Source organism: Pseudorca crassidens, chromosome 1, assembly GCF_039906515.1.
Source record: "Pseudorca crassidens isolate mPseCra1 chromosome 1, mPseCra1.hap1, whole genome shotgun sequence".
Taxonomy (NCBI): domain Eukaryota; kingdom Metazoa; phylum Chordata; class Mammalia; order Artiodactyla; family Delphinidae; genus Pseudorca; species Pseudorca crassidens.
Window position 1 is genome coordinate 77,056,448 of NC_090296.1, and position 239,903 is coordinate 77,296,350.

Consider the following 239,903-nt stretch of genomic DNA (forward strand, 5'->3'; position numbering starts at 1 on the left):
GGGGAGCAGAACCTTTATGAGTTATGGGATAAGGGATTTATTATATAAATTAGACCTCATGCAAAGTCTTATAATATATTTATTATATAAAAAAGACCTTATGTAGTTCCAGCTTAGCAGGTTGGCACAGTACAAACCAACATGTAGAACTGGTAGGAGGATACTCCAAGAGTAGAGCAGAAGTTGAAGGTTATAACTTGGTTCTACATGGGAGGAAAAGAGGCCTAATTACAGTGATTAGGGGAAGAACTGAAGGGATAAAGACCTAGGGTGTTGAGTATGAGAGGGTAACCGTGAACATAGTGAACCCAGGTAATTGCCAAAGCACAAACTGTTTTTGATCAGTGGATATGATGTGCGTAGCCCTGGTGGAGAAGTCAGAATCTTTTTTTTTTTTTTTTGCGGTACGCGGGCCTCTCACTGTTGTGGCCTCTCCCGTTGCGGAGCACAGGCTCCGGACGCGCAGGCTCAGCGGCCATGGCTCACGGGCCTAGTCGCTCCACGGCATGTGGGATCTTCCCGGACCAGGGCATGAACCTGCGTCCCCTGCATCGACAGGCGGACTCTCAACCACTGCGCCACCAGGGAAGCCCAGAAGTCAGAATCTTATTGAATCCTACTTCCTATATGGACACTTCTTCCTCATCCTCTCTTTAAATGGTGGTGGCCTTAGGAGTTCTACCCATGGCCTACTGCTTTTCTTCCTCAAAACATTTTCATTGAGCCATTTCATTCATAGCCATGTGTTCACTTACCAAATTACTAATTTTCCTAAATTTATATTTCCAGATCTTTTTCCCTAGCGCTAGTGATAAGTTTACACCTGCTTACTAGGCTATATGTGCCATAGACGTTTTAAATCCAACGTATCTAAAATAGAACTCATTATCTCTAGCAGCCACCTCTGTTGTCTCTGTATTAGCAGCTGACATCACCATGTATTCAGTTATCTAGGCCAGAAACTTGGGAAGTCATCTCTGATTCCTTCTTCATGTCTAATATCCCCCAGTGTGTCACATGGCTGTTATGTTGATCATGTCTCCTAAATATCTCTTCATTTATTTTCTGTCCATTCATATTGTCTTAGTTCAGTAATTCTGTATTTCTTGCCTGACTGTGGCAATGGTGGTCTTTGTTTTCCCTATAGTTGAAATCTTACTTTCTCTAACTTTTTTCACTTTTGAGTAATAATGATCATAATAGTAGTATTGTCCAAATTTATAAGTTTGTAAGTAGTAGAGCCATGATTTGAAATTTTTACTGTTATTGTGCTTCAAAGGCTATGGGTGAGTTTCTTTCTTTTTTTTTTCTTTTTTGCGGTACGCGGGCCTCTTACTGTTGTAGCATCTCCCGTTGCGGGGCACAGGCTCCGGACGCACAGGCCCAGTGGCCATGGCTCACGGGCCCAGCCGCTCCCAGGCACGTGGGATCCTCCCGGACTGGGGCACGAACCCGCGTCCCCTGCATCGGCAGGCGAACTCTCAATCACTGCACCACCAGGGAAGCCCATATGGGTGAGTTTCTTACCTCTCTGAGATTCAGGGTCTCCATCTATAAAATGGAGGTAATATTACTACCTACCTTGCAGGATTGTTATGAGGATTAAATGAACTCATACATGTCCTACAGGTGGTACATGACAAGTAGAGATAAGCAGGACTCAATTATGCTGGAATTCCAGCTGTATTAGAGCTGGAATTTGAACCCAGTCCTCCTGACTCTAGAGCTTGTACTCTGCCTGTTATGCTAATGTGCTCTTCTGCTGTTTCAGAAGTGGGAAGTGCTGCCAACAGTTTCACCTTTCTCAAAACAATTCTGATCATATAATTTCCTTGTTTAAAAACACTCAGCAATTCTTTAATTCCAGTAAGACACTCCTTCACATGGGCCACAGCCATCACGTTTTGGTCTGCTTATCTATATTACCTCATTTCTGCCCTCTTCTTATAATCCTAATGCATGGCAACCCCAGCATATTTTTAATATCTGGAAATTTCCATGCTCTTTCATACCTCAGCACTTTTGCACATGTGATTCCTTCTGCTTGAAATGTGTGTCTTCACTCCTGGAGAGCTCCTGATTGCCCTTTGAGATTCAGCTTAAACATTACCTCTTTTGTAAAACCGTCCTGAGCATGTTCGATTTTGATGTGCCTGTCTCTATACTCTCAGAGCACTTACTGTGTTTTAATTATTTGCCAGTTTCCTATAGGCTGTGAACTTTTCGAAGGTACTCATCTTAGTGGTCTTAAATCCTAGCTCAGTACCTGGCACAAGTGCTCAATAATTCACATGGAACCATTGAATACATTTTAAAAGAGTATGCATTCTGTTCCCATGGTAGTCTCCTACTTTAGTCCGTGGTAATGACTGCCTCTTGGTGTCAGGATTCTGTTAGCATTTTCCTTCTCTACTTACTGATCTACCTACATCTGTGATTTGTAGAGTCAGGGTATCAGTGTTGAGTGTGACCTGAGAGGCAGTGTCTTCCAGTACTCCATTAGCTTAATTTATATATTTTATCTTTAGATGTGCATAGCCACATTTCCCATTGTGTCATATAGCCTCTCACCTTTTTTTTGTGGGAACCTGTCTCTGTATCAGGCCAAGAAATCTCCCTTGATCTCCAGGAAAAGAAGTTCTTCCCTTTTTGTCAGTGACTTGCCAGGCTGTAGAGTATTAGGGAACCACGTTCCCAATACTGGCAGATTTTGTGGCCTTCATTCTTTCTAATATTGATCCTTCATGCTGAAGTGCTAGCTTATTTTTCTGTTTTCTCAAAATATTTGAACAAAAATGCTATTTTTTTTCTAAGTGAAATGTATCATTTAGGATCACTCTTCCTATAAGCCAAAATCACATTTTCAATTTCCCTGTCACTTGGTTGGTTTTCAGCACACCCTCAGCTCCTGGCAGATTTGCATTGACCAGGCAATCATGGGGAAATTCTCACAGAAAGTTGTGTGTGTATACGTACATGTGGATGGTGGTGATGGAATGGGGAATAAGTGGCAAGATACAGGAGAAAGAAAACTGTTCTGTCCTGTTTACCCAACATGGGAGGCAGCATCATACGGAGAGAGAATTGGATTGTGGTTTTCTGCTCCCTAATTGTAACTTTCTTTTTCATTTAATTTCAGGAAATTATATATACAATAGTGTAAAATTACAAAAAAGCTAACACAAAAAAGAAAGCCTCATTTCCATTCCTGACCCCTAGTTCCTTTGCTGTAGTAACCGCTCCATTTTCTTACATTTTGTTCAAGAGATATTCTATGTATATATAAGCTTAGTGGCATATCACTTAAAATATACAAATAATACTGCTTTTATGCTCTTAGATCTCTTGAACTTCAGCATTAACTTTTAAAAATTCCTAGATGAAAATACTAATACATACCCGACAGAACCCACAGGGATTTTGTTTGTGACAATCACTGAAGTAGTATTTGTGAACATGCTTGAAAATCATCAGGTATTTTACAAGTACAGGATGGAGGGGAGGGATAGTGATGGAAGTAGTATTGTTCTGAGTGATGTGTGATCTGATTTGACAGAGCAGTTCTGAACTGGCAGCAGGTCTGTTGTGTCAGCAGCATCCTGCCTAACTTTTGGGCATGTTTCCCTGCCTACAGGTCCTGTCCCTCCTATGGCATGGTCTTGGGGTTTTGTGCATGGCTAATCAAGAGATTCCACTTGCGCTTTAATTGTCAGGTGTGTATTCACTTGAGATAAGCAGTGGAAGCTTGCCAGAGTGTGGGACACCTCTGCCCCCCTCCTTCACCCCTCCCCTTTGCTTTTTGGAGCTGGTGCTGGAACTTGGCTGATGCAACAGTTTGAATCACCATCCCTTCGTTCTGTGGGATCCATTCACTTTTAATTGGTAGTTGCTGGAATCATTTCTCCCTCCCTCATCCTAACTTCCTTTTTTAATTGGCTCTCAGGGGCCTCCAACTCCTGCTTTAATCAACCAAAGCAGAGCTGCTGCAGAGAGTCTGAAACTGGTGCCTGGGGACCCTAGGTTTTTCTGTTATGACTCTCCTTCAACTTTTTTTTCTAATATGTTAAAACAACTTATCTTTGGATTCGGCCTGGGGGTATAGGGATCCTTAGAGCATTGGTTTCACTGAGGCAGCTTGAACAGTGCCAACTTCTAGATTTTACCAACTATTGTGTGTGGCCTGGAGCTTTTTGTTCCTGCTAGCAGAGAGGAAGATTTCTGGCTGAGGTTCCAAAATGGGCCCGGTGAATGATGGGAGTAAATGAAAAACTTATCATTTGAGGAGTGTGAGCCTTGACATTTTGGTGCACAGACTCCTCTATAGCAAAAAGCCTTGTGGAAAACTTGCTGTGTCTGCTTCTGTTTGTCACTGCCCAAAGGGGAAAAAAACACTAGTTGTACAGTTTTTGACAATAATCATTATTGGGTTACATTTTTTTTAAGTATTCTTATTTTATTTATTTGGAAAAATTTTGTTTATTTATTTATTTATTTGGCTGCTTTGGATCTTGGTTGCCGGGTGCGGGCTTTCTCAAGTTGTGGCAAGCGGGGGCTACTCTTCGTTGTAGTGCGCGGGCTTCTCATTGCGGTGGTTTCTCTTATTGTGGAGCACGGGCTCTAGGCATGTGGGCTTCAATAGTTGTGGCACGCAGGCTCAGTAGTTGTGGTTTGCAGGCTCTAGAGCGCAGGCTCAGTAGTTGTGGCGCACGGGCTTAGTTGCTCCATGGCATGTGGGATCTTCCCGGAACAGGGCTCGAACCTGTGTCCTCTGCACTGGCAGGCGGGTTCTTAACCACTGTGCCACCAGGGAAACCCTAAAAATATTTTTTAATTAGGCTTTACTTTTTAGGGCAGTTTTAGGTTCACAGCAAGACTGAGTGGAAAGTACGGAGAGTTCCCATATACCTTTTGCCCTCACACACACACACACACACACACACACACACACACACACACACACACACACACACACACACACACACACACACTTGCTCCCCCACCATCAACATCCTGCATCAGAAGGGTGCATTTGTTACAGTCAATGAACTCACATTGACACATCATTATCACCCAAATTCCACAGATTACATTAAGGTTCACTCTTGATGTTGTACATTCTATGGGTTTTGACAAATGTATGATGACTTGTACCCACCATTAGAGTATCATACAGAGTAGTTTCACTGCCCTAAAAATCCTGTGTGCTCCACCTATTCATTCTTTCCTTCTCTCCTAGCCCTTGACAACCACTGATCTTTTTACTGTTTCCATAGTTTTGCCTTTTCCAGAAAGTCATATACTTGGAATCATAAGAGTATGTAGCCTTTTCAGGTTGGCTTTTTGGGTTATATTTTTAAATGACATTTAAAAATTATTTTTAGTACGGTTTTAAAGCTATGATAGAGAATAAATATATCTCTGGCTAACACAAGCACATTTGTGTGACCTCTTTTTTAACAAATGGATAATGCTAAAGGAAATTGTCCTTGTACAAGCTCACCTTTGGAGAAGCAATGCAATAGTAGACTTGGCTTTGAGTGCCTTATTACCAACACTCTTTGACCACGCCACAATTATGGTACAGGTTGGAAAACACTTGTTTGAGGGTTGAATTGTGACTTTTATACTGAATGATAGGTAGCTGTTATCCTACAGATAAACTTGCTTACAAGGCTATGTCTTGAGACAAGACCAAGAAAGACACAGAAATCTGTCTATACTTTCAACAGTGTTCTTTGAGAACTGCATTCTAGATAAAGCAACCATATGTATATATTTGTTATCACTATGTAATATATAAGTGATTTGTAAATTATTATATATATCTCCCAAGAGATTGTGAACTCTTCTGTGTCTTTCTAGAATGTGTCCCTAACTCTACCATGGTGTCTACTTATAGTACACACTCAATAAATATTGAATGAGTAAACATTCTGATGTTGCTTACAATTCTCTGAACACATTTTGTTGTTGTTGTTTATATTTAGAAGATCAGGTTCTTACATGTTTGTTCATGTATTTTATGTGTTTATATGGATAAAGAAGGTAAACAAAATGACTATAGTCCTGCTTCTCTTTGGTCAGGGCAGGATGGCTGTAGAAGATGTTAACCAGAATTCCATCAGATGAATGTAGAAGTAGATCCAGAATGCTGGGACTTGAGGGTATGGCCCCACTAGATGTGAGAGTATGTGGTTTACCGGTGTGGGCAGGGAAAACTACGCATCCCAGGGGATTATGAATCTTAGTCAGGGTGTAAGCCTACCAGTCTTTTCGCCCTGTCCAGCTTTGCTTCTCTTTGTGCTTCTTCCCTGGCGCAGGCCATTTCCTCTGCTCTGCCGGGTGGTTGAACAGTTGGGAGGGACGGCTATACCTTTTCTTTTATTTACTTGCTTATTGCTGTAGCCCAATTCATAATTTGGCAAGCAAAGAGGAGGTCTCTTTTACTTCTTCACTGGTTTCTGCTAGACTCAGTTCCTGATTAAGTTCATAAATGTTGACTGAACACCTACTCTAGTACTGGATATAGCAATATGAGAGTTTTAAGATGAATAGGGTGATACAGCTAATGAATGGTAAATCTGGGCTTAATCTGGGTCTACTGACACTAAGTTTACTGCTTTTGACACTAGACCAGGCTGTTTTGTGGGGTTCTTTTGTCAAAGTAAGAAAGTGAAAGGAATTATGTGTTCTTATTTAAACCCAGGAAGAGATAATGCAGGAAGGACTAAAATTGTAATAGTTAAGGTTAGTGTGTAAAGTGCCTATTCTTCTTAGGTGTTTAGATTTAATTTTTAAACGTAGTTTTTCATATACTTAATGTTTATACTTGCCTGTTTTAAAGAAAAATGTATAATTGAGGATAAAACTGTGTTAATCCATTAATCCAAGTAAAGCACTTCTGTTAGATGTCTAGTTGCTCAGATACAAGGACATAACCAGTGTGATAGTTTATTTTAACATTAGTTATCCTCCAAGTCTCTAGGAAGAAATAAGCTGCCAAAGTCAAACCTTAAAATGAGGGCATATGTTATTATAAGAAATATGAGAAAAATATTATTAAACCGAGGAAGACATTGAGTTAGTGGTTATGGTAAGTACTGTTATCAAGGATAGAGAAGATTGCCTGGGAACAGTGTGTTTAAAGAGCTGAAGAGAGAAAAGAATCAGCATAATATTGACAGGTTGTATTGATGTAGAACCAACCTTCTAGAGTTCATAAAATTTCAAAGCTATAAATATATTCATCTTCTTGAACAATTCTGGGAGGAGGAACTAAATTAGAGTAAGTAAATTTCCACAAGGTATTATGGAGAATTATTGGCTGAACAGATTTGCTGTCCCTTAAGGCAATGCTTAGAAAATGATACATAAGAAAATGATGTCTGTCTGACAGTAGAATAAACATGAAGGAATTTGGAGGCATCTCTATAGATTTTGGTGAAAAATTCATTATTTTCTTTATGTTCTAAGAAAAAATATGTAATATGATTAAAATTATAACAACTTAAAATATAGCAAATATTGAATTTCCATAACATTTCTAAATAATATATTTTCCAAGTTTTAAATGAAAACTTTGAGTTTGTTTCTGTGTATGTAACTTTAAAATATGGAACTTTACAATATTAGTTTTTATTTATTTTTTTTTGAAAGGAAGATGGGGAAGGTCATTTGATTTCATATTTATTTTTTCTCATTTAATGAACTAATATACTCTCACTTGTATTCAGTGTTGTATGGTCTTTTTTAACATTTATTTGAATTTCATTTTATTTATTTTTCTATAGAGCAGTTTCTTATTAGTCATCCATTTTATACACATCAGTGTATACAGGTCAATCCCAATCTCCCAATTCATCACCCCCCGCCCGCGGCTTTCCCCCCTTGTTGTCCATACGTTTGTTCTCTACATCTGTGTCTCAATTTCTGCCCTGCAAACCGGTTCATCTGTACAATTTTCCTAGGTTCCACATATATGCGTTAATATACGATATTTGTTTTTCTCTTTCTGACTTACTTCACTCTGTATGACAGTCTCTAGATCCATCCACGTCTCAACAAGTGACCCAATTTCGTTCCTTTTTATGGCTGAGTAATATTCCATTGTATATATGTACCACATCTTCTTTGTCCATTCATCTGTCAAAGGGCATTTAGGTTGCTTCCATGACCTGGCTATTGTAAATAGTGCAGCAATGAACATTGGGGTACATGTGTCTTTTTGAATTATGGTTTTCCCTGGGTATAGGCCCAATAGTGGGATTTTGGGATCGTATGGTAATTCTATGTTTAGTTTTTTAAGGAATCTCCATACTGTTCTCCATAGTGGCTGTATCAATTTACATTCCCACCAACAGTGCAAGAGGGGTCCCTTTTCTCCACACCCTCTCCAGTATTTGTTGTTTGTAGATTTTCTGATGATGCCCATTCTAACTGGTGTGAGGTGATACCTCATTGTAGTTTTGATTTGCATTTCTCTAATAATTAGTGATGTTGAGCAGCTTTTCATGTGCTTCTCGGCCATCTGTATGTCCTCTTTGGAGAAATGTCTATTTAGGTCTTCTGCCCATTTTTTGATTGGGTTGTTTGTTTTTTTAATATTGAGCTGTTTATATATTTTGGAGATTAATCCTTAGTCCATTGATTCTTTTGCAAATATTTTCTCCCATTCTGAGGGTTGTCTTTTCGTCTTGTTTGTAGGTTCCTTTGCTTTGCAAAAGCTTTTAAGTTTCATTAGGTCCCATTTGTTTATTTTTGTTTTTATTTCCATTACTCTAGGAGGTGGATCAAAAAAGATCTTGCTCTGATTTATGTAAAAGAGTGTTCTTCCTATGTTTTCCTCTAAGAGTTTTATAGTGTCTGGTCTTACATTTAGGTCTCTAATCTATTTTGAGTTTATTTTTGTGTATGGTGTTAGGGGCTGTTCTACTTTCTTCTTTTTTTTTTTTTTTGCGGTACGCGGGCCTCTCACTGCTGTGACCTCTCCCACCGCGGAGCACAGGCTCCGGACGCGCAGGCCCAGTGACCATGGCTCACGGGCCCAGCTGCTCCAGGGCACGTGGGATCTGCCCGGACCGGGCCACGAACCCGTGTCCCCTGCATCGGCAGGCGGACTCTCAACCACTGCGCCACCAGGGAAGCCCCTCTACTTTCATTATTTTACATGTAGCTATCCAGTTTGCCCAGCACCACTTATTGAAGAGACTGCCTTTTCTCCATTATATATCCTTGCCTCCCGTGTCATAGATTAGTGGACCATAGTTGCATGGGTTTATCTCTAGGCTTTCTATCCTGTTCCATTGATCTATATTTCTATATGTGGCAGTACCATATTGTCTTGATTACTGTAGCTTTGTAGTATAATCTGAAGTCAGGGAGTCTGATTCCTTCAGCTCCATTTTTTTCCCCACAAGACTACTTTTGCTCTTTGGGGTCTTTTATGTCTCCATACAAATTTAAAGATTTTTTTGTTCTACTTCTGTAAAAAATGCCATTGGTAATTTGATAGGGACTGCATTGAATCTGTAGATTGCTTTGGGTAGTAGAGTCATTTTCACAATGTTGATTCTTCCAGTCCAAGAATATGGTATATCTCTCCATCTATTTGTATCATCTTTAATTTCTTTCGTCAGTGTCTTATAATTTTCTGCATATAGGTCTTTTGTCTCCTTAGGTAGGTTTATTCCTAGATATTTTATTCTTTTTGTGGCAGTGGTAAATGGGAGTGTTTTCTTGATTTCACTTTCAGATTTTTTCATCATTAGTATATAGAAATGCCAGAGATTTCTGTGCATTAATTTTGTATCCTGCTACTTTACCAAATTCATTGATTAGCTCTAGTAGTTTTCTGATAGCATCTTTAGGATTCTCTATGTATAGTATAATGTCATTTGCAAACAGTGACAGCTTTACTTCTTCTTTTCCGATTTGGATTCCTTTTATTTCCTTTTCTTCTCTGATTGCTGTGGCTAAAACTTCCAGAACTATGTTGAATAAGAGTGGTGAGAGTGAGCAACCTTGTCTTGTTCCTGATCTTAGTGGAAATGCTTTCAGTTTTTCACCATTGAGGACGATGTTGGCTGTGGGTTTGTCATATATGGCCTTTATTATGTTGAGGAAAGTTCCCTCTATGCCTACTTTCTGGAGGGTTTTTTATCATAAATGGGTGTTGAATTTTGTCAAAGGCTTTCTCTGCATCTATTGAGATGACCATATGGGTTTTCTCCTTCAATTTGTTAATATGGTGTATCATGTTGATTGATTTGCGTATATTGAAGAATCCTTGCATTCCTGGAATAAACCCCACTTGATCATGGTGTATGATCCTTTTAATGTGCAGTTGGATTCTGTTTTCTAGTATTTTGTTGAGTATTTTTGCATCTATGTTCATCAGTGATATTGGCCTGTAGTTTTCTTTCTTTGTGACATCCTTGTCTGGTTTCGGTATTAGGGTGATGGTGGTCTCGTAGAATGAGTTTGGGAGTGTTCCTCCCTCTGCTATATTTTGGAAGAGTTTGAGGAGGATAGGTGTTAGCTATTCTCTAAGTGTTTGATATAATTCACCTGCGAAGCCATCTGGTCCTGGGCTTTTGTTTGTTGGAAGATTTTTAATCACAGTTTCAATTTCAGTGCTTGTGATTGGTCTGTTCATATGTTCTATTTCTTCCTGATTCAGTCTTGGCAGGTTGTGCATTTCTAAGAATTTGTCCATTTCTTCCAGGTTGTCCATTTTATTGGCATAGAGTTGCTTGTAGTAATCTCTCATGATCTTTTGTATTTCTGCAGTGTCAGTTGGTACTTTTCCTTTTTCATTTCTAATTCTATTGATTTGAGTCTTCTCCCTCGTTTTCTTGATGAGTCTGGCTAATGGTTTATCAATTTTGTTTATCTTCTCAAAGAACCAGCTTTTAGTTTTATTGATCTTTGCTATCGTTTCCATCATTTTTTTTCATTTATTTCTGATCTGATCTTTATGATTTCTTTCCTTCTGCTAACTTTGGGGTTTTTTGTTCTTTTTCTCTAATTGCTTTAGGTGCAAGTTTAGGTTGTTTATTCGAGATGTTTCCTGTTTCTTAAGGTAGCATTGTATTGCTATAAACTTCCCTCTTAGAACTGCTTTTGCTGCATCCCATAGGTTTTGGGTTGTCGTGTCTCCATTGTCATTTGTTTCTAGGTATTTTTTGATTTCCTCTTTGATTTCTTCAGTGATCACTTTGTTATTAAGTAGTGTATTGTTTAGCCCTCATGTGTTTGTATTTTTTACAGATCTTTTCCTGTAATTGGTATCTAGTCTCATAGCATTGTGGTTGGAAAAGATACGTGATACAATTTCAATTTTCTTAAGTTTACCAAGGCTTGATTTGTGAACCAAGATATGATCTATCCTGGAGAATGTTCCATGAGCACTTGAGAAAAATGTGTTTTCTGTTGTTTTTGGATGGAATGTCCTATAAATATCAATTAAGTCCATCTTGTTTAATGTATCATTTAAAGCTTGTGTTTCCTTATTTATTTTCATTTTGGATGATCTGTCCATTAGTGAAAGTGGGGTGTTAAAGTCCCCTACTATGACTGTGTTACTGTCAATTTCCCCTTTTATGGCTGTTAGTATTTGCCTTATGTATTGAGGTGCTTCTATGTTGGGTGCATAAATATTTACAACTGTTATATCTTCTTCTTGGATCGATCGCTTGATCATTATGTAGTGTCCTTCTTTGTCTCTTCCAACAGTCTTTATTTTAAAGTCTATTTTATCTGATATGAGATTTGCTACTCCAGCTTTCTTCTGGTTTCCATTTGCATGGAATATCTTTTTCCATCCCGTCACTTTCAGTCTGTATGTGTCTCTAGGTCTGAAGTGGGTCTCTTGTAGACAGCATATATATGGGTCTTGTTTTTGTAACCATTCAGCCAGTCTGTGTCTTTTGCTGGGAGCATTTAATCCATTTACATTTAAGGTAATTATCGATATGTATGTTCCTATTCCCATTTCCTTAATTGTTTTGGGTTTGTTATTGTAGGTCTTTTCCTTCTCTTGTGTTTCTTGCCTAGAGACGATCCTTTAGCATTTGTTGTAAAGCTGGTTTGGTGATGCTGAACTCTCTCAGCTTTTGCTTGTCTGTAAAGGTTTTAATTTCTCCATCAAATCTGAATGAGATCCTTGCTGGGTAGAGTAATCTTGGTTGTAGGTTTTTCTCCTTCAACACTTTAAATATGTCCTGCCAGTCCCTTCTGGCTTGCAGAGTTTCTGCTGAAAGATCAGCTGTTAACCTTATGGGGATTCCCTTATGTGTTATTTGTTGTTTTTCCCTTGCTGCTTTTAATATGTTTTCTTTGTATTTAATTTTTGACAGTTTGATTAATATGTGTCTTGGCGTGTTTCTCCTTGGATTTATCCTGTATGGGACTCACTGTGCTTCCTGGACTTGATTAACTATTTCCTTTACCATATTAGGGAAGTTTTCAACTATAATCTCTTCAAATATTTTCTCAGTCCCTTTCTTTTTCTCTTCTCCTGGAACCCCTATAATTCGAATGTTGGTGCATTTAATGTTGTCCCAGAGGTCTCTGAGACTGTCCTCAGTTCTTTTCATTCTTTTTTCTTTATTCTGCTCTGCAGTAGTTATTTCCACTATTTTATCTTCCAAGTCACTTATCCGTTCTTCTGCCTCAGTTATTCTGCTGTTGATCCCATCTAGAGTATTTTTAATTTCATTTATTGTGTTGTTCATCGTTGTTTGTTTCATCTTTAGTTCTTCTAGGTCCTTGTTAAATGTTTCTTGCATTTTGTCTATTCTATTTCCAAGATTTTGGATCATCTTTACTATCATTATTCTGAATTCTTTTTCAGGTAAACTGCCTATTTCCTCTTCATTTGTTAGGTGTGGTGGGTTTTTATCTTGCTCCTTCATCTGCTGTGTGCTTTTCTTTCTTCTCATTTTGCTTATCTTACTGTGTTTGGGGTCTCCTTTTTGCAGGCTGCAGGTTCGTAGTTCCCGTTGTCTTTGGTGTCTGTGCCCAGTGGCTAAAGTTGGTTCAGTGGGTTGTGTAGGCTTCCTGGTGGAGGGGACTAGTGCCTGTGTTCCGGTGGATGAGGCTGGATCTTGTCTTTCTGGTGGGCAGGTCCACGTCTGGTGGTGTGTTTTGGGGTGTCTGTGGACTTATTATGATTTTAGGCAGCCACTCTGCTAATGTGTGGGGTTGTGTTCCTGTCTTGCTAGTTGTTTGGCATAGGGTGTCCAGCACTGTAGCTTGCTGGTCGTTGAGTGAAGCTGGGTGTTGGTGTTGAGATGGAGATCTCTGGGAGATTTTCGCCATTTGATATTATGTGGAGCTGGGAGGTCTCTTGTGGACCAGTGTCCTGAAGTTGGCTCTCCCACCTCAGAGGCACATCACTGACTCCTGGCTGTAGCACCAAGAGCCTTTCATCCACACGGCTCAGAAAAAAAGGGAGAAAAAGTAGAAAGAAAGAAAGAAAGACGGACGGATAGAACCCTAGGACAAATGGTGGAAGCAAAGCTATACAGACAAAATCTCACACAGAAGCATATACATACACACTCACAAAAAGAGGAAAAGGGGAAAAAATAATAAATCTTGCTCTTCAAAGTCCACCTCCTCAATTTGGGATGATTCGTTGTCTATTCATGTAGTCCACAGATGCAGGGTACATCAAGTTGATTGTGGAGCTTTAATCCGCTGCTTCTGAGGCTGCTGGGAGAGATTTCCCTTTCTCTTCTTTGTTCTCACAGCTCCCAGGGGCTCAGCTTTGGATTTGGCCCCGCCTCTGCGTGTAGGTCACCGGAGGGCGTCTGTTCTTCGCTCAAACAGGACGGGGTTAAAGGAGCCGCTGATTCGGGGGCTCTGACTCACTCAGACCGGGGGGGAGGGAGGGGTACGGAGTGAGTGTGGGGCGAGCCTGCGGCGGCAGAGGCTGGCCTGACGTTGCAGCAGCCTGAGGCGCGCCGTGCGTTCTCCCGGAGGAGTTGACCCTGGATCCCGGGACCCTGGCAGTGGCGGGCTGCACAGGGTACCCGGAAGGGAGGTGCGGATAGTGACCTGTGCTCGCACACAGACTTCTTGGTGGCGGCAGCAGCAGCCTTGGTGTCTCTGGGGTCTGCGCTGTTAGCCGCGGCTCGCGCCCGTCTCTGGAGCTCCTTTAAGCAGCGCTCTTTATCCCCTCTCCTCGCGCACCAGGAAACAAAGAGGTAAGAAAAAGTCTCTTGCCTCTTCGGCAGGTCCAGACTTTTCCCCGGACTCCCTCCCGGCTAGCCGTGGGGCATTAACCCCCTGCAGGCTGTGTTCACTCTGCCAACCCCAGTCCTCTCCCTGCGCTTGACCGAAGCCCGAGCCTCAGCTCCCAGCCCCGCCCGCCCCAGTGGGTGAGCAGACAAGCCTTTTGGGCTGGTAAGTGCTGGTCAGCACCGATCCTCTGTACGGGAATCTCTCCGCTTTGCCTTCCGCATCCCTGTTGCTGCGCTCTCCTCTGCGGCTCCGAAGCTTTCCCCCTCCACCACCCGCAGTCTCCGCCCGCGAAGGGGCTTCCTAGCGTGTGGAAACTTTTCCTCCTTCACAGCTCCCTCCCACTGGTGCAGGTGCCGTCCCTATTCTTTTGTCTCTGTTTATTCTTTTTTCTTTTGCCCTACCCAAGTACGTGGGGACTTTCTTGCCTTTTGGGAGGTCTGAGGTCTTATGCCAGCGTTCAGTAGGTGTTCTGTAGGAGTTGTTCCACGTGTAGATGTATTTCTGGTGTGGGAGGAAGGTGATCTCCGCGTCTTAATCTTCCGCCATCCTCCCAATCCTACATTGGTTCTTATACTAATTCAAGCCTCTAGAAACTTGTTTTCCTCACTGCTCATAATTTTTGTGAATCAAGAGAAATTCCAAGTTTTGTTTAATTATTATGTGATTGCTTCTTTACAATGAGTATTAAATAATTGATTTTAGAAGGATTATCACCACAATTTTGATCAGAATAAGAATGATGATGTTTGATCCTACGTATTATTAAGGTGAAGACATAGATGAAGGCATAAATTAGTGAATAGTAACTTAGATAGATAAGTACAATTTTCTATATGAACTGTTTTATGTGAAGATTTTTGTATATTGATAAGGGCCTGGGAAAATGTGATCACTGGACTCTGTTGCCAAATGGAAGAAGTTCTTGGTAGATGCTATCTTTTGAACATGATCAGACTCTTTATAGACATGTTTCCAAACTTAAACAATGACCAATGAAAGCTTGCTTTTCAAATGAGCTTTTAAACAAAATAGTTAAAGCAGAATTGACGAGAGAGCTGAAATAACCCTCTTCTCTCCCTGTGTCTTCCCTATTACTGTTTTGCATGGTGATTTTTGGATGCATGTATCCAGATTGAAAACGAGGAGGAAAAAGCAGCCGTGGAAACCTAATTCATGGGAACTTCTTGAATGTACTCTCAGATGCCAATAAAATCCACTGAGCAATTTGACAGTCTTTCTTATATGCTGCTGTTATGATGATTAATTTTGTAAAGATCAGTGTACCTTTTTGTTGTGAATTATGTTTAATGCTATTAGTTATACTGTGAGGTAAATATGCACAACTTATGCTGGAGTTAAAAGGACCAACATCCGAATAAGTTTGGAACTGTGACATGGATCATGGGTTGATGTAGTCTGTCTGTATGATTGCTGGTATAACTTAATTGACATTTTATCTTTTTCTTTCTGATTTTTTTTGGTTAAATACATACATATATACATACACACATACATGCATCCCAACATCTTGCATTTACTAAAATATCATGTTTGTATTTTTATATTTTACTCTGGTAATTTACACTGCCAATGTAGGGAGAAGATGTATACAAATTTACATTTACTATCTCTTTAAAAGTTACTTTGTTATTAAAGAAAATGTTTAGGTCTAGAGGTTCCAGGTTTTTTCCCTTCCCTCATAGCCTTTTTGTGGCTACTAATCGCTAGCCTATTCTTGATTTGCCTAACTTTGTTTTTTGCCTTATAATTCTGCTAAGATTCTGAAGCCATCAATGAAAGTTTAACTTTCGCCTTTTACTCATCTACCACCACCAAAAGGAAGTTGAAAGGAGAAAGTGTATCTTAGACTGAAAATACTAGTGCTGGAAAGCACACTTAAATTAGGAATTTGTTTTTACATTATTATGTAACTATCTCTACTAACTTTTTCATCTTGTCAGCATATAATTATATTGATTGGCCTTCAATGAAGAAAACAGAAACCACTGAGTTTATTAAGCAGACTTAGCACAGTGCATTAGATGCTTACAAAATCATTGGAAGAGCTAGAGAAGTAGGACTTGGGGGCTAATACTGGAGTTTCTGAGTTCCAGAATAGACCCCAGCAGCAAGATTTTAAGGTGGAAAAGCCTCGATGCTACTGCCACTGCCTCATACCCTCAACAACCGCGAAGCTAGTGCATAGTCACTGGAATATGGGTCAGGCTGCCAAAATTACTTCTCCCTTGCATCTCATCATCTCTCATTTCACATAGGCTTTCATAAATGGAGAAAAATAAGTCTGCACTGAAGCAACTAAAATAATTATTGTGCAAAGAGATTACATGGCTTTTCCTTACTCTAAAGGAAAAGAAAGGAAATATGTGAATATATTATGAACTAGCTCTCAAGTAAGGCAGATTGAGACTGGCCTTTCTTTGTGCCTGTTTTACCTAAATCTCATTAGTAAGGCACACATACCCAAAAAGAAAGGGGAAAGAAACATTTACACAGAAACATTTACTCAGGATTTTCCCTGAACCAGATCACCACTCCTTTATCTGTGGTCTAGGGGGATAGCTATTTCTGGCTAATTAGATAAGGCAATCTGCTCACATCACAGGTTTTGCCACTTGGACTGACAGTTCATTTCCTAGTTCACCTGCAATAAAAATGTTTCACAATGAATTAAACTTTCAAACATTGATTCAGATTAATGTTCTAACCTGATTGCACTCTAAAAATGCCTGCTTTAAGAGGAAAAATGTTACCTTCTTCCTTTGAATGTATTAGTCAGCACTTCCAATTCACACAGCCATGCCTCCATCTTTTCTAAAATCACCTGCCAACAACAACAAAGCAACAATGGTAATGTAAGCATTAATACAAATGCCTACTTTTCACCTTTTTCTTAATTTCCAGTGACTATGCAGATTCTCTTAGCCTAAGCTGCTGTTTAAACACATTTTCTCAATAACTTACAAATCAACCAGTCCTCCAACAACTGTTGGAGAAAAAGATTTGCAAAGATTCATCTAAGGAACACCAACACCCCAAAATTAAATAGTGTGTGCTCTTTCCGGGAATTCATGTAACATTTACAAAAACATGATTAACATACAGGCCTTAGAGTCTCAATAAATACCAGAAACTCTATTATTATACAATGCATTATCTAATTACAATGCAATAAAAATATGAAATGATAAATAGTCCTCCCTTACCCAACCGTCTTCCCCTTCCAAAAAAAAAGAACCCTGTGTCTTTGGAAATAAGAAAAAGAGCTTTGTAAATAAATCATGAGTTAAAAAAAACATAATGACAATGACAAAAACATTTAGAACTGAGTAATACAAATAAAGTACATACCAAACTTCCAAAGAACATTTTTTAGTCATAAATACCATGTTAAAATAAAGAAAAAATTGTAAGCTTAGTGTTCTACAAAAGAAATTAGGGAAAAACAACTGAAGAAGAATAAAAGAATAAAAGGATAAAAATTATAAAGAAGTAAAGGATAAAAATTAAAAGGGCAGAAACTAAAGAAATTTTCTCTGGCTTTCTCTGTGAATCTAGCTTAAAACCAATGAGGATACTAGAAGAAGGAGGGTTTTTGGACAATTTTGTTCTTGAACATAGCATATGTAACAGTTTGGATTTGGTAAGGGTAGCTGAACTACTAGGAGTGACATGGAATGAGGGATTAATTATAAAGATTAGACTTTACACAATAATGAGAATTAGTGAAGAATACTATGGAAGGTAGGTTGTTGCTTTCAAAGCTGGTGCTGAATCTGAATTTGCTGCATGTCAGCAAGACTGATGGCTGAGAAGATGTGGAATCTAAAGTATGTTGACGGCATAAAACTGACAGCATAAAATAGGATCTTCTGTTTTTCTACTCTGATCATCTCTTCACTTTGTTTGGAATGTTCAATTAACTTGCTTTTACTGCAACGATTGATATGGTACCTTGACAAGTTTGTGATTTGATTTCTATATGTCCCATGTCTGTCTTATCATGCTACTCCCTTAATGATGCAGTGCTTTCTTCCCAATAGCTTTTTACTTTTCTTAGGAGAAATTCCAAAACTATGTAATATTTCTTGTCTAGATAAATCCCATATACTCCAGGTTTAAGCCATATTACATTTCATTTAGTTCAATTCACACCTTCACCAAATTTTACCTCTTTAAGACACTGGTGCACTTTTTTTTTCTGATTAAAAATGTCTCTATCAGCTAACCTGGCTAACTCTGGCTCATCCTTTATGTATCAGCTGAAACCTTGCATACATTTTTTATATAAGATTAAAACCTTCCATAATGTATTCATACCACTCTCTACTTCCTCTGTGGTAAAAGAGGTACAATTTTACTTTAGTTACTTGTTAAGGTATCTGCTTTCTGCCTTAGAACATATGTATATCCTGTGAAGTCAGGAACTATAGTATCATGTATTTCTAACTTCTAGTTTAGGAACTGGAAAATAATTAGTATTCAATGACCATCTGACAAAGGAATGTAGTAATATATTGTCATGAAATGATTTCAAATCAACGGGGACTTCGACTCAAGAAGCTTGTAATAGGACAACAAAATAAGCTGTACAATACAAAGAAGGTATAAATACAGTTAAAAGCAGGAGTCATTTTTGAACTTTTTAGTAATTGAACACTGAAGAAATGTACAAAAGATAAGAAAATGTCCACATGCTCCCCTCCACGCATTTACTACCCAGCTTCAACTCTTACCAATATATGTCTAACTGTGTTTTTTCCCCCTATGCTTCTAAGTAAAATGGCTAAGTACAAGGGTCAATGGTGTGTATAATTTTACAGACACTGCTAACTGCACTTCTATAATAGTTGTTGCATTTTGCATTCTCAGTTGCAGTATATGAGGGTGCCTCTAGTCTGGTCAAGAGAGTATGTTGTGAAATTTTGAATTCTTACCAATAAAATATATGAGAGATGATATTTCAGTGTAGTTCTACTTTTAAAACAGAAGTTCTTCAAATAAAAACAAGTAATTTAGTGCAGTTATCAGTGAAACCAAAATATAGTTCTTGGAGAGGCAAAAAAAAAAAAAAGACAGGGGGCTTCCCTGGTGGTGCAGTGGTTGAGAATCTGCCTGCCAATGCACGGGACACAGGTTCGAGCCCTGGTCTGGGAAGATCCCACATGCCGCGGAGCAACTAGGCCCGTGAGCCACAACTATTGAGACTGTGCGTCTGGAGCCTGTGCTCCGCAACAAGAGAGGCCACGATAGTGAGAGGCCCGCGCACCGCGATGAAGAGTGGCCCCCGCTTGCCGCAACTAGAGAAAGCGCTCGCACAGAAACGAAGACCCAACACAGGCAAAAATAAATAAATTAATTAATTAATTTAAAAAAATTCTTACTGTGTTTATCTATTCCCTAATTCAGTTAGCATTCTTATTACTAATGTTTTGAGTTCTTTATTTAGCAAATTATTTACTTGTTTCATTAGTTGTTTTTTTCAGGGGTTTTCTCTTGCTCTTTCAGTTGAGACAAATTCCTGTCTTCTCATTTTGCTTATCTTTCTCTGACTCTATGAAATTAGATGAAGCAGTTAACTATGTTGGCCTTGAAGTGGGTCCTTATATAGGAGCAACACTATACAGTCTGTTTGTGCCCAGTGGCTTTGGTGGGAGAGCTGGATTTGACGTCACATCTTTCCTCAGGGTGTGCTGGCAGCTCTCACCTTGGCAGGAGGTGGGGCTGGACATGGGAGGGCTAGGGCCTGAGCCAGGTGTGACGTGGTTCTTCCCCTCTGCTTTGTGGCTGTCACTGCTCTATTGGGGTGGAGTCAGGTCCCAAGTTTCTGGATTTGAAACCATGAGGGTCTGGTCCTAGCTGGCTCTGATCTCTTTAAGTGTATGCTCTTCCCCCTCCCAACACCAGCACCCTCAGCCTCAGGGAGGAGCAGTGTTAGAGCAAGAGAGGGCAGTGTGGGTATTTGGTAAGAGTGGGCCATGGGGTATGGCGGTCTAGCCACCAACAGAGATGTGGTCTGGCTCTGATGTGCTGCCTGTGGTCACCAGCAATTGTTGGCGCCTCCCTGTTCAGACTCTGCTTAGGGTTTGAGCCACCACAGCATCTCATGGCCAAGATTTTTCCTTGGTTATGAAAGCCCTCATTCCAGTGTGGAGCTGCAATGCAAGGCAAATGATGCCGGAGTGTTTAGTTGGCTCAGGCTGGGGTACATGCCAGGGCAGTCGCCAGGGAACCAGTCAGCCAGCCACATGGTCTCAATCTGTCCTTTCCACCTGCTTTGTTTTATTTTATTTCTTTATTTATTTGCCACACTGCATGGCTTGTGGGATCTTAGTTCCCCAACCAGTGATTGAACCCAGACCCTCAGCAGTGAAAGCAAGGAGTCTTAACCACTGGGCCACCAGGGAATTCCCCCACCCTGCTTTGGAAGCAAGCAAGCTTTCTGCTAGTTCCCAGTTAGTTTTCAGTAAGAATTGTTCCACATACAGATGGATTTTCTATGTGTTTGTGGGGGGAGGTGAGTTCCGTGTCCTCCTACCCTGCCATCTCCATTCCTACTCTGCTAATTCTTTGATCCTGTTTATATTCTATTTATGTCTTCTGATTGTGAGCCAACAAGAGAATTTTGTGAACTCTGGCATAAAAAAGCAATAAATATTACTATGCATTTAGCCAACAATAATAATTATGAAGCACTTACTTTCTGCTAGACACTGTGCTAGGCCTAATGGAGATGATAATACTTGAATACATGCTTTGCTTTGCCTCTTTACACATTCCACCACCACCTCACACAGCCCCTAACCTAGTTCTCTCCCATAAATCACTGCTAATTCTTAGATATTTCATCAAAATTTAAATGGTATTTCTTAGTGAAAAAGCAGAAGGCAGGAAACAGAACTTTTTGGTTGTCCCCAGAAAACTGGAAAGCTCAGGATGAAGAAATGGTAGAAGGGAGTGGCTGTGGGGGCAGCTAACATTAGACAGAGGGGACACGGGAAAGAACGGGTGGGTATATGCCCCAAGCAAAGGAGTTACTGGACAACAGTCCCATGAACTATTTTGTGGTGCCAAATTCAAGACTGTTTACTTTATTCTGAACCAATCTCACTCTAGCAACTCAAATTCATACCATTATCTCCAGGAAGGATTAGTGCAAATATAAAATCAAGGCTGGGGCTTCCCTGGTGGTGCAGTGGTTGAGAGTCCGCCTGCCGATGCAGGGGACATGGGTTCGTGCCCCGGTCCGGGAAGATCCCACGTGCCGCGGAGCGGCTGGGCCCGTGAGCCATGGCCGCTGAGCCTGTGCGTCCAGAGCCTGTGCTCCGCAACGGGAGAGGCCACAACAGTGAGAGGCCGGCGTACCGCAAAAAAAAAAATAATAATAATAATCACATTGTACACCTTAAATTTACATATATGTCAATAACATCTCAAAAAATCTGGAAAAATAAATTAAATTTTAAAATTAAAGAGCCATGGAATCTTCTCTAAAAACTTTAAGAAATAAATCTGACTAGGATATCCTTTTATTTCTCTGAGAATGCTGGCTGCTCTCTTAGGGATATAGGCAGGAATATAAGTGGGTAAATTATGGGGCAAGGAAGGAGGGAAGGGGGTCTAGATAGAAGTAAAGTGACTTCTGACTTTTGCCTGGTCCCCCTTCCAATAAAAGATTAATGGTACCCAATGACCCAATAGCCCATTGATCTGCCATTGTTCCCATTACCCTCAGGAAATGGTGACTGACAGGGATGCAGAAGAGAGAAGTAAAACAAGGTGAACTGAAGGCAGCTTCTTTCCACAAGCAACGAGGCTCTTATCTCCTTTTTGTCACTATTTCTGATTGTGTTACTGGCTGTGGATCTCAAAGCCTAGCCAGTTCCCTGATCTCACCATGGCCTGACGACCAGGGTCTAACCAGTTTATGTGCTTTCTAGGACAGTTTGGAATTTGGGGATGAGGGGTATCACTTTGTCCTCTTACACACTGGAGCGAAGGAGAGAAAGAAACAGAAAGAAAAAAGAGACTAGGAGGAAAAAGAGGGCTGCGTCCGGGGTCATCCCAGATTTTCAGGTTCGCACTACCCGTCCAGGCCTGGTTGAGCCCTGGTAAATGTATGACCAGCGTCTTGATGGTTGCCGGTACCTCACTCCTTGATGGAGTCCTCACACCAGAACAGGCAGCCCTGCCTAGCTCAGGCAGGACGCGGATGCCGAGAGCTGTTAGGCACAATACGGCCGCCAGAGGGCGCGAGCGCCTCAAGTCCACGCGCGATGGCGTCGACCCAACCAGGAAGGAAAGGTGGTCGGCCTCCGAGAGGTGGTGGGCCCCGCCTCGGCCGCGAGCTGCCGGCCTCCGCGCACTGCGTGCCCGCCCTTCCATTCTCATCCGCCCGAGGGCCCCACCCCGATTTGTGCTTGACAGGGTGACCTCGACGCCCGGGCAGAGTCTGAGGGCGTTCTCAGCTCCACTCGCTCCTCGCCGCCCCAAACTCGCTCCGAGCCGGAGGCCTGCGGGGAGGCGCGGGCCGGGTTTTCCGAGAGGGACGCCCGGAGGGGCAGGCCCGGGGTCAGGCCGCAGGCAGGCGCCGCGCTCCGGCATCCGGCCGCCTCGTAACAATGGCCCGAGGGGCTGCGAACGCTGTGGCGAGCGCGGAGGAGCAGGGGCGCCGGGACGCTGGAAGCCCCGCCCCTCGGCCGGCTCCTTGACAACGCGGGCCCGACCGCGCAGCCTGCTCCCCGCCCCTCGGCGCCCCGCACCAGGCGGGGCCGGGGCTAGATCGCCGCCGCCGCTGCTGCAGCTGCAGCTGCTGCTCTGCAAAGAGGGGCCCGGGGCCGGGCTGGGGTGCCCTCTCTCCCACGTTCTTCCGCCGCTATGAGCCAGGGAAGTCCGGGGGACTGGGCCCCCCTCTATCCCACCCCCGGACCCCCGGCGCCCCCCAACCCCTTCGTGCATGAGTTACACCTCTCCCGCCTCCAGAGGGTTAAGGTAAGGTATGGGCGGGGGGCGTCGGGAGGACTCGTGGGGATAGAAAAAGGAGGCCTTTTGGAGCCTTGATACAGATGGGGATCCGAAAAGGGGTCGGTGAGAGGCTAGCGGGGCGGGAGTCAGGGGGTGCGCACGTGGGGGCGGCAGGGGGTGGTCGAGGAGTCCTGGGGAGGACGCGGGCTTGGGCGACAGACAAGCTGAAGGTGTGTGAGAACTGACTAGGTGAGGATGGAGGATTGCAGGGGACCCACGGGTAGGGGAGGTGGAGGACGCGGGAGACTGCGGATTACATCCTGCGGAGGCCGATGGGCTAGGATGGAGGTAGAGGCCACGGATGGGGGGGGCGGGCAGGGGCGTGCTGAGTGCTTCTAGGAGGCTCTGACTTGGAAGAGGTTTCTGGGCCCGGAGCCTGAACCCCCGTGCTCTTCCAGCAACCCCTCCTTTCCACTACCCACCCCACCCCCCATGCACTGCAGCACCTCCCGCTGGGGTGGGGGTAGGGAGGTGGAGAGGGGGGTTGGCTACAGGAAGTGGAGGGCTGCGCCGGCCTGGGGAGGCTGGGGAGTGGTATGAGAAGGGAGTGTCCGAGGTTTCTGTTGCCTTCACCTCCCCTGAGGCCGGCTCCTGGGGCTCGGTTTGTTTACCTGCACTCTCCCCAGGGCAGCCCATGGAGTCACCCTGGCTCCTGGCAACCCCTACCCTGTGGAGTAGGGCCGATCTCTTTTCTCGCCTTTCCCCCAGTACTGGGGAAGTGCTCCTGGGCAGAACTAGAGAATGGCCTGGGTCTGAAAAGTAGACCTCTCTGTGTTTCCCAACCCTCTGCCTCCCAGACCCGAAGTGGACAGGACGATGCACCTGGTTTCTGTTAGACGTAGGAGCTATTTATGGAAGGTGGTGGTGGGAGGAGGAACCATCTCTAGCCTACCCTACATCAAGCACAGTGCTGGGCGCTTTCACACTAGTTATCCTTGAATCCTCTCAACAGTCTTTCAGTTTTGTTGGTGTGATGGGCACCAGCTGAAAGACGAGAAAGTGAGGCCCCTGATCCCATTCATCTTTTATCCTCTTTCCCTCATTGGTGTCTTCATCCCACCTTGGGTTCCAGTCCCATCTCCTGTTCCCACACAACTCGTCTCCTGGTATACGGGGGTGATGGTCCTCTGCTCCTGGGTCCATTCTTGTGGGAGAGGGGAAGCCTGGAGGGAGCATCTCAACCCTGAAGTGGCCTCCTCTCCCACCCTCTGCAGTTCTGCCTCCTGGGGGCACTGCTGGCCCCCATCCGAGTGCTTCTGGCCTTTATCGTCCTCTTTCTCCTCTGGCCCTTTGCCTGGCTGCAAGTAGCTGGTCTTACTGAGGAGCAGCTTCAGGAGCCGATTACAGGATGGAGAAAGTAAGTGAGGAACCAGCCCCCAGAGACCCAGCTTCTCATTCCTCTTCCTTGCTATCCATTCTGCTCCCTCTTGAAGGAGAGGAGGAGGGAGGGTTCTGAAGCTCTCCTGCCCAGCCTGGGTAGGTGAGATGAGTCAGCCAGGCCCAGTCCCTGGTACCCAGGACCTCAACTCTAAATTTTGCACCCTGATATGTCCCAAAGTAACCAGAGACTTTAGCCCCTTTGCCAGGTAATAGAGGGCAAAAGAAGGACACCTGCTTTCCTGGGTGTCTGAGCCTGGGGGGTGAGTGAAGGTCAGGATCACGGTCTCCGCTGATGCCCAGCCTTGCCTTGCAGGACCGTGTGCCACAACGGGGTGCTGGGCCTCAGCCGCCTGCTCTTTTTCCTGCTCGGTTTCCTCCGGATTCGAGTTCGGGGCCAGCGGGCCTCCCGCCTTCAAGCTCCCGTCCTGGTTGCTGCCCCTCACTCTACGTTCTTTGACCCCATTGTTCTGTTGCCCTGTGACCTGCCCAAGGTGGTGTCTCGAGCTGAGAACCTTTCTGTTCCTGTCATTGGAGGTGAGAGATTAAGAGGAGTGAAGAAGGGAGATGACCACTCTGGGTGAAAGAGACAGGAATCAGAGACTCTGGAGAGAACTGGCCCCAAGGGGGGAGGGAGAAGTTAGAGGGGATATTGCCTGATGCTGGCAAATGAAATGCAAATTAACACCATTTGTGAAAAGCAACCTCTTCGACTCTCAGCTCTGTGCTTAGAAGAGAGCAGGGAGCTCTGGTCAGTTCCCTAAAAGGGATAACACACCAGGAAAGGAGGGTCCCCAGGGCAAAGAGATAACCGGGAAGCATCTCCTACTGTTGAGGAAGGGAAGGAGGCAGGTGTTACTACCCCTGGGGAAGAACCAAGTGACTCCTTGTATCCTCTCCGGACCCCAGCCCTTCTTCGCTTCAACCAAGCCATCCTAGTGTCCAGGCATGACCCGGCTTCTCGGCGCAGGGTGGTGGAGGAGGTCCGAAGGCGGGCTACCTCAGGAGGCAAGTGGCCCCAGGTGGGTAAAAGGGTCTTTAAACCTCCTCGCCTTTTATGTCCTCCTGAAGAGGCTTCTTTTTCCTCTCGTCCCCTTCCACCCACCGCATTCTGGTCTCTTGATTTTTTTTTTTTTTTACCCAGGTACTATTCTTTCCTGAGGGCACCTGTTCCAACAAGAAGGCTTTGCTTAAATTCAAACCAGGTGAATAAAACAGCAGTGGATGGTAGGGCTGTAGGAAAAAGGAGCCCAGGATTTGGAGAGGGACTCTGGAATAACCCAAGAAGTGGAGGGGTGGGGGGGTGGGAGGAAGACGGGGAGCCTCCTAGCTGACACTGAAGAGTCTCCGTGAGTCAGAGAAAATTATAAATGAAATGGAGCAAGCCCAGATCTCATTGTAGAGTTGATCCAGATGCCTATACTTCATGCCCTCTAGCTACCTCCATTCTCTAACCTCTGCCTGGGGGGTGGGGGTGGAAACGGGATCTAGGAGCCTTCATCGCGGGGGTGCCTGTGCAGCCTGTCCTCATCCGCTACCCCAACAGTCTGGTGAGTCTTAGTTCGAGAGGGGGGAGGGGGAGCACAAGTCCACCCTGAATGGGAATCAGTGAAAACCCCTAGTGCCACCATGGGATGTGCATGTGGGGTGGGTCAGGGTCAGGGTCAGGGCCTCTGCTCCAAAAGGATTGGCCAGTTCCGGGGAAGAAAAATAATGCCTTTCTCCCCTCACCTCTGCTTACCACATAGGATACCACCAGCTGGGCATGGAGGGGCCCTGGAGTGTGAGTAGTGGTGTTCTTGGGGTGAGGGTGGGAAGTGGGGTCCCACAGAATTCCTGGTGCATCTTCCGCCCTCCAGACAAGGTGAATAGTCCTTCTTCGTCCTGGGACTGAGAGAACTCTAGCGAAGGGGATGCCCCTGTCCCTCTGTTTTGTTCCCATCTCCTGCTATAATCTGGAAGTGCCTTTAAGCTGTCCCACCTAATCATTCCTGCTGTAATCATAGAGACTTCTGACTTACTTTCCTAGCTTTTCTCGCTCGGTGGTCCGCACCACCCAGCTTGCCTCTTTTCCTCTGCCTGTTACTGAAAACCCTCGCCTGCACGTCTTCCCCTGGCCTAGACCTGCAGCATTCTCTCTCTTATCCTGCCGCCTTTCTGGCCCCTCTGCCTCCTGGCTGTATACTCATCCAGCTGACTGTATGGCTAGTGGTTTATTCTTACATCGGTGGACAGCACTTTGCCACTCCATCCTTGGGGTGCGGGGAGCCCATGGTTAGAGATTGCTGAGCCTCTGAGGTCTCTTTTCTCTTAGACTCAAAGTCCTCTGGCTCACAGCCTCTCAGCCCTGCAGCATCGTGGATGTGGAGGTATGACCCCCGTGGGTTGGGTGGGAGAGTGGGCATCTGCTGAGCCCGGAAGCTTTGCGGAAAGAGGGTGGAAGTGGTCGCCCCTAGGTTTGAGGTCCTGATGAGAGGTCTGTGTGTGTGTGTTTCAGTTCCTCCCTGTGTACCGCCCCAGCCCGGAGGAAAGCAGGGACCCCACCCTCTATGCCAACAACGTCCAGAGGGTTATGGCACAGTAAGTGTCCCACAGGGTATTTCCTAGAACAGATATACAGGGCAGAGGGACCACAGGAGGGGAAGGAGGGCTGGGGTTTTGAGGCACACATGTGGGGAGGGGAATGGCTAGGGCAGGGGGAAGGGCTATTGGACAGCTGAGGTGGGGGAGGGGAGAGTGAAGGGGGCCTGATCTCTCTGTAGTCGGCAGGCCAGAATCAGTAATGAACCCACAGGCGAGTATTCTGCCTCATTTCCCCTGCTTTCCATCCCTCTTCATCCTGTAGGGCCCTGGGCATTCCAGCCACCGAGTGTGAGTTTGTAGGGAGCTTGCCGGTGATTGTGGTGGGCCGGCTGAAGGTGGCCTTGGAGCCGCAGCTCTGGGAACTGGGAAGGGTGCTTCGGAAGGCTGGGTAAGTGACCTTGAAGATGAGGGTGTGGGCAAGAGAAAAAAAGAAGAAGAAAGAGAACGGGTAGGAGGAAGAAGAGTCTTGAAAAAGAAAAAAAGAAAAAGTGGGAAGACAGAGGAATTTTTTAAAAGATAATGGGGTAAAAGGAAGGAGGAAAAAAGAAAGATACGTAATAACCCCAGTGACAAAAGTAGGATTGGCTCTCCGGGGACTATGAGTCAGAGTACATCTTAGAAAAACACCACACGTACCCGCACTGAGGCCAGGATCCTGCTGGGTGATGCGTCCAGAAGGAAACTGAGTCAGCTCTGCACCTTCGACAATTCCCTTGTAGGCTGTCCCCTGGCTGTGTGGACACTGAGGCAGAGCCAGGCCGGAGTCGAATGATCAGCCAGGAAGAGTTTGCCAGGCAGCTACAGCTCTCTGACCCCCAGATGGTGGCTGGTGCCTTTAGCTACTTCCAGCAGGTAAAGGGGCTGGGATGCTCGAGATTTAAGTACAGTATCCGAGGGGCCGTGTGGATGGCCAATATGGAGTCTGGGCTGGACGCTTTAACAGCTATTGTTCGATGGACATCTTCTGAGGTCTGCTGGGAGATTCATTTTTTATATAGAGAGTGTCCAGTGCATTGAACAGCAATGTTTTACTCATTGTGGAGAAGAACAATTGAGAAATGATGGTCAATGAGGTCCATAAATTTCTGAGGCATTTTGGAGATCGGCAGAGATGGGGATCATATGACCTTGTGGGGCACTGGGGGAGGGTTAGGTGGGAAGGTGACATACACAGAGGAGACAACATTGGACAGGTTAGACAGTTAAGGGTTTGAGACCCAGAAGTATGTGTAATACTTGGGCAGATTTTTAAAACATATCCCAGAGCTTCTCTGGGGGATTCCTGAACCTTCTCAAGAATCTTGGTGAGCTGTATATTTCCTGGGATTTAACCAGGTTGTCTTGTCCAATTATAATAACCCCAGAAGGTTCATAATGTTTATGAGCAACTCCCAGTGGTCCCAAGGACTTCTTTTTGACCTAAGATGCAGACCGTGGTTCTCAACATCCTCTCAGAGAACAGAGAGTGATCCAGGTGTGCTGAGTCCTTGGACTGGGGCAGACAGTCCCTGAAAGGAGCTTCCCATCATAGCCTGTAGAAGAACAGAACCAAAACCCAGGTGCCCCAGTCCCACATAGATCTGACACAGCAGGTATCCTCAGGGAGTTTTTTGGTAAGGAATTATGCCAGTGGCCCCCTGTTAGTTTGTTGGACCCATTCTCCCACATAGGCCAAGTCAGAAGAGAACCAGTTTTTCCAGCTTGGGGTCCAGAATGCCCTGATAGTATATCAGAAACTTGATGGTAACTTCAGCATACCTGAGGGATTCCATCGTTCCTAGGAGATCCCTTTATAGGAGAGCTTTGTCACCAGGCAAACCCATGCCCCGAGAGGACTGTCCGAGATCCCGGAGAGTTTAGGGCTCACGGTTCTGAGGGAAGTGGACACAGGCAGGGGTCCCCCCCAGGCCTGACGAGAAGAGGGAGGAGCTGAGATCCAGAGCAGGAAGGGGCACACGGGGTTGGTCCCTGCATCGCCCTGGTTTATCTTCCACCCTCCAGGATGCCAGGGGTTTGGTGGACTTCCGAGACGTGGCCCTTGCGTTGGCGGCTCTGGATGGGGGCAGGAGCCTGGAGGAGCTGACTCGCCTGGCCTTTGAGGTATCAGGACGTTGGGGTGGGAGGCACGTGGAGGCTGTGCTCACCCTGCCTGGAGGCCTGTGCGGTGTACAGTCTCAGGTGCCTCCGGACGGTAGGCGCTCGGTGTCCCAGGGCCACGCTGTCTGAACCGCAGAGCCCCAGCGTCTCTGCCGAGGCCTCGCTGGCAACAGGAAGAAGGCAGCAGCCGTGACGATTATATTTCGAAAGGGCCCGGGGTGGGAGGTGGGGGGCAGGAGGCCTGGGCTCCACACTCTTGGAAGAGGAGGAGCCTGTCAGACAGACATGGGGGGCGACGGCACGAGGAGAGAGCTTGACTTGCGTCCCTTTCCCTCCCAGCTCTTTGCCGAGGAGAAAGAGAAGCAAGCCGAGGAGAAAGAGAAGCAAGCCGAGGAGAAAGAGAAGCAAGCCGAGGGGCCCGGCCGCCTGCTGTACAAAGACGGCTTCAGCACCATCCTGCACCTGCTGCTGGGCTCGCCCCACCCTGCTGCCAGGACCTTGCACGCCGAGCTGTGCCAGGCAGGAGCCCGCCAGGGCCTCTCCCTCTGTGAGTCATGGCCTCCCAGGCCCCTCGCGGGCACTCGGAGCGCCCCCGGCACTGGGCTGGGAGGGAACAGGACCGGCAGCCAGCCTGTGGGAACAGGACGTCCGAGGGGCAAGGCTGGGAGGAACCAGCTGGGGAGGCAGAGGATGTCAACTTGGATTTGAGACAGTGAGGCTGAGATGCGAGGAACAGGACATACCAGTTCTGAGAAGAGGGTTGGGGACCACTTCCTCTCCTCTTCAGGTCTTTACTTTCCCGTCTCGCTCTTGCCATGCAGGTGAGTTCCAGGACTTCTCCGTTCACCACCCGCTCCACGGGAAGCTCTTCGGCACCTACCTGCGCCCCTCGCAGACACCAAACGCCTCCTCCCCAGACAGCGTCCCTGCTCTGGCCAACGGGGCCGTGCAGGCCCCCAAGCAGAAGGGCGACTGAGCACCTCGACCTCCCCAGCTCGCACCCGCCCACAGACTCAGGGCAGCGCCAGAGGCCAACCCTGGCCCTCAAGCCCGTCTCTGTCCTGCTTGACTTTTTGTTATCGTTGTTGGTTTTTTTAAGTTGGTTTTCATTTTTTGTTCGTTTGGTCTTATTTTGTAAGAAACTATTTTATATATAAATATATATCTATATCTATTTAAAAAAAACAACGAAGCTCAGTCACATTGGCGGTATCATTAGCTGGGAAGGAAAGGGACTCATGATTGCAGACCGCCCATGGGAAGATCCCAAAGGTTCTCAAGGTCAGTCCTCTTGGCCACAGCCAATGAGTCCTCGTCACTTCCAGACGGAGCATGCAGATCTCGTATCCTCCCTCCTGTTGTCATACCCTCTAACAGGCCTCCTCACAAACCTCTTTTCAGCTTATTCCCTCTTGTTCTGTCCTCATTAGAGGTTAAAAAATAGCTAATTACCATTTCATGTTTAATAAGCCTACTGAGATTGGTTTCCACCCGCCATAGTAGGGACAGAGACCTGTGTTAGGAACTAACCGTCCTGCCTGCAGCCCAGGGGGTTTCTGCCGTAGGATGAATTGGGGACATATAAGTCCCTTCTGTCCAGCTGCTTTTCAAGGAAGAAGAAAAGGCCCCCCCCAAAGAAGGTGCTGTGTCTAGGCACAATTATGGAAATTAGTTAGATTTAGAAAACAGTTACCTATCCCAGAAATCTGACAGGTTAAAAAGAAGGGCTTTTCCATCTATGGACTTTTAAAGAGAAACAGATACTGGTAGGATATCCAGAGAAGCCCTCCGAACACCACATCCAGGCTTCTGATGAGGGAGGAATAAAGTAATCATGGGGGACCCTCAGCGCCAGGGCTTATCAGAGGGCCTAGAAGAGGCTGGAAAGTCACCTGGACCCATCAAATCCGAGGCCGCCCTCACCTCCTTTCTTCTTTTCAGCATCTTACCACATCTAGAGCAAAGACATGATACAAAGGGGCACACTGAAAGCATTTTCCAACAACAAAATCTTTATTTTTTTTTTTTCCCCATACAACTTCCAAAGGTACTCCCCCCAACCTCTCACCAAGGGGACCACCTCTAGCCTAGCCCTTTCCCACGCTTGCCACTTTTGCAGAACAACAAAACAACTTAGGGCTGAGAACAACAGTTGGTGTGTCCCCAGGGTGAGATCTACTCTGGGCCCCCCAGTTGCAGGGACTGGCAGGTGGGACAGGATGGTCCCGCTGCCCCCTACTGGGTACGACATCGTTTCTTCCTCCTGCCTGTGAGGAAACCATCACGCCTTCTTTTACGAGGCTGTGCGGCCCGAACCACTCCCAGAGGCAGGGGTTTCTTCCCAGGTGCCCCAAGTTCAGCTCCCTGGAAGGGCCTCTTTTCAGCAGGGGCTGGGCCTCCAACTAGAGCTCGCTTCCCAGACTTGGCAACAGGATACGGAGGCTGGCTGAGGCCTCTTGCCTCAGCAACGAGGGAGTGGGATGCTCTCTGGGCCCCCCGACCCCCTGAGGAGAACAGGCCTGAGGCAGGGCGAAAACTGAGGGGAGGCCCCCTTGATGAGAGGCTAAGTTTAGAGGCCAAGAGGTGGGCAAAGTTGGAGAATTCCTCGTCCTCCTCGTCCCCCCACTCCTCGCCTTTGGCCCCATCTGCTGAGCTGCATGTTTCTTTGACAGGAGAGGCTTCTCTCAGAACTAATCTAGGGGAAGTGCTTCTAAGGCCCTGGTGGGGAGCCGTTGATTTGGGCGTCCCATGTGCGTAAGACTCTGGATCTCCTGGTAAGGGAGCAAGGTCTTTAGGCTCAGATAAATCAGTATCCTCCCTGCCTTCTCCTTGGGGGTCATAAGAATTAAAACTTAGTGGGCAGGTATCCTTACTGACCCCTAGCTGGAGGCCACCGGCATCCCTAACATCTAGTATGTTGACCTGATCTGTGGCTTCCACCAGGGGAGAAGTGGAATTGCCTCCGCTCCCTGCCTCTGGGCTGGCCTCAGGGAAGGAGGAGGTATCCTGGGTCCCCAGGATAAGGATGTTGCCTTGATTTGCAGGCAGGAGGGTTTCTTCAGAAGCCCCCAGTGTAGAGGCACCAATTCTGCTTTCTAGCAACGGGGGGCAACCTTCAACCCACAGATGCTTGGGATCCCATAGAGTCTCAGGGCTCTGCTCTCTATTTTCTTTAAGGCTTGAGGCCGGGCTGTTGGCCCTCAGAGGTCCTGACGAGCTGCAGTAGCTTCTCTTTTCTAGGGCAGCTGTGGCATCTGTGCCTGCACAGCTAACTATGCTGCTTCCCACATCCCCAGGTGCTGTGTTTTCTCCAGGACCCAGAGAAATGTTGCTTCTGGAGCCCAATGCCTGGCCGCCCTGCTGGTGCTCAGTGACACATTCCCAATCATGGAAGTTCTCTATGACCTCCTCGATCTGTAAGGGCATCTCCAAGCCTACGGCATCCATCTCACTGCTGAGCCAAACTCCCGGACTGAGGGAGGCCCCGTCCCCGCCCCTATCCCCACCTGCTCTAGGGGAAGGGTTCTGGTCGTAACTCTGAACCGTGGGAGGACCTCTGTCGTCTCCCCACATGGCCCCTGAAGAGCCTTCCTGGGGCACTGCTAATGGCTCCGTCTCCTGGGGAGCCACTCCAAGACCCCCTATCTGTCGTTCAGTCTGCAGCCCCAGGGCCTGCTTTTCTGACCCCTGTCCTTGCAGAGGAGCCAGCTCTGCAAGTCCAGCATCCAAACTGAGAACTATCTCGAACTGGGGGCCTTCCTGCCAGCAAAGGGGCAGAGCCTCGGAAGTCCTATCACCCACCAGGGAGCACCCGGGGGACTCAGCGCCTCCCAGGTGGCCATCCTGAAGTGGGGCTATCTGGTTTGTAACCTTCCCAGACCCTCTTCTCTCTATACGTAAGGGCCCTTGCGTTCCCTGTGGAGCTGCAAGTTCTAGCTGCAGGTCCCAGCCACTGGGGGATGGCAGAGTGTTCCCATCCCTGCACATCCCCCTCAGGCCATCTAAGTCCTGCTCCTGCCCAGCAGGCACTTCTCTTGCCCGCTTTCCCAGAGAAGCAGACTTTCCAGCCACCCAAAGCCCAGGTGAGGGCCGAGGCCGCCCAGCCCCATCTTCATCCTCATCAGAAACAGAAGGACGCGAGTCCAATAGAGCTCCACTGCAGCTTGGAGGTGCCTCTGCGTCCTCCTCCTCTTCCAAGGGCAGGAGTCGCTGCTGGACCAGCTAGAAGGAGAATGGACAGATATTGTTCTATATGTGGTTGTGAGAAGGGGTGGCGGGCTGGGTGTTGGGTAGATGATACTTGGGCAGGGCAGGGAACGCAAGCAAGTGGCTTAAGTAACGGCCTCAAAGCCAGATAACCACAGCTCTTCTTTTCCACCTTCTTGGGTCTTATTCCCATGCTTTGAGCCCTTATGCTTCCCGTTTCCACGGTCCCTTGCCTACTTGTTCTGCACCCAAAGCTGACTGCTGAAGCTGTTTGTCTCTAGGAGCCATACCATCCAAGACAGTGTAGGGTTAGGTAAAGCCACGGGAGCCTCTCATTCTGATAGTCTCTACCTCCCAGGTTTACCTGGACAAGACCGAGTCCTTCTTGTTCCAGCTCCTCAGTTAAGGCCAAGGGATCCCTCTGTTGTTCTGGGGACAGCAGATCTGCCAAAAATTGAGGGTGAATGACGGCCTCCACCTGGGGAAATGGAAGGAAAAGTGATGGGAGTTCTTGACAGGAGATAACGGGAGCCAAGAGGCTCTAGAGAAGCAGCCATGCACCTCCCTACTCACCACCCTCTCCCTGGGCTTTTAGAAAACACCAGCTTCACGCATCCACGTGTGTGCACCCATGCACACATATTCCTCAGCACGGAAGACAGTCGAGTCGCCCACTGCCTCGGGCAGAACCCTAGATTTTTGATTCCCTGGAGTTCCCACCCCAGGATCTGCTAGAAACCAGACACCCAGGGCCAGCCCACCTTGGAGACAAAGGCCTCCTGAGAACACAGTTCATCGATGTAACTCAGGAGATCCGCATCTGGATACATCCCTTCCTCCTGCCGCTGCTGCTCCTCCTCTTCCTGTTTTCCATCCGACTCCTCGGTGGCCGGGTGGCTCGCCAGCAGCCCTTCCATGATGTCGGTGTACTCCTTCGCCGCCTCTGGTGGGATCTCCTTGGGTGCCTCAGGAGCCGGAGGCCTCTGGGTCTTGCGCTGCCGCCGGCGGGGCCCCCGCGCCTTGGAGGCCGCCTTCTTGGGAATGTACACTGAGGGGTGAAGCAGGAAGGAGAAATGGGAAGCGGCACCGAGGCCTCGGCTTCTGCCTCTCACCCGCATTTGTAACGGCAACCTGGGCACGTTGAGACGGTTCCAGACTGGAGCAGGCAGACCTGACACACGGTACCAGCCAGGGGAGGATATTTAGGAGCTGGAGGGTCTGAGAGAGAATCTGGATGAGGAATCTCAGAACCCCTGAAACTCCAAAGAGCCCCCTGATCCAGCCCCCATGTGCCTCAATTACAGTCTCTGAGAGAGAGTAGTTGGTTTACTTAGCCAAGATCAATACCTAGTTTGGGACAAAGGGAACCTGAGAACTCAGTCTCCTATGTATGTCCTGTTTGGAACATCAAATGCCCCTGCCTGGAGGGAAACTGGTAGAAGCACAGGCAATGCCTCCCCTGATCCGTGACTGGTTTCTGCACACCTCCCTTTGAGCTTCTGGCCCACGGTTCCTGTTGGAATTGGGCGGCCTTACCTGCCTGCTGGCAAACCTCGGGGGCTGGGGTCCCTGGAGGATGAAGCTTCAGAGGGGCTTCAGGAGGCACGCCCTGGGACCCATTCATTAGCTGTGTGTTCTGAACCTGCATCTCCTCCGCGGCCTCAAACTCCATGAACCTGCAGAGGGTGCCGAAGGCCCAGGCAGTGCTGAGAAGACCAAGATCCATTCGAAAACCAGACACAAGACCCCGGGGTATCTACTCACAGAGGGCCGAATAACAGTTCTGGGGAAAACTCACAAGGTCTCCACATAGCCCCCCTACCTACAATCGTCACTTAGGAAGCTTGTTAAGAAAACAATCTAGAGCTTGTAAGCTTCACAGGACAGAGCCATGCATGGCTTTTTCATACGCTGTCTCACCCAGCATTGGTGAGGGTATACAGCAGCGATTAATACAGGTTTGTTGAATTCAGTCAGGCCTATGCCACAACCTGGCAAGATCCCACACGTGGGCCGCTCCTCAAGGCCTCCTCTGCCCCTGCCTACAACCATAAAGGATGCCTGAAATCCCAAAGCAGGGCCTGGGTTGCAATTTAAGGCAGGTTCCCAGCAAGAAGCAGCGCTGAGATCCAGGAGTCCTGAGGCTGGGACTGGGGTCCTGGAAGGGTAAATCTAGGAGGTATGGGTCCAGATTTGGGGGAGAAAGTGATAGTTAAGCTTGGAGGGAAGGGTTCATTTTCCTGAGTTACTTTTTTAACCGAGGAGATTATCATGGAGAAATGGGGGATATGAACCAGAAGACCACTCTGGGCATCCAGGACCTTGCCCTGACAAACCTCTTCAAGAACCAGCCCCTCCCTAAGATGACGGGCTAAACTCTTTCCAGAGGAGTGGTGGCCCCAAGGTCTGCATCAGTAGTCACTTGCTACCTGGTCAGCGAGACAGGAAAGAACCTGCCTAGTAGGGCTTACCTCCTCATTGCTAGGTTCCCTTCAGCATGGACTTTTGACACCAACCGGGCTCCAATCCCATCCTAAGAGCTTCAATATCAAGGCCCCTATACAACTCAAGGTCTGGAGAAGGGAGAGCTTCCAAGAGGAGATAGGATAGAAAAGCCCAAGAGTCAAGATGGTGGAAGAAGCAGTGAGGATCCAGGAGACCCTATGCTAGTCTACACCTCTCCTCCAGCATCCCTTATAGTAACCATCCACAGCCCAGACCCAAGCCTCTCTTACCTGCTCCCACCCCTCAGCCACGCAGCCCCCCTGGGGAGGATGAGGGTTGGTGGGACTCACTTTTCTGCCATCTCATAAAAGATCATCCGGTCAAAGTTGCTGGTACGTTCCCACTCCTGCACAGCCCTTGGCAGTCCCTCCTCCATGGTCATAGTGGGCTTCCGCCGGGCCGGGGAACGAAGCACTGGGCTAAAACCCCCATTGGGTCAGTCACAGTCTACAAGTGTACCCCCCCTCCCACCTGCCCTGACACCCACCTCAGTGCACACCCCCGGCCCCTCATCAGATCAAACATGCCCCACAGTCCCTGTCACATCCCACTGCTGATTAGATCCCAGACCCCCAACCTCACATCCATCCATTCACCACACTGGCCTTTCTTCCCACTGAAATTTACAAACCTCGCACAAAATCAGACTGTTTGTCTCCCCACCCTTTAAAATCAACTACCCTGAATTCTCACAGTGCTGTCCTCAACAAAACATGAGGAAGAAAGCGCTCATGTTACTCAATTAATGGGATTCATTGTAAAGTAGGCTGAACCCTGCCCAATGGCTCTTACATTTTTAAAAAGGCACTCCCTAACCCAAATGAATCTAATTAAAGGCTGTGTGGTGTTTTTATTTGTTGGTTTTTAAGTGTTTTTTTGCCTCTGGGATACCCGTCACAGGCAAATATCAATACTCTTTGAGCTCTTTATGATGCATTTTTGCCTTTCTGACTTCCCATGAGTCCTCAATCATTATTGTGTAGAATCACCTGGGGAAGCTTGTTATAACCATGGATGCCAGCGCCCCAGAATCCCAGTTCTGAGCGTCTTACCAGCCTCCCGGGTGACTGTGGCAGAGGGTCTGGACTGCACTTTGGGGGAGACCCTGCCCAGAGCCCCTGAACGTGGAGAACAGAAATAGGCCAGGAGTTAGCAATTCAGCCTGCCAGCCTCCAAGAGAGAACCCAGAGCTGTCTGCAGAAAGCGGGAAGTCGGTACGGTGATCTACACCAAGGACTTTGGGGGAGCCTTTTGATTTATTCACTCCAGAGTCAGGATGGAAGGGGGGGATTCCTTTAGGGGTTCAGCCACTGGAGGAACAACAGGTACAGTTGGTTTTTTTTTTTTAAGTCCAGTAAGATGTGGCATGCGTTATACGGTGGTTTACACAAAATGCTGAGAGTACAGTGCAGTTGAGAGAGACGGAGGGTCTTGGTGGGAAGAAAATTCCCCAGATGGTCAATGACTTTGCTTTATAAACATAACAGCCTATGACCCTGGGCTCCCAGGCCAAGCATCCGCTCACACAGACATTTTGGCCCTTTGTGAGTTCTTCTCCTCTTCTAGATTGCCTTTTAATAATAACAATAGCAGGTACCACTTAATGAAGCATTCTCTGTGCCAGGCGCTCTGCTGAGCATTTCACATACATTAACTCATTTCATCTTTTCAGCAACGTTCTGAGGTGGGTATAATCATCCCCTTTCTAGATGAGAAAACTGAGGGCAAAGAGAGTAAATGCCAGGGCCCAGGATGACAAATCTAGTGAGTGGTGGGGCCTTGGTCCTCGACCACTAAGCAAGCTCTACCGTCTCCCTATTTCAACTTGAATTCTCCTGAATAAAACAGGGGGCAGTGTGGGGGATTCTCTGGCAGTCCAATGGTTAGGACTCGGTGCTTTCACTGCCATGGGCCCGGGTTCGATCCCTGGTTGAGAAAATAAGATCCCGCAAGCCGCGAAGCGTGGCCAAAACAACAAAAACAAAAATCGGGGGGCGGTAGAGAGGGTGGCACACAAGCTCCTCAGCCCGGCCGCGCGCCATCCTCCCCTCCCAGTGCTCCTCATCCTGGCCAGTTTGGACAGCTCAACTCCATGCCAAAAGGTAGTAAAATAGAACGGGAGGGCCCTGGCACTCGGTATCAGAGACCCGAGTTCCAATCACTGCTCTGAGCTGCAGTCTTCTCATCCGTAAATGAGGATGACCATAAAAATGCCTGCCTGAACTCACAGGGTTGTGAAGATCACTTGAGAGGAGACACCTGAAAGCTCGTTATCATCTGGCACGTGGGTAAAGAGGCTTGTTATGGTTGTGGCCCTCGTCGTTATTATTTTTATTATCATAGCATCTCCAGCACCCTCATCACCTGCCCTCAAGTATTCCTAACTAGCCTAACCTCTTTTGTCCATCCCCAAATCCTCCTTATTTAAAAGCCTCTAGAATAATGAATCTCAGGTCTCTCCACTTACATAAGAAAGCAGGAAAGGGCCTCTGCATCAGGACTTTGGGATAAGTGCCTCCTTGCCAACGCTCTGTAGCGCTGCCAGCATTGGAAATTCTCATAAACACCCTTGGAGGTATAAGAGAGGTCATCCACTGAGGGCTTGGATTGGGCAGCCGCAGGACCTCCTTGCCCAGTTGCCCCATGCGGCCCTGGCGAAGCCTTTTCCGGGGGCACGATGGGGGCCAGTTGGGCAGCTGGTAATGGAGCCTGAGTAGGAAGGCCTGGGAGGCCCTCCTGGCTCACCCCAACTGCCTTCGGGGGCAGAAGGGTCTTCACATTAGAGGCTGTCAGGAATCCGGGGGCAGGACTCTCAGGGCCCCCGAAGGGAGCGCCTGAGGCAGTCCTGTTGAGGGCGGCCTGAGTAAGGATAAAGTTCTGAGTTTGGGAGGGCTCAGCTGGCCCTCCTTCTGTCTTGACTTTGACAGTGACCTTGCCAGCTCCAGCTCCACTGGGGCCAGGGCCCCCATCCCCTGTCACCAACAATGGGCTGGGGAAAGCAGAGAGCACCAGAGGGTTGCCTGCAGAGAGTGCTGAAGGCATGGGGTGCTGCAAGGGCGGCCCCCAGGGTGGTTGGTCTGATGGGCCAGGACCAGGCTGTGGGAAGGGAAGTGCAGTGAAAGGAGACAGGGCAGCGCCAGGTTTCAGGGTCATGTCGTGTCCTGGCAATGGCGACGCTGCAGAGACAAAGAAAACGAGGGGCTGGAGAAGGAGAAGAGGAGACCAGAAGCTAGGTCATCTGAGTTCCACTCTAGTCCCTGAAGAATCAGAGCCCTGATTCTCAACAGGTGAGGGAGGGGGGACATGTATAGTTTGCAAATGTCCCCCAAGTATTTCTGATGTCCCTTACTCCCTGCTGAGAATTAGTGCGCTAGGGAAGCAAGCTGCAAGGACCCTTAGGCCCACGAGTTCATACCCCATAACACATGTCACCCAGCATACGGGTACATTCCAAACACCCTCACACCACCTGGATTCTGCTCTCAGCTGCTCTGTGGTCCCTGCCACCAGACGCAGAAGCACTGTTCCCAGGAAGGGGGTGTGTGTGCATTAGATGTTTTGTTCCCAGGAATTTTGTTACATAACAGCCAGGAATGACTAGAGATAAGAGCCAGGAAATGGGTAAGGGGAAGGCGGTGTGGGGAGGAGGTTTCCAGAGCTTTAAGGAGATGCGGGACCTATTAAAACGTTATCTGCTTGGAACACCTAATATCAGAAATTTAGGGTCCACTTTTGAACAAGGCACTGACAATGAAGTCTGAAACACAGTTCAGGGGCTATGTGGACTCTAGTCAAAGACACCAGGGATAAATACATAAAACGTGTACTTAATTAATCAGGATGTGTATCTCCTAGGACTTTATTTTTTTATGTTTTTTTTTATTTTTTAAGACGTTGGGGGTAGGAGTTTATTAATTAATTAATTAATTAATTTTTGCTGTGTTGGGTCTTCATTTCTGTGCCAGGGCTTTCTCTAGTTGTGGCAAGCGGGGGCCACTCTTCATCGCGGTGCGTGGGCCTCTCACTATCGCGGCCTCTCTTGTTGCGGAGCACAGGCTCCTGAAGCGCAGGCTCAGTAGTTGTGGCTCATGGGCCTAGCCGCTCCGCGGCATGTGAGATCCTCCCAGACCAGGGCTCGAACCCGTGTACCCTGCATTAGCAGGCAGATTCTCAACCACTGTGCCACCAGGGAAGCCCAGGACTTTTAATAATAGTAGCAGAAGATCATCTGCCTAATTTCATGCTACTCTCCTCCCCCTCTTATAAAGAATATTCCACTGGTAAACTAACAACATTCAGCTTCCGCTGCTTCCTGATCATGAAGGAGACATGGAATACGAGCAAACCCTTCACCTCAACCACAGAGCAGAGGGCCAGGAATACTCCCCGAAGTATGGAACACAGTGAAATGGGTCTGAAGGCCTGAGTTCCACAAAAGGTAGAAAGACACAGCATCTCAGGGAAGCCCCAGTTCTCATCCCTGCTGGAGTGACCCACTTCCCCTGGCCCTGGGAAAGCAAGGAAAACTGCTCCCTGAACTAGAAGAGAAGCCCTCGCTGGGGCTGCAAGGAGCCAAGAGGCTCTAAGCAGAGGCACTTACAGCACCTTCTGGTCTAGCTTCCGAGAGGACATTTCTCTACAGACTTGGCAACAGATGACCCCACTGAACAGTTTTCTAGCAAAGGCTTCCACTCGCCCCCACCCGATAAGAGCGAGAGCAGCCCCAGCTCAGTTCTCTCAGGGTAAAATTCTAGAGCAGCCTCCAATTGCCTAAAGAAGACACCAGAACTTGGGTCTTCCCTTTGAAACCCTCTGTGTCCCTCGTAACACACACCCCTGCCCATGCCACACAAACACATGTTGAAGGAATCCCTCTTCCAGAGAAGTAAGTTGCTAACTACCATCCCTTCTCTCTACTCAGCACTTTCCTCGGAGGCACTTTGATCTGCCACCCAGGGGGCCCTCTTCCTTCCCCAACCCATAGTCTTAATGGCACGATCTCCTTCCCCAGCCTCCCCAAGTGTGATGCCTTTGACGGGGTCTAGTGTTCTCACATCCCTCGAGGTCAGCCCAGAGAGCTGGTCCCCACGTAAAGTGTCAAGTTTTGAATCTCCAAGGGGGGAGCAGGTGGCAGGGACCTTCCCCCCACCTGCAGACTCACCTCCATCGGAAGACATCCTCTCAAGTTTGGGCACTAACCGCGGCTGTCTGGAAGCCTCCAGAATGAGACAGGCAGGTACAGGACCCAGAGAGTAACCTGGCTCCAGTAGATACACAAGGATCCAAGGAAGGGAGGGTAAAGATCAGATCAAAACAGAACTAGAATCTAGGACTCAAGGCATTCTGCAGTGGGGGAGGGGAGGGGGAATATAGGGTGAGGTTAGGGAGATATTCCATGAAGGGCTCTGGTATGTAGGCAGTAACCAGGAATTCCCTCCAAACCAGAGTATGGCAACCCAATTGTTGTGCATCTCTTTAGGACAACTTGCAAATTCTTTCTCAGATTCCCAACCGCATAGTTTTACATCCCTGTTCCCTATACAATTCTTTACCAATATATCTAGTTTTGTGCCTTTCAATTACACCCAGTTCTGGTACCTGACTTCCTATTAATAGCAGGTTGTGGCGAACTCTTGACAATTCAATGTTGGCTGTATTTTCTAAACCAAATTCAGAGTACCTAGTCTGTATATTTAAGGATCAAGGGAACAGAATGCTTGAAATTAGGGTTGTCTCAGAAGATCAAGGGTGTTGAATTACTGTATGCATATCATTTCCTTGGAAAGCTGTCCTGCAGTTCCCAAATAAACCACTACCATCAGCTCTGCAGTCCATAGAAGGCTTAGCCTTACCCTTGGCTGAAAAGCCTCCCTCACTTTATCAAAAACTGCCAGTCAGCCTAAAATTTCAAGACCAAAATGTCCTTCTTTTCATCTGTTAAATTATTTTTGTTGTTTTAAATTTTTGTTAAATATTTTTTTCTTTCTTTCTTTTTTTTTTTTTTTTTGCGTTACTTGGGCTTCTTACTGTTGTGGCTTCTCCCATTGCGGAGCACAGGCTCCGGACGCGCAGGCTCAGCGGCCATGGCTCACGTGCCCAGCCGCTCCGCGGCATGTGGAATCTTCCCAGACCGGGGCACGAACCCGTGTCCCCTGCATTGGCAGGCGGACTCTCAACCACTGCGCCACCAGGGAAGCCCAATAATTTTAATTTTTTAAACGGGTAATAATACATCAGCACGGTTAAAAAGTCAAACTATGCAAAATGGCATACACAGCAAGTCTCCCTCCACTCCTTTCCTCTGGAACCGAGTTCTTTATCCCAGAGGAAACCAAATTTCTTCTGAATCCTTGCAGAGGTATTTTATGCAACTACAAGTAAACAGAAGCTATACTCTTAAAAAAAAAAAAAAAAAACAGCTTTCCGGTTTTTCTGTTAATAAAATTAATATATGTTACAATGTTTTTGCCGTTATAAATAGTACGGCAATGATCACCTTTCTAATGATATCTGGGTTCCAATTTTCATTTCTTTAAACTAGAGTCCTATAAGGAGAAATTGTACGTTCTTTTAAAAATTCGCAATACCTCTAGGAGGTGCATCTTATTATGCTATTATTAGCTACTCACCACTATAAGAAAGAACGTTGAATTTGTGGTAGAGACCTGAGTTTGAATCCTGGGTCGACCACTAAAACATACTTCACGAGTTTCATAAAATAACTTCACGCTTTCTTCGTACAGAATATTGAATACCCATCATGCACTCTTTGCCGCCAATACTTTGAAATAGGGCGAGGGAACCGGATATAAAAACGGAGAGGGAAGAAAACCTTCTTTCTTCCCTGAGGTAAAAGGGGCTCTGGATCCTGGAGTCCTGGTTTCTCCAGGTGCTAGAAACCCATTGCCTCTGAAATGGGTGTGAATTTTGAGATAAAGACAGGATTCTATTCATTAATGTTCAATCTGTGTCCATCCCCACCCCCCTCCAATGCCTAGAAGAGTCTGGCACACAGTGGGCACACTCCACGTGTCTTAGAACGCCCGCCCGCAAGGTTGCGACTGGGTTGCAACGGGCCAAGTCCTGCGCTAGTGCGCCCCCATTCTGGCCTGCTGGAGAAAGGCATAAACTGGACTACATTTCCCGGCGCGCTTTGAGAGCGAGACTTCCCGGCTATCCCGGAAGGAAATTGACACGTGAGGCCTTCAGTTAAGAGGCGCTGCAGACTGAGAAGCCCACGCTTCTGTGTGGTCATGTTTCTCCAGTATTACCTCAACGAGCAAGGAGACCGGGTCTACACGCTGAAGGTGAGAGGAGGAAACAGGTTGTATATGGACATGGCGAGAAATGTAGTTGGGAGGAACGGTCGAGACGAGCCCGTCAGTTGCCGAGGTGGGTGGGGGGACCGGAAAGCCCAGAAGCCTGGCGTGGTAGAGGCAGGAGTGTGTGGCTTCTTGATCTGAGCAGTCGCGGCTCCTGTCTTCATGTTTACCCTTTTCGCGCGGCCTCCTCCCCATCCCAGCCTCCATTTCCCTCACGACGCCAGTGATTGGGTTTTCCCACGACTCCAGTACTGAGATTATGTTCTGTCTTTCCTCCTCGAGCAGAAGCTTGACCCCATGGGACAGCAGACCTGCTCGGCCCACCCTGCTCGGTTCTCCCCAGACGACAAATACTCTCGACACCGAGTCACCATCAAGAAACGCTTCAAGGTGCTCATGACCCAGCAACCGCGCCCCGTCCTCTGAGGATCTCTTGAAATTTCACGTCTCTTCTGCCGCCTGCTAGCTCTCAGGAGACTTTCTGAAACCAAGCTCTTCCATCTGTGAGCCTTGAAGTCTTGCTACGACCCTTGCTCCTTGCATCCGGTCTCATCCTTGCCTTTGATCATGCTTGTGGTGAGGCCATCATGGTAGCATCCCCTTTAAAGGGAAGATGTTTGAATCTTCTTTGCATACTTTGAATCACTGCCAGGTTATTAAAATGATTTGAAAGAGCTCTTATTTTGTGTGTTGTGGGAAGAAAGGAGTGGTTTAAAAACGAAAACGAGGGAGACGAGAGGGAAGAGTGCCCCAGGGGTACAAAAGACCATTTGGAAGAGAAACTTTGGTGGCTTCTGTAGCAGGAGCAGTGCTGTGCTTTGAGTCTTAGAAGCGTGCTGGGGATGGGGAAGAGACCTTGAGAAAGACTCCTGTGCAGCTGTCAGCATCCACTGAAAAATACCCGTGTGCTCACTTAAGTAATTTTTTTGTCCGTTGAAATGACATCTGACTGAAAATGGAAGAGTTGCTTGAAAAATAACAGCAGCTATATTGTAGAGAAAAGGCATTGAATTGGAAGCCAGGAGACCAGGATTCTCCCCTCTCTGTATACCTTTGAGAAAGTCAACCTGTTTAGTTCCATTTTTCTCATCATTTCTAATTGCTCTTCTAACTCTAATATTGATAGGGTTCAGTGGTGGAGCTTAATGTACCTACAGTGTTTGTCCAACCGTTGTGAATAGGAATGCCTTTATTTACCGCCCCTCTGGAAATATTCCCAGGCTTTTAGTTCTCTCTTCTTACATACACCTAACTTTATATTCTTTCTGGTAGCTAGCTGGTATGTGGAACTCTACATGGATTTTAATTTAGAAGATGAGGTATGAGAGATTCGAGCAGGGATTTTTGTTGTTTTTCAAGCTACTCTTGGGGGTTAATTTTTTTTTTTTTTTTTTTAAATCCTGGAAGATTTCTTAGGACTTGAGCTTCTATTATGGGGCAACCATAAATTTTTAATCCAATTACTTCATATTAGAGGGATGATGAGGCAAAATATCGTATATAGGCATTCAAGAAATGCTAGCTTCTTCCTTTCCTTATCAAGTTAATCAAGTCAGTATTTCCCAATCTTCTCATTCATGGCCTTTGACATTGAATTTGAATGTTTGCTTAGTGCCACTGATTTTAAAACTGCTTTGTGAAGTTTGCATTCCAATGATACAATCTTCTTTTTCTACAATATCAAAGATTCTAGACTCCAGAAGCAGATGTAACTTAAATCAGCACGAATTTGATTTATCAAGACTGGCCCTGGAAAGGAGTAAATATGTTTCTCATGGACTCTGATGTCTGACTGTTCCGGCAGAAAAGTTCAGGATAGTTGTTGACTGCTGAGAATAAAACATCTCTAGACTTGGGTCATAGTTAATAGAAGACATGATTTTCAATCAGTTACTTAAATTTATGAGAATGGTGAAATGAGATAATTATTTCCTGTCAAGCAATTTTTTATTTCTTAGCCTGCTCACTGAACAAGGTTCTTAGCATAGAATCTGAGGGATTTTAAAGAGTCGTCCTATCCTATTAGGGGTTAATGATCGAAGAAATGTTAGAAATTCTGCAAATGACTAGGAAAAGTATCTGCTATGGAAGTTTTTTTAAGAACTAAAGTCAGGGGTGTTCCCTGGCAGTCCAAGTGGTTAGGACTCTGAGCTTCCACTGTTGGGGGGTTCAGGTTCGATCCCTGGTCGGGGAGCTAGGATCTGGCATGGCCAAAATAAAAAAGAAAAGAACCAAAGTCAGTAAACGAATGCTATCATTTTTTTTAAATGTTGACTGTGATTCTGTCTTTATAAGTTACCTCCCCACCAAAAAAAGGATTAGCATTTTCCATGCTACTTACTGTGTAGACTGTAATGGAAAGGCAAATTGGTGTGAATATACCGAAAATTTTTTTCCTTAAGAGATCTAGGTCTGAGCACATTGTGTGATGTGCTCAGAAATGGGAGAAGAGTCTTAAGAAGTATAGTATAAAGTGAATGAAAATACACTGTGGTATGAAACAAAATTCGATGTTGTAGAAATCCAGGATTTTTTTTTTAAATGAAGGGAAAGTCTGTAAGATTTGAATGAACAGCAGGCATGCCTGAGGAGAAAACTGATCCCTCAGTAAATTTCTTCCTTCCTCAAGTAAGAAAGCTGTAAGCCTGAATGAATAATCACAGGCTTTATAAAGAATCAAGCTTTGAGGAGATTTACATTTTAAATAGGAATTTAGTTTCCATTCTGTTACCTGGATTTTTTAAACCGGACATTGGACTTTGTGTGTCATTTGATAAAAGGGAATTTACTGGCTCACATCTTAAATACAGTTGTGATCTATTACTAGGGATGATCTTAAACATTTCCATTTGTGCTGAGCAAGGACCCAGACAAAGCCAGGGCCCAGACTGTTGAATTTAAATGTTTGGGTAAATAACAAGGTCCTGTGGTATAGCACAGGGAACTATATGCAACATCCTGTGATAAACTATAATGGAAAAGAATATTAAAAAAAGGATGTCTCTATGTGTATAACTGAGTCACTTTGCTGTACCGCAGAGATTGGCACAGCCTTGTAAATCAACTGTACTTCAATGAAAAAATAAAATTAATGTCTTGATCAAAGCTCTAGGAAATAATTTTCAGACAAAACATTGATGAGTCAAATTTATTGAACACCTATTCATGCATTAAATAAACATTCTAAGAAAAATATTCTGGTGGCAGTAGTAGGGAAAACACTGAATGGAGTCAAGAGAAAGTATCTCAATGGCTTCTCCAGGTCTAAAATTAAAGACGCTTTCTTTAATGAAGCTTTCAGTCTGACTAGAAAATGAATACAGCATTTTTTTTTCCAGTTTTACTGAGGTAAAATTGACAAAACTATATATTTAAGGTGTACAACTGTGATGATTTGATATATACATTGTAAAAAAAACAGCACTTTTTTAAAGGACAAGAAAAAAAAAGGTAGCCCAAACTATGTATAAATTTGAGCATACAATGCTTTATAATAGACCACTACGTAAAAACTCCAATGAGGGTCATACCCAATATATACCATATATTGGAGATATATGGTATTGAGAGGTTTGTAATTTTTAAAGAAATTATGAGTGGTATTTTCAGGGACACTCTTAGTAAAGAGAGATGGTTTCTGAGGGTCTGAGGGGCATCGCCTACCTCCAGAATGAGTTTGTGCAACACAGTAGGACCACAACTCAGCAGGACCAAGAGCGAAAAGCGTTTGTTTTCTCAGATGCAGGCAGCTCAGGACCCCACACCCAACTACAATTCCCGTCATGCTCCGGGCCTCCCACGCTCGGCCCCGCCCCTTGTCCGCCAGTCCCGCTGCGACCCGGGCGAGCGCATGCGCGGAGCCCTCTCCGCCACTTCGCGGGCTGCAGAGACTGGGCGGGGCTTTCGGGTGCTCGTGGGACTGTGACGCCCTCCGACCGCTCCCCCAGGTTTCTCTTCGGACCGTTAACCTCGAATGAGGAACGAGCGGGGAGGAAAGGGAGGGGCTGCGGCGCCGCCGGCACAGCCCGCCGGGCCCGGGGCCGGGGGCGGCGAGGTCACGTAACTGCTGCTCTGGCATCTGACCGGGGAGGAGGCTCCCTCCCCGGCAGCCCAAGCCCCCCGGCGCCCGCCGCGGCTCGGAAACAGTTACCCGCTGGTAAACAACAGCTGCGCGCGCATCCGAATCAGCTGGCGCCGGGATCCCGCACCTGCGACCTCCTCCTACCCTCATCCTCGCCGCTCCCTCCTGCTCAGCCAGGGCCAGCCTGCGAGGCCGTCTCCTCTTCTGTTAGGGCCTGAAGGAAGAACAGCGAAGGGGCTGACCTTGCGCCGGGACCCTGGTAGGGGAGGAAAGCGTCTCCGGCAAAGGGGTGGCTCGTCCTGTCATACGCAGGAGAAACCCAGCAAACCGATCGGGGGATCGATGGACTAGCAGCTACCTGCCACGACCCTGAACTGCAGTCCGCGGAGTCTCGATCCGCTAGCCGCCTCCTCCCAGATCCCAGGGACCTTTCTGCCAGAAGAGCGGGAGGGCCACCCCCGAAGACCTCTCGGAGGCAGAAATCCGCTTTGCCCCTGCAACCGCCTCTCCTCACCCTTGTCTCATTCTCCTCCATCCATAGTGTGCGATATTTTTCCCGTTATGCATGCTCACCTCTCCCACCAGACCCAAGTGGATTATCGGCCTCAAAAACATCGGGTGGCTCTACACACATCTCCTCCCAGCCAGACCTGTGGGGTATTCACCTGATACACAACAGGTGGTCGGGTGTACACCGTTTCGCAATCTGATCTATACTGTCTATATTCGCTTGATAAGGGTGGGCCTCTGCGCACTTTGTTCATCTAGCCGTGGGACATTTACAGATAAGGGACTAACTACCTCGGCAGAAACCTTAAGGTCGAGGAGAGAAAGGCTTCGTCACCTGCTTCTCTGAGACCATGGCTGTCTGCCCGCATCCCTGGACCAGGGGAGATGACTAAGATAGCTCTTCATTCTGAAGGAACGAAGTTACACGAGATTGTCATCGTTTGTCTTTTTTTTTTTCCTTAAATATTTTTCAGCTGCTGGTAGTGCACTTTTTAGGACAGGCGGCTTGAATTCTGAGTAGAAGGATTCTTATATATAGTGGCTTTTTGTGTGGTGTAAATCAAGGTAATTGAGAGGTTTTTTTTTTAAGTTATCTTTTCTATTTTTGCAACCAAAATTGCTAGCGTAGGAGGAAGGGTTTTGCAGGGTTTTTTCTTTTTTCTTTTTCCTTATAAAGGAAAAGAAAAAGAAAAATGCATCCTTCAGAAAACACCACCAAGATGGCTTCAGTTCGGTTCATGGTGACACCAACAAAGATCGATGACATTCCAGGTTTGTCAGACACCAGCCCGGACCTCAGTTCTCGATCCAGTTCCCGGGTAAGATTTAGCTCCCGGGAAAGTGTACCTGAAACAAGCCGTAGTGAGCCTATAAGTGAGATGTCTGGAGCCACCAGTTCACTGGCGACTGTTGCACTGGATCCAGCTAGTGACCGGACTTCTAACCCCCAGGATGTTTCTGAGGGTAAGTAGAAACACAGACAACAAAATATTTCCGTTACTGGCTTATTTGTCCAGGATGACAATATACTGGGAAATCATTTTTCCATTGTAGAATAATCATCAGGAACCAAGGTACCTCTTTTTGAGATGCTTAGGAACCCTTTGGAATAATGGTTAGCATAGTGGATCTCTGCAATAGTAATTTGGCATGTGCGAAGGTATATGACAAGAAGGAAAGTAGATGTATGTTTTGACTTCCTCATTCTTGTATTCTTAGAATTGAAATGGGTATTTTGGTTAAGGATGAATATCAAAGAATTTAACAATTTTCCAGCATGGAGAATCCTAAATTGTAAAATTTAGTGGAGAGTTGTCTTTGGGGCTCCAACTGTTACAGTTTGCTTTTAAGGCCAGTTATGAGGAGTAGTTATTGATCATATCTTAGTTACTGGCTTTCCTGTAAAGACTTCAGATACTGTATCACAAAATTCTTTTTAAAAAATTATATTTTACAGAGACAGTGGTTCGAGTAACACAGCTCACTCAGGGTGAGGCTGGGTAGATCTGAGGGGGCTATCCTGTCAAATGGAGATTTCTGATTCCCACATAATTTCTTCACTTTGAAGTTTAGATGGAATGTACTGAGTGCTGAGACTTTGTAGTCAGGAAGTAGCACACAAGCTACTTCTGACTTATATTGACCACTGCAGACGTTCAGCTTCCTAAACCAATTTGTGTCTGCGGGCTTGGAGGTTTTCATTGGGTTTAGTGAGAAAGAGGTGATGAGATAAAACAGAGAGGTCATAACATTTTTCGGACTCTGAAGTAGAAAAGTTTGAGAAGTGCCGTACTGCTTTATATATTTAGTTTTATGCTATGTTCTAACTAACGTAGATCTGTCAGGTAATGAAAACTTCTCTTAAGAATCTTCAAGATTCTTACAATGATATTCTACCCACATTTGAAAACCGTAGCTTCAGCCACTGAATTGCCATTTTCCGGTGTCAGGAAATATTGTTCCTCCTAAGCTAAAGCGGGCAGGAAACCAGAATGATTTTAGTTCCTTATTTCTGTTTTTTAATGTCTGGAGACAAGGTAGATTTGGTAAAGTTTATAGTCCTGGAATTCACTTATCCTTGACTAATCTTTTTTTTATGAAGACATTACAGGTCGATTCTTGGACTTTTAACAATTTTCAACTTCTTGACAGACTTTACACTATGTACCATGGTGTTAAAATTACATTATGGAATAAAAAATAATTCATCATTTTCTCTTCTTACAAATTAATTCTAAATTGTAGTTTTAGTTTTTACACATCATACTCTATTTAGGTTGTAAAAATACCAGATAAGACTGTAAGTGTTAATTTTTTTAATGCTGTAATTGTCATTAGGTAATTTATAGTTAAATGTTGTTGGGTTTGTGACTTATATATTATGGAATTGTATTTTTATTCTGTTTTTAAAAGTGGACTTATTTCAGTAATGTGTTAGTTAGCCTTGCAGAAACGGGATCCTTGTCCAGGCTTCTGTCCTTATCTATAAGCATTCTTTAAGGTCTAGAGTGGTATTGCTTTACACCATAAGGTAAAACTGGGGACGTGTGTAGGTAAAATCTATCTCGTTTAGCTGGGTACAGAAGTTAAAGCTTGGTTCTCTACCTAACATCTTCCTTAATGTTTAAATAGTCTCTGGTACTAGAGAAAGGGAAATTAACAATCCAGCCATTAGATCGCACTTTTCCCTAGAGTATTCTTGGGAATCGAGTTTCCTACTTTCCCAATGACCTATTTTTCTCTTACTATCTTTTAAAAAATTTCTTATGATGATCATCCTGTGATATATTTTCCACACCATCAGAGGGAACTAGTTAGAAATGTAATTATTTCACCTTTGGCCTTGTAATATGCAGATACCCTTACTGGACTTAGATGTTGATCTTCAAAGGATGCTGTTGTCAAGAAAATCAAGGACGTGCTAATCTACATTTGTCTCTGGGTTGGATTTAGTATAGGAAAACAACTACTTCCTCTTCTACAGTGGACTCTATCCTTAAGTTCATAATGTATTTCAGAATTGTGTTTGCTATTTTACCATTTAGAATTTTGTGATTTTTTTTTTTTGGTGGGGGGACCCTTTTTACATCCTTCAGTGATTGTGACATTGGTATCATTCTCTCTCCTTTCCCCACAATTCCCATGCCTCCCACATTTCTTCCCACCTTAAGTTTCTTATCGTGTCATATACCTTTTATTCACATTACATTGCACAACCAAGGTGGGGTGACACACCAAATTTTAAATATTTATTTCTATCTGTGTTTTAATTTTTTTCTACTGTTGGCCTTTTGAGTAGTAATTATCTTTCTGCTATCAAAGTGTTTATAGTTCTTTTTCATTTTGTCAAGGTTCCATTAGAACTTATGGGACTGTCAAGTTGGTAAATAAAATCAGCGATCTTAGCACTGTACTTGCTTATGCGTGAAGAATGCCTTAAAGGTACAGAAGGAACTGCTGAGAGTGGATACCTCTGGACAGTTATGAAAATAGGGTGGAGACTGGGAATTTTCCTTTATCTAAACAATTCAGTAGGGCATGTACAATCTTTTATATTGAGAGTGTATCACTTTTGTAATTAAAAAAATTTTATGAGCCATAGCATGTTAGTTAGGGAACCTCAGATGATCAAGAATCAAATTCTGGTCAAAGCCCATTTTAATAAGTGAGGAAACTAAGGCTTACAGAGATAGTTATTTGTAGATCATGAGTGGCAGAGCCAAGACTGAAATGCAGGCCTCCTGACTTCTGTCCAGGGCTTTCCATTACATCATTTTGCCTCTGCCATGATGAACATTGTTTACATTTGCCTCATCACCATTTGGTTAACTTAAATGATTGTTAAAATAATAATACCAAAATAGAGAAGAGGACATATTTTTATATGTCTTATACATTTTCTAATAACATTTCAACCTTTTACAATTCAACAAATGCTCCCTGAGGCTCTGATGTGTGTGAGGCACTCCAGTAGGAACTATAGGAAATGCTCAGGTAAAATATAGGTTCTGCCTTTGGAGCGCTCATGGCAATAGTGGTGAAAATGACAAGAACACTTGCACCAACATTTACTGATCAATTATTATGGGCCAGGCTCTGTTCTGGGTGCTAAGGATGCAGGACTGAGAAAAAGAATCCAATTACTGTTGTAAGGAAAGTTATGATCTAATAGAGAAAGCAAACAAATTTTCATATAAATTATAATGCTGTATGATAAATGCAGGAATAGAAGTATACATCAAAATACAAAAAAAATACAGCAAATTTTAGAATAATACAGTAGAAAAATATAGTTAAGGAAAATGATGAACTGAGGTAAAATGGAGACACCGAGAGACTGGAGGACTTGACGAGGTAAAAGTGATAGTGAATGATGTAGAGGGATTGAAGACTGTGATCAGATAGATGAATGTTAGGGTTAATGGATTCAGAGGTGGGGCAGTTCCAGTGTTAACATGATCGAGTGTGCAGCCTTGGGAATGGGTTTCTGAAGTGGAGTAAAAATAAAAGCCAGTTGAGTCAGGACCTCTAAGTTTACCAACTTGGAGGCTGGCTGTCACCAAGTTTTACTGAGGGATGTTAGCTGGTAGAGATGCAAAAATTATTTAGATAAGCCCCTCCTTCATGGAGCCACCTCTGAAATCTTTTCTCATTCAACCCGACACCCAGATAGATCAGATCAGTTCTTTAAGTCCCTGTATCTCTTATACAGACTACTACTAGAGCACCTATTTCACTGAATTTTGTTTTTTTATTTGTTTGTTTACATATTATCTTCCTCGGTTAGGCTGTAGGTTCTTGAGGACAGGGACCTGAAGAGCATAATGCTGTCGACTGAAAAAAATGCACAACCTCAAAGTTGAGAATTACATTTTACTTGACAGACTTACTGAGGACTTAAACCCTCAGTAAGACAACCTCTCATACAGCTCTGAGGGACTGTTGTGAAGTTGTAAGGGAGGAGCCAGGATATACAGGAGTTTTTGCAAAAAAAAACAAGTCGTGGAAACATCAAAAGATTACTGCTAATTAAAGAAAACCAGACATCTCAAGTTATTGAATTTAGTGCTGTTCTGTGTATGAGAAGATTCAGGACTCTGGGCTTATTGAAATTATTCCTTTGAGATGAGCCTTAGCTATCCAGGGCCAGTATCCTGTTTTTCTCCATCTTGAATCCCCTCAGGGTGCACCATTGGGGGTGGCTGCAGTGACTGATGGCTCGATGGCCTCAACATCCTTTGTTCACCGATATGGCAGGCAACATTCTTTGTCCACAGTATTTAAAAGCTCTTCAGCCAGAGTTGGAGACCATAGCTCAGAAGGGAAGAGGGATTAATCTTATATGCATGGGAAGAACTTTCCTACCTGAGGTGGGCTGCGAAGGGTAAGCAGAAGTTCACCAAGTGGACAAGGCCCAGCAGGCTTTTCCTTAAATGCCAGTAGGTCTTACAGAGTATTTATCTGCACTTGGTGCCATTATATTACACATGGACGTTTAGCCCACTCTGCTGGTCTACCAATTCTGTGTGTTATTCGTAAGTCACATCAATCTCTCATGCTAGGGTTAAATAACGTTTGACTAAGAATCAGAATAATGTTGCAAAGCTATCTTTTTATTTTTCATAAGAGCATGTTTCAAAGTACCAAGCAATCTTTTTATACTTTTGGAAAAAAATTCTAGTTTTTTGCCCCAAGCAAAAATAAGTGAATTACATTGTATTGCCAATTGCAGGTGACTATTACCTTTCTTTTAAATATACCTTTCATATTATATGGTTATTGAATACTACCATTTCACTTTGACACACTAACAGAGAGCTGTAACTAACATTGTGTAACATAGTAAAATGGATAGTTTTGTAAAAACACTTCTTAGCTTTCCTGATAGCATCCTCTGATAGATGTTTTTTTTCCAAGCTCGATTCCTCCCCCCACTTTTTTCTGAAGACAAGTAGCACTTGTGTGACACGTTTTGGTTACAGACCACATCTGTTTTTTCCCCCTCTCCTCCATACTGCAAAGCCAATGATTAAACTTTATAATATACTACTTTACACCACAAGTAGCAATCAGCTAAATCCAGAATGTGGGAAATTTTATTGAATAACTAGACTTTTCAACAAATAAATGGCATGGAGTGGAGGAGGAGAGAACAAAGGGGTTGCGGGGGGAGCTGTTACAGATAAAAAGCTGTCAACCAAATGCAAAGTGTGGACTTTCTTTGGATTCAGATGTGAACAAAACAACTGTAAAAAGCCACTTTTGAGAAAATCAGGGAAATTTGACCACGTACTTGGTGTTAAAAAATACTAAGGAATTATTGTGAATTTTCTTAGGTATATTTATGACGTTGTGGTAATATAAAGCCCTTATCTGTAGAGATACATATTGACATATTTACAGGTGAAACGAAGTGTACTCCACCCTCCCTCCCCCCACGCCACAAAACAGTTGAGGAGAGATAGATACGATTGGCAAACATTTATAATTGGTTGAATTGGATTAATGAGGATTCATTTTACTGTTTTCTCTGACTTTGTGTATATTTGAAAATATCTGTAATACAAGCTTTTGAAAGGTTGGACTGCAATCCAGAAAGTTACGCTATTTATTTATTTAAATAAATTTTATTTATTTATTAATTTTTGGCTGCATTGGGTCTTTGTTGCTGCACGCCGGCTTTCGCTGATTGCAGCGAGCAGGGGCTACTCTTCGTTGCGGTGCGCGGGCTTCTCATTGAGGTGGCTTCTGTTGTTGCAGAGCATGGGCTCTAGGCGCGTGGGCTTCAGTAGTTGTGGCATGTGGGCTCAGTAGTTGTGGCTCGTGGGCTCTAGAGCGCAGGCTCAGTAGTTGTGGCGCACGGACTTAGTTGCTCCGCGGCATGTGGGATCTTCCCGGACCGGGGCTCGAACCCGTGTTCCCTGCATTGGCAGGTGGATTCTTAACCACTGCGCCACCAGGGAAGCCCCAGAAAGCTACTTTAATAGAAAGGACTTTCTTTTATAGATTCTGTCCTAGAATACTCTAGATATTTGATTAAATATTAGTGATTGGAAGAGTGATTGCTTCAACTTATTGTCTTTTACCTTGGGTGGTCTCTTCTGTATCCTCACTAATTCTTTCCGTGTGGGGCCTCATTCTTTTCCTGTCAGAGGCATGTTTCTTGATTCCAGATTCTCATAAACTTTGCTTTGATATTACCTGTACTGGAATGGAAAAGAAGGAAGAGGACACTCCTGGGTACCTAAGAATCTTATAAAAGTCATGCTTTTCTAATGTTAAGGCTCTTAGAATAAGGGGAATGTTTCTAATGCTGACGTTTAAGGCAATTTGTACTGACCTAGAAGGACGATATTTGCTGTAAACTTTTGAATCGTGGTGCTCCTTTTGCCTCCTCTGCGTAATAAATACTTCTGGACTAGCCAGACCCCTTGCAAGCTTCACTGGAGACGGGCAAACTGGATTTCAGTCCCCCCAACGCCCTTGCCCTTTTGGCCTGATGTAATCTGCACAGCTGCACTTGGTGGGCTTGTTGACTCAGAATAGTGCAGATTTTATGTGTTTAAGTTCTTGGTGATGTGTTTCTTAGCAGTAGGTATGAAAATTTGGAGAGCTGTATTGTGGGAATTATGAAAGCATTTTATTTTGTGATTGTGTAAAACAATGTATTATTTTAATGAAATTTTATAAGTAAATGGAAAACCAAGAAGATATTCCCCATTAAAACCCTGTTATTAATGCTTTGGTGTACTTTGTAGAATCCCTGCAATTATGTATAAAGATATGAGCACAAGACTGCAGAACATACAATACCACACACACACACACACACACACACACAGCACCTTGCTTTAACTGCAGAAGTTTAATAGTTGATTAATAGGAAATATTATTACCATATTTGCTCAGTTCTAAGGTGTACATTTGTCATATTTTAAACATTTCTGGTATTCAAGTGCACTTTACTTTTGAAGAATTTTAAGCTACTGTTAAATCATGGGTGGAATTCACAGTTAACAAGATTTCAGAATCAAACCAATATTGTACAATTAATAAGTCAATCTGAGAGGCTGTGCAAAACTTGAAAATTTGAAATTACCACTGGATGTTTTAACTGAAAAAATGTAAGGTCTAAAACTTTTTTTTGTTTTTCCTTAAAATTTAAGTTTTTGTACTTGGAAAGGACAGAAATAGAAAACAAAAGCTGTATTAAGTTGTTAGGAAATGGCAGGTATACTTAGGTCTTAATCCTAACTTTAGTTTTTTGTTTTTTTCTTTTTAAAATTTCGTATTATTTTAACTGAGAGCTGGGTTTCAGTCTTCTGCTTTGTATTTTTGTTACTGCATTGCTAAGCCTTATTACATTTCATATGGCCTTGAGAAATCCGTGCAAGATATTCAGTTGATAGCATTCATCTGTTTACAGTTGGAACCATTTGGTAGATAGCTTTAATTTTTGGCAAAGTGGCGCCTAATTTCTTCCATTCTACCAGACAAGGCTGTTTTTCCTTTTGGGGTAAAGGTATTCATTTTTCATATTGCTAATTTTACAAAAAGAAAACACTAAGAAGTTTAAAACTCTTGTATACACATGAACATTTTCACTTCGAGAAGCTATGATAATTGAATCCAATTGAAATTTATCTTTATTTTGAGAGCATTTGATTTTAATATTTAAGCTCGTTTTTTAATATCCAGAAGTAATACTTATTTTCACAACAGTTAATTTACATCCCAAGGTGCATGTAAAAAATTCTGCTTTTGATTTTTTTAAATAAATTTATTTATTTATTTGTTTTTATTTTTGGCTGTGTTGGGTCTTTGTTCTGTGCGCCGGCTTTCTCTAGTTGCAGCGAGTGGTGTGCGGGCTTCTCATTGTCGTGGCTTCACTTGTTGCAGAGCACCGGCTCTAGGCGCGCGGGCTCAGTAGTTGTGGCACACGGGCTTAGTTGCTCCGCGGCATGTGGGAATCTTCCCAGGTCAGGGATCGAACCCGTGTCCCCTGCATTGGCAGGCAGATTCCCACCCACTGCGCCAGCAGGGAAGCCCCCTGATTTATTTTTTTTCTAATTTAGCAGTGTTCTAATTTCCAAATAAAATTTTAGGAATTAATAGGAAATAGAGAACAGGCTTTCCTATTAGATGAGGTTAATTCTTTCCTTCGCTGAAAATTCATCAGTTCTGATACTTTTTCATTTAAAAAAAAAAGTCATTTTCTTCTGAGCTAAGGTGGATTTCTTCTCCAGGAAAAAGCTGAAGCTGATAAGGTTAAGTAACCTGCCCAGGGTCATACAAGTAATAAATTGAAGAATAGTGATTTGAACCCAGTGTCTGTGATTCTAACACCAGTATTATTGTCATTACACTTCCTCTGCTAATGGTGACTGGCTCTGTTGAAACATTTATTCAGCTTCAAATGTATAATAGAGCAAGCATAAGGAAATGCAGTCTTTATCTTCTGGGTACATTTTTGCAATTATTTTGCCTGGGATTGGGGGCATGAAAGGAAGTGGTTTTTTTTTTTTTTTTTTTTTAACATCTTTATTGGGGCACAATTACTTTACAATGGTGTGCTAGTTTCTGCTCTACAACAAAGTGAATCAGCTATACATATACATATGTTCCCATATCTCTTCCCTCTTGCGTCTCCCTCCCTCCCACCCTCCCTATCCCACCCCTCCAGGCTGTCACAAAGCACCGAGCCAATATCCCTGTGCCATGCGGCTGCTTCCCACTAGCTATCTACCTTACTACCTTTGTTAGTGTGTATATGTCCATGACTCTCTCTCGCTCCGTCACAGCTCACCCTTCCCCCTCCCCATAACCTCAAGTCCGTTCTCTAGGAGGTCTACGTCTTTATTCCTGCCTTACCCCTAGGTTCTTCATGACATTTTTTTTTCTTAAATTCCATATATATGTGTTAGCATACTGTATTTGTCTTTTTCTTTCTGACTTACTTCACTGTGTATGACAGACTCTAGGTCTATCCACCTCATTACAAATAGCTCAATTTCGTTTCTTTTTATGGCTGAGTAATATTCCATTGTATATATGTGCCACATCTTCTTTATCCATTCATCCGATGATGGGCACTTAGGTTGTTTCCATCTCCGGGCTATTGTAAATAGAGCTGCGATGAACATTTTGGTACATGACTCTTTTTGAATTTCGGTTTTCTCAGGGTATATGCCCAGTAGTGGGATTGCTGGGTCATATGGTAGTTCTATTTGTAGTTTTTTAAGGAACCTCCATACTGTTCTCCATAGTGGCTGAACCAATTCACATTCCCACCAGCAGTGCAAGAGGGTTCCCTTTTCTCCACACCCTCTCCAGCATTTATTGTTTCTAGATTTTTTGATGATGGCCATTCTGACTGGTGTGAGATGATATCTCATTGTAGTTTTGATTTGCATTTCTCTAATGATTAATGATGTTGAGCATTCTTTCATGTGTTTGTTGGCAGTCTGTATATCTTCTTTGGAGAAATGTCTATTTAGGTCTTCTGCCCATTTTTGGATTGGGTTGTTTGTTTTTTTGTTGTTGAGCTGCATGAGCTGCTTGTAAATTTTGGAGATTAATCCTTTGTCGGTTGCTTCATTTGCAAATATTTTCTCCCATTCTGAGGGTTGTCTTTTGGTCTTGTTTGTGGTTTCCTTTGCTGTGCAAAAGCTTTGAAGTTTCATTAGGTCCCATTTGTTTATTTTTGTTTTTATTTCCATTACTCTAGGAGGTGGGTCAGAAAGAATCTTGCTGTGATTTATGTCATAGAGTGTTCTGCCTATGTTTTCCTCTAAGAGTTTGATAGTTTCTGGCCTTATATTTAGGTCTTTAATCCATTTTGAGCTTATTTTTGTGTATGGTGTTAGGGAGTGATCTAATCTCATACTTTTACATGTACCTGTCCAGTTTTCCCAGCACCACTTATTGAAGAGGCTGTCCTTTCTCCACTGTACATTCCTGCCACCTTTATCAAAGATAAGGTGTCCATATGTGCATGGGTTTATCTCTGGGCTTTCTATCCTGTTCCATTGATCTATCTTTCTGTTTTTGTGCCAGTACCATACCGTCTTGATAACTGTAGCTTTGTAGTATAGTCTGAAGTCAGGGAGCCTGATTCCTCCAGTTCCTTTTTTTGTTCTCAAGATTGCTTTGGCTGTTCGGGGTCTTTTGTGTTTCCATACAAATTGCGAAATTTTTTGTTCTAGTTCTGTGAAAAATGCCAGTGGTAGTTTGATAGGGATTGCATTGAATCTATAGATTGCTTTGGGTAGTAGAGTCATTTTCACAATGTTGATTCTTCCAATCCAAGAACATGGTATATGTCTCCATCTATTTGTATCATCTTTAATTTCTTTCATCAGTGTCTTATAATTTTCTGCATACAGGTCTTTTGTCTCCTTAGGTAGGTTTATTCCTAGATATTTTATTCTTTTTGTTGCAATGGTAAATGGGAGTGTTTTCTTGATTTCACTTTCAGATTTTTCATCATTAGTATATAGGAATGCCAGAGATTTCTGTGCATTAATTTTGTATCCTGCCACTTTACCAAATTCATTGATTAGCTCTAGTAGTTTTCTGGTAGCATCTTTAGGATTCTCTATGTATAGTATCATGTCATCTGCAAACAGTGACAGCTTTACTTCTTCTTTTCCGATTTGGATTCCTTTTATTTCCTTCTCTTCTCTGATTGCTGTGGCTAAAACTTCCAAAACTATGTTGAATAAGAGTGGTGAGAGTGGGCACCCTTGTCTTGTTCCTGGTCTTAGTGGGAATGCTTTCAGTTTTTCACCATTGAGGATGATGTTTGTTGTGGGCTTGTCATATATGGCCTTTATTATGTTGAGGAAAGTTCCCTCTATGCCTACTTTCTGCAGGGTTTTTATCATAAATGGGTGTTGAATTTTGTCAAAAGCTTTCTCTGCATCTATTGAGATGATCATATGGTTTTTCTCCTTCAATTTGTTAATATGGTTCATCACATTGATAGATTTGCGTATATTGAAGAATCCTTGCATTCCTGGAATAAACCCCACTTGATCATGGTGTATGATCCTTTTAATGTGCTGTTGGATTCTGTTTGCTAGTATTTTGTTGAGGATTTTTGCATCTATGTTCATCAGTGATATTGGTCTGTAGTTTTCTTTCTTTGTGACATCCTTGCCTGGTTTTGGTATCAAGGTGATGGTGGCCTCGTAGAAGGAGTTTATTTTGGAAGAGTTTGCTATATTTGCTATATTTTGGAAGAGTTTGAGAAGGATAGGTGTTAGCTCTTCTCTAAATGTTTGATAGAATTCGCCTGTGAAGCCATCTGGTCCTGGGCTTTTCTTTGTTGGAAGATTTTTAATCACAGTTTCAATTTCAGTGCTTGTGATTGGTCTGTTCATATGTTCTATTTCTTCCTGATTCAGTCTTGGCAGGTTGTGCATTTCTAAGAATTTGTCCATTTCTTCCAGATTGTCCATTTTATTGGCACATGCTATATTTGTTTTATCACATATTCATCCCTTCCATTGATCCATCCATTTTTGAAGCATTTCAAAATGAGTTGCAGACATCAATGTGCTTCACACCTAAACACTAAAGTGTGCGTATAATTAATGTGTGATGTATAATTTCTAATGTTTTTGAGATTCAGCTATGTTGTTGAATGTATCAGTAGTTCATTCCTGGTTATTGTTGGGTAATATAGTCTATTGTATGAATATACTATAGGTTGTTTATCTTGTGATGGATACCTAGGCTCTTTCCTGTTTGGGCTGTTATGAATAAAGCTGCTAAAAACATACATGTTCAAAAGTTTTTTTTGTGGATTTAGCTTTTATTTCTCTTGGGTAGATACCTAGAAAAGGAATTGCTGGGGCTTCCCTGGTGGCGCAGTGGTTGAGAGTCCGCCTGCCGATGCAGGGGACGCGGGTTCGTGCTCCGGCCCGGGAAGATCCCACATGCTGCGGAGCGGCTGGGCCCGTGAGCCATGGCCGCTGAGTTCCGCAACGGGAGAGGCCACAACAGTGAGAGGCCCACGTACCGCAAAAAACAAAAAACAAACAAACAAAAAGGAATTGCTGGGTCATAGGGTAAGTGTATGTTTAAACTTATTAAAAAACTGCCAGGGCTTCCCTGGTGGCGCAGTGGTTGAGAGTCCGCCTGCCGATGCAGGGGACACAGGTTCGTGCCCCGGTCCGGGAAGACCCCACATGCCGCGGAGCGGCTGGGCCCGTGAGCCATGGCCGCTGAGCCTGTGCATCCGGAGCCTGTGCTCCGCAATGGGGGAGGCCACAACGGTGAGAGGCCTGCGTACTGCAAAAAAACCCCACAAAACTGCCAGACATTCTTCCAAAGTCATCACACCAACATTCACGTCAACATTTGCTCTACATCCTTGCCAACAGTTTTTTTTTTATAGGTTTATTTATTTTATTTATTTATTTTTGGCTGTGTTGGGTCTTTGTTGCTGTGCGCAGGCTTTCTCTAGTGGTGGCAAGTGGGGGCCGCACTTCTTTGTGTTGCGTGGGCTTCTCATTGCAGTGGCTTCTCTTGTTGCGGAGCACGGGCTCTAGGCACGCGGGCTTCAGTAGTTGTAGCACGTGGGGTCAGTAGCTGTGGCTTGCCAACTCTAGAGCGCAGGCTCAGTAGTTATGGTGTATGGACTTATTTGCTTCACTGCATGTGGGATCTTCCTGGACCAGAGCTCGAACCCATGTCCCCTGCATTGGCAGGCGGATTCTTAACCACTGCACCACCAGGGAAGCCCCTTGCCAACAGTTTTAATTGTGATTTTAATTTGCATTTCCTTGATGGCCACTGAGCAGTTTTTCAAGTGCTATTAGCCATGTGTATAGCTTCCTTTGTGAATTGTCTGTTTGAATCTTTTGTTCATTTTCTTTTTTAAAAATTTATTTTATTTATTTATTTTTGGCTGCATTGGGTCTTCGTTGCTGCGCACAGGCTTTCTGTAGTTGTGGCGAGCAGGGGCTACTCTTTGTTGCGGTGTGCAGGCTTCTCATTGTGGTGGCTTCTGGTTGTGGAGCATGGGCTCTAGGTGCACGGGCTTCAGTAGTTGTGGCATGCGAGCTCAGTAGTTGTGGCCCCCAGGCTCAGTAGTTGTGGCCCATGGGCTCTAGATCTCAGGCTCAGTAGTTGTGGTGCACGGGCTTAGTTGCTCCGCGGCATGTGGGATCTTCCCGGACCAGGGCTCGAACCTGTGTCCCCTACATTGGCAGGCAGATTCTTAACCTCTGTTCCACCAAGGAAGCCCTTGCTCATTTTCTGTTGAGTTGTCTTTTTATTATTAAGTTGTAGGGGATTTTTGTATACTCAAAATACAAGTCCTTTGTCAAGCATATGTTTTTTTGTTTTTTGTTTTTTTTGCGGTACGCGGGCCTCTCACTGTTGTGGCATTTCCCGTTGTGGAGCACAGGCTCTGGACGCACAGGCTCAGCGGACATGGCTCACAGGCCCAGCCGCTTCGCGGCATGTGGGATCTTCCTGGACCAGGGCACGAACCCATGTCCCCTGCATCGGCAGGCGGACTCTCAACCACTGCCCCACCAGGGAAGCCCAAGCATATGTTTTATGAATATTTTCTCCCAGTCTTTGACTTGCCTATTCATTTTCATGTGTCAGTTTATTGTATTTTTTCAACATTTTATTATGAAAAATTTCAAAAATACAGAAAATTGCAAGACTTAGAGTGAACACTTGTATACTCACCACCCAGAATCTATCATTAGTATTTTATAATACTTTTCCTGTCATATGTCTATCCATTTATCTTAGTATATGCATTTCAAGGTTTCAGGGTTCAAATTGCAGATATCAGTTCATTTTTCCCAAATACTTCAAAATCAGATTGTTAGTTAGAATTCAGTATCTGTTTGCAGCTTTTTTTCTTTTGAGTTAAACTTTTCATACCATGAAATACACAATTTTTTTTTTTTTTTTTTTTTGCGGTATGCGGGGCTCTCACTGTTGCAGCCTCTCCCGTTGCGGAGCACAGGCTCCGGACGCGCAGGCCCAGCGGCCATGGCTCACGGGCCCAGCCGCTCTGCGGCATGTGGGATCTTCCCCGGCCAGGGCATGAACCCGTGTCCCCTGCGTCGGCAGGCGGACTCTCAACCACTGCGCCACCAGGGAAGCCCAAATACACAAATTTTAAGTGAAGATTGACTGAATTTTGACAAATGCATATACCTGTGGAACTTTAAACTCTATCAAGATGTGGAATATTACCATCACTCTGCGAAGTTCTCTCATGCCCCGTCTCCACTTCCATTCCCCCAAAGGCAACCATTGTCCTGTTGGTTTTGCACCACATTACTTTTGCCAGCTCTAAAACTTCCTATTAGTGGCTCCATATATTATGTACTCTTTTGTTTAAGTACTCTTAACAAAAAAAATAAACAAAAACTTTTGTTTATGTACTCTTCTTTCACCTAGCATAATGTTTCTGAGATTCACCTATATTGTTGTAGGTATCACAGTGGTTCATTCCTTTTTATAGCTGAATAGTAATCCTTTGTATGAATATATCAGAGTTTATCCATTCTCCTGTGGATATACACTTGGGTTTCCAGTTTTGGCCTATTGTTAATAAACTGCTGTGAACATTCTTATACTATTTTCATTCAGGGGGGTAAATACCGAGGAGTGCAATTGTTGGATTATAGGGGAAAGTACCAGACCCCTTTCCAAAGTGGGTGAACCAATTTACACTCCAGTAACAATGTATGAAAGTTCCTTTCATTCCACATTCTCACCAAAATTGTCAGTCTTACCAGTTTTAGCCATCATGGTGGCTGTGGAATGGTATACTCTTTGTTGCAGTTTGTTGTACTTTAAATAGCTGTTTCTTACATCCCACCTTCTCTGTCTAACCACTGTTCCTATATAGCACTTACACGTCTCTTCTTTGCCACTTTCCCCGCCCGCAACGTTTTCTATATTACTTTAACCTTGCCTTGAATATTTTATGCCCCTGCACTGTTATCTACAGTCCAGTCTAGGAGAGAACTATTGGTAAGTTAGCTCTCTCTCAAGTTGGTAAATAAATTACTCATCGTTTTAACAGGAATTTGTTATGTTCCTACTTGTTTAGTTTGGGGTTTTTTTTTAGAGGGGAGAGGTGACAGGATAACATTTGTACATAGGCTTATGTGTAAAAGCTGTATATAGATTTATAAACATGAGTCATTGTTTCTGTCCACTGACTATAAAAGATTAGCCACAGTTCAACTCTCTTAATAAATTAAATATGAAAAGTAAGATCCCATTGGAAATATCCAATGGCACTAAGGTATTAATAAATTTGGAACCTAGAATATAATGTTGAACTCTGACAATTTGGTAGTTCCTTTGAGTAAATCAGCAGAGTAGCTACCTGAGTTGTAAATATGGAAAAATCACCAAGGGCACTACCACAGCTGATTTAGTTTCTATCAGAGATAAAAAGCAGTTTCAAGGCTTCTCAAGTGACAAACGTTTCTCTTGTAGTATTGATAGATCTCAACCTTGGCTGCCTGTTAGAACCACCTGAGGGAACTTTTACAGGTCCTTTTGCCCAGGTTCTACTCCAGAGGAATTATATCAGAATAGCTGGGATGGGACCAGGCATTAGTTGTTCTAAAATCTCCCCAGGTGATACCAATGGTGCTGCCAAGATTACAAACCAGTGTTAAACAGGAGCCCATGAAATAAAATGAGGTAAGTGTATATGAGTTTTCTTTCTATGAAACTTCTATGCTGCCTACCAACAAGAGTATTAGAGGTTTTTAAGTGGGGCTTCACCATTTACAAACTCTGTGACTTTGGGCAAGTTCCTAGCCTAATGTTTCTGTTGCTGTGATGATTAAATGAGATCATAATAGAAAGTTTCTAGTGCAATGCAGAGCACAGAGTAGGTCTTTAACAACTACTGGCTTCATTCTCTTTTAGAAGTGGTATATACTGGAATAAATGGGGATTATAAACCATCATTCTTCTTTAAATTTAGTGCAGTCTTGTTTGTCAGGTGTTACTAACAACAAAGCCCTCATATTACGTCATTAATGGAAAATAGCACAGAGCTCAAGTTACTGAACTCCCTTGTCTAGGTGCAGAGATAGGGCCTTATACTCTGTAGTTAAAGTCATCAACTGAGAACACAGTTATCTGATAAAGTCAAGTATGTTATTTTAAGTGTGTGCTGAAGGAACTGTACACCTCTTAATCAGGGATTTTCTTTTTTTTTTTTTCTTTAAAACACAATGTTTAAACTCTGTACAGTACAAAAAATTCTGAACTCTTCCCTTTAAAAATATTTTGCTCTTTTAAACAACTTGGACTTTCGGGAAAGTTAATGTCTCTTCTTGGATGTCCTTGTATACACTATAGCATCTAGAACTATATCTTGTATAAAATATATAGATATTCATTAAATACTTGCCAAGTGAATGTTCTTATCTGAAAGATAAGAAAAAACTTTTATTGATTTGTATGAGTAGTTTCAGTATGCTTTGAAATAAAGCAACAACAGAAGCTTACAAATAGTTTGATTTTCTAAATTAATGTAAGTGTAAGTCTTTCTTTAAAACGAAAAGTTTACAAAATGAACTGTTCCCTAATCTTTCTCCTGTGAGATATGAGAGCAGAGGTTGAGATCCCGACGTGCAAATAACTTAAGGAAACAGGAGGGTGAGCACACAGTGGGCGGAGTTCCATGCATTCTGCCCACTCTCCAGCCATTGGCAGCTCTGGGAAAGCAGCCTAAACAGTTCTTGGGATTCTTAGAGTTTAATAACAATAAGCAAGAGGTGGAGTGCTTAATCCTTTTAAGTGAATGGTAAACACTGTGGAAGGCGTGTCTTCTAGGTTCCACTCCCTTGGGGCTGTAGGTCACGTGAGCTGAAAGTACTTCCCGATTCCCAGGCTAGGTCTCCTGTGGGCAGTGATCAGAGTCGGAAAGGGCACAGCAAGGAAGAGGTAGGCAGGGAAGGTAGACTGGAAGAAAGCTTAAATATAGGGAGAGCACGGGTTCCTAACTACAGCAATGCCGCACTTCACCGTGACTAAGGTAGAGGATACAGAGGAGGGGGCAGCAGCATCGGTCTCCCAAGAGGGGGAGCCCAGCTTAGCAGAAATAAAAGCCCGGATTCAGCCTTCAGATGAATCAGGTGAGTACTCAATGTGGGAGCATTGGGAAACTGGGGGTTTTCGTGAAAGAAATAGTAACTAAAATATTCAAAATGCCTCTTTTAAGAATGGAGAAAAGGTATTGTGGTTAAAGTACTTTTCAATCAACTGTTTCACTCCCTTGTATATCTGATAACTTATCTTACTTTTTTCACATTCTGGTTTGTTTTTCCCCACAATGAGTTCTGTGTTCATTACCTACAGGTGAAACTGAATCGGTGGCAATGTATGAAAAGCGTTTTCAAGCAAAAAGAAAGGCACAGTTAGAGGCAATTTATGCGGAATTTAGAATTCATCTTTTGCTCAGTTTAAATTATATCTGGAAGAGTACATAAACAGGGAGCCTGGTTCAGTAGTTTTGTACAGTGGACTTTGCACTTGTGACTTTGCAAGTTATTCAGTATTTTGCCTCAGTTTACCAGTTAAACAGTAACTCAATAGTGAATGGTCTGAGAATTCTTTAATGAAAGAACAAAAGTACAGTAGGTCATTATGGTGACTAACATAGCTTCAGGTTAAATAAATTTGACAAATGTGATTATCCCTATTATTTTCTCTAAATGGTAATGGTTACATTTACTGGGGGGAATTGTGGTTTTGAATTTTTAACATGCCATTAAAATCTGAGTTAACATTATGGTATTAAATACAGCCATAGTTTGAAGCCCTTTATATTTTAAGTCTGTAAGTTTCATAAATTGTCGAAAACTCTTCTAGTGCGTGAATAAAGGTTAAGGGAATAAAAATCTCTTACAATTCCTTTGGATTTCATGATTGTAACTGTCCCCTGTAGCAAGTAACATCACAGTTCTTTGCTGTAAACTGCTGTTGACCTCTCTTGTCCTAGCAAGCATTCATGAATTTTTAAAAATCTCTAACTTAAAGATAAGGCTTATCAAGAAAAGTTCCGTTTGTTTATCTTTTCCTTTTAGTGAGAGAATTTACTAGGGGAAGATAAGAAAGGTTTTGTGGAAACTCTTTGCCCACCAGGTTATTTTTTTTTCCCACCAGGTTATTTTTCATTTTGCTAAATAAATAGGGTGATAAGTTGAAAGTAAGGTTAACCTCAACAAGGACCTAAGGTGTAGCACAGAGAATTATACTCAATATTTTGTAATAACCTATAAGGGAAAAGAATCTGAAAAAGAATACATATAAAAGTGTGTGTATATATATATATATATAAACTGAATCGTGCTGTACAGATGAAAATAACACATTGTAAATCAACTATACTTCAATTAAAAAAAAGACAAGAAGGTTAACCTACTTTGTACTTGAACCCGATTCTCTGCAAACTCTAGGTTAAAGAAGTTAGGTTCTCTTTTGTGATTGTGTGTTCGAAGCTGCACTTTCTTGATTGTTTGTGTTTGCTGTCCTTAGATTTTAATCCCATTAAGCTTTTGTTTTTGCTGTTGTCTCACTAATCCCACAAAACGCAAACAAGTGCATTCCTTATCACCTCTACTTTATTTTATTATTTCATCCTTACTGGTCCCATAATGTTTGGGGAAATCTGCTTTCTTCAGATTAGAACAGTGTTGAAATCATTTAATCTATTAGTAACCACCTAGAAAACTGGTAAAAAAATTTTTATAGCAACCAACATTGTAATAAGTGACAGTGCTAGGCTTAATTTATTTTCTTTCATAGTAATTGTTTTGGACAAGGAAGAAGTGACAGATATAATCTAACTCGAATTTAATAAGGCATTTTATTTTGGCGTTTTCCATGACAGCCCAGAAAGTATCCACTTGAATGAACTATTGTTTGGTAAGTGAACAACTGATGGAAATCCATTATCTAAATTGTATACCATTATTGTAGGGTTAAATTAGACCGGGGGGGGGGGGGGGGGGGCGGGGAAGGAAGGAAACGTATATGGGGAAAACCTCAGTTTTTTTTGTTTGTGTTTTTTTGTTTTTGTTTTGTTTTGGTTTGGTTTTTGCTTAGTAAAATGTTGTTGAGGATAGATAGTGGTTTTGGAGCAGTTACTTGAGATGTGATAAGTTGTAGCCACTTGTTCTTCTGAGTTAAAATCCTAAATGGATTGTGGTTTTGTTGCAAGCACTTCTCATACTAGCCAGTTATGGAACCAGTCCCTTTTTTTTATTGTTTCTCCTTTGTGAGGAGAGAAAAATATGATGTACTGTCATATAAATTGAACATATTTAGAAAGCAGATCATCCTTTAAAATGTGTTTTTTTAGAAGATGATATTTATTTGAACTAGACAGGTAATTTGATATAAAATAGAAATATAAATGTAGACATAATCTAAACTAATTTTAAAAAGATGTACGTTGTGGTGATCCTTTTGTAATGTATAAAAATATCAAATCACTATGTTGTACACCTGAAACTAATATAATATTGTAAGTCAACTATACTTCAGTTTTAACAAAAAGTACATTCATCCCTGCCATGCCAGCTACTAGAATGCCAGTCTAGTAAAATCCTACTTAATTTTGGTTTTGAAGAGAAAAGCAGAAACTCAGACTTAACCTAACATCTTTCTTGACTATATTCCTCCTCCCATCCAGTTTAGGTGCCCTCTCCTATGTTTTCTCTGAAGCCTGTCCATAGAAATAGCATGTACCACACTGTAATGCAATCACCTATTCACTAGTCTCTCTCCCAGATAGACTGACTGTAGGCTGCTTGAGGGTAGAGATCTTGTTGGATAATTTTGTACCTCCACGTCCAGGTGAATTACACACAATAGGCAATTCAGTGTACAGACTTGTTCTTTTCGTTTTTTTACTCACTAAACACATGTTCATGCCAGGTGTACTTTTTTCCTAAGGCTACAAAGGCAAAGGAAGTATAAGTTCCCGACCAAAGGCAGCAGAATGGCTGCCTAATTAGGAGCAGTGCTAATATGTATTAATTATTACTTGAGTGACTTTGGGCAAGTTATTTAACTTTTCTAAGCCTTACTTTACTCATTGATAAAGGGAATAACAGTACTACTTACTTCACAGGGTGGTTGTGAATTAATGGGAAAATGAACATAAAGCACTTAACATGTGTGTGACACAACACTCAAAAATAAAAGCTACCATTTACTTATTATATTGTGATTAATGGTTTAATAAAAACAAAAAGAAACCGCTTTGGATCACAAATTCTGGAGAGGATTATAATATTGCCCAGAGGGGACCCTGGACAGGTATCTCAGAGGACAGGACACAACTGATTCTTGAAGGCAGGTCTAGACAAGGAGATTGCAAGCAGTAGGAACAATTAGAAGGAATAAGAGGAAGGTGTAGAGCAAGTGGGAAACAGAAGTTTAAAGTAGTTAGCACATTGGTCATGTGGTAAAAAGAGCTAAGGGATGAAGCTACTTAGTGAAGTGTTAATCAATTTTATCCTCTCCCCATTCTGTGGGATAGTGGGTGTTACTGCCTTTTTTTTTTAAATCCCTGTTGTGGTTTTATTTTTTTTAATATTTATTTTATTTATTTCGTTGTGCCGGCTGTAAGTGGCGGCATGAAGCCTTCTTAGTTGTGGCTCGCTGGCTCTTAGTTGCAGCATGCATGTGGAATCTAGTTCCCTGACCAGGGATCGAACCCCGGCCCTCTGCATTGGGAGCTGGGGAGTCTTAACCACTGCGCCACCAGGGAAGTCCCTGTTATTACCTTTTCAGAGATAATGAAACTGAGGCTGTTGACAGCAACTTGCCTAAAGCTACGTGGTGAGTAGTAGCAGAGCCTGTGTTCAAAATTACTAAATTTTATGTGCTTCCCATCTCACCATGATGCCAAGTCCTGGCTTTTGAAAAATAAGAGAAAGTTGCTTTATCTCTTAATGTGCATGGGTCATAGGGTTTGATGTAAACATTATGCAATCTGTGATTTTTTTTTTTTTTTTTTCGGTACGCGGGCCTCTCACTGTTGTGGCCTCTCCCATTGCGGAGCACGGGCTCCGGACGCTCAGGCTCAGCGGCCATGGCTCACGTGCCCAGCCGCTCCGCGGCATGTGTGATCTTCCCGGACCGGGGCACGAACCTGTGTCCCCTGCATCGGCAGGCGGACTCTCAACCACTGCGCCACCAGGGAAGCCCTGTGATTTTTTTTTTTTTACAGGAATAATGCAAGAGTTTTACTGTTTATTGCGTTTACTTAATCAGGTATAAATGTTACATTCATTCATTTATTTAAATATTTATTGAGCTTAAATATTTCTGTGTAATAATTGTTCCAGATCTCCCTTACTCATCAGATTTTTTTTTTTTTTTTTTAACACCGCACTGTGCGGCTTCTGGGATTTTAGTCCCCCGACCAGGGGTTGAACCTGGGCCTCCGCAGTGAAAGTGCCGAGTCCTAACCACTAGACCACCAGGGAATTCCCTCATCAGATCTTATAGTGTCTGTGGATTGGGCAGATTTTAACTGCTGGACTTGCCTTCACGTGATACAGATAGCAGATTGAAAGATTTATAAGGAAATTTTCAGAGACGAACCTATAACAGAAAAGAAGGGAACTTTATATTGGTATTGAACAGCATCTCCAAACATTAACTCTTAGTAATCCAAATGGCATGAGTGCATACTATGGAGAGAGATTTTATGTTAAATGGAGTTTAAATTTTATTAAGAACCCTCAAGATGTTAAACTGTTACCTAAACATTAGTTCTGCTTGTTACCCGTGAAAGTTTATGTCCTAAGGAAGGTGATATGTCTACCTTTTTATTTACTAATATTAAAATAAGTTGAAATAGACAACTGAAGAGCTTCTTTGTATTGATAAAAAAATCTTTTCTGTAGTAAAGATTTAAAAGCTTTTTAACTATTCACATGGGTTTTTTTTTTTTTTATCAACACAACTAACAGAAATTCAGATCTGCATATTTTAAAATCTCAGGGTCAAAAGTTTATCCTTAAACTCGGCTTCATGAGGCATGTTTTTCTGCCCCCTGCCCCGCCCCCCAATATTCCATCATGGTCAGAAAGACTAACACCTCCCGAAATATCTTCCCAATTCTTTTCACCATGTTTTTTTTTAAACTCTATCTAAGACCTTAATACAATACAAATTTGAGACTGATTGCCTTCAGTTCTGTACATCGTAAAACTTCGTTTAGATCGTTAACCCTTCTTTGTCATATTCATGTTATGCACAGACAATGAAAGTGACAACACTTTTGTTCCCCATTTCAATACCATTGTCACCAATTTTTTGTTTATTTAGGGTTTTTTGGTTGAAGTATAGTTGATGTACAATATTACATAAGTTACAGGTGTACAATATAGTGATTCACAATTTATCACCGATTTTTTTAGAATCTCTCACTCCCCAGATTTTTCTTGCTTAACATACTGACCCTCTGTGTACTCAGCTACTTGTGCCGCATAGAAAATATACCAGGGATTTCCCTGGCGGCCCAGTGATTAACACTACGTGCTTTTGAGCTGAAGTTCATCTTAGTCAGGCTGGATAAACCTTAATTATTTTCCTGTATTTTCAGAATAAATAGTTATGGAGTAGGTGCCACAGTAGTGACCAAGGAGGTTTTTTGTTTTGTTTTAATTCTTCCTTGTTTTTGAGTATCATTATGGGCTTAAGGTTTTTATTTATGTTTTGTATTACAAGTAGTTAGGATAATGATTATTTTCAATTCAAATTTTCCCAATTTGTCCAGTGGAAGACAAGAGGTTTTTGTTTTGTTTTTTTAAAGAATGGGAGAAAATAAAAGTATGTTTGTATTCTTTTTTTTAAAATAAATTTATTTATTTTATTTATTTAAAAAAAAAAAAGACTCCATGCTTTGCCCCACAGGAAATATACCAGGGACTTCCCTGGCAGTCCGCTGGTTAAGGCTTCACACTTCCAATGCAAGGGGCGCGGTTTCCATCCCTGGTCAGGGAACTAAGATCCCACATGCAGTGTGGTGTGGCCAAAAAAAAAAAAAAAGGAAATATACCAGAGTAGAACTGGTTTAAATTGATAAAGATAAAATTTCTCCAAAATATATACACATACATATTGCTTAATATTTTTATATTCTATACTCAAAGCAACATTTAGTTTAGGATTATAAAAACTTATTGAGTGTAATTTTAGCATATTGTAAAGTATTCAAAAGGTTTTCAAATTTCTAACTGAATTTGGACATACAGCATAGGTTACAAAATTGATTATAAGCTGGTAAGTTTAAAGACTGTAGCATCTCTTGATTTTGCCAGGTTGAAAGAGGAAACAAGTAAAAATGTCATCAGTACTATAGTAATAATTGTTGACCACCTACAGATGCTTTACAAATATTGGCTTATTTAATCCTCACAACAACCAGGACAGGTAACTATTATCATCATTTTAGAGATGAAGAAAGCGAAGTGCCAAGAAATTTAAATAGTTTGTTTAAGTGGTAAATGTGGAATTCAAAGTAAGGTCTCTGTGACCTTAAAACAGTTTTTCGTGTCATCACACCACACTGTCTCTCTACTTTAAACACACGTTTAAACATGTTATGTTTTCTGAAGTAGGCTGCTCTATTTTCTCAGTAGTTACTAATGCTTCTTAGGTTCTATTTCTTTTGTCTTCGTGGATTTTTCAAAATTAATTGAAAGTTACTTGTTGCTTCTAAGTTTCATGTGTTGGATTGCTTTTTTATTTGGTGTAGAATATTTCCAAATGTAGGATATCCTATCAAACGATGCTAAAAATTGAGAGATATGAACAGGTAAGGAACCTGGCTCAATCTGACAGTCTTTTAGTAGCCCTCCACTCCTTGACTTTCAAGGGAGATGCACCTAAGGGTTATTGGTGGGGAGAAAAACGAGCATATGGAGTAAGTGAAAGAATTAAATTTTAATATAACTTTAAGAATAAATATGCTGCTAAAGCCATGAAAGATGTGTTTATTTTAGTGTATTAGAAAAAATTGTAATATTTCATTTCGTGGATCTTATTTAGAATGAATCTAGGTAAAAACACAAGTCTGTTTAAAGAAAAATACTAATATAGGTAGAGCATAGACATGGCAAAGATTGAATGTGGTACATAAATAACATAAATGATTTTGATCCATTCCAAACCCTCATACACTGAACTGGATCTCATTTCCTTTCCTGTGTGTTCTTTACACTGCATCATATAACCTTTTTGTGACAAGAGATTTCCATGGTTGTATTAGAAATGGTGAACCGAGTCCTTTTCAGAAACTATCTTCATTTTCTACCACCACATTGCCTTTGTCCATATATTTTTCTTCATATGAACTCTCTTCTGCTTTCTACTCCCTCTCTGCCATTAAAAAATTACACAAACCCACATTACCTCAAGACTAGGCTCATACTCATTTCCTCCAGGATGACTTGCCTGATCCTCTACCCCAGCTTTGATCATTTCATCATTCAGTATTCATCACCACTCAAATATACGTTGCAGTGTGCTCCAAACGTGTGATAGCTTTGTAAGTATATTTGTATCTCTTCAATTGTATTGTGTATTGTATGAGGGTGAGGGACAGTGTTTTAATATTTTTTTGAAAATTATATGTATTTTTTATTATGGAAAATTTCAAACTCTCAAAAGCTCAGTAACTTTCTGTTCATTTCTCTTACCTGTTAGTGTTTTTCTTTATTTTTAGATTTTCTTTATATTTAGGGATATCAGCCCTTAGTGATGTAAATTACAAATGTTTTTCCCAGTCAGTACTTCTTTTGGGAATTCCCTGGTGGCCCAGTGGTTGGGACTCTGCGCTTCCACTGCAGGGAACACGGATTCGATCCCTGGTTGGGGAACTAAGATTCTGCAAGCCACAGGGCATGGCCAAAAAAAGCCCAAAAAACAAACAAACAAAAAAAACACTTCTTTTAAAGTTTTATTGAGGTATAATTGACATAAAATAAACTGCACATATTTAAAGTGTACAGTTTGATGAGTTTTAACATAACGCTCCTGTAACAATTATCATAGTCAAGATAACATTTTCATCACCTCCAGAAGTTTCCTCTTACCCTTTTATAACCCACTCACCTAATTCCCTGGCCCCCAGGCAACCACTGATCTGCTTTCTGTCACTATAGTACATTAGTTTTCATTTTCCATAATTTTATATGAATGGAATCATACAGTATGCACTTTCTTTTGTCTGATTGCTTTTATAAAACATAATTGAGATTCATCCATCTAGTCAATATCCTTTAAATCCAACTAACATTAAGGTCTTCCTTATTTCTCAGAGTTTAACATTTAGGACAGTAGCTGAACATGATACAACCCTCTGGACCTCGCAGAGGCTTTTTAAAATGTTGACTTCTTTGCCAAGATTTGAATGTTTTTAGGATTAGTCTGTAACCAGGACTTACTTTTCAGAGAGGGTTCTGGGAAGGTGAAATCTCCCTATCCTTCTGTTACTAATTCCAGCCTGTATCTGCCACTCTTGAGCCAGATGACCCCTGGACCTGATGAACAAGTGAGGCCTGAGCTCTGTGGGAGCTCTATCAGGGAGAGCTGACCCAGGGCTTGTTCCTCAAGGGCTGGAAGACCCTCAGAGTGAGGATAAGAATGGCAGATCCAGAAAAGAGCTTGGCTTGGTAGAGATCCATGGACTCCCCTAGTGGGGAAAAAGGGAAAGAGGCAGGGTCTGCTATCTCCCTATCCCTGAGGATGGGAGATGTAAGGAGACCTGAGAGACGGGAGCCTTCCTCCTGGGCCTCCACAGGGCTGGCAGCTGGCCTGCTGCCCTGCCCATCTACAGGGGTAGAGGCTGCTTTGCCTTTCTGTTCTCTTGAGACTGCTCCTACCGGTGGTCCTCCAACAATGAAACCTAAGCCCCTCTGAAGTAACAAAGAAAAAGTAGTCATCTGGGGAAGCCAGGCAACCAGAAAGAGAAAAAGCACTTAAACAATGCAGTAGACCAACTAAATAGAAATGCCAGAGGAGACAGTAACTTGAATATGAAAATAATAAACAATAGGAGCACTTAAGGAAGTTCAAGTGAAGTACAAAAAAAAATTATGGAGCAAAAGCATGATTTCCCATCTAAATACTTATTACCACCTGACTTTCAATCCATGCACATACACTTAAAAAAAAAATCTCCACTAAAATATGAGCACAATAAGAGCAGGAATATTTTCTCTTGTATACCTGCTGACCTTTTGTCAATGCCCAATGTCTAGAACACAGGCTTGCACATGGTAAGCACCCTGTACATAATTATTGAATAAAGGAATGAATATGATCATTTAATGGCCTGGAAGAGTCGAAGCCCAGAGCCAAAAATACAAATAGATTGAAAAAAAGTAAGAGACTTGGAGAATAGATTCAGGACACCTAACGTGGCTAATATAATTTACAGAAAAAGGAACAAATGGAAGAGAAGCAGTAAATAAATAAATAAATAAATTTTTCCTGAGCTAAAAACAGAGTTCATTATGCAGATTGATGTTCCAGGAAAGACCTCAGTGTTGGAAAAAACACACCTAGGCTTATCCTGGTAAAGTTTTTGAACTCCAGGGATTCATTTTGGAGGCTTCCAGACAGAACATGGTATACCTATAAAGTATAAGGCTCACATCAGAATTCTAATCCACAACACTGGGAATTAGGAGACAGTGGAAGAGTATCCACAGCTTACCAAGAGAAAAAGGCTATAATCAGAAATCCCTATTTCCAGTGAAGATATCATCCCCTCTACAAGGGGGAACCATATCATAAATGTAACTTTAGAGAGTGTATTACCCGCTTAACCTCTCTGAGAATATTTAAGAAAGGTTTTTAACCAAATAAAAATGAAAGGGATAGAAAAAGTGGAAAATGACAGACTCTTTGGGAATGTTATATGAATGCTAAGTAAGGACTCTAATCAAAAGGGACATACTTCAGGGAACAATTCAATAATATTTATGATGTAAAAGTACTAAATAAGTCAAAGCAAAACCTCAAAATTGTGGGAGGAAAAAGAGGTAAGAGCTTTCCAAATGGGGGTGAGAGGAAAAAGTGCCAGTAAGCACATTTAAGCACATTAGTCATCAGGGAAATACACATCAAAACCACAATGAGGTGCCACTTCACATCCGCTAGGATGGTTCTGATAAAAAAAATGGACAATAAAAAGTGTTGACAAGGATGTGGAAAAATCGAGACCCTTATATACTTAGGTGGGAACATAAAATGGTGCAACCACTTTGAAAAACAGTTTGGCAGTCCTTCAAGAAGTTAAATATAGAGTTACCATATGATCTTGCAGTTCCACTTCTAGGTATATACTCAAAATGAGAATATATGTCCACACAAGAAATAGTACAGGAATGTTCACTGCAGCATTATCCATGATAGCCCCAATGAAAGAAACAACCCAAATGTCCACTAAGTGATAAATAGATAAATAAAATGTGGTATATCCATATAATGGGGTATTATCTGGCAGTAAAAACAAATGAAATACAGATGCATTGCTACTATATAGAAGAACCTTGAAAATGTTATGCAAAATGAAAGAAGCCAGTCACAAAAGACCACATATGATTTCATTTATATGAAATGTCCAGAATAGGCAAATTTATGGAGACAAAAAAAGTATAGATTCGTGGTTGCTGTGGACTGGGTAAGGTGGGAGTGAAATGGAGATTGACTGCTAATGGGTACAGGCATTCTTGGAAGGGGACAGGGGAACTAAAATGTAAAATTAGATTGTGGTGATAGTTGCACAACAATGTGAATATATTAAGAAACATTGAATTGAACACTAAGTGGGTGAATTATATGGTATGTAAAGTGTATCTCAATAAAATGTTTTTAAATAAAGGGACTGAGTACTGGTACATGAAACAACTTGCATGAATCTCCAAGGCCTTATGCTGAATGAAAGCAGCCAGTCTCAAAATAAAAGGTTACATACTGTAAGATTCCATATTTATATATATTTTTTAAATTATAGAAGATCATTACACATTTACTAATCAAAACACATATATGTATGTGTTCATGTGTATATTCACATACATACACACTAGAAACAGACTTTTTAAATTGCAGCATGTACAGTAGTTTCTATTTTAATTTCTCTGTATGTTTGAAAATCTAGAAAATGTTAAATTCAGCTTGCATTAAGCAGTTGTCCTTTTACCAATGACATAAAATCAATAAAGACTCTTAAAATATCAGAAATGTTTACCATATCCTCTTAGTCCCCATAATGCAAAGCTTCAGCTTCTTAATTCCTTAGCTCTGTAGCTCCTTAGAATTTGAATGTTTGGGTCAATTCCCTTCCCTTTTTGTTAAGGAGGTAGTCTATATGGTCATGCCTTATTCTTCCAAAACCATCTTTTATTGTAAAATGAAGAAAACATGAAATATGTTTGTCTACAGGGCGTGAAAAATAATTTGGATCATCCATAAAGCCAAAGAAGGACGTAAGGTATCAACGATCTCTTGAATGTTTGCAACAATCCCCAAACAATCTTTTCCTCTTTGTACTTCGTGGTGAGGTTTTTCTATGATTTTTAACCCTCTTCTGTCATTTATACTTTTCTTGGCTAATCAGTTTGTGGATTTGGTCTAAGAAACTGTCTTTATCTTTATACTGTGAGCTTCATTAAATCTGCTTTTTGCTATTATTCTTGCTATCTTCCAAGTGTTATAGACTGCATTAAAATCACAATCATGTTCATTTCACATGAGCTCTTCAACTTCCAGTGGATTTACTCCCATATATTTTAGAAGAGTTTTAACAAAACTTATTTGTTGAATTAATAGGTTTGTTAATTAAAAGACAATACAAGGCAGTATATACCCTAAGGAAGAAGAAGCATTTGAATTGAGCCTTTGAAAGATATAGCAGTCAGGTAAGTGGAGACAAAAGAGAGGGAAATTTTCAATGAAAAAGTGATACAAACAAAAATGCATGCGTCTAGAATCAAGGCTCAAAGCATTCCAGAGAGTGTGGAGCAGAGAGTTCATGACTAAAAACAGCAAATGATAAGGTTAGAGAGGAGTAAACTAGTGCTAGATTATAAAGGGACTTGAAAGCCAGGATTAGGTTTTTGGAGTTCATCCTATAAGCCAAGGGATTCAAACAAGTAAACCAGGATCTATTTATGGCTGTTTAAGCCATTAGCCTCTGCTACCACCACCATTACCACTACTACTCCCAGCCTGAAAACAGACAGTAGGAGCGGAGACAGAGCCTGCAAAGGCAACCCTTTCCTTTCTGTGGAGGGACTTGAATCAGTACCCCACACATGATGTCACGATATATATAAACAAGAAGTGAGAATGATCGTCTCTTCACAAAATGGTTGAGCACTCCTGGCACTCTAACTTGGAGATCTTTGAAAGTGTTTATTTTTAAAACAATAAAGCAACCTGATAAAGGCAGAATTAATAGGGAGGAAAATGCAGAATTGTTTGACGATAGGAGAATCGGTGGCAGGGAGAATAATTGACTATTTTAATGGTCCAAGGTGTGAAGAATGAGACTCTAAATGGTGGCAGGGTAATGGAAAGAAGAGTTGGTGGGGAAGCCACAATTGACTGGATTTGATGAATGAGAACGGGGAAGAATCAAAAGTTGGAAACATATATGCTGACTGGTTCTGCTTCTTATCTTACCCACTTTTTAAATCAATTTAAAAAATCTCCTTTCCTATCAATTAGGTATATATTATATGTTAGGTACAATACATTTATTTATATGTATGGTATTATAGACTAATATAACATTATATACTATTATATATTAGGTATAATATATACCTAATATTGTATACAGGTATATTATTATGTGTATATTTCCTATGTTATCTCCAGAACTTCTCAATTAGCTATGTCCTCATTGTCAATCCCTCTGACTAGAACGTCTCCCCTTGTCCATTTTCTCTCACCCATTCTGCTTTTTGATAAACTACCCATCCTTCAAGATTTAGCTCAGTTATCCCCTTGACATCATCCCTGATCACCACTTTATTTTGTTTAACTTCCTTTTTGATTCCCACAGTATTTGTACCTATACTATAACAATTATTTTTATTTTCATAATTATTTACATATTTCCTCTCGAAATTCTTGAGAACAAAGGGTTACTCTTTTGGTATCTGTAGTGCCTAGCACAGCACCTGACATAGAGTAGGCTTTCAGAGTATTGGTTGAACTAATACTAATAATAACAACCACCTAGAGACAGACCATGCTAGAGATGCGTGTTAGCACATGGAAAAACTACAGTGGCCTAGCAATGATCATGCCTGCTGATCTCTGATAAATCTGGAATTTATTTCATTTGCATATTACACTCTTATTTTCTTACCTAAAATACCACTTTTATTTTTAGACTTCCACACAGAGAATTTTAGTTGTTTTTCATCTCCCTTAGATGTCAAGACTTTTCCTGATAGGACCCAACCCTTCCAAGACGATCCCAGACATGTGCCGTGTTTATTCCTCTCCTATGATTTTGAGTTCTCCATGATTTTTAAGGTTTTTAAAAGTTTTACTTAAAGCTCCTACTGTCTCAGTCCATGTTACTCTTCTCCTTTGGACCCTTGCAGCACTAAAGGCAATACCACAGGTTATCAGCTCTACCACCTTGGGCAAATCATTTCCGTTTTCTGAGCTAGTTTCTTCTGGAACATGGGAATAATTCTTCCTCACAAGGTTGTTGTACAGGTTTGGTATGATGATAGTAGGAAAATTTCCCTAAATTGAGCCACTTAGAGACTATCTTTATAATCTTTCCATTTTTATGTATCATTTTTGCATTCTTTTTTTCCCTACACTGTCAGTGCTTTTCTGCTTTCTTTTATATAAGAAACTTTGTCACCAAATGAAATACCAGCAGTGCTTGCCACTCTATAAATAAAATATAAACTAAAAATAGATGTAATATAAATGATTTTAATCTTGCTAGATACTGTTGCCAAGCAGAGGCTCTGAGCCTGTTAAAAAAGAGATCATTGAGTTTTGAAGAGATGTTACGGATATTCTAGAACAGACATAAGAAAATTCTATTTGATAAACTGCTTCAACTCCCAGGTAACAGGGTTAATGGTAGGGGTGTAGGGAGAAGGTGGAATCATGTCCTGATAATCTAAAATCACAGTTATAAAAACTTACTAAGAGGGCTTCCCTGGTGGCGCAGTGGTTGAGAGTCCGCCTGCTGATGCAGGGGACACGGGTTCGTGCCCCGGTCTGGGAAGATCCCACATGCCGCGGAGCGGCTGGGCCCGTGAGCCATGGCCGCTGAGCCTGTGCGTCCGGAGCCTGTGCTCTGCAACGGGAGAGGCCACAACAGTGAGAGGCCCGCGTATCACAAAACAAACAAACAAAAAAAACCTGCCAAGATGTTTAGAACAAATGATTTTAATAAACTTTTAGTGTAAAATTATGATAAATATTTATGAATGCTTGTATTCTTACAGAAGTAATCAAAATATAAAAATAACGAAAGTGAAATAGTGTGGTTACTAAATGTTTTCAAATAGTAAAAATGGAACCATATTTACCATCCTAGGTAGGTGATCTTTATCTCTTCCTAATATCTCTACCCTTTCAGCCCTGACTCTGTCCATAACTGCATGGGCTTCTCTTTACTTTCTCATGCCCAGAGTGGGGGAGGGGTTCTTTTATAGTATTTTTATTTAATTAATTAATTTATTTTTAGCTGTGTTGGGTCTTCCTTGCTGCACACGGGCTTTCTCTAGTTGTGGCGAGTGGGGGCTACTCTTCGTTGCAGTGCACGGGCTTCTCATGGCGGTGGCTTCTCTTGTTACGGAGTGCAGACTCTACGTGTGCAGGCTTCAGTAGTTGTGGCATGAGGGCTCAGTAGTTGTGGCTCAGAGGCTCTTGAGTGCAGGCTCAGTAGTTGTGGTGTGCAGGCTTAGTTGCTCTGCGGCATGTGGGATCTTCCTGGACTAGGGATCGAACCCATGTGCCCTGCATTGGCAGGCAGATTCTTAACCACTGTGCCACCAGGGAAGTCCCTCTTTCATAGTTTTTTATGTTGAATTTGACTCTTCCACCAGATTATGAGCGTCTTAGTGTCAGGAAATATACTCATTCTTTTATTCCTCACAGTATCTAACAGGTTTAGGTATCTTTAAAACTTACTGAATTAAATTATTATTGTTTGAGTTGATGTCATTAATAAACTTGTACGGGGAATGTAGTACAGGCAGTCTTGGATAATTACTATTGTACTTATCTAAAAATCTCAAATCATGTGTTAATGCATATTTAGTCCAAACTATAAATGTATCAAAATTTGGAATAAGTTGGGTGAATCAAACGATTAATACCATGTGCCCATACAATTTTAAGCCAGTGAACCCAAGGGTTCACCTGCATTACTTCTATATTTTCCTCAGTACTATTGTACAATTGCAAAATGTTTAAAGTTCCAAGAAATACCTCCAGCTACCTAAATTCTAGTTTTTACCATGATTATTTGCAGCATTACAATTTTTATTATTTCTCTTGAGGATCATTCCATGGCTCATCTCAGTTATCTTTATAGTTAGAATTTAATGTGTATCTACCGTCTCTAATCCTCACAGTAATTTTCTGTGGTGTAGTTTTATTCCTGTTGCATAGATAGTAAATTAAGGCTAAGAAATTATATCATTTTCCCAGAGTTACGTGAATAACATGTGGTAGAGCTGGGATCTCACCTGAGCTTTATCTGCTTCCAAATCCTGTGTTGTCTTTTCTTTATGCCTCGTGTTTTCTCCGGAACAGCTGCACAGCTATCACAGAGGACCTCCTTTCACCACCTGCATTCCTCATCACCAGCACTGCTCTTCTCCCAGTCTTCCACAGCTCAGAAAATGGCATCTCTGTTCATCTAATTGCTTTGGAAAAAACTTTGACTCCTATCTTTCTCCTCTACCCTATATCCAATCCATCAGCATACTAATCTTGTGAATCCTTCCATTGAAACATACTCAGCATCTAATCACTTCTCAGCACCTCCACTACCACTGAGTTGATCCATGCTACCATTATCTTTTCTGGGACCATTGTGAAAGCCTTCTAACTATTTTCTACCTCCTCACTTGCCTCCTGCAATCTATTCTCCAGACAGCAGCTAGAGTGGTCATATTAAAACATAAATCAAAACCTTCCAGTGGCTTTTTAGCTCACTCAAAGGAAAATGGTAAGTCCCTACTATGTCCTACAAGGCCCCATATGATCTGTGCCCCTCCGCCAACACACACATTCATCTCTTATCCCACATCTTATCACTTTTACCTTGCTCTTCTGTTTGGTAACTTAGCTTCCTTGCTGTTTATTGAACAGGCCAACATGTACCTGCCCCAGGGTCTTTGCACTAACTGTTCCCTCTACCCGCAGTGTTCTTCCTACAGATATTTGTATGGCTAGAGGCCTCACTTCAAGTTTCTGGTCAAATTATCACATGAGCTGAGAGATCTTTTTTAGATTCAGTGTCTAAACTATAAATAGGCACACAAACCATGCCCCCACTAATCCTCTGTCTTCATACTCTGCTTTTCTTTTTCTGTTTTATAACTCTTATTACTCTTAACACGTATGTTGTTTGTTTATTGTTTGTCTCTTCCCCACTAGCATGTAAGCTCTTTGATGGCAGGGATATTGTTACTACATTTCTAGTAATTAGAACAGTGTTTCACATGTAGAAGGTGCTCAAAAAATATTTATTGAGTAAAAAAATGAAAAGAACTACAAATTTTAAAGTAAAATGGATATTAGCTTCGAAGACTAACTCATGAGCTCTCGTTCCAGAAGATATCATCAACCTCTCAGCTTTCACCATCTTCACTACAGTCATGATCATATCTTTCTAAGATTTCTGCAGTAGACTCCTGCTTGTTTCCCCCATTTCTGCTCTCGCTCCCTCCACAATCCACTCTTCAGCCAACAGTCTCCATCTTCTAAAAGGTTAATCAGACCTATCATGCTGCTTTTGAAAACCTTCCAACTATTTCATATCATTTTTAGGATAAACTTCACACTCTTTACCATGGTCTGCAATACTGCAAGATGTATCTGCTACCTAATTTGCTAACCTTTCTTTCTTTTTTTTTTAAAACCGCTTTCCTACTCACTGTGTTTTAGCCATGTTAATGTTTCCCAAACACGCCAAGCTTATTCCCATTCTAGGGCCTTTGTGTAGCTACTCTTATGCCCTGATCAGTCTCTGTCGAGATCCTCACATGTTTGTCTCCTTTATATACAAGTCTCATCTTAAAGGTTACCTCGTCAGAAAGATCTTCCCTGTGTACCCAATCCAAAATAGCCTCTCCAAAAAGAAAAAAATAAATAAATAAACAAAATAGCCTCTCCATTCACTCTCCTTAATTTTGGACTAGTGTTATAAACAAAATAATCTTGATTATTAATTTTCTTTTATTCTTTTTCTAAAATTAATTTTTATTGGCGTGTAGTTGATTGAAATATTGTTAGTTGCAGGTGTACGGCAAATTGAATCAGTTATACGTATACATATACCCACTCTTTTTTGGATTTTTTTCCCATATAGGTCATTGCAGAGTATTGAGTAGAGTTACCTGTGCTATACAGTAGGTTCTTATTAGTTATTTATTTTATATATAGTAGTGTGTCTATGTCAATCCCAAGCCCCCAATTTATCCCTCCCCCGCTTTCCTACTTGGTAATCGTAAGTTTGTTTTCTACATCTGTGACTCTATTTGTTTTGTAAATAAGTTCATTTTAATTTTCTTTTATACTTTATCTTCCCATATCTGCGTGAGAATAGGACATTTGTCTTTTTTTTTTACTGCTCTATCCCTAGAACATAGAACAATGCCTGGGACTTATTAATCACTCAAATATTTGAACTGATGGATGGTTGAATGAATGAATGAAGCTTTCTAATAGTCATCTGGGGCCCTTCATAAATCTGCAGAATCTCAGCCTCCTCCCATGAGATCAAGTCATTAGGGTTAGTTATGTGACCCAGGGATTTGTAGTTTAACAAATATTCTACATGATTCTTTTAACTAGGCAAATCTGGAAAATACTGAATTAATGGGGGTATTACGGAGTGAATGAATGAGTAAATGGGAGTGATGGTTCAGGGAGTTCTATTTTTTTTTTTTTTTTTTGCGGTACGCAGGCCTCTCACTGTTGTGGCCTCTCCCGTTGAGGAGCACAGGCTCCGGATGCACAGGCTCAGCGGCCATGGTTCACGGGCCCAGCCGCTCCGCCGCATGTGGGATCTTCTCGGACCAGGGCACGAACCCGTGTCCCCTGCATCGGGAGGCGGACTCTCAACCACTGCGCCACCAGGGAAGCCTGGGAGTTCTCTTTTAACCTTAGTATATTGATATGAATTAGTTGAACATTTCCCAAAGTGTATACCGTAGAACACTAATTACACAAGATGTTTGATGAAAAGCAGGGTATCTCTTCTGATATATTTAGGAATGATGAATATTATATTCTTCTTTGGAGATAGGTAGCCTTTAGCATATTGGAGGGTCTGAGAAATTAAACATAGAAATCTACTTGACTATTAAATAGATTTGCCAAATTTATTTAACATTCCTGCTCCAAATCATTTTCTCCCCAAACCCCTATTAATAATAAGGAATATGCACCATACATGAAGTACAGTCCATGGTTCAGTGCTGCTACCCCTGCTTATTCTCTCCATGGTTAGCTGTCTACACAAATCATTTACATGGCAGATAGTTTGGACTAAACTATAAATTCCAGCAGAAACTATCTTTTTTTGACAGATACTTCTAAATACCTTTTAAAAATTATATTCCTATTAAAAGTTCAAATAAGGATCTTTTGACTCCTTTATGGCGTAGGCTTGAAGCATAAATAACTAATGATTTAATAACTTTTTGTATGCAGTGCTTTACATTTCCTTCTTATTGCTTAATTACTTTGCCTCAAATTGCCTGATTTTTTTTCACCCATATCTATTTACTTAAACCCAGCTACTCACATGTAAATTTTCTTAGGTCTGTCTAGTCTCATTGCAGTCAGTTCAAAATCTATGTAAAGAGGATAAGCTTTTCCGATTTTACCTTATTTCAACTTGTTTTCCGTCTTAAGTTTCCCACCAAAATTAAAACCTACTTATACTAGAGAGGCAGAATCTAATAAATGTGAATGTTAGAGTAATTGTCTTTGGTTCCATCTTTAATCATCTTTGCCTAATTCCAAGTCACAGTGGCTTCTTATGATGATGCTGCTTTGGTTTTTTTTAAAAGTTGGAGTCCAGAAAATTAGAAATGTGTTAAGACTGGTGATTTCAGGTATTTGGTATCTTTATTTCTTTTTAAATTTTATTTATTTATTTATTTATTGGTTGTGTTGGTTCTTCGTTGCTGCACGCGGGCTTTCTCTAGTTGTGGCTCGCAGGCTCTAGAGCGCAGGCTTAGTAGTTGTGGCGCACCGGCTTATTTGCTCCACAGCATGTGGGATCTTTCCGGACCAGGGCTCAAACCCGTGTCCCCTGCATTGGCAGGCGGATTCTTAACCACTGCACCACCAGGGAAGACCTGGTATCTTTAAATAGTTTTTGTGGTATGTCTAGATAATATAGACAGTAGCATAATAAGCTAATTGTCCTGGTGTATATGCCCTTGGTTATGCCTACTTCTTTTTCTAAATGTTTAGGCAACAGTTTCCACTATTGATTGCATTATTTTAATGAAATTACTGATCTGTCTTTAATGAAGACTTAAACCTTTTACACTGAGTTTTAGATGCAAGATATAGGCTAGCTTTATTTGCTTCAAATTCTCTGCCAAGAGTAGTAGATGAAGCGATTATCAAAGGAAATTCAGAAAAAGACTATTGCTATGGGGAAACTAAGGGAGATAATAAGGCTCTTCAGAAAAACTATTTATAGAGGCAGTTTTGCAAGTGAATACCACCCACAATCATTTTTTTCTCTCTGTGCTCCAAGGCACATGGCAAGAAATTAAATAAAATCTCTGTTCTTTACCGTTTGCCCAGGATAAACTAAATATATTGAGCAAGTGCCCATTTTGTAAAACTACCATATCATTACTGTTACGAGGAATAGTTTCAGTTCATTTTTCTGATGGCATTTACCTGTTGTGAAAAGGTGTATGTTTCTATTTTTAATTTGAACTACCGTTTTGCCTGTAGAGTATCACAGGCTTTTGTATATAATCTGGTTGTATTATGACCTAGGAGTGGCTTAATTTAGGAAGGCCATCAAAGGGTTAAAATAGTCACATTATTGGCCCATTGTTCCCATTACAGGAAGTAATTTGGTTAAAACAAGTATCCTTTTGAGTAATATTTAGGACAACACCCAGTATTAGGCAAACTTGGGTGTGCCCTCATTAGTGACACAGGCAGGAAAAATGTTAAATGGGAGAGTTCAAACATAGGACGATAGGGAGGTGCCCAGACACATCTCAGAGCACTGTTATCATGTTGAATACACAATTTGGATTGCGGCCCAGAAACGCCCTTCAACTTAAACCCATTTACCAATTGTGATTTTTTTACAGGCATGGCTAGTTTCATCCTGGTGGGTTCATGAGCTTAAATTTGCCCTTGTTTCAGCTTTTACATGTATTAATGAAGCATTTATTTGCAGGTCCTTGAGGTTAGTCTTCATATAACCAAATAAGTATCAGGTAAAGATTGCCCTGCGTTCCTTTAATTATAATAAATGAAAAAACTTGTGAGGAACTATACAGTAGACTTATTTCTACTCATCTCAAATACAGTCGCCCCTCGGAATCCAGGTGGGTTTGGTTCCAGGACCGCCCCCCACCCTTGAATACCAAAATCCGCAGATGCTCAAATCCCTTATATAAAATGGCGTAGTACGGTAGGCCCTCCAAATCCATGGGTTCCACTTCCCTGGAAACAGAGGACTGACTGTATAGGAGGGTGTTCAAGTAAGAGTCCTGGCTTGACTAGAAAATGCACATACATCATGTATGCACAGCTCAGAAGGCAAGGAAATATACAGTAAAGAAGGTGGTAATTCTGGGCTTCCGTGGTGGTGCAGTGGTTAAGAATCTGCCTGCCAATGCAGGGGACATGGGATTGAGCCCTGGTCCGGGAAGATCCCACATGCCACAGAGTAAGCCCATGTGCCACAACTACTGAGCTTGTGCTCTGGAGCCTGTGAGCCACAACTACTGAGCCCGCATGCCACGACTACTGAAGCCCATGCTCCTAGAGCCTGTGCTCTGCAACAAGAGAAGCCACCGCAATGAGAAGCCCGTGCGCCGCAGCTAGAGAAAAGCCCTCGCGCAGTGATGAAGACCCAATGCAGCCAAAAATAAATAAACAAAAATTTTAAAAAACAATAGCCCTGAAAAAGTTATTAAAAGAAAGAAAAAAAGAAGATGGTAATTCTTTTTAAGAAAAATAGTCATTTATATACCCCCCTCTAAAATCATACCTATTCTGTCTGAGTTATCTGAGATGTTTTTCTATTTTTTTTCATAGATACATTCCCTGGCAATTCCAGATAACTTGTTTTAGGCTATTGTATTTTAGAGCAAGAAAAATTAGAATTACAGAGTATTGAGAAACACGAACATAGGTTCTCAAACATGAAAACTCTATCTCCAACCTTTCTCTTTTGTCAGTAGTGTGATATGTCTTTGGTCACTCATTAACCCAAGCATTCTTCTCAACTTTAGATGTTAAAATCCAAGGTTCTCAACTTTGTTCTGAAAGCACACCTGAGAGATAAAGGCATTCCCATTAGTGACAGTATCTGGGAATCAGAATCTTGAGAAGGGTATAGTTTTAGGGAGAATAGATGATGCTGATAACTCTTCTGCAACTTTGCCTTTGGAATCACTGGAGTAGATCTAGATGATGACCAAGTTTCTTCTGGTTTTGAAATTATATGATTCTTTCTGTGCTCTTCCTTTCATGTTATTATGTACCTGTTTCTCTATAATGATAGGGCCCAATTTTCCCCCTACATGAGGGGACGGGGAGAGAGAGAGAGAGAGCGATCTAATACATTAACATGCTATAGAACTGTTAGTCCTACTTTTGTCTTACGTACAAGAACAACCTATATTCTTTATTTAGATAGGAAATAAAACTAGTTTAAATTAAAAACTGAGAATTCACTTTCCTAGTATATTGGCAAAAATATCTTTTAAAAATTTGGAATTTCTCTTTTTTAAAACCAAATTAAGATGAAGAAAATCGTCTAAAAATATATCATTAAATGTTCACATAGCATTTAAAACTTTAGTTATAGGAATCAGGTTTTTACCTTATTTCTTCCACTATAATATAGACTATATACATCAGAAATCAGAATTTGTTTAGTATTCTGATTGGTTCTTTCTGTCTGGGATGCTTAAAGTGTTAGATTTAATTATATATATTTTATATTTAGAAATACCACGGAAAATGTTATTTGAATTTTGTTTCAAATAGTAATTTTTTATTTTATTTTATTTTTATTTTTTTTGTGGTACGCGGGCCTCTCACTGTTGTGGCCTCTCCCTTTGCGGAGCACAGGCTCCAGACGCGCAGCCTCAGCGGCCATGGCTTACGGGCCCAGCCACTCCGCGGCATATGGGATCTTCCCGGACCGGGGCACGAACCCGTGTCCCCTGCATCGGCAGGCGGACTCTCAACCACTGCGCCACCAGGGAAGCCCTCAAGTAGTAATTTTTAATCTTTTTTATATTTTGGACCTCTTTGGCAGTCTTTAAACCTGCTTAAAGCTAGCAGCCCCTCTAATAACTACCATAATTTCAAAATAGTGTGGAACCTAAAAGATATTATGAGATATATGCAACAACTATAATGTGATAGGAAAATATCAGATATTTGTTGTTGACAAAATCACCGGTACTTTTATGTAATTTGTTGCCTACATCATATTTGGAGAAAATACTAAACTTCAATTAGAGGTTAGTGAAAATGAGAATGAAATTTTTTTTTCTATTGTTCATAGACCCCCAGTCTAAAATTATTTTTATTCCTTAAACGCATTCAAGGAATCCAGATGTAATCCTCAGTATCTCAAGAGGTCTACTCTTTTAAAAAATTTATTTATTTATTCATTTATTTTTGGCTGCGTTGGGTCTTTGTTGCTGCACATGGGCTTTCTCTAGTTGCGGCGAGTGAGGGCTACTCTTCGTTGCATTGCATGGGCTTCTCATTACGGTGGTTCCTCTTGTTGAGGAACATGGGCTCTAGGCGTGTGGGTTTCAGTAGTTGTGGCACACGGGCTCAGTAGTTGTGGTTCACGGGCTGTAGAGCACAGGCTCAGTAGTTGTGGCGCACGGACTTAGCTGCTCCGTGGCATGTGGGATCTTTCCGGACCAGGGCTCAAACCCGTGTCCCCTGCATTGGCAGGCGGATTCTTAACCACTGCACCACCAGGGAAGACCTGGTATCTTTAAATAGTTTTTGTGGTATGTCTAGATAATATAGACAGTAGCATAATAAGCTAATTGTCCTGGTGTATATGCCCTTGGTTATGCCTACTTCTTTTTCTAAATGTTTAGGCAACAGTTTCCACTATTGATTGCATTATTTTAATGAAATTACTGATCTGTCTTTAATGAAGACTTAAACCTTTTACACTGAGTTTTAGATGCAAGATATAGGCTAGCTTTATTTGCTTCAAATTCTCTGCCAAGAGTAGTAGATGAAGCGATTATCAAAGGAAATTCAGAAAAAGACTATTGCTATGGGGAAACTAAGGGAGATAATAAGGCTCTTCAGAAAAACTATTTATAGAGGCAGTTTTGCAAGTGAATACCACCCACAATCATTTTTTTCTCTCTGTGCTCCAAGGCACATGGCAAGAAATTAAATAAAATCTCTGTTCTTTACCGTTTGCCCAGGATAAACTAAATATATTGAGCAAGTGCCCATTTTGTAAAACTACCATATCATTACTGTTACGAGGAATAGTTTCAGTTCATTTTTCTGATGGCATTTACCTGTTGTGAAAAGGTGTATGTTTCTATTTTTAATTTGAACTACCGTTTTGCCTGTAGAGTATCACAGGCTTTTGTATATAATCTGGTTGTATTATGACCTAGGAGTGGCTTAATTTAGGAAGGCCATCAAAGGGTTAAAATAGTCACATTATTGGCCCATTGTTCCCATTACAGGAAGTAATTTGGTTAAAACAAGTATCCTTTTGAGTAATATTTAGGACAACACCCAGTATTAGGCAAACTTGGGTGTGCCCTCATTAGTGACACAGGCAGGAAAAATGTTAAATGGGAGAGTTCAAACATAGGACGATAGGGAGGTGCCCAGACACATCTCAGAGCACTGTTATCATGTTGAATACACAATTTGGATTGCGGCCCAGAAACGCCCTTCAACTTAAACCCATTTACCAATTGTGATTTTTTTACAGGCATGGCTAGTTTCATCCTGGTGGGTTCATGAGCTTAAATTTGCCCTTGTTTCAGCTTTTACATGTATTAATGAAGCATTTATTTGCAGGTCCTTGAGGTTAGTCTTCATATAACCAAATAAGTATCAGGTAAAGATTGCCCTGCGTTCCTTTAATTATAATAAATGAAAAAACTTGTGAGGAACTATACAGTAGACTTATTTCTACTCATCTCAAATACAGTCGCCCCTCGGAATCCAGGTGGGTTTGGTTCCAGGACCGCCCCCCACCCTTGAATACCAAAATCCGCAGATGCTCAAATCCCTTATATAAAATGGCGTAGTACGGTAGGCCCTCCAAATCCATGGGTTCCACTTCCCTGGAAACAGAGGACTGACTGTATAGGAGGGTGTTCAAGTAAGAGTCCTGGCTTGACTAGAAAATGCACATACATCATGTATGCACAGCTCAGAAGGCAAGGAAATATACAGTAAAGAAGGTGGTAATTCTGGGCTTCCGTGGTGGTGCAGTGGTTAAGAATCTGCCTGCCAATGCAGGGGACATGGGATTGAGCCCTGGTCCGGGAAGATCCCACATGCCACAGAGTAAGCCCATGTGCCACAACTACTGAGCTTGTGCTCTGGAGCCTGTGAGCCACAACTACTGAGCCCGCATGCCACGACTACTGAAGCCCATGCTCCTAGAGCCTGTGCTCTGCAACAAGAGAAGCCACCGCAATGAGAAGCCCGTGCGCCGCAGCTAGAGAAAAGCCCTCGCGCAGTGATGAAGACCCAATGCAGCCAAAAATAAATAAACAAAAATTTTAAAAAACAATAGCCCTGAAAAAGTTATTAAAAGAAAGAAAAAAAGAAGATGGTAATTCTTTTTAAGAAAAATAGTCATTTATATACCCCCCTCTAAAATCATACCTATTCTGTCTGAGTTATCTGAGATGTTTTTCTATTTTTTTTCATAGATACATTCCCTGGCAATTCCAGATAACTTGTTTTAGGCTATTGTATTTTAGAGCAAGAAAAATTAGAATTACAGAGTATTGAGAAACACGAACATAGGTTCTCAAACATGAAGACTCTATCTCCAACCTTTCTCTTTTGTCAGTAGTGTGATATGTCTTTGGTCACTCATTAACCCAAGCATTCTTCTCAACTTTAGATGTTAAAATCCAAGGTTCTCAACTTTGTTCTGAAAGCACACCTGAGAGATAAAGGCATTCCCATTAGTGACAGTATCTGGGAATCAGAATCTTGAGAAGGGTATAGTTTTAGGGAGAATAGATGATGCTGATAACTCTTCTGCAACTTTGCCTTTGGAATCACTGGAGTAGATCTAGATGATGACCAAGTTTCTTCTGGTTTTGAAATTATATGATTCTTTCTGTGCTCTTCCTTTCATGTTATTATGTACCTGTTTCTCTATAATGATAGGGCCCAATTTTCCCCCTACATGAGGGGACGGGGAGAGAGAGAGAGAGAGAGAGCGATCTAATACATTAACATGCTATAGAACTGTTAGTCCTACTTTTGTCTTACGTACAAGAACAACCTATATTCTTTATTTAGATAGGAAATAAAACTAGTTTAAATTAAAAACTGAGAATTCACTTTCCTAGTATATTGGCAAAAATATCTTTTAAAAATTTGGAATTTCTCTTTTTTAAAACCAAATTAAGATGAAGAAAATCGTCTAAAAATATATCATTAAATGTTCACATAGCATTTAAAACTTTAGTTATAGGAATCAGGTTTTTACCTTATTTCTTCCACTATAATATAGACTATATACATCAGAAATCAGAATTTGTTTAGTATTCTGATTGGTTCTTTCTGTCTGGGATGCTTAAAGTGTTAGATTTAATTATATATATTTTATATTTAGAAATACCACGGAAAATGTTATTTGAATTTTGTTTCAAATAGTAATTTTTTATTTTATTTTATTTTTATTTTTTTTGTGGTACGCGGGCCTCTCACTGTTGTGGCCTCTCCCTTTGCGGAGCACAGGCTCCAGACGCGCAGCCTCAGCGGCCATGGCTTACGGGCCCAGCCACTCCGCGGCATATGGGATCTTCCCGGACCGGGGCACGAACCCGTGTCCCCTGCATCGGCAGGCGGACTCTCAACCACTGCGCCACCAGGGAAGCCCTCAAGTAGTAATTTTTAATCTTTTTTATATTTTGGACCTCTTTGGCAGTCTTTAAACCTGCTTAAAGCTAGCAGCCCCTCTAATAACTACCATAATTTCAAAATAGTGTGGAACCTAAAAGATATTATGAGATATATGCAACAACTATAATGTGATAGGAAAATATCAGATATTTGTTGTTGACAAAATCACCGGTACTTTTATGTAATTTGTTGCCTACATCATATTTGGAGAAAATACTAAACTTCAATTAGAGGTTAGTGAAAATGAGAATGAAATTTTTTTTTCTATTGTTCATAGACCCCCAGTCTAAAATTATTTTTATTCCTTAAACGCATTCAAGGAATCCAGATGTAATCCTCAGTATCTCAAGAGGTCTACTCTTTTAAAAAATTTATTTATTTATTCATTTATTTTTGGCTGCGTTGGGTCTTTGTTGCTGCGCATGGGCTTTCTCTAGTTGCGGCGAGTGAGGGCTACTCTTCGTTGCATTGCATGGGCTTCTCATTACGGTGGTTCCTCTTGTTGAGGAACATGGGCTCTAGGCGTGTGGGTTTCAGTAGTTGTGGCACACGGGCTCAGTAGTTGTGGTTCACGGGCTGTAGAGCACAGGCTCAGTAGTTGTGGCGCACGGACTTAGCTGCTCCGTGGCATGTGGGATCTTCCTGGACCAGGGCTTGAACCGTGTCCCCTGCATTGGCAGGTGGATTCTTAACCACTGCGCCACCAGGGAAGACCAAGATTTACTCTTTGAGGAAAGTGCAGCTCAGAGTCTTTTCCATATTTAGCCCTTAATGGTTTCCAAGCCTTTAAAATAAGCAAGTGATTGGTCGTTAAATGGCGACTGTCAGTATCTCTTGGATTAGGAACTTGGTTTATTGTTACTAATTTTATTATAGATTGCTGAAGAAAGAGATATTTATAAAAGCCAGTTTAGTCATTTTATCTGAAAGTCAAATCATAACATATCTGCTAGTAGTAATGAGTGCTTTACTTATGTCTTGACTTGCAACTGCTCTGGCCACATGTTCCTTTGTCATTAAAAACAAAATGTAATTCATGTCATAGGCCCTGAATCATCCTTCTACTTTATGGAACTAATATTGCCAAATTTATGTGATTATTTGTTTAACTTTATATTGTAATAAAATATATATAACACAAAATTTGCCATTTTAACCACTTTTTAGTGCACAATTCAGTGACAGTAATTATATTCACAATGTTGTACAACCATTACCACTATTTCCAAAATTTCTCATCACCCCAAACTGAAACTCTGTTCTCTGTTGACCTAAATAAAGAGGTAAACTGAGGCAAGCTGGAAAAGATGAATTTATTCAGGAATAGCAGAGGAATTGCAATTTGGGACAAGCAAACTGTAGCAAGCTACAGGTGAGTCCGGTGAAAGTTTGGGGTAGGTTGTATTTATGGGCAGGGAATGTAAAGAGGGGAGAGTTCAGTCTGAGTCAGTTAAAATAAAAAACAAACAGAGACCAGCCTTGAAAACTTCCTGAGCAGACAGAATCAGTCTAGTCACACAAACAAAGCTCATTTCAGCCCACTTTGTGAGACTAACCCAACCTGGGCCATCTCTTGTTCATGCTTCTGGCGAAACTTACCAAGTTTGATAGGAGGCAACCTCAGATCAACCCCCATCATCTGAGAAAATTTTGTTTCTATAAATCAGGCATTTATGGGAAATCAGCCTCTTAGTTCAATTTTGTCTTCCTGAGGGCACATGGATGAGACTCGCCATTTTATATCCTCCAGTTCTATTTGAGAAATTTTTTTACAACTTATTAAGCAATAACATCCCACTCCCCATTTCCCCCCCACACTCCCCAGCCCCTGGTAACCTCTGACCTACTTTCTGTCTCTATAAGTTTGCCCATTTGCCTTTTCTAGATATTTCATATAAATGGAATCATACAGTATTTGTTCTGCTTCTGGCTTATTTCCCGTAGTGTGATATTTTCAAGGTTTATGCATGTTGTAGCACATATCCGAACTTGATGCCTTTTTATGGCTGAATAATATCCCATTGTATGTATATATAGATCTTCTTCGACTTACAGTAGGGTTACGTCCTGATAAACCCTTCCTAAATTGAAAATATTAAGTCGAAGTGCATTTACTATACGTAACCTACTGAACTTCATAGCTTAGTCTAGCCTACCTTAAACATGCTCAGAACACTTATATTAGCCTACAGTTGAGCAAAATCATCTAACACAAAGACTATTTTATAACAAAGTGTTGAATATCTCATGTAACTTATTGAATACTGAAATTAGAGAACAGAATGGTTGTATGGGTACAGAACGGTTGTAATGGTTGTTTATCCTCCTGATTGCGTGGCTGACTGGGAGCTGCGGCTCGCTGCGCTGCCCAGCATCACAAGAGAGTATTGTACTGCAAATCACTAACCTAGGAAAAGATCAAAATTCAAAATCCAGGGACTTCCCTGGTGGTCCAGTGATTAAGACTGCGCTTCCACTGCAGGGTGCAAGGGTTCGATCCCTGGTTGGAGAAATGAGATACCGCATGCTGTGCGGCGCAGCCAAAAAAAAAAAGTATATATGTGTATATATATGTGTATACATATATATGTGTGTGTGTATATATATATATATGTGTGTGTGTATATATATATATATGTGTGTGTATATATATATATATACACATATATGTGTGTGTATATATTCACAATCCAAAGTATGGTTTCAGCTGAATGCATATTGCTTTTTCACCATCATAAAACCGAAAAATCTTAAGTCAAACCATCATAAGTCAGAGACCATCTGTACCACATTTTGTTTATCCATTCATCTTTGGAGGACACTTGGATTATTTCCACCTTTTGACTATTGTGAATAATGCTGCTGTAAACATTGTTGTACAAGTATCTGAGTCCCTGTTAGCAATTCTTTTGGGTGTATACCATGGGTCACATGGTAATTCTGTTGTTTAATTTTTTGAGGAAGTTGTGGAATTATTTTTTATAATAGTTCTATTTTTAATATCCTTATGTTAATGTTTCTTGAGCATCATACTTTTTTTTTTTTTTTTTTTTTTTGCTTATTTCCTTGGTTGACTTTTGTTGCTGATTCTTAAGAAATTATTTGTTTTGGTCATTCATTTTTCTTTTCTTTTCAATTGTTTGTTTTTCAGACCCGAGTCAGAACTCCATCACAGGGGAACACAGCCAGCTGTTAGGTATAGTATTCCTGTGGGAACTGACTCTCTCTAAAGTCACCCTTTTCCTGCTTATACTAAGAGACATTACTCCCTTCTTTAATTCTATTTTCTGTACCCATTTTCTACTTTTCACTCCTCAGCTTTTTTTCTTGCTGTTTCTATTCCCAACTTGGTAAGTTTTAGGAATCTACTTCTGCAGTTGATTGTGAAGATTCAATTTAGTTACATTAAAAAGTAATTTTACATGGTCTATGGTTTAAAAAAAGGTCTGTAAGAGTTAGAGCTTCTTTTTTCCAGATAATTTTGAAAAGAAGATATAATATTCTATAATATCTTATGATCACCTTCGTTTTCATTCTTGAAAGTACTTCATAAACAGCACAACATTCAGCGAGCCAAAGAAATTGATGTTCCAGTCCTTATCTGTGAAATAAGTTATGGAAATGAATTGATTTCTTCTAGGTATCATTTATTTAAATTGCACTAAGCTTGTAATTTGACAAGAATTCCACATCTCAGAACTGATGAGTTTTTTAAATATAAAAATAAAACATACTCTGGTGAGGAATTCAGACAATACAAAAAGTACATATAAAAAAAAGGAAAGGTCTTCTAAAGTATGTCTTCTCCCCACGACCTCACTTCTACTCCCCCAAGGTACTTGCTATTGACACTTTTTTGTGAATTCTTATAGAAATTTTTTATTACACATTTTTATATTATATACTATGACTATCTTACTTCCTTTTTCTATCAGTGGAGTTATACTATACAGACTGTTCTGTGATTTCCTTTTTTTTCACTTAATATTTTATCTTGGACATCCCATATCAGTACATAAAGATTTGCCTCATGTCTTTGTTTGTAGTAGAATAGAATTTCATTTATTCCTACACTGTAATTTTATTCTTGAGCATTTAAGTTATTTCAAGGTGTTTTACTGTTACAGATTATGTTGCAATGAACATCTTGTGCATATATCCTTGCATTCTCATTGCCAGTATATTTTTAGGATAAATTCCTAACAGTGGGATTCCCTGGTCAAAAGGTATATATATTTTCAGGAAGATATATCAACTTATACCCACCAGTGAAGAATGTGGAAGCATACGCAGGTCCTATCATCAAAAGTAGATATTATCAATCTTAAAATTTTTTCTTTAACTAGTAGGTGGAAATGGCATCTCTAGTTCTTATTTGTACCTCTTTAATTATGAGTGAATTAAGTACTTTTAAATATATTAACAGCTATTTTATGTGTCTGTCTTTTGATTTGAAGTTTATTTTGGTTTATTCATTGTTGAACTTTTGACGGTTAGAATATATGCAAAGCAGCTGTGGGAAATATAAGGTATCAAAAAGTCCAAAATAGAGAAAGTACTTGACTTGTTTGCTTATTATAGGTTCAGAGTATTAGTTGAAGAAACTGGGATATTCCTTTTTTGCTCTTTGTATGTTAAGGACTTAAGTTTCTGGTCTTAATTCTCATTCCTTTGAGTGAGTTTATGTGCTGGAACACTGACACCTTAGGCACTCAATAAATATTTGTTAAGTAAATGGTTTGACATGAACATGTAGCTAGAATTGTGATCACCAGGGTCTTAGCTTTGTGGCATTGAGGCTGTCACTATTCTCTTTTTTATATTTTTATATTGGATAGTTTATTTAAACTGTTCAAAATTCGTCTTCTCTGTATAAAAATTTCATATTTGGACCAGGAATGGTTAAGATTTAATCGAAAGATTTTGGTAGATTTCCCCCTAAACTGTTAAATTGCTTCTGTCTCTGATACATGCCTGATAGGTAGAGATGTTTGGAGAGTGGTTCATCGTCTGAGCAGGAACACGTGTGTAATGGAGGGAGGGAAGGACTTAGTTAATGAAATGGACAGTCAGGGGAGTTGGTACTGTTCCAGTGTTACTAAGCTGGGTTTTGTTTCCAATTAAGCACTTGTAGTAAAAGGTAGTAGATTAACTAATTGTAGGCAAAAAGAAATAGTATGTGATCGTGAAGAATTCTCTCAGTCAGTATTAGCTAAAAACCCTAGTATTTACAAAAAGACTACTCCAGACATTAATCTCATTTGGCAACCTACAATTGCGTTCAATTTTAAATAAACCTGGGGATTTATCCAGTTTAGGTAAGTTCATCCTGCTACCCTGTCTGTCTCCTAGGTTCATTAAGTCAAATTATATTCTTCTTTTTTCTCATGCTGTTAATAACTGTCATCCTCTGTCTCCCATCCTAAGTACATTTAACTACAGCCTCAAAATCCTTACTGGTTTATTTTTATTTTAATTAATCAATTTATTTTTGGCCACGCCATGCTGCTTGTGGGATCTTAGTTCCCCCACCAGGGGTTGAACCTGTGCCCTCAGCAATGAACGTGAGGAGTCCTAACCACTGGAACTCCAGGGAATTCCCCTTACTGGTTTATTTTTTAAAATATGGAGTTTGCAAAAGAGTGAAAGATAATTTTTGTTATATTTTCTAATCATCTTATAGTTCCTCAGAAAAAGCTGTGGTAGCTTGAATTAAAATCTTGCCAGATTCTGTAAAAACCTCATTTAGGATAATTTGGCCCAGTAGTTGAAAAACTGCTTCAGTTGCCTTGCCTGCTGAAGGGAGTTTATAATAGGATCTTTTAAACCTTCTAAATGCTTTTCTTTTCCTGTCAGCAGAGTGAAGTTATTTTAATGTATCTACTGTTCCCACTGACTCATCAGATCTCTTGCAAAACTCAGGGTCAGGCTGAGGAGATGTATAGAAGGGTGAAACTCAGTCATGATAAAGAATTAAGCTGTAGGCTTATGATTTATGAACACTTATGTGTGTATGTGTGTATAATTTTCAATTTAAAACATTTTAGAAAGCAAGCAAGCAAATGAACAGTGGGCCCTGGCATTTTTACAGTTTTTACCAGACATTCAAGGAAAAACCATTTCACTCTTCTACAGCTTCTCTTAAGGAACAGAAAAACAAACACTCCCCAACTCAGTTTGAGACTTGCATAACCTTGATACCAAAACTTAACAATGACAGTATGAGAACAGTATAGGCAAATTTTACTTACGAACACAGATACAAATATCCTAAATGAAATATTTGCAATTTGAATCAAGCAATATACAGTTGACCCTTACAATGTGGGTTTGAACTTCACTGGTCCTCTTATACTTTTTTTTTTTTTTTTTTTTGCGGTACGCGGGCCTCTCACTGTTGTGGCCTCTCCCGTTGCGGAGCACAGGCTCCGACGCGCAGGCTCAACGGCCATGGCTCACGGGCCTAGCCGCTCCGCGGCATGTGAGATCTTCCCAGACCTGGGCACGAACCCGTATCCCCTGCATCGGCAGGCGGACTCTCAACCACTGCGCCACCAGGGAAGCCCATACTTGTATTTTTTTCAATAGTAAATCCTACAGTACTACACAGTCCCTGGTTGGTTGAACCTGCGGATGTAGAGGAGGAACCTCAGATACGGAGAGTCAACTATAAGTTATACTTCGATTAACCCCCAGCATTATTCAGGGGTCAACTGTATTTTTAAAAATTACTCCTGTGACCAGTTGGGTTTCTGCTAAAAATACATGGTTGGTTTATCATTAAAAATCAATTTTAAAAAAAATCAATTTATATAATTTAGTATATTAACATATTGAAGGAAAAACATCATATAATTATCTTAATAGAAGCAGAAAAAGGATTTGATTTGAAACATATCCAGTATTTAAATTCATGAGTTCATAAAAAACTGGTCACCATTGGAGTATTCTAGTAAACCAATTTATTATTCTGAGAATCGGTCTAAAAGGAAAGAATGAAGTATTTATCTTGTTTTTAACTATACCAGTGGGTAACCAAATAGTAAATTAGAGGGAATGTCTCTTTATAAAAATATTTCAGCTAATAAATTAAGGAAGAATAACAGAATATCACCATTTTGTAACCCCTCATAAATTAATGAATCTAGGCATTAATCATCAACAGTTGCTAGCATCTCAAAAAGAAAGACAACCTGATGACATGTACCTCCTGATGGAAGATCAAAATACCACTTTGAAGGTGTTTTCCTCCCTCCCCCATAAAAATACCGAATGTGGCTAAGCCTCTAGACCCAATTTACAAATTTATAGGAAATAGAAGAAAACCGAGCAACATGTTAAACAACATCACATGGATGCTCATTAAAATGGAGACCATCAGAAACTTTACTGAACACATGACATAGGTTCTTCAACAAATAAATTGCAAAGAAAAAGAGAAAGCAGTAGACTTAATTGAGAGATACAGCAACCAGTTGTAACATGCCTCTTATTTGGCTTTTTAAAAATATATATATATTTATTTTTGGTTGCATTGGGTCTTCGTTGCTGCATGCGGGCTTTCTCTAGTTGCAGCGAGCGGGGGCTACTCTGTTGCGGTGCACGGGCTTCTCATTGCGGTGGCTTCTCTTGTTGCAGAGCACGGGCTCTAGGCACGCGGGCTTCAGTAGTTGTGGCGTGTGGGCTCAGTAGTTGTGGGTCACGGGCTCTAGAGCACAGGCTCAGCAGTTGTGGCGCACGGGCTTAGCTGCTCCGTGGCATGTGAGATCTTCCTGGACCAGGGCTTGAATCTGTGTCCCCTGCATTGGCGGGTGGCTTCTTAACCACTGCACCACCAGGGTAGCCCTCTTATTTGGCTTTTGATCCAAACTAAAAATCAAAAACATAATTTATAACATTTGAGACAACCTTTCATGTTCACTTAGTCACATAGTTCAGACCCAAACCTGTGCCAAGGGAGATTAAGTACACTTACTGCTCTTGTTCTGCCTAGCTCAGACCAACAAAGGCCATTAGACAAGCTCAGGAGTCTAAGGGAGGAATCTGAGGTTTATCTTAGCTAAGCCCAAGTTGTAGCATAAGTGGTAATTGAAAAAAAGCAACATTATAGAAATAATAGCACCACAACAATAAAATTCTTATAAAGAGCAAGACATTTGGCATACCCTTTTTCAGCTTGCAAAAAAAATATGCCATAACAAATGGAACTCTGAAATGTTCAATAGAGCCAATGGCACTCCTATCAGGTTTCATTTGAATTGTACAGTGAAACATCAGTAAGTTTCCCAATAATATCAGCATTATATGGTTGGTAAAATGAGAAAAAAGAAGCACAATAGTGACCTGGTGGGCTGTTTAATTCAAAGCATTACTGAGGCCAGTCTCAGTAGGTATCCTCCAAAGGAATCTTAGGATTCTGCATAATTCTAAAACAAACCTAGGATATGGGTTTGGTTTTTAGTTCTTGCAGAGTAAGGGTTATTTGCTATTCAGAAACCAGAATTTCCATTCCACTTGGGATTTCCTGGGGTCATAGTAGTGACCCAGACTTCTGAAGGCTGTACATCGGAAGCAGCGTGATTTCCAAGATATTCAGACCAAGAACTGATCCATGCCCTTCAGTATAACCACTGCTGATTTCATACCTGGTTGATCCATGCCTTTCTGTTGAGAGCTTTGCTCCTTGCCTAGAAAACCCTGACCTTTCCTAATTGAGCAGGAGCTCTATTGGACCCTCCCATTCCAAAACACCACCACAAGTAGACCCTGGGTAAGACAATCTGGAGGGGATTACTGGTTTCATAAATGCATGCAAAATCTCCAGGGACATTCTTCCACCCCCCCACACCCCCCAAAATTAAGCAAGCAAGTGGAAGTTGGGCCAGAAACCTCCAGAACCAAAGTGTCTGAAAGTTAGGGTAGTTGCACCTGAAACCTGAGACTAGAGAAGCCCCAAACATAGAGGTTCAGGGGCTGCAGCAAGGGAAGCCAGAGCTGTGAGGAGGTGGCTTAGACCAGCAGGCAGTGGGATGGGGCAGGATGTTTATAAAGTCAGATTTTTATAACAACAATATTATAGTGCTGCTGAACAGCAGGGAAGTAGTATGCTGAAGCTGGGCCTCCTTTCCTCCTGTAACCCTCGAGAGGGATGAAGTGCTGTTGAGTCTGGGATATAACACTATTAAATGTCTAAATCAGTGAAGGATGCAGGAAGATGAGCATGGTACTCAGGAATGAAAGACTGTTTAAAGCGAAGGAAAACAAATAGTTGCTGATATTTTAAAAATGAAGTCTTCGCGGCCCCACACGGGGCCGCAATGTCGTCCTGGCCCGGGTGCGACGACTCGGGGGCTGGGGGCACGTGGCGGCCGCAGGAGCCTCCAGAGCAGGAGCTGAGGCGGCGCCGGGAGCAGAAGCGGCGGCAGCTCAAGCACCTGGAGTCCTTTTATGAAAAACCTCCTCCTGGGCTTATCAAGGAAGATGAGACTAAGCCAGGAGACTGTATACCAGATGTCCCAGGCAATGAACATGCCAGGGAATTTGTGGCCCACGCACCAACCAAAGGACTTTGGATGCCACTGGGGAAAGAAGTCAAAGTCATGCAGTGTTGGTGCTGTAAACGATATGGGCACCAAACAGGAGACAAAGAATGCCCTTTTTTTAAATCAAAGGCAACCAAAAGTTAGAACAGTTCAGAGTAGCACATGAAGATCCCATGTATGACATCATAAAAGAGAATAAAAGACATGAAAAGGATGTAAGGATACAACAGTTAAAACAGTTACTGGAGGATTCAACATCAGATGAAGATGGGAGCAGCTCCAGTTCCTCAGAATGTAAAGAGAAACACAAGAAAAAGAAGAAAAAAAAGCATAAGAAAAAGAAGAAAAAACGAAAGCATGAGTCTAAGTCAAATGAGAGTTCAGACTCAGAATGACAAGAGCTTGGCTTGTTCAACACTCTCTTCCCAAAAATCAAACACTGTGGCCAAAGATCAGAGGACTGTGGAATCAGCGAGGAATAGGAGAGAGAAATACCAAGAGAGGAGGAGATTTGGTGTCACAGGTGTGAATTCTCACCTACCTTCCAGTAAAGATGTGACCGCCACAGGAGAGTGAGTTGTATCTTGCCAGGTGCTAGCTCTGGACAGCGGCTGATTTCGGGCTGGAAAGCTTTTCTCATTGTTCTCCTCCCTGCAGATCACTGTGGGTCCTGATTCCTTAGAAATGCCTCTGGTAGGGTGGCCAGACTAAGGGAATCTCTGAGGAATCTCTTCCAGGTGCTGCCACAGCTTCTACCCTCCATGGTGGGGCTACTTAATGCCCTTAGATTTCAGGCTTGACTTTCCTCTGTTGCTAAGGATAAAAGCTCATTATTTTATTTATTTAAAAAATACTCATTTATTTTTGAATCATAATAACGTACTTACATGGTCCAAATTTAAAAGGTATATAAGGGGAATTCCTTGGCTGTCCAGTGGTTAGGACTCGGCGCTTTCACCGCTGTGGCCCAGGTTCAATCGCTGGTCGGGAACTGAGATCCTACAAGCCACGAGGTGCGGTCAAAAAAAAAAATTATAAAAGGTATATAAGGTTTAATCATGAAAAACTTTCCTCTTCTCTTCCCCAGGTACTGAGTTCCCTTTCCCAATGGCTATCCATTTTACCAGTTTCTTGTGAAGTCATACAGAAACGTTTTGTGTATCACAAGCAAATGTTTTTTCTCTTTTTTAACACAAATACTAGCATACCATACACATTTGTCTGCATTTTTTTTTTTCATTTTTTAAATCAGCAGTGTAAAGCATGTTGATCTTTGCTGCACACAGGAGTCTTGAGTTCATAAATCCCTGTCATGTTTGGTGGAGTTTTTTAGGGGGAAGTGCTACCCTATAATAACAATGAACAATCATGTCTATAACTTCCTTAGCGCTTATTGCCATTGTCCCATGATTATTATTATTCCCAGAATAAATTGATTCAGAAAACTTATAAGGGTACAGGAATTACTGTACTGGGTCAGCTACCCACATCCCCAAATCTATCCTCCTCCTGTTGGCTAAGCACAGCCTGCACGAGAACTTCTGGCTTTGACTGCTGCAGCTGAGGCAGCTCAGCAGGTTGGGATTGTGCCTGCATCTAGGAGAGGGCGTCTGTTCTTGCTGAGCCAAAGTGGAGCCAGATTTTGCTCATGAGCAAGCGTCTTCCCTCTCCACCAGGGTCTCTTGCTGTTTTCATCACTCAGGGTCCCAGGAACTCACTGTCCCCATTTCCTGCCTTTTTTCCTAGGTGTTGGATTCCCCCCTCTTTAAAGAATAACCGATGCGGGCCAGGCTGACTCCTTCCCAGTTCTCCTCAGTAACAGCTCCTAGTCTTGGCCTTGGAAAGTTTATCTCAATAACACAATTGGCTGGAATGGCCCAGGACTTGTTCTTCCTGAAAACCCTAAGGCCATTTAATTCAAGCAATGCCTTACACTTATCCTTGGCATTTCTAGCTCAGCATGCAGCAGAAAATTCTCCTTCCAGGCATTTTCTTTCTCCTGCTGGAGTCCCATTCATGATAAACCTATTCTATTACAATATGGAAGAATAATATCAATGATTCTTGAGCTTATGGTGCATTAAAATGACTTAGAGTGCTTGTTAAAACAGATTCCCGTGCCCTACTCCTAGTTTCAGAATTTCTGATTTATTGTACTAATTCTGGAATGGACTGTGGAATTTGCCTTTCTAACAAGTTCCCAAATGATGCTGATGCTGTCAGTTTGGGGACCAGATTTGAAGAACCACTGATCTAAATGTTTAACCTCTTACTAAAGCCTTTCTCCACTTTCTGCTTTAATGAGAATCTCTCCATCCACTGTAGCCCCTGCAAGTTAACTCCTGTCCCTTTTCCCTCACTCCAGGTTTCTCTGTCTTCTATTTCTGGCCTACATTCTGTGGTCCATCAGTTAAGCCTGTTATCTCCCTTGACCTGTGGTTTTTCTGCCCAGCTTACCCAAAAGAACCTCAAACCAAACTCCTCCTCCTCTGCTCTGATTCCCAGAGTGCTGAGCCCATAACGCTGTCAATCAAATTCCTTCATCCTAAAACCTCTTTCCTCAAACTCAGTACTCTCTACTATTAAGGAAGTCAAAAGAAGCCACCAGACCTCCCTTTACCAAGGTATCTTATCAGCCTGCCATCATGGTTGTGGTAGGCGAAATTATAAAACAGCCCCAAGGTTTCCTACCAAACCTGTAGAACTGTTACTTTAAGGGATTTTACTCCCATGATTAGATTATGTTAAAAGATAGTTTGGCCTTTTAACGGTGACTGTTTGGATGATCTGAACCAAATCACATGAGATTTTTTTTTTATATAAATTTGTTTTATTTTTATTTATTTTTGGCTGCATTGGGTCTTTGTTGCTGTGTGAAGGCTTTCTCTAATTGCAGCGAGCGGGGGCTGCTCTTCGTTGCGGTGCACGGGCTTCTCATTGCGGTGGCTTCTCTTGTTGCGGAGCACGGGGTCTAGGCGCGCGGGCTTCAGTAGTTGTGGCATGTGGGCTTCAGTAGTTGTGGCTCGCGGGCTGTAGAGCACAGGTTCAGTAGTTGTGGTGCACGGGCTTAGTTGCTCCGCGGCATGTGGGATCTTCCCGGACCAGGGCTCGAACCCGTGTCCCCTGCATTAGCAGGCGGATTCTTAACCACTGCGCTACCAGGGAAGCCCTCACATGAGAATTTTAAAACCAGAGCTTTTTTTCTGACAGGCAGCAAAGTATCCTACCCTGGCATTGGTTCCCACAGAGGTTTCTGCTCCGGTAAGTTTTGACTCTGTATCTGCCCATCTCTCTAATTTTGGGGTCAGCGGTTTGCCCTGTGACCTCAATTCTCTGCTAGATTTAAGAAGATTTGATGATTAGTTTGTTCAGCTTTTTACTGGTTAGGACAGAGTGAAGACTTCTAATCTCTTTACATGCCAGACCAGAGACTGGAAGTTGATGGATATTGCTTTAAGCCACTACATTTGTGGTAATTAGTGCCTGCCCACGTCTGGAAGATTCTTGAGGGCAGAGACCATCTTGTTTCATGTTGTAGGCTCACCTTCTAACACAATGCGTCATGCATGATGGTGTTCAGTGGGATTTTATTAAAAGTATGGTTACATTTAAAAAAAAAAAAAAAGGGGGCTTCCCTGGTGGCGCAGTGGTTAAGAATCCGCCTGCCAATGCAGGGGACACTGGTTCGTGCCCCGGTCTGGGAAGATTCCACATGCCACGGGGCAGCTAGGCCCGTGAGCCATGGCCGCTGAGCCTGTGGGCGCGTCCGGAGCCTTGGCTCCGCAACGGGAGAGGCCACAACAGTGAGAGGCCCGCGTACTGAAAAAAAAAAAAAAAAAAAAAAGGAGTTAAATAGTAGATTAGTAACAGGTGAAGGGTGTTTGTGAACAAAAAGAAAACTACACCTAGACGTATCTTAATGAAGCTGCAGGACACCTAAGAAAAGATCTTGAAAGCAGCAGAGAAAAAAAACATCATCAAAGGAACGACAGAATGATAGAATTCTCAACAAACAGATAACAAAACTAATGTCTTAAAGTATTTGCAAAAATTTTATTATCCTAGAATTGTGTTTAGCAAGACACTTGGGATTAAGGGGAAAATACAGACAATTGTAGTTAAGTAAAAGCCAACAACGCTTTCTACCTTGAGACTTGCTCTAAACTCTTGGTTTTCAACTAGGGACAATTTTGTCCCCCAAGGGATGTTTGGAGACAGTTTTGGTTGTCACTATTGGAGATGCTACTGGCTTCTAGTGACTAGAGGCCAAGGATGCCTTTAAACATCCTAAAATGCACTGGACAATCCCCCACAACAAATAATTATATTGTCTGAAATTTCACAGCACTGAGTTTGAGAAACCCTCCTCTAAAGGAATTCTAAAGAATGTACTTCAAGTAAAAGGAAAATGATCCCAGAAGACTAGTATTCTGAAATGTAACAAAGAGTATTGAACAAATGAAATGGTAAATGTGGACCTTGACCCAAGTCAATGTTGTCAGTATGAAATAATTTCAGTGTCTTATTTGTGTAGTTAAAAAAAAAAGACTCCTGGAAATGTCAGATAGTAATATTATGTAAGTCAGGAGGAGAGAGTTGGAACTGACTAAAAGAATAGAAATAGAGTGTGGAAACTCCGAGAGAGGAGAGACAAGAAATGGAATAAGGGAAAACAAACCAGAAAATCCAGAGAGAAAATGAGAATGAATCATAGAGAAAGAAAGCCAAAGAGAAATAAAAAGATGGTAGAGTTCAGTCTGTATATATCAATTGCTAAGGTCCATAGACTTGACTATTAAGAAGACAGATTGTCAAATTTTTAAAAACACAGCTACTTGCTGTTTACAAGAGATCCACCTAAGGCATAAGGACCCAGGAAAAATGGAAAGTTGAGAGACAGAAAAGGACATTTAACCAAAAGACAGCTGGTATAGTTATCATTATCTTTTTCCTTCCATTGTCTTAGGATTTATTCTCCTTTCTAGCCTCTTAAAATAGGTACATGGCTCATAGAATTTTTATTCTTTTTACTTTGCTAATGTAAAATTTTAAAGCAATGACTTTCCTTTGAAGTGCTACTTTTGTTGCATCATACAAGTCTCAATAGGTAGTGTTTTCATTACTTTCAATTTTTAAGTATTTTAATCTTTGATCCTTGAATTGTTAAGCAGTGTGTGGGGTTTTTTTTAAATTTCTAACTTCGCAACGTTTTTAAATTTATTTTTTTGTAATTAAATTCTAACTCGTTGTTATACACCAAGATCATGGCTTATATTATACTTGTTTGAAATTTGTTCAGTCTTCAAGATCTAGTACATGATAACTTTCCATATGTAAATTTTCCACGTATGTTTGATTAAAATGTATAGTCTCTAATTTTGCATGCAGAATGCTATCTCTGTTAAGGCCAAGGTTATTCATTGTGTTATTCAGATTTCTTTACCTTTGCTATTTTGTCTGCTTCATCTATCAATTATTGAGAAAAGTATGCTAAAAACCTCCCTGTGTGATGGTAGATTTATTAATTTCTTGGTATAATTCTGTCCCTTTTGCCTCAAATATTTTGAGGCATGGACGGATTGGTGGGTGGACGAATGGATGGGTGGGTGGATATGGTAGGCAGCATTTCTCCCTGTGTGATGGTAGATTTATTAATTTCTTGGTATAATTCTGTCCCTTTCGCCTCAGATATTTTGAGGCATGGATGGATTGGTGGGTGGACGAATGGATGGATGGGTGGACGAATGGATGGATGGGTGGACGAATGGATGGATGGGTGGACGAATGGATGGGTGGGTGGATACGGTAGGCAGCATTTTTTTTTGGCTGCGCCTCGGCTTGCAGGATCTCAGTTCCCTGACCAGGGATTGAACCCAGGCCACACCAGTGAAAGTGCCAAATCCTAACCACTAGACTGCCAGGGAACTCCCTAGGCAGCCTTTTAGACTGACTCTGTTGATCCTTTCTTCCTGGTATTCATGCCCTGTGTAATCCTCTCTCCTTTGCGTGAGGGCTGGACTTTATGACTCCTTCTAATGATTAGAATATGGCAAAAGTGACGTCATTTTCAAAAAGACTGTGACATCTGTCTTGTACTCCCTCTCTGGCTCTTTGATGGCTTGCTTTGAGGGAATCCAGCTGCCATGCTATAAGCTGCCCTATGGAAAGTCCCATGTGGCAAGGAACTGAGAAAGGCCCTTGACCAACAGCCTGAAAAAACTGATTCCTGCCAACTATGTAAGTAAGGTTGGACGAGGATCTTCCCCAGGCCTTCCAATGAGACCACAGCCATGACAGGAGACTGAAGCAGAGGACCCTGCTAAGCCATGCGCATATTCCTAGCTCCCACTAACTGAGATGATAAGTATGTGTTGTTTAAGCCACTAAACTTAAGAGTAATTTGTTACACAGAAAGAGATAACTATAAACAATAGATGTATGTTTAAAATTTATATACTTTCTTAGTGAATTAAGTCTTCTGTTATATGGTTATCCTCTCATCCCTAATAAAGTTTTTCTCAAAGAAAAATTTATCTGCTAATAATAAAATTGTGTCAGCTTTATTTTGGTTAGTATTTGCCTGATATATCTCTTTCCTTTACTTTCAGCCTTTGTATATGCATATTATGTTTCTTGTAAACACTATATGCCTGGATTTTGTTGTTTAATCCAGTGTGTCAATCTTCATGTTTTAACTTGTAAATCTTGTCTGTTTGCCTTATTATAATTATTGGTATTATTGATATATTTGAACTATTCTGTCACCCTAAGTTGTTTGCAGTTTTTTCCACTTTTTGTTTCTTTTTTAATCCCTTACTTAAGAAAAAATGATGTCTATACCCCTGTCCCCCCCAATAAGGGAAATAACATTAATACACTCTCACATCACTCTCTCCTCGGCCCCAGCCCCCATGGTGGTGGTGTTATGTAGAATAGGTCGGTGGCAAAAGGAGGGACTACTCAATAAATGGATTCGGAAGAGCCATCCATTTGCTAACTACATGATCTGACTTCTTCCTATCTCTCCAACCACTCTGTCCTTTCCTAGCTCTATTTCAGCCATGTTATCTATTTTGTTTTATGACTCCATTAAGATTGTTTCTGCTTTAGGCTCTTTTAAAATTGCTGTCCCTCTGCCTGAAAGGCAGGTTTTTCCTGACCACCCTGTGCCAAGGGTATGCTGCAGCCCGCTAGCTCGTACCAGCTCATGAGAGCCAATTACATGCATCTCTCCCCAAAACCACGTTCAGTGACTTCACATTAGTAGTTTGAAATTAGCATGTGTAAGTATTTGCACCACAGAAATTGGCAAATACTATAAATCAGTATATATGTTTTTTAATTCTGGAGAGCCTGCTTACCAGCACCCTAAAGATCTTACCGAAAGTTGTTTGTTCTTCCCATCCCCAGTCATAATCTATCCCAGTACATGGTTCATTTTCTTCACGGAACTTATCACTTTTTTTTTTTTTTGCGGTACGCGGGCCTCTCACAGTTGTGGCCTCACCCGTTGCGAAGCACAGGCTCCGAACGCGCAGGCTCAGCGGCCATGGCTCACGGGCCCAGCCGCTCTCCGGCATGTGGGATCTTCCCGGACCGGGGCACGAACCCATGTCCCCTGCATCGGCAGGCGGACTCTCAACCACTGCGCCACCAGGGAAGCCCAATTATTATTATTTTTTTTCCACTTTTTTAAAAGTTATTTTCTGTCTTCTGTGACTTCAGTAAACGCACAATGAAAGTACAGTCTTTAACTACCTTGTCTACTGTTGTGGTGCCCAACATATGAGAACTTAATACTTATCGAATTAATTGAATAAATGAATTATTCAAAAGTGGTGATAATTTTTAGCTGTGCCATTCTCTTTAGAATTTTCTGGAAGCATTAGAGAGAAAAATAATTGCATTTCTTTTTATGGCTTTTTATTATGGGAATTACCAGAGGTGCAGAAAAGTAAATAGAATAGCATAATAAACCTCCGTGAACCCACCACCCAGTTTCAGCAATGTTGCAGATCTGTTTTCAAGCCCGCACCAAATTTTTTCCCAGAATATTTTAAAGAAAATTCCAGACATCATATGATTTTACTTACCCATTTTTAAAAAAATAACCATTCCATATTCATATTCCTCTGACTGTTTCCTGACGTTTGTTTTGAGTCAGGATTCTAACAAGTTTCACACCTTGCAATTGATGTGGTATGTCATCTTAAGTCTCTTAATTTATGAGTTCACCTGTTTTCGTTTATGCCATTTATTTGTTGACAAAATCAGATTATTTGTCATGTGGAGTCTTCCACATTCTGAATTTGATGACCACATCTTTGTGGTGATGTTTAATATGTGCCTCCTTTTTTTTTCTGTGAACTGGTAGTTACATTTAGAGGCTTGGTGAGATTCAGCTTCCATTCTTTGGGTAAGAGTACATCATAAGTTGCACAGTGTATTTTTCATTGTATTTCATTAGAAGATTGTGTTGTCCCACTTTTAGTGATGTTAAGATTGATCACTGAGTTCCAGGTTGATCAATGGGTTCCAGATTGATTAGTGGGTTATGCCTCAGCTTTTCACCTAATGGTTTTAGCAACCATTGATGATCACTGCTCATAACCATTATTTTATTAGGGGTTGAAAACTGGTGATTTTTTTCTAATTATATCATTCCATCTGCATTTATTCGCCAGAATGTTTCTATAATGAAGATAATTTCTTTAACTAGTTACTGTGAAATACAGTTGGTACAGGAAAGACAGGATAATTGCTTAATTCTTTACATTTATTATTTTTCAGACTTCGATGTTGTTTCCATAGCAACTCTGCGAAGGGGACTAGTTGTTTTTTTTTGCGGTACGCGGGCCTCTCACTGTTATGGCCTCTCCCCTTGCGGAGCACAGGCTCCGGACGCGCAGGCTCAGCGGCCATGGCTCACGGGCCCAGCCGCTCCGTGGCATGTGGGATCTTCCCGGACCGGGGCACGAGCCCGCGTCCCCTGCATCGGCAGGCGGACTCTCAACCACTGCGCCACCAGGGAAGACCTCATTGCATTATATATTTTTAATGTTCACATTATCTCATTTTTAGCCAGTGAGAACCCCTTCAGATTGGCTCTTCTGTCCTTTGACATGACTCAGTTATTTTGATAGCTTGTTGGCTATTTCCCAAGCTCATCTTACATATTTAAGGTTATTTAAAGGTTTTTTAAGGTTACATATTTAAGGTTAAATTAATTTTAAATTAATCTTTAAATTAATCTTAAAGTCCTTACATAAAGTCCTTACATCTTACAAGGTTTTTTAAGGTTACATATTTAAGGTTATTTAAGGACCTTAAATTAATCTTAAAGTCCTTACATAAAGTCCTTACATCTTACATATTTAAGGTTATTTAAAGGTTATTTAAGGTTACATATTTAAGGTTATTTAAGGACTTTAAATTAATTTCTTTAATTTTTGTATTGACCTCTGTTTCTTCAATATTTAAAATCTTAGGGTTTTGGTGGGGGTTTGTTTTTGGACCGCACCGCGCAGCATTCGGGATCTTAGTTCCCCGACCAGGAATCAAGCCCGTGCCCTCTACAGTGGAAGCGCGGAATCTTAGCTGGTGTACCACCAGCGAGGGCCCTAAAATCTTAGTTTTTAATGACATTTACACAATTTTTAAAATTTTCTCTCTTTCTCTTCTGCCAGACAATTAGAACTATGTAACTTTTACAATAAAGAACCAAAGTTAAGAAAGCACTCAAACAACAGAAACTCTACTGTTTTAGGGAAACCAACCTCACTCTCTTTTTTTTTTTTTCCTCATAGCAGGTTCACCAAATTCTTGTGGGGTGCCTCTTTTAACATAAAAAGATAGGTGGCAAATGTTTGTACAAAAATGTCATTTATAAAAGGTCAGATAGCCCTGAAGGCAGAGGGCTTTTATTGCCATTATCCACAGCAACAGTGTGGAAAGTAGCCCTTGTCTAGCACAGTGTTGTACACTGAGCAGGTACTCAGTGACTATTATTTTTTCATCCTAGATTTGGGTGACATTAAGAGTAGGGTCTCTATAGGCTAGGATCTTAAACAAATAGTGTTTCTAGAGGTCTTCATATTGTTAAGAAAAGGAATGACCCATGTTTACTTCTTAGAAATTTGCTTTTGCTCCTGTTCAAGAGGGAGTCACATTCTCCAAGCAGTGCTGATTGAGTTCTGCCATTCTCAGATGAAAATCTGAATATGAAAATGGGTTCTGTTATTACAGGGGGAACATGCAGTTATTTGGTGCTGATGCTTCTTCAGTACCAATGAGAAACTAACTTGATTTACATTTTTTTCCAGATGATGGACATAAGAAAGCTCGAAATGCTTATCTTAACAATTCCAATTATGAAGAAGGAGATGAATATTTTGATAAAAATTTGGCCCTCTTTGAGGTAATATTTGGGAGAAAACTAGGGCAGAGATTTCAGGAACAGAAATTTTAAGATCGCTGTTTTCCACCCCATTTAGTTTTAAAATAGTACAGGTTGGATAATTTAATAACTAACTGTTAAAATACAGTACTTACTATAGCTTGTCATTGTAGTTGATTTAATCTATATAATCTAATTATTGCTAATTAATGAATAACCATTTAGTCAAATTTCTATGAAATAAAGAGGAATGTTGACATCACAGGCATGTGGAGAACCTTGCTGTCTAATTTAACTAGTATTTAAATCTCTGTGTTGTAATAATCTACTAACTACAAAATTCTTCAACTCTGTGTTTGGGATGAATGTCATTTACCTTAGAACTACTAACCAAAAATAAGGGTAGGAAGCAGGCTGCTGGATTAAGAGGACCTGAATGTCTCATCTGACTAAGGTAGCATGGACTCTGAGGGGATCTGTGTCCTGATTGTTGAAGGGAGCCTGGTTCAGTCCAGCACTGCATTGTCTTACATTGGACAATGATTCAAGTGCCACTTTCCTCAGTGTTCCTACTTTTTAAATGATATTTTCTCTTAACTTTCTTCAAGAAAAGTTCTGAGGTGAATATTTGGTTCAGTCACAAAAGATTTGCATTGACCTGGCCATGCTTGGGGCTATAAGTAATAACTATAAATGTTAGTAGACTGTTAGTAGTACTGTAGTTAAAGATTATGTTATCAGTGTTCTTTATGAGGTTACAATTGTCTGTAGGGGCCAGTGTGGTTTTGTGTTTTCTGTAAAGTTAAGCTATTAGAAGGAATCATAAAGCTTTTCATTTAAGAATTTTATAAGAATGTGTGTAACCCTGATTACATATTATAATATGGGGGGAGAATAAAGTCTCATTGATAAATTTTCTTAAAATGTTTACCTGTGAAATTTTTTCTTATTTACTTTGCAGTTTTCTGGTAGAGGGATCATTCTGATGCTTATTCCCAGTGTTCTTCAGTATTTCTTTCTTTCTTATTTCTGGCTCTATAGGAAGAAATGGACACCAGACCAAAGGTGTCTTCTCTCCTCAGCCGCTTGGCCAATTACACTAACCTGACACAAGGAGCAAAGGAACATGAAGAGGCAGAGAACATCACTGAAGGGAAAAAGAAGCCCACCAAGGTGAGGCCTTGGAATAACAAGGACAAATAAAAAGAGCCCCATATACAAGAAAGGAGGAAATGTCCAGGGCATCACTCTGTGCTCAAGAACTACTGAACGCTTGGTATATGCCAGGCACGTGAGGGAGTGAGCTGTGTAATTAGTAGCTGGCAGACAGGCATTCTGGGGAGAGGGAATAGCACTTCAAAAGAAAAGTGTCCACACCCATCTACTGATGCCATCTTTCTGTTGTGAAGCTGTTGGGTTTTTCAAAGACCAAATATCAGTTTTTCTCAACATGAAAATATGGAAGAATATTACAAGTAAGCTTTCTGGTTGTTCAGGAGTAAAACGACCCTCAGATGTATTTTATCAACTACGTTTACCAACTACTATGAAAGATTTATGCCAGATTCTGAAGGAATTCCATCAAATCATTATCCTTTTTTTTTTTTTAAAGAAAAAGCTATTGGCCTGAAGAACAGAAAATTTTAAGTTGTTGGGGATGCACTTAAAGTTTATCTGTGATCAGATGCTTATGTAAAAATATGTGGAGAGCTATGTAAAGTTAAAATGTATATCTCTAGGAATAATAAAAAGTATGGTGATAAACATTTGTTAAGATGGAGATTTTTTGTGCCTATTTAAAAATACTGCTTAAACATATCATCTCTGCTTTGCAATTAAAATGATAAGGGTACAAGTTTTTATATAAAAGTAAAGGGATGAATCATCTCTTCTAGATGGCTACATGATTTTTTTCTTTTGTCAACATCTTTCTTTCCAGACCCCCCAAATGGGTACTTTCATGGGTGTTTACCTCCCATGTCTACAAAATATTTTTGGAGTGATCCTGTTTCTACGCCTTACATGGGTGGTGGGCACAGCTGGAGTTCTGCAGGCCTTTGCAATTGTCCTTATCTGCTGCTGTTGTGTAAGTCCTGAGTTGGCCCCTGAAGATCACCTGGAACATTGCAAGAGCTCAAGAGTATCATGCTTAACCTATTTGGGCATAAAAGAAAGAATACGTACTGGGGAAAGACTCATGATCTCAACAGGGGAGATTATTTTGATACTAAAATCTAAAGGATTTTCAGTTTTTTAGTGTCGGTTATTCACTGCTTATATCTGTAATATGATGTACTCAAAATTACAGGGAAAGACTTCTGTAGGAAGTAGAAGATACAGTCCCTGGCTTCAAAAAATTCAGAATACAAACGATTTGAACTCGATAACACTAGTGTTGTGACAGAAAATATGTTAGAAAATGTGATGTGCTACTCCAGTGTGGTACCAATAAACAAAGCTGGTTGTTGTTTGGGGGTAAGAGGTATTCGTTTTGTTTTGCAGTCTCATCCGTTATCCCTTCCCCAGAAATTGGGGTGTTCTTTCCAGTTCTTCTTTCCATTGTACTGAGAACGTTCTGGTCTTCCTTTAATTTAAACTCCTCTTATCTGTGTATCCCAGCCACATCTCTCAATTTTATTGTAAGTTGATAGATTATTATAAAAATTTTTATTTTATTATTAAGCCGTCTACGGACCTCTTTTATTACTATCACCATTATACACTCCCTGTGCTCAACTGAGTGCCATGTAACGCAGGGTAAGCGGACATAATCCATATCATTAATAACTTAATGGTACCACCATTTTTTTCCCCCGTTTCTTAGTCTTGAAACTTCAGGGCCGTATTTGGCTCCTTGATTGCCTCTCATATCTCATCAGCTATCAAAGCCAGTCAGGTCTCCCTCTGAAATCTCTTTTGTTCAACGCTGTCTTTATATTCCCACTTCTACCACTGCAGTCTTTACCTCTCACTGAACTACCACAATAGCCTACTAACAAGTCACTCTGCCTCCATCTACTTCCTATCTTCAGTCCATTCTGTACTCTGCTGCTATCAGGTAATGTTTTTAAAATACAGTTCTCATGATCTCAGAAGTCTTCGGTGGTTCCCCTTCTTACTGAATATTATTCTTGTTATTGTAGCCAGTCTTTAGTCAGTTTCCAATCTGTTTACCAAGTTTTTAACTAGGAGACCAGGATGAGATCAGTGGTTCTTAATAGCACCTAACCTACTGATTACGATGTAGGAGTGTTTTAACAGGGTACTCAAGGCACCAGTAGTGTGACTAGTGTAGCGTGTTGAAGCACATCTCATTTGCATACCATTTGGTATGACAGGCAACTCCCTCCATAAAAGTAGGTAGAATTAAATATTTGATAAGTGCTCTGAGGTCCACAGATGGGAAAGTAGTACAGAAATGTCGTCTTTATACAGTAACAGTCTTCTCCTTTCTCTTTCTTTACAGACAATGTTGACTGCTATCTCCATGAGTGCCATTGCCACTAATGGAGTGGTGCCAGGTCAGTAGCTAAGGCTGGATTTCAGGGATTGTCATTGATTATTGTATATTTCTACTATAAAGCCAGAGGTGCAAACTTCCAAGGCACAGAATACTATTTCGTTAGTGGCCACAGGCACTAACACTATTTGACTTCAGAATACCTTCTTTTAAAACTCTCTGTATGTTTTAAGCTAGAATCCATAATTTCTACTGCATTCTTAGCTTCTTTTACTTAGAATATATATTTTATTCATCTATCTCATGCCTGTAGTAAATATCCTCTGATATTTTTCTAAGTAATACTGACAAATTGTGCTGATTTATGTGGAACATTAGATGTGCAGTATGCAGGTTTCATCTTTTACTCCCTACCAGGAAATCTACTTTTTATCATATTCAGGGTTTTCAAAAAGCCTGAAACATTTATCCTTTTTTACGACTTGTTTACATTCCTGTTACTTACATACTTTTTTTTTTTATCCTGTTCACCTTCTGTTTTGCCTTTTAGCTGGGGGCTCATACTTTATGATTTCCCGAGCACTGGGCCCAGAGTTTGGTGGGGCTGTTGGCCTCTGCTTTTATCTTGGTACCACATTTGCAGCAGCCATGTATATCCTTGGTGCCATTGAAATTTTTCTGGTGAGTAATGACTTAATTGTGGTCTAAAGTATAGAAAAGATATAGATTTGGATTTATTTTGCCATTGGATATCAAAGCTTCTGAGAAATCAGCTACAGGAATCAATCAAGTGATTGACTGCTCACCTGTTATTGACCTTGTACTGTGAATATGAGTGAGAAAGGTTGAGGGTATCTTTTGCCTGCCTACTCCTTCCCCTGCACCCAATCACCAGCACCCTGCCACCTCAACCAAAAAGTTAAAGTCTCAGAGGCAAGACTTGGGCTAGTGGGGGAAAAGTAAAAGAAAGTTTATCTCTTTTGATGTCTTTATCCCAATGAAACAAAATGTTTTTCATTTATTTATTCACTAGGATATATCTCTTACTATTTAAAGTAACGATAGCAGAAGTAGGACTCAAGATAATATTACAATTATTTTGTATAACACTTTAAATAAATTATTAACACTTTCCTTGGTTTTCCATTTGGGAGTGTAAGTATTCAGAATGGCACATAGACTTTATTTTATTTATTTATTTATTTTTAAATTTTTGGCTGCGTTGGCTCTTCGTTGCAGTGCGCGGGCTTCTCATTGCGGTGGCTTCTCTTGTTGCGGGGCACAGGCTCTAGGCACGCGGGCTTCAGTAGTTGTGCCACGTGAGCTCAGTAGTTGTGGCTCCTGGGCTCTAGAGCGCAGGCTCAGTAGTTGTGGCGCACGGGCTTAGTTGCTCCTCAGCATTTGGGATCTTCCCGGACCAGGGCTTGAACTCATGTCCCCTGCATTAGCAGGCGGATTCTTAACCACTGCACCACCAGGGAAGCCCTGGCATGTAGACTTTAAAAAAAATCCATGATATCTCATTTCTGTAGGCATTTTAGATCAAAATATGAATTAGGCTATGTCTCCAGTCATTTTCTGTCTCAGTTTTGCTTTCCTTCGTGAAAGTAAATGCAAACTACAACAGCCCTTTTATTTGATTAGTTTGAAATGACCTTATTTTCTGCTTCTTTTGCCTAACAGGTATATATTGTCCCCCAAGCTGCCATCTTTCATAGTGACGATGCGCTCAAGGAGTCAGCAGCCATGCTAAATAACATGCGTGTCTACGGCACAGCCTTCTTGGTCCTCATGGTGTTGGTGGTATTCATCGGTGTACGCTATGTGAACAAGTTTGCCTCACTCTTTCTGGCCTGTGTCATTGTGTCCATCTTGGCCATCTATGCTGGAGCCATCAAGTCTTCTTTTGCCCCTCCACACTTCCCGTACGTGTCTCTCTGACTAGCCATCATTATTTGGTAGTCATTAACAGTATCTGGTGATGTGATCATTTCAAGTCAGAATCTCACAGTTTCTCTGAGATTTCCCTCTTGGATAAGCCCAGTTAGCATCTGTGCGGGAAGCCTCCCAGCAAATTGTGTTGTGTTGATCCTCTTCTTTGTGTCCCAAGTATACAACTGGCAGCCATGGCAGTCGTTTGGATATAGATAGTGGGTTTTTCAAAACCTCCTGATAATGATTATGCATATTTGAACTATTCATAAAGGCCTTTTCAAACAGTGTAGTTTTGCCAGCAACCTTTATAAAGTATTTAAAGGTTAGATTCCTTTTATTGATGAAGAATCAAGAGATCAAGGAAACCTAGATTCCTACCTAAATATTTATAATTAAATTTTTTGTTCTGCTGTTAGTACAGTAATGGACTTTCTAGTCATAAAATAAAGGGAAATAAATGTCACATCTTTTGCATATATATCTTTCTATATATATATTATATTACATACCATAAGTAGTACAGGTACCTTAAGGTATATTTTTTCAATTAGCAATAATCGCGCCTCAGATAAACCTCATTGGCTACGATACTGCCACTGCGCAAAGCTAAGGTATATTTTTTGAAGTAGAAATGGATTTGTACAGATGCGTGACTCACAGGCTCACCTGTTTTCCATTTGACTAGTGGCATAGGGACTAGACGGCACTGAGTGTTGTTTGTCACCTTATTACAGTGACTGTCTTTGAAGAGTCATCCTGATCACTCAGGGATCAAACTCATCAGTCTTATGTTGATTTAACCTGATTACAGAAAAATAGATTTTTGAAGATGAAAAAACAGGTCCATAATGACCTGCCCCAAAGTTAATAATTGTCAGAGCAAGAAAATGGATCCTGTGATTTCCTGATTCCCAGTTCAGTGTTTCTTCTGCTATGCTAAATGATGTCAGTAATAGATTCCATCATAAATTTTCAGTCTGCTTGTCTAGGGGCTGCCAAGCAACTGGAGACCCACTTGAAGGCTACATTCTGCCTATATCTTAACTTGGGAAATTCCATTTTGCCTCAAGTTCTCCTTTGATGCTTTTCCTCTTTTATGGTGGGCAAAAGTTCATGATGTGTGGTATTTTCGTTAAAATATTTCAGCAGAACAAGCCAAAAAACCTAGAGGAATGCATGAAACAGTACTGGGAAATGTTGAGAGTTGTTGAAGCTGAGTAATGGTACATGGCTTATTGCATATGTATGCTATCATTTTGCAGATTTGAAAAGTTGCTTTTTTCCTCCTGAGAGGTATTTTTAACTGTGGGTGTATTATTCCTTTATTCATATTTATATCTCTGGGTGAATGAAAAAAAATAAAATCAGCAGTTTGTATTTGTATTATCCTTAACTACCCTCACCCCTACTGGGTCTGGGCTTAAGTTCAAAAACAGTTTTTTATTAGGCCATAGACGGATGGCCTAATTCTAGCCAAGCTGTCTTCCTTGAAACAGAAGACAGAAGCTCTGACCTTTAGCATAACATTTTCAAGGGAGTTGTTATGAACATAAGGCTTTTTCTTAGGCCAAAGAGAAAGAGGTAGATTTGTGTGTGTGTGTGTGTGTGTGTGTGTGTGTATGGAAGAAGAACAAATGGACTCTAAGATTCTTTTAAGACCTAACAATTGGTTAATAACCTAAAAATTCTGGAAGATGACTCAGCACAGCGTCTTCAGACAGTTCTTCTATTTGAATTCTGTCACTACTGCCTACCACCTGTATGACCTCGGGCAGACTCCTTTTTCTCCCTAAACTTCAGTTCCTCCATCCACAATGTAGAAATACTAGTACATATTTTGTGAGATCGCTGTAAGGATTACACTGGCAGAAAATGTAAGACACCATTCACAGAGCTAGTCATTATTAGTTCTTTAACCATCTATGACAGTAAAAACTCTTAGAGATGAGATTTTTTTTTTTTCTTGAGCATACCTATATACTAACCTGTTTCTAACCTATTTTCTTTTTTAAAATACTTTTTTCCCCTTGCTTCATCTTTCTCCTCCCTGTTTGTTTTCATTTAGGGTCTGCATGCTGGGCAACCGCACCCTTTCATCAAGGCACATTGATATTTGCTCGAAGACCAAGGAAATTAACAACATGACAGTACCGTCAAAGTTATGGGGCTTCTTCTGTAATTCAAGTCAGTTTTTCAATGCCACCTGTGATGAATACTTTGTTCACAATAATGTCACTTCAATCCAGGGCATCCCTGGATTGGCTAGCGGTGTCATTACAGGTGAGTTGGGAGGGTTGGGGACACATTTTAAAAATTTTTCTCTGAGGAGGGCTTTGCCATCTTGTTGAGCCTTTATTTTTATTTTTTGGTCATGCCACGTGGCTTGTGGGATCTTAGTTCCCCAACCAGGCATCGAACCCACACCCCCTGCGGAGACTTAACCACTGGACCTCCAGGGAAGTCCCGAGACTTTGCCATCTTAGACTCATCTATTGTCCATCAATACTGCCACGGTGCCACTTCCCTTCTTAAGTTCAGCACACAGCTCTTAATTCAACATCTTTCTGCTTTTCTGTTAGTGATTTTATCCTTTTTCAGGACTCCCTTGCAGTGTTGTCTGCTAAAATGTACTGCTCTTGAATGCAGAGCTGAGCAAATGACTTTTTAACTTAAGATAATAAAGTATTCTCTGTGTTATTATAAAATTGCCAATGTTTTCCCCACAGTGACAGCTAGAATTATTTTAATGTCATCACATCCACATGTGTGTTTTCCTAACTCATCTAAATTTTTGAAATTCTCCGTAAGTGACTCCTATTTTAACTGTTTGGCCCACAAATTTCTTTGCACGTAAGCAAGTTTACACTAAGGTGTTCAAAATAGCATTGATGCCTAATTTTTTTTTAAATAGGTTTTATAAGGCATTTAGCTTTAGTTCGCTTAACTTTTACTAATTTGCATTGGTAAACTTAGCTGCATTTGTATGTACCAAAGTATTTTGTCAAATTACATTTGAACCAGATGAGAAAAGGCATTAGGTTTTTATTTATGTGTGCTTTGTTATATGATATATATGTGCATATATCTGTGCTCATGTAGAAGCAAACATACCCTTAAAAGCTATATAAATGATGAATCTGACTTAGAATGTCGTTGGCTAGAACATTATCTAATTATGTCCTTTCCATAGTGCTGCTGCTTATATACCCTTTTCTCCCACTGCAGAGAATCTTTGGAGTAATTATATACCAAAGGGAGAGATCATTGAAAAGCCCTCAGCCAAATCTTCTGATGTCTTAGGCAGCTTAAACCATGAGTATGTCCTTGTTGACATTACCACCTCTTTCACTCTTCTGGTGGGGATCTTCTTTCCGTCTGTCACAGGTAAGCAGATGGGCTGTTGCCTATTTTACAAACAATCAGACCCAGGGAGTGATTTTTCTTACACAAAACTATATTCTCAGGATTCCCAGATTTGCCTGTAGTCTTTGATAGCAATGTGAATATCAAAAGTGTCCAGGAACTGAAGAAGTTAACTTGTTCTTTTTTCCTTTTCTAAAGGTATCATGGCTGGATCAAACAGATCTGGAGATCTGAAAGATGCTCAAAAGTCTATTCCCATTGGCACTATCCTCGCCATCCTGACTACCTCCTTTGTTTGTATCCTTTTGATGGATCCAGTCTGAGTCTTAGTCATAGGAACAGCCGTAGAACAAGGGTGATGAGTATTTTTATCCTGGTAGTAAAGATATCTGCTTTTTACCACCTCACTTCACATCAGATAATCTACCCACCTCATCTCTAAAACTCAAGAAAGAATTTATGAGATAAGTGAATTTAGCCACTCATTTTACTGATAGAAGAAGTTTCCTGAGTGTTTATGTTCATATTAGAAGGTGAACATCAGTTTCCTTGACTCTCAATATCATAGATTTAAGCAATGTTGTCCTTTTTGGTGCATGTATTGAAGGTGTTGTTCTCAGAGACAAGTGAGTAGTTGATTTCTTTGTAACAATCGTGTGTCTATCTTCCATTATGTCTGATCATCCCAAACAGCCCCAAGACAGTTATAAACTCAAAACCCACCTGAGATATATATCGCAACTAACAATTAGAAAATACATGTATATAGGTCCCCAAAAGGGAGCTGTATAATAAGGGCCAGTATGTTGTTGTATAAGATGCAGTGGATATAGGACTTCATAAAGCATTGAATTTGTCTGAATAATGAGGACTTTTCTGTACAGTAAAGAGAGCTGTTGGAAAACTAACAGTAAAGGAGGGCAAATCATAAAAAATAAAAATTTAAAAATTGTTTCTAGCATCTCCTCTATGAGACATAAGTGTCTCTGATTGGCATTCTAAATAAAATCTTGAAACTTACTTTCTTCATTTCCTTCATGAAGGCTGCTGAGTGTTTTTCCTTTCATCTGTGAATACACAAAAAAAGAAATGTTTTGCAAGAGATTTCTAGAAAACTCTTCCTCCAAAACCTGCTATATCTCTTCCCTTTTTCCCCATCTTGAGAAGTTAATAGCCTTACCATTCATCCCTTTCTCAAAACAGAAACCTAGGTGTCATCCTAGACTTCTTCCATCAATTCCCTCATCCAGTTGGTTTCTAAGCCCTATAAATTTCACCCTTCATTCTTACTAGATCTCATTCTTTCCACTATTTTTATCCCCATCACTCTGTACAGGCCTTCAGGATCTTTTGCCTAGATTATTGTAATACTCTCCCTTTCAGTTTTACTACCTTCTAATCTTTCTTCTACACTGTCACCAGAATGATTTTTCTAAAACACAAAATTTGATCATAGGACCTTCCTGCTCAGAGCCTGCCAAAGCCCCTTAATGCTCATTACTTCGGTCTTGCCCTCTCTACCTCTTTCTGATCTCATCTCCCACCGTTCCCTCAAAAACTCCCTAAGCTCCAGCCATAACACAGAGTAAATATTGTTGTTTCAACTCTCCATCCAGCCACATATTTGTGGGTTCAATGTTATTTGCTTAGAATGGGTTACTCCCACCTGGCAGACTTATATTCATCCTCTAAGACTAGACTAAGTGTCCTTTATCCTGTGAAGCTTTCCCAGACTCACACAACAGATAACCGCTCCTCCGTTTGTTCAGCCACTCTACTGAACATATTGTATTATTGCACTTAAAATACTGTATTGCAGCTACTTGATTTCATATTTCTGTCCCCTATACTAGATTGAATTCTTTGAGGACAAGAACTCTAATAGATGCTATATAAATATTGTTAACAAAAATAAATAAGTAACACAGTTTATTATTTCTATATGATTGTGATTGAAAATGGGTTTATAGAGCTTTGGTAAATTATAATATAAAAATTATAGAAAGTGTAAATTAGAATACCACTTCAGAAAACTGTTGGACATTATCTCCTAAAGTTGAACATATGCATACCTGATGAACCAGCAATTCCACTACTAGGTATATCCAACACAAATGCATACATGTGTGCATTAAGAAGTGTGCACAAGGGTTCTTTCAGTGGAATTGTTCTTACGAGGCAAAATCTGGAAATAGTCCAAATGTCCATCCGCAGTAGAATGAATAAATTATGTATTCATGTGATGGAAAACTATACAGCAGTGAAAATTAATGAACCACAGCTATGTACCAAAAGAAAAAAAGAAAAATTTCACAATGTTGAATCAAAGAAACCAAACACAAAACATATATACTGTTTCATTTATATAAAGTTTAAAAACAGGTAAAACTATATAGCATTAAAAATTAGGAGAGTGGGGAGGGAGAAAGAGCTGGTGAGTGGGCATAAGAGAGGATTTTGGGTGCTGGCAGTGTGTTCTGTTTCTTGACTGGATGTTTTACGTGGATGTTTGCTTTGTGAAAATTTATTGAAATATGCATTTAGTTTTTGCACATTTCTTTTGTGTGATACATTGTAAAAAATCATTAAAACCATAAATAATTTAACAATGAGACGCCATGTTTTACCCATCAAGTTAGCAGTGACTTAAAATTTTAATACTCAGAGCTGGTGTGAAATAGGTATGTGCCGTAAGACATGAACCTTCATCTACTTCCAGTGGGAATAAATCCAGTATACCCTTTCTGGAAAGCACTTTGGTAGTGCTTTGAAATATTTAATGATGTTGAGCCCTTTTGTTGCAGTTATTCCCTCTTAGGAATCTACCATAAGGAAAAAAAATTTGAAATGTGAATGTGGATATGTGCATAAAGATGTCAATCACAGAATTTTCTGTAGTAGAAAATCAACACTAGAGGAATGGATAATGTAAATTATGATAATGTAAAGAAACGTGTAAAAATGTTTATTCATGAGTTTTTCATGACATAGGAAATTGCTTATAAGTTTAAAAAGAATACAGAAGGATAGGTGCAGTGTGGTCTCATCCATATTTTTAAAAACATAGCAAACACTAAAATATGCAAGGTATGCAAAATGTTAGCAGTTACGTTATGATTATGGATTTCCTTCCTGATTTTTTTGTATTTTTCTATACTTTTACAGTTTTTCTGCAGAGTAGATATTTTGATAATTTGAGGGGGAAAGCTTTAATTAAAGCTTAGATTATTTTCTGGCCCTACAGGTTATTTTCTTTCTTAATATAGGCTACTAGTGCCTTTTGATCAGATCTACCTACGTTTATATTTATTATTATTCATGTCTATCTCAATTTTGATTCTCTAAAAATTATAAATAGAAAAAATTGGGGGAATGTCAGTCTAGTTGTTTCGTCTAAACTTATTTCCAGGCCAAATTTCCTCACTCTGATTTCTCTCCCAGGTTTGGGGATGCTGTGAAAGGTAATCTCGTGGTGGGTACCTTATCTTGGCCATCCCCGTGGGTGATTGTTATTGGCTCCTTCTTCTCCACGTGTGGGGCTGGACTTCAGAGTCTCACAGGTGCACCGAGGCTGCTACAGGCTATAGCCAAGGATAACATCATACCCTTTCTGAGGGTGAGTGACCCTGTCCTATGCCCTCTTCCTGTTTTCCCAGGTTTTACAAGAAACAGTGTGATCTTCATAAGGCCTAGGAATTACTGGATCATATAATGTGAAGACGTGGGTTTTTAGCACAAGACCCTCTAAATCTCTAGTATGAGTTTACATGTGAGTGGGGTAAAGGCATTTAAAAGCTACCACAGTTGTAATACTATTATTTTTCAGAGCTGTGAAACTATAGCATAGAGGAATCAGGGAGCATTGACTCAAACCCTCCCCACACTCCTGTGTCTGATATTTCCCTTCTATGTACAGGTGTTTGGTCACAGCAAAGCCAATGGGGAACCTACCTGGGCTTTACTTCTAACTGCTGTCATTGCAGAGCTGGGAATCCTTATTGCCTCCCTGGATCTTGTGGCCCCAATTCTTTCCATGTAAGAGCCAGTTATTCTTTTCACTTACTCTTGCTTATGTGATGTATAATACATGTTGATTTCCATCAGGCATGTGAGAGTAGTGATAACAGAGAGAACCAAGTATAGGTGTAACTTCACCTAAATAATAAATATTCCTGAGACTTTTCATGTAAGGCTAACTTCATAAGTTGTCATGGTTTCTTTCTACCTGCATAACTTCAAAAGTTCTTTGCCTTCATTTCTGATTCGTTATCAACTGATTGTAGCTTTTACTACTAGTCATTCAACTTATTGACTTATTGATGACTTACTACCTCCCTGGCACTGGGCAGTATGCTGAGAATAAGCATAAGGTGGCTGAGACACAACCTCAGAGAATTGGTGGTAGATAGATAAAGAAACCAGTGATCCCTGTCTAGTGTGATGAGTACTGTGGTCAAGGTGAATACTGAGCACTATATGAGCTCCAAAGACTGAGACTCAGGAAAGGTTTTCTGGAAGAAGTGACACTTGTATCTTGAAGGATTGCTAATCAGTGAAGGGGTCAAAGAGATCCCAGGCAGGGAACGTGTGTGAAGGAACCGAGAGATGAAATAGTGCAGCACATCTGGAGAAGCGAAGGTTTGGCTTTGATCGAGTGGGAGGTTGTGGGTTGGAGAGGTGCAGAGCGGGGAAATAGGTAGAGCCAGATCACAAAGGACCTGGAACTTCTACCTGAAAGTAGTGGGTAATCCTTTGAGAACAAAATTATCATGTTTCTGTTTCATAATGATCAATTCAGTATAAAAGAGAGGTTAGAAGGAGGCCAAAATTGAGCTGGGAGTGCCAGCTGGAAGCTTATTTCACTAATCCAACAAAGAAGAAATGAGAGCCTCAACTCTGCTCATAGAAGTAGAGGTGGAAAGGAGGGGGGAAAAGTTTAGAGATTTGTAAATAGGTAGAATCCATAGGACTTGATAAGTGAATTTGGAACAAGGTTGAGTAGTGAAGAGGAAACCGAGATTGTCCCAAGAAGAACTGGGTAAAGAGTGGTTGTGTCTTTCACTGAGAGAGAACTGCGGAGGTTGAGCAGGTTTGCGTGGAGGTTAAGTTCCTCTACACCCTAGTCTTAATTAAACGCTAGTGGCCTAGAACAAAGGCTTAAATATAGCGAATCTCTCTAGTTATCTAAAGTAACCTTTGAAGAATTATTTTACAGTAATAATCATTCCTCTTACTTATTTTATTCTGCCAGGTTTTTTCTCATGTGTTACCTCTTCGTGAACTTGGCATGTGCCTTGCAAACATTACTTCGAACACCCAATTGGAGACCCCGGTTCCGCTACTACCACTGGTAAGTCAGCTTTTTTTTCTTCTTCTTCCCCACATTTGGAGAGAACCCATCATTGAACTAGAAAACTAGGAGATTCTGAGTTCTCGATACAATTTTTTCTTGGTCACCCATTTCCTACTGTCTGTTGCAACTTCCAGTGCTCACATGAACTTCCACCATCCTACTGTGGTTTTTTTTTAATATATGGTTTTATAATAACTTATAATATCCACTTGAGAATAAAGATCAAAACTGTGAAATAAATACTTCCAGGCTGCTGTGTTCTTCAGGTTAAAACAACCTACCCTTTGCATATCTGATTGCCTGTTTCCCTCTTAGCTAAGCACTGGGCTTCATTTCTTTCCATTTATCCTCGTATTCGCATCAGTTTTCATCAGTTTTGATTCTCAGACTCCCTTCCTTAATGTGATTTCATTTAGTAGTTAAGAGCATGAGGGGACTTCCCTGGTGGTCCAGTGGTTAAGACTCCACACTCCCGATGCAGGGGGCCCGGGTTCGATCCCTGGTCGGGGAACTAAGATCCCACACACCTCAACTATTGAGCCTGTGTGCTCTAGAGCCCATGTGCCGCAACTACAGATGCCTGCGTGCCGCAACGAAGACACAGCCCAGCCAAAATTAATTAATTGATTTTTTTTTTTTTTTTTTTTTTTGCAGTACGTGGGCCTCTCACTGTTGTGGCCTCTCCCATTGCAGAGCATAGGCTCAGCGAGCCCGCTCCGCGGCATGTGGGATCTTCCCTGACCGGGGCATGAACCCATGTCCTCTGCATCGGCAGGCAGACTCTCAACCACTGCGCCACCAGGGAAGCCCTAATTAATTGATTAATTTTTTAAAAAAAAAATTTAAAAAAAAGGAGTATGAGCTATGGAGTCAGATGACCTGAGTTCAAGTGTCAGCTCTACTATTTCCTAGTTTGTAACTTTCAACAAAGCACATAACCACATAAAATTTCATTTTATTCATTTGTAAAATGGGACTAATAGTATTATCTATCTCATAGGGTTGTTTTGAGATAATGTAAAGTGCTGAGCACAGTGCCCGTACACTGTGCAGGTACACAGTAAAGCTCTCAATGAAATGTTGCTACAGCTGCTGCTGTTGTGCTCACGTCTCCTCAGTCCTAAAGGAGCCACCACGTTTTTAGCTACCATCCCATTTCTTTCAATTTCTTTTCTGTCACAGCTAGAGGTTCTTTAATATGCCCTGTATGTACCTGTTGCTACATTCCTCTTTGCTGACTTTTTCCTTGATCCCTTTCTAGTTTCACTTACCAGTGGTGGGTAGTGATGTAACCTTTATCTGGCACAAATTTAGATCTTCAACTGATCTTAACACCTCTAATCCTCTTTCTAGCTTTAACTTTAGTTAAAAGTTCATTATGGGGCTTCCCTGGTGGCGCAGTGGTTGAGAGTCCGCCTGCCGATGCAGGGGGCACGGGTTCGTGCCCCGGTCCCGGAAGATCCCACATGCCGCGGAGCGGCTGGGCCTGTGAGCCATGGCCGCGGAGCCTGTGCTCCGCAACGGGAGAGGCCACAACAGTGAGAGGCCCGCGTACTGCAAAAAAAAAAAAGTTCATTCTGAACTTTTTTTGTGTTACTATTTTGCTTTTGTAACTTTTTCTCTTTCTCTTTACACTCTATATTTTCATTCATTAGATCCTAATTTTCTCCAGATTAACAACTGTTCTATTTGTTCTTTGAAATTTGTCATACAACTAAGTTCATTCTGTACAGAAAACAACTTCAGTAAGCATAGTTGTCTACCTATTTGATCAAAACAAGAATTTCATTATTTTCTTCCAAGTTCCTTATGTAAAGTAAAGAAACTAATGGGAGATTTTTCCCAGTGGGTTCTGCAGTTGTGTTAATAAATGTTCATGAAGTTTTTAGTCATATTCACGTGAAATACTTTTTTAAAAAAGATCAAAGAGTTATTAATAATTTTGACTACACGTCCCATCTTTGCTTTCCCATGTAGGTATTAATTGTCCTCATAACTACAGATGACTTTCATAGCATCCCTATTCATTTATATGTTCTTCCAGCAATGGGAAACATCAGCACTAAGGGTGGTTCAGGACTCAGTGCAGATCTATTGATTGTTGCCAGTCCATGATAAGACAACTATAAAAACTGAGAAAAAGCATTTAGAAACTTTATAGCAATTTGACATTGTCACAACATCCAAGCATATAACAGTTTTTCTAGTAATTCATTTTTTATTGCATTTTACAGAAGTTCTATCTGCAACATATTGGAATTTTTAAAAATAATAATTTCTCATCAGTTTAAGAAGCACCTTTGGCACAGACTTCTTTTGCAGCTGCTTAGAAACACATTTTAAAAAATTCTTTTTGTTTTTAATTTTCTAGGGCCCTCTCTTTCATGGGAATGAGTATCTGTCTGGCTCTGATGTTTATTTCTTCCTGGTATTATGCCATCGTAGCTATGGTAATAGCTGGTATGATCTACAAGTACATCGAGTACCAAGGGTAAGTCTGGACATACAACCTTGACTGCTGCTAAAACTATCGAAACTGGCTAGTTTGGTTAGAGCCAGCCTGGTAAAAATTGCATTAGGGATCCAGGAAACTTCATTCATCTGTACCCAAATTTTGTACCCCTAATTCTCTTAGTCACCTTACAGACATAAGCCATTGATCATAAAGGGAACCTGTTGAGAAAGTATGAATGGATCAGGGAAAAGATAACTAAAAGGATGTACTGAAATAGTAATGATAGTATTAAAGTATACTTTGCCGTACAGCAGAAACTAATACAACATTGTAAATCAACTATACTCCAATAGAAATAAAAAAGAAAATAAAATAACCAACAAGGACCTACTGTATAGCACAGGGAACTCTGCTCAATACTCGTATATGTATAACTGAATCACTTTGCTGTACACCTGAAACTAACCCAACATTGTTATCAACTATACTCCAGTACAAAATTAAAATTAAAAAACAAAGTATAACACAAATATAAATATTCTTGCTTATCTCTTCAGGCAAGGAATTGTGTCTGAAATGGAAAATAAATTAGTCCTGAATTACTTTGTAACAACTAAGACTTCACTAACAACGTCCCAAAATTAGGAATAAATAACACTCTGATCTAGAAGATTACATTGAGTTTTGCTTTCTCTGCAATTATTTTTGAAATAATTTAAACTTGGGATCTGTAGTAATTTCCTAATCCAAATTGCTATTTTACATTATTGCTTTTGAATAGTTACATCGCAGGACAAGGTAAGTGACCCTTCCAGCCTTTATTCTGAACGGCTGTGTAGTGCAGTGTGTTGGTAAAGGGTACTGTTGATCTGCTTACTGTGGGTTCATTATGTTAATAGAGATCATCATATAAATAATTAATATGAGCTTTAATATTCTACCTTGTGTGTATGTTACTTTTAGATAAAGAAAAAGTAAACTGTTTTTTGAGATTGTACTTATGGTTTAAATCTGTCTCTGCTCTTTTCTCCTCTCTCTCCCAGAGCTGAGAAAGAATGGGGTGATGGTATCCGCGGGCTGTCCCTCAGTGCAGCCCGATTTGCTTTGCTTCGGCTGGAAGAAGGACCTCCACACACTAAAAACTGGAGGTAAAAAAACCAACAGAGCTTAGTGGTGTTTGGCACAGAGTTACCACACAGAAAGGTGTGCTTCATTGATTACAGGTTAAGGAAATCATGGGGCTCAAGGAATTCATGAAATGGACATGCTTTGACTGATTCTAAATCCTTGATCCTCTGTTCCCTTTTAATCATGTGCTATATGATCTAGACTTCTACCATTTTCATTCTTCCTTCAAGACTGATCAATTTGAGGTAATACTGGGAAAATTCAGAATAACTATGCAGCCGCATCCTATCATTTTCTCTAATCTCTTCCTTCTGTCAAAGTACGTGTTTTATACAGATCTCCTGAATTAAAGGGTAGACTTGTCATTCTGTCCCCAGACCCAGAGTGTTTTCTCATCCCACCCGCTTCCCCGCCAACCTCTTTACAGGCCTCAGTTGCTTGTACTGCTGAAACTAGATGAAGACCTACATGTCAAGCATCCTCGCCTCCTCACCTTTGCTTCACAGCTTAAGGCAGGAAAGGGTCTCACTATTGTGGGCTCTGTCATCGTGGGGAACTTCCTGGAGAACTACGGTGAAGCTTTAGCTGCTGAACAGGTAAGAGTCAAGGCTTATTGACCTCGTGGAATTTAGCTTATGGTTTTGTGCTGTTGAGTCATAGACCTCGGATTTCTAAATTAATCCCTTTCCTGAGTGATCTAGGAGGTGTCCTTCATAGTGCTGACTTGAATGGTCATATTCTCCCAAATACTACAATGAACCAGAAGATAATAATTTATTCTTCCCATTTAAAAAGCATTTCTAAACTATAAGATTATCAAGGCTAAGCACTATTTCCAAATAGACTCCAGACATTGACTCAGCCCTGAGAGAAGTCATGTAACTAAATCATCCCTTGAACTATGGTGATGGTTCCTCTCAATCTTGTGACAACAAGGAGCGAAGAGCACATTTTCTTCCTCTTTGCTAATCTACATGGTGCTATGACCAAGATTCCTTTGCTACTTCTGATTAGCTTATGGGAGATTAAAGTTCTTCCTGAAGAAGAAAGTAGATTTCACTCTATTATAAATGATAGAAATCACCCTGGAGAAATTTCAGTTACATTTCAAAAATTTTACTGGATTTCATTTTGGAATGCTTTGAAACCCTAGAACTAGAAATGCTGAAGAAACATTAGTCCAGAGTGATCACAAAAATAAATAAAAAGCACAGTATGGAAATCAAGAGACCCTGATTATCCTAGCTACACCGCTGACTTAATCTGTGCCTTTGGGAAAATCATATCCATTTTCCACACCATTATTCTCTCTACCTTTCTACCAAGAGAGTGAAGTAAGACTAAATGAAATATTATCTCCAGACTGGCTTGAATAAATAAAAGAATAGTAAAACAAATACAAGTTTCGCAAGTAATCACCATTAAAATATCAAAAGGGATGTGGAAGTAGCAAAAACAAAAATAGAAAACATACCTGAGATAATTCTAAATTGAAAACTGAATCGTCATATTGAATTTCTAGTAATATGAGTCAGGGCAAGACTGGGACTAAGGAAGGAAGGAGATTATGTTCACACTCACCCTGGGCAATTAAGAAGGAATATTGAATATTCACTTTGTGATGATCCCTATTCTCAATTTGTTTGGTATGTTAGAAAGAAAAGCAGAAGAGAGGAAAAGGTAGAGGAACTATCAGTACAGGTAGACAACTACCTACATATGTAGTAAGCACTTAGCAAGTGAAAAAGGCAAAGGATAATAAAATTTCATTGGGATAAATTAAACTTTTTGAATTGTTCTGTAGATCTTATGCAGAGTTTGGAAGGGGGAGGGGAATATAATACGGAGAAAGAGTAAGAAGTTAAAAGACCCAGGATGAAGTAATTCAGTGTTGAGATTCTGTCTCTCTTTCAGACCATAAAGCATCTAATGGAGGCAGAGAAGGTGAAGGGATTCTCCCAGCTAGTGGTGGCCGCCAAGCTGAGAGAGGGCATTTCCCACCTCATCCAGTCATGTGGCCTTGGGGGCATGAAGCACAACACAGTGGTGATGGGGTGGCCAAATGGCTGGCGCCAGAGTGAAGATGCTCGAGCTTGGAAGACTTTTATTGGTACAAAACATTTCTCATACTGTCCTGAGGGCTCAAATAGAGGATATACCCTGACCCCACCCCCCAGCCTCCTAAAGTAGAGACGATGTCCTTGCTGAAGCATAGTCTCATAAGGGCACCTAAATAACTACTACTAGTAATAACCTGATTCTCTTCACCCCCTCCAGCCTTACCTAATGTTCATCAGTTGTTTATCTTGCCAAGTCTTACATTAGGAATTACCTCTGAAATTGCCATATTTCCATGTGTGATCTCCCACATTGACATTCTCACAGGAATTGGAAGAATTGTTCTTCAGCATCAAAATCTCCCCAATTCATGTATCCCCCACTTAGAAATGTAGTAATCAGAATACACCTAGTAATGTAAATCATAGTTCTCAGTCTAATTCTGTTAGCTATTCAAATTTTTCTTAATGATTTTCGTTACTTGATTTGGTATAGCCTACTGTGTAAATAGGACACCTTGCTCAAAGAACTGTCAATGGCCATTATCCTTTCTTTGCTGACATGGTAGGAAGCAAGGTAAGCCTAAGGATTCATCTCTGCTTATCCTGATTCTCTCTGTTTTCTCCCTAGGCACAGTTCGAGTGACAACTGCTGCCCATCTGGCCCTGCTGGTGGCTAAAAACATCTCCTTCTTTCCCAGCAATGTGGAGCAGTTTTCTGAGGGCAACATTGATGTGTGGTGGATCGTGCATGATGGGGGGATGCTCATGCTCTTACCGTTCCTACTGAAACAGCACAAGGTATTCTGACACCTTTTTAAAAAAGTCTTTCTCTCTTAACTTCTGTCCTGGTTCACTAGACAGAGAGTCTTCCTTTCATTCTATAGTGTTGGGGCTTAGAAAACTTGGGGATTATTCTTGGCTTTCCGTGATTCCAGATTCAACGTTATAAGAAATAGTTTTCTTTGTAGTTGATACCTATTTCCAAGGGAAATTCAGCAAATTAATAGAACTCCATATGAGCCCTTGGAAAAAAACATCAATAAGTGAATTAAAAAAAAAAAAAAAAGACTGGGGCTTCCCTGGTGGCGCAGTGGTTGAGAGTCCGCCTGCCGATGCAGGGGCACGGGTTCGTGCCCCGGTCCGGGAAGATCCCACATGCCGCGGAGCGGCTGGGCCCGTGAGCCATGGCCGCTGAGCCTGCGCGTCCAGAGCCTGTGCTCCACAACGGGAGAGGCCACAACAGTGAGAGGTCCGCGTACTACAAAAAAAAAAAAGAAAAAGACGAAAATACTGGAAACCTAAGAGGGTGTGTGTGTATCTTATACATATTTATGTTCATCCTTTGGTAAGACTGAAATTTAAAATAGTAAATATTATAGTCTGCACAGTGTCATCAGTATGCTATCTGAGTAAAGTACCCTCTTAATGTATCATGTGCCATCTTTTCTGTTTTGCCAGTTTTTTTCTTGTCATGAAATAAGAACTCCTTTAAACTATATTTTATGTGTTCCTTGGTCAAGCTTTTGCCCTAACAATAATATAGCAAGTAAGTAAAATAAATAAATAATAATATGGCAAGTAAGAATCTAGGAACATATACCCTGAAACTGTACAAGATTGTTCTGGGCAAAAGTGCCATTTATTTTAAGAAATAACTCTTTTTTGCCTTCTTGCATTTAATTTTCCACGTACATGTGGTACTCTCTCAGGTGTGGCGAAAATGCAGCATACGGATCTTCACAGTAGCCCAACTAGAAGACAACAGTATTCAGATGAAGAAGGACCTGGCCACCTTCCTGTATCACCTTCGCATTGAGGCAGAGGTGGAAGTGGTGGAGATGGTGAGAAGCTGAGTTCGAGATAAGAGAGACTACCCTGTCATTCTAGAACCTCTTCTGGTTTGGGAATTTCTTCAGCTGCAAATGTGGATTAATTCCTTAGTTCCAACAAAACTCTCATATGTTGATCTAGATAAGTACAATGCATATGTGATGTGTATTTAGTGGTAGTTTTTAATTTTTGCTTTCCTGTTTGTTCCATAGCCCTTCTATTTCTGCTGGATTCTTATCTGCTTAATACAGTTTTATTAAGTTTCAGTTCATATATTCGTGCTAAAATCACACATAGCTTTTTTTAAAAAATAACTTGTAAGTATTAAAAAAAATAAGACTGGGGTTTTTGTTTTGTGTTTCAAGGAAACACGTATGTCATGGTTAGATTGTGGAAAAGACTCAGGGCTCTGGATTTGATCTACAATCCACAATATTATTATATTTACATAGCTCAATGACTCAACAAAAACTAAAACCTAGGTTGATATTGTGATACTTTCTCTGGTGTAATTTAGTAAGTGGAAATGAAAATATATGGTTCTTTCTCTTTTGTGCTTATTGCCTGCTCGGTGTGATATCTACGGCAGCATGACAGTGACATATCAGCTTATACTTACGAGCGCACCCTGATGATGGAGCAAAGGTCCCAGATGCTCCGGCACATGCGACTATCCAAAACAGAGCGCGACAGAGAGGTGAGATTTTGCTGCACTGACCTAATCCTGGCCCTGTGAAGTCTATCACTGAAAGGGATGATAGTATTGTTCTCAGCATGACAGATTCTTTCCTGATTGCTTTATTGGTTATTCCACTATAACCACATTTCAAAATAATTAAAGATGAAGCATGAGAGAAAATTGGGTATAGAGTCATAGCTATGTTGGGCCTTCCTCAGGCACAGCTGGTAAAAGATCGGAATTCAATGCTACGATTGACCAGCATTGGCTCTGATGAGGATGAAGAGACAGAGACCTATCAGGAGAAGGTGCACATGACCTGGACGAAAGACAAGTACATGGCATCCCGGGGGCAAAAGGCCAAGTCAATGGAAGGATTCCAGGACCTACTTAACATGCGTCCGTAAGTTTTCCTACTCACAAGCTTATCACTTAACATAGTATCCTAGTTAGTGCCACAGATGTGGCACTGCCTGAATACACAGGACAGAATCTAGTCTTCATTTCACCCCAAATCCAGCCATCTTTCTATTGTTTGCCTATGCCTATCAGCTACCAGTTAACACTGTACACAAGCTAACCATCTTTCTTCCTGTCCATACTGTATTCCTGGTATAAAACAAGCAAATGTGGAATGAGAAAGCTATGATAGCAATATTATAAGGCAATCAATCATTTGTTCATTACATCAATCATAGTTAAAGCAAAAAATCTCTAAAATCTCAAGTTTTTTAAAGTTGACGATATGCCTAGTTTTCTCTTTGCCTTAACCCACCTGTTTCTTCCCCACCACGCTCCCCTTCCAGGGACCAGTCCAATGTGAGGCGGATGCATACAGCAGTGAAGCTCAATGAGGTTATAGTTAACAAGTCCCATGAAGCAAAGCTGGTTTTGTTGAATATGCCAGGGCCACCCCGAAACCCTGAGGGTGATGAAAACTGTATCCTTTCTGAGAGCAAAACTTCCAGTAGGGAAAATCTTAGCCTGTGTTTGTTCTTTTTAAAAATTATTTATTTATTTACTTATTTTTTTATTTTATTTTTATTTTATTTTTTTTTGGCTGTACGCCGGCCTCTCACTGTTGTGGCCTCTCCCGTTGCGGAGCACAGGCTCCGGACGTGCAGGCTCAGAGGCCATGGCTCACGGGCCCAGCTGCTCCGCGGCATGTGGGATCCTCCCAGACCGGAGCACGAACCCGTGTCCCCTGCATCGGCAGGCGGACTCTCAAGCACTGCACCACCAGGGAAGCCCTTAGCCTGTGTTTTAGATGGGACACTAAGTAACTGTAAAACTCATTGTCTATGACTTCCTTCCTTGAGGAGGGAAGACTGTTAAAAGTCTCAGGCAAGGATCCTTACTTAGTGATACTACTCTCCTTCAGGGGAGGTGGGTATAAGATGTTCTCTCTGAACCCTAAAGAGACTTTTTAGGTGGCATATTTGCAACATGACTTTCAACATTCAGTGTATAGAACCCTTTCTGACAGTCCTAGAGATGGAACACCCACAGCCCTTCTCCTTTCCAGGCTCTTCCCAGTTTGCAAAGCCTCTCTCTTTTGCATGGAGTTAGGGGAGAGGCAGTTGAAGTGGAAGTTCCCTCTGAGGGGGAAAGATAAGGTTCTTCTTCATACCCTAATTCCAGGATTGTTTTTATGGGACCCCTTCAGCACTGCAATGGCACAGACTGGTCCATTCCCACCAGTACCATTAAGGAAAAGAGGTTAAAAGAAAACAACGCGTAAATCAACTATATTTGAAGAAAAAAAGAAAAAGAAACTGGCAGAAAAAATCTAACTTGAGCAGGTTCACTTGGAAATTACTGGGATTCTCTCCTGGAATCTTACAGGCTGCCCTGTTGTGGCTTTTTCTTCTCTCTGCCTTATTTGCTATATAGTAGTAACACATTACTTCTGGGTTTCCCCCATTTTAAAATAACATTTAGAAAAAAAATCTAACAAATGGGAGAGAGTCTTGTATTATTTATGCAAAGAGGCTAGATCCCCAGATTACTTCAGAGTTCGATTGAATCCAGAGTTCAGACTTCTCCAGTTCTGAATATATAATAATTCAAACAAGCATGTTGATTTTGCAGCTTTGTAGTCAGATAAACTCAGATTATCATGATGCCAGGTTTTAAGTTGTGCTCTTCTGCCTATTTGTCTCCTTGACAAATTCTGAAGACATGGAGTTCCTAGAAGTGCTCACTGAAGGACTAGAGCGAGTCCTTCTTGTCCGAGGTGGTGGCAGTGAAGTGATCACCATTTATTCATAATCTACCCCGAATGACTCTGCTGGGCCTCACCTTTCCAAAAAGGCTTCCAACCTCCATGGAAGTGCCAGCTCTTTACTACCACTCCCATCAACTAGAGACCTGTGTTCTGTGTACATCACGCTGAACTCTTAATGAGCTGAGCCTCAAGTACTTGTGCAGAAAAGTACAAACAGATCTGCTCTTTGCTACCATATGACCTGCTGTCCTTAAAGAAGAAGCAGATATTCCCTCAACCTCAGAACAATGCTCAAGTCCTACAAGCCATGCCTGTACCAGATAAAGGCAAGTTAGAATTAACAAGCTAAACCAATAAAATGAATTGGCAAAAGGGATGCTAGAAATTCAACTGAAGACAAAAGTACACGTCTAACATTAAAGATGAGTCTCAGAAGTCATGATTCAATGATGACACCATGGGGGTAACAGCCAGAGAGACACAGCCTCATCATACTAAAGAATTCATGGCCAAGTACACAGGGAGCTAACATCTTTGTGGAGACATCCGTGGCAAGCCAAGATGACAATTTTCGTCAGTGTATCCACTGCTCTCCAGGACTCTAATTTTATATTAGGGTACTAATATATAAAAACGGAAACATGAAACTGCAGCCCCTACTTCCTCCAAAATAAAATTCCCCCAAAATATGTTTAAGTACACATACTGTGTTGTATATTTCAGCTGTTTCTCAAACCCATCCTGTGGTTAGGATTATAATACAGGCACTGTTACCACGGAAACTGTTTTTTAAAAGGTTGAGTAAAAATTATTTCTTTCAGGTTCTTTGCAAATGGACAAACTAAGCGAACTCCAAAAGGTAGCTATCAAGATTTACATAAATGCAGTCTGTGGTTACCTATGAGACATGGGCAAAATATATAAGCTGTTATCTAAGAAATGCAGATGATGATGCATACTAACCAATAGGTTCTCCTTTCCTTCTCCCTTTTATGCCCTCTGGGTTATAGGCACAGATCAAAAATCATAAGAACAAACACACTAGGAAGACTGGCTAAAATCCTTTGCTAAAACCTTTGGATTATCCTTCAAAGGGAGAATCCAGCAGTGGAATTCGAAGTTTATAGCCATACTCCTTCCATAGTGCCAAAGTTACTGAGCTGCTGCTACTCTTCTTACCTACTTCACTGAAGTGGCATGCAATTGGCATTGGCCTGTTTCAAGAAACTTATTTCATTAGGAAACCTGTGGACTCATTCCCAAAGCCAGCCATAATGAAGACTTGAGGGCATGCAGCTCAGCACTAAGTATGAGCATTTTTTTTTCCCTTTCAATTGTATTCATTTTGACTGCAGAAACTTGGATCTGAACTAAGAGATTATCCAAGGTAACAGTCTTCTATTTCAGTTTTGTTTTCAGAAAGCTCTAAATGTGTCAAGGAAATGCTTCTGCAAGCTTAGCTTTTTATTTGCTAACTTAATGATCACAAAACACCTGCTTTTCGAGCATAGGGAAACTGCCCTGTGTGACTGAGTGGTAATTTCATATATGTGAAATCTTCATTTATTGTACAGGATAGATAGGGTATTCCAAGAAACTATCTTGCCTGTATTCATGTCTGCTTTTGAATTTCATTTTATTAATGATAAATAGTACCACTCTTTCATTACCAGTAGGATATGGAGCAAGCTGACTTGCTCCATAGTCTGCAGACTATTCATCTGACCCTTATGGACAGAGGAGAAAAACCCTTCAATATGGCTTAAGAAACTGAGTCATTTTGGTTTATTCCCTTTGCTCTTCTCTCAGTGTCCCAGCCCAGTCAGGTAGCAAAGCAGACAAGATCTTTTAAGTCTTTTTTTTCTGCTGCTTCCTGCAGAGGGTAGAAGCATTGTTTACAACTTTCATTGCAACACTCCATTGCTAAGTTGAGTCCAGCAGTAGTGGAACAGGTACCCTAGGACCCAAGCTATTAAAGACCCATGCTCTAAAGGTCAGCTTGCCCAGGAACTCCTTTACATTTACACAAAACCTCTGGCCAAATGGACAGAAAGTAAGGTTAGTTTTAGAAGAGCTTTTTGTGGCTGGAGCTCTGTAAGAATCCTTTAAAGGGATAATGGAATTAGTGGCTACTAATATAGCCCCTACTTTAGGCCCTAAAACACAATCACTGTTACATGGGGAAGTGGTTATTAGGCCAGATTTAAACTCATCTCTTTCTAGAGCATTTCATGTCTATGTGTTGCTTATGTTGTCTGCAAACTGTCTTGTCTCTTTTAATCACTGCAAATAAAGCAATACCGAAAACTTGATGAGAGAATGCACCTTAGGGGAAGGGGCTTTGTGTTTCATGCAGGAAGAGAAAGGAAAGACCTCCTCCTGCCTTTTGAAGAGATCCAGCTTTTAAGTCTTAGCTATGACTTTACCAGGGCAGGTTATGACAATATTCATTTTCCAACTGCTGGCCCTCTGCCTTTTATAGCTATCTTAAAAGCTTAAGTTTGAGTTGCAGCATCTGTCTGACAGGTGCCAAGTTCCTTTTGGCAGGGCAAAGACCACTACTTTGTATCTTCCGTTGCCTCAGATTCCTGTGGCCCCTGAGATCCCGCGAATCCTCATTCTCTCGAAACATGTTAAAAATCCATTTTTGTGGATATTAAAGTAGCAATTACACTGTAAGCATTTTATGTGTTTTGGTCTGGTTTATTTTTCTTTTCATCATGTATAATCTGAATTCAGCATTAGTTTCTCACATTTCTCTAGTATCTCCAACAGAATTTTTATGTCCCAGCTTGTGTTAAATAGAAGTGAAATATATCAAGGAGGATAGATTTAAGGGAAACCTGTGCAACTTTTTTTTAAAGCACTGTTCTCAACCATTTAATTTATTAAAAGGAGATGCTGCTGTAGCTCTTGATTTATCAGCAACCACTCTTTTGTTTACAGAGTTATGGTTTCATTTGTTGTTTTGCTCTCTACTGGAAACATAAATAAAGTTTTCTACCTTATTTTCAGTCAAGAGTTGTGGTATAGTTTTTTTGTGTTTGTAGTGATATGTACATTGTCTTTCTAGGATCTGTCTCTTCACCATGGAGAAAAGAGACCTTTTGGTCCTTTTCAGTGAGTGATAATGTTAAAGGTTGGTATGCTGAGGAGGAGCCACTGGGCATGAAGGCGGCTGTAAATGAGCTCCAGATACATAGGCACCACGTGCTTCTTTCTCAGGTTCACAAAAGCAGTCCTCCTCCACTGAACTCCATCCTCTGAAAAAAGAAAAAATGAATAAGTTAATGGTGAATGAGAAATAACTGAAATAACTTACTGAATCAAGTACTTAATACTTTAATCATAAGCTCTACTTTATCTTTAAAATATAACAATTTCCAAACTCCTAATGGATCTTATTTCTTAAGAAATGAGCTCTAAGAGCAACTGTGATCCCCCACCATCAAATGGATCAACTATTTACTGTACATTACATCTGCCCCAAATTTAACTTTCCTTTTGCCTTACCTCAGGGGGCTCAATGAAGGCTAACCAATCTGATGCATGTGTAGGCAAGAGTCCCATTGACTGGCATTTATAAACAGCCAATGCCAAACCCATAAGGTTCCCAATGAGATACACCAAACCCTGAAGAAACTTCTGGCTTGAACTTTCTAGCATCTTGAAAGCTGTTGGGGTAACAGAAAGTGTCAAAAACCAAAAAAACTTTTTTTTTTTCAATACGAATCAGGCCATATATTAATATATATAACACAGACAGTCCAGTCCCATAGTAAGAGTACAAACAGAACCATTAAAGGTGAACAAAAACCCACAAGCACCATTTCCTCCTCCATGCCACCACCACTGCCATCACCACCCTGCACACACTCCTACTGCAACTAGCCAAGAGCTAGCTGTGCCAAAGACTTCCCGTAATGGGTTCTGCCAAAGAATTTGCCTTTGATTCTTAAAGCTTAAGGAGGATTATTATTTCAAGAATACTTACTGGCTGAAATGGCCATAAGTGCTTGAATGGGTCGCCAAGCCATCATACACACCATCATAGTAGGGAAGATGGAGATAGTATTGCCTGCCATGTACATGATGAAGAGGTTCATGGGAATCTGTTTCAGGGGACCCAAGGCAATGTCCCAGCAGCGCTAAAAACAAACACAGTTTTAACCTCTGATCACTATCCTCAGTCCTACGTTCTATCACTGGCGTTAAAGTCAAATGAACACAATTCCCGACTTCGTGCTTCTGAGTGAGCTGACTCCTCAATTCCACCACCTCTGCCCTTCTCCCACTTTGCCACAGGAAGCTTGCTCTTCTAAAGATAAGGCATCTTCACCATTTCTGTTTTTCCCCATGGGTTTCCCAAATACCATTTTTCCCCAAGACTTGTGGTAAAGAGAAGACTTCCCTATTTTTGTTCTTATACTTCTGCATCTATCACTGGCCCATCTACAACTGAAGAACTACATAAATCCACATAGTGGTAGATTAGCATACCTCAATAACTAATAGAACAAACAGACAAATCCAGATATAAAAGATCTGAATGATATTATTAACCCAATTGACAAATAGAACACTGCACCCAACAGGTGCAGAAATCACATTCTTTTCAAACACACATAGGACATTTACAAAAACTGACAACTTACTGAGCCGTGGAGAAAGTGTCAATAACTCTCAAAGAACGCCAATCATACAAAGCATATTCTTTGATTATAATGCAATTAAGCTAGGAATCAATAACAAAAGGATAACTAGAAAATCCCCTATGTGTTAGAGTGAAAAAATGTGCTCTAAATGATCCACTAATCAAAGAAGAAATTTCAGTGGAAAACAAATATTGTTAACTGATAACAAATACCATATATTAAAACTGGGACACAGAGCTTTGAGAAATTTACACCCTTAAATACATATTAGAAGACTAAATAAAAGTAAGCATCTATTTCAAGAAGTAAGAAAAAGAATAAATTAAACCCAAGGAAATGGAAAGGAAGGAAATCAAAATGAGAGCAGAAATTAATGAAATTTTCTTAAAATCAACAAAGCCAAAGGTTTTTTCGAAAAGATTAAGAAAATACTGGTGAGCCTGATGAATAAAAAGCAAAATATTCAACAGCAAGAATGAAAAAAGGGACATCTCTATAGGTCTTCCATATATTAAAGTGATCAATATTATGAATTTGGGGGAAATGGCTAAATTCCTAGAAAAAATAACAACTTACCTAAATGGCATAAGAAGTTGGAAATTTAAATAGTCTTATAACTTTAAGAAACTCTATAATTAAGCCCAAATGGTATCCCTTGGCAAATTCTTAACATTTAAGGAAAAAATAAAGCCAATCTTATACAAACTCAGAGAAGAAAAAATGAATTCATTACTGTAATATGGGGCCTCATAAATACCAAAACCTGCCAATGACATTATGAGAAAAGTTTACAGACCAGTATCACTCATGAACCTAAATGCAAAAATCCTAGGGGCTTCCCTGGTGGCACAGTGGTTAAGAATCCGCCTGCCAATGCAGAAGACACGGGTTCGAGCCCTGGTCCGGGAAGATCCCACATGCCACAGAACAACTAAGCTCATGCGCCACAACTACTGAGCCTGTGCTCTAGAGCCTGTGAGCCACAACTACTGAGCCCACGTGCCGCAACTACTGAAGCCCGCATGCCTAGAGCCTGTGCTCCACAATGAGAGAAGCCACCATGATGAGATGCCTGCGTGCCATAATGAAGAGTAGCCCCCCCCGCTGCAACTAGAGAAAGCCCGTGCACAGCAACCAAGACCCAACACAGCCAAAAAAAAAAAAATCCTAAACAAAATATTTAAAGTAAATCTATCTATATAAACAGAATAATATACCCCTGTCCATTTGGGTTTATTCACATAAAGGAATAAATGGCCATGTGTAAACAGTTCCCTTATCTGTCATTTACACAGATCACTTATATGAGAGTTTATTTATAGAATTCTTGTTTTTTTTAAATTTTCTGGCCCTGCGGAGCAGCATGTGGGATCTTAGTTCCCTGACCAGGGATCAAACCTGTGCCCCCTGCTTTGGAAGCATGGAGTCTTTACCACTGGACCACCAGGGAAGTCCCTATCTGAGAGTTTAAATATCAAATCATCCATACAACAGAATTGCTCTAAAATACATATTTTGTAATAATCTGCCTTTAAAATCACGCCATTTTAGTAATACCTATCATGTATTTATTATTCATATTATGCTTTGATGTACCAAGATGAAAAATAACAGGACACTTATCAAGAAAATCACTGACAACAGCTCTGTCATTTTCATGTTGTGAAAATCACTGCATTTCATGAATCAAAGTTCATTTAATATTGAACAATATTAAGGCTGAGAGGAAAGTGCCAGGCACTGTTCGAGGGACTTGGGAGACAAAATCTTGCTCTCATGGAGCTTACAAGAGTGAAAAGAGAGATAATAAAATAAGTAAACTATATATGAATGATATGGAGAAATATATATGAATGAAATGGAGAAATATAAAGTAAGAAAAGATAGGGAGTGCCATGAGGGTAGACTTCACTAAGAAGGTAACATGTGAGAGACTGAAAGGAGATGAGACAGCAAATCATAAAGGTATCTGGGGGAAAAGGAAAGAACAAGTACAAAAAGCCTGAAATAGAAGCTTGCCTGGCATATTTAAGGAGCAGCAAGGAGGCCGTTCTGACTATAGGAGTGAACAAAGGGGAAAATGGTAGAAGATGAAGTGGCTTAGACCACTTCATGATAGATTGATAGGATGATAGATTACAGCAATAAGAATTAAGATTTTAAATCTATTTTGAAGGTAAAAGCAACGGACTGTTCTGACAGGTTGGTTGTGTGGTATAAGGGAACTCCAGTAGAAAAAGATGACTGGAACTGGAACGCATTGCTACCAGTAGCTAATTTTCAACCTACTTCCTTATATCTTATGTTCAAACGTCTTTTATTTTTACAATCATTGAGCACTTTTGGATCTGATATGTCAACTAATGTAACACTAATCTCAAGCGGTTTAGCTATCAAATATTCGGGATAAGGGCCATCTACAGTAAGACATTCATGTGCTGCGTGGGAGAGGGTGGGTGTGTAGGTCAGGACTGGCCCAAGGACTATAGTGACATCTATACCTCTGTACCTTCTCCACTAGGATCCGGTCTGTCTCTTGCACGCTGGTATCAGGCACTTGCTTGTCCAAGTAACCAACTGGGTACAGCGAGTCTCCCTGGCCACCGCCCCGGTCACTTCGGCTCCTAGAGACCAAAACCAAGAAACTAAGGTTGCAGCCTTCCACACTTCATATTCCACATTTCCCGTTCGAATCACAGGAATAAACATCCTCAGATGCATCTACCCACATTAGACCAGCCCTCTCGTGGGTTCGTCAGACCCTTGCCTGTAGGGAGGAATGAAATAAGCATCCTTTGGTCATAGAAACCTCAATGGCAAAGAAGCCGCTAGCTCCCCAGGAGTCGTTTCTGGGCCACCCATCCTTTTCAGGGAGTTGGGCCTGAGGGTTCAGGTCCTATTCCTCTGGGGTAGTGCTGGGGTGGGAACTCTGACGTCGAACTTTGCCCAGGCACCTCACCTGCTGCCTCCTCCAGGTCCGCTCAGCTCAATCGCCCACTTGAAACGCCGGCCTCGGTTGGCCACCAGGCTCCCCTGGGCCGTCATGGCAACGGCCGCCTCCCAAAGCTGCAGAGCTCCCGACCAAACTTCAGCCAGGCCTCAAGCCCAACAGCGTCCGCGACTTCTGGGGCTCACTCTGCAAGTCCACATCCGGCGCGTAACTATAGACGTCACTTCCGTCCCGGAAATTGTCAGGCGGCTGACCGAAGGGTGTGGTCGGAGCTACAGAAGGTGGGAGGGAAAAAAAAAGAATGTAAAGGTGCCTAAAGCGTCTTCCGCGCCTTCCCTCCTTTCTGAAGAAGGCCTGCAGGGTGTTCCCTCACCTCTGAGGTGCGTTTTATGGGACAAAGGGAAGTCCATACTGACTCTCCATTAGGGGTTGAAGCCCTGAAAAGCGTCTGGAGCTCTTACCCGTTCCCGGGAGCACAAGATTCAAATAATCTATTTAAATCCTGGCTTCACCACGGATTGTGTGACCTTGAGCGAGTTATTTAGTAGCTTCTGGGTGTTGAATGTCCACCGTGTACCAGGAACTTTATGTCTATTATTTCATTCAATTCTCACAGGAATCCTGCGACGTAGATAGTTCTGTCCCTGCTCCGCAGCAAACCTAGGAGGCAGTGTGGGCATGTTAAGGCTCTTGGGCTCAAGATTCAGACGGTCTCCGTTTGAATTCTGGCTTCGTTACTTAATTGCGTGATTTTGGGCAAGTTAGATTCTTTGTGTTTCAGATCTTTCCATATGTACCTGCTTTCGAGGCTTGTCCTGAGGTTCAATAGAGTGCTCGCCACAAGTGCATGACGTGTTTTTTAATGTCATTAATCTCCAACATTATTCGTGGTGATCGGGTTTTGTATTCAACTGTATACCTATATCATAATTAAACCTATCATTGGGTTTTTAAGTTGTTTACTGTTTTTTTCCCTTTTATAACCGATGTTGCTGTCACTGTCATTCAAATCATATATTCCTTCCCTTATAAAGTACTCTCCTACTTGCTATAAAATTTTTTAAGCTATAACAAAGTTTCTTTGGTCGCAAGGGTACTCCAGGTCTTTTATTCCTTTGTCCTAGGAATCTTCATAGTGTTATTTGCTAAAAACGTATTCCAGAGAACGTGAAGATGTTGAGACTGAACTGAGGAAAGGTTCCAAGGTCAGATAAGCTTGAGATATTGTATTCTGCACATACATCCCAGAGATTCTCACTGCTACTGGTATAACATTAAAACCACAAGAAATAATTCAGTAAATAATCTCCTTTCATTTTGTTTCCCAATCTGCCTGAATAACAAGCTTCTTTTTTTTTTTTCTATCACATCTGTTAATGTCCAATGGAATCAATGTTCCATAGAACACAGAGGGCAACTTGCTATATATGTGCTAGAATTAAAGAGAAAGAAGGCACTCTTTAAAGATCTGACTGATATTTTTAAAAGTTTGTTAGAATATCATTAGAAATAATAGATCCTTTATGGAAATGGAGTTTCAGATTGGAATTAAACTTTTTTTTAAGGTTTAAAAATCTATAAAAATGTGTTTTTTTAACATCTTTATTGGGGTATAATTGCTTTACAATGGTGTGTTAGTTTCTGCTTTATAACAAAGTGAATCAGTTACACATATACATATGTTCCCATATCTCTTCCCTCTTGCATCTCCCTCCCTCCCTCCCTATCCCACCCCTCTAGGTGGTCACAAAGCACTGAGCTGATCTCCCTGTGCTATGCGGCTGCTTCCCACTAGCTATCTACCTTACATTTGGTAGTGTATATATGTCCATGCCTCTCTCTCGCTTTGTCACAGCTTACCCTTCCCCCTCCCCATATCCTCAAGACCATTCTCCAGTAGGTCTGTGTCTTTATTCCTGTCTTACCCCTAGGTTCTTCATGACATTTTTTTTTCTTAAATTCCATATATATGTGTTAGCATACGGTATTTGTCTTTCTCTTTCTGACTTACTTCACTCTGTATGACAGACTCTAGGTCCATCCACCTCATTACAAATAGCTCGATGTCGTTTCTTTTTATGGCTGAGTAATATTCCATTGTATATATGTGCCACATCTTCTTTATCCATTCATCCGATGATGGGCACTTAGGTTGTTTCCATCTCCAGGCTATTGTAAATAGAGCTGCAATGAACATTTTGGTACATGACTCTTTTTGAATTATGGTTTTCTCAGGGTATATGCCCAGTAGTGGGATTGCTGGGTCATATGGTGGTTCTATTTGTAGTTTTTTAAGGAACCTCCATACTGTTCTCCATAGTGGCTGAACCAATTCACATTCTCACCAGCAGTGCAAGAGTATTCCCTTTTCTCCACACCCTCTCCAGCATTTATTGTTTCTAGATTGTTTGATGATGGCCATTCTGACTGGTGTGAGATGATATCTCATTATAGTTTTGATTTGCATTTCTCTTGGAATTAAACTTTTGAGGATCCAAGTTTTTGCACAAAAATGTGTTTTGTAAGAAAAGTAAAGGGAAACATATAGTTTAATCCTGACTCCAAATGAACTCCTAAGAGAGGTAGGAACTCTCTTGGCCTACATTTCTTCATCTATAAAATAAGGGACTTGTACCAGATAACTTCTTAGGGTACCTTCTAGTTCTAAAATGTATTTTTTTGGAATACATATTTTGCATATTATTCTTTCATATATGGTATATTCATAGAAAGAAGACAAATCATAAACACATTAAGGAATAATGGGATTTCACATCATTTTTTAAAATTGTGCTTTCCCATACTTTTAGTATTCTCTGCATTATGTGGGTACCACTTTTGGATTTAGAGAAATATAAATGTTATTAATTATAATATGACAGGATTCTAAACCTAGAAGTGGAATGGTTCTGTCCTGGATTCAAAGGAGACTCATCTTGGGAGCCCTTAAAAAATACTGATGCCTTGGCCACACCCACAGAGATTCTAATTCATTTGCCTAGGGTGGAGCAAGGTCATCAGTATTTTTGTATGGCTCTCCAGGTGATTCTCCTTTGCAGCAAGGACTGACCTGGAGTGTTCGGTTGCTCTAAAATGACAAGGTTTGAATTTACACAAAGTAATTTAAGCAATCATTAGTTTTTAAGAGCCTCCTTTTATGCCTCCCACTGGGATAAACTTGAATTAGAAAATAATAGAAATACTGAAATTGTAAAAATAAATGTCAAACTTCCTTTACTTTGTGGCTTTGAGCAAATATGATTTTAATTAAAGAAACTGAGAAGGCAAACCATGATTCCACAGGTCATATGAGTTGCCTTGTTTGACTTTTACAATTTGTGCCACCTGCGCAGTTTTGGTATTTGTTTTTGTAACTATCTTCCCCGCCCCTGCCACCCGACCCCCCAACCTCTTTAGGAGTCTGAGAAGCTGACTCTTTCTAATACTTCATGCCATTCTCTTCAGAGCAGTTGCATTTGGATTGAAACTTGAACAAAGAAATTTCTATTTCACACGACCAGATTTGCGAGAATGGATCCCTTTAAAGGAAAAAAAGCTTTACAGCTATGTCTTAAGTTTTTGGTCTCTGCCATTTTACAGTGTCCCTATAATAAATCTATTCGGCTATCCTCAGCCATCCAACCAGTTCCCCCAGCGTGCTCTAAAAGCTCCTAATCCTTTTGGCAGCTTAAATAAAATGGACTTCTATTGCAATCTCCATTTATTTGTGTTATTTAACTCTACTATCATTATTGCCTTCTGAAAAGGAACACCTTACTATTGCACCATTCATGATGCAGTTTATTCCATGTCAGTAATGGGGTTTTAACAAGAGGAAACTTTTTCCTCTGTTTTGTCTGTTTGCATTTTCAAACCTCTTAGTAAGATCTTAGTAAGATCCTACCTTGCTAGCTCTTGGGTATCTGCACTATTTCTATGCGGATTACAAATTTTTCAATTTCTGGTTCATGGCTCTGCAGTGTCATGAACTAATATGGTGCTGGGAAAAGATGTTGGTTAGTAATACCATTCTTCATTAGTAATTACCTTTTTTTAATTTCAGGAAGACTGTTGTGCAATTCACATTTTACCTGCAGTTCACAGGTTCCCATTATAGCACTTCCCTCCAGCACTTGCTTAGGAAGCTGGGAGGATTGCCATTCCCACAGATCCCATTGAAAGCTAAGAATGACAACTATAGCATAAGTCATAATGATATATCACTGATAGCCTAACATGTTTCTTCAAACTTGGTTACTCTGGATTCATGCTGGTGATTAATTTCAGCTGTCTTGGAGGTGGGCTAAACTGTCTCTACACCAAGGATCTGAATGACTAATCCAGGTCCTTTGTGGCATTTTTTCTTATGTGCTAATTTTAAAAAGCCTCGATTGGTTCCGTTATAAAGCATTGTTTTATAGCCTGAGTTTATTGTAAGGAGGATTGTCCTCGCAGAATTCATATGTTGAAGCCCTAACCTGCAATGTATTTGGAGATGGGACCTCTGGGGGGTAATTAGGGTTAGATGAGGTCATGAAGGTAGGGCTCTCATACTGGGATTGGTGTCCTTATAAGAAGAGACACAAGAGAACTTGCTGTGTCACTCTGCCATGTGAGGACACAATGAGAAGGTGGCTGTCTACAGCCAGAAAGAGAGGTCTCGCCAGGAGCTGAATCAGCCAGCACCTTGATCTTGGACCTCCCAGTCTCCAGAACTGTGAAAAACTAAATTTCTGTTGTTAAAGCCACCCAGTCTGTGGTATTTTGTTATGGTAGCCCAAGCAGACTAATAAAAGGATGAAGTGGGATTCAGAAGACTTGAAGGAGAACAATAAGTACCTTTTGTGTTTATTGAAGTGCTTTTGAAAGGTAGTCATCCATTAAAACATAAAATAAATGTAGGATTGTTTAATTTGTAGAAGTTTATTACATAAGTGGAAACATATTAAACACTGTGCACTGACTTGTATTTTCACTTAATCCATCTTGGATGTCTTCCATGTCTGTCACTCAGATCTACCTCATTCTTTTTAAAGGCTACAGGGTATACATGGCATGGATGTACGATAACTTAGTTAACCAGTCCCTAATTGATGGGCATTTAGGTTGTTCCCATTTGTCACTGTTACAAAAAAAATGTTACTATGAACATCCCTGGGTAATTTGTCAGCACAGTTCTGTAGGAGAGTGGTACAATTAAGATTGCTTACCACAGAGGTTATACAGTTACAATATTAATAAGTTAAAATAGGCCCTCCAAAATGTGCTAATTTACACTTTTAAGAGTTTGTGGACTAAATTATTTTTAGTCTTATAGTGAGTTATATAGTGTTCCCCCAAAATTCACATCCACCTGGAACCTCAGGATGTGACCTTAACTGGAAATAGGAACTTTGCAGGTGTAGTTAGTTTAGATGAGGTCATATTGGATTAGAGTGGGTTCTAAATGCAATAACTGATATCCTTATCAGAGGAGAGGGCACACAGATAGATACATGGGGTAAAAGTCCATGTGACAATGGAGGCAGATTGGATTACTGCAGCTACAAGATGACGATTGCCAGAGCCACCAGAAGCTAGGAAGAGGCAAGGAAAGAAAGATTCTTGCCTAGAACCTGCAGAAAGATCATGGCCCTGCCAACACCTTGGTTTTGGTTTTCCAGCCTCTAGAACTGTGAGAGACTGTATTTCTGTTGTTTTAAGCCACCCAGTTTCTGGTACTTTGTTACTATGGTCCTAGGAAACTAATACAAGTTTCCTTCTGAAAGAGGAACTCATTCAAATGAATTAGGCTAACCAGGGTTAGCTTAAGTGGGAAATAATAGCAAATACTAAAATAATATTGCCAAGGCTGCCAAATCAAATCCTAAACTTTAAAACATTTGCACAGGGCTTCCCTGGTGGCGCAGTGGTTGAGAGTCTGCCTGCCGATGTAGGGGACGTGGGTTCGTGCCCCGATCCGGGAAGATCCCACGTGCCGCGGAGCAGCTGGGCCCGTGAGCCATGGCCGCTGAGCCTCCATGTCTGGACCTCAACAGGAGAGGCCACAACAGTGAGAGGCCCGCGTACCGCAAAAAAAACCCAAAAAAAACAAAAAACAAAAACATTTGCACAATTTTAATTTCCTAATTGCTGTAAATTAGTAAAGTGATGTTAAAAATTTATTTATTTTTGGCTGCATTGGGTCTTCATTGCTGCATGCGGGCTTTTCTGTAGATGCAGCTAGTGGTGGCTACTCTTCGTTGTGGTGCGCGGGCTTATTGCTGTGGCTTCTTGTTGCAGAGCATGGGCTTTAGGTGCACGGGCTTCGATAGTTGTGGCACACGGGTTCAGTAGTTGTGGCTCATGGGCTCTAGAGTGCAGGCTTAGTAGTTGTGGCGCATGGACTTAGTTGCTCCGCGCGCGGCATGTGGGATCTTCCCAGACCAGGGCTGGAACCCGTATCCCCTGCATTGGCAGGTGGATTCTTAACCACTGTGCCACCAGGGAAGCCCAGTAAAGTGATTTTTAAAAATTATTTTAATTAAAAAAGACATTTATTAGATAAAATGAAAAAATACAAATAAGTAAAAAAGAATTAACGAATCCTACCATGCAAAAAAGTGATAACAATAATAATTTTCGTGGACATTTTGATTTAGACTCTCCCAGATTCTTTGATTTATATTTTGACTTATTTAACATATGTTTTATAACACGCTCTTCCATGAAGGGCCATATTTTTATTTTTGTAAAAGGCAAAGGAAGAAGTCCGGCTGAATCTTTCAGTTTTCAAAAAAACTCTGATACTTCTGCCAGATGTTCAGTTTCTGTTGCTTTCATCCAGCTCTGGCCACAATCATGAGGCACCACCACGATGCCACTCACCAATTTCCGCAGTCCTCCCCAACCAGCCTACAACTGGAACCACACCCCATTTCCCAGGACTGGAACTAGTGCTGCTACCCTTTGTAGATCAGATTATTTCTGTAGAATATGTGTGCTCTCGCCTTTAAAGGATTCAGAGTTTAGGTAAGTTTGGGCAGCACTGCTCTATCTTTCTATTTGTATTTATTTATTTATTTACTTACCTACCTACCTCGCCACGCAGCTTGCGGGATCTTAGTTCCCCCCACCAGGGGTTGAACCCAAGCACTGGGCAGTGAAAGTGTGGAGTCCTAACCACTGGACCACCAGGGAATTCCCTTTCTTTTAGAGATTCACAATTAATGTTAGTATTTTAAAGACTGAGAAATGCTACAGTAAAGAAATATTTGTTTTATCCATCAGTTACTGAACTTCTTTGGCCAAGGAAGCCTTTTTTTCTTCTCCCTTTTTCCCTCTCTTTTCAATGTATCAACATCTTGCAGAACGGGTGTTCTGAAGAACACAGCTAATTTTGGATAGCCAGTTTAGGGTCAGACTCAATTTTGTTACTGCCAGAGTACTTTGACCGTGTGTCCGGCTCCAAGAAATGGACTTCAGTCTTAGTGATCTTCCTGTAGCTCCAGTCTCCTGAGGCTGTAGACCTCCTTTGCCCTTTCAAGCCCCCTTCCCAAGGACATTATCCTGCTTCTAATGCTTGTTGTCCCGCCCATTTCATTTCCTTCCTGCCTGCACCCTGCCCTTGAACTCCTCTCTGCTATGCCTGTTTGTTATGAGGGCCCCGGAGTATCAAACCCTCAAGCAGCTGCATGACTGGACTTGTTTTGTGAAAGGTCATAACTTTCAGATACCCTGTACTGATTACCAGGCTGTCGACACCACAGCGAGTCTGTCTCCACAGCATTGGCCCCCCTCCTGGAACTGGTCTAGTCCCAAGACTGCTTTTCCAAGGCAGTAGTCAACCAAATTGTGTTCTTCTCTATCTTAGAAAAATCACTGGACAGGTAAAGTTGGGGGTGGGGAATATTTTGCAGAGAGAGAGCCACAATCAGTGTGCTATATACTATTAAGAGTGTTTTACATAGGTTACCCTGTTTCCCAACATCCCCTAAGAGAAGAGTTATCCTCCCTCTGCAGTTAAGGTAAAGATGGTGTAGAAGGGCCCAAAGGCAGTGATCAAGGCTTCTGATAGAGATGAACCTTGCTCCAAAGTTAGTGTTCTTTCCGCTCTAACATGCTGCCCCCTACCATCTTCCAGGTGACAGTGTATGTAATTGCAGGAAATCTACTTGGGGAAGGAGAGAAACGGTCTCTTTGGCTTCACATTTGAAAATCTATAACAAATACCATCACCTGCTTTCCAGCTGTCGAAGTGCCACAGAGCTGCATCCAAAACAAACTGTTTTTAACAGGAGGATCCCCTACCATTCAACAGTCCCCCCCCAGCCCCCCACCCTCCACCTGCCAAACGAAATCTAGGAAGCTGCTGCTGCTTCCACCACCAAGGCATCTGTACCGTGGTGGTATTTGAAACGACCATGAATCTTGCAAACGGGGAGTGAGCTTTGCTCCTTTCCACTGCTACCGCCTTATCTGAAACTTTCCCTACTGCCATCCTTTCCTTCCACAGTCTGCACAGGAAGGTGGGGAAGGGAGGAGCAGAATAAAAGCGATTGACTTCTCACTTTGACTGCCAAAGTCAGCTGGAATTTTCCAAAGGCTCTGAGGCTGAACAGTAGATGTAGTTAGCTATGGAATGGATGAGCTATTGTGTTTTACGTCTCTTCATGCTCGGTCCTCTACCAGGCCTGGCATCAGTCTGAGGGGATGAGAATGGCATCACCACAGTAAATGCTCTGGCTTCCTGAACCTCCGGCCCAAAGGACAACATTTTCATGCCTAAGGCTCATGGGCTCCCTCCCTCCCACTAGTCATCTTGCATCCTGATGATAGATTAATCCTCCTAAAGTACTGATTTAATTCTCATTTCCCCTCTCAATGCCTATGCCTTGTTGTTTTGTGTCTTAAAGTTTCAACTGCCATTTATATTATTATATGCATTTATAGTGATTGGCATTTCAATTAATATTATATGGATTGATCTATGTAATATGATATTTATCATAAAAATGCAGTTTACAAAGTTGTAAGGATATGATCTCATTTCTTAAATGTAGGTACATTTGCATAGTAAAATGTCTGAAAAAACATATGTTCAAATGGAGACAGTGCTTGTCTGTGAGTAATAGACTTTTAATGGTTTCTAGTAGTTTTTTTCCTTCCCAAACACCTTTGCTTGATTATTCCAGATCTTCACAACCTGTCAGGTGACAGTCTTTCCTCCTGCTACTGCCCAGAGCTCTCCCCACCCCACTCAAACCGCGATAGACGGCGGTCCTGGAATTTATTTTGTACTTCCCCTGTCTGTCTGGAACACCCTGCCTGTCAAAATCCTGTCCAGCTTGTCAGGCCCGACTGCAGCCTTCCTGCATGATCCCTTCCCTGACTCTCCACTCAGAAGCATACATACAACTTTGCGTGAGAGTTCTTTTCTCACATGGGTGTTTATAGTCAGGGTTATTCTACACACCATCTCTGATGTCCATACCCCTGTGAGAGGGGGAATGTAGGGCAGAAAGGCTAATTCAGCTGCCTGTTCACTCAGATGGAAGGAATATCTAAGGCAGTCAGAGGAAGCAATGAGGGAATGGCTAGAGGGGTGCACTCCCTTGGAGACTGTCCACTGTGAGGGCTGGCAGGGAACCACCTTTCTGTGAAGGGCTGGTGGTGCAGGGACAATAAAAATATGTATGGAATGCACTCTTTTTTAATCCCTTAACAACAACAAAAAAATTTTGATTGCGCTCCAAGGGGAAAAAAAATTCAACTTTATTGACTGAAAAATATCAATGAAGACAACAGACCTGCATTTCATCACTAAAATGGTATATATTTCAAAAATAGCAATATGAAGGCAAATTTCTTTATTTTCACCTTAAGTTATGTTGACATTTGGCAGTCTTATGAGAACGATGGGCCAGAGATCTGTAAACCCCAGAACTAGAGTCTGAAGATGAACCTGCCTGAGACTCTTGCCCTAAGAAGCTCTAGAAATGAGAACATCAAGGTTCTCCTCTGGCCTTCAGACAACCTGGGACCTTGTTTGAGCTGAGATCCTTCTGTGTTAACACAGCAGATTCCCTGAGTCCTAGGACTCTGTTACTTGTCTTACCTCATCACCCAGGCTTCCTTGAGGGTAAGAACTGTTCCTTACACTCTTCACCCTCTTCTGGTGAGCACAGTGCCTTTTGTATAGTGGGTCATCGAGAAATTCCTGTTTGTGACAATGGTGATGAAGAAATAGTTGGAGAGAAAGTGACTTCACCCATGTATGTTGAATTTTATTTTCTTTAAAACAGCACACCCACTTAGTGGAAGTTATACTCCAGGAGTGTCTACGCTGCACACCACTGGAACCCAGGGCTTCTGCTCCCTTCACTCACTTACCCTGCTGGAGTCTCTCAACAGTCCCCTCTGTTGACAGGTATGGCCCCGCACAGCGGCATGTGCCTGCTTGTGCTTGGTACAATCTGAGAAGCTCGCAAAGGCATTGCTCATGCAAAACATATCCTAAAAATATTTCTCCCCGGCTTCCCTGGTGGCACGGTGGTTGAGAGTCCGCCTGCCGATGCAGGGGACACGGGTTCGTGCCCCGGTCCGGGAAGATCCCACATGCCGCGGAGCGGCTAGGCCCGTGAGCCATGGCCGCTGAGCCTGCGCGTCCGGAGCCTGTGCTCCGCAACGGGAGAGGCCACAACAGTGAGAAGCCCGCGTACCGCAAAAAAAAAAAAATTTCTCCCATCAATCTAAAGTAGTGCCTGAAATTTTCACCATTACTTAATTTTTTTGTATTAAGTAAGGACCTTGTTACTAGAGGGGAAAAATACATTGTTATTACTACCTAATGATATTTTAGCTCTGATTAGTTTATCTGCCAGGCCTCCCATTGCTCTGAACTCCCACAGCCTCTAGGATATACCTTTTATCATTGCATTCACCACAATGTATTGGAATGATCTCTTTCCCTGTTTGTCCAAGCCACTGTGAGCTTCCGCAGGCTATCTCCTGGTACAATGTCAGCCTGGCACATGATGGGCCCGCAAAAATATCGTTAAACCCAACTTAGGTAGCCCTGGGGAGTTCTGAACAGAGTGCCTAAAGCAGTGAGTCCAGGGATGTGGAGTCTTGCAGTGAGCAACAGTTACACCAAATGCACTACTTGATAGGCTTCTGCAAGGGATGAGAGGCCCACCAGAGACAAACTTGCCCCTGTCACAATTTGGTTAATGTTGACCAGTAGCTTACCTGTGAAGATGGGTAGACTCTGTCTCCACTAAGATGAAGAGAATTATCCTCAGTAATTAAAAGCATGTCAGGGACAGATCCAACCCTAACCTCATCCTCTAGTGTTCACCATCCCAAAGAAACTGAGCCTGCTTCCTGGGGACAGGGTCCACATCATGCATATTTCTTGTGGTTTTTTTGGGGTTTTTTTTGCAGTATGCGGGCCTCTCACTGTTGTGGCCTCTCCTGTTGCGGAGCACAGGCTCCGGACGCGCAGGCTCAGCGGCCATGGCTCACGTGCCCAGCCGCTCCGCGGCATGTGGGATCTTCCCGGACTGGGGCTTGAACCCGTGTCCCCTGCATTGGCAGGCGGACTCCCAACCACTGCGCCACCAGGGAAGCCCTCTTGTGTTCTTAACAGTCCAGAACAGAGTCTGGCAAATATCAGGAACTAACAAATAAGAGCTAACAATTATATAGTGCTTACCATGTGCCAGATACATTCCTTTAAGAATTTTATATGTGTTAACTCATGTAATCCTCATAACGATGAGGCAGATACCATTAACATCCCCATTTTACACGTGGGGAAACCAAAGCTCATGGGAGTTTATATGACTTCCCTGAGGTCGCAGAGCTCCAGTCTACCCTTTTAAATATTTTGCCTTAGTGCTCTTAAATAGGAGTGAATGAATAAGTCTCTCCCTGCACCATATTTTTTAAAAATAAATTTATTTATTTATTTGGCTGTGTTGGGGCTTCGTTGCAGCGCAGGGCTCTTCTCTCTAGTTGCAGTGCCCGGGCTTCTCATTGCGGTGGCTTCTCTTGTTGCGGAGCACGGGCTCTAGGTGAGTGGGCTTCAGTAGTTGTGGCACACAGGCTCAGTAGTTGTGGCTCGCGGGCTCTAGAGCGCAGGCTCAGTAGTTATGGTGCATGGGCTTAGTTGCTCCGCGGCATGTGGGATCTTCCTAGACCAGGGGTCAAACCCGTGTCCCCTGCCTTGGCAGGCAGATTCCTAACCACTGCGCCACCAGGGAAGTCCCATCCCTGCACCATATTTTTATAGCAGATTATAGCAGATATAGCACCTCCTGGTGCAACACTTAAAGCACGGTTTCACCCACTAGACTGTGACTAGCGCAGGGTTATTCTTTGACTCTTATCCACCCTCAGTTCCCCGAGCGGTATTACTTGCCCCATCGTAGCAGGACTTCCATACGTACCTGTGTCCGCCAGGGGGCACTGTGTCCGCACCACCTCCTCCTCCTGCTCCCTGCGCCCCTGCGCAACCTGAGAGGGGCGGAGGCAGCGTTGGGCGGAGCCTCCGAGACGCCCTAGTAGGAGCTATCCCGGCGGGCCGCGCGTGCGGCCGCGTTTGAATGGCTCAGAGTGGGCTCGGCCGGGGACCTGAGGGATAGTCTGGGCTGCCGGGGCGCAGTCGGTCAGCGCCTGGGCTAGGCGGAGGCGCCGCGGTACCATGAGGCGCCGGTAAGTGACAACCGGGCCTGCGCCATCCTCGCGCCGGCGGTTGCCCTGCGGGGGCCAGGCTTCTCCTCGGGCCTGACCGCGCCCTGGGCCCACCTGCAGGCCCCGCGGCGGCCTCTGCTCGGCCCGGCCCGCGCAGGGCTGCAGGGGTCAGGGGTCGGGAGTCGGGGCGGCGGGGCCGCGGTCTCCCGTGGAGCTCCCTACCCGGCCGCGGCGAGGAGGGTCGGGGCGGCGGGCGCAGGAGCCCGCCCGGGTGGGCGCGAGGGGTCCGGGCCGGGAGAGGCGTGGACGGAACCTGCTGTCACTTATTTATTTGCGGATGGAGCCGACTTGTGCATCCCAGTGAGCGGGGAAGGACGCCGGCGTCTGAGGCGCTCTGTTTGAGGACAGGTTTTCCCGAGAGCCGCCTAGGCCCGGCTGTGGTATTTCCTTATTTTCTGTCGGGTCCTTGCTTCCCTGACACATAACCTTTTGTTCAGCAGGACAAAAACTTGACATAACTGCATAAGAATTGCTGATTGCAACTTTAAAAACCTCATTGTATTTTCTGAAAAGTTGTTCTGTAACAGTACCTAGGCTTTTCCCAAGGTCTTAAATGGGCTTAAATATGGAGAAAACAAAGAGTTGATTTGTTTCCTTGTGGCTTGTAAAATTCCTTGAAAACAGAGGTTTCTATGTCAGTTTCTTTGAGATTAAAAAAAAAAAAGAGAGAGACTAACAGAATTTAGGTCTGTAATAATCACCAGTTAAGCACTGGCAAAGATTATGAGAAACTAGTCCACCTAATCGCTTAAATTTGTGTAGTTTGTCCTGTTGTGTTGTTTTTTAAACCAGCTTCAGACTTGAATCAGAACTTTATACGTTGAGGCTTTTACTTGGCTAATAACTAGCGTTGTAATCATAACATTGGTTAATATTTATTTTGTGCTTTCTATATGCCAAGCACTCTTTTGAGAGCTTTGCTTTGGGACAGATACTATTATTATCCCCATTTTGACAAAGAGGAAACTGAGGCACAGAGACGTTAAGTAACTTGTACACGGTTACACAGCTAGTATAGTTGGGACCCAAGCAGGCTGGCTCCATGCTTTTAGCTATGCTGCTCTACTGCCTCATTTATATGTTGCTCTTTTTAGTTTACAAAGCAGTTTCATTTTATTTACTTCTCTCAACTGGGGAGATAATATACGTGTGAGGTGCGTTTGTGTACATGCACACAGTACTAAATCGAGTTCTCTGCTCTTGTGGACGTAACTTTTGTGCATTGAGCAGCAAAATCCATTGGCTATTTTAAGATAAATAGAATTTATAAAGTTCATGTTTGTATTGTAGGTTATAGTTTTAATCCCTTTGTGTCATTTCCTAAAAGTGTAGAGAACAGTTTGAAACCTATGTAATTCCTTAAAATATACCATTATATATTAATGATTCTTTCTGAAAACTTACTGAGTGGTTACTCTGTACTTGGAATGATTAACTTAACTAATAACTCCATGACAAGAAATAGGATTCAAAAGCAATTAAGAAATCAGTTTACACTTATTTACAGCCGAGCATTTAAATTTTTAATTTCATTCATCAGTTATCAAGCAATTTTAGGCCCAGTTGGTTATACAAAAGAAATGTGCTGGGGCAACAAACCTGAGGAAAGTTAGTTTAGTTTGGGATATAAAATTAACAACAATCACCACCGCCACCACCAAAAAAAAAAAAAAAAGAAAGAAAGATATATGAGATATTCTTTATTAGTGCAGTGGGTGTATGATGAATTGAACTGAATAGATCAGTAATGCTTCTGCAAAGAAGCCAAACTGAAGCATGGATGTAGGGCATTGAATAGAAGTGTGAATGGGGAATTTTAGTGAGGAAACAGTGTGTTCAAAGACTTGAAATTGGGAATGAAAATGATTTTTCTAGGGAACAGTAAGTCTGGTCTATTTGGAAAGTTCCTGTTGAGAAAAATAAGATTATGGCAGACTATGAGGAATGTTATATAAGACATATGTCAAAGAAGTTTAGGTTTGACATATATATAAAAAGAGATATGATTTTAGAAGTTTAAAAACTTTTAAATCGGTGATTCTCAGCTGCTGGCAGTTTTGCCCCTCAGGGGACATTTGGCAGTGTCACGCCTTGCGGGGTGGGGTGCTATTGGCATCTAGTGGATAGAGGCCAGGAATGCTGCTAAACATCCTGCAATGGGTCAGCCCCTCCATGAGAAATAATTACCCCAAATGTCAGTGGTGATGAGGTTGAGAAATCCTCTTTTAAGTTGTTTGCTTATATGGCCAGCCTCTGTTTCCATGTGCTGTAGACAAATATGAATGATGAATTTTCAGAGCATGAGTACAAGCAATATTAAAGTTAAGGAGAAGCTGCCTCAGAGACCTCAAGAAGGCAGCTATTGTTGGAGTCCTGGGGGAAAGAAGCTATAAGGAATTAGGATAGGAGCACTGAGAGTGAACAAGTAGTGGTAAAAATGAGACAACTATTTAAATAATATTTTTTCCAAGTTTGAAAATAATGCATGTTCATTGTAGGAAATTTAGAAAATGTAGAGAAAGTGTAAAAAGAGCAAAAGCCGCTTATAAAATCCCCCAAGCAGAAAGAACAACTGTTAACATTTTCATGTGGTGTTTCCTTTCAAATCTTTTTCTATGTTGATACCTATTTTCCTTCATAAGACTAGGATTATACATTTTTCTCCTTGTGGGTTTGGTTTTTTTGGTTTTTGTTATTTTGACTCAGCATATCATGAGTATTTCCCATTCTTAGAAAAATGTTCTTTTTCATGGTCAGTCTTCTTTGTTTTTTGTGTGTGTTCTTTTCAAGTTGGGGATTTTGCTTTGTATTCAAAAGACACATTTTGGAGGAAGAAATATTAGAACATGATGACTGATTAAATATAGGAAACAATAGGGGTGAAAGTGTATGGTATCTCCAAGGTTTTAAATCTAGGAAGCTAAAATAATGGTGCAGCTATTGAAATAAATTGGGATTCTCATAATACTTTTTTTTTTTTTTTTTTGCGGTACGCGGGCCTCTCACTGCTGTGGCCTCTTCCGCTGCGGAGCACAGGCTCCGGACGCGCAGGCTCAGCAGCCATGGCTCACGGGCCCAGCCGCTCTGCGGCATGTGGGATCTTCCCAGACCGGGGCACGAACCCGTGTCCCCTGCATCGGCAGGCGGACTCCCAACCACTGCGCCACCAGGGAAGCCCTCTCATAATACTTTTCACCTTAGGTATGGAAACTGCTGTTTACAGAGATACATAATGAGATTTTAATGAGGATCCTTGATGCCTATCAGCTTACATTTTTCCTAAAACCTCTATAATAATCTTCCTTTTCTTTTCTTTCTTTTTTTTTTTTTTAACTTTTTGTTTTTTGTACTAAGCTTATTTTTCAGTTCTTTCTTTGCAAGTCTTCCCCTTCTTGGAAAGGTTTTTTGAAATATGTTTTCTATTAGGGTACTAAGTAAGGCTCAAGTTTGTTGGTCATGAATCTTTACTTTGAAAGATTAAATGACTAGTTCGAGTTTTTAAAATGTATAGATTGCTAAAGTTTATAAGCAAGAGGTGAGTATAACTCTTCCAGAGGAGGAGGAATTATCTTTAAAAATGCTTGCCCACTATGGGATGCATCATTACATCACATCAGTCTATATTACATTGCTATTTTATCAATCATTATACTTGTTGATCTCTATCAGTTAATTTGGTGCTTTGTGGAAAATGTATTTAGGAAAGTAAATTTTAAAAAACCTTAAAGCTAATACAAATGGTACTTTTACTGGGACTATACGCTTTTCAAATTGGATAGGATATAATTTGACTTTTTTTTTCTACTGACTGTTTTAGTACTTCATGTTCATCCCCCACCCCCGGTATCTTCTCACTAATAGCTAATATCCATTAACTTTGGAGAAGTTTTGTAATTTCTTTGTTCTTGGGACATGATGAGGGTAGAGATGGGAGGAAAGGGTCTTCTGAAAGTTCCCCCCAGTTTGCCTCCCCTATAATCACCTGTCTCTCCTTCAGTTTTACACACTGCCTAAAATTCCTGAACAAGTCACTCAGGAACCTACCACCTATGTATGAATCATGAATACCCATTCTGGCATCTCTTTTAACTAGTGTAATCTTAAAACAGGCAGCCTGGTTATATGGGAAAGGCTGTAACACTGGAAGTTACAGTTCTAAGCCTGGTTCTCCTATTAGTGGCTGAGTGTTCTTGGGCAAATGCCTTAATCTTATCTGTAAATTGAAATTATCTCCAAGGTCCTTTCCAAATCTTAAGAGTCTGTGAATCTGTGAAGTATTTGCTTTTGTAATTACCATGGGGAGACTATTAGTCTTTTACATTTCAGCATGAATTAATCATAGATCATAAATGATTTCTTCCAAAGGCATTTGTAAAAGCTACTCCCATATCATAAGACTGGGGGAGGAATTTTAGAATGGAATTTAAATGGCACTAGAATACAAGCTCCAGGAAGGCAGGGAACTTTGTTTTGTTCACTTCTGTTTTCCCAGTGCCTAGAGTGGTAATTAGTATATAACATGTGTTAATATTTGTTGAATTAGTGAAGGAATGGGTTGTTTTTGAGGAAAGACAAGCTTGTTGGAGTACTGTACAGATCCTCTGAGTACCTTGAAAGAACTCAGAATACAAATCAACCAGATTACAACCCAATCATTCCTACAATATAAAAATACCTCCTAGATGTTGTAAAGCATCCATTGTTCACTTGGCTGCTTTCAGAACTATTAAGTAATGACTGCCCTGACTGCCCTTCATGCTCACAGAGTGCAGTTTTGTCCATCACCAGATCTTACTTTAGTGCCAGCCTGATTTTTCAATGTGCCTTTTACTCTTATTTGCAAAAATCTATGCTCTGCCTATTCCCTATACCACTTAATATTATCATTAATAGTATGTTTAGTGTTATTGCAATAATAAATTATATATATCGATTAAAAATTGTCTTTCATCTGTGGAGGATTCATGGCACAGCAGTTAGAAACTAGTACTCTTAGCCTTCCTATTCCAGTCATCCTAATTCTACAACTGCCATATAAAATAATCTTCAGGAATATTTTTAATCATATGATATACAAAGCTTCTAAGTAAGCCTGTTTTGTCTACAAACTAAAGTCCAAGATTCCGGACCTGGCATTCAGTGATTCTGCATTTTAGCCAGTCTGCCTTTTTAGTCTATCCTAGTCTTTCCCCTGCAGTGACCTGGACTGTAACTTTTTTTTTTTTTTTTTTTTTTGCCGTGCCATGCGGCTTGCAGGATCTTAGTTCCTCAGGGGGGAATCTGGGCCCTTGGCAGTGAAAGCCCAGAGTCCTAACCACTGGACCACCAGGGAATTCCCTGGACTCTAACTATTTAATTATTGAATAGTTGTTGTAGATAATAATGAAACAAAAAACACAATTATTCTTACCTAGAAAGTATGTTTTCAGATAAGGAGAGGCTGACAGACTGTTTCTCAAGAAGCCTTGTATTGGCTGGCATTGATTATTTGGCTGAATTATTAATTTACTGAAAAATAACATCAAGGAACAAGAATCCTTAAAACTCTACATAAACAATTTTTTCTCTCCTTGTTGGCAGATGTATCTGGAAATTAAGTATATGTATAGTATATATATTTAGTGGTATTAGTTGACTACTTAGTGAGACTGACTATATAATTCTGTGCCCACAGCATTGTTTGGATGGTTTATCAGTCTGGATGGGCTCGGTTATTTTGCAGTAACAAATAACCACCATATCTTAGTGGCTTAAAATAACAAAGGATTATTTCTTCTCAATTCATATTACATGTGAGTTGTCTGGGGGCTCTACTGTGTGTTGTCCTTGCTCAGGAGTACTGAGCAAGTCATATGACCATGCCTAACTTCAAGATGATGGGCAAGTATAAACCTATCATGTATCTGAAAGGAGAACTGGAATATCATGGCACAGTTTTAATGTTTACCACAGTTGGGGCACCCATTGACTTTTTTTTTTTTTTTTTTAAGTTAGAGAGGAAAGGTTGCTATATTCAGGAGGCCTGCAGCCTGGAGAGAAGGTGGACTCATGTCCAAAAACCAACTCCCCCTTTGACGTTTTTGAATGTATTGTTACTCTTCTCTCCTGTCTGACCGTTATCTTTCATGGTTGACATAATATTTCTTTAGATATGTTCCTTCATTTATCAGCTCTTCATTAAGTATCCCCTATATGTCAGGTACTATCCTAGATACAATGAATGTGGTTCCTGGTCTCATGGAGTTCACAGTCTAGTGGGAGGACATGGAAAATAAGCAAATAAGCAAGTTAATTTCAGACAGTGATAAGTGCTATGGAGGGGAAAAATAAGGTACTGCTATAGAGAATGGTTGGTGGTGAGGGTAGGGTTATCCTTGATCGGGTGGTCAGGGAAATCTGGGGTGGGTGACATTTGAGCTGGGAAGCAGCAGCCCTGAGGGTATATGGGAGAAATATTTTAAGCAGAAGGAATGCCACAAAATGGAAATGAGCTCAACATGTTTAAAGACAGAAGACCAGTATGGCTGGAGCATTTAGGAGAAACTGATACTATAGTCCAAGGGAGAGATGATGGTAGTTTGCTCTAGGATGGTGGTAATATATTCCCAAACTATATTCTAGTTTGGGAATATATTATAAAGGCATAATCAATGTATTGGATATAGGGAGTTTAGGAAAAGAGAAATCGAGGGTGAATCCTCCGTTTTGGACTTGAGCAACTGGGAAGATGATGGTTCCATTTACTGAGTTAGGAACAGTTAGGAGGAGCAACTTTGAGAGGGTGGATATTAAGGGTTCTATTTTCAGTATATTAAGTTCAAGAATGATGACTCTTCGACACCCGAGTGGAACTGACTTGTAGGAAGTTGGAGATACAACTCCAGAGTTTAGAGGAAACATTGAGACAAATGATTTTTTTTATTAATGAGGCTAATATGTTAAATTTGGTTACAGTTAAGTCTTAGACCTGGAAGTCATTATATCTCCTTAAAGCAGTATGCAATTCCTCTGGAGAAGGGAGTATTCCCTAAGAGAAGGGGGCGTTTTCAAACTTCAGTATGGTCTGATTTCAGCCCAGGATAATGGTGGTAACAAACCTTGTAACTGATGGGATGTACGATAATCCTCACAAGCATTCTAGTGTAAGAAGCATTAAGAACCATTGCTATAAAAGGATGCTAGCATCATCTTCTGTTGATTTCTTCATTTGATTCTCAAAGGACAATCTACCCTAATATTTAGGGTCTTAGGGTATACTTCACTCTACTGATTTCAAAATTAGGAACATGAGGCTTCCCTGGTGGCGCAGTGGTTGAGAGTCCGCCTGCTGATGCAGGGGACACGGGTTCGTGCCCCAGTCTGGGAGGATCCCACGTGCCGCGGAGCGGCTGGGCCCGTGAGCCATGGCCGTTGAGCCTGCGCATCCGGATCCTGTGCTCCGCAACAGGAGGGGCCACAACAGTGAGAGGCCCGCGTACCGCAAAAAAAAAAAAAAAAAAAAAAAAGTAAAAATTAGGAACATGTATTACAGCAGACTGGTAATCCTAGTCCAAATCATGAAGATAGGTTGTTAAAATTAGTTTATATCAGCTTGTCTTTTTTGAGTGTTATGTATCTTATTGGCATATCCTTTCACATATATAGAGTCTGTCTATCTTGAAAGCATCAGGAATAACTTTAGTAGCTAAACAAGGGGTCAAAAAGGATCCTTAAGATGATGTTGTTTTATATATATGTATATATATTTACATTTCTGAGTTTAAGAAGACAATTGGAAAGGATTAGAGTGGTTTTTCCTCCCTGTGAATATTTCCAGAAAAATAATGGAATGTTGTAACAGGGAGAGTAAGAGATATTCATCAGAACATGCTAAAATAATTATCTACGTGGCTTAAGAAACCCTAAGTCTTCCCAAAGATTCAGGTGTTTATATAGTCATAAGAAAAGAAATATATAATACATTTTAATTTAGTTAAAACATAATTAGAAGTTTGGGATTAACTCCTAATATATATACACACTACTATGTATAAAATAGATAAACAGCAAGGACCTACTGTATAGCACAGGGAACTATATTCAGTCTCTTATAATGACCTATAATGGAAGAGAATATATATGCGATATAACTGAATCACTTTGCTGTACACCTGAAACTAACACAACATTGTAAAATAACTATACTTCAATTTTTAAAAAATGGTTAAAAATGAAACATAATATTTGCATTTGATACAAAATTCAAAAAGTCCAAAAGGGAAGTCTCCCTTTCACCCCATCCCCCAGCCACACATATCCTCTCTCTAGAAATGACTTTTCTCCCCAGTTTCTTGTGTATCCTTCCAAAGATACTCAGTGAATATATAAGCAATCGCTCACGTACACTTTATTTTTCACTTAAGTAATAGCATACTGTTCTGTACCTTATCTCCCCGCCACCCGCCAACTTTTCAGTAAAAGGCATAAAGTCACTAAAAAAATTAAGTCTGTATGTCCAAAACTATTGATAAAGGTGACGATAAACAAACACCTAGTTATCAGAATTTAGCTAACTTTGTTTTCCCATTATTAATCTTAGTTCCTTAATGTAGAATACTCAGTGGACTTAATTATTACAACTGAGGAGTAGGGACTTGCCTGGTGGTGCCGTGGTTAAGAATCCGCCTGCCAGTGCAGGAGACACAGGTTCAAGCCCTGGTCCAGGAAGATCTCACATGCCGCAGAGCAACTAAGCCCGTGCACCACAACTACTGAGCCTGTGCTGTAGAGCCCACGAGCCACAACTACTGAAGCCTGCGCTCCTAGAGCCCGTGGTCCACAGCAAGAGAAGCCACTGCAATGAGAAGCCCATGCACCACGCCCTCACTCGCCGCAACTAGAGATAGCCTGTGCACAGCAGCAAAGACCCAATGCAGCCAAAACAAAATATAAATAAATAAATAAATTTATTAAAAGAAAACAAACTGAGGAGTAGGTGGTGGGAATGGTAATTCCCACTTAGTATCAATTTTGTAATTTTTATTTCAGGGTGACTTAGTCATAAGAGAGTTGGAATTCAGTTTGGTCTAATTGATTGAAATGATGTATCATCATGTTGTACCCACTGAATTGCCAGAAATCTGTATTTTCACGCTTGACCCACCTTCCTGAATTTGACATTATCTCTCAAACCAGCCTTCCATGGGAAACTGAATTAAGAGAAGGTGATGTGTTGAATCATTTAGCAAATAAAAAAGCCCTTGGGGTTTACTCCAGGTACTAGGGGTTTGAGTTGTTAAGAACATGGAATCAGAATGATGGTACTTAAGTTTTATGATTTGACTGTTTAATGATATTGGGCCCTGATAACTTGGTAAATTGATTTCCTCAATAGGAATAAACCTAGAAATGTACTAGAAAATCTGGGTAACTTGATGGGGCAGTCTTTCCCTGGACAGTGCATGAATAAGCACCGGCTGTATTTGTTTCTGTGCTTCTCTTTTTCTTCTCCGTAATTGTTCACCTCCTCTCCCCCTGTCCCCAATCCATACCCCATCTAATTGACACGTTATTTCAAAATGTTAACCTTCAATCAGATTAGAATCTAGAAGGGATTAAAAGGCTCCAAACAAAATGAAACAAGTCAACACAATGTATCATTACTCTGACAGTGTAATAGTTTCTCATATAGTTTATGAAAAGCACAGTTAACATGCCATTCACTTCGTCACTTTGAGTAGTACAAGTGTCTGCTGCCTTTGGAAACCACACCCCACCCACCCACCCAAATATGCTAGATAAATCAGTGTCACAGTTAGGGGATCATGTAATCTGTTTTTGAAACTGGCTTGACATTAAAGTATGTTGTTTTAGTTCTTACGTGTGATAAGTTGTATCTGCTTTACACTGGGTCACATAGTCTGTTCAGTGCACCATTTGTGTTGAACGCCCTGTTGGAATAGTTATGAGAATACATTTTACATGTTGATTAAAATTTAGTTAAACACTCATTGAGAGTCACTGGGTGAGTCCTACTGGCCTAAAAGCTATTGTTACTCTGTAAAATGACTCTCTAAATAGCTTTGCTTAAAACCATTCTATTTCATATTTTAACTCAAAGAGCAATTTTTCCCCATAAGCTCTTAGATAAATCATATCACTATGCTTAATGTATTATAATTGTTTGTGTTTCTCCCACTGTAAATCTTGTGGTGATGGTGAGAATTTTACAGTAGGAAAGTTTGGGAAGTTTACAGTTATAAGCAGGAATGAAGCAGAAAACTCCTAGTTACTATGATGTAGTTGTATGTAATACCAAGAATTCTTCTACCTAAAGTGATTCAAGTCATGAATTTTACAATTTTGTGTTGCTTTACATAACTTAGGAATTTATGTGTTTCGAGGCTTAAGAAACTTTCTTATTACGGTATTGTCCTCTTATGTTTGAAAAAGAAAGTTAATTCTTCTATTTAAAATGTGAATTTTTTTACTGTAGAAAATTGATACAGAAAAATAAGCCAAAGAAAATGGTTCAACCTTAATACTGTAGAAAAATAAATAGGAAAAAAAAAGGATTCAACTATAATAGCACTCTTTAGAAAGAACTTTTATCCTTTCAGTCTTTTTTCTTTTCCTGTGCTATGTGTGCACATATACAGAAACATATAACAAATTTAGGAACTGGTATTAAAATTTGCTGACACCACAAAACATGTTTCTCACACCAAAGGCAATTTTCTTCACTAGTGATGTTTATGTGTAACTTAATAAGAGCTAACATTTACAGTGATTAACCATGTGCTAGACATTGTGGTGGGTGGATTATTTTATTTAATCCTCACAACTCTACTCTGAAAATAGGAGGTTAAGTAACTTGCCTAATATCACATAACTAGTAAATGGTTAAAGCAGGACTGAAACCCAGGAAGTCTGACTCCAAGACTTGTGTTTGCCCCTTACCACATACCACCTAGTCCTTTCAGTTTAATCAGATAAGAAAAATACAACTTATATTAAATATTTCAAAAGCAAACTAAAAATACATACAAAATCCTAAAGATGCCACCAGAAAACTACTAGAGCTAATCAATGAATTTGGTAAAGTTGCAGGATACAAAATTAATGCACAGAAATCTCTTGCATTCCTATACACTAATGATGAAAAATATGAAAGAGAAATTAAGGAAACACTCCCATTTACCATTGCAACACAAAGAATAAAATACCTAGGAATAGGGAGACAAAAGACCTGTATGCAGAAAACTGTAAGACACTGATGAAACAAATTAAAGATGATACCAACAGATGGAGAGATACCATGTTCTTGGATTGGAAGAATCAATATCGTGAAAATGACTGTACTACTCACAGCAATCTACAGATTCAATGTGATCCCTATTAAATTACCAATGGCATTTTTTATAGAACTAGAGCAAAATATCTTAAAATTTACATGGAGACACACAAGACCCCGAATAGCCAAAGCAGTCTTGAGGGAAAAAAACGGAGCTGGAGGAATCAGGCTCCCTGACTTCAGACTATACTACAAAGCTACAGTAATCAAGACAATATGGTACTGGCACAAAAACAGAAACCGATCAATGGAACAAGATAGAAAGCCCAGAGATAAACCCACACACCTATGGTCAACTAATCTATGACAAAGGAGGCAAGGATATACAGTGGAGAAAAGACAGTCTCTTCAATAAGTGGTGCTGGGAAAACTGGACAGCTACATGTAAAAGAATGAAATTAGAACACTCCCTAAAACCATACAAAAATAAACTCAAAATGGGTTAGAGACCTAAATGTAAGACCAGACACTATAAAACTCTTAGAGGAAAACATAGGAAGAACACTCTTTGACATAAATCACAGCAGGAAATTTTTTGATCCACCTCCTAGAGTAATGGAAATAAAAACAAAAATAAACAAATGGGACCTAATGAAACTTCAAAGCTTTTGCACAGCAAAGGAAACCATAAACAAGACAAAAAGACAACCTTCAGAATGGGAGAAAATATTTGCAAATGAATCAACGGACAAAGTATTAATCTTCAAAATATATAAACAGCTCATGCAGCTCAATATTAAAGTAACAAACAACCCAATCCAAAAATAGGTAGAAGACCTAAATCGACATTTCTCCAAAGAAGACATACAGATGGCCAAGAAGCACATGAAAAGCTGCTCACCATCACTAATTATTAGAGAAATGCAAATCAAAACTACAATGAGGTATCACCTCACACCAGTTAGAATGGCCATCATCAGAAAATCTACAAACAACAAATACTGGAGAGGGTGTGGAGAAAAGGGAACCCTCTTGCACTGTTGGTGGGAATGTAAATTGATACGGCCACTATGGAGAACAGTATGGAGGTTCCTTAAAAAACTAAAAACAGAATTACCATATGATCCAGCAATCCCACTACTGGGCATATACCCAAAGAAAACCATAAATCAAAAAGACACATGCACCCCAATGTTCATTGCAGCACTATTTACAATAGCCAGGTCATGGAAGCAACCTAAATGCCCAATGACAGACGAATGGATAAAGAAGATGTGGTACGTATATACAATGGAATATTACTCAGCCATAAAAAGGAACGAAATTGGGTCATTTGTTTAGAAGTGGATGGATCTAGAGACTGTCATACAGAGTGAAGTAAGTCAGAAAGAGAAAAACAAATATCGTATATTAACGCATATTTGTGGAACCTAGAAAAATGATACAGTTGAACTGGTTTGCAGGGCAGAAACTGAGACACAGATGTAGAGAACAAACATATGGACACCAAGGGAGGAAAGCGGCGGGGGGGGGGGGCAGTGGTGTGATGATTTGGGAGATTGGGATTGACCTGTATACCCTGATGTGTATAAAATGGATGACTAATAAGAACCTGCTGTGAAAAAATAAAATAAAATTCAAATATTCAAAAATAAAATAGAGAAAGAGGTTAACACTTCCCAATTAATTTTATAAAATCAGCAGAAAGTAATGCCAAAAATCTGACAAAGCCATTAAAAAAAAAAAGAAAGGTAGTGACTTACAAGGAAGGTAAGCAGAGTACAGAATTCATGTTTGGCAGTTTTACAATCAAAATGCCAAAATTCAAAATCAGCTCAGCAAATAAAGACCATGTGCATTTGGAAAAGTTTACAGTCTCTCTGTGGTAGAGTGATAAAGTGGTATGAAAATAATAATACCTACTTCACTGATTTGGAATTAAATGAGTAAACACGTGTGAAGGACTTAAGAGTTCCAGACATTTAGTAAACACTCAAGAAATGTTAGCCGTTAAAATTACCTAAGATCCCATAGCTAGATGGTGACAGAGTAGGGAATTCAACCTGTCTTACTGAGAACAAGGAAGAGGGTAGGTGTCATGCTACCCCGGGATATGTAAATAGCACGTGTGTGCTCTAACTCCCCAATAAGCAGAAGGAAATGTCAGAATATTGTAAATTGTAAAGTCCTATGAACATACAGTATGATACTCTAAAATACATGTGTAAAAATGTGATGCATCATCTTTATAATTAAATGTTGCTGTTTAAAAAAAAAGCAAACTAAAACATGGTATTGTTTATTGTCAAATTTTCAAAGGGAAAAATTGATGATAGAGAATCTTCTGTTATCCGGAGTGCTGATAGTGTTCATTCTCTACCTCTTTTGGCAGGAGTTTGAATCTAGAGGATCTAGAGGGTAGCTGTCCATTTCTGCCCCATTTGCCAAGCTTACGTAGTTACCCAGTGTAGAAAATATAAAAATTTAAAATAGGAGTTTAAAAACATTGTTTCTATGAAAACTAATTGGAATAGTTTGGATAGACTGGATGAAGGCAGGTGACTCAAAAACTTGCTATCAAATGCAGTGTAGGTTAGAAAGCTGAAGGTAAGTGAAGAAAATCGAACAGCTTAGGATTTTGCACTGATAATGCTTTGTGAGTATCATTGAGTTCTTGAGCCACTTTAAAGAAATCCAAAGTAGAAATCATAGATGATGCTTATGCATTATTTTTAGATTTTAAATTAAAATGTTTAAGGTGTATGTGTACATCTGTCACTTTTTTTCATGAACCCTCATTTTAAGTGATTTTTTAAATCATTTTAAAAATAAATTTATTTATTTATATTTATTTTTGGCTGCGTTGGGTCTTTGCTGCTGTGCGCAGGCTTTCTCTAGTTGCGGTGAGCGGGGACTGTTGTTTGTTGTGGTACGCGGACTTCTCATTGCTGTGCCTTCTCTTGTCGTGGAGCACGGGCTCTAGCTGTGCGGGCTTCAGTAGTTGTGGCACGTGGGCTCAGTAGTCGTGGCTTGCAGGCTCTAGAGCGCAGGCTCAGTAGTTGTGGCTCACGGGCTTAGTTGCTCCGTGGCATGTGGGATCTACCTGGACCAAGGCTCGAACCCATGTCCCCTGCATTGGCAGGCAGATTCCTAACCACTGCACCACAGGGAAGTCCCTTTTTAATCATGTTGAACGACCAACCATCACTCCCAGTCACATTATATGAAAGGGCTCTTACTATATATTTTAAGAGCTCGAAAACCATATTTTTCAACCCAGTAATATGCTTATCCAAAAGAAGTAATCAAATGGGTACAAATATTTGTGTATACAGATATTCATCAAGTATTTTCTGTAATAGCAGAAATAAAAACAAACAGCATCCATGTGATAAAATATATATTAATTTAAATCACTTTCAAAGAAACGTTTTCATATGTAGGAAAGTATTTATGTAGGAAAGTATATGTATCTATGTAGGAAAGTATAAGTATCTATGTAGGAAAGTATATGTATCATATGTAGGAAAGTATATGTTGCATTTTGTCATGTTAATGACAAAATGCAACATATAAAACTAACAGCATGAGAGGAGAAGCACCAGAATATTATTGGTGGTTGAATTACTGGTGATTTTTTATTTTAATTTATTTTAAACTAAGTAACATTTGTAATGAAATGCAAAATTTGGTATAAAGGGGGTTTAAAGTAAAAAGTTTCTCAGCCGGTCCCCAGCTTTGCAGTTCACCTCTGTGGAAACATTCAGTGTTTGCTGGAATATTCTAAAGTGAGAGAGATAATTTTTATCAATGTTTATTTCTGATTTTTTTTCTTTTATGCAGCACACTTCCTTCTACTCCCAAATCCAAGGATGTGGAGTGAGGGAGGGAGGGACAAGACATAGTCTTCCTGTGCACAGTTGTTGTTTCTATCCCTTTCCCCCTCCCCTGCCTCTTTCCCAGTACTGTTGTTGAGACAAAGCTGACTGCATCTACAGTCATTAGAGGAAATAACGCCTCTAGCCCAAAGAGCAAGGACATGGCATTTTAACTATATCTTTGATAACATTGCATATATACATATAGCCCACATATAAGCTTTGCTCACTGAAGTAGTCTAGTATCTTATCTAGTTCTTTTTTTTCTTCTTATTTTTTTAAAATTATATTTTGGCCATGCCTCGCGGTATGTGGAATCTTAATTCCCCAGCCAGGGATCGAACTTACGCTCCCTGCAGTGGAAGCACGGGGTCTTAACCACTGGACCACCAGGGAAGTTCCTCTTATCTAGTTCTTATAACATGTAAAATTTTAATCATGTAGAAAAATATAGAGGATGGTATCATGAACATCCCAATTACCCAGCTTCAACAGTTACCAACATTTCTTGTTTTATTGATTTTCCCTTTATCTGTGCAAATCTTGTACATCATCTCTTGTACATCATCTGTATGATGTATGTATCTCTGAAAGACTCTCTTAAAAAAAAGACATCACAATACCATTCAACTAGAAATAATTAATAATAATTTCTTACTCTCATACACTGCTGTTGGGAATGTAAAATGGTACAGCTTTTAAAAGATTGGCAATTTTCTTAAAAAGTTAAACATAACACCTTCCCTATGACCTAGCCATTCCATTCTTTAGGTATTTACCCAAGACAAATGAAAGTATCTGTTCATACTAAAACTTGTACATGATTATTCATAGCAGTTTTATTAGTAATAACCAAAACTGGAAACAACCCAGGGATCCATCAGCAGGTGAATAGATAAACAAATTGTGGTACATCCATACAATAGAACACTGTATTGCTCTGCAATAAAAAGGCATGGACTATTGATACATGTAACAGCGTGGATGATTCTCAAAATAATTACGTTGAGTGAAAGAAACCATCTCCCTCCAAAAAAAGAGAGTATATACTGTATGATTCCATTTATATAAATTCTAGAAAATGCAAAGTAGTCTGTAGTGACAGAAAGCAGATGAAGTGGTTGAGGAGAAATTAAAAAGGGGCACAGGAAATTTCTGGAGATGATGGGTAGGGTCACTATTGATTGTGTTAATGGTTTAATGGGTGTATATATATACATACACACACTTTAATTGTTTGCAGTTTTATTATATGTTAGTTATACTTTAGAGTTATAAACAGAAATTATCCTTAATATCACATATCCAGTTGATAGTCAAGTTTCCCTGATTCTAACACATCTTAACAGGTTTTTTTTTCACTAGGACACATACTATATTCAGTTGATACAGCCTTTTTTGATATGTAGGTTCCTCCTCTTCTTTTTTTTTTTCCTTGCAAAGTATTTGTTGAGGAAACTGAGTTTTTTGTTCCAAAGAATTTCTGGATTTTTTATAATTACATCCTCATGGTAGTGCTTAGCAGATTCCTCTCTGTCTAGTGTATTTCTTTTAAACTGGTAGTTGGTAACAGGTAGTTGAGGCTTGATTATGTTCAGGTTAGATTTTTTGACAAGCATACTTAATAGTAGTGTTGTGTAGTATTTCCTATTGTATGTATCACATCATCACGAGGCATATAATGTCTGGTTGTCTCCTTCTTTGTAATGCTAAAGTTGGTTAGTGATTTAGATGTTGTCAGCCTGATCTATCCGTTATAAAGTTCCCCATCAGCTTCTGTATCTTTTTTTGCTTTCTATTCATGCTCAAATTGAACAACCATTTCTGGAGAAGAACTGAAAATATGGAAACAAGGAAAGCTTTAGATTCTGATTTTTTGAGTACATAAGAGTTTTAATTTTTTTTTACTATGGTTGCTTAATAGGAGCTTTCCTTCATTTCATTTTCACAATTTCCTGTTTATCTTCAGGACTCAGATCTAGTGTAACCTGAGATACATTTCTGGGTATTCCACTACCCCTCAAATTAGATGTACTGCTAATGCTTTTTTAGCAACGTGTACTGTTTCTCTTGTATAGCATTTATTGTTTTATATTTATTGGCTTTCTTTCCCACCAGGCTATGAGCTTCTTGAGAAATAAGGCATACACTTATTTAACTCTTGACACATAGTAGATGCTCAGTAAATGCATGCTGAATTAAATACATATGCTTTCTTTCCTTTAATCATCTAAAAAAATGAACCTTAAAATACTAGTATACTTTGATTTGTGATGATATTCATATGCTCACTGTTGCCTTATTGATTTTGTCTGGATGATTTGTCCATTGATGTAAGTAGGGTGTTAAAGTCCCCTACTATTATTATATTATTGTCAATTTCTCCCTTTATGTCTATTAATACTTGCTTTATATATTTACATGCTCCTATGTCTGCAAGTTTTTCTTATTCTTTTGGAGTAAGGCAGTAGTAAAACATCTTCACTTTTACGGATCAGTAAAATGAGGCTCTGATGTTCATGTAGTTGGTTAAGTGGGAAAGCTGAGAATTTGAACATGGGTCTGTTTGACTTAATCTTTTAGCTACACTAGCCTTTTAAGATTGGATGAGTCTCTAATTTTTCACCCAAATAATGAGTTGTGATTCCTACTGCATAGTGAGCAGAAAGATTTCTAGAGAGCTGAGTGAGACAGGAGGAGCCTTGAGGCCTTTGCAGAGTAAGCTTTTAACTCCCACTAGCCTCCAAGTGAGAGTACTCACCTCCCATTATCGCTCAGGGAGGGCACCGAGGGTATCTTGTGTCCTCAGGGCTGGACACAGCCCATATGGATTAGTAGAATAAAGAGAAAACCAGAAGGGGAGGCTTTAGTAATCATCTTTCAAAACAGATATATATATTCCAAATGCCTTGAGGAAGGTTTCTGGAACCTCTAGGCCTGAAGTGTGGATCTCAATATCTTGGAGAAAAAAGAATGGATGTGGGCCCCGAGCCATATTTCTCAGTTCCATCAAGTGAGTTCTGGGTGTACAAGGAGGCTAGTGAAAAGCTATTAATGACATGTGCTCTGCACTCCAGTTTTTTAAAGTCAGGTTATTGAGGTATTATTTACGTGGGCTTCAACATATGCACAGTTGTATAGTAACTACCACAGTCAGGATATAGAGCATGTCCTTCATCACAAAAAGTGCCCTCTTTTTCCTTTAGAGTCAACATCTTCTCCCAGACTCTGGCAAGAAACTGATATTTTTGTTTCCCTATAATTTTGCCTTTTCTAGAATGTCATAAAAACGAGGTATAGTATGTAACCTTTTGAATCTGGCTTCTCTCATTTAGCATAATATGTTTGAAACTTATTTGTGTTATCATGTTTTTCAATAATTTGTTCCCTTTTTTTGCTGAGTAGTTGATGCAGAAAATCAATCTAGGGAAGTAAACATTTTAACTGGGGCAGGTTGGGGGTGACAGTGCATCCCAATTTGCTTGGGGTAAACCTGGTTTATGTCTGTTGACCCAGAGTAATTTTTAATAGTATTTCCTTTTACTCTCAAATATGTCCTAGTTTGGATGATAAATTATATGGCTGTTGTAAACTGAGTGACAAGATATGTTCATAGTTCATTGCTCTATAGTGTTGTCAGTTTTGCCTTCCAAAATACCAGAGTTGTATATATTTATATTTCATATAAATATTTTGAATGGTAACTTGCATGTAATCTTATTTTGATCTTCACAAGTCTCATTTTGCATTTGAGAAAACTGATTCAGAATAGAATAAATGATTTGCCAAAAATCATGAGATTAAAAGTGATAAAACCTGCATTGTCTATCTACACATTTACCCTTAATATCTCATATTACTTGAGAGACAGTATAGTGTATTGGTTAAGAGTGGAGGCAATGGTGACAGAATGCCTGGGTTCCAGTCCTGACTCTTACCGCTTTTTTGCTGTCTGACCTTAGGCAAATTATGTAATCTTTCTGTGCCTTAATTTCCTCGTCTATAGAAAGGGCATAATATGATATAACTACAATGCCTATGGCTAGCATGTGGTAAGCTTTTGATAAAGGCTGCTGTTATTTTTAATGATATTACCGTTCTTTCATTAACACCATTGCAATAGAACCTCCCTCCCTCAACAAAAAACCTCCCTTTCCCCCATATAAAAAAATAGTACGGAATGTTTTGCTCAACTTCCTTTATAATTAAAAAAAATTATTAATCTCTGATAGCATGGTACCTGATTATGGAGGTCTTCGATATTTAGATAACTATTGATAGTTTAGTCTTGATGTAGTAAATCAATTCCACAAACTCTGTTCCTTGGTACATCTGCATCTTTCAAATTTTATATGTATTGGTCAAAATTTTTTAAATTTTTTTAAAGTAGGATGGTGGCTAAGTTTGGGAATCAGAGTTAAATAAAATTATGCAGGCTCCTCAGAGCCTTTTTAATGTATTTAATTTCCAAGAAGCAGATTTAACATCTAGCATATCTAAACTTATGTGAACAGAGTAAAACATCGATTAAAATCTATGTGGATACTCTAAACATAATTTGGGAAATTCTGTAGTAAACAGGAGGGACCTTTTAGAGATTTGGGGGTTTTGCCATCAATACCATAGCTTGCAAAGGTTGATTTATAGGAACCAGGAAGAGACTGGAGGCAGGAAAATCAAATAATTCATATAGTAATTAGGCTTGAAGTGATAGGGCTATCATTTTGACACTGGGAAAGGAAAGGTCCAAATGGGTCCGTGAAATATTTTGAAGAAAGATTCAAGAAGACTTAGTGATTGATTGGAAGGAAGGAGAGGGGAGTCAAAATAACTCCTAGGTTTCTAGTCTGAGAGAAATTTGATGGCAGTAATTTAAAATTTGGTAGCTAGGAGGGGCAGCTAGTTGTCCTGATGTAGGAAGAGATTGAAGAGGTTTGTTCTAGATGTGTTGACTTTGACCTAGCAGTGGCAGATCAAGAAGTCAGATGCATAGAAGTTAGAGGAGAGTCAGGGACTACAGAAATAACTGAAGCTATGAAAGCATATTTTTCCAATTTTAGTGTAGCGAGAAGAGAGTTGTTGAAGGAAAAGGAACCAAAAAGGAGAAAGGGAACAAGGAGAGTCAAGATAGTGCTGTGTCCTGTGATCAGAAAGATTGAGGGTGGGAAAGATGAAGGGATGAAAAAGCTAAATGGTGATGAAGAATGAGCAAAGTCTGTAGAGTTATCGTGGCTGACCTAAGTGGGCATCATCAATGCTCCAAAAGGCTCCCTTATAGCTTCAAGTAACTTTGAAGGTGCAACTTTTTCAGATAAGAGGGCAGAGTAAAAACAAGGTTATAAAGGGTTAAAGAGAAAATGGAAACTAAAAAGCACTCATTGTAGAAATTTGGCAGGAAAGAGAAGTAGAGAAAGAGTATAGAAGTTGAGAGGGGAAACCTGAGCAAGTTTGAAAGCAGAAGGAGAGGAATCAGTTCAAAGGGAGACATTGAAGATATAAAAGTGTGTGCGGGAGCTAAGTCCCAAGTGAGGTGAGAAGGTGAGAATTGAGAAAGTTAGATGGAGTTGCCCTAATTTTGGAAAAGTTAAAATAAATTCTTCCCTAGAAATGTTACCTCTATGTGGTGGCATTTACACCTTTCTCACTTTTTTACTATAAGGTAGTTATATAATTTAGCTGCCTTTTGTAAGATGGTGACTTCATTAAGTTAGAATAGTATTCATATTATGAAAATAGTTCATGTTCATTGTAGAAAATAGAGAAATGTGTAAATGAAGGAAAAAACCTACCTATAATTCCACCAGCAATAAATAACTTCTGCTAATTATTATTTTTTTTGTGTGTGGTACACGGGCCCCTCTCACTGTTGTGACCTCTCCCGTTGCGGAGCACATGCTCCGTTCGCACAGGCTCAGCGGCCATGGCTCACAGGCCCAGCCGCTCCGCGGCATGTGGGATCCTCCCAGACCGGGGCACGAACCCGTGTCCCCTGCATTGGCAGGTGGACTCTCAACCACTGCGCCACCAGGGAAGCCCGATAGCGCTCTTGAATGGATTGATTATATATATACATACAGCTTTTGAAACACCAGAATTATACTGTACATTCAATTTTCTGTCCTGCTTTTTATAATACTGTTATTTTTTGAACTTTCTTCCACGTCACAAGACATTCTTTGAAAATAGTGTTTTTAATATTCCATTGTAAGCACTGATCCCATTTGAGTCAGCTTTGGCATTCTCAATTTCTTTTTTTATCACCCTGTTTTTTAACTTGATCCAAATTCCATTATTCATCTTAAGTGCTAGATAGCAAAGCATTTATTGAGAGGCTGGTAGCTGAATTTTGGAGGAAAGAATCAGTATCCCCAGGCCCTAAAGATTGCCCCAGAAAATCTCATCTTTACCTTCTGTTTTTCTCCCCTGCACTGAAATTCTTGAGAGAAAAAGTCCACGTTCATCCTTCCCTTTCATTTTTTGTGGGGCAGCTGTGTCATGGGGAAACTTAAGATTTGTCCTTAAGCCCTATAAATTCCCTGATGGGCGCTAGAAAAGAAAAAGTTACCCTTATAGGACGAGGGAAGGTTGGAAAGTAGGGCTCCCTTATAGTTTACATTCATTTGTCCCTGTCTTGTCATCTCCTCAGAAAAATTAGCACTCTCATCTTATTTGACTTTTTTGGCTATTCAGGATTGAAAATGTTCACTTTATTGTAGTTGGGAATGAATTGGATTCAATTAATGAAAACAGAGATGTGGTAGAATGGCATAGATTCTGTGCCGTACACTCTGTCACTAACCTAGTTAGTGTCTTTGGGCAAGTTACTTGATCTCTCAGGGTGAAAAAATTAGGCTGAAGCTTTAAATTCGAAAACCTCTTTTTTTACTTATATATTTTATTACTCTGCCATAGTGGTCAGTTTTCAGCCTCAAGACTCTTAGGGAATACAGTTCACGCCCTTTGTGATAGTGAGAGTTGACTCTATGGTGGTGATTGGAAGAGAATCACTTATACCAGGAATACTAATTATTCAATATTATAATTCTTTGTATAACCATGCTTTGCTTTCCAAGGCAAGGAATGAAATTGCCTAGTGAAATTGTAGAGTTAAATACAGTGCAAATAATTGATGTACTGTAGTATATTGATGTAAAAAGAAAGCTTAAGTTAATTTGATCTTGAGCTGTAACTTACTAGAGACAAAAGTCCAGACATGTTTCATTTCTGTATGATGAGCTTTTCTCATTGTCGTGAGTAGATAGAGAGTATCTATCTAAGTAACACTTAGAACTATTTAATCCTTTGATTTGGTAGCCATTGTAATAGATTATGTCAATAGATCCCTTTTCACCTTTCTAGTAGGAGATAAGTATTATATAAAGGGAATTCATCCCTCCAACTCCTTCTACATGCCACTATTCTTCTACCTTCTCAAGAAAATACCCATAAGCAATCACTTTAATGTCTTGATTTAAGAAAATATGCACTATATCCAAATTCAGAATAGTTATCAGTTAGTACTTTTTTCTCTTCTCAATATCTCCTAGCCCTTGCTTTTATTCTCTTAACGCCTTGTTTTCTTTTATTCTTTTTTCATTAAAAGATTTGTCCTTTCCAGTTTCTGTAATCACTGCCTTCAACCACTCTTAATCCCACTGCAGATTATTCTCTTTGTGTGTATTATCAAGTGGCACTTAGAAAACACCTAGAAGCCTCAATAATTGCTTTAAACCATTTGAATAGCACTATCTTATGCTCTTGGGGAAAAGGATGTTATTGCCCAAGAAAGGTGCTACCAAATGCATAAGACATAAAGCAAAATGGAATTTGTAGTGTAAAAAATCCTTTGTAATGAGACTTTAACTATTAGAACTTTGATAATTTCCTTCTCTTTTTTAAGGCTTTACTCAAGTATAATTTACATACCATAAAATTCACCTTTTTAAAATGTACAATTCACTGTTTATAAGTATATACAGAATTGTGCCGTTATCAACCCAAATCTAATTTTAGAACATCTCTATCGCCCACCATAGAGCCTTGTGCCCATTGGTAGTTATTCCCACTCCCAACCCAGCCGTAGGCAACCACTAATCTACTTTCTGTCTTTATAGATTTTACTTGTATGGGCATTTCATATAAATGGAATCACATAATATGTGGTCTTTTGTGTTTGCCTTATTTCACTTAGCCCAACGTTCATGCATATTGTAACATGTATTAGTACTTCATACCTTTTTGTTACTGAGCAATGTTCCAGACAGATATACTACATTTTGTTTATTCATCCACTAGTTGATAAACATTTGAGTCCTTTCCGCTTTTTGGCTATTCTGAATAATGTTGTATGAACATTTGCATACACGTCTTTGTGTAGATGTAAACTCTCATTTCTCATGAGTAAATACGTAGGAGTGGAATTGCCGGGTCATATGGTAAGTCTATATTTAACATTTTAAGAAACTGCCCAGCTGTACCGTTTTATATTTCCCATGGTAACGTGTGGGAGTGCCAGTTTCTCCACATCCTTCTCCACACTTGTCACTGTCTGTCATTTTTGTTGTAGCCATACTGGTGGTTGTGAAGTAATATCTCATTGTCATTTTGACTTGCATCTTTCTAATGATGTTAAATCCTTCGCTCTTAAAAAAATGCAACCTTGTTCTTTAATAAACTATTTTAGGGAGTTCCCTGGTGGTCTAGTGATTAGGATTCTAGGCTTTCACTGCCATGGTCCAGGTTCATCCCCTGGTTGGGGAAAGTGAGATCCCACAAGCTGTGCAGCACAACCAAAAAAAAAAAAAAAAACTGTTTTAGCCTATGAATAGATGAATATTTTTCCCATATGAAAGGGGGACAGCCTATCAATAAATAAATGCTATCTTCTAGAGGAAAAAATATTCAAATCTACAGACTTAATACATATATACATACACACGTTTGTGTGTAATAAACAGGGTTAAATCTGTGGATAAAGGATTCTGGTAGTCTGCTATGAAAAAGTTAGGCTAAAGACTAAAGGTGAAAGTTGTTTCAATTAATTATCATTTTTACATAGTATAGAATGGAGATTTTACTAATTCATTCAGTATATACACATAGAGCACTTTCTATGTGTCAGGCAGTGTTTTAAGCCCAGGGAATATAGCAGTGAACCAGCAGGCAAGATCCCACTCCTCATGGAGCTTACATTTTAGTGGAGAAGACGTATGATAAACAAATAATATATGTCTAGTAGTGTAAATGTTATGAAGAAAAATAGGATAGGGTGAGAAGATAGAAGTGAAAGTAGGTGCTATTTGAGAGGAGAGGTCAGAGAAAGCACTCTGAGGAGGGCATATTGGAGCAAGAACCTAAAAATGTTGTAAGGAAGAAAGCCATAAGAATATATGAGGGGAAAGCATTCCTCAGATACAGAGTAGCAAACACACAGAGCCTTCCTTGAGATGAGAAATTTTGTAATCCATCATCCGCTGATCAGGCAAATTTAGGCCTCAGTAGACATAAAACAGCTTTGGTACATTAGACCAAGTTACTTACCTTCCCAAAACTTTATTTTTTAAAAAAAAATGAGGATTGTAATTTCTGCATCAGAGATTGTGCTGATGATTAAATGAGGTAACTCAATGTAAAGCAGCCACAGTTCTATGATATAATGATAGTAACTGTTATTTTCTTGGAAATTGTTGTTATTGTCACACTACCCATTTTAAGCTTTCAAAATTAGTTTTCCAACTACTATTCTGTAGTAAATTTTTTTGTTTAAAAATTTTTAGGATCTTAAACCAGATACTACCGTCTTAGAAATGTCATAGTCTTAATGAAACAGGACTATTCCTCCCAGCTTACAACTATTATGCTTTCAATTATCATTCTACTATATTTATTTATTTTAAAAATATGAATGACATTGAGAACTCTCTCTTTCAATTACTTTAATTTCCTAAGGTTTGTTTGTGATAGAGACAACTCCAGGTTTATTGATGAGTTGGATTCCAAAAAGTTGACATTTTATTGGTTGTTTAGTAATCAGATTACATCTTTGACAGAAACAAAGGCCTACTCTAATAGGTGATTAGTTTCCAAGCTTAGGCCTTAATAGCCTGTTTAGAGCTGATCCAGTAGTACTATTAATTGGATTTCTATGGGAAAATGTAACTTGAATCCAACTCAGGATGCTAAAAATACTTTCTTTAATTTAGCATCTTCGTATAAGAAAAAGATGGAGGGAGGCACCTTGTAATAAATGCCTGTTGTATATAGTGGATTTAAATTTATTCTTTGGATACCTATACTGGTAAATAACCAAGTTATTCCCACCTTGTAACCTTGTACAATATTGAGATATTTGGTATTTTTCCTTAAGCTCTCAGTTCCTCCTACCTGAATCCAATCCGTTATCAAAAGTCCAATTTAAGCCTTGCTTCTTCCCAAGCCTTTCCTGATCATGGTGGTTTTCAGAAATACGCTCTATCCCTCTTTGAACTCATGTAGAACTTAATTTTCTATAAGTTTAGTCTGTATATTATGTGAGGTATACAGCCTGGTAGAATTAGATAACTATCATGTGATTCTGTCATGTGTCTCTAATAGAGTAAGTTTCTTAAGGGCAAGAATATCATCTTTGTTTTCCTTTCATCATTTTGCTTCATTGACTCAATTATTTGTTTTAAATACTATATTGACTGTTCAAAACTTGTAAGCAGAACTTTATTTTCCCATAAATCCAGACACCGTTCTTAATATATTTGTATCAGATTACAAATTAATTCTTTTTTAGTAAGTGGATTTTAGAAATCTCTTCAAAGCAGTGCTCAGTTCTTTGCATACTGTATTTTTTTTAATGTATGCCTAATTCGTATCTCTTAGAATAGAGAAAATGAATTAGCTAGTTCCTCTCATGTATTTTCTTCTAGTCTCTCCAGTTTCATAGAGACTTAAAGCAGTTCGACATTTATCTTCATCTTTTTGACTGTGTATCTGTTGAGAGGGAAAAGTTTTGACTACCATTGCAATTTCCCTAGATACCTAGTTTGAATTCAGAACTTTTTGGTGGGGGAGGGAGTGCTAAAGTAAATGGTAATGTATTTTTAATTTCAAATTGCACTTGCTCATCGATGATATATAGGAATGTGATTGACTTGTATTTTAACCTTGTATTCTGCATCCTTGGTGTGATCACTTACTAGTTCCAAAAGGTTTTGGGGTTTTTTTGTTTGTTTTGGTCTGTTCTTTCAGAGTTTCTACATAGATGATCATAGCATCTGTGAACAAAGTTTTTTTCCCCCTTTCCAATCTATATATCTTTTCTTTCCGTTTCTTATTGCATTAGCTAGAACTTCCAATATGATATTGAAAAGCCGTGATGAGAGGGGACGCACTTGCCTTGTGCCTAATCTTAGCAGGAAAGCTTTGAGTTTCTCACCATTAAGAGTGATGTTAGCTGTAGGTTTTTTGTAGGTGCTCTTTATCAAGTTGAGGAAGTTTCCCTCTATTATTATTATTATTATTATTTCCCCCCCGGTACGCGGGCGTCTCAGTGCTGTGGCCTCTCCCGTTGCGGAGCACAGGCTCCGGACGCGTAGGCTCAGCGGCCATGGCTCACCGACCCAGCCGCTCCGCGGCATGTGGGATCTTCCCAGACCGGGGCACGAACCCGTGTCCCCTGCATGGGCAGGCGGACTCTCAACCACTGCACCACCAGGGAAGCCCTCCTCTATTATTATTTTAATGAGAGTATTTATCATGAATGGGTGTTGAGTTTTGTCAAATACTTTTATGGCATCAATTGATATGATCATATGACTTTTCTTCTTTAGCTTGTTAATATCATGGGTTACATGGATTGATTTTCAAATATTGAACAAGCGTGTCCCTGGGACAAATGCCACTTGATTGTGGTGTATAATTCTTTTTTGTATTGTGAATTCCATTAGCTGATATTTTGTTAAGAGTTTTTATTTACAGCCTTGAGAGATATTGGTTTGTAGTTTTCCCTTTTTTGTGCTTTTTTGTCATATTTTTGCATCAGGATAGTACATATTAGCTTCATAAATTGAATCGGGAAGTCTTCCTTGCTCTTCTGTTTTCTTGAAAAGGTTGTGTAGAATTGGTGTTCAGTCTTAAACATTTGGTTGAATTTTCCATTAAAATCATCCAGGCTTGGAGATTTCTAGTTGGGGAGTTTTAAAATTATGAATTGTTTCCTTAATAATTACAGGGCTATTCAAGTTGCTTACTTCATATTGAGTGAGTTGTGGTGTTTCTTGAGGAATTGGCCTACTTCTTTTAACTTGTCAAATTTATGTTTGTAGAGTTGGTTGTGGTATTTTCTTATCCTTTCAATGTCTGTAGCATCTCTAGTGATATCTCCTTTTCATTCCTGGTATTGGTAATTTGTTTTTTTTCCTTTGTCAGTTTCCCTGGAGGTTTGAAATTTTTTTTGACCTTTCAATGAACTAGTTCTTTGTCTTGTTAATTTTTTCTGTTGTCTTTCTGTTTTCGGTTTTATTGATTTCTATTATTTATTATTTCCTTCCTCTGCTTGCTTTGGGTTTATTTTGCTCTTCTTTTTCTAGGTTCTTGATGTGGAAGCTTAGGTTATTGACTTGAGACTTTTCCTTTTTATCCATTTTAGTGCTAAAAATTTCCCTGAGCACTGTTTTAGCTGTGTTCCACAAATTTTAATATGTTAAATTTCCATTTTCATTTTGCACAGTGTATTTTATTGATTTCCCTTGAGACTTCCTCTTTAACCCATGAACTTTTTACAAGTGCACTGTTTGGTTACTAGGCGTTTGGAGATTTTCCTGTTATTTTTTTTTTATTGATTTTTAGTTTGATTTCATTGTAGTTGGAGAACATGCTCTATATGATTTCGCTTATTTTTTTTTTATTTATTTTTTTAAGCAGAGGTCTTAGAAGCCCATATGATTTAAATTTATTTATTTATTTATTTATGACTGTGTTGGGTCTTCGTTTCTGTGCGAGGGCTTTCTCTAGTTGTGGCAAGCAGGGGCCCCTCTTCATCGCGGTGCGCGGGCCTCTCACTATCGCGGCCTCTCTTGTTGCGGAGCACAGGCTCCAGACGCGCAGGCTCAGTAGTTGTGGCTCACGGGCCCAGTTGCTCCGCGGCATGTGGGATCTTCCCAGACCAGGGCTCAAACCCATGTCCCCTGCATTGGCAGGCAGATTCTCAACCACTGTGCCACCAGGGAAGCCCTATTTTTTATTTTATTTTATTTTTTTTGGCATCTTGGAGTTTGATGTGTTTATATATATTTTTATTGAAGTATAGTTGATTTATAATATTGTGTTAGTTTCAGGTGTACAGCAAAGTGTTTCCATTATATATACATATATATCAATTTTTTTTTCAGATTGTTTTCCCTTACAGGTTATTACAAAATACTGAGTATAGTTCCCTGTGCTATACAGTAGGTCCTTGTTGGTTATCCGTTTTATATATAGTAATATGTATATATTAATCTCAAACTCCTAATTTATCCCTTCCCCCACTTCCCCCTTTGGTAACCATAAGTCTTTTATGTCTATAGGTCTATTTCTGTTTTGTATATAAGTTCATTTGTATCTTTTTTTTTTAGATTCCACATATAAGTGATATCATGTGATATTTGTCTTTGTCTGACTTACTTCACTTAGTATGATAATTTCTAGGTCCATCCATGTTGCTGCAAATGGCATTGTTTCATTCTTTTTTACGGCTGAGTAATATTCCATTGAATAAATATCCCACATCTTCTTTATCCATTCCTCTGTCAATGAACATTTAGGTTGCTTCCATGTCTTGGTTATTGTAAATAGTGCTGCAATGAACATTGGGATGCATGTACCTTCTCAAATTGTAGTTTTCTCTAGATACATGCCCAGGAGTGGGATTGCAGGATCATATGATAACACTATTTTTAGTGTTTTAAGAAACCTCCATACTGTTCTAGATAGTGTCTGCACCAATTTACATTCCCACCAACAGTATCAGAGGGTTCCCTTTTCTCCACACCCTCTCCAGCATTTATTATTTGTAGACTTTTTGATGATGGCCATTCTGACTGGTGTGAGGTGATACCTCATTGTAGTTTTGATTTGCATTTCTCTAATAATTACCAATACTGAGCATCATTTCAATTATTTCAAATTGTTGTGGTTTGTTTTATAGCCTAAGATATAGCCTATCTTGGTATATGTTCTGTGGCATTTGAAAATAATTATTCTGCTGTTGTTGGTGGAGTGTTCTATAAATATTGATTTGATCCTATTGGTTGATGATGTTATAACTTTGCTGCATTTCTGTCTATTTGTCCTATCAGATGTTGAGAGGGGTTATTGAAGTCTCCAAGATTATTGTGGATTTGTCTGTTTCTCCTTTCAGCCATGTCAGGTTTTTTTTAATAATTAAACTTTATTGAGCTCTAATTCACATACCATACTTCACCCACTTAAAGTATATAATTCAATGACCTTTAGTATATTCACAGAGTTCTGCAGCCATCATAATCAATTTTAGAGCATTTTCATCACCTCCCGAAAGAAACCCCATACCCATTATAGCACTGCTGGACAACCACTAATTGACTTTCTGTCTCTAAAGATATGCTTATTCTGAACATTTCATATAAATAGAATCATACAGTATGTGATCTTTCATTTCTGGCTTCTTTTCTTTCACTTAACATAGTGTTTTGAGGTTCATCTATGATTGACCATATATCAGGACAAAAATTCATTTTTATGGCTGGATGATATTCCATTGTATGGATTTTATTTATTTACCACATTTTATCCATTCATCAGTTGATGGATGTTTGGATAGTTTCCAATTTTTAGCTCTTACGAATAATGCTGCTGCTATGAACATTTGTGTACAAGTCTTTGTGACAAGTTTTATTTCTTTTGGATGTATATGGTCATATGGTAACTCTTTTTAAACTTTTGAGGAGCTGCCAAACTGTTCTCCAAGGTGACTGGATCCTCTTACATTCTCACCAACAGTATGGTGTTATCTGGGCTTTTGCATTAATATTCATCAGTAAAATTGGTCCATGGTTTTATTGTGCAATCTTTATTATATTTTAATAACACTGGTATACTGGCTTCTTAAAAGAATTTGGAAGCTTTTCTTATCTTTGGAACCACTCTAAGTTACTACCATAGTGCTACATTACACTAATTTTTACCCCCTTATTTTAGAAGTTATGATGAAATTGTATGAATTTGGATTTAGAATACTCTTTAGCCATATGTATAGACTTTAGTTCCAGGTACCAAATGTCTGTATTTTCAAAAGGGGAATTTAAAGAGGGTGCCACTCCAGAGAAGTAATAGTGGACCCAAAGACAGAACTGATTAAGAACATTCCCCACTGGATCACCAAGGGAAAGCAGCAACATCACAGATGAACCAAAACAGTATTTCATTCATATGTATTCCTTCAAACAGATTATCTGACCAACCTTGTTGATTTTATCCTGAAATAAAATTAATTTACATTCTAGTCTAGGAATAAGGCTAGGAGAAAGGTGAGGGAGAAATAAAATTAGATCTCAATGAAATTTTTACCCCAGAAGATCTGTAAGATTGATCAACTACATACAGTTGAGAGTTGACTGTAGGTGAGATCCTATCTTTTCTTTGTAAGTACATTATGTATATAAAATAAACAAGAGAATACGGTGGATGGAACTGGCTTTAATGAATGGAAATCTGGACAACTTTAAAACAATGAGCACTACAGTATTTAATGAGAAACTTTCAGAGAGAACTCTAATTCAGTAGTTCCCAGGTGAGGTCTTCAGACCAGCAGCATGAGCATCACCCAAGTGCCTGTTAGAAATGCAGAGTCTCAGGCCCCACTTCAGTCTTTCAGGGGATGGGGCCCAACAATCTGTATCATAGGGAGGTCCACAAATGATTCCGATGCTAAAGTTTGAGAACTGCTGCTCCAGCTTATCACTTCTATGTTTCTAGGCTGACTTTAAAGCTGGTCCCATCCTCTGGCTCCATGTTTTTACCTGTAGTTTAGCCGAAATAAACTTATTTCAGAGTCCAAAAGGAAGACATTTGCCTAATTTTAGGAGCCCCTGTGTTGGTGACCAGAATATTCTATACTGGTTAAGGAGGACTGGTAAACAGTTTTGAGACCTTGGAATGTAAGGTACTAATGAATTATTTTACTAATTATGTTTTCCATTTCAAATATCTCTGATTCTATGATTATGTAAGCTGATTAACTTACATAGTAGCAAAACAAAGTGACAATAAAAAAATTATGCTAATTTAATAGCAAATTACAACTATGTGCCTTTTGATATGAAATCATAAAATTAATTATTCTTGGTGTTTTCATTTACCTTTCTTCTTTTTTCTTTATTTTTCAAACTTATAAACTTGCAAGCATAGTGCATTTTAACAGAGGAATTTTGCTATTTCTTGCCAATTTCAAATTATAACTTCCAGCCTTGTCAGTTTTTGCTTCATGTATTTTTCACCTGTGTTGTTTGGTGTGTACATATTTAAGATTGCTATGTTTTCTTGATGGTTTGACCCTTTTATTTTTATTTTTTTATAAATTTTATTTATTTATTTTTGGCTGCATTGGGTCTTCGTCACTGCACATGGGCTTTCTCTAGTTGTGGTGAGCAGGGGCTACTCTTTGTTGCAGCACGTGGGCTTCTCATTGCCGTAGCTTCTCTTGTTGTGGAGCACAGGCTCTACGTGTGCAGGCTTCAGTAGTTGTGGCGCGAGGGCTCAGTAGTTGTGGCTCGTGGGCTCTAGAGTGTAGGCTTAGTAGTTGTGGCGCAGGGGCTTAGTTGCTCTGCGGCATGTGGGATCTTCCCAGACCAGGGCTCAAACCCGTGTCCCCTGCATTGGCAGGTGGATTCTTAACCACTGTGCCACCAGGGAAGTCCTGGCTCTTTTAAATTAATATTTGCATGATACATCTTTTTCTTCCTTTTACTACTTTCTTTTTTCTCCTGTGATGAGAACTTTTAAAGATCTATTAGGATCTTTCTTCTATGTTCTACTTTCCTTTATCATTATATTTGAAATGAATTTCTTATAGACAGAATATTGTTAGGTCATGTTTCTTAATGTACTCTGCCAATCTCTGTTTTTTAACTGATATGTTTAGAGCATTCATATATAATGTAATTATTGATATGTTTCTGCCATTTTATTTTTTGTTTATGTTCTCTCCATTTTTTTGTTTCTTTTTTCTTGCCTTCCTATGAGTTATTTGTACACATTTTAAACATTACATCTCAATTTATCTATAGTAGTTTTTACTATGTTTCTTAATAAAACAGTAGCAATAGCTTCTAGCAATGGTTCTAGGTATTATGTTACACATCTATAATTTATCACAGTCTACTGATGGCATCATTTTACAAGTTTGAGTAAAGTGTGGAAACTTTACCTCCCTTTATATATCCCTTTGCCCTTCCGCACTTACAACATAGTTGTCTTAAACATTCTTCTACATATACTTTGAACCACATCAGATAGTGTTATAATTTTTGCTTCAAACATAATTTACCTTATAGTTTTCTTTTTGTCTCCTTGATGTTCTAATATTCCTTCTTTAATTTCCTTTTATTTGAGAATGTCTTGGTTTCTCCTTCATTCCTGAAGGATATTTCCTCCACATAGGAGATTCTGGGCTGACAGTTCTTTTCTTTTGTCACTTGAAACATGTGCCACTGCCTTGTGACTCCCTCAGTTCTCTCCATCTCCTCTCTAATGAGCCCCAGGTATTATAACTCAATTTCATTTATGTGATGACTTCTCCCTTCAGTCTGTTATCCCGCTCCAATTGTTGTCATGTACTCCTGGTGCACAGCCATCATCCTGGGATCTTTGTTCATAACCATCATGAGAATTCCCTTCTCATTTCTCTTGTTGGCTCTCCATTTCTTGTATTTCTCATTTTTATTATTTCTCAGATTGCTGCATGAAGAATTTTTTTTGGAACTTTGAATTTCTGAAGATTTTTTTTCCTACACTTGCACTCAGGTGGTGACTAGTCTGGATATAAAATTTCAAGTTTCCTAAGAATTTTGAAGGCATTGTTCTATGCCTTTATCATTTGTATGTGACTTAGTTTGGATTTTAGGGGGAGTTTGTTTATTGTATGTTTTCCCCTTCTCTGGCTTCTCTGGTGCTCTGAAATGTGACAATGTGCCTTGTAGGTCTATTTTCATCTGCAGTGCTGACCCTCAATGTGCCCTTTCAGTTTGGGAATTCATGGCCTTCAACCGTGAACAGTTTTTAATTCTTTGCTTTCTTATTTGTTTTTTTCTGTACTCTTTCTGAAATTCTGTTTATTTGAATGTTGGTCTCTATAAACCAATCCAGGTTCTTTTAAAAAATCTTTTTACCCTACGTTCTAGGAGATACCCTCAACTTCTTTTCCAACTTCTATTGAGTTTTTCTGCTATCTTATTACATCCTATTTTTAATTTCCAAGAGTCTTTGTCAGCTTGTTTTTTTCTCATTTGTGTTTCATGGATGCAATTTGTTCTTATCTCTAGAGGATTTTTTGAAAGTTGGGTTTATTGAGATGTTTACATGCAAAAAAAAAAAATCATGCTATTAGAGTTTTGACAGGTAACTACTACCATAATCAAGATATAAAAAGTTCTTTGGGGACTTTGACCATCACTGATGTCAGTATTTTTAGGAGTGTGTGTGTGTGTGTGTGTGTGTGTGTGTGTGTGTGTGTGTGTGTGTGTGTGTTTTCCTCTGGGACTGATCAGAGTTCCCAAAGAAGCATCTTCAGTACTCTTTCCCTGGAGTATTTAAGCCTGGCTACAAGCCTCTGTGAGACATGTGGTAGAAAGAAGGTTAGAGGTCTTAACATTTAGTATGTAAACTTTCACTTGATCGCCCTGTTTAGAATATGTTCCTCTCACCCACATTTGTGCCTGGTGTTTCCCATCCCAAGGACTCTTGTTTTAGATTTTCCATACAATAAAACTCCAGTTTTTTACTGAAATGGGGAAGGGGATCTAGGACTCTTAACTGTGTCTTAAATGGACATTCATTCATTGTACTTGTTCTTAAGCCCACCTTTATCCCACTTTTTGAGGTCCTTAGTATTGCCAATTTCTGAACCTTTGGGGGATTCTGCTTTTCACCTTTCCTCACTGATGCTTTAGGATTTTGCTTTCTCAGATCTGCTAAGTCATTTACCACTTATGCTTTGCAGTTTCCAAAATGTTGTTGCCATTGCCTCATCTTCTATTCTTTGCCCTTATGGGGTTTATGCCTTTAAAATCTTCTTTACTGTCATTGTAATAGGGTTTCAGGGAAAGGTAAAAGTAATTGCACGTGTTTAGTCCATTACCTTTAACTAAAAGTCCCCCTTTCTTTCAAAGACAAAACAAACAAACAAAAAGCTTACCTTGTGCACAGAACCCTTTATGATCTAGCTTCTGCCTATCTCACCAGCCTCATTTCTCACTCTGCTGCAGCACACCCCCAGCCTAAGCTCTAGTCACATGCATCTACTTAACACATTGCCAGGCAAATCATGTTGCTTCATGCCTTTCAGTTCTACACATGCTATTTTCTCAATGTGCTATTTGCCCTAGAAGACTTTTCCTCAGTGGAGATTTGCTGACTTGCATGGGTGCCCCTCTGTCAGAGTGCTTATTGTATTACTGCAATTATTTATTTACTTTTTTTAAAGTCTCATCCTAGAGGTTTAGTAACCTGGGGGCACAAGTGGATGGGCTGTCCCTGAATTAGCCGCAAGAAATCGTAAAATACCCTGAAATTGATTGCAGAATTTCCTGTGTTCGTGTATATTTTTGGAAAATTCTCTAAGACAGATTTTTTTTTTTTTTTTACTAAGAATGTGTATCAGAAAAACCTGTGGGGAGGGGCAGGGAGGGAGAGGGAGGGAGAGGGATGGAGTGGGAGTTTGGTGTTGGTAGATACAAACTATTACATTTAGAATGGATAAACCACAAGGTCCTAATGTGTAGCACAGGGAACTATACTCAATATCCTGTGATAAACCATAATGGAAAAGAATATTAAAAAAGAATGTCTCTATGTGTGTAACTGAGTCAGTTTGCTGCACAGCAGAGATTGCCACCACATGATAAATCAACTGTACTTCAATAAAAAATTTTTTTTAATGATAAAAATACCTGTGGGGCTTTTTAAAAATATAATTGTTTTGGGCTTTTTTCCTGATACCTGCTGAGTTATAGTCTGAAATTAGGGCCCAGAAAGATGTATTTTCAGAAAGCTTCCTAAATGATTCTTTAGAACAGGATCGCTGTCTGTCATCTACATTAACTCCAGGGCCTGGCATATAATGAATGCTCAATAAATGTTTAAAACAAGAATGAGGGAGGGCTTCCCTGGTGGCGCAGTGGTTGAGAGTCCGCCTGCCGATGCAGGGGACACGGGTTCGTGCCCCGGTCCAGGAATATCCCACATGCCGCGGAGCAGCTGGGCCCGTGAGCCATGGCCGCTGGGCCTGCGCGTCCGGAGCCTGTGCTCCGCAACTGGAGAGGCCACAACAGTGAGAGGCCCGCGTACCGAAAAAAAAAAAAAAAAAAAAAAGAATGAGGGAGAAACTTGGTTTTCAGGGCATGACCTGAAGTAAATTTGCTATGTGAAACCTGAGTGCAAGTGGGAAAGTCACTAACATCCTCTGTTACATAAATGAAGTCACAGCATCTATTTTCTGCCCTTTGGATATAATTGGAGGAGCAAAAGAATGTGGGTTATATTTTTCAAAGATGGAAGAAAGCTAGCTGCACGAATGAAAGAAAAATTTAAAGGTTGGGCATAAAACAAGTCAGATATATATAGTCTGATTTTGGTTCCCCTGGCTGCTTATGGTTGTATACGACCCAGTGATTTGCTTCCAAAAATTTAGGCTTCCGTGCATTTGAATTTCAAGATAGCACTACTATTAGACCTGATTTCATAAACTTTAATAATATATGGCTAGTGATATGGAAAATGGGGAGATTGACATGTTGTGTTGGCAAAAAGTACATGCCATATTATTGTAACTGGTTGCAACTTAAGAATGAGAACAGAAAGAACTTTACTGGAATCCCCTGCCTTGTGCTTCCTCTATGTTTAAGGCTTTTAAAAAATGTATAACTTAGAACTACATTCATACCTCAGAGATATTGCAGGTTTGGTTTCAGACCACCTTAATAAAGCAAGTCACACAAATTTTTTGGTTTCCCATTGCATATAAAAGTTATGTTTACACTATACTGTGTGTAGTTTATTAGGTGTGCAGTAGCATTATGTTTAAACAAATGTACATACCTTAATTTAAAAATACTTTATTGCTAAAAATTGCTAGCCATCATCTGAGCCTTCAACAAGTCGTAATCTTTTTGCTGATGGAAGGTCTTGCCTCAGTGTCGATGGCTGCTGACTGATCAGGGTGGTGGTTGCTGAAGTTGGGGTGGCTATGGCAGTTTCTTAAAATAAGACAGCAGTGAAGTTTGCTGCATCAATTGACTCTTCCTTTCACAAATGATTTCTCTGTAGCATGCAGTGCTGTTTGATAGCACTTTACCCACTGCAGAACTTCTTTCAAAATTGGAGTCAGTCCTCTCAAACCCTGCCGCTGCTTTATCAACTGAGTTTGGCAATATTCTATATAAATTCTTTCCCGTCATTTCAAAAGTTTTCACAGCACCTTCACCAGGAGTGGATTCCATCTCAAGAATCCATCTTCTCTGCTCATCCAGAAAAGGCAGCTCCTCATCTGTTAAAGTTTTATCATGAAACTGCAGCAATTCAGTTACATCTTCCAGCTCCACTTCTAATTCCAGTCCTCTTGCTATTTCTACCACATCTGTAGTTACTTCCTCCACTGAAGTCTTGAACCCCTCAAAGTCATCCATTAGGGTTGGAATCAACTCTTCCAAAATCCTGTTAATGTTGATATTTTGACCTTTTCCCATGAGTCACAGATGTTTGTAATGACATCTAGAATGTTGAATCTGTTCCAGAAGTTTTTCAATTTACTCTGCTATAGCCTTACAAAATATATTTCGTAAATAATAAGACTTGAAAGTCAAAATTACTCCTTGATCCATGGGCTGAAGAATGGATGCTCTGTTAGCAGGCATAAAAACAACATGAATCTCATTGTACATCTTCATCGGAGCTCTTGGGTGACCAGGTGCATTGTGAATGAGCAGTAATATTTTGCAAGGAATCTTTTTTTCTGAGCAGTAGGTCTCAACAGTGGGCTTAAAATCTTCAGTAAACCATATTGTAAACACATATGCTTTCATCCAGGCTTTCTTGTTTCATTATAGAGTTCAAGTAGAGTTGATTTATCATAGTTCTTAAGGGCCCTAGGATTTGGGGAATGGTAAGTGATCACTGGCTTCAACTTAAAGTCATCAGCCACATTAGGCCCTAAGAAGAGAGTTAGACTGTCCTTTGAAGCTTTGAAGCCAAGCTTTGACTTCTCTCTTAGCTATGAAAGTCCCAGATGGCATCTTCTTCCAACAGAAGGCCGTTTCATCTCCATTGAAAATCTGTGGTTCAGTGTAGCCACCTTCATTCATTATCTTAGCTAGATCTTCTGGATAACTTGCTACAACTTCTACATCAGCACATGCTGCTTCACTTTGTACTTTTATGTTATAGAAATGGCTTCTTTCCTTAAACCTCATGAGTTAACCTCTTAGCTTCAAACTTTTCTGCAGCTTCCTTACCTCTCTCAACCTTTATTAAAGAGAGTTAGGTCCTTGCTCTGGAATAGGTTTTGGCTTAAGGGAATGTTGTGGCTAGTTTGATCTTCTATCCAGATCACTAAAACTTTCACCATGTCGGCAATGAGGCTTTTTCGCCTTACCATTCATGTGTTCACTGGAATGGCACTTTTAATTTCCTTCAAGAACTTTTCCTTTGCGTTCACAACTTGCCTAACTGGTGCAAGAGGCCTAGATTTCAGCCTTCTCTCTTTTGACATGCCTTCCTCACTACGCTTAATCATTTCTAGCTTTTGACTTAAAAGGAGAGACTTGCCACTGCTCCTTTCACTTGAACACTTAGAGGCCATGGTAGGGTTATTCACTGACCTAATTTCAATATTGTTGTGTCTTAGGGAATAGGGAGATCCGAGGAGAGGGAGAGAGCGGGGAATAGCCAGTCAGTGGAGCAGTCAGAACACCCACATTTATCAGTTAAGTTCACCATCTTATGTGGACAAGGTTCATGGTGCTCAAATACAACTACAGTAGTAACATCAAAGATCCCTGATCACAAATCGTTATAACAAATATAATAATGGAGAAGTTTGAAATATTGTGAGAATTACCAAAGTGTGACACAAACATGAAGTGAACAAATGCTGTTGGAAAAATGGTGCCAATAGACTTGCTTGATGCAGAGTTGCCACACACTTCCAATTTGTTAAAAAAAAAACAAAAAAACACAATATCTGTGAAGTGCAATAAAATGAGGTATGCCCACATGTCCTTTGCTTTACTTGTAAGCCTCTTTTATATAGCGTAGAGCTGTTGTATTTTTATGTGTGTTAAGGAAAGGATCAGGCTCGTTTGCTTTTTGTATTTTCCATTTATTATTTTTATTTTTTGTCTAGGTATTTAAGAGATTATGGCATCTGAAACCCACAATGTTAAAAAACGCAACTTTTGTAATAATATTGAAGATCATTTCATTGATGTTCCTAGAAAAAGGGTCTCTAATTTCACTAATAAGAACATGAAGGAGGTAAGTAAGTCCATGGTTTCTAGGAATGGGTAAGACAGTATCTCAGTCTGTTTGGGCTGCTACACAAACAGAATACCATAGACTGTGTGGCTCATAAACAACAGAAATTTATTTCTCACAGTTTTGGAGGCTGAGAAGTCCAAGATCAAGGCCCTAGCAGAGTTGATATCCAGTGAGGGCCCACTTCCTGGTTCATAGATAGCTTTTCTCTACTTCCTCACATGACAGAAGGGGAGAGAGAGAGAATTCGCTGGGCTCTCTGTTATAAGGACACTAATCTTATTCATGGGGTTTTACTTTTATGACCTTATCACCTCCCAAAAGCCTTACTTCCTAATACCATCACTCTGGGGGTTAGGATTTCAACAGAGGAATTTTGGGGAGACACAGTCATTCAGTTTGACACAATTTAAACTGCTAAGTCTATAGATACTTCTGGTTATTAAAGTGTTTAAAAAATGGGAGGTTGACAGTTCTGCTCAATCTGCCAAAATTAAGTAGAATTAATAAAATAATTGAAATCTGTATTCCAAAAGCTCTGAAAACTTTTTGGTGGTATATTGTTTTGATATAGTATAATTTGAATATTTTAATTTAATTTTAGAGGAATCACAGAGATGCTTTTTGTTCACCCATTGCAAGGCTCATTAGCACTGATATAATTTCTTAAAATTCAACTCATTTATTTAGCACTCTGTATATATAATATGTGACTAGTAGCGTGGAAACTAGCCAGATGGGTATGTTGCGTTGTTAAAAATACCTACATACAGTGTTGTTGTAACCAATGATTGAGAGTACAGCATCAGTACAGTAAGAGCTTTAATCTGAAAAATTTAATAGTTCAATTTCAGACTTGTTGACATTAATCACAAAGTTTACATAGCTTTGTTAAGGAACTTAAATATGCTGCAACTATCTACTTTTATTTTTCAGGTTAAGAAATCTCCAAAACAGTTGGCTGCTTACATAACTAGGTAAGAGCTTCTTTAAAGTTTGTGGGAAACAGCAAATATTGAAAACTGGGTAAGAGTGAAAATGGGGGGGGGGGGAGTATTGTCTTTTAGTATAATAATACTAATTTATTGTCAAACAACTCCTTTGTGCCAGGTACTGTGCTAAATATATCAATATTAGATAGGTATCATTACCCCAAACAGTTGATGAGTAAAACTAAAGACTTGTGATTTCTTTAGGATTGTACATCCAGAAGGTGGTAAAAACGGCATTTACTGTCAGATCTGCCAAACTCCAAAGGCGCTTTCTACTAAACCACTGGTTCTCAAAGTGTGTGATCTGTGGACCCTGGAGGTCCCAAAGGCCTTTCAATGAGTTTGTGAGGTCAAAACTATCTTCATAACAATACTAAGACATTATTTACCTTCTTCATTTCCACTCTCTTACAAGTGTACAGTAGAGTTTTCCAGCAGCTACATGATATTTGATATCACAATATATGGAATGCAGAAGCAGATATGAGGATCCAGCTGTCTTCTGTTAAACCAGATATTAGAGATTTTGCACAAATGCAAAACAGTGCCATTCTTCTCACTATATTTTTTGTTCGTTTGTTTTGGAAAATAGAGGATTTAAAAAAATATATTCTATGTAGTATGTAATGAGTTTATCTTTTTCTTTTTCTTTTTTTGGCTGTGCTCTGAGGCATGTGGGATCTTAGCCCCGACCAGGGATTGAACCCATGCCCTCAGCAGTGGAAGTGTGGAGTCTTAACCACTAGACCACCAGGAATTCCCCCGAGTTTATCATCTTTAAAATTGATTAACAAATTTTCTGTTTTAGTTTCTGATTCATCAAATATCAGTAGATATTGCCCACATAAAAAAAATTCTTTTGAGACCTCAATAATTTTTAGGAGTGCAAAGCATCCTGAGGTCAAAACATTTGAGAACCATTATACTAAACCATGAGATGTGCTCAGTAGTATTTTATCTTATTCAAACAAATTAACTGTACTTCAGCTTAATCGAAATAAGTGTTCTCTTTTATATTAAAATATATATTCAGACTTGCCTGATTCAAATTAAAATATTCGAACTTGCTCACTTATTCTATCACTTTGTTAGAAAAAGATTAGGTGAATGGAAATTGTTAAAATTTTCATACTCCCTGAATGCCCTGTAGTTCGTTTTAAAAGCATCTAGTTATTATGCTTCTTCATTTTTTTTTTTCCTCTTTTGGTGTAAAGTACCATCCTTTTCATTGTTTTCCAGATGGTTTATAATTTCCCTTTTATTTTCCTCTTCAATCTAAGAGTTAAGATTTTAAAAAATTATTCTGCTTACTTCTAATTTTAGTGGATTGTGATCACAAAATGTGGCCTACTAAATCTTTCTCTTTAAAAACTTTTAAAGGTTTTCATATGGTTCTTTTTCATTTAAGAAAATCCATTCTTTTTACAGAACAGTTGGACAAGCTGTGAAAAGCCCAGATAAACTACGTAAGGTGATCTATCACAGAAAGAAGGTTCATCATCCTTTTCAAAATCCTTGCTACAGAAAAAAGCAGTCCCCCAACAGCGGGGGCTGTGACATGGCAAATAAAGAGAATGAGCTGGCTTGTGCAGGCCGCCTCCCTGAGCAAGTGCGGCAGGGTAGTCGACCATATCTGGTTAGCCCCAGTGATTCTGGTTCTTCACAGACAGAAAGCCCATCATCAAAATATAGTGGGTTTTTTTCTGAGGTAAGTCATTTATATAAGCTTAACTTTATTCCTGTTTTAATACTGGCTTTTTCCTTTGCGATAGTCTACTAGCAAAATAGTTCACTGCTGATTAAATTCAGACTATTTGAGAGACTGTAACACCCTGAGACAATTTTCTAGATTAATTAAATTTGAATCAGTTGTTTATTCCATTTTTCCAAGTTAATGATATCTGAGATGGAATGAAATGATTAACAAGCTGCTGTAAATATCCAGAATGGAAAGTTGGCCAGTAGAGACTTAAAGAAAAGGAAAAGAAGAAATCTTGCCTAACAAGTGAACCACGAAAGCCAGTTATCCAGGCACATTTTGCTGGGCTCTCAAAATTGCCATTGGAAAGTTTTTTAAGGCAAACCTGCTTAGTTTTGCTGTTCTTCTGGCTCAGGCAAAGTTAGTTGTTTGAACAGGTTCACGGGAATTGTTTTGGATGATAGAAATGTTCTAAAACTGGACTGTGATGATGGTTGCACAACTCCGTAGATTTATTAAAAATCATTGAATTACGTATTTTAAATATGTGTGAGTTTTATGGTATGTAAATTATACCTCAGGAAAACCATTTTTTTAATGGTTATTTGAAAGAATGGTTTGTTAAAATTTATAAACATGAGTTTACAATAATAATTATTACATGTTTATTGTATATGTTATAGAAAATAAATCCAAAGGAAAAAATTATCTGTAATTTCAACATTTGTAAATAACAGTATTAAAGTTTTGATGTGTATTTTTTCTCCATATTGTTTGATAATTTGATTTTTATGTTTAATAAATTTGAATATTTTTCCATGTAATTAAAATAACACTTCTACAATTTTTTCCCTTCCAGTTTTATTGAGATATAATTGACATACAGCATTTTAAAAGTTTAAGGTATACACATAATGGTTTGACTTAACTACATCATGAAATGATTACCACATTAAGTTTAGTGAACATCCATCATATATAGATACAAAATTTTAAAAATGGAAAAAAAATTTTTTCCTTGTAATGAGAACTCTTAGGATTTACTCTCTTAACAGCTTTTATATATAAAATACAGCAGTGTTAATTATATTTACCAAGTTGTACGTTACATCCCTAGTGCTTATTTATCTTATAGCCAGAAGTTTGTACCTTTTGACTGTCTTCCTCCAATTTCCCCTCAGCCAAGCCACGTCCTGCCTCTGGTAACCACAAATCTGATCTCTTTTTTCGTGAGTTTGTTTATTTGTTTGTTTTGATGTGTAATAGACCTACAACACTATGTTAGTTCCTGGTGCACAGTGTAGTGATTTGATATTTCTGTACATTTCAAAATGATCACCACAATAAGTCTAGTTACCATCTGTCACCATACAAAGATATTATATAATTAATAGATACATAACATTACATTGATTAAATTACCTTAATTTCTTTAACTATGACTTGGTAAACTTAGTATTGTTTCTATCTGGCATGACAGTTTGAAAAGCATTTTCTGTGGCATACAAGCAAAAAAAGAATCTTTTTATATTTAAATGGTCATAAGTATGTAGATGAATGAAAATGAGCATCATACGTAGGATAATAATTACAAGTAAATGATACAAAACAAAGATAGAAAACAAAGTGTTATAAACTAAAACCATAATGAGATGATGCAAAGATTCCATTTGCCAGTGGAAGTGTTCCTGTGTAAATAAGATCCTGGGGGAGTTCCCTGGTGGTCCAGTGGTTAGGACTTGGTGCTTTTACTGACGTGGGACTAGGTTCGATCCCTGGTCAGGGAACTAAGATCCCGAAAGCTGCTCAGGGAGGCCAAAAGAAAAGATTCTGGAGTAATAGAAAGTTAGTAATGCTAGGAGAGATGAAGGAAGTGTGTATGGTATCTGTGAGAAAAGAGGGAGCAAGGAGAATTTAATAGTGAATTTTTTGAGCCCTGGAGAATAGGATACCTACAGGTACCTAAACCTTAGTGTTACAGAGGATCACTGTCATACTAAGTCATTCACAAATATTTATTGATTGCTCCCTGCTGTGCAGTGCATTCTGCAGGCTCTGAGAAATGGATTGGTGGGTGAAAAACAGACACTACCCCTACTTTCATGTAGTTATAGAAGTGATGAGGCCGACACAGATCAGAAAATCAAAGAAACTACATACCCTGGAGGAAAAGAACATGTGACTATATAGTCCAGAAATCTGGCCTAGATTGGGACCTAGGTTGGTTCTTCAGTTGAACTGAGGGAATAAACATTCTCAGTGAAAATGCCTTAAAGCTGCAGTTTCACATTTGTATTAGTGCCGCAATGTGGCATTTTTTCAAGGGCTTCCTTTAACCTTGCTCCCATTTCACTACTTTTCACAAACCTGCATTAACCTCAACTAATGGGTTTATTGATTGTTCTTTTGTTGTTTCAGACGTTTTTTCCTGATTGACTAGTGCCTGCTCTAAAAACCTAAATTTAAAAGTGATGCTATATTATTTTGTCAAAGTTCAAATATACATAACCTTTTCACCCGACAGTTGCACTCCTAGGTATATACCCAGAGAATTGAAAACATAAGTCCACACAGATATTTATGAACAGATGCTTATAACATTTTATAATAGCCAAAAGTGGAAACAATCCAAATGTCCATCAATGGACTATGGGTAAATAAAGTGTCATATTCCATACAATAGAATATTATTTGATCATTAAAAAGGAGTAAAACACCAATATGCTACACTGTATATAAATCTTGATCTTTCACACATCATGCTATGTGAAAGAAGCCACACACAAAAAAAGGCCACATATTGTATGATTCAATTTATGTGAACCGTCCAAATTAGGTAAAGTCATAGGGACAGAAAGTAGATTAATCGTTGTGAGGAACTGTAGAGAGGGGAGAGTGGAGTCCAGAGTTTCTTTTGGGAGTGACGAAAAGGTTCTAAAATTCATTATGGTGGTGCTCGCACAACTCTGTGAATGTATATACTAAAAGTTACTGAATTGTACATTCAAAATGGGTATGTGAATTATATCTTAATCTGTTATTGAAAAAAATTGGATCTACCTGTTCCAGTTCTAAAATTAATCCTACAGAAGGTTTTGTACAAGTGCACGTATTTATATACATAAGGATGTTCATTGATGCACAGTTTTAATAGGGAAAAACTAGAATCAATCTAAAATTATGATACATAAAGACTGGAGAATATGTAATTGTTTTTTAAAAATGAGACTGATCTATGTTCTGACGTTGAAAAATCTTCATAATGTGTGTGAAAAAACAAGGTTTTCAAAAATATAGATATTAGAATATTTTAATTTTATATCTACCTAATTTGTCTTTGTCTAGAAAGTGGTTTGAAAGATACTTACCAGTCTGTTAACTGTGATTACTCCTGAGTAATGTTAGTTGTTTTTGTGGGCAAGTAGAGAATATTCACTTTTTATTTTATAAAGTTTTGTGCTACTTGAACTTTTTACAACAGGAATATATTACCTTAATTATACAGAAAAAAATGAATGAATTTAAATACTTGTCACAAAACTTAATTTCTGTGGTTCCCTACTCATGCTGTTCAGCTGGTAATGACTAGCCTATATGTTTACCTTTTTATTTAATACACATTATAAATTAAATCCTAGGTTTTTAGGTGAGTAAAAATAATTTATTCTATGAACTATTGAGATTTAAAAGGAAAATGGTAGCAAATAAGAAAAAGTATTGATAAAAAATAAACAGGTCCTAAATTTATTCAAATCATTTGTTTACTGTGTTCACTGCAATATTCCTTTTTGTGGGCCAGTAAAAGGAGTCATCTTTGCCTAATTTTAAAATATGTCTACCAGAATAATTTAATTGAAAAAAATGGTTTCATGTCATATCTTAATTAGATTCCTGCCTTTCAGGTTTCTCAGGACCATGAAACAATGACACAGGTTTTGTTCAGCAGGAATTTGAGATTGAATGTAGCTTTAACTTTCTGGAGAAAGAGAAGTATAAGTGAACTTGTAGCTTATTTGGTGAGGTAAGTGTGACCCTTTATGGTTTTGTTCAGTAAAAGTAATTTCCAATGTATTATGTAGAAGTGCCTCTACTTTTTTATGTTATACTGGCTAAAATTCTGAACTTCCTATGTTTAGCTTCAGTAGTAGCAGTATGGTTTAAATTACATTTATCTTCCGTCTAAGAGTAACCAAAATACAGAAAACCATCTGTTTTATCAGATTGAACAAAGCTGTTACCTTCTCTGATTAAGATTCTTATCTATAAAACTAAGAGATACCATTATGGGAAAACCAACCTTTAAAATTCCCCTTTGAGTGAAAATTTTAACCATTACCTTCCTCACTGTATTTAAGTCTCCTCAAATGTTACCTTGGTGAGGCCTTCCTTGACTACCTTATTTAAAAATACGTATTTCTTCACTCCCTATCCTTCTTTCCCATTTTATTTTTCTCCATAGCCCTTACCACCATCAACATGCTTTATATATTTCACTTGTTTATTGTCTGTCCCTGCCCTCTCCACCTCCTCCCACACTCACACACATATTGAAATACAAGCCCTATTTCTTTGTTCACGGCTAACAACTGACTCATCCCTAACAACTGACTCATCATAGACACTCAGATCAACAACTGACTCATCATAGACACTCAGATCATTTGTTGAATGAGTAAATTTCTCAAAAGCAGTGTGAAGGTTATAATATGAAAATAAATAAGGAAATCAGCTATCTAAGCAATTTTGTTCCCACAGGATAGAAGACCTTGGAGTTGTGGTGGATTGCCTTCCTGTGCTCACCAATAGGTATAAAGAATATTTTTCAGAAAAAAAGTACATTTAAAGAAGGACAAATGATGACCTGTTCATAATTTTATAACTTAGTATTTATTTACTTTAGTTTACAGGAGGAAAAACAATACATCTCACTTGGCTGCTGTGTAGACTTGTTGCCTCTAGTAAAGTCACTACTTAAAAGCAAATTTGAAGAGTAAGTGCTAATCTGAATCTCAATTCTTTTTTCTCTTTCAGCATCCTTGATCTTGTGCCTTATAAGTGCATAGTGGTAGACTGAGCTCCATGAGACATACATGGTTTCTGTTTTCCAGGAGCTTATAGTCCAATTAGGAAAAGAATAGGGAATGACTAGAGAACAATTATAAAACTGTCTATAAACATGTTACATAAAGTATAGTTTTGTGAAAGTAGTGAAATAAATTTTTTAAAAGGGAAAGATAAGTGTGTATGTGTTTTTTGAGGGGGGTAGAGTGTCATCTTTTCTAAAGGCTTCTTGGATGAAAACACTTGAATTTTGTAATGAAATGTCATTTCAGATATATAATAGTTGGTTTAAACTGGCTTCAAGCAGTCATAAAAAGGTGGTGGTCAGAACTATCATCCAAAACAGAAATTATAAATGATGGGTGAGTATACCTTTAAACTCATACTAATAAAGTTTTTTTTCAGGAAAAGCAGCTTGATTAAGCTAGGTGAGAATTTTATTTCATGATTATCAGTATGTAATACTTATTCTCTTCATTTTCAGAGAAATATTAAATTGGGATACTGTTCATATGTGAAAAGTTGAATTCCAGAGCCCAGTAACCCCCTGTATATATTGTTCTGGCAGAATCCTACCCTTCATTTGGGGAGGCAAAAGCACAGCAGTGGTTTAACCCTTACATCCATTAGAAAGGAGTGAGAGAGAGAAAAAGAGATGGCTTTTAGTGGAATAAGATTGAGGCACAGGAATGGAGTCATCCTGTGGGGTCCTTTGGCTCCCAGACATTAACATGAGAGTCCAGTGTGGATGATTACACTTCTAAAAACTGTATTATAATCATAATTTGAGTATTGCCTTGATGTGAAAATGTGTGGGTATTCTACCAAATGAGCCAGATTATCATGAAATTACAAAAAAAAAATCTCCCAACAGTTTCCTTTAAATCCATAATTTGCTTTCTAGGCTCTCAGAATTTTCCCACTTTCCCACTTCATACTCGATTGTCTGAATGTTCCAAATGCCTGTTGTTTTCTTACTTCCTCTAACAACTAGGTAACCTTTAATTTTCATGATTGACATGTACTAGTTTAAAGATTTGCTTGACTTCAAATGGTATAATTGTATCCTGAAAAATACTTGAAAATTTTAAAGCTGTTTTCATTAAGTGTATTTACTACCAAAGTCCATATCTTACTATATTTGCATTTTTTCTTCTTTTTTTCTCCTAGAAATATTCAGATTTTAAAACAACAATTAAGTGGATTGTGGGAACAGGAAAACCATCTTACTTTGGTTCCAGGATATACTGGTAGTATAGCCAAGGTAATCTATATTTAAGCTTAGTTAAAAATTAGACATAATGTAATAGTATTATACATTCATAAACGAACTCTTTCAAATGTCCAATTCAGTACTACTCTAATAACATCTAAAGTCAATTTCATATTCATAAACGCTTAAGGTCCTCTGGATATGAATATGACTTTGGCAAGGAATACAGGAATTAGTCATTGAATGTGTTTCAGATACAGCCACAGAAATAATGTGGTAGTAGGTATTTAATGACCTAGCTCCAATTAGAGGAAAATATTTGAAAAAAGGTTAAGAACCCAGGTTAAAAAGGCAACTGAAAAGACAGTGCTACTCAGAAGCAAGGGGTGAGGAACATAATCAGTTTGGGGGTATTTTTACTTGGCTTTTGCTAATGTCATGCTTTTTTGGGAAAGTTAAATTGCTCAAATCACAGTATGAATTTGACATCGTTCTTTATTGATTTGCTTGTCTCAAAGGAAAAGGTACAGTGTTATTTTGGATTTTAATATTTAAACTCCAAAATAGTTTTGGTAGTTAAAACATAACTGCAGGAAAAAAATCACTGTTAAGAAATATTTCCACTCTTGTATTGGGCATACTGCTATCATATAAATTGGTATTAGCCAGAAATACAAAAACTTTCTTTAGTTTAAAAAAATACAATATTTATATTTATGTCTTAGACTTACTTATAAAATTCTTCTTGGAATACCTTCATGAAAGGAAGCATAATGATGTCAATAAGAGGATTTATGTCTTGGACTTATAAAATTCTTCTTGAAATAACCTTCATGAGAGGAAGCATAATGATGTATCAAGCAAGTGTGTTACCACTGTGTATAATTTTACTGTGTAGAATTCTTTTTTTTTTTTTTTTTTTTTGTGGTACGCGGGCCTCTCACTGTTGTGGCCTCTCCAGTTGCGGAGCACAGGCTCCGGACGCGCAGGCCCAGCGGCCATGGCCCACGGGCCCAGCCGCTCCGCGGCATGTGGGATCTTCCCAGACCGGGGCACGAACCCGTGTCCCCTGCATCGGCAGGCGGACTCTCAACCACTGCGCCACCAGGGAAGCCCTGTGTAGAATTCTTAATGATGAAAATGTTATGAACGGAAATCAATTTCCTGAAGTTTTTTTATTGTTACAATTTTAATTGTTCTTTTGATAATAGGAGGGAAAATGAAGTAAAAGTTGATAGAAAATAGAATACGTGATATATCACCTTTTTCTGGAAGTGCCTTGTCTTCTTAGTAGTAGAACTGAAAAATTGTTTCCTTAGAAATTTGCTTTCAATTGTAATTTTTTATAAAGGGAGAAGCTTTATTGTGAACATAACCTTAAGATACTGTATTTATTATTGCAAACAATATTGAGTGATTAAAAGATCTATGAAGTTCCTTAAGCTATGATAAAACCTCTTTTACAATATTAAACCCTCAATGCAATTTTTTGAGGGTAGAAATCAGAACGGCTATCCTCAAGCTGGTCTAGAGTTTATATAGCACTGAAGGAGTTGCTGTGAATGATGTAATGATCTTGCTTACTCTATAAAAGCAGAGTTGTTTGATCACAGAAACTAAAACATTCACTAAGCACTTTGCAAACACTTATTGAGTACATGCTGTGTGCTACAAAAGTGCAGAGAAAATGTTGAGTAAGACAAATCTTTTGCCCTCAAAAGGTCACAAAGGGAAACAGGCAAAGCTAGTGACCAAAAGGGAGAAGAAAATGGGGTGTGTGTATGTGTTGTATTTACAGTACTGGCTAACGAAATGTTTTTGTTTTATTCTCTAAGGATGTAGATGCTTATTTATTACAGTTGCATTGAGAGACTTCATCTACTAAATAGCATTTTGGTTATTCAAAACACCCCTGGACTATATGATTTCCCCAAAAATGTCTCAACTGAGAACTGTGAACTGTGGAAGAAATCAAAACCATTTTTTCCTTTAAAAAGCCACATAATGAAACCACTAATGAAACGCTAAGGATCTACTTCACATTGAAGTGGAAAAATATCCAAAAGGAGCAGCTTCAACTTCAGTGAGGTGAAAGTGCACTATGAAGATTGTTCACCTTTGCTGCAATTTGGGATTTATATGGTTATTTGGTAACATTGTTTAAGAACTACTGGGTCTTAATGCAATCCTGCATAAGAATATAATTTATACTATGTGAAAAATAAGACAGGACTTATTACTAGGAATTATAAAGACCAATCATCATTACTTTTTTTAAGATTGTGTTTTATAAAAAAACACTTAAATGTGTGCAGCTACTATTTTCTTATGTTGAAAAGACTTTGAAAGTTTAAACCATAGCAGATAATCAATACTAAAAGTTTTTTGTTCACACTGAGATACTGTGTATGCAGAATGCCTTAATTATTAATAAGCCAATGTGTATGATACCAATATCTGTTTAAGAAAATTAAAACCAACCATGATTCTGGCATGATAAAATCATGGAATTAAATCAGGGGTTTCCATTCATGTAGAATGTTGTTGTTTAAACTTATTCCACACCATTCTTAAAACTTGAGAATATTTTTAGTATCTCTGATTTATTTTTTTTTGCCAGAATCATCATGTCATATGTGTATGTGTTATCCCCATACATAAGAAAAAGGTGACTGTGTATTTGTATGAATGCTTAACTGGAAATGTCCATGGAGTTGGCTAATTTATATTCACTTTTTATTGTATATAGATTTCTAATATTTTCAGTTCTGTATCATTTAAGTTTTCTTCATTTGAGTAAATTCACTAAATATTTCTATTTTTTGCTTTTTTAAATTCTGGTTTTATATGAATTCTGATTTTTTTCACTACATATGTTTAAAGAATTGCATACAATGCTTTAGAATTGTTTACACTTAGTGCTGACCTTGTATTTTAAATTCCAACACTTTACTACCTCCTCCAAAGTTTGGTATGAAATGCCAGCAGACTGTATGAGGTCTTTTTTTTTTTAATACCACTCTTAGTATCAGTGAATGTCTTAACATTCTGGAATGTCTTAACAGCTGTATGCATTATCTTGAAAGTGGCTGGGGTTAAATGCCACTCTTGGTGGTTCATACATCATCTCATCTTTAATAAGCCTGAGAGACGTCTGAGCAAAGATTTTGAGTAATTGAATTTCTGTGCAGTAATCCTTCCAGCACTTGAATGTAAATCTTTAGCATTTATCCAATTAGCCACTACTGATAAGAATCCAAAACAAGCATCTTTCTTGCTTTAAAACATGTTATTTTTTCACTGAGTTCTATTTTTGTGTAGCTATATTTTGTATAGCTATGTATTCCTTACAGTGAACATCAATTGTAGTAACTGGTTATTCTCTAAAGTTTTTAGATTAGAATAATTTCAGATTACTGCACTTCTGAGTTTTGAGAGTTATTTAAGAAGTCATTTTTCAGGAGATGGGAATTTGAATTGTAAACCTGCATCATCTCTGTGAAACCTTAAGATGATGAAATACAACCCTCCTTTGTTCCTATTCCTTTTAGTTTGCACTCTCTTATCTAACAGTTTCAACCAGTCAACGCAGTTGGTGCATGGTGCTAATGAGGCTAAGGACAAGAGTTCAATCCTTTTAGGTGTTTGTTAACTGTACACACATACACAGAACTATTCATGGCTACAGACTGCACCTTCTCTTAGGTATCCATCTCACAAATTCACTCTTGGTCACAAGGAAGATGGTGTGTATAGCATAACACAAACCCTTCACCTCAAATGGAAAGATAACTAATAATTGGCACATGGGATACTATAGACTTTAATCTAATATTTAAAATAATATTAAAAATAATGTAATATCTAAAATTCTGTGTCAATATAGTTTTCTCTGGGTAAGTTCAATGACTAAACATTGTCCTCTGAAAATCAAACTTAATCAAACTTCAGTAAAAATTAGGTACAAATACAAATGAAACATAGTAAAAAAAAAAAAAAAAAAAGGTATTATCCTGTTAATGCTGAGTTTGGGTTTGTTAAAGGAGAGTAGATAATACTTCTTTTTTACATACTCAGAGCCATATAAGGCAGCAGTCTTTAGCTCACAAATATTATTCAATGGCACACACTCCCAATTTCTGTTCTTGGCCTTTGCAGTTTACCTTAGTACCTACCTCTCTCAGTTACTGAGTTATGATTAGTATTAGCTGATTTTAAGATTCTTGGATAAAAGGTGTTGGATAAGTAAATATTGATGAACTCTTAGGTTGTTATCAAGCCCTTCTCATGCTGTTTAATTAGAACAGTGTTGATCTCCAGAAAGAGCCAAAGAAAGTGTTTACAAAGTATTTTGGCTGTTGTATTGACCTAGATTAGGACAATTGCTGTCTGTCATCGCTCTTTTGTTGCCGTGTTGCTAAGCAGTATAACTGAAGGACTACCCAAGGTCTCTATGCCTTTCTACCTCTTCTACCTTCTTCAGTTTTCTGTTCATGACTTTCTAACTTTGCAAGTCCAGGGACAGGTAGTTTTTTGAGATGGTAGAGGGTTATAATCAAGTAATTTGCTTCTTCTAGAGATAAAGTAAATGGTTTTATAATGAGTGTTCAGAATAAAAGTTAAAAGTTAAGAAGCAAGCCTTGTCAGATGGTTTTTAAAACTAATCTTTTGGCAGTAATTTCAAAAGTAATTGACATACATTATTTACATGAATCCTGAGGTATGAGAATTTGGATATAAATATCTATATCTACTTTGAGGGATCGTTAATATCAGCACTGAACTCTAAGGGCTACTGAGGAAGTAAATCCTAATGCCCCTAAACATACTTGGTACATGTCATGTCCTAACCTTAAAAATCCTTGTGTGGGTTCAAAGCTATATATCTGGACTTTGAAATAGTTTCTCTCAAACTTAGAACATTTCTATATTTGGCAAGTTGTTGATATAATTACTATCAATGGAAAACTAATTTGAGTAATAATTATTAGCTATGAAATGCTGATAATAGAAATTATATCTAAATGTTTATTTAGTTACTTAAGTTAGTCAAGGAATTTGAAAAAACAAAATTTATGTTAATATTTTGGTGGGTCATTCCCAGTTATTTTTCTTCCTATTTAAGAACAAAATGGTAATGTCAATTACCTTTGTTGATTTAAAGAAAAAAAAATAGAATCACAAGCAGCTGACTCAACTGGAGTGATCTATTTGGATACACTACTTATCTTTCAACACAGACTTTTATTTTCTAGATTATTTTCAGATGAAAATAGTATTGCTGGACATTTATTGGTAGGTATTTACTCCTATGTTATTCTTTCTCCCTTAATTTTTAATTCTTCTAGCTATGGAAATTGTCATAGAACTTTGTGACACACTATTTCCCCTCCTTTTTCATCTGTAACAGGCACATAGAATAAAAAGTTCATCCTTAAACACTGTATGGTTCTAATTTGTAATGTAATTTGATTGATTCAATAACAGCACCAAGTATAACAATAAAAATAAATACTGCATATCATAAAACCAGGATACTGAGTACATTTTCCAATGCTGTACTTAATATATAGAATATTGTAGTCATCATAATTTTCTCTGGGTCAGATCATTGACTTAACAGTAAATGCTAAAATCAAACCTCAGTAAAAATTAAGTACAAATACAAATATATACCACAGTATTTTCTCTTACAGACTATAATTAATCATAAAACATGAAAAGACATAGTTACTGTGTACCAGTAGTTCTATGAAAGGGCAGCCCCACAGCTGCCAGTATTTTTTATAGCAATGCTTATTATATATCCTTTGATATACAGAATTACTATTCTCTGAACTACGAAGAACTTTTCTGTTGGTAGATGCCATGAGTCTAGATAAGGAGTCAGCCCCCAAATGTACGTTGTGTTCAAGTTCTGTGCTTTACAGTGTTCTGTATTTTCAATCAGATTTAAACCAGGATTTTTTTTTTTAAAGGTCCTGGACCTGGCCAAGACGGTTGTGACACTATGGATTTATACAAAAGCTCAGAAGAGTTGATCCAGCTAGAGTGAGAGTCCTGGGATACACTGAATTGCTACAATTACTAGCTTCTAGAATTACTGTATTGCATTTATTAACCAAACTTGCAACATGGGGCCTGGATTGGAATTAGACTTCACTTTCCAGAAGTCAGGAGCAGAATTTGCATCCATTTACTTTTCTACTTTCATTTGAAAAAGAAAGGGGAAGGAGGAGAAAGAGAAATGTAAAAACTTCATTAGACCTCTGCATGAATTAGTTGAACCAGTGAATGAGGACCTGCGTCACCTCTCATTTGCCCTGCAGTAGCCCACTGGTTCCTCTGTACACATGTAGCTTAGGCCCAACGACAGCAAGAGAAATGCAAGTTAACAACCTTCCTTTTAGGTAGGTTCCAAAGCTTACAAAAGGTTTAGAAGATGCTTATCTTTCCCCCCCTTTGCCATCCAGATTCCTTTCCCCTTACTTAGAATATAGATGACAAGAAATCAGTGAAGGGGAGAAACCAGTTCACTTTTCAATCTCTTGAAAGCCCCCCCCCCCACGCCCCCTCTCCCTTAGACATAGGTATTCTTCAAGGTTCTGTCTTAGGTTCTTTTCTCTTCTCCCTCTACCATTTCCCTGAAAAAAACATTGTTTATTCCCATGGCGTCCTTTATCATCCACATTAATTGTTCTCATTTGGGGAACAGAAGGGAGGTCATTTTTTGACTGATCAAATAGGCATGGATCTTTTTTTTTTTAAGGTTGAGAAAACACTGAATTGTATGTTTATCATTCTCAAATGTATATCTTGCTCTAAACCCAACTCAGCGCATACACTATATATCCAATTGCCTACTGGAAACATCCACTGGGATTATCTTGTAGACATCCTAAATAAAGTGTATCCAGAATTGACCTCATTCTCCACCTCCACTCCCTTGCCCTGAACCTGCCCCCAACCCCCTCTCCTACCACCACTCAGGGAGATAAAAGTGTTGTGTCTGGGTGTTGGATTTCCATTCTCATTGAGTATTCCTAATATCAACAATTATCAAGCCACAACCCCATGAGTCATCTTTGAATCATCTCCAAATCGCTCATCACATCCTGTTGGTACAGCCCCCTAAATTTCTCTCATCTTGCTGTATCCCTCCACTTCTGCCATTACTTAGTCCACATTATTCCAGCAGCCTCCTGACTGCCCTCTCTGGCATTTGTCCCGCATCCCTACAACCTATTCTCCACACATGCTCCCCCAGAATAGTCTATAGAGCACAAATTTTTACCGTGTCACTCCTTAAGGCCACTTAGGAGAGATTCTAAACAGTATCGTTTACAATCGCAACAGTGCCACCTTTCTCCCTTCCCCTCCCGATGCTATAGCTAGAATGAACTTGTTTCAGTTTCTGAAAAACATTACACTTCCTCTGCAAGGGTGGTTTGCCTGAACACTCTTCTCCCAAAGTTCACCCATTTATCATGTTCTTAGCCTTCAGGTCTTAGCTTAAACACAGTATTTCTCGGAGACTTCTCTGAAGCCTCTTCAGCTGTTAGAGGACTCTGCCACAAGTCTTTCACCTCAACCCTGTTTTTAACTCTGTGTAGTGTATTGTAATTGCTTATTATCTGTCTTCCCAGGTAGACTGATAGCTTTATGAGGCCAGGGTCTGTGTTCTCTGTCATATCCCCAGTACCTAGCATTTACCTAGCCTACCAGTAGTAGGCATTTAATTCTTAGGAATAAAAATGCAAGGGTGTGGCATCTTTGGGCATACACTGTGGGAGGAAGTAATTTAGTAGTCCAAAGCTATTGTGCGATAACATAGCAGCTAAAAATGAGTAGTTATAGAATCAAAATATCCAATTTTCTTCTCTCGCTTTTTTGTTTTATGAAATTGGTTTATAAATGTTCATGCTGCAACAAAATACAACCTTAGCTAAAATGTGTTTCTTTTTTAAATTATTTTTGGCTGTGTTGGGTCTTCGTTTCTGTGCAAGGGCTTTCTCTAGTTGCGGTGAGCGGGGGCTACTCTTCATCGCGGTGCGCGGGCCTCTCACTGTCGCGGCCTCTCTTGTTGCGGAGCGCAGGCTCAGTAATTGTGGCTCACGGGCCCAGTTGCTGCGCGGCATATGGGATCCTCCCAGACCAGGGCTCGAACCCGTGTCCCCTGCATTGGCAGGCAGACTCTCAACCACTGCACCACCAGGGAAGACCCATGTTTGATTCTTAAAAGATGTTACATTTATTTCTCTATGGTATGGTTTTACACTCCACACAGGACCCACGCAAGTAAGGACCGTCTATAAAAAAGTTCAAAATTAAGGTATTTTCATGTAATGCGTAAAATACATAAATTTTCCTGGAATTGATGTTTTGTGTTTCTCTTCTGCTTTTATCTTAAAACAACTGAGAATCATGTGAGGGTTTTTTTTCTATTAGTTTCTTTTTAAATTACAATAGTAGTTCATACTTACTTTTGAAAATAGAATAAGAAAAAGAAGAAAATTAACTACCCATAATCTCATCCACCTAGAGAGGAACCACTGTGTCTATCTTTCCAGATTTTATTCCATATGTATGCATATTTTTAATGCAAATGGATTCATACTCTACATACTGATGTTTGGTATATTGTTTCCTACTTTCCATATCCTGGAAAAGCTTGAAGGTAACTGAAAAACTTTTTTGCCTATTAAAGCTATGTCTTAAAAGCTATTAATTTCTTTGGGGAAATTGGAAGAGGTGAAAAAATATTTCAGAATTACCTTTGAAGAATTTTTAGTATAGGATTCTGTTTTGTTTGACCATTACTAATCATTACGTACTTTTTAAAAAATTTTAGGAAGAGAGCTTATAAGGAAAAAGAATATAATTTTCTGTATTTTGAAAAGAAACATAGGTTTGTTTAAATGATTCTAAGTATTTTGGAACAAAATTTCAAAATTTCAACTTCTACTGTAGTGTATTTCCCCTAGCCATCAAACTTAATTTTCTGAATAAATAGTAGTTCAGTCCTTATTTATGAAACTGACATAACATTAAGCAGTACTATAAATGTTGAGTCAGTATAGAACTAAGATTTGATATTTAAGATTCAGCCCTATCCAAATAAATGAATTCCAAATAACCTGACTCTCTCTTAAAACATTTTCGACAAAGAGTCCATCTAATGAGGTGCTTCTAAGTGAATAATTTTCTCTTCTGCCTAAATAATTGTTCGTTAGATTCTGTATTCTTAAATAAAAAGTAATCATTGCACTCTGTCCAGGAAGAAAATCACTTAATGCTGGAAATGGAGAAAAAACTAATGGTGAATAGGAACAGAGGTAGGTAAAGCTAGTTAATTATACATACACATATATATATAATGTGAATATTACCCTATGCCTAGGATCAACCTATTATCCTATGCTGTGATCAACCATAAAGATTATTATATCTTTATGCAGAGTAAAGGGAGGGGGGTTTTCTTACAAATGGACACATAAATGACTTATTGAATGAACATTCTCCAGTAATGGTTTAGTGCGTTTACACTGCTAACTAGGTGAAAGTCCTTAGTCTTCATCAACTCGCAAGATCACACTTTATATTGGCTTGTTTTCACAAAGAACCATTTAAATGTTTGTTTTAAAGAACAGCAATAAAATTTTATTCTCCACATTATTTGAAAAGTTATTGGTGATTTAACCTAGTATAGTTTTGAAAAGTTGTTGGTGATTTAACCTAGTATAGTTTTGTTTTCTTTCACTTGGCACTTTTAAAGCCAATTAACAGCAAAAGAGATCAATAGAAAGTTATTTAGTACCCTTCTAATAATTTTTGAACATTCGAATATAACTTATTTTGTCATTTATGAGCTTTTTAAAATAAAGACAATTTTTAAAGGTGACTGGATAGCAATTGAAACAAACCTAACATGCTAGGCTTTCAAGAATGTCTGATAATATTGATTCAGGGCCATGTTATTGTTGCCTTAGTCTAATAATTTAATCAGTAATTTCTGCTTAGTCAGAATGTAGTTAGATTATTGTGTATAATGACTTCATTCTACAAATCTTCAAAATATGAAATAGCAAAAGTTTGCTTTAAAAGTTTCTCATGATAACTAGAAATTATAGATTGGTCAAATTATTTAAAGTAATCTTCTGTAAATTTTATTATTTAAATATTGACGTAAGTTTGGATTTAAATAGGGAAAACTATAGTTACAATAATCAACATGTGTTTGTGTAGTCTTCAAGAGAGTAGCTAATGTTTTAGAAAAGTATGAAACCATATACTTAAGATTTTCTTGGACAAATGATACACTTTTGTAATTTGAACTAAATGAAAATAAAGACTTTCTTTTTCCGCTTTTATGAGGTAGTAGGACCTATTAATTCCTTGCAAATACAAGTTGATACGGGAGGACTCAGTTATAAGATTTGTGTTTAAATGACACAGCTTAGTGCTTTTTTTTTAACATGTTAATTCAGCTGTTGACTAGTGTATTTGAGGAACTGCATTATATCTTTGAAATCAAATACTTAATTAAAAGATATTTATAAAATATACACAGCTTCCATGAGCTGCTTGTAGCAGCTGGCCCACCCCCATTTGTCAAATCACATGTGTGAGTTTCATGTCTGCTACTTTTACCTCTTGATCATTCTTTTCCACCTCTTTTAAGTAAAAAGCAACAGCTGACTATATGGAAGGAATAGCTTCCTCAAATACATACTAGTAATATTTATTAGTAGTGATCTAAGTAAATTGTAACACTGATAGTTTAGAAATATATGTATACAACCACTATAAACAAAATGTTTACAAATACCAAAGAAACATTTGGTTCAACGTTCAACAATTAAGTTGTTAACAAGTGTTTAAATTTTTATAAAGTAGAATCTGTGGAATATTTTTTTTCCTCAAGAAAGACTAATACAATTTTTTTTTCTCCTGTTCCTCATTCTGATTATACAGCTCCCTAAAAGTCATATTTCAAGTAAGTTTCCTAAAACTTTTATTGGAAAATTAAAAAGTTGGTTTTATGTCCCAATGGATGCTGACAGGTATGATTGAGGCTATGTCTAAAGTTCTCTGTTTACTATATGTCATTGTTTCCAGATGCTAAACAGAGGCTTTAAGCTGTCAGATACCCAGTGGGTAATAAGATGTCAGCTGATTGAGGTAGGGAGGCCATCCATAATCAACAGGTTACTTGCTATATGCTTGTTGATGTTAAGCAGAAAGGTTAGATACAGTCCCTGTCCTCAAGGAGTTGTTTTAAAATACTATATAAATGTACCATGATTCTAAAACTATACTATTGGGAAAGACTTTGAAAGATTTAGTTATTATCTGTATGTTTTAGGGTGACTGACATGTAAGCAATTTCATACTCAAATGCATAAGGTAGTATATTGAACATTTTAGTGTTTTTTTCTTTATGTAGTGTATGTTATTTTTTACTAGATGACTAGCTGCAGAAGAGGGAAGCTATTTGCCCTAGTGTCAACAGATGACTCAGACCTTTATAATCGAAACCCAAGTAATGATTAAGTTTAAAAGAGAGTTTTGTATACCATGGCCATTCCTGTTTATTTCTAAGTTAGATGTATGATATTTATACTTATGTATTATTGTGCTGCTTTCAGCTGAATGCTCTGTATATATCAGTTAAATCCATTTGGTCTAATGTATAATTTAAGGCCAGTGTTTCCTTGTTGATTTTCTGTCTGGATGATCTGTCCATTGATGTAAGTTGGGTGTTAAAGTCCTCTACTGTTATTGTGTTACTATTGATTTCTCCTTTTATGTCAGTTAATATTTGCCTTATATATTTAAGTGCTTCTATGTTGGGTGCATATATATTTACAATTGTTATATCTTCTTGAATTGATCCCTTGCTCATTATGTAGTGCCCTTCTTTGTCTCTTGTAACAGTCTTTATTCTAAAGTCTATTTTGTCTGATATAAGTATTGCTACTCTGGCTTTCTTTTAATTTCCATTTGCATGGAATACCTTTTTCCATCCCCTTACTTTCAGTCTGTCTGTTTCTTTTGAGGTGAGTCTCTTGTAGGCAGCATATGTATGGGTCTTGTTTTTGTATACATTCAGCCACTCTGTGTCTTTTAGCTGGAGCATTTAGTCCATTTACATTTAAGGCAATTATCAATATGTATGTTCTTACCACTGTTTGTTAATTCTTTTGGATTTGTTTTTGTAGGTCTTTTTTCCCCCTTCTTTTTTCTTCTTTTGTGATTCAATGACTATGTTTAGTGTTATAATTGATATATAGAGAGCATCTTATCCAAAAGCAGCAGAATATACATGGAATGTCCTCCAGGATAGATCACATGCTAGGCCACAAAAAAGCCTCAGTAAATTTAAGAAAATGGAATCATATCAAGCATCTTTTCTGGCCACAATGATGTGAAACTAGAAATCAGCTACAGGGAAAAACTGCAAAAACATCCCAAAAACAAATATGTGTTGGCTAAGCAATATGCTACTAAAAAACCAATGGATCACTGAAGAAATCAAAGAGGAAATCAAAAAATCTAGAGACAAATGAAAATGAAAACACGACAGTCCAAAACCTATGGGATGAAGCAGAAACAGTTCTATGAGGGAATTTTATAGCAGTACAAGCTTACCTCAGGAAACAAAATTTTCAAACCACGTAACCTTACACCTAAAGCATCTAGAGAAAGAAGAACAAAACCCAAAGTTAGTAGAAGGAAAGAAATCATAAAAATCAGAAATAAATGAAAGAGACTAAACAATAGAAAAGATCAATGAAACTAAAACCTGGTTCTTTGAAAAGATAAACAAAATTGATAAACCTTTAGCCAGACTCATCAAGAAAAAAAGGGAGAGGGCCCAAATGAATAAAATGAGAAATGAAAAAGAAGTTACAACTGACACAACAGAAATATAAAGGATCTTAAGAGACTACTGTGAGCAGCCATATGCCAATAAAATGGGCAACCTAGAAGAAATGGACAAATTCTTAGGCACAATCTCTCAATACTGAACCAAGAAGAAATAGAAAATATGAACAGACCAATCACAAGTACTGAAATTGAATCAGTAATTTTAAAACTTCCATCAAACAAAAGTCCAGGGTCAGATGGCTTCACAGGTGAATTCTACCAAACATTTAGAGAAGAGTTAACACCTATCCTTTTGAAACTATCCCAAAAAGTTGCAGAGGAAGGAACACTTCTGAACTCATTCTATGAGGCCAGCATCACCCTGATACCAAAACCTGACAAAGATATCATAGAAAAGAAAATTACAGGCCAATGTCACTGATGAACATAGATGCAAAAATCCTCAACAAAATACTAGCAAACTGACTCCAACAGTATATTAAAAGGATCATACACCATGATCGAGTGGGATTTATTCCAGAGATGCAAGGATTTTTCAATATCCACAAATTAACCAGTGTGATACACCACATTAACAAAAAATTAAAATCATATGATCATCTCAACAGATGCAGAAGAAGCTTTTGCTAAAATTCAACATCCATTTTTGATTAAAAAAAAAAAAACCTCTTCAGAAAATAGGCATACAGGGAACATACCTCAACTTAATAAAGGCCATATATGACAGACCCACAGCTAACATCATACTCAATGATGAGAAACTGAAAACATTTTCTCTAAGATAGGAACAAGAGAAGGATACCCACTCTCACTTTTATTCAACATAGTTTTGGAAGTCCTAGTCACAGAAGAAAAAGATAAAACAACAATCCAAATAGGAAGGGAAGAAGTAAAACTGTTTCTGTTTGCAGATGACACAATACTATACATAGAAAATCCTAAAGACACCACCCAGAAAACCACTAGATCTCATCAATGAATTCAGTAAAGTTACAGGGTACAAAAATAATATACAGAAATCTGTTGCATTTCTATATACTAAACATGAGATATCAGAAAGAGAAATTAAGGAAATAATCCTATTTACCATCACATCAAAAAGGATAAAATACCTAGGAACAAATCTACCTAAGGAGGAAAAAACCTGCACTCAGAAAATTATCAGACACTAATGAAAGAAACTGAGGGCAACACAAACAAATGGAAAGATGTAACATGTTTTTGAATTTTAAAATGACCATACTGGGACTTCCCTGGTGATGCAAGCAGTTAGGAATCCGCCTGCCAGTGCAGGGTTCAAGCCCTGGTCTGGGAAGATCCCACATGCCGCAGAGCATCTAAGCCTGTGTGCCACAGCTACTGAAGCCCGTGTGCCTAGAGCCTGTGCTCCGCAACAAGAGAAACCACCGCAATGAGAAGCCTGCAAACCGCAATGAAGAGTTGTCCCCACACACTGCAACTAAAGAAAGCCCGTGTGCAGCAACGAAGACCCAACACAGCCATAAATAAATAAATTAAATAAATTTATATTTTAAGAAATGACCATACTACCCAAGACAACCTACAGATTCAATGTAATCCCTATCATAATACCAATGGCATTTTTAAATAGAACTAGAACAAATAATTTAAAGATGTGTATGGAAACACAAAAGACCCCAAACAGCCAAAACAATCGACAACAAAGAATAGAGCTGGAGGAATCACACTCCTTGACTTTGGACTATACTACAAAGCTACAGTAATCAAAACAGTATGGTATTGGCACAGAAGCAGGCACATAGATCAATGGAACAGAATAGAGAGCCCAGAAATGAACCCACCTTTATATGATCAATTAATCTACAGCAAAGGAAGCAAGAACATACAATGGAGAAAAGACAGTCTCTTCAACAAGTTCTGGGAAAACTGGACAGCTACATGTAAAAGAATGAAATTAAAACATTCTCTAACACCATATACAAAAATAAAGTCAAAATGGGTACTATAAAACTCCTTGAGAAAACATAGGCAGAACAATCTCACATAAATCACAGCAATGTAAAACCAGATAGTATAAAATTCCTATAGGAAAGCATGGGCAGATCACTCTTTGGCATAAATCACAGTGATATCTTTTTGGATCCATCTCCTAAAGCAAAGAAAATAAAAGCAAAAAAACAAACGGACCTAATTAAACTTAAAATCTTTTGCACAGCAAAGGAAACCATCGACAAAATGAAAAGACAGTCTACTGAATGGGAGAAAATATTCGCAAATAATGTGACCTATAAAGGGATTAATATCCAACATATATAAGCAACTCATACAACTTAACATCAAAAAAAAAAAACAATTAAAAAGTGGGCAGAAGAACTGAATGGACATCTTTCCAAAGAGGAAATGCAGATGGCCAACAGGCACATGAAACAATGCTCAACGTTGCTGATCATAACAGAAATGCAAATCAAAACCATAATTAGATATCACCTCACACCTGTTAGGCTGCCATCAAAAAGAACACAAATGACAAATGTTGGAGAGGATGTGAGAAAAGGAATCCCTCACACACTTCTGGTGGGAATGTAAATTAGTGCAGCCACTGTGGAAAACTATGGAGGTTTCTCGAAACACTAAAAATGGAACTACCATATGACCCAGCACTTCCACTCCTGGATATATTGTATATCTGAAAAAAACAAAAACACTAATTTGAAACAATTCATGCAACCCAGTGTTTCTAGCAGCATTATTTACAATTACCAAGATATGGAAATAACCTAAGTGTCTATCAACAGATAAAAGGATAAAGAAGATGTGGCATATATATACACACACATACATACACACACAATGGAATACTACTCAGCTACAAAAAAGAACTAAATTTTGCCATTTGCAGCAACATGGATGAACTTGGAGGGTATTATGCTAAGTGGCGTAAGTCATACAGAGAAAGACAAATACTGTATGATATCATTTATGTGGAGTCTAAAAAATAAAACCAACTAGTGAATATAACAAAAAAGAAGCAGACTCAGATATAGAGAACAAATTATTCGTTACCAGTGGGTAGAGGGAAGGAGGGAAGGGTAATGTAGGAGTAGGGGAGTAAGAGGTACAAACTATTGTGCATAAAGTAAATTAGCTACAAGCATATATTGTATAACATGGAGAATATAGCTAATATTTTATAATAACTAAAGGAGTATAACCTTTAAAAATTGTGAATTGCTGTGTTGTACACCTGTGACATACAATATTATTCAGCAAGTATACTTCAATTAAAATAACATATGCCTATGTATTAGTTAATTGTCCATATTGATGTTTTTGAGTACTGGCTTTGAGTACAGGTGAAGTACTGGCATCCAGTGGACTAAGGTACAACTTTAAAGGACATTTTGTCTTGGGTTCTTTCCACCCTTCCCTGCATACTATGACTTGTTTAATGAGTAGATGCTGGGACGTTTTCCTTACAAGAATTTGACCCAGAAGAACTCTTGATTACATTTCCAGATCATTTTTAAACTTATTTTAATTTTTTACATCTTTATTGAGGTATAATTGATATACCAAAACTGCACATATTTAATGCATACAATTTGATGTTTATCATACCACAATCAAAAAATAAGCATCCATGGGATTTCCCTGGAAGTCCAGTGGTTAAGACTTCACCTTCTAATGCAGGGGGTGCAGGTTTGATCACTGGTTAGGGAGCTAAGATCCCACATGCCTTGGGGCCAAAAAACCAAAAAACATAAAACAGAAGCAATATTGTAACAAACTCAATAAAGACTTTAAAAATCATCCACATCAAAAAAAAATCTTAAAAAAAAAGAAAAGCATCCATCACCTCCAAAAATTTCCTTGTGTCCTGTGTGTGTGTGTGTGTGTGTGTGTGTGTGCGTGTGTGTGTGGCAAGAAAACTTATCACGAGGACTATCCTCTTATCAAAATTTTAAGTGCACAGGACTTCCCTGGTGGTGCAGTGGTTAAGAATCTGCCTGCTGGGCTTCCCTGGTGGCGTAATGGTTGAGAGTCTGCCTGCTGATGCAGGAGACATGAGTTCGTGCCCCGGTCCGGGAAGATCCCACATGCCGCGTGCGGAGCGGCTAGGCCCGTGAGCCATGGCCGCTGCGCCTGTGCGTCCGGAGCCTGTGTTCCGCAATGGGAGAGGCCTCAACAGTGAGAGGCCCGTGTACTGCAAAAAAAAAAAAAAAAAGAATCTGCCTGCTAATGCAGGGGACACAGTTTCGAGCCCTGGTCTGGGAAGATCCCACATGCTGTGGAGCAGTTAAGCCCGTGTGCCACAATTGCTGAACCTGAGCTCTAGAGCCCACGAGCCGCAACTACTGAAGCCCGCATGCCTAGAGCCCGTGCTCCACAACCAGAGAAGCCACCACAATGAGAAGCCAGCGCACTGCAACAAAGTGTAGCCCCCGTTCGGCACAACTAGAGAAAGCCCATGTGCAGCAATGAAGACCCAACGCAACCAAAATTAATTAATTAATTTTAAAAATATTTGAAGTGCACAGTACAGCATTATTCACAATAGCCAAGATAAGGAAACAAGCCAAATGTGCACTGACAGACAGATGAATTTGCTGTATACATACAATGGAATATTAACTCAGCCTTAAAAAAGAAGAAAATCCTACCATTTGCAACAACATGGTTGGACCTGAAGACATGCTAGGTGAAATAACTCATTCTCAGAAAGACAAATACTACATGATGCCACTTCTATGAGGTATTTAAAATAACCAAACTTAAAGAAGAAGAAAATAATGATGGTTACCAGGGGATGGGGGGGAGGGGGGAAATGGAGACTAGTTGTTCAATGAGTGTAAAGTTACAGTTATACAAGATTAATATGTTCTAGAGGTCTGCTGTACAACATAGTGCCTATAGTTAACAATAATTGTCTCATTTAACCATTAATACCTTTGGAAGCTGAGGAGAATGCGCCCTTAAAGAAACTAATTCAAATTTTTGCTAAAAATATTCTTTTCACCTTCCTTTTTGATATTTTGCTTTTTAATTTTTTTCCCACATGTCATGAACATCCTTGTTCATATTCATTTAGATTGTAAATTGCTAGGCTCCATGTGCCCTCAGTGCTTGTGTTCTGTATCATCTGAGTAAATGGCTACTTGGTAAATTCTAAGTATCTGTTTTTCGCTTTTTCTTTCCTGAATTGTTGTATCAACATTCTTTCTAAATGGCTACTTTTGGCTCTTCAGAGAATAGTCCCATTTTAATTATAAATGGTTTGTAAAAGCAAAACTGTAGCTCTCCTTTGGGTTTGTCATGCCATTATCTTTTATAGAAAGTTATGTATAAATTAGGTAAAATCATAGCCTTTAAGTATACCAACAACTCACCTCCTCCCTGAGATAACTATTTTAGCTAAAATACCATTACCTCGTGAAACTGGCATTGTACAGTGGTTATGCAATGACTGCAGATTGCATTCCTAATGCACAAGATGAAGCCATATGCCAAAAGCACTCCCTCTGCAAGGGTGTGGTTAGTCTGAAATAAATACATTCCCTGAACTATCTCAGATGAAATTGCTGAACTTTTCATTCCAAAGTTGCTTATGTTCTGGGGAATTTGAGTTTTTCCTTTTAAGGATTCAGAAGGAAGCTGTTCCTTAGCACCTGCAGAGTCACAAGTAGTGTGGCAGAGGGGAAAGAGTACTGGATTAGGATCAGGGGACCCTGAGTTTTAAACACTTGAAAACAGGCTCAGAGAGATTATCAGGTGAAGTAGTTTTCATTTATGTGGATTAGGAGAAATGGGTCTGACTTTAGCTCAATACCCAAAATAATAATTAACTCTGGTCCATGACAATTAGTCCTCAGCATGCTATACAACTTCTGCTTTGGCTCCACAGAGAAAAAGTATCTTGATAAAGCTATGTCAAATTTGGTTTGGAAAGGCAGATTTACACACTGTTTTATATGAACTGAGACTTCTTTTTTAATATTTCTGAATGCTGTGCCAGAAAATGAGCTAAATCCTTAATCCTTAATAAGCTTAGCTCCTTCACTGTAGCCTGATCTTCCCATTTTTTGTATATTAAGATATTAAAGATCTCAATAAATACACAACAGCTAGCTGATTAGTTTTAAGTTTCTGTTATTTATAGAAATATTACAACACTTTATTTGCAAGAGTACTCAATAAATGCATTGCCTTCTAACAGGATTTGCTGAGTCACTTGATTCAGTTTGGATCCCTTCAGCCCTTTTAGGGACTGCGTTGGGTCACCGTTGCTGTGCGTGGGCTTTCTCTATTTGAGGTGAGCTGGGGCTACTCTTTGTTGTGGTGCGTGGGCTTCTCATTCCGGTGGCTTCTCTTGTTGAGGAGCATGGGCTCTAGGCGCGCGGGCTTCTGTAGTAGTGGCACGTGGGCTCAGTAGTTGTGGCTCGCGGGCTCTAGAGCACAGGCTCAGTAGTTGTAGTGCACGGGCTTAGTTGCTCCGCGGCACGTGGGATCTTCCCGGACCGGGGCTATGAACCTGTGTCCCCTGCATTAGCAGGCAGGTTCTTAACCACTGTGCCACCAGGGAAGTCCCTTGCAGCTTTACCTTAATAAACATTTTTGTAATCATTTGACTTCTTGTTGATATTGTGCATATGTATGTCTTATTGAAGATCAGAAGTGATAATGCTAAGGAACACAAATATTTCACCCTTTTTAGAAGCCCTTGTTTTAATTGAAGGCCCTCAGAAGAAAAAGTTTCTGGAGATGATGATATCTAACACTTACTGAATACTAACTGTGTGCCAAGCAGTGATCTGAGCCCTTTACATGTATTGATGTTAACTCATTTTGTCCTCATAGCCACCATATGGTAGGTTCTGTAATTGTCCTTATCAGGAAATGGAGGTACAGAGAGTTTAACTGACTTGCCCAAGACTACACAGCTCATAAGTAGCAAAGCAGGCAACTAGACTCTAGAGTCTGTGCCCTTAACCATAGAGCTATTTTCCTCTCCTAAAATAGTAAGAGAAAAGAGGTGGGGAAAAGGGGTGGAGGTGGGGCAGTCTAAGCAAAATTTGACATTTGAATATGGCATTTAATTAGGTATTACTATCATGCCTGACATATGTGAATTTTGTGATTCTTCAAAGAATGTTTTATTCTTCCAAAATATGTGTCTAATATTTTTATGATACATATTAATTACAGATGTTTTTGATCAGTTTCTGCTGTTTCAGTTGTTCTTAATAGCAGTCATTTCTCTATAAGATCTAAAATATATCTGTGTTCATACCTGTTATGTATACTTTTAACCATGTCTCTCTGCTACTGCAGCACTACACAACATCATTCCCATGGTGCTATGCCTTTTCAGTTATAGGTGGAGCAAGAAAATTTCCATTTAAAATTTATTGTGCTAAATATAGCAAGAAATCAAAGGTGTTCCTGCTTATATTTTTCCTTAACTATGGAGGTTGTAGTAGACATCAAAACCTCCTTTGCATCAAAATTGACAAGATCAGGTCTAATCTGTGACTAAATTATAATCTACCAATACCCTAATAAATATAAGCAAAACTATTTAAGAAAGTTGATGCTAAAATAACTCTAATAAGCCTGTGTGTTGAGTTAAGGCAGAGAAAAGGAACAATTATGTTGCTATTATATCTAAAGTACTTTGTTTTTACCACAGTTTAATTTAGATAATTTGTCTCATTGTACATTCCTTGTGTATGTGAAACATATTCATTATTCAAATATAGCCATAAAGCAGAAAATCTGTAAAGAGTAATATGGAAAGTCCTTTTATCATTCATTCTGTTTCTAACTAGGACGCTGTATAGTAAGGGTCACAAAACGAAAATAAGGCTCCTAATTTACGAGTTGTATCAGCCTGGATGGACTAAGGTAAAGTGTAAACAATCCAAATGCTCACCAACTAATAAATGAATAAATAAAATATGTATATCCATACAATGGAATATTATTTGATAATAAAAAAGAAATGACACACTAATATTTGCTACAGCATTGATGAACCTTGAAAATATTATGCTAAGTAAATTAAGCCAGTCACAAAAAGCCACATTGTATGATCCCATTTGTATGAAATGTCCAGAACAGGCAAATCAATAGAGACAGAAAATAGATTATTGGTTTCCTAGGGAAGGGTTTTGGGGAAGGATTGGGAAATGATAGCTAAAGAGGAAGGATTGGGGGGAGTGGTAATGAAAATGTTCTAAAATTGATTATGCTGATGGACACACAACTATGAATATGCTAAAAGCCACTGAATTGTACACTTTAAATGGGTGAATTTACATAGTATGTGAATTAGATCTCAAATAAAGCTGTTTTTTAAAAAAAAACACTTAGTGGCTTAAAACAAAACTATTTTATTACTCTCACAATTTGGGGAGTCAGGAATCTGGGCAGAGCACAGCAGGAACAGATTATATCTACTCTAACCATGACTGGATCATAAGTGGGGGTGAATCGACTGTCTTGAGTTGGTTGGTATGGCTCAACTGTGATCACATGCAATGGTATGCTGCAACCAGCTTGCACCAACTTCTGGAATAGCCAGTTGTGCACATCCCAACTCCACCTTCCCTTCAGTGGCATGACATAATAATTGTCATTGGTCATGGTGAGAGTATTTATACCACAAATATTAGAAAATACTACAAATTAGGATTTCTAAATTTGAGTATTAGAGCTAAGTACAAAGAAAAAATGAAATGGAATGATATCAGAAGCCTCTCTAAAAGAAGCTTGCAATCATTTTGTGCTTTGTTTTTGTTTGTTTGTTTCTACCTAATATTTTAACATAAGAAATAAGTTGTTAATGTGTATCTCTCCCTAAGATGGCAGAATGAAAATTAAGCCTAGAACATTCTCATGTTGCAGTAGGCAGCCTTCTGCCAACCTCTGTCTTAGGTTTTCCATGTGACCTGCTCTTTCAGAAAAGTAAAGGATAGTAGCCTAAGTCAGGAGTACCACAGAGCACCATGAAAAGCCCAGGAATCTATCATTTACTCTTCAAGGACAACAATTATCATTTTGTTACCGAGTCAAACTTGGGTCTGCTCACCCATGTGCAGTACAGCCAATTTACTGACACCAGATTGTGGTGAAGGAAAGTGCAGCATTTTATTGCAAGGCCAAGCAAGGAGTACCGGCGGCTTGTGCTCAAAACACCCGAACTCCCTGATGGCTTTCAGGGAAAGGTTTTTAGAGACAGGGTGAGGGAGAGGGTTGCAGGATGTGTGACCAGCTTGTGGACATTCTTCTGATTGGTTGGTGGTGAGGTAGACGGGAGTCAACATTATCAACCTTCTAGTTCCAACTGGTCTGGGGTCTACGTGCTGGTGGTCAGCATGCAGTTAACTTTTTCCACCTCGTGGGGGTTTCAGTATTCACAAAATATTCTGGATATGGCCCAGAATATTATCCATAGCCCTTGAGGAGGAACTAAAGGTCCTTGACTTTGTTTAATGGCTTAAATATTATTTTGCCTTATTTGACTCTTTCCTTTGTTTCTGCATTTTCTCACTTCTCTGATTAAATTTGCTCTTTGGAACTCAGGGAAGGCCTAGGAGGCTAAAGTTTTTCTACTAACAGGAGGCAGGCAGAGGACATGGAAGCCTCTTTCCCGGGAAGGCCCCATAGGGTCCGATTACTTTAGTTTGAAGGAATCTGGGAAACATGGTCTCTGTACTCAAATTGGCAATTTCAAGCAGTACATACCAAATACCAAATTTGTTCAGATGAAACCTTTATCAACTTACTGTGGATAGAAATTCTTTATGTGCTAATTGGAATAGTTTTATTACTGATGTCAACCAAACTGCTGTGTTCTTCATATTTTACAGTTGATTGGGATAGATGGGCTTGAGAAAGGTAAGGGGTGAACGCATCAACAGCTGCAGTGGAAACAAAAATGCCTAACCCCCTTCAGTCTGGCTCAGAATCTGCTCAGATTTAATCACTTCAACTCAATGTTGCAACTGACCTCACTGGACCTTCCTGGCACCTTCACATGATTTTAGTAAATTTGAAAATACTAAGGTAAAGCTTTATGAACCTATTTGGCAAGTTGTCTTTGAGGGAGGAGATGAAGGAAATTACTAAATCTTCTCCCTTATCTTTTGTAGCAAATAGCTAGAGGGATCTTTCTAACATGCAAGAAGATCAAGATTTGAAATACTTCGTAGTTGTCCATTGCCTCAGGATAAAATACTTTGGCTTACTAGGTCCCTCATGTTCTTGACTTTGCTTTCATCTCCAGCCTCATCTCATCTTGACATCATACCCCCACTGGGGGCCAGTTTTTTCTTCAGCTAGTTCATCTGACACACCCTGCAATTTCAATTCCAAGCTTTCAAACTCGCTGTTCCTTCAGCCAAGAACACTCCTCCCTCCCCCTCTGCTTTTTCCCTCCAACCACCCTCTCCACCTCCTCTGAAAATAACCCTTCCTTGAATCTTTGCTTCTTAGCTTACTCTTCACATTTTTGTTTGTTTGTTTGCGCCTTGTGGCTTGGGGAATCTTAGTTCCCCAACCAGGGATTGAACCCAGGCCCTCAACAGTGAGAGCACAGAGTCCTAACCACTGGACCACTAGGGAATTCCCCCAATTTTTGTTTATGTCGGGTGATCCTCTGTCTGCTTGGAGGGTATTCTGCACTGCTCCTACCATGGTACATAAATATTGATATGATTGGCAATACTTCATTTTATTTACTTTCTTGTCAGTAGCTCTTAGGTAGTATCAGTCTGTTTAACTCACCATTGTATCCTCAGGAACCAGCTCCATGCATCCTAAATAAGAAGTGTGCAATACAAATCTGTTGACTAAATGAGTAAACAAAGGAACAAAGGGCTACTGGGTGTTTTTTACTGAACCAGAATATTCAGATAAGATCCAGGTGTCTGCACGTATCAGTCATCCATTCTTCTTGGCTGTAGCCGCCTAGCCGCCAACTCGCACCTGTTTTTCTATCGGGGACAATTCATTCAGTAACAGAATTCCTGTAACAGGACCCTGCCATGTTGTCATGAACACATCTGCAAACCCTCCTCTGTTACTGCCATTGGGATTTGCTGCCTAACACATGGATCATTAATTGTAAGACTGTATATTTTGTTGCAGAATTAATGTAAAGTGCTTGCTCAATAAGGTACCCAGCACATTACCCTTTACAGTTTCACTGTTTGGTAGATGTGTGCTGATAATTAGGATAAAACCCAGGGGACCTCCAGCAGCTCATCCGTATTTCTACTAGTAGATCAGGCACGAATGTTTTTGGTCCCACCCTATCTGTTTCTCCTCTGACAAGTTCCCACACAGGGATGGGAGCAGGGAGCTCAGTAATTCTATTGTCAGCACTATCTACCTATGTTCAGGGACTTCACTGTTAGCTCCTGGGCCTTTTCTGGCCTCACCTCACACCCCCTCCTACCCATGCAAAATCATAGTGTCTGGAAATGAAAAGGTGTTCTTTTAGAAAAAGATTGGGGAGCTTTGAGAACCAGAGTTGGGTAAGTCTGGGATAGGGGAATTGAACTGCTCTATTGGAAATCTAGTTGCTGAAGACTGTCTGAAAATTGTGCATATTCATTTTAATGTAATGGGTCAAAGTACTCCAGCTGAAAGAACAATGATTAATGCTGTTTGCTGATTACTGTTATCAATTTTCTCTCTAGAATTAGGACATAAGCCTCTCACCACTGTAAGATTACTTTATTTTTTGTTTTAGAAAAGCATTCTGAATCTATAAAAATATTGAATCACTATGTTGTACACTTGAAACTAATATAATATTGTAAGTCAACTATACTTTAATTTAAAAAAGAAATTAAATGCTTAATTTAAAAAAAAAATTCTGGTTTTGAGGGAGAACTTTGGTCTGGGATATAAAATTAGTCTTCCAAATCTTGGATTTCCATAGCTTGTGTCTGCTGTGTGGCCTAGAATATCACACAGGTGGGCATTTTAGGATATTAATTTCTTTCTGTAAAATGATCTCCTTATGTGACTGTAGGGAGTTTATTTCTAAGTGATACAAACAAATGAAGAATGGAAGGGATCTGATAAAGTTACTTTAATATAGATAAAACATTTGATTGTACTGTGTATAATGGAAACACATCTATGTTTCACCCTTCCCTGGAACAAATATGTGGTCACAGAAAGCTCATTAAATTGATTCCATTTCTTATCCTGCATTAATCACAGCAAGGTCACACTGAAATCATCTAGGATTGGTCACCATAATAATAACAGTACTTCCATTTATTGACTAGCTGTCACTTCCATTATCTCATTTAATCCTCATAACAACCCTGTGAGACAAGTACCCTAATCCCTGTTTTTTCCATATGAAGAAATTGAGACTCAGCAAAGTGAAGCCACTCTACCAAGGTCTCACTGTTCGTAATTGACAGCCAATACTCAATCCCTACTTTGACTCTAAAGCCTGTGTGTGCATTTTTTTTTTTTTTTTCCGGTACGCGGGCCTCTCAGTGGCCTCTGCCGTTGCGGAGCACAGGCTCCGGACGCACAGGCTCAGCGGCCATGGCTCACGGACCCAGCCGCTCCGCGGCATGTGGGATCTTCCCGGACCGGGGCACAAACCCGTGTCCCCTGCATCGGCAGGCAGGCTCTCAACCACTGCGCCACCAGGGAAGCCCTGTGTGTGCATTTTTAACCCCTAAAGTGTTTTTTTGTTTGTTTGTTTTTAACTTTATTTTTGGCTGCATTGGGTCTTCTTTGCTGCCCGCAGGCTTTCTCTAGTTGTGGCGAGAGGGGGCTACTCTTTGTTGTGGTGCGCGGGCTTCTCATTGCAGTGGCTTCTCTTGTTACAGAGCACGGGCTCTAGGCGCGCGGGCTGCAGTAGTTGTGGCGCATGGGCTCAGTAGTTATGGTTCACGGGCTCTAGAGTGCAGGCTCAGTAGTTGTGGTGCGTGGGCTTAGTTGCTCCACAGCATGTGGGATCTTCCCGGACCAGGGCTCGAACCCGTGTCCCCTGCATTGGCAGGTGGATTCTTAACCACTGCGCCACCAGGGAAGCACCCCTATGGTGTTGTAAGTGTTGAGTTGGAGCTGAAGAGAAATTAGTATCCTGATATATGGACATCATAATTTCTGCTTCTGGAAATTTGCTAATAATTAATAGCTGCATAGGAAGCATTCTGCTTAAAAGAATAAAGCTCAGCATTTATATTATACTTTGTTGTCTAAGAGCTTTACTAGACTACTTATTTAATGCAAATGCTTTCTCCTGAGATAGGTCAGCAGCTCTCAAACTTGAGGTGCATCAGAATCACCTGTGGAGCTTGTAAACGTGAAAATACCCAGGGTCCCATCCCAGACCCACTAAGTCAGAATCTCTGTGGGTAGGGACTAGGCATCTGTTATATAAAAGGCTTCCCAAGTGATTCTGACACACATAGAAGTTTGAAAATCACTGATGTCTGTGAACAGTGGGAAGATTTTTTTAGGAATGATAATTCTCAAGTTTGTAAATTTACTTAGGGCCTCACAGTAGTTTGGGAATGGCTAAATTATAACTCATGAATTCCAAACCATCATCCTGTCTAAATTCAGATAATAATTGTTAATTGGCAATGTCTATGTTATGACCTATCATAATGTAACTGATTGTCATCTCATTCTTCTTTTTTCCTGTTTTCTTTTTTCCTGATTGTTTATTAGTGATAACAACTAGCACTCTGTTTTGTATGTGTTGAGTCTTTTTCACTTGGTATGTGAAAGATATTTCCTGTAACCACTATTAATAAAATCTCAAGCAGTTTAAAACAACAACTGTTCAGACTCCAAATAAAGAATCACAAAATCCCGAGATTAAAGCCATCGTGTACAGCCATATGTTACTTGAATTCTCCTTTACGGCATCTCCACCAAGTGGCTAAGTGGCTTATTTCTGCTAGATAGCTGGTTCTTCCTGGGAACAGCCTGTTCTGACTTAGGAAAATTTTCCCTATAATGAAGTGAAATTGATTTCTCTAGGGCTTCCTACATTGGTCCTAGTTCTAACCCCCTTATCAGAACTTCTTAGTCAAATCAAATCAGCCAAAACAAAACCTTTGGTCAAGAAAGTCACTCCCTGATTGCTATTTTCTGAAAGTTCACAGGATGCCTCTCTGAGACTGTTTGTTCCATGGTCAGGTCATCATCTGTCAGACTATTTTCTGTAGAGTTGCACTTACAATTATAGGACTCATTACATTCATTGATTCATATTGGTTTTTTAAAAAATAACTTTTAGTAATTCTATATATGGGTATTTATTTATTGAAGTATAGTTGATTTACAATGTTGTGTTAGTTTTACGTGTACAGCAAAGGGATTCAGTTAAATATATACATATACATATATAGACACACATATATATACATATAATTTTTCAGATTCTTTTCCCATATAGGTTATTACAAAATAATGGGTATAGTTCTCTGTGCTATACAGTAGGTCCTTGTTGGTTATCTATTTTATATATAGGAGTTTGTATTGGGGGTATTTAAATATAGAGGCCTATATGACAGGAAAAGAAATGTGATCTTACATTTTGTTAAAGCATTCTAAGTGTTCCATTTTATGTTAATGTCATTAGCATGATATATTAGATGTAGTAGCCAGATTTAAAGTTTAACACGTTGTTTACTTTCTCTGTGAGTTGTTCAGAACCTTCTAAAAACCTGGTAGTTGTTAATACGTCTCTTCTAAACGAGAAATATACTGTACATCAAGTTCCTATGATTCATTTGTTCTTTGAAGCTCAAAAGAAAAAGAACGTTTGTGTCCTCACTGCTCAAGAACTTCTGATTCTAACATTCCTTCTTTGAGATATACGTTTCCTTTTCACCATCCTTTCCCACAGACCAGAACTTGATCTGGAGCCCAAGAGAAAAACAGCGAATGCGTCACTTACCAGTGGTGCAGTTGCCACCAATGTTAACTTTTAATGGTCTGGATTCAATGAGAGTCAAATACAGGTAGAAGCTAAGATAGTAAGTTAGGTCAGTGTTGGGAAGAGACATTTTCCTAGGACTTCCTTGCTGTAGGTACTCTTGGATATAAAGTCCAAATTTTAGGAGATAAGCAAGACAAACGTTAGTTACTAATATGACCATTCAGATGGGCTGGCCAGGGTGAAAGAAATTTTAATACACTAATCACAGATGGAAACAACACTCTATTTTAGCATATACTAGCATAGAAAATCTGCAGTTCAATTACAATTTATGGTAAAGGTTAGCTGTGTCCAAGAGACAGTCCCTTCTCCAATATCCTTTTCCTGGGGCCAGAGTGAGAGGCCAGTATTCTCCTCTATCTCCCCTGATGCGTCCAGACTTTTGTCCTTCCATCATGGATCTTCTTTCCTGAAATTATTGTGATCTCTTTTTGTCACTTTTAACCAACCTATTCAAGATATTTTGCCACCACCTTTTTAGCTTCTGGTTCTCTCTAGACTCCTACCATCATTGATGACATTTTCAACATTCAAGTTGATTCTTCAGATGTAAAACAAAGTACAAGAAAAACCATTTTGTCACTTGTATTTATTTTATGAGAGAAGAATATGAACTTATGGACAAGCTCTGACAACTGAAAATTTTACCGTGGGAAACTATACACCTGTTTAGCAAAAAGGGACTGAACGACATTTGAACTATAATAACATGTATCTTATCTTAAAGTCTGATTTTTGGAAAATTATAGGCAAAAATATATCGATTTGTACATTAAACTTTCTAGGGTTAATTCCCACACAAACTAACAGATAAAGTGTACTAACAGTAATTTATTATAAGCAAAAAGTAGGATGAGCAACAATTGAAAATTATGACGAACGCACAGTACTGCTAATGTGTTTCAGACAGTATCCCATCTAAAAATTGCAGGAATTCCAACTATCTGCCTCTGCTCATTAATTGTGGGAGCTCAACAATCTGCCAAGTATTGTATGGCTGCCAGTCTTCCTCATGGAATTCTAATTTAGAATCTATGGTAAACCAAGGCCAACTCATGTATTAGACACAGTAGACACAGTGCCTAGGGCCCAGGATACTCTTAAGAGCCCACAAAGGTCTTAATATCTTTTAAAATAGAAGAAAATAAATAAAACAATAATGATTCCACAATAATGAATCTTCCTGGATTATATCTGTCTTTATACCAATGCAGTCATAAAATAGAATTTAAAATTTTTTTATGGAGGAAGGGGTCTACAAAGGCAAGAGTGCCTAGGGTCCCCTAAAATCATGATAAGGCTCTGTTGTAAAGTCTAATACTCTGCTAACGTTGCTCACGGATCCACATTTTAATGGCTCTTAATAACCCACAAAACATAGCAATTAATGCTATATGAAATTCTACGGAACTGCTTGTCACATGATAAGAATTAAAGAAAGAACTTGTACTTTAGCATCTGAATTGGAAGATTGTCATAGACAACTCATGAACAGAGGGCCATACTTTGATGATCACAGCTCTCCCCCACACCTTCCTACTCAAAGTGTAGTCCATAGGACAGCAACTTAGGCCCTACCCAGGACTTGCTAATCAGAATGTGCATTTTACAAATCCTCAGGTGATATGTATGCATGGGAAAATTGAGAAGCACTGTCAGTTTTAGAAGACTCTGTACCTAGGAAATATTCTGCATTCTAATAGGGAGGACTTCTCCAAAAGTAATACAATTGAGTTTAAAAAAAAAATCCTTAATCAACAGCTCTACCCATCAAAAATGAGTAGTTTAGATTTTACAAGAAGCAGAGAAATCATCCAGAAAATGTGGAAGATGGTCAAAAAAGACAGTAATAAAACTCTTAGAAGAAAACACAAGGGAAAAGCTTCATGACATTGGATTAGGCAATGGTTTCTTAGAGATAACACCAAACGAAAGTAAAAATAAACAAATTGGACCACATCTAAATTAAAATCTTTTGTAATACATCAAAGGACACTATCAACAGAATGAAAAGGGAACTCATGGAATGGGAGAAAATATTTGTAAGTCATATATCTGATAAGGAGTTAATATCCAGTTATATGAAGAACTCCTACAACTCAACAACAAAAGAACAAGTCTCTTGAAAAATGGGCAAGGGATTTGAAAAACTTTTCTCCAGAGAAGATATGCAGATGGCTAACAAGCACTTGAAAAGATATTCAACATCACTAGTTGTTTTAGTCCCGCTATAACAAAGTTGCACAGACTGGGTAGCTTATAAACAACAGAAATTTATTTCTCACAGTTCTGGAGACTGGTTAGTCCAAGATCAAGGCACCAGCATGGTCTTGCTCTGAGGCAGTCCTGCTTCCTGGTTCATAGATTGGCCATCTTCTCACTGAGTCTTCACATGGGGGGAAGGGTTAGAGATCTCTGTGGGGTGTCTGTTGTAAGTACACTAATCCCATTCATGATGGCTCTATCCTCATGGCCAGATCACCTCCCAAAGGCCCCACCTCCTAATACCATCACCTTTGGGAGTTAGGATTTCAACATATGAATTTTGAGGTGACATTAACATACAGACCATAGCACTAGTCAAATCAAAACCACAATGAGATACTGCTTTTCATCCACTAGGATGGCTATTTAAAACAACAACAACAAAACAGAAAATAAGTGTTGTGGAGGCTGCAGAGAAACTGGAACTTTTGTGCATTGCTAATGGGAATGTAAAATGATGCAGCTGCTAGGGAAAACAGTATTGTGCTTATTCAAAAAATTAAACGTATAATTACCATATAATCCATCAATCCTACTTCTGGGTATGTACTCAGACGAAGTGAAAGCAGGGACTTGAATACATATTTGTACACCCATGTTCACGGCACCACTATTCACAATAGCTAAAAGGTGGAAGCAATCCAAAAGTCCATCAACAGTTGGATTAAAAAGAAATGTAGTATATAAATACAATGGAATATTATTCAGTCTTAAAAAGGAAGAAAATTATGACATACTACAATAAGGATGAACCTTGAGGACATTATACGACGTAAAATAAGCCAGTCACAAAAGACACATACTGTATGATTTCACTTACGTGAGCTATCTAGAGTAGTCAAATTCATAGAAACTGAAGGTAGAATGGTGGTTCCCGAGGCTTGGGCCTAGAGGAAATGGGGAATTATTTGATGGGTATAGAGTTTCAGTTTTGCATGTTCAAAAAGTTCTGGAGATTGGTTGCACAACAATGTAAATAATACACTTAACACTACTGAACTGTACACTTAAAAATGGTTAAGATGGACTTCTCCGGCGGTGAAGTGGTTAAGAATCCGCCTGCCAATGCAGGGGACATGGGTTCGAGCCCTGGTCCGGGAAGATCCCACATGCCGCGGAGCAACTAAGCCCGTGCACCACAACTACTGAGCCTGTGCTTTAGAGTCCGTGAGCCACAACTACTGAGCCCACGTGCTACAGCAACTGAAGCCTGCACGCCTAGAGCCCGTGCTCCACAACAAGAGAAGCCACTGCAATGAGAAGCCCGCACACTGCATCGAAGACCAAATGTGGCCAAAAATAAATAAATATATTTTTAAAAAATGGTTAAGATGGTAATTTTTATATTATTGTATTTTACCACAATTATTTTTTAAAAAGGCAGTTAGACTCAAATCAAGGCATGAAGACTATCCAACTTTCAGGCTTATTATGCACAGATGTAAATAGAAGGCTACTGCTTTGTAAGGGCTGGCACGTGAGGTAGGCAACACAGAGAAGGCACCAGGAAGACTTTGGGATGACTTGTTTGAGCCTAGAGTTCAACTACCGTTACTTCTCAGGTACTGTGACTGGTCTTGGAGCCAATCCCTTAGCCTTGGTTCCTGTGGTGCATTGAACATTCCTACACTGCAGCCACAAGCCAGTGGGAAGTGGGTCTACCAGGCCTGAAGAACCCAAAAGCACAGAGGGCAGTAAGTGTTACATAACACCTTTATTCTAACACTTTGGCTTCTTTTTCACTATTGTTCAAATACACTAACTAGCAGTATGTATATTTTAGCATTGACAAAACACTTTTGCTAGAACATCACGGGATGTTTAAATTTTTGCCTCTTTGCCTTTGCTTAATATTAAAGATGATTGTTTTCTCCTCATGTTTATAAATTGTTTAGCGTATCTTCACACTTCCCTACTTTATTTTACTTATTTTTTCACAGAATTTGGTAAAAGGGATGAGAATTTAGGGTAAAACAAGAAAAGTGAAATCTTTCCATTGTAATTTATTTTTGTAGGACATTAAGGCAAGTTAGATGCCTCTTGAACTCCATCTAAGTGCATTTCAGAAGGCTTCCATAGGGAACTTGAGAAAGCCAAACCTCGGGTCCTAGTGGATGATAGGCATTTTTAAATTGGCTCCAGTTTACTTGAGTGAAAAAGATTAGCTTATCTACTTGAAGTAAATGAGGTTTGAAAACTCAAAGGGCAAAAATCACTTAAAGTAAGTAGCAGGGTATTTGGGGATTAGCACAGCTAAAGTTTCCCAAGCATTCAGGTAGTATTACTCTATTTTAAAAAATAAACCCACTGACTTAAATATAAGCAAAGCAGCTAAGGGTATGATCCCCATTACTTTGTCATCACACCTTATAACCTACTATGACAGCCAAAGTGTGAAGAATAGTTTGAAAAGCACCGTGACACTGAGAGATGCTGACAAGCAGAATACTGAGACGGGGAAAAAAGATCAAAATCATCACCAAAGATGCCACTTTAAGTGATCATCAAAACTCTAGATAAGAATGGCAACTGTTTTTTGGCTGATTCAAATTTTAAGAGTTCAAAGTAAATTCTATTATATATAGTTTAGCAATTTTAGCTTCTTTTATTTAAAAAAATAGCTTTATATTTTAATAATTTATATATTTATAATATATTTATGATTATAAAAATATTTCAAAAAATCAGACACGTAACTCTTTGAAAAAGAAAAGAAAGATTACCTGTAAAACCCAGAGTCAACCTCAGTTGGTATAATCCAACATTTATAAAAATTCCTTGTGTGGTTTTTTGAGTGTTGTCTCTGTCCCTATCCTTGCTCACCCCCTTGTGGCCATGATATGAAGAAGCCAAGAACCAGGGAGCAAAAAAGGAAGAGAAAGCAAAAATCCTGAATGATAAACTGATCACCTCTCACTTTAACAATATTTTCCATAATTAAGATAACTAGGTCTGCCTGAAATCCACATGGGTCAGGACCTTTGAGGAAATAGATGGAAGACTTAAATGGTGATTGTAAATTATCCCTTCATTAAACTTTCTTGGAAGTATGGGCATTGGTAAGGGAAACTGAAAGGGATGTCCTACTCATACTTCCTATTGGCTGAACCCAACTGGAAGCACTCAGAGGGCAAAGGAACCAAGCTTTTGCAGTCCTTCAAGGTCCAGCCTTCCAGGGCACAATGCAGAGTGAAGGGTAGAAGTGGATTTGACTGGGCAAACAGAGCAAGTCCAGTACAAAATCTTTCTAAAATATTTCATTATAATTATAGTTTCTTTCATAAGGCACGAGTCCAAGGGCTACTTTATGGAATAACTCTTGTATAATTTGGAGCTGAATATCTATGCAATTCCTGTGGTTTACCTGGAAAACACGAGAGAGAACAGAATTTCACACCACCTGAAAACATTACTTAGGCTTCTCTCCTCCATCTAACGCCTCTGCGGAGGTATAAGCCTGGCAACTGAGGGGTCAAATCAGTGGATACTTTTGTATTAGAATGACTATAAGGTAGGGGCAGAAAGAGAAAGGTAGAAATGGGGATACAGAGGGTTCAGTTCCTGTGTGCTGCTAGTCCTCTCCCACCATTTGCCCCACAGAAAAAGTAAACTTCCCAGCTTCTACCTGGAGTATTAAGACCAACACTGATGACCTGTTAGTCAAACTGAACATGCGCCTTAGACACCAGCAAAGCAGTGTCACCAAAAATATGTGAAAGAAAATAAGAAAAATTTGGGATGAAGCTATTTCTATTTCTGTATATTTGTATCATTTTAGAAAAGTGAAATTTAACTTTATAATTTAGTATAGTTTTGACGGTTGGTGTTGATGGGGAGGGTTGTAGCACATGATCTTTTTTAGAGCATCCCTCCTCCTTCCAAAGATTAAATGTGAAGAAGTGGCCATCTTCAGAAGACTCGGGGAAAGTACCCCTAAAGCAGCAGATGCCGACGCTCAGAAGAGAGTACGGGGTGGTCCCCGAGGGCTGCGTCACTACCCCACGCCAGGGGTTCAGAGTCCTCGGCTCTTTTATCTTTTTTCAATTTTTGGTTACTCCTCTCTGGGAGGCTAACTCTAAGAGTGGCAACGTCTAAGGCCACCAGAAACCCTGGAAGCCACTTTCCTTTCTATCATCAAGAAATTTAAGGATTGGAGCAGATGTTCTCTGAAATCTTGGCTTAGCCCTCTTGATCAACATTGGCAGGTTCCCCCCACTCATCTGTTATCACGGTAAAGCATTCAAAACTGGACGAATGGTGGATTATAGATAAATAAATGCAGATAAATGTCCTCCAACTCCTTCCCTTTTCACCAGACGCAGCCCTTAGTAAACAGTTTACGTATTTTTCCAGCTATTTTTCTATGCAGAGGTGGTATCTCCTTCAAACACACAAGCGGGAGCCTTTTCATCTTATACGTCTTGGGGAATCTAGAAGCTTTTTAAACGCTCTCTTCCGGACTTGTTTCTACCTAAGTCGGCGCCTCGTTTGCAAACGCTACTTAAGATCCTCGTTCCTCT

The 239,903-nt window shown here is 39.8% G+C and overlaps 6 protein-coding genes, 1 non-coding gene and 1 pseudogene across 16 annotated transcripts; 5 read left to right on the forward strand and 3 right to left on the reverse strand.

Annotated features, from left to right (window-relative positions):
* The first annotated feature begins 22,565 nt into the window (after positions 1-22,565).
* LPCAT4 (lysophosphatidylcholine acyltransferase 4) lies at positions 22,566-30,534 on the forward strand. Of its 2 annotated transcripts, none has more exons than XM_067741987.1 (14): positions 22,566-23,256; positions 24,504-24,646; positions 24,983-25,203; positions 25,576-25,688; positions 25,811-25,871; positions 26,158-26,216; positions 26,415-26,449; positions 26,981-27,035; positions 27,164-27,246; positions 27,512-27,637; positions 27,969-28,101; positions 29,251-29,349; positions 29,686-29,893; positions 30,168-30,534. In XM_067741987.1, exons 1-14 carry the CDS (start codon positions 23,143-23,145, stop codon positions 30,320-30,322), a joined length of 1,605 nt encoding a protein of 534 aa, XP_067598088.1. In that variant the 5' UTR covers positions 22,566-23,142; the 3' UTR covers positions 30,323-30,534. The 2 variants fall into 2 exon arrangements, with proteins under 2 accessions (XP_067598088.1, XP_067598092.1); XM_067741991.1 differs by having other exon boundaries at positions 22,567-23,256; positions 29,707-29,893.
* An 821-nt stretch (positions 30,535-31,355) lies between these two features.
* NUTM1 (NUT midline carcinoma family member 1) lies at positions 31,356-41,249 on the reverse strand. Its single transcript, XM_067742004.1, has 7 exons — positions 41,219-41,249; positions 38,525-39,233; positions 36,348-36,476; positions 35,089-35,228; positions 34,314-34,600; positions 33,917-34,030; positions 31,356-33,567 (listed from the first exon to the last, which is right to left on the reverse strand). The coding sequence occupies exons 1-7, from the start codon at positions 41,232-41,234 to the stop codon at positions 31,582-31,584; spliced, it is 3,381 nt and encodes a 1,126-aa protein (XP_067598105.1). The 5' UTR covers positions 41,235-41,249; the 3' UTR covers positions 31,356-31,581.
* Positions 41,250-43,204: 1,955 nt separating this feature from the next.
* Positions 43,205-44,053, forward strand: NOP10 (NOP10 ribonucleoprotein). Its single transcript, XM_067742019.1, has 2 exons — positions 43,205-43,364; positions 43,665-44,053. Exons 1-2 carry the CDS (start codon positions 43,311-43,313, stop codon positions 43,803-43,805), a joined length of 195 nt encoding a protein of 64 aa, XP_067598120.1. The 5' UTR covers positions 43,205-43,310; the 3' UTR covers positions 43,806-44,053.
* Positions 44,054-47,316: 3,263 nt separating this feature from the next.
* SLC12A6 (solute carrier family 12 member 6) lies at positions 47,317-140,063 on the forward strand. 3 transcript variants are annotated; one of them, XM_067742031.1, is made up of 25 exons: positions 47,317-48,933; positions 95,768-95,812; positions 112,481-112,575; positions 113,596-113,727; positions 114,494-114,640; positions 116,021-116,075; positions 116,565-116,695; positions 117,698-117,939; positions 120,015-120,229; positions 121,175-121,333; positions 121,511-121,609; positions 121,881-121,938; positions 124,754-124,928; positions 125,229-125,347; positions 126,564-126,662; positions 129,037-129,156; positions 130,164-130,268; positions 130,676-130,844; positions 132,163-132,358; positions 132,937-133,106; positions 134,018-134,149; positions 134,728-134,835; positions 135,036-135,220; positions 135,624-135,757; positions 136,997-140,063. In XM_067742031.1, the coding sequence occupies exons 1-25, from the start codon at positions 48,663-48,665 to the stop codon at positions 137,086-137,088; spliced, it is 3,453 nt and encodes a 1,150-aa protein (XP_067598132.1). In that variant the 5' UTR covers positions 47,317-48,662; the 3' UTR covers positions 137,089-140,063. The 3 variants fall into 3 exon arrangements, with proteins under 3 accessions (XP_067598132.1, XP_067598140.1, XP_067598150.1); XM_067742049.1 differs by lacking the exon at positions 47,317-48,933 and adding an exon at positions 65,686-66,116; XM_067742039.1 differs by lacking the exon at positions 95,768-95,812.
* Positions 101,493-103,771, forward strand: LOC137229854 (retinitis pigmentosa 9 protein pseudogene; annotated as a pseudogene).
* Positions 118,424-118,557, reverse strand: LOC137207630 (U4 spliceosomal RNA). The gene has a single exon (XR_010935189.1). It is a non-coding gene; the product is annotated as a U4 spliceosomal RNA (small nuclear RNA).
* EMC4 (ER membrane protein complex subunit 4) lies at positions 139,727-144,864 on the reverse strand. Of its 2 annotated transcripts, XM_067742135.1 has the most exons (5): positions 144,659-144,860; positions 144,209-144,323; positions 141,039-141,192; positions 140,558-140,718; positions 139,727-140,307 (listed from the first exon to the last, which is right to left on the reverse strand). In XM_067742135.1, exons 1-5 carry the CDS (start codon positions 144,742-144,744, stop codon positions 140,272-140,274), a joined length of 552 nt encoding a protein of 183 aa, XP_067598236.1. In that variant the 5' UTR covers positions 144,745-144,860; the 3' UTR covers positions 139,727-140,271. The 2 variants fall into 2 exon arrangements, with proteins under 2 accessions (XP_067598236.1, XP_067598243.1); XM_067742142.1 differs by lacking the exon at positions 140,558-140,718 and having other exon boundaries at positions 144,659-144,864.
* A 5-nt stretch (positions 144,865-144,869) lies between these two features.
* On the forward strand, positions 144,870-208,794 carry KATNBL1 (katanin regulatory subunit B1 like 1). 6 transcript variants are annotated; one of them, XM_067742092.1, is made up of 13 exons: positions 144,876-145,029; positions 145,774-145,854; positions 154,933-155,057; positions 196,158-196,288; positions 197,225-197,265; positions 198,709-198,988; positions 200,161-200,208; positions 202,882-203,000; positions 203,735-203,785; positions 203,880-203,969; positions 204,313-204,402; positions 205,211-205,304; positions 207,089-208,794. In XM_067742092.1, exons 4-13 carry the CDS (start codon positions 196,172-196,174, stop codon positions 207,119-207,121), a joined length of 963 nt encoding a protein of 320 aa, XP_067598193.1. In that variant the 5' UTR covers positions 144,876-145,029; positions 145,774-145,854; positions 154,933-155,057; positions 196,158-196,171; the 3' UTR covers positions 207,122-208,794. The 6 variants fall into 6 exon arrangements, with proteins under 6 accessions (XP_067598172.1, XP_067598183.1, XP_067598193.1 ...); XM_067742071.1 differs by lacking the exon at positions 145,774-145,854 and having other exon boundaries at positions 144,870-145,029; XM_067742082.1 differs by lacking the exons at positions 145,774-145,854; positions 154,933-155,057 and having other exon boundaries at positions 144,871-145,029.
* The last annotated feature ends 31,109 nt before the right edge of the window (positions 208,795-239,903 follow it).

What these genes read in the sequence shown, in the direction of transcription:
- LPCAT4 (XM_067741987.1), top strand. Translation starts at nt 23,143, where the DNA reads ATGAGCCAGGGAAGTCCGGGGGACTGGGCCCCCCTCTATCCCACCCCC. An exon ending in CCGATTACAGGATGGAGAAA is followed by an intron (nt 24,647 to 24,982) that starts GTAAGTGAGGAA and finishes CTTGCCTTGCAG; the next exon opens with GACCGTGTGCCACAACGGGG. An exon ending in GCAGCATCGTGGATGTGGAG is followed by an intron (nt 27,036 to 27,163) that starts GTATGACCCCCG and finishes TGTGTGTTTCAG; the next exon opens with TTCCTCCCTGTGTACCGCCC.
- NUTM1 (XM_067742004.1), bottom strand. An exon ending in GCCCTTTCCTGCTTTCTTAT is followed by an intron (nt 36,477 to 38,524) that starts GTAAGTGGAGAG and finishes TGGGGGTTTTAG; the next exon opens with CCCAGTGCTTCGTTCCCCGG. An exon ending in TTTTATGAGATGGCAGAAAA is followed by an intron (nt 35,229 to 36,347) that starts GTGAGTCCCACC and finishes CACCCTCTGCAG; the next exon opens with GTTCATGGAGTTTGAGGCCG.
- NOP10 (XM_067742019.1), top strand. Translation starts at nt 43,311, where the DNA reads ATGTTTCTCCAGTATTACCTCAACGAGCAAGGAGACCGGGTCTACACG. An exon ending in ACCGGGTCTACACGCTGAAG is followed by an intron (nt 43,365 to 43,664) that starts GTGAGAGGAGGA and finishes CTCCTCGAGCAG; the next exon opens with AAGCTTGACCCCATGGGACA.
- SLC12A6 (XM_067742031.1), top strand. Translation starts at nt 48,663, where the DNA reads ATGCATCCTTCAGAAAACACCACCAAGATGGCTTCAGTTCGGTTCATG. An exon ending in GACCTACTTAACATGCGTCC is followed by an intron (nt 135,221 to 135,623) that starts GTAAGTTTTCCT and finishes CTCCCCTTCCAG; the next exon opens with GGACCAGTCCAATGTGAGGC. An exon ending in CCCTGAGGGTGATGAAAACT is followed by an intron (nt 135,758 to 136,996) that starts GTATCCTTTCTG and finishes CAAATTCTGAAG; the next exon opens with ACATGGAGTTCCTAGAAGTG.
- EMC4 (XM_067742135.1), bottom strand. Translation starts at nt 144,744, where the DNA reads ATGACGGCCCAGGGGAGCCTGGTGGCCAACCGAGGCCGGCGTTTCAAG. An exon ending in GGACCTGGAGGAGGCAGCAG is followed by an intron (nt 144,324 to 144,658) that starts GTGAGGTGCCTG and finishes TTTGGTCTCTAG; the next exon opens with GAGCCGAAGTGACCGGGGCG. An exon ending in ACCGGATCCTAGTGGAGAAG is followed by an intron (nt 141,193 to 144,208) that starts GTACAGAGGTAT and finishes GTTTGTTTTTAG; the next exon opens with CGCTGCTGGGACATTGCCTT.
- KATNBL1 (XM_067742071.1), top strand. Translation starts at nt 196,172, where the DNA reads ATGGCATCTGAAACCCACAATGTTAAAAAACGCAACTTTTGTAATAAT. An exon ending in TTGGCTGCTTACATAACTAG is followed by an intron (nt 197,266 to 198,708) that starts GTAAGAGCTTCT and finishes TTCTTTTTACAG; the next exon opens with AACAGTTGGACAAGCTGTGA. An exon ending in CTTGTAGCTTATTTGGTGAG is followed by an intron (nt 203,001 to 203,734) that starts GTAAGTGTGACC and finishes TTGTTCCCACAG; the next exon opens with GATAGAAGACCTTGGAGTTG.